Below are 267,424 nucleotides of genomic sequence, written 5' to 3'. Positions count from 1 at the left end.
AGTGGTGGGGAGGCTTTACCTGTGATAGACTGGATGTATTCACTATTTTTCTAGGTTTTTCTATTCAATGGAACACCAAAGCATTTGCTTTAGTCTTTATCACAATCTATATGTTCTGGTAAATGATTTTATTGGCTGGCCACTTCCTAAAGCTGAACAAGACAGTACATAATATTGGGGTTAGCTTTGCACCCAAACTGAACTTTTAATCCCTTATTCTCATCATCACTTAATTCCCTCCCCATACCACCACCTCAGTTTGTTTTTCGCAGATTCCCTGTCCTCATACATTTTCCTTCATCCGTTAACAAACTTACCTTCAACTCTAATAAAATCACAAAATGCTCTGAACACTCAAGATTTCAGGCAACGTCTGTAGAAAAACAATTAAACATTAGGTAGGGTATTCTTCATCAGAAATGGAAAATATTTTTTTCAAATTTTGATTAAAGTCTCTTCAACCTGAAACATCGACTTTTTTTTTTCCTCCACAGATGCTGTTTAACCTGGTGAGCATTTCCCATCTTTATTTCAGATTTTTGATTTTCATTCAAAACTCTAATGCTCATCTTCATAATCACCCAGATCCCAGTTAGCCATCAACCCATCTTCATAGACTATACAGAACATCAGGCTATTTGTGATGTTCCAAAAAGAGTTTCCCATGCTATTCTCAACCTCCAGCACTGCATCCTCAGAAATGCATCCTCCAGGACTACATCCTTAGAACTGCGCAGTCCAGCACTGCATCATCAGAACTACATTGTCCAGCATTGCATCCTCAGCTCTGCATCCTCAGAACTAAATCTTCCAGCACTGCATCCTCCAGCAATGCATCCTCAGAACTGTATCACCAGCTCTGCATCCTCAGAACTAAATCTTCCAGCACTACCTCATCAGCACTGCATCATCCAGCACTGCATCCTCTGGCACTGCATCCTCAGAAATACATCATCCAGCACTGCATCATCAGAACTGCATTCTGCAGCACTGCATCCTCAGAAATGCATCATCCAGCACTGCATCCTCAGAACTGCATCCAGTGCACTTCAACCCCTAACATTTCAAGAACACATCCGGGCATATCAAGATCTCATGAAAGTTTCAGACTCTGCACATTTTTAAGTAGGACCTCACCTCCCTCATCATGGTGTCTCGGCCTGAAACGTCGACTGCGCCTCTTCCTATAGATGCTGCCTGGCCTGCTGCGTTCACCAGCAACTTTGATGTGTGTTGCTTGAATTTCCAGCATCTGCAGAATTCCTGTTGTTTTTGTTTTTTTCCTCCTTCTACAATTACTTTAAGACAACGAGTTCCTTTTTTGACCCCTTTACCCAGGATCTTAGGTCATTGCTATTTACTCGGTCTAGGTTCCTCATGATGTTATACAGTTCAATTAACTTCACAGTCCTCTCTGGTGCAAAGAAAACAATCTCAACTTATCTAATCATTCAACAATGTTAAAATTCTGCAATGCTGGGTGTAACCTCTTCAGTACCTCTGCATCCTGTGATCTTTTCTGTAATATCATGATCAACACAATAATCAAGACATATCCTGTACAATTCAATCATAATTTATTTTATTCTGTGCCTTGTCTAATTAAAGAAAGCATCCTGCATACCTTTTTACCAGATGGGGTGACAGTTTTGCTGAGCACCTGCGCTCGCTCCACCATGACCACCTAGATCTTCCAGTTGCCAGCTATTTTAATTCTCCTTCCCATTCCCACACTGACAAATGATGCTAAATACAAAGTAGAGAAGCCCCCACCTCATATTCTGTCTTGACAGTGTTAACACTGAATTCTCCAACTTCTCATAACTGTTCCCCCATTTCACTTTCCTCTGTCCTCGTAATTCACTTGGCTCCCATCATGATCTCTCTTTCCTCTCGGCCCACTTTCCATCTGTCTATCACCCACACACTCTTCCCACTGGTTCTCCTCCAGCACTCCGTGCAACATGCCATTCTGACCTCCCTCACTGCTCAGTCTTCCTCTCCAATCAGATTCAATCATCCTCAGCCTTTAACCTATCACCTCCCAGCTGTTCTATTCCTGCCGACCCCGCCTATCACCCCTTTTCAGCAGTGTGCTCTTGCTCTGCCCCTTCCTTGCACCTTTTTATACAGTCTTTTTCTTTCAGATGAAGGAACTTGACCCAAAACGTCCACTGTCTCACTATTCAGGACATTTACAAAGACAGGTTTGTAAAAAGGGCCCAAAGGATTATTGGGGACACGAGTCACCCCAACCACAAATTGTTCCAGCTGCTACCATCCGGGAAAAAGTAACGCAGCATAAAAGCCAGGACCAACAGACTCCAGGACAGCTTCTTCCACCAGGTCATCAGACTGATTAATTCATGCTGATACAATTATATTTCTATGTTATATTGACTGTCCTGTTGTACATACTATTTATAATAAATTACTATAAATTGCACATTTAGATGGAGACGTAACATAGATTTTTACTCCTCGTATATATGAAGGATGTAAGTAATAAAGTCAATTCAATTCAATTCAAGTCAACTCATTTCAATTCAATTCCCACCATAGATGCAGCCTGAACTGTTGAGTTCTTCCTGCACCTTTTTTGTTGTTACCTTTTTAACCACTTAATCTACAAACGCATATAGTCTGAATATATGCTCCCTCTGTTCCTCGACACTTGGTGACTTACTCTGATCCAGCAAAACTTGACTTAAAAATTTCAAAACACTGTTAATACTGGAAATCTGAAATAGAGAAAGGTCATCCATATGAAATGTTAGCTATTTCTGTTTCTGTAGATACTGCCTGACCTGAAATTTCCAGTATTTTTTGATTTTATGTAATGTCACATCCTTGGCTGTTAATCATAAACACAAGAACTTCTGCAGATGTTGGCAATCCAAGTCAACATACACAAAATGCTGGAGGAACTCAGCAGATCAGGCAGCATCTATAGAAATGAATAAACAGTTGACGTTTTGACCAAGACTCTTCTTCAGGACTGGAAAGGAAGGGGGAAGATGACAGAATAAAAAATTGGGGGAGGGGAAGAGGGATAGATAGAAGGTGATAGGTGAAGCCAGGTGGGTGGGAAAAGCAAAGGAATCTAATAGGTGAGAAAGTGGACCATAGAATAAAGGGAAGGAAGAGAGGCACCAAGGGAGGTGATATGCTGGTGGAAAGAGGTAAGAAGCCAGAGTGGGGAATAGAAGAGGGGTTGGGGACTGAAACATTTTTTATTACTGAAATTGGTATTCATGCCTTCAGGTTAGAGACGACCCAGACTGAATATAAGGTATTGCTCCTCCACCCTGAAAGTGACCTCATCTTGGCACAAGAGGAGGTCACGGACCAGCATGTCAGAACATGAATGGGAATGGAAATTAAAATGTTGGGCCCACCGGGAAGCTCAGCTTTGGCAGCTGGAGCAGAGGTGCTCAATGAAGCGGTCTGCTAATTAACGACGGGTCACACCAACGTAGAGGAGATTGTATCGGGAGCACTGAATGAAATAGATTACCTCTGCAGACTCGCAGGTGAGGGAGGAAGTGAATGGGCAGGTGTAGTATGTTACTCCATAAGTGGAGGCTTGTGGAGTGATAGGTAAGGACAAGAAGGACTCTATCACTGTTAAGGCACCAAGGAGGATGGGATAAGTGCGAATGTCCGTGAAATGGTGGAGATGCAGGTGAAGGCAACGTCAATAGTAGGGGAAGGGAAATACCATTCTTTGAAGAAGGAGGTCACCTCTGATGCCCTGGAAAGGAAAGCCTCCTCCTGGGAACAGATGCGGCAGAGGCAAAGCAATTGAGAAAAGGAAATAGCATTTTTACAGGAGACAGGGTGAGAAGAAGTATAGTCAAGATAGTTGTGAGAATCAGCAGGGTTACTTATCTGTTAATACCTCTTTGAAGTTGTTTCTTGTTACTTCTTTAACTTCAATCCTAAAGTCCTCTAATTACCATTGCAAACCTATCCTCTTGCATCTTCCTAATTGTGTTTATACACTACCCAGGCATGAAGAAATGGAATTCTTTCTCTTGAACCCACTGCCTCTTGTCTCCTTGAAAATTGTCCTGAAATGAAGCTTCCTGGCAAAGTTTTAGATCTCATATCCCAACATCTCCTCATGTAGTTTGGTGTCAAATTCCATTTGAATCAATTTGATGAACCACCTCGGAACATTTTACTGCGTCAAAGGTGCTAAAGACATGCAAATTGCTGTTGCAATTAAGACAGTACTGGAACACTCTGTTGATTAACTGGCCAGCTTGGCTCATTGAGAGGAAGTGGAAATGCAAATATCATTCAGAAATCTTGCACTCAGCCAGAGGGGACACAATGCCCCCTTAAAGAGTGGTCATGACAAGACAAGCAGCAGAGGATTACAATTGCATTGTGTTTGTAATAAACTGATTTTATTTAATTATATCCCTGTGACAATTTGCTGCAGATTTAGGCAGCCCCATGTGCTTGTTGACTGGCACAAAGCTCAGATAAATTGGATATGACTGGCTGATTGGAGATTGTATGGGCATTCCAAACCAAATTTACAGAAACAAATCTATGTGGGGTTTTCAGTTGTTTGGTTTGGATTCAGATTCAGATTTATTCATCACACGTACATCAAACCATTCTGTGAAATGCGTCATTTACGTGACTACCCAACACGTCTAGGGATGTGCAGCGGTCAGCCCACAAATGTCGCTACACATTGTGGTGCCAACACAGCACGCTCACAGTGCTCGACAGAGCAACATAGAACAGAAGAACAGCAAAACAATCCACTTTGCTCCCTCCCACCCACCACACACACATGGATTATACTCCAACTCCAGGACAGGCCTAAAGCCTCTAGTCTTCAGTTTCCAGGCTTCCGATTGACCTTCGGGCTCCAATCTTTGATAACAATCATGGTGGGACCCCGAACTCCATGCCTGAACACTGGGCACGCTGACTGACCAGTCCTTGTGCCTCCCTGTTTTTTCCTGCTTGCATGGACTTATCTGAACCTAGGACAGCCTGACATCCACAGATGTCCTTGGTCACCCATCCATGCTGCTGGCCTTCAAGCACAGAGTGTGGTCCTTGACACCTTGACTGGGAGCTCTTAATTCTAGGAATTTTTGTTTCATAATATAAACAGTTGGCTAATAAAGTAGAAAATCTCATAAATAGAATTACAATTAGTTTTCACATGGCTTTTTTTTAATCCAGGTGTGGATTTTTTCATAGTGAAAAATATTCATAAATTATAAATTTCACTGAATTACATTATTTTCCTGTAACTTAATGCAAGATATGAAATTATTCCATTTAATATACAAATAGCCATTTGTGTGAGCAGATTTGTCTGCTGTGTATTGGAAATTTTAAAGCAAGTGGTTCATCATTTCTGTTAAACAAAAGATTTTCATTCAAACACATGAAATACTTTTATCCTAATATCATATGTTGACAGCAGTATATAGTCTTTTGGGCATAATCACAAATATACACACAGTAATATCTAATCACAGTAAAAAAAATCTAATCTTTTGGTTTTTTTTGTGTAACACACTCAAAGTGCTGGAGGAACTCAACAGGTCAGGCAGCATCTATGGAGAGGATCAAAGAGCTGACATTTTCGGCTGAGTCTCTTCATCAGGACTCATGAGCTGGCTAATAAAGTAGAATATCTCATAAACAGAATTATAATTAGTTTTCCCACATCTTTTCTATCCAGGCATGGTTTTTTTTAATAAGTGAAAATATTTACAAATTATCAATTCAATTGAATTACAATACTTTCCAGTAACTTAATGCAAGAACTGAAATTTAATTTAACATACTAATGAGTCCGGATGAAAGTTTTGGCCCATAACATTAACTCATCATTCCTCTTTCCTAGATGCTGCCTAACCTGCTCAGTTCTTTCAGCATTTTGAGTGAGTTTATCTGGATTTCCAGCATCTACAGAATCTCCAGAGTTTAGATTTTTTGTACTTTGGCTTTTTCCACCAATTTTCAGGATTTGTTTTAATGATTTTTTTCATTTTTACTGTGTTTTTAGGTAAATTTTGTTTCTATGTCATGGAATCATAAAGCACAGAAAATGATTCTTTTGGCCTCCATGTCCATGACAGCCATCAAACACACACACACATCGAAGTTACTAGTGTTTCGTTGAAGCCTTCTATGCCTTGGTGATTCCATTACTTGGTTAAATATGTCGTAAGTGTTAGGATAGTACCACTCTCCACTACATTCTCAGACTTCAAAGTTCAAGGTACATATACATCACCATATACAACCCTGAGATCAGCCAGAGTGTAGAAGACAACAAACTATAAAAATGCAAATATAAATATTTAGCAATAAATAACAAGAACATGAGATAATGAGATAAAGTCATTAAAGTGAGATTACTGTTTGTGGGGCATCTCAATAGATGGGCAAGAGAATACAGTTATCCCCTTTTGTTCAAAAGCCTAATGGTTGAGGGGTAGTAACTGTTCTTTAACCTGGTGGTGCAAGTCCTGAGGCTCTTGTACCTATCTGATGGCAGCAGCAAGAAGAGAGCATGACCTGGGTGGTGGGATCTCTGATCATGGATGCTGCTTTCCTATGACAGTGTTTCATGTAGATGTATTCACTGGTTGGAAAGGCTTTACCCATGATGTACTGTGCCAAATCCACTACCTTTTGTAGGATTTCCATTCAAAGGCTTTGGTGTTTCCAAACCAGGTCATGATGCAGCCAGTCAATATACTTTCCACTACACATCTACAGAAGTTTGTCAATGCTTTAGAAGTCATGCCCAACTTCAGCAGACTCTGAAGGAAGTAGAGTTGCTGCCATACTTTCTTCACAATTGCAATTAAGTGCTGGGTCCAGTACAGGTCCTCTGCAATAGTAACACCTAGGAACTTGATGTTGCTCACCCTCTCCACCTCCGATCCCCAGATGAGGATTGGCTCATGGACCTCTGACTTCCCTCTCCTGAAGTCCATAATCAGTTCCTTGGTCTTGCTGACATTGAGTGAGAGGTTGTTGTTATGACACCACTCAGCCAAATTTTCCATCTCCCTCCTGTATGCTGATTGATTGCCACTTTGATTCAGCCAATGACAGTGGTGTCATCAGCAAACTTGAAAATGGCATTGGAACTGTGCTTAGCCACACAGTCAGATGTATAAAGGGAGTAGACAGCTTTATGGTGCATCTGTGTTTGTGGTGTTCCAGATACCACATCAATCTCTGAGTGAAATGGTCCTCTTCAGATTCTGTCTACACTGGTTACAGCATACCCTCAACACATGCCTCTAGTTTTAGACCCCCTTTGCTATGGGGAAAAGATTCTTGTTACCAATGGCCCATAATTTTGTTGTTACGGGGAACAGATTTGCAGATTTGGAAGTGGGACAGAAGACATTGCTTGCAAATAAGCACATTGACTATTTATTTACAAGGCAAACAGTGAAATACTCAACCAAGCATCTAAGTCAAACAAGTACTTATCAAAGCCCTCTAAATTACAAAACTACACTAAACATTTAATAACCCTTCAAGCTAAACTCAGTTACAGATACTTATCCAAATGGAGTGCCTGAATTGGCAGGACCAAACAGATACTGAACGTACACATGTGGCAAATGGTTAAAGTGTGCACATGGGCCATCAATGCAGCACAACCCCCACAGTACCTAACGTCTGCCTGGTCCGCAGAGAACTGAGAGGAAAAGAGACTGTATGGTTACCACGTGCTAGATTTAAACACTTCCGGTGCCCTGACATCAGCTAACTGGAAGTTTATGGGTGGAGCAGCAATGCTCCTCACATGGCTAGTTCCCACCTCGATGAGCAGGTAAGTTAACACACTTACTGCAACATTTGTGTCCTTTTGATAGATTCTCCTTTGGTTTCTTGCAATCCAAGGAAAAATATCCAGGCCTATCCAGTCTCTTCTCATGGAGTATCTCCTCTCCTGAAGTGCGGCAACTAGTATTCTATTGTAGCCTAACCAATATTTTATATCTTGTCCTGCCACCTCCTCCTTCACCACCACCCAGGGACCTGAACAGTCCTTCCAGGTAAGGCAAAGATTTACATGCACCTCCACCAAGCCTGTCTTCTGCAACCAGTGCTCTTGATGTGGCCTCCTCTTATTGGCGAGACCAAACGCAGACTGGATGACCATTTCACAGAGTCCGCTTGCTTGGTCTGCAAAGTCATCCCACGCATGCCATTTCAAATCCTCTTCAAATTCCCACACTGACCTGTCCATTCTTGGTTTTTCTACTGCCAGCGAGGCCCAACACAGAATGAAGAAACAACACCTTGTATTTCACATAGGTAGTTTACAAACCAATGGCATGAACAGAGTTTTCCAATTATAGTTCAGAATCAGAATCAGGTTTATTATCACTGGCATGTGTCGTGAAATTTGTTAAGTTAGCAGCAACAGTTCAATGCAATACATAATATAGAAAAAGAAGAAAAATTATGTAATAATCAATCAATCAATCACAGTATACATGTTTGAATAGATTAAAAATCATGCAGAAACAGAGATAATATATATTTAAAAAGTGAGGTAGTGTTCAAGGATTCAATGACCATTTAGGAATTGGATGCAGAGGGGAAGAAACTGTTCCTGAATCAAAGTACATTTATTATCAAAGTATGTATACATTATACAACCTTGAGATTCGTCTCCTTACAGGCAGCTACAAAACAAAGAAACTCCAGAAGAACCAATTAAAAAAAGACTGTTAAACACCCAATGTGCTGATAGAAAAAAAATGTGCAAACAATGAAAGTAAACAAATAGCTTCAGAGCTGGAGTTTTACGAAAGATTCAAAGGCAGGCATCACTGAAGCTGGTACTGCATTTCAGCGTAGAGCTGTGGAAACGTCACGGATCAGTGAGCAGAACCAGCCCTCACTTCACCTCTGGTCCTGTCATGCTGGCCTTTTCAATCTGGCCCAGCGCTTAAACCATCCAAACATCGGTTGTTCCTCGCTCTTGGACTGCTCTGGGGCCCGGACCCCATTGCCATGAGTTGCTCCATACTCAAACTTTCCAATTCAGCCCGATGATTAAATCGATCAGACATTGGGACTTTTCTCACTCTCAAGGAGGCCATGACTCTCCTTTGACCCTGACTCCGCTTTCCATGACCTTGCTTCGACTGTGTTTGGATTCTCCTTCACCTTGTCTGCTAGAGCAGCCTCATGCCTTCTTTTAGTTCTCATGAGTTCCTTCTTCAAGAGTTACGTTTTATTTCTTATACTCCTCAAGTATCTCATTTGTTCCTACCTGCCTATACCAGCTACACACCTCCTTTCTTTTCTTAACCAAAGCCTCAATATCTCTCAAAAACATAGGTTCCCTAAACCTGTTATCCTTTTCCTTTTATTCTGACAGGAACATGCAAACTCTGTACTCTCCAAATCTCACTTTTGAAGGCCTTGAACTTACCAAGTAACCATTTGCCAGAAAACAACCTGTCTCTATTCGCACCTGCCAGATCCTTGCTGACATGATCAAAATTGGCCTTTCTCCAATTTAGAATCTCAGACTGAGGACTAGACCTATCCTTTTCCATAATTACCTTGAAACTAATGACATTATTATCACTAGATGCAATGTGTTCCCTGACACAAAACCTCTGTTTTCCCCACATTTCAAATAAAATACATGATTTTTGGAAGAAACTCTGACAGATGGTTAAAGGTGGTGCAAAAAAAGAGTGGCTGTGTAATTTGTATTTACCTTGATGTACTACTGTGAACTCCCCTGTGCTCCACATGATAGAGCATCTTGTTCTTTTTCTTACGCTATTCTTAAATAAAGTATCACTAGAAGAAGTACTTTGGAGATCTCCTGTGGCCTTCTGTAATATCTGTTTGTGATTCAGGTGGTTGCCTCATTCAGCTTTGTATACCCAGTTGGCCATACTAGAGCATCAGGAACAACATATCATACCATTTTAGTTGTTGGCTTGTTTTGGAGAGCATGACTATTGCTTACCCTGGTATACATGTGGGGATAAGGAGAGCTATCTATGCTCTGTCTACTGCCCTTACTATGCATCTATACACAACTATGTAGCAAGCAAACAACTTCTCAAAAATCATGTGAGATGAAAGCTTTCTTCAGGGTTTTTACTAAGATCTCTTACTTGAGAAGATATTGCTGTTTCAAGAGTAAATAAAGAGTGGATGGAGATGTGTGTCACTCTATCGTGTGCTTCAAGTCAAATTAAAAACTAACCTGCACAGGAAATGATACAAAAAACAGCTTACATACAGGAAGCAATGTCCATAGAAAATGAACTGTGCCTCTAAAGGTCAGAATGCTCCCTGCCTGGCACCCACAGCATGTTAAACTTAACTATTGAACCTAAAAATCAAGTGATCACTTTATTAAGTCTTTGACAAAAGAAGGATAATCTCAGAGACTGGTCTTGAAAACAGTCTTTAACCATCTTTGCTTCAAAAATGCTGGCCTTGTTGACATACTTGCTCATGGTAATGTCTAATGAGCAGAAAGGTGACATGATGCTCACCCAGAATGAAGATTGGGTGAGCTTCCTCTGAAGCAAGTTGTGCTCTCTTAATATATCCTCCAACTCACAATTGCCCCGAGAATCAAAAGGACAGAGTTTATGAAGGGAAGTTTGTTTTGGGAGAGGTTCCTGCTTTTGTAATGCACCACACTTCTTCTGCATAAACCTGTCTTTGAATAACAGGAAAGATTCCAAACTTTCAGTTGCTTTCTGCTGAGAGGTTACTTACAGATGTGCTAACCACTGCAAAGGCTGGCTTTTTCCATTCTTGGAAAGGAATGAGCAATATGTGGGAGCCAGGCAGTTGCTCTGGTAAGCGACTTCCAGCTTGAAAAATGCTCCAAACTTACATTGCCAAGTTGGAGCGGTGATAGAAGAGTGACATTGGTCAACATTTGAAGACATATTTCTACATCTGCCTCAGGATTAGCTAAGTTGAAAGTTTTATGTTGATTATGTTTTCTGTTGGGGGGAATCAGCAGGAAAGGCTGGGACAGTTAACCATGAGGAAAAGGACAGCTGATTACCTTGGAGCCTTCTTGCAGCATAATTAACCAAGTTGAGATCAGTAGAAACATAGTTCCATTGGCTCTTCTGGGTTGATTGTCTGATATGTTGGATCATATTATGCACATTAACATAGGGTCTCCTTGTTTCAATAAATATATAACTAAGCACATATTTGCTGTTGGTTAAGAACTTGATATCATCTAGTTCTAAGTCTAGCACTTTGGTTATCATCTCTGTCACCTCAACTGCTAGAACAGCTGCATTGAGTTCAAGCCTTGGTATGGTGAGATCTGATTTGGGAGCAAGCTTTGCTTTGCTCAGGATGAATATCCAACTTCACTATATCCAGCAGCATCAGTGACCTTCAGGTATGCAACTCCAGCAATAGTTTTGGTTGACGCATCACAGAAAACGCTGACCTCTTTCTTTTAGGCTGTAGATAGCGGAATTTTGTAGGTTCTTTGAATTTTCAAGCCTTGAAAATTCTGAAGAGAAGAAGAGCACTGCTGCCACTACACATGTTTCTCTTTAGGGAGAAGGATGTTCCTTCCACAAATGCCATGGTCAACTCTTTTAACATGAAGCGTTCCTGGATACTGACTGGAACTGCAAATCCAAGAAAGCCAAATAGGCTGTTGATAGTCAATAGCATGCCACAACAGTTAAAGGGTCTTTCAGTATCAGTGACCAGGAAAGTAAAGGTGTCAGGAATGAGGTCCCATCCAAGGCCCAGACCAGGCTGCATAGGAGGGTTCTCCTGTCTAAGATCAAGATTCTGCAGATCTTTGATCTGATCTTCAGTTAGGAAATGTAGCATGACCTCCACACTGTTGGATGTGATCTTACGCATTCCGTGATTAGACTGCACCAACTTTCAGCACAGTGACTGCTTCTTCTGCATTAGAAAATAGTCTAAGACCATGATTAACATTGGAACTCCTTTCTATATGCCTTCTTGCTTCAGTCCTGAAGTCCTTCTCTCCCTCGATAGATGTACTTCAGAATCTTGTTGTTCAGTAGGTACTCATGAAATCACAAGAATCTGAGGTGGACTTGATGATCCTCTCTCGGTAGGAAATCGTGGAACATTTGTTCCATGTCTGCCATCACTGTGATGGACTCAATTTGGAAGTGCATGAGGAGACTGTTATTGAGATCAGGACCCTGCAGCAACATATTGTTCGGTGATATACTTTTGAACTGTGCACTTGAATCAAAGACAATTTGTAAGCACTAGGGGTGGTAAACACTAAAGTTGGGCAAATATCAGTTTTTGTTGTTGGGATCTGGTGGAGCAGCTAGCTCAGCATGATTGCTCCTGAAGAGCCTCCCCATGAATGCCACATAATGATCTTTCATTTCTGGTTTCCTTCTCAATGTGTGACTGAGGGACAGGAGTCAACTAAGGGCCTACTCTCTGTTGTTTAGCAGGAGTTTTGTAAGGAGCAGAAAGGAAGTCAAGGTACCCTATTGTTTGACTCAACTTTGCTAAACTCTTTGTTCATGATTCGAAAGAAGACCTCATCTTTGATGGAAGGTGCCAGCTTATAATCATCTTCCTAGTGACAGAAGACCAACTTTCCTAAAACTGATTGAGCAGAGGTAAGGATGCCAGGGTGCTTGGTTTGCCTACTAACAATCTTCTCTTTCATACAGATTGTACTCTCATAAGGTGTGAAATTACTTGTGCACTCATTCTCCAGGATGTACATCTTAAACTTGATGACAATGTCCTGATGAGCACAATCGAGTCAAATTTCACCCACTATCTCAGTTCCAATCATAGGGCATAAGGTGCATTTTGCTAACCATTGTGCTGCTCACGTACCTTATGTGCACAGGTGGTGGCTCTGCCAAGCAAAAGGGCATCACAGCAGAAGAGTCAAATGGGAGGATCCCGTCAGCTGTGGCCTGAAGATGCGATTAACCACAACCAGCTTCAAGAGTTGGGATTTCATCCCTGTTGTTTGGAATATGGTCACACTCAAATGAGGGTTGGCAAAGGTAAGCAGACCTCCTGCCCCTATTAGAGTCAGAGGGTAGTAAATCTCTGGAAGTTGTTGCCATGAGCGGCTGTGGAGGCCTAGTCATCAGGTGTATTTAAGGCAGAGATAGATAGGTTCTTGACTAGCTGGGCATTAAAGGGTATGGGGTGAAAGCAGGGGAGTGAGGATAACTGGAAGAATTGGATCAGACCATGATTGAATGGCGGAGCAGGCTCGATGGGCTGAATGGCCTACTTCTGCCCCTATATCTTATAGACTATTAACTTCATGACAAATCCATGGATTGGCTCTTCTTCCAGCAACTTCTGATGTTCCAGAACATGTCTTTAGAGTGTCTGGGGAAACAGAACATTGAATATTGTATGTGTCAAATAATGCCGATTTGCCAGTGACACATTGCTCTGATCATCTAGTATCAAATATGCCTTTATTTTTTGCTCAGGATGTCCTTCTGGGGAGATGTTGGCTGGACATGTTCTAAAGTAGGACTTGCCTTGAAAGCACTTCCCACATACCTCTGTGCATGAGGAAGTAGCTACATAAGACCATAAGACTGTAAGATAGAGGAGCAGAATTAGGACTTTTAGCCCATTGAGTCTGCTCTGCCATTTTATCATGGCTGATCCAATTTTCCTCTCAGCCCCAGTCTCCTGCCTTCTCCCCACATCCCTTCATGCCCTGACCAATCAAGGATCTATGAACCTCTGTCTTAAATATACTTAAAGACTTGGCCTCCACAGCTGCCTGTGGTAAAGAATTCCACAGGTTCACCAATCTCTGGCTAAAGAAGTTCCTCCTTACTTCCATTCTGAAAGGATGCTCCTTTATTCTGGGACTGTGCCTTCAGGTCTTAGACTCTCCCACCATAGGAAACATCCTCACCACATCCACTCTATCAAGGCCTTTCACCATTGGATAGGTTTCAATTAGGCCACCCTTCAGTCTTCTGGATTCTAGTGAATACAGGCCCAGAGCCATCTTGTGCTCTTAATATGATAAGCCATTCAATCTTGGAATCACTTTCATGAATCTCCTTTGAACCCTCTCCAGTTTCAGCACACCCTTTTTGAGATAGAGAGCCCAAAACTACTCCAAGGGAGGCTTCACCAGTGCTTTATAAAATCTCAAAATTACATCCTTGCTTTTATATTCTAGTCCTCTTGAAACAAATGCTAGTATCACATTTGCCTTACTCACCACAGACTCAACCTGCAAATTAACCTTTAGAGAATCCTGCACAAGGACTCCCAAGTCAATTTGTACCTCAGTTTTCTGTATTTTCTCTCCATTTAGAAAATAGTCAACCCTACAATTTCTTCTACCAAAGTACATGAACAGACACTTCCTGACACAATATTCCATCTGCCACTTCTTTGCCCAATCTCCAAATCTAAGTCCTTCTGTAGCCTGTCTGCTTCCACAAAACTACCTGCACCTCCACCCATGTTCATATCGTCTACAAACTTTGCAACAAAGCTATCAATTCCATCACCCAAATCATTGACATATAATGTAAAAGTAATCGGTCCCAACAGAGACCCTTGTGGAACACCACTAGTCACTGGCAGCCAACCAGAAAAGTCTCCCTTTATTCCCACTCTTTGCCTCCTACCAATCAGCCACTGCTTTATCTTTCCTGTAATACCAGGGGCTCGTAGCTTGTTAGTCGTCTCATGTTTGGCACCTTGTCAAAGGACTTCTGAAAATCTAAGTACACAACATCAACAGGTTCTCCTTTGCTATCTTGCTTGTTAGCAAAGATAGCAAAGGAGAATCTGTTGGTGTTGTGTATTTGGATTTGTCAGGCAAGATTTTCCCTTGAGGAAACCATGCTGACTATGACCTATTTTATCATGTGCCTCCAAGTAGCCCAAACCGCATCCTTTACAATAGACTGCAACATCTTCCCAACCACTGAGTTCAGACTTACTAGGCTATACTTTCCTTTCTTCTGCCTCTCTCCCTTCTGAAAGACTGGAGTGACATTTGCAATTTTCCAGTCTACCAGAACCATTCCAGAATCTAGTAAGCCTTGAAAGATCGTTACTAATGCAGCCACAGTCTCTTTCAGAACTCTGGGGTGCACACCATCTGATGCAAGTGATTTATCTTTCTCAGACTATTCAGTTTTCCAGAAACCTTCTATCTTGTGATGGTAACTTCACACATTTCAGGTCTTCTGACACCTGAAACTTCCACCATACTGCTAGTGACTTCCACAGTGAAGAACGATGCAAAATACTTATTCAGTTCATCCGCCATTTCTTTCTCCCCAATTCAGCATTGTTTTCCAGCAGTCTGATATCCACTCTCATGTCTCTTTTACACTTTATGGATCTGAAGAAACTTTTGGTATCCTCTTTAATATTATTGACTAGCTTACTTTTGTATTCCATTTTTACCTTCTTAATGACTTTTTAGTTGCACTCTATTGGTTTTTAAAAGTTTCCTAAACCTCTAACTTTCCATTAATTTTTGCTCTATTATATGCGATGGTTGTGTCATCTTGCCTTTAGAATATTTCTTCCTCTTTGGGATGTATATAGCCTGTGCCTTCCAAATTGCTTCCAGAAATTCCAGCCATCGCTCCTCTACCGTCATCCCTGCCAGTGTTCTTTTCCAATCATTCTGGCCAACTCCTGTCTCATTCCTTTGTAATCCCTCTTACTCCACTGTAATACTGAAACATCTGACTTTAGCTTTTCCTCAGATTTCAGGGTTAATTCAATCATATTATAATCACTTTATCCCTAACAGTTCTTTTACCTTAGCTCTCTAATCAATTCTGGTTCATTGCACAACAGCCAATCCAGAATACCTGATCGCCTAATAGTTTCAAACATGAGCTGCTTTAAAAAGCAATCTCAAAGGCATTCTAGAAACTCCCCTCTTGGAATCCAGCATGAACTTGATTTTCTCAAACTATCTGCATACTGAAATCCCCCATGACTATTGTAACATTGCCATTTTGGCATGCATTTCCTATCTCCTGTTGTAATTTGTAGACCACATCCTTACTACTGTTTGGGGGTCTATATATAACTCTCATTAGCGTATTTTTACCCTTGCTGTTCCTTAGCTCTATGCACAATGATTCAATACCTTCCAACCATATGTCACCTCTTTCTAATAATTTGATTTCATTTTTTACTTCCAGAGCAACGGCCACCCACTCTGCCCTCCTATCTTTCCTTTCAATATAATTTGTATCCTTGGATATTAAGCTCTCAGCTATAATCCTCTTTCAGCCATGATTCTGTGATGCCTACAACATCACACATGCCAATTTGCAACTGTGCTACAAGTTCATCTACTTTATTCTGTATACTGGGTGCATTCAAATATAACACTTTCAATCCTGTATCTACTCTTTCCAATTTTATCTGCCTTTGACATTGAAACTCATTCTGTTTACTGCAATTTTGCACTATCAACAGCCTCTACTCACTGCACATTGTTTCTGCTTGTGAAGCAGTTACTTCATCTTCATCAGCCTTTCCTACGATACTTCTTGCTTTGAAATATATGCAGCTCAGGACACTAGTCACATCCTGCTCAACCTTTTGATTCCTAGCTTTGATTGAGGTTTCACTAATATCTGCCTCAACAACCTCTCCACTAACTGTTCTGGCAACACCCTGCAACTCCAATTTAAACCCCACTGTGCAGCACTAATAATCCTTCCTGCTGGGATATTATTTCCCCTCCAGTTCAGGTGCAAACCATCCCCATTGTACCAGTCCCACCATCCCTGGAAGAGAACCCAATAATCCAAAAATTTTATGCCTTCCTTCCTACACCAACTCCTTAGCCATGTATTAAATTTAATAAACTGCATAATCTTCCTAGTTCTGGCCTCACTAGTACATGGCATGGGTAGCAGACCTGAGGAGTGAGATTTCTTACGGATAGGCATTGTCTATCATGGTTCATGTTAAAGTTTTCTACTTCGGTTTTGTTGATATTGATAGGGGATTTGGTCTTCCATGCTTTTGTTGGAGTCCTCTCTTTGAATGAAGTGCTGCTGGAATTTGGGAGTATAAAACTAGGGCTGCTTTTCTGCTTGGTGGTAGACGAATTCCATAAAGAATGAAAATGACAGATGGGGGCATGATGCTTCATTTTGTACTTGAACGCTTCAGTTATCCACTGTTCACAGATAAGACTGGTAGTTTCTCCACTGAAGAATTTATTCCCGTTGCAGTGTCCAAGAAACTCAGCCCTCGAAGATAAACTTCATTTTTGTGGCTTGCAGTTCTGACAACAGATTTGCAAGCTCCTTTGGCTTCTATGGATCTTTGTGTGAGACCTTTGGAAAATTATCAAATCTGCTGAAGAGAGATTCTTCGATTTCCTCTGGACAGCCATAGCATCTGTTCAGCCACTGCCAGAGCATTTGTACACCAGTAGCTAGTTTATTAATGTGAACTGCCTTAAGCATTCTTCCACGTTGCAGTGACTGTCCATCAAGCAACCGACAGAGAAGGTCTAGTTCTTCACTTGGTTTGAGACTTAGTCCTTCTGTGGCATTGTGTAGGACAGGTAACGGGCAGATTGGTTGTCGAACACTTTTAGCCAAGTTATGACTAGGTCTCCATGAGTCAGATATCAAGCCAACTCTAATCAGAATCAGGTTTAATATCACTGGCATATCTCGTGAAATTTGTTGTTTTGCAGCAGCAGTACATTGTAATACATAATAATAAGAATTATACATTGCAATAAGAAGTACATATCTATAAAAAAGAAAGTTAAATTAAATAAGTTGTGCAAAAAGAGAGGAAAGGAAAGGGTAAGGTAATGTTCGTCGGTTCACTGTCCATTCAGAAATCTGATAGCGGAGTGGAAGAAGCTGTTCCTGAAACATTGTGTGGTCATCAAGCTCCTGTACTTTATACTTGATGGTAGCAATGAGAAGACGACGTGTTCAGGGTAAAGGGGGTTCTTAATGATGGTTGTCACCTTTTGACTGCTTTTTCCGATCCTGTGCAGTTGCCCGTCCATATCAGACAGTAATACATCAGTCAGAACACTCACCACTGTACACCTGATGAAATTTGTGAGTGCTTTTGCTGACATACCAATTCTCCTCAAAGTCCTAATGAAGTATAGCCACTATTGTGCCTTCCTTGTAATTATATCAATATATTGGGCACAGGATAGATCCTCAGAGACGTTGACACCCAGGAACTTGAATCTCCTTACCCTGTACACTTCCGATCCCTTAATGAGGACTGCTGTGAGTGTAAGGTTGTTGTTGTGACACCACTCAACCGGCTGATCTATCTCGCTCCTGTACACCTCCTCAACACCATCTGAAATTCTGCCAACAATAGTTGTATCATCGGCATATTTATAGATGGCATATGAGCTGTGGCTAGTCACATAACTGGGTGTAGAGAGAATAGAGCAGTAGGCTAAGCACATATCCCTGAAGAGCGCCAGTGTTGATTGTCAATGAGGAGAAGATGTTATTTCTGATCCGCACAGATTGTGGTCTCCCGGTGAGGAAGTCAAGGATCTGGTTCACCTGAAGTCTTGATGGATTGTGGAGACAGGCTTGCAAAATGTGTGTCCTGGAATGGATGGAAGTTCAGTCTGTCCATGCCTGTGCAGATGGGCTTGGCATTAGTCATCATTATGTGCCATGTTGTATGAAATAGGTGATCATGGGCTTCCATCTACCTTTAATCTGCAGACCCCCTTCACGATATTGTTCTTATTCTTTTCTCTATCCATGATCAAGATTGTTCTATAGAAGTGGTTTGCCAGTGCTTCCTTCTGGACAGTGTCTTTACAAGACAGTGACCACAGCCATTATGAATACTCTTCAGAGATTGTTTGCCTTGTGTCAGTTGTCATATAACCCAGACCTGTGATATGCACCAGCTGCTCATATTACCATCCACCACCTGCTCCCATGGTTTCATGTGACCCTGATCAGGAGGGCTAAGCAAGTACTACATCTTGCCCAAGGGTGACCTGCAAGTTAGCGGAGGGAAGGATTAGGGTAGCAAGGACAGGCTAGGGAACTGCAGGTTGGTCAGCCTGACATCTATTGTAGGGAAATTACTGGAAAAATTTTGAGGGAAAAGATCAGCTATCACTTGGTTAGTCAAAGCCTGATCAGGAATAGTTAGTATGGTTTTCTGTATGGGAGGTCATGTCTGATGAAACTTTTGGAGTTTTTTTGATAGGTAATTAAGGGAATAGATGAAGGTAAGGCAGTGGATATTGTCTATATGGACTTTAGTATGGCCATTGACAAGGTCCCACACGGTAAGCTGATTTGGAAGGTTAGGTCGCATGGGATTCAAGGTGAGCTAGTGAGGTGGATTTAGAATGTGCTTGTTGATAAGGAGCAGAGAGTGAAGGTTGATTGTTGTTTCTCTGACTGTAGGGCTGTGACTAGTGCATCCCAGGGGTCAGTATTGATACTGTAATTATTCATTATTTACATAAATTATTTGGATATGAATATATATTGCATGTTTAGCAAGTTTGCTGATGATTCTAAAGTGGGAGTTTTGTTGATAATGAAACAGGTTACAATGAATTGCAAAGAGATCTTGACCAGTTATGGACACGGGCAAAGGAAGGGAAAATTGATTTTAACTTAGATAAGTATGAAGTGATGTATTTTCGACAATTAGATGATGGTCCAGCATTTACAGTGAATGACAGGGCACTGAGGAGTTTTGTGGAACAGACAGGTCTGGGAATATAATCAATTCACTAGAAGTGGCCACACATGTAGACTGGGTGGCTGGGTGGAAAACTTGGAGGTGCTGATAAAGTAGACCAAACCCAGCATGGTTTCCTTTAAGGGAAATCCTACCTGACAAATCTGTTGGAATTCTTTAAGAACGTAACTGGCAGGATATATAAAGGAGAGTCAGTGAATGTTGTTTACTTGGTTTTTCAGAAGGCCTTTGACAAGGTGCCACACGTGAGGCTGCATAACAGCATAAGAGCACATGGTAGTACAGGAAAAATACTAGCATGGATAGAAGATTGGCTGACTGGCCAAAAAAAGTCAGGGCAAAAAGTCAGTATAAAAGGGACCTATTGTGGTTGGTTGCCAGTGACTAGAGGTGTTCTGCAGTGGTTGGTATTGGGATTATTTCTGCTCAGATTATATGTCAGTGATTTGGATGATAGAATTGATGGCTTTGTGGCCAAGTTTGTACACAATACAAAGATAGGTAGATGGGCAAGTAGTATTGAGGAAGCAGGGAGTCTGCAGAAGAACATGGACATATTGGGAGAATGGGGAAAGAAGAGGCAGTTAGAATATAGTGTAGGGAAGTGTAAGGTCATGCACTTGGCTAGAAGGAATAAGGGTGAGTGGCCTTATTCTACTCCTTTGTCTTACAGTCTTATCAAAGTACATATTGAAAACCAACTGATAGCTGCCAACATTTTACTAACTGGAGATAAAATTCAAGAATCAAAGGTGGAAAGTTACTTGGGAGTCCTTGGGCAGCATTCCCTTAAGGTTAACTTGCTGGTTGAGTCAGTGGTAAAGAAAGCAAATGCAATGTTAGCATTCATTATGAGATGAATAGAATATAAGAGCAAGCGTGTGGTACTGAGGCTTTATAAGGCATTGATCAGACTGCATTTGGAGTATTGTGAGCAGTTTCGGGCCCATTATTTAAGAAAAGATGTGCTGGCACTGGAGAGGGTCCAGAGGAGGTTCACAAGAATGAATCTGGGAAAGAAAGGGTTAACATTCGAGGAGCATGTGATGGCTCTGGGCCTGTACTCACTGAAGTTTAGAAGAATGAGTAGGGACCTCATTAAAAATTACTGAACATTGAAAAGCCTAGATAGATTAGATGTCGAGAGGATGTTTCCTCTAGTGGGTTTGTCTGGGATCCGTGGGCACAGCTTCAGAACAGAAGGATGTCTATTAAAGAAAGAGATGAGAAGGAATTTCTTTAGCTAGAGGTTAATGAGTCTGTGGAATTCATTGCCATGCATGGCTGTGGAGATGAAGCCATTGAGTAAAGTTAAAGTAAAGGTGGATAGATTCTTGGTTAGTCAGGGCATCAAAGGTTACAGGGAAAAGGCAGGGTTGAAGGGGACAATTAATCAGCCATGATGGAACACTGGAGAAGACTCGATGGGCTGAGTGGCCTAATTCTACTCCTATGTCTACAGTCTTATCAAGGTACATATAGAAAACCATCTGATAGCTGCCAACATGCATTGTTACGGATCCCCATGTGTTTAATAGAACTTCATCTGTCTCTTTCTTGGACTCACCTTACGCTTTCTATTTATCTATGATCTATTTGTATTCCAGATCTCAGGCATTACTCTTCTCTGCAAGTCTTTAAATCTTCTCTCAACCATCATGTCTCATTCTAGCTCTTGTCCATGCAATCAAGACTGATCTCTCTGTTTCTTTTATCTTGCAAAGAACTGGGGAAAACTAATTTTGCAACTGCTTTGATGTCTCCTATATAATGACTGAGATATAGCTTTCCTGTTGGTGTGGGATTAAATGGGTAGAGAGACAGTAAGTGGTTTGAGATGATAGAGTATTGCAGATATTTACAGCACCAATTAAACAGGCAAGGGAAGTTTGAAATGGATATTAAACAAATTAAATAACAATAAGGAACTTGATCTTGAAAGGATTAATTTGTAAAAAGCACAGAGAAGTTTTCGGAACTATGAATCAGAAATTATTATTTCAGAAATGAATTCAAATTAAGCACTATCCACAATTCTGTTTCTCTCCCCAGCTCTGCCTCTTGTAATAGTTCTGTCAGGAGGATAGTAATCCAATTAGCTTTAATAAGTCATTAATTTATCTCAGAAAAAAAGTTAACAGCAGGATTGTCCATGAGTTATAATTCATTGTGATTCTCTTCTCTCAAGATCTGTATTCTAACAAAATATAAACTCCTTTACACCAGTAGTTAGCAACGATTAGTGTCATTATCATCATTACATGTCATGTCATAAGAAGTGGGCAATCATGGTCTTTGACCATAATTGTACTTGGCGATTTATACTACAGGAGTGGTTGCCATTGCCTTCTTCTGCGCAATGTATTTACAAGACGAGTGACCCCAGCCATTATCAATCCTCTTCAGAGATTGTCTGTCTGGCATCAATGGTGGCATAACCAGGACTTATGATATGCACCAGCTGCTCATATGACCATCCACCACCTGCTGTACACCCCTACTGAACTGAGTAAAATCATGACCGCAGGGATTGTAGGTTAAATTGCAGCAAGCCATAAAGGAAAGTAAGTGCATTGTTCTGATGATTGTTAATAGCTTTATAGAATTAGATTAACCTAAAAACCTAATACCTAAAAACCCTATTAGCACAAATTGGCAAAGGCTAGCAAAGAGCTAAACATGAAATTATGCACATCAAGGTAATGGTTTTAGCCTCTATTAATAAAATCAGATTTAACCCACCTTCCGACGATACCAGATGAAACCATAGGAAATATTTCAAAGTGCTGATATCCTATGCTATAATGTCTTTAATAACTACCCAAGAGGAAAAATAAAGCTCTAAGACAAGCTATTGAATAAAACCTGGCAGAAATGACTACGAATATATGAGTCAATCAGTTGATAGTTGTTTGCATCAGTCATGGGAAGGCAGAGAAAAATAAGTGGTGTCAGGGTATGAGGAGGAGATTCGACCCAAACGCAGAGCAGAGGAGATGATTTAGCGGTGAACAATCACTTTAATAATAAACTGAAACCACATGGTGCCACAAAGAAAGAGAGAACAGATACATAACATGATGAGGTAGCAAGATAACTGAAGGCTAGGAGCAACTGTTTAATGCCATTTGGTTTAATGGGTGAATAAGGACTGTGAGTGGATAAGAGCTGGGTTTAAATAGGCTGCAGGCGATGAGTGGCAGGTGACTCCTGTTAGCTGGGCGGAGACTGGGAGGTGCCTGCCTGATGGGATCATCCTCCCTCCTACGGCCCTCACCTGACAACCCAGATGGGTCTGCTGAGACTCCTTGAAGAGCAATGTATCCAAGATCAAACTGGATGGCACCCATGACTTCTCATCCAGGGTGTACCCAGTCGGCCAGGTACTGCACACACATCCACAATGATATGAATCCATTAACAGATAAACTGTGCACAGTGGAGCATCTTCCACTATCTTTGGTGCCCGAGGTGCAGGCTCAGGTGGGTTGAGTCATCCATTGACAAAAGTCTTGAGGCAGGGATAGTGGCAGTCGGAGACATTAATTGACTGGATTGATGTGATTGGTGATCTTGAAGGGACCAATGAATCAGGATAAAAGCTTGTGGGAGTTGGTGCGCAAGGGTAGATCGTAGTTGGATAGCCAGACACTGTCTCCAGGCTGGATTAGTCTGGCTGGGCACCCCCAGCAGTTGGCCTGTGACAGTGGGCATGGTTGGCAGCAATGAACAACCTTGGTGCCCTCTTCCAAGCATTCTGGCAGTGGCAAACTAAAGCCCTGGTGACACTCGCAACATGCTGGAGGAACTCAGCAGGTCGGGCAGCATCCGTGGGAAAGATTGGTCGACGTTTCAGGCCAGAAGCCTTCGTCAGGACTGTAGAGGGAAGGGGCAGAGGCCCTATAAAGAAGGTGGGGGGAGGGTGGGAAGGAGAAGGCTGGTAGGTTCCAGGTGAAATACCAGTAAGGGGAAAGATAGAGGGGTGGGGGAGGGGAAGCAGGCAGGTGATAGGCAGGAAAAGTGAAGAAGGAATAGGGGAAAACACAATGGGCAGTAGAAGGAGGCAGAACCATGAGGGAGGTGATAGGCAGCTGGGGGAGGAGGCAGAGTGACATAGGGATAGAGGAAGGGAGGGGGAGGGAATTACTGGAAGTTGGAGAATTCTATGTTCATACCAAGGGGCTGGAGACTACCTAGATGGTATATGAGGTGTTGCTCCTCCATCTTGAGTTTAGCCTCATCATGGCAGTAGAGGAGGCCATGTATGGACATATCCGAATGGGAGTGGGAAGCAGAGTTGAAGTGGGTGGCTACTGGGAGATCCTGTCTGTTGTGGCGGACGGAGCGGAGGTGCTCGACGAAGCGGTCCCCCAATCTGCGTCGGGTTTCACCGACGTAGGGGAGGCCGCACCGGGAGCACTGGATGCAATAGATGACCCTAACAGACTCACAAGTGAAGTGTTGCCTTACTTGGAAGGACTGTTTGGGGCCCTGAATGGAGGCAAGAGAGGAGGTGTAGCGACAGGTGTAGCACTTGCGCTTACAGGGATACGTGCCAGGTGGGAGATCCGTGGGGAGGAACGTCCCGACGAAGGGTTCCGGCCCGAAAGGTCGACCGATCTTTTCCACGGTTGCTGCCCGACCTGCTGAGTTCCTCCAGTGTGTTGTGAGTGTTGCTTTGACCCCAGCATCTGCAGATTATTTTGTGATTAGAGCCCTGGTGGATGAGACCTCCACTGTTGGCTCCTCCACATGGAAAAAATGGGAGTTGGTAGCCACGAAGCACGTTGAGGAGTGACATACCTGTGCCAGAGGTGTGTTGGTTGTGTGTCAGTTCAGCCCAGAGCAGATATTTCCTCCATGTGGATGGGTTAGAGGCAGCAAACCATCGCAGAATCTTTTCCACTTGCTGATAAAACACTTTCTGACTGACTGTTGGTCTGCTGATGATAGCCAGAGGACAAACTCACCGAGGTGCGGAGGAGGGAGTAGAAGGCTTGCCAGGAGCAGAAGATGAACTGTGTAGGACAGGGACCGCAATGTCCTTAGGGAAACTGTGGAGACAAACTACATGTTGGAGAATCAGGTCCACTGTCTCAGTGGCTGACGGAAGTTTGTGGAAGGCAATGAAGTGGGCCACCTTGGAGAACAGGTACACCACGAGATGAAACAAGGTGCAGAACTGGATGAAAGTGGCATGAAGAAGCCCCACCCTCCAAGGGGAGTGAGCTGCTTCTGGACTGTGTACTTGTGTCAGTAGACAACATCCTTTCGGGAAGCAAATTCTGCTGGGTCAATCACTGGTTCACACATCCTGACAGGAAATGTAAAGAAGGCTTAACCCAAACGCAGAGCAGTGGAGACAATTTTCAGTGAACGCTTTAATAATAAACTGCAAAATAACAAGCCATGAGGGACAACAAAACAAGAGAGAATGGATATTTAATACGGCAAAGCAACAGAGTAGCCGAAGGCTTAGAGCAACTCTTTAATGCCAGTTGATTCAATGGGTGAACAAAGACTGTACGTGAGAGCTGAATTTAAATAGGCTGTAGGCAATGAGATGGAAACGAGTAGCAGGTGACTCCTGTTAGCTGGGTGGTGACTGGGAGGTACCTGCCTGTGCAGGCCTGACAAATGGGTCAGTGTTGCTCTGCCATATTCACATGCCTCATTGAATCAGAATCAGATTCATTATCACTCAGATGACGTGAAATTTATTGTTTTGCAGCAGCAGTACAGTGGATTCATGTAATGTTCAGAAATCTGATGGAGAACAGTCAGAAGGTTTTTCTCAATTGTTTTGTGCAGGTCCTTGGGCTCCTGTGTGTCCTCCATGATGGTAATAACAAAAAGAGAGTATGAACTGGATGATGAGGATCCCTAGATATGGATGGCACCTTGAGGCACCATCTCTTGAAAATGCCCTCGATTGTGGGGAGAGTTGTGTTGCCTGAGTCTACAACCCTCCACAGCTTCTATGATCTCATGAATTGGAAGCTCTGTATCAGGCTGTGATACCACCAATCAGAATGTTCTCCATCATGCACCTATAAAAATTTGCAAGTGTCATTCGTGACATACCAATTCTCCTCAAACTTCCAGTAAAGTAGAGATGTTGGCATGATTGTATCAATGTATTGTGCCCAGGACAGATCCTCTGAGAAGCTGACAGCCAGGAAATTGAAGCTTTTCACCATTTTCACTGCTGACCCGTCAATGAGGACTAGTGTCCTGTCTTCCAAACTCCTCTTCCTGATGTCCACAATCAATTCCTTGCTCTTTCTGACGTTGAATGCAAAATTGTTGTTGTGGCATCAGTCAACCGGCCGACTATCTAATTTCTGTACGGTTCTTGGTCACCTCCGAGATTCTGTCAACAGTGACTGGAGAATTTACATTTGGTGTTTGAGCTATGCTACACAGTTATGCTATGCTATCATACACAGTTGTAATAGAAGAGAGAGTAGAACAGTGGGCTAAGTGTATATCCTTTCAGTGCACCTGTGTTAATTGTCAGTGAAGATGTTATTATCAGTCCACACTGACTGTAATCTCCAAATAAGGAAGCCAATGATCTAGATGCAGAGGGAGGTACAGAGGCTCAGGATTTGAAGATTGGTAATGTTTAGTGAGGAGCAACCATCTTCAAATAAAACCTCTGGTCACCTGATTGAACTCAAACGTAGCAGCTACTTGCATTTATGTAGCATTTTCAATATGGTAATGATTTCAAATGCACTTCATGTGAGCATCTCTAAATAAAATCTGACACCAGACCACACTGAAGAATTAGGTAAGTTTAAGGGACATATTGCTGTGGAATTAATGAGGTAGAGTAAATATGAGAGAATTTTGGACCTTAGCAGCTGAAAGGAAAGCCAACAGTGGTGGAGCAACTGCAGACTGAAAATCATGGGCTGATTTTAATCCTGATCACTAGGTGGATAGTTAAGGACTTTCAAGGAATTCATATATTCAAACCCACACAACAGGCTGATTTCAAAATGATCTCATGAATAGTGTGAGAGTGATCTGCCAGATATTTGCTGTGTTTTTCTTTTAAGTGTTCAGGTTCGGCTCCCATGGCATCACTGGGATTGACGCACTGTCAAAAAAAAGTGGGCTGACCTTCGATCGAGTTTTTACTTCTATGCCGGATGAACTGTTCAGATATAGTGCCATGACTAGAAAGGCCCGAAAGAAGAATTGTTCTACTTCCATTATACCCCTGCTTACTAAAATTACTCTTTCCTTTTTGCAGATGTTAAAACTGCCTGATTGGTCTCAGCTCTTATCTGCACTTGATTTCATTTAGAGTTACAATCAGACCTCAACATTCTGCAAAAGACCAAACTAAGAAGGCAAAATAAAACAAAGTTATTTAACAAAAATCTAAAGCTTTAACAATTGAAAGAAAACGGCAGTTCTACGGGAATAATTTCATCTATGAAAGCAGAGATCATTTAGTCTAAGTTTCCTGCTGCTTTGCATTTTCTACCCTTCCTCCTTCTGAATCTTAAGCTGTTAGCAGCATTTCTTTATAAATATAAGGAAATATATTGTGTAACTACATATTTTAAATCTAAAATCTATGTGTTATCTATGTTTTCTCATTGGCTAATTCAGCATTTTCCATAGTGACTGCCAATTGCAATGTGTTCTGTGGTTGTTACCATAGAAACTCCACCCAGCCAATCAGAAATTCTTACTAACAAACGCATAATAATTTTACTTGATAATTAGCATCCCCATAATATATATGTACTTTTGTCTATTTTAATCATATAAGTGTTCCCTTAATCCTTTTGACACAAGCAACACTAAACACACTAAAAAAAGGAAATAAATGATCAAATGTCCACTGGCTTCGCACACTTATTTCTTGTGACTATCATTTGGATTCTGACTGAAGCAATTGTTTAAGTGAAAATATCTGGAGTTATTATCACTTTGTTGATTCAATATTTATAAATATAATTTGATGCTCATCTATCCTTCTGGAGCAGGCCTTTGCTTTGGGTATGTTTTGGACATACTCAAAAATTGTAATGAAATATTGTGAATCTATTACTGTTTGAGATAAGAAAGGATATTCTTATCTTGAGCAGCAAGAGATTCATAATGAAATGAGCAAAAAACATGAAATTAAAGTAGGACAGGCACATCGAATTTGCTGATGGATGGTATTCAGCATATTAGGATGAGTTAATTTTGTTGAGAAGCGTGCTCTCCAATTCTACAGTCTGGTTGAAGGAAATCCAGAACAGATCATCAATCTGATTCTCATCTGTCATCTGATTGAAAGTGCATTCTACACAAGTGCATTGTGTTCAGTATCCCAGGACTCCCAGCCTCAACAGCTAAACGGCTCAAATATATTTTATCCATTGCTTGAGTTAATTAACAAGAGAGAGCTGTTCCACAGAGCACTCTTTATCGAACATCAAATGCTGAAACTCTAAAATAGAAATAGAAAATGTTGGAAGTATTCAATGGGTATGAAAAGAAAAACACTGTTAACACTTCAGGTCAAAGATTCTTCCTCAGAACAGTGCAGGACACCAAAGAAGCTTGTTAAACCGCAAGTAGGACGGTCAGGCCTTTGATAGGTAAAATGGGGTGACCATGGAGATAAGCTGTAAACAAGATTATGTGGACCATGAGTGAATGAGAGCAGTTAGAGTGTGAGAATATAGACACAAAAACATTCGCAAAAGAATGTAGGAGCTGCGAAATGCAGAGTAGGAAGCCACAACAAGCTGATTTGTGAAGAAGAGAAAAAGGACAGTGAATAACACAGAAGCTGGCCAATGTTACAGATAACACACATCAAAGTTGCTGGTGAATGCAGCAGGCCAGGCAGCATCTGTAGGAAGAGGTACAGTCGATGTTTCAGGCCGAGACCCTTCGTCAGGACTAACTGAAGGAAGAGTGAGTAAGGAATTTGAAAGTTGGAGGGGGAGGGGGAGATCCAAAATGATAGGAGAAGACAGGAGGGGGAGGGATAGAGCCGAGAGCTGGACAGGTGATAGGCAAAAGGGGATACGAGAGGATCATGGGACAGGAGGTCCGGGTAGAAAGACAAGGGGGGGGGGTCCCAGAGGATGGGCAAGAGGTATATTCAGAGGGACAGAGGGAGAAAAAGGAGAGTGAGAGAAAGAATGTGTGCATAAAAATAAGTAACAGATGGGGTACGAGGGGGAGGTGGGGCCTTAGCGGAAGTTAGAGAAGTCGATGTTCATGCCATCAGGTTGGAGGCTACCCAGACAGAATATAAGGTGTTGTTCCTCCAACCTGAGTGTGGCTTCATCTTTACAGTAGAGGAGGCCGTGGATAGACATGTCAGAATGGGAATGGGATGTGGAATTAAAATGTGTGGCCACTGGGAGATCCTGCTTTCTCTGGCAGACAGAGCGTAGATGTTCAGCAAAGCGGTCTCCCAGTCTGCGTCGGGTCTCGCCAATATATAAAAGGCCACATCGGGAGCACCGGACGCAGTATATCACCCCAGTCGACTCACAGGTGAAGTGTTGCCTCACCTGGAAGGACTGTTTGGGACCCTGAATGGTGGTAAGGGAGGAAGTGTAAGGGCATGTGTAGCACTTGTTCCGCTTACACAGATAATTGCCAGGAGGGAGATCAGTGGGGAGGGATGGGGGGGACAAATGGACAAGGGAGTTGCGTAGGGAGCGATCCCTGCGGAAAGCAGAGTGAGGGGGGGAGGGAAAGATGTGCTTAGTGGTGGGATCCCATTGGAGGTGGCGGAAGTTACGGAGAATAATATGTTGGACCCGGAGGCTGGTGGGGTGGTTACAATGTTACAGATGTATGACTGAAACAGACAGAAATTAAGCTACTTGTAATGGTAGAATTAAGCATCAAGTCTGGAACACTACAACATGTCCAGGTGGAAAACAAGGTGTGTCCCTTAATCTATAACAATACAGCAGCCATAGACTGCTAGGTCAGACTAGGAGTGGGTTGGAGAATTAAAGTAGCAGGTGACGGGAAACTCCGGATCATGTCTGAGACTGAAAGCAGGGTTTCCATGAAGTATTCACCTGATCTGTGTTTGATTTCTTCAGTGTTGAGGAGACTATATTGTAAAAACTGTATGCAGTGCACTGAAGTGGAAGAAGTGCAAGCGATTCATGGCTTCACTTGAAAGTACTGTTTGTGTCCCAGGACAGGGCACAGGGAAGAGGTGAAACGGCAAGTGTAGTTGCGAGGGAAAGGGTCGTAAGAAGGGAATGATTGGTGGGAATGGAAGGGTGAACCAGGGAGTCATGAAGGCAATTGTCTTCATGAAAGGGGAGAATAGGGAAAGATGCGTTTCTGAAAATGGTGGAGGAAATGCTGTTAATGCAGATGCTGATGTACTGGAGGGTAAAGCCCAGGGAAATCTATCCATGTGGAGGAGTATGTGTTTCAGAGTGGAAGGGAGGGCATGAGATGTGGATGAAATACAGTCAAGGGCTTTTAAGAATGATGTGGAGCAATAGGATTAAAGCCCACTGGTCCAAAGAGCTCTTAAATATTTTAATTGTATCTGTCTCTCCTACTTTCACTGGCTGCTCATTCCGTATAGCCGCCACTCTCTGTATGAAAAATGTGCTCCTCAAATCCACTTTAACCTTTCACTTCTCACCTTAAATCTATGCCTTCTGGTTTTCGACTTCCCTGCCTTCGCAGAAAGACAGTAACCGTCCACAGGGACATGGATAAGAAAGGTCTAGAGGGATGCGGGATGAATGCGGGCAAATCGGATTAGCTCAGGAAGAATTGTGTTGAACAGCCTGTTTCTGTGCTGTATAACTCCATAACTCTTTGACTCTAAGATTGTGCACAACTATGCGAAACAATATGGCATATTTTTGAATAAAATCTCATCATAGAATGGGAATACAGCATAGAAACAAGTTATTCAGCCCAATTAAGCCACACCAAGCACTGTTCACCTTTCTGTACTAATCCCATCACCCAGCTCTTGGTTTGTTGTCTTTATCTGCACAAGGAACAGGATTCAAGTTATTCAATACCCATGTCCTCCGGGGGCATGGCTTATTCTGATTGTCGAAATTTGCTCCTATCGTGATTGGTTAGTTTAGAAACTGCAGCTGCTTTACCCATTGGTTAGCCACCTGGCATCCAGTTTCGAATATCCCGGGTGTAAAATAGCAAGTGGAAGAGGCTCTTTTGTTTAAGACAATTGGTGCACATAACCATTGGGAAGGTATGCACTGCACATGCTTTTAACTAAATATGTTTGTTGAATTTCCAGCTTTGTAGTGTCTGTAATTTGGAGAGCATGAATGTTTGGTCAAATTTTTACTGTTTGTAATAAATGATTAACACACTTAATCACAGTCAGTGTTTTCTGTCTCACTCACCAGCCCCATCGATCTGCTTCAACATTTCAGACCATAAAGTTGGGAGTGTTATAACTGTTGGAAAGATTTCATTTCAGTTTGGACTTCATTGGAGCCTAAGTTCTTGAGGTTGCTAAATGTAGTTAATCATGTGATAATATAACCCTTTTGGCATCAACGTAAGATACAGGAAATAAAATTCCAAAGGAATTCAATTCATGTTCGTCTGAAACAAATTATGGCCAATATCTGATTTTTGTTTTTCTCTTGTGCCATAAAAGAACAAATCAAGTAGGCTTAAGAAAATTAGCAGTTAAAAGTTCCAAAACGAAGCCATACTCCCCATGATTTTCTTGGACACAATTTCCTTCTCTGCCTCTGGTTCTGTTCTTTAATTCCAGGCCAAAGCATGCTGCGTTCTCACCTGTTCTCAGCTTCAGAAAGCATTCACTGTGTGGAGTATTTGGTATGAAGATGATTCACGTTTTTAGGCAAATGAGTCTGAACAGCATTGAATGACTCAAACAGTCCGCCTACAGCAGACTGTCAGAATTTACTAAAAAAAGAAAGGGGGCAAAGCTGCTAATCCAATGACTGTCTTAGAAAGCATGCCTGATGTACAGAGATCCTGAGATATTTGATGTGTTTGATCATGAATGCTGTTATACATTTAATGAAATTTTATCAGGCAAGTTGATGGCCCTTTTCCTTACTGCTTGAACTTTTCTTCCTGTTTGTACAATGATAAACAATCTCATAAACTCCTCTGATACAGACATGATCCTCTTAAAGACATTCTGGAATCTTATATATGTACAGAATGAGTCTGAGCACTAATCCTTCATCTTTCCTTTCTGGGACCTGAGGTGAGACAATCTTCTCCTCTGCAATCCCATGTACGATTGATCAAGAATGTTGTAAATTTCAGCCAGTGTAGCTGACTACGGCACCACTGGCCCAGTCAGAGTTTTCCCTCTCTTATGCCTACTGAGGGCTCCTTCACCAACTGCAGATGAGGGAGAGGTCCTGATTTTTCAGTCATTTTAGATCCTTGCACACCAGTTTCTATAGCTTACTGGCACTACTTCATGCTTGGCTGCAGCAGATGTTAGGAAACGGTAGTAAGTGCTCAGATTTCCCTTATCATCCGCTCCACTTGGACACTGAGCTTTATCGGTAACTTATTATTTCTCCAGATTTGCACGTGTCCACTACATGGACAACAATGCATTATTATTCCGACAACCATGATTTGAAACTTCAGACTATTTAATAAAGCTCATGTACCAGCAGGCCTTTGGTCAATTATTAACCAAATATACCATTTGGAAGTTAACCAGCGAAACAAAATTTTATCACTTTTGTTTAATGACATGCCAATAATATATACATTCTTGTAATTAAACTTCAAACAGTCTTTTTATAAGAGTCCAGGAACTCAGCAGGTGACCTGCAGAGCTGCCCTAGGATTTTGTGGGTGTTCCTCTGGATTTCCATCATTTCTTGTGTTTGTAATAAAAACAGATATCTTCATTAGACAGAGCTGCTAAATGTTGTTCTAAAGATTTGCCTAATCTTTCGTTGTCTTTTTTTAAACTTCAAAATCTAGATTTTTATTTTTGACATTCGACATGAAATTACAAATTATGTCTGCTCAGCTGAACTTTTGTATACAAGGTGCTTGATAAATCAATATTATTCAAAGGGTCAGTCTTGGCTTAGTTGGAGCTGCCTCTAAATCAGTAAGTAACCACTTTATTATATACCCTGTACACCTGCTGATTAATGCAAGTACTTAAATGGCCAATCATGTGGCAGCAAATCAATGCATAAAAGTATGCAGACATGGACAAGAGGTTCAGTTGTTGTTCAGACCAACCATCAGAACGGGGAAGAAATGTGATCCAGGTGACTTTAACCATAAAATGATTGGTGCTGCTAGACAGGATGATTTGAGTATCTCAGAAACTACTTTCACACTAAACAGTCTCTAGAGTTTACAGAGGATAGTGAAAAAAAAACAAAAATCATCCAGTGAGTGGCAGTTCTGAGGGTGAAAATGCCTTCAGAGTGATCAGAGGAGGATTGCCAGACTAGATCAAGCTGGCAGGAAGGTGAAAGTAACTCAGGTAACCAGCTGTACAGCAGAGTATCTCTGAATGCACAACACAATGAACTTGGAAGTAGATGGGCTACAGCAGAAGACCATGACAAAACAGAAATACACTCAGTGGTCACTTTATTAGGTTCTTTCTGCACCTACTAAAGTGGCCAGTGAGTGCATGTAACTGAGGCTGAAGCCTTAATGTTAGAACTGTTATCATTTGGATCAAGTGTTAACCATTCTTGGAAACAGATCCTGTGCAATTCCACTGGCGTCCAACCCAATATGACTTTATTCCTGTGTACTTCATGAAATAGTCTCAAATCAATCATACACCTAAAGGTAATGGTTTCAACTGATAATTTTAGAATGTATTTAAAAAGTAAGCTTGCACAATCCTTCAATAAATAAATAAAATGTAAAGATTTCTTAGTAGCCCAGAGCTTGTCAGTTAATTCTAGTAGTTCTGCCGCAAGCTTAGTTACCAACTCCTGACAGGTACGGGACTTGTGAGCAAACATGGATGTTACAAGTTTCTTGGGTAAGCTCCAGGGATGTTTTCTGGCTGCACTTTGTCATGAGGCCCAGCAGCAGCACCCCAGCCTGGAGCAGTTTCAGATTTGTTGCAACTCCATAGCTGTGCACTGAGACTCACAGATACATAGACATCATTTTGTATTCTTGAACATGAATATGAATGATGTAAATCAATAATCCTCAATGCAAGTACTGGCACAGCTTTAGCAGTTTTTGACTTGTATTTACCTAGGAGTTACTGTGCTCTGATTCTAAATCTGTGTAACATAACACCAACACATGGTGGACCTAACACCACCACTAAGGAGGCTATAAAAAGTCTTCAGGGCTTTGTAGGTTTTCAAAGCTATCATGGATATAATGCATGCATTGAAAGTCAGAGACATTGAAGAATATTTAAAGTCTATAACAAATTAAAATATAACATTAAATCAGTTTAAACAATAAAAGAGTAAAGCAGATTAAAAAATTTCCCACTGTTGTCATTGACTGAGGTTTGATAATGTGTTGACATGTGTGCTGAGGCAGGTGAGGGGGGGGATGCTTCAGGGTGGGGTTGATGGGTGGTGTTCTTTTGATATTGCGATGAGAAGCTGCAGTAACAAGACAAAGTTTTCCCAGTGTTTGCCTCACTCCCTTAATGCCCACACCTTTTAGTTATGCATCCACACTTTTCTCTAGAATCTTCTGTAACACGCTGTAAGGTTTCACTGCTAAGGCTAATGTAATGGCTTCTATGTAATGTTCACTGTCAAGGTAATGGTTTCTCTGTAGCAGCAATGTTTGGGTTATGGCTAGAGATAACGGGACTTTGGAATGTATGTTATCCAATGGGAGAAATGTTGTTCTTTCTTGTGTGTCTGGGAGCCGGGGTTTTTGTTGCCTTTCATTGGGGAGCGATGGAGAGAGAGGACGTGAATGGAGAGAGTCGGAAGACCACCAGACGGAGTGGACTGAGGAGCGAGGGTCCAAGAGCCAGCTATGCTTGGAGGTCGACGGGAACAAATGAACGAAAAATAAGCTCCAACGATGCGCAATAGACTTTTTCCTTAAAATGGGCCCTTTTACTTTTTACTTTCTTTACTAACCCTCTCTCCAGATTAAGATTTATAAAGTTTAATCATTTAATTGCATGTGGTGTACTGTCTGATATTTTGCGGTGCGGATTCGTAACCGGGCAACACATCACACAGCATCCACACGAACGAGGTTTCTCAGTCTGGCGGGGCCAGAAGTTGTTTTCCCCTAGACAAACACGTGCCGGCCAAGCCTGAAAGTTACACTTGTGCACTTCATGTGCAACTATTTTATCAAGCTGGACCAGAAGATCTGAGAAAACTTTAAATCTACAAGCCATTTATAATCAGTCAATGAAGCAAGTGACTTCTGTCAGCTCCTCTCTTTGGTGTTCAGGTTTATTGATTTATGATGTTTATTTTGATATCCAAGGATACAAGAATTCTGCTTGTACATCTACAGGTGCTGCAACATACTGTGAATCTCAGCGTACTATAAGGGATGGTGTCAAGTTTTCAGTGTTACACTACTGTATTTTGCTGTACCATACATTATGACAAGCATGGCTGTTCTGAATATTTTGAAGTCGATTGCCCTTGTCATTTTAGCTAAACCCCTTATGGCAGCTACCTTACAGCTCATGACCTGAATATGAAATTCATAGATGAGGGAGTGCAGTCCCTAGCTGAGTGAAGAGGTGTGTTCATGGCAAACTGTGATCAATTTGTACAGATGGAAGAGTGATGATGTCGTAGATACCATTTGTGAAGATGGTGTACAGTGAAATCCATGTCAATGTTTTTGAAATACTGCCACGTTTGTTCCCTGAACTGCTCTGGCAGCCTTGCCAGTGTTAATGTACCACCCAGGTGTTGTAAAAGGTCCTTGTGCCAGCACCGACACCTGGGACTCCATTCCTCAGAGTTCATTATTTTCTTTCTTTCTCCTTGACTGCTCGTAGATTTTAAACAATCCTGTTGGTGATCATATTTATGTTTCATATAAAGGGAGCACAAAGTACAATTTCTATTTGAAGATGGTGGAATATGACATCAGAGAAGCTGTAAGGCAATGAAGTAAATAGATTAATACTGGATTGGGTGGGTAGTGTTATGAAGAAAGATTGAACAAACTAGGCTCATAGCCACTTGAGTTTAAAAATGTGAGTAGGTGACTGATAGAATCATATAAGATCCTGGGAGATCTTGACAGGATAGATGTGAGTAATGCAGTTTGGTCAATAGTCTCGCAATTTCTCCTCCTCCCTTCCTTCGCTTTTTTTCCACCTTCCCCCCTCACCTGATCTAAACTATCCCTTGCCAGTTTGTATTCTTTCTCCTCCCCCAGCTTCTTATTCTGGTTTCAGCCCCCTTCTTTTCCAGTCCTGATGAAGAGTCTCAGCCTGAAATGTTGACTGCTTTTTCCCATTTTCCCTTGCATAGCTGCTACCTGACTTGCTGAGTTCCTCCATGATCTTTTGAGTATTGCTTAAGATATCCAGCACTACAGAATCTTTTGTGTTTGTCTTACATCATCCAGAACAATCTGAGTTTTCAGTTTTTGTGAACTCCATCCTGTAGATATATATATTTTAAAAATGTCATAAGATTTAAAATAATTCATTTATTTATTGTTGTGCATACTGCAGACAATATAGACCTATGTTCCTGGATTCAGTCCCCAGACTGTACCAAGTTCAAATGGAATCGTAAACAGAGTCACAAAAATAAATGAATGCTGCTATTTGATAGATTTGGCAACAATGGACGAACTTGTTTAACAATAACTATGAGAAAGTTCTCACATCCAAAATACATGGGAAAACAATTATACTTTTAGAGATGCATGTAGAGTCAAAAGAGCAATTTTAAAGGTCTGTTGGATTTTATTGCACTGGTGATCTTCTTCTATATAGATGAGCTTGCTTTCATACGTCACATTTCTCATGACATAAAGTAAGAGTCTATACAGCCAGTCGAGTCTATACTTGGTTTCTGAGCAATTCCAACAGTCCCATTCCCCAACTTATTTCCTTGTTGCACATTCTTTCTCATGTAACTCCGAAATACATACACCAATTTTTGGACACTATCAAATTTAAAATTAACAAATGGCCAATAGGTTCCGAACTTCATCGCTATTTTGACTCTCCCCTCCTGACAAGTAAGCTTCCCAAATAATCTCCCAGTGGCCACACATTTTAATTCCACATCCCATTCCCATTCTGATAGGTCTATCCACGGCCTCCTCTACTGTAAAGATGAAGCCACACTCAGGTTGGACTGGTCTGGGTAGCGTCCAACCTGATGGCATGAACATTGACTTCTCTAACTTCCACTAATGCCCCACCTCCCCCTTGTACCCCATCCGTTATTTATTTTTATGCATACATTCTTTCTCTCACTCTCCTTTTTCTCCCTCTGTCCCTCTGAATATACCCCTTGCCCATCCTCTGGTTCCCCACCCCCCCTGTCCTTTCCCCGGGCCTCCTGTCCCATGATCCTCTCATATCCCCTTTGCCAATCACCTGTCCAGCTCTCGGCTCTATCCCTCCCCCTCCTGTCTTCTCCTATCATTTTGGATATCCCCCTCCCCCTCCCACTTTCAAATCTCTTTCTAGCTCTTCCTTCAGTTAGGCCTGACGAAGGGTCTCAGCCTGAAACGTCGACTGTACCTCTTCCTAGAGATGCTGCCTGGCCTGCTGCGTTCACCAGCAACTTTGATGTGTGTTGTTTCCCAAACAGTTTCTCATTATCTAATCCTATCTATTCTCCATAATTTCTTGGAACTGAAATCATCCCTTTAATCTTTAAGTTTCTGGATAACATTTCAGAATATATGTCACTGGGGCTGCACTTTTTCACCATTTTCTAACTTCTGAGGTAAACACTGTCCTCAAACACACCTGTAAGATTGTTAACATTTTTGATCGGAATCAGAATCAGAATTAGGTTCAAGATCATTGCCATATGTTGTCTTTGTCAGCAGTACAATGCAATGCATAATAATAAGACATGAATTACAGCAAGTATATGCATAAGGTAAATAAGTATTGCAAAAATAGAAATTAAAAAGTAGTGAGGTAATAGAAATTGAAATGTAGTGAGGCATAATTCCACATCCTTGGGGCTTGACACTTGGAATTAACCCCACCTTCTACCTCCTCACACTACTACCTATCTACTTTGAAGATTTCTTGGGCCCTGGGAGAAGAAATGCCCTTCTTATGCTTCTGCCTATTAGTGAAAGCCTCAAGAGCCATGTTACCAAATCAGGATGTCTATCCTTGGCCATGATCAGCCGTGGCTATGATCACACTCCCAAATCTTGTGACAATACAGGCACATAAGACACTTTCTTTAAAAGGTTCAAATATGGCTTCCATCAGCACACATGCATTTCAGTAGTGCTAGCTTTGCATTGCCATGCACAAAGATAATGCACAGTGGAGCTAGAACTGACTGGTTGCTGAAATCATATTAAGGAACTCACATCGGGAATTTTATACATATCTCATGGTAGATCAGTTGGGCTCAGAATCAAACATCACACGCCAAGCACTGTATATTCCATTGCTGTACCGTCTGGCTCCTAATATTCACAGCACAATGGAAGATCTTTCCTATGATTCATAAATTCAATCCAATTACTGTGGCTTTGAGATTGGAATAGGAATTGATGTGTTCAAGTGTAGTACATCTTCTAGCAGGTATATACTTCTTGCATTTTCTAATTAACAACTAATTAGTCTACATTTTATTTCTGTAGATATTGATCCAATCAATGAAAGTAAGTTGGGCTCCAGAATAATTCAGCCAATAAACTGCAACTACTAAGAATTGTGATTATTGAAACCTTATGGTTGAATTATCTTTCCTACAATGCACATAATCTATTAGAAAAACTGTATTTGTTTTGTTCCTGTCAGCAGGCACGTGAGACCCTTCAGGAAAGTGAATGTTCTTTAGATGTGAGGAAGGCTGTGATATATTTGGTCAATAACTGTCCAGAGTGAACTATGACAGCTTATCCTTAAGTGGAAAGGCAAGGCATCTCGTGATAGGTGGAAGATATTTGGCTTTCCAAGCATGCCAAAATATTTATGCTGAAGTGCCTGAGGCTTGGACTCTGTTTTAAAATCAGGCATTCTGCCTGCCTCTTGCAGTCTTTAGTCAGAGCTTTATGGGCCACAGTTGCATGGCCTCCTATAGCAGTAAGTGTATACAATATGGAAATAGGAAATTAAATTATCCTAAATAGATGGCTGCAGACCAGCCCCAATGGCCAATTGTATGTAGTTCAGCATCTGTGTTTCCACAGTGGTTGGTTTTGGGAAAAAACAAGTTTCCCAGATTTAGCAGATAATTTGCGCTCTCTTGAATCCCAGGTAGCATCGAGTTATCAGGGTTTAAAACATGGAAAGTCAAATTTCTATTCAAAATGATAGAAAAACAACTAGTAACCTTGAGAGCGAAATGGAGGGATTGTGTATCTTCATAATCATAGCTCACAACACGCTGGAGGAACTCAGCAGGTCGGCAGCATCTGTGGAAAAGATCAGTCGACGTTTCGGGCTGGAACCCTTCGTCAGGACTGTAGAGGGAAGGGGCAGAGGCCCTATAAAGAAGATGGGGGGAGGGTGGGAAAGAGAAGGCTGGTAGGTTCCCACCCTCCCCCCACCTTCTTTATAGGGCCTCTGCCCCTTCCCTCTACAGTCCTGATGAAGGGTTCTGGCCCCAAACGTCGACCTATTTTTTCCACTGATGCTGCCCGACCTGCTGAGTTCCTCCAGCGTGTTGTGAGTGTTGCTTTGACCCCAGTATCTGCAGATTATTTTGTGTTCATAATCATAGGTTTCTTATTTTTCTATCACTGCTTACTGAGTTGCAGCATTTTGGTACCTGGAAGGAGAGAGCCCTTCCAAGAAGGAGAGAACTATGTAAGCATAGATCTTATGGCAATAGAAGTTGGAAAGTGATGAGAGTAGAAAGTGAAAGGTGCATAATTAAGTCATCTGTAGCCTGTGAGGCAGAAAGACAATGAGGGAGATGTAAGTGGGATGTGAGGAGATTTAGACACAGGCACAATGCCATGCTCTGTGCTCTCAGCTCAACCACTGGCTGTTGACCATGGAATTGCTTGCCAAAAGCGGCAGTACCTGTCCCTTCTTTCAGGAGTGTATTTAGTTGATCAACAGAGAAAAATATGTACTAGTGAAGATGTTTGATGATGTGCCAGTCAACCTTGAATAGCCAACTGTCTGTACAGTCTCTGAAATGTAATTGAGAAGCTGACAGTATTACAAGAATGTAATTGATGATAAAGTATGATAGAGATTGTTGGAAGGTGAGTGATGAGACTGTGGTATGTTAAATAGTACCTGACACAGGTAGTGCTGATGGTGGGATAAAGGATTTGAAGATGTATTCACATGATCATTGAAATTCTTGAGAGGCTGCATCCAGTTCCTCAGGTGCAGACCATCACGGCACACTACTAGAGCAACTTTCCATACAGTGTGCAGCAAGTAAAAAAAGCCAAAAGAACTCAGTAGGTCAGGCAGAATCTGTGGAGGGAAATGGACATTTAGGGTAGAGACCAGGTCCAGGACAGATCAAGTATCTCGACCTGAAATGTCCTGTATCTATTTTCCTCAAAGATGCTGCCTGACTATTGAGTTCCTCAAGCAGCTAAATATGAATGGCTTGGATCATGGTCATTAAAGATTAGCTTTATTTATCACTTGTACATTGAAATATACAGTGAAATGCATCACTTGCATCAAAACAAATCAGCGACAATTGTGCTGGGGCAGCCTGCAAGTGTCACCACACTTCTCGTGCCAACATGGCACGTCCATAATTTACTAACCCTAATCCTAACTGTATGTCTTTGGAATGTGGGTGGAAAGCAGAGCACCCAGAGGAAACCTACGCGGCTGCTGAGAGAACATACAAGCTCGTCAGGACAGCATTGGGAATCGAGCCCCAATCAGTGATCGCTAGGGCTGTAAAGCAATTACACTGACCATTATGCTACTGTGTTGCTCTAGAGATTGTGCAACAAGAAACTAGTAAATAATTATATTACTTCATTGAAGATCCATTTTTGCCACTAATTATGCATAACCAATGCCTTTGTTGCACCAGTATCATGACATGGCCTGATTTTCCCACTGTAGCAATATAGGGAATCAATTAACGTCCTTTCGTTCATTTTACTGCCATCTCCAGGAACACAAAGAAAGCAGGGAACATCTTAATGAATTTCAGAAGAGGCATGTTATAAGCACCAGTCTAATACAAGGTTTTTACTAAGGCAAAGAAGCTTCAGCATGACACCAATGTACTGATTTAATGATAGCATACAACTGTTCATACTAAGCTGCGTCACAACAAACGTTTGTACGGAGAATGTATTTAAAGATTCTGCAGCAGATGTTTTGGAATAAGTCTTTAGGGATGAGTCATGCAGTACGTCATTTCACAGGCCAGCTATCATTCACCTCAGGGGCGAGATGATATTAAAGCTATATTCTGTACTTACTATTCCAGTTGACGGTGCCTCTGAAGAATAAATGGTTCATAAAGAGGGGAATCCCAATAAAAAGAAAGCGGCTTCATCCTACAATAAAACATGTACAGAAGGCCCTCAGTATGGTCTCAACATTTTCTGTACTTCTAAAACAGATAACGTCTGTACCGTTCATTCTCCTTTTAATACAGATTTAACATTGCAGATCTATTTTTAATGTTTTATCTTTGTTTCTTGCCTATAAATTGGATCATGAAGCTCTGTGCAGTGTTATGCAGTCCAAAATCAATTATAACCGGAATAAATCACGTCAGTGGACGTAACCTGCTGACATTACACCAATCACAAAATTAAACTGGGCATTTCCACTTGCAGTTCATGTTCTTCACGTTGCGATTAGAGAGGGATCAATGTACATGGGTCCTCAGTACACTCAGTGGACTGAATGGAGCTGTCTCCCCGCTGCATGACTCTTGGTTCTATGATATGACTATTGCCCGACATCAAACATGCCCACATGGAGTCATAGAGAAGCATAACACAGAAACAGGCCCTTAAGTCAATCTAGTCCATGCCATAACCATTCAAACTGCCTACTCCCATCTACTTCCACCAGTACCATCGTCCCCCACGCCCTTACTATTTACATATCCATCCAATATTCTCTTAAATATTGAAATCAATCTCACATGCAACACTTGTGTTGACAACTCATTCCACACTCTCATGATCCTCTGAGTGAAGAAGCTTCCCTTCAGGTTCCCCTTAAATTTTTCAACTTTCACCCTTAACCCATGACCCCGGCTGTAGGCCCACCAAACCTCAGTCCAAAAAGCCTGCTTGCATTTACCCTATCTATACCCCTCATAATTTTGTATACCTCTGTCAAATCTCTTCTCAACCTTCTACATTCTGAGGAATACAGCCCTAACCTATTCAATCTTTCCTTACAACTCAGGTCCTCCAGACCCAGTCATAGTCATAGTCATAGTCATAGTCATAGTCATACTTTATTGATCCCAGGGGAAATTGGTTTTCGTTACAGTTGCACCATAAATAATAAATAGTAATAGAACCATAATAGTTAAATAGTAATATGTAAATTATGCCAGTAAATTATGAAATAAGTCCAGGACCAGCCTATTGGCTCAGGGTGTCTGACCCTCCAAGGGAGGAGGTTGTAAAGTTTGATGGCCACAGGCAGGAATGACTTCCTACGACGCTCTGTGCTGCATCTCAGTGGAATGAGTCTCTGGCTGAATGTACTCCTGTGCCCACCCAGTACATTATGTGGTGGATGGGAAATATTGACCAAGATGGCATGCAACTTGGACAGCATCCTCTTTTCAGACACCACCGTCAGAGAGTCCAGTTCTATCCCCACAACATCACTGGCCTTATGAATGAGTTTGTTGATTCTGTTGGTGTCTGCTACTCTCAGCCTACTGGCCCAGCACACAACAGCAAACATAATAGCACTGGCCACCACAGACACGTAGAACATCCTCAGCATCGTCCGGCAGATGTTAAAGGACCTCAGTCTCCTCAGGAAATAGAGACAGCTCTGACCCTTCTTGTAGACAGCCTCAATGTTCTTTGACCAGTCCAGTTTATTGTCAATTCGTATCCCCAGGTATTTGTAATCCTCCACAATGTCCACACTGACCCCCAGATGGAAACAGGGGTCACCGGTACCTTAGCTCGCTTCAGGTCTACCACCAGCTCCTTAGTCTTTTTCACATTAAGCTGCAGATAATTCTGCTCACACCATGTGACAAAGTTTCCTACCGTAACCCTGTACTCAGCCTCAACTCCCTTGCTGATGCATCCAACTATGGCAGAGTCATCCGAAAACTTCTGAAGATGACATGACTCTGTGCAGTAGTTGAAGTCCGAGGTATAAATGGTGAAGAGAAAGGGAGACAAGACAGTCCCCTGTGGAGCCCCAGTGCTGCTGATCACTCTGTCAGACACACAGTGTTGCAAGCACACGTACTGTGGTCTGCCAGAAACATCCTTGTAAATTTCCCTGCACTCTTTCAACTTCATTTACACCATTCCTGTAGTCAGGTGACCAAAACTGCACACAATACTCCAAAGTAGGCTTCACCAGCGTCTTATACAACTTCAACAGAACATCCTATCTCCTGTGCTCAATACATTGATTTATGAGGGCCAATGTGCCAAAAACTTTCTTTATGCCCCTATCTACCTGTGATGCCTCTCAATGAATTATGGACCTGCCAAATCTTTATGTATATTTAAGGCAGACATTGATAGATTCTTGACCGGTCAGGGCATGTAGGGATGTGGGGAGAAGGCAGGAGATTGAGGCTGAGAGGAAAATTGGATCAGCCATGATGAAATGGCAGAGCAGACTCAATGGGCCAAATGGTCTAATTCTGCTTCGATATCTTATGGTCTTATGGTATTCCCTTTGTTCTACCACACTCCTCATTGCCCTGCATGGCATCAATGCATATTGCAAACTTTTGTAACACAAGATTGCGCTTAAAGTTCCAGGAAATAGCTTTAGTTACAGAAGTGCAAGGAGGTCAAAGTGCTGCATTTTTTGTATATAGGCCCGTGAGAGAGCAGTTCTGCTAATACCAGGAGATTTCAAAAAGGAACTGAGAGCAGACTTCAATAATATCCCTAGTGTCATCCAAGTATGCTCAAATTGTTAGGGAGTGTGTGTTCTAGCATCTAACTGTGGAATAACCCATTTACTGAGCGATTTAGTGGTAATAGTGATGGGTGCTCAATATTATTGAGGCTTCAGACTTGGGATCATGTGTAATTCAGGGAGATTCCTGGTCCATGGTCTAGAAAGCACCGAACTGCCCATGTGCAAATACCTGGTTCCCAGAGATTCAAGACCAAACCATCCCAATGAGCCGTGCATTCACAGGTTTATATTTTCCAAGGCCTTATTGGAGGTCAAGGTAACTCGCAATTTGCTGACCTCTGGAGCATCCCAATCTCCCCCTGTATATATTTTTTGTGTTTTCTGCTCAATGCAGACAGAGAGAAGCCATCCAAGCTCTGTATTTGGGAAGACTTTATGTATATGTTTTGAAAGCAGTGAGAATCATTTGGCACCCACTGCCCTGGGATTTGCCAGTGTTGCTGGCTTCCCAGAGTTCAGCTAACCTTCACCGGTACTCATTATTCAATATCAGTACCTTTCTTATCATTCAAGGGCAGATTGTCTTCTTGTTCTTGTGTGGGTTTTTCTTTAAACAAATTCTATGGTGTTTTGTTGTTTTGTGGCTGCCTGCAAGAGGGCAAATCTCAAACTTGTATTCTGTATAAATACATTGAACTTTCAACTTTATGAGTAGAAAGGATGTTCACTCCCCAAATGGGCAAGTCATTGAGGGATCATGAGCAGCACTCTCTGAAAGTCAGTACCATATTCCCATGACCTCTTCACACTGAGGGAATCCAGGCCTCCTGATGTTTTCAGCAGACTGTATTGCCTGGTGGGATGACTGTCTTGTTGCTATTGATATTGTTGGGACACATACAGTTCCAGCTGAGTTCAATGTTCAAAGTGAATTTATGACACTGGACAACAAATTTTTTCAAGAGTGTTGCTTTGTCAGAATTTTTTTTGTTTATGATAGACCACTTGAAGCTGAACACAAATATAATTTCAGACTACTTGTATCATGTAGGAATTTGGAATAACAAGAAATTAACTTTTGTTGAATATGATATGTTTAATTGCATAATGGTTGTGTTGCTTTGCAATAGCTTAACAAAACTAATAGAGGTTTATTGATGATTTTCATTAGTACTCAGTGTCTGAGACTTCTCGCTTAATTGTCTAATAATAATGATAATAATCACCCAGTACTGAAGGATTCCAGTTGCCCTGATATTGTTTCCCCATGACCGCAATGTCCCGGTGAAACCTTTCATTATGTTAGTCACTGACAGTGCCAAGATTTGTAGGGATGAAGTATAAATGAAAATACAGAAAATGAATCTTTAATGACATGTTGATAACCAACTGCACATCGTTGGAGCTCTGTAGTTGCCAAGAAAATTTTCAACAACGTCCTTGAATGCCTTCCATGAGATTTTCTCCAGTCCCAATAGAAGCTATTTGAATTGTTTGTCATTGATGACCTGTTTGATTTGTGGACAACATGAATGCCTTCCTTAATCTTGGCATCTTTTATTCTGACTTGAACTATGAATTGAAATAACAAATATGGGTAATTTCAAAAAATGGTGTGTGATAGAAATTCCATGGTGATTTTCATCACCAGTGGCCCAAAATCCATAAGACACACCCAAAAGTATTCAGGATGCAAAATCTTTATTGTCCAGTATTATCAAAGTACGTATATGTTACCATATAAAACCCTGATATTCATTTTCTTGTGGGCATTCACAGTAAATACAAAGAAAAACAATAGAATCAATGAAAAGTCACACATAATAAGACAGGCAAACAACAAGTGTGCAAAAGACAAAAAACTGTGCAAATGCATAAAGAAAAAAAATACTAAATAAATAAATAAGCAATAAATATCAAGAAAACATGAGATGAAGAATCCTTGAAAGTGAAGTTGAGTGAATTTACCCCTCCTGTTCAAGAGGGCCTAGGGGTAATAACTGTTTTTGAACCTGGTGGTGAGGGTCCTGTACCTCCGACCTGATGGCAGCAGTGAGATGGTTTAGATGGTAGGGTCTTTGATGATGGTAGCTGATTTCTTGCAACAGCACTCTATATAGATGTGTTCAGTGGAGAGGAGGGCTTCACCTGTGATGAATTGGGCTGTATCCACTACACTTTGTAGGCTTTTCCATTCAAGGTCACTAGTGTTTCCATACCAGGCCATGACGAAACCAGTCAGTATGCTCTCCACCGCACATCTAAAGTTCAAAGTATATTTATAATCAAAGTACATACTGTATATGTCATCATATACAGTGTGGGCATGTGGCCAAGTGGTTAAGGCATTGGACCAGCAACCTGAAGGTTGTGAGTTCGAGCCCCAGCCGAGGGAACGTGTTGTGAGCTTGAGCAAGGCACTTAATCATACATGGCTCTGCGACGACACTGGTGCCAAGCTGTATGGGTCCTAATGCCCTTCCCTTGGACAACATTGGTGTAGTGGAGAGGGGAGACTTGCAGCATGGGCAACTGCTGGTGTTCCACACAACCTTGCCCGGGCCTGTGCCCTGGAAAGTGAAAACTTTCCAGGCACAGATCCATGGTCTCGCAAGACTAACAGATGCCTTTACTTTACATCATATACAACCCTGAGATTCATTTTCTTGTGGGCATACTCAATAAATCTAAAATGGAATAATAACTATTGTAAAATTAATGAAAGACTGCACCAACTGGGTGTGCAACCAGTGTGCAAAAGACAATGAACAGTGCAAATACAAAACAGAGAAATAATATAAATAAATAAATGAACAATAAATGTTGAGCATGAAATGAAGATTCCTTGAAAGTGAGCCCATGGACTGTAGGAACATTTTAATAATGGGGTACGTGAAATTGAGTAAAGTTATCACTTTTGGTTCAGGAGTCTGATGGCTGATGGGTAATAACTATTCCTGAACCTGGTGATGAGTCCTGAGGCTCTATGGAAGTTTGTCAAAGTTTTAGATGACATGCTGAATCGTTGCAAACTTTTAAGGAAGTAGAGGCACTGCCATGTTTTCTTTGTAATGCACCCAGGACAAAGCTTCGAAATGATAACAGGACAGAATGTAAAGTTGTCCTATGAAGACCGGCTCATGAACCTTCATTTTCCTCCAGCTGTAGTCAATAATCAGCTCTTTTGTCTTGCTGACGTTGTGTGAGAGCTTGTTGTTATGGCACCATTCGGACAGATTTTCAATCTCCCTCCTATATGCTGATTCATCATTACCTTTGAGGTGGTGACGTAATGGCTACTGGATAGCAATGAACAATACCATTGGCTCCTGAAAATAGGATTTCGCCATCTCATCATAAATGCAAGAGATTCTGCAGATGCTGGAAATCTTGAGCAATACACACAAAATTCTGGAGGAATGCAGCAAGTTAGTTATCATCTATGGAGGGAATAGGCCAAGACCCTTCATCAGGACTGGAAAGGAATGGGGAAGAAGCCGAAATAAGAAGGCAAGGAAGGTGAAGGAGTATAAGGTGGTAGGCAAAAGGTAAAATGAGGCGAGGGGGAAAGTTTGTAGGTGGGGAAGTGGGATGAAGTAAGAAGCTGGACAGTGATGGGTGGAAGACAAAACAGCTGAATCAGGAGGAATCTGATAGGAGAGGACAGTGGATCTTGGGAGAAAGAGAAGGAGGAGGGGCACCAGAGGGAGGTGATGGGTAGGTGAGGAAAAGAGAAGGGTTAAGAAGGGAGTCAGAAGTGGGACGATGGCAATATTAGAGAAATCCATGTTCATTCCATCAGGTTGGATGCTAATCAAATAGAATATGACATGTTCCTCTTCCAACTTGAGAGTGGTCACATCATGACAGCAGAGGAAGCCATGAACCGACATGTCCAAATGGAAAATGGGAAATCGAATTGAAACGGCTAGCCACCAGGAAATTCCACCTTTTGTGGCGGATGGTGTGAAAGTGTTCAAGAATTGGTCCCCCAATCTATTTGATGTCTCACTGGTGTAGATGAGGCCAAACCTCCACTACATTGGTGTAGGGAGCAACGGATACAGCAGATGACTCCAACATTCTCACGGATGAAGTGGAAAGACTATTTGGGGCCCTGAATGGTGGCAAAGGAGAAAACATAGGGGCAGGTGTAGCACTTGTGCCACTTGCAGGGATAAGTGCCAGGAGGGAGGTCAGTAGGGAGGGACAAGTGGGCAAGAGAATCACATAAAGAGCGATCCTTGTGGAACAAGGAGAGTGGGTTGGAGGGAAAGATTTTCCTACTGAATCAGAATCAAAATCAGGTTTAATATCACTGACATATGTTGTGAAATTTGTGGCAGGATCCCATTGAAGATGGTGGAATTTACAGACAATGATGGCTTGGACATGGAGGGCTCATGGGGTGGTAGGTCAGGACAAGGGGAACCCTATCTCTGTTGTGGCAGTGAGTAGATGTGCAGGAAATAAAGATGTGTATGAGGGCAGGATCATTGGTAGTGGAATGGAAACTCCATTCTTTGAAGAAGGAGGACATTTCAGATATTCTGGAATGGAAAACCTCATCCTGAGAACAGATGTGGCAGCCAGAGAAGGGAACTGAGAAAGGCAAATAGCTTTATCCATCCGCTATCTCATCAGTCTGAGGTATGCTGTGTGATAAAGGTGTGGAGGTTATTTATAGCAGGGGTTCTCAATCTGGGGTCCACAGATAGGGGTCCATGGCATCTAAAAGGTTGGGAACCCCTGTGTTATAGTGTTCTGTGTGCAGCATTGCCCGGCCAACAGGAGACATCAGCCAGTGTTCAATGAAAATCAGCCAAGCCAAGCAGAGAACCCCCAGGATGAAGAAAACTTCCAGGGAATTTGCCTGTTCAACATCTGTAGCTTCATCTATTAGACAAGGAAAGTGGGTGGTAATATCTATTGTATATGGACTGATAAAAAGATGCTTCTCATGACATCCCTCAGACTCATCAAATTACCCTATAAAGCCAATAACCTTCTCCACACCATTTCTTACCAGCATCATGATACCAATAAACAGTCCATGGAGTCGAGATGAGACATCAGGTTTGTGCTGCTTTACCATTCACTTGTGCTGCTTGTAACTCATCAGTGAATTACTCATGGTTCTTCCTACTTAAACCTTTTGCCACAACATCTCCATTTTCAAGTCAAATTTATTGTTAAATGCAGAAGAACGGTGAGGCACAGTAAAATAAAAACTTTGTTTGCAGCAGCGCAATGGGCACACTGATTCAGACAACATAGAACATAAATTAGTGACAAATGATAAACAAATCAGTGACAAATCATAAATTAGAATATAAATGATACAAAACAGTGACAACAAAGACTGTGCAAAACAAGATATTATTGCAAAATCACAACTAGAAACAGGTCCATGATAGCACAAGAGATGGCCTGTAGTGTTCCATCACTGAGGTAGGTGTGGGGTTGTGCTGTTGGTTCTGGTGGTTGTAGGAAAGTAGCCATTCCTGAATCTGATGGGATGGGTTTTTAGGGTTTAGTACCTCGTGCCACATTGTAGCAGTAAGAAGGAGGCATGTCCTAAATGGTGGGGATCCTTGATGATAGAGGCTGCCTTCTTAAGTCAGTGCCTTATGGAGATACGTTTAATGGTGGGGTGGGCTGTATCCATTACTCCCTGTAGGCTTTTGTGCTCCTGTGTATCGGAACCAGTCAAGTCCTGATGAGTGGCACCTCGTTCAAAGCACGCTGATCCCCACTCCTCTTTTATAATTGTGTCAACATCTCAAATGCTAAGGAGTACAAGAGAATGTTCCAAATCTGCTTAGCTCAGCCAACAAATTAATTGGTCATTGATGTAACAGTATGTGTGGAATCTTTCAATGTGTGAGTTATCTGCCATAATAAAATGACAACAATTCCAAAATAAATCACTGAACTTGGAGCCTTCTGAGGATGATAGAGGGAGAAGGTAGATGGAACAAGTTAGATTGCTCCTTGTTTCAATTAGGTTATCTACGAATACATTTACAACAGCACTTGGGTAATCTTTGATTTAAAAAAAAATGCTGGTTGTTAACATGAGAGAAGCCAAAGATTGAAAATCTTTGTTAGGGGCCTGGGGAATGGTATAGAACAGAAGGTCTAGGGTTGCAAGTGTGTGCTGAAAGTGGCATCTCAGATAGATGAAGAAGGTGTTTAGAATGCTGGCCTTCATCAGTTAGTGCATTGAGTATATATGTTGGAAAGTTATGCTGCAGTTTCATAAGAGATCTTTCTGGGAGTATTGTGTAGTTTTGGTCATCCTTCAATAGGAAAGATGCTACTAAAGAAGAAAGTGCAGAAAAGATTTACCAGGAGCACAAGAGATTTTTCAGATGCTGGAAATCCAAAGCAACACACACAAAATGATACAGGAACTCAGCAGGTCAGGCAGCATCGATGGAAAGAAATAAAAAGTCAATTCTTCAGGCCAACATCCTTCATCAGAACTGGAAAGGCTGATGTCTGGACTTGGGTGCCAGAATTACAAGGAAGGGCGTGTAGACTTAGTCTTTACTTCCTGGAATGCAGGAGGTTGAGGGTTGAGCTGATAGAAGCATACAAGTTCATGAGGGACATAGATAAGGTGAGAGCACAATCTTTTTCCCATGATGAAGGTGCTAAAGATAAGACAGCATAGGTTTAAGAGAGGACAGATTTAAAAGGAATGCCAGGAGCAGCTTCTTCACATAAAGCGTAGTATGTAGTTTCAAGTGATCTGCAAGAAATAGTGGTGGAAGCAAGCACACAGGCAACACTTAAGCGTCAACTAGATAAGTTCATGGATAAGTCCAAATGCAAGCAGATAGGACAAGGTTCACTGGGCAATGCAGTCGGCATGGATGAGTTGGGCCAAAGGCCTGTTGCACGTTGTAAGACTTTATGACGCTGACACTTGATAGGAACTGACTTTACCTTTACACTGCCCATCCAAAGTGGCAGATGACCATCGTTAATATTGAGATTAAATCATTCCACAGATCATTTTCAATTTTGAAAAGTCGAAAAAATAAAAAATAAATTTAGATTTAGAATTTAGAAATACGCATTTTTGATTTTCTGTGTATGGCATGTTTTATTTTTTAAATATGCTTCTTTTATTTTCTTATTTCACATTTAATATATTATAAAGTCCTTGATGTATTATAAGTAAATCCGTGCACCCAGTATATTACATGTGGAGTAATACAGTATGTACCTTATTTAAACAAAATACATCAAAATAAACTTCTATATGACTCATACCTGCTGCACCTTCCACTCAGGCTCCATCTGCTTGAGAAAATGGATCCCTCAGCCAAATTTAAGAAATACAAGTGTATGTTCCAAATCTCCCTATCTCAGCCAACAAATTAATTGGTCATTGATGTAACAGTATGTGTGGAATCTTTCAATGTGTGAATTGTCTGCCATAATAATATGACTACAATTCCAAAATAATTCTCTGAACTTGGAGCCTTCTGAGGATGATAGAGGGAGAAGGTAGAAGGAGCAAGTTTGATTGCTCCTTGCTTCAATGAGGTTATCTAAGAATACTTACAGCAGCACTAGGGTAATCTTTGATTTAAAAGCAATATTGATTATTAACATGAGAGAAGCCAAAGATTGAAAATAAGAATGTTATCGGAGTTACAAACCAAAAATACTGGGAATACTCAGCATGGGCACAGGCATGGATGTCTGGAAATATGTTTACCCAGCGGATCTAAATGTTTCAGGACATGACTCACGAGGCAAGATTGGGAATGAATGACCGATGCAGAGGAAAAGTGGAGGATGGGAGGTCTGCGATAAGTTTTGAGACAGGAGGCAGTAAATAAAAAAAAATATGGTAAAGATGCACGCAGATGAAAGACAATGAGCAAGGGAAAAGAAGCAGAATGTTGGTCTGATGGACACATTAATGGAAGAATGGAATTATTGTTGAAATTACCATAGGAAGATATAGTGAATGTTGAAAATCTCACATAAAGATGACAAAGATGAAAACGTATTCTACTGTCTCTTTCAGGCTGTGTCTGGAAGCTCCTGCAAACAACAATGAAATCCAAAGAGTAATCAGACATCTGACAAATACCTGCCTAAAAGGAACAATTACCCTTTTACAACCAATATTGTGAAACCTATAACCCAGTGCTTAAAAAGAAAATGAAGTGTTGTTCTTCAAACTTATAGTTATGTATTTATAGAGTACAGAGTACAACACAGGAACAGGCCCTTCATCCCACAAATGTCTGTGCTGAACACAGTGCCAAATTAAGCTTTCAACCAACACACATAAAAGTTGCTGGTGAATGCAGCAGGCCAGGCAGCATCTATAGGAAGAGGTACAGTCGACATTTTGGGCCGAGACCCTTCGTCAGGACTAACTGAAAGAAGAGATAGTAGAAGATTTGAAAGTGGGAGGGGGAGGGGGTGATCCAAAATGATAGGAGAAGACAGGAGGTGGGGGGGGGGGGATGAAGCCAAGAGCTGGAAAGTTGATTGGCAAAAGGGATATGAAAGGATCATGGGACAGGAAGCCTAGGGAGAAAGAAAGGGGGAGGGGGGAATCCCAGAAGATGGGCAAAGAGTATAATGAGAGGACAGAGGGAGAAAAAGAGAGAGAGAAAAAAAATAATAATAAATAAATAATGGATGGGGTACGAAGGGGAGGTGGGGCATTAATGGAAGTTAGAGAAGTCAATGTTCATGCCATAAGGTTGGAGGCTACCCAGACGGAATATAAGATGTCGTTCCTCCAACCTGAGTGTGGCTTCATCTTTACAGTAGAGGAGGCCATGGATAGACATATCAGAATGGGAATGGGAAGTGGAATTAAAATGTGTGGCCACTGGGAGATTAAGCTTTAACTCTTTTGTCTGTGTACAATCCATACCCCCCAATTTCCTGCATATTCATGCGTCTATCCAACTGTCATAAGGGGGCACTGGTGACGGACCCAAATGCAAGACACAGACACTGAACTACTAGGAATAGGACCAGGATAATCAAGGTAGTAAAGAAGAAATGATGCTGGACATGACACAGGCCCTGGAAGGATTCAGGGTCTGGGGTAGAACTTGACTAGGACAACGGAACCAGGACATGGAACTTGGAACTAGGAGACTGGGCTAGGAATCCGAGCCAGAGACTGAATAAGGACCCAGAACTTGGGTCTTGACTCGGGCTTGGACCCCAGAACCAGGTGAGGACATGACGTAGCTACAGGAATGGACGTGCCTTGGGTTCTTTGAGGCGAGGACATGAAGGGGCTTGGGTTCCTCGAGGCGAGGACGTGACGGGGTTTGGGGTCCTCGAGGCGAGGACATGACGGGGCTTGGGTTCCTCGAGGCGAGGACGTGACAGGGCTTGGGTTCCTTGAGGTGAGGACATGACGGGGCTTGGGTTCAGACTCCAAGCCAGAGACTGGACAAGGACCCGGAACCTGGGTCTTGACTCGGGCTCAGACTCCGGAACTAGGCAAAGACATGACGTGGTCTTGGGAAACAGGAATCTCAGAACACAAAGCTAGAAGCCTTGATTTGATCGAGGGAGAGACAGGAACATGGAACACAGAGCCAGGACCCCTCCTTGGAAACAGGACGTAGGGCCGGGACTCATACACAGAGCCGGGACCCCTCCTTGGGTACAGGACGTAGGGCTGGGACTCATTGCACAGAATGCAGAATACAACAAGATGGTTCCCAACACAAGGCAGCAGCAGACAGCCAGACCTACCTAGCGAAGGCATGGATACAGACAGTTCCTAACAATAGGTAGCAGCAGACAGCCAGACCTACCTAGCAAAGGCAAGGACACAAAGACAGATCTCAACACTAGGTAGCAGCAAATAGCCAGACCTACCTAATGAAGGCGTGGACACAGAGACAGTTCAAAACAACAATAGACAGTTCCTTATCTTGCTCCAGCAATGGAACTTGACAGGGTTAGGAGAGGCGAGGCGAGGCGAGGCAAGGCAAGGCAAAGGCAAGGCAAATGTAAGGCAAATGTAAGGCAAATGTAAGGCTTCATTCAGGGGAACAGAAGGGATTCAGACAGGGGGTATGTACTGGAACAATCCAGCAGCCCAAGGCTGCATCCTGAAGGTATTTATGAAGCCAGCCCAAACGAGAATCAGCTGCCTCAACAGAAACTGGGGAAAACTGGAAAACCTGGAATAAGGAGCATGGACCGGACCATGAACCGGAATGTGGATTTCACGGACCAGACCATGACACCAACAGCCTCTTAAATACCACTATTGTGTCTGCTTCCACTACTACACCTGGCAGCCCATTCAGGCACTTTCACTCTGCATAAAACAATTTTCTCCTCACATCTTCTTTGAACTTTCGTCCTCTCATCTTAAATGCATGTCCTCTAGTATCTGATATTTCTACCTCTGAAAAAGATTCTGACTGTCTACCCTATCTAAGTCTCTTATAATTTTGTAAACTAATATCAGGTCTCCCCTCAGCCTCAACTACTCGAATAGAGACTCTCTAATCATATATGGCCTCTTATCCAGGCAGCATCCTGGTAAATCTCTTCTGCACCCTTTCCAAAGCCTCCATCCAGTTATAGACTGAGCAGAACGAACACAATGCTCCTAAATGTGGCTGAACCAGAGTTTTATAAAGCTGCAACATAACTTCTTCACTCATGGTGTACTCAATAGCTCAACTAATGGAGACGAGAGATTGAGAACAGGAATGGGATGATGTGTTCAAGCATCGGGTGATAGCTATGTCAAACTCTATTTTATAGAGACTGAACTGCTAACTCTCTGATACCTCTGATTCAGGGCTCCATTCCACTTAATCCCTTACCCCAACATTCCCACCAAGCAGTAAGATACTGTAGTTACCTATTTCTACCTACTTCCGGTGAGGAATTTATATTATTCTGTCAGTTGGCTCATCTCTGCTGCATTTCTCCAAATAATACAATACTCTACTCACTATTCCTTCTAATGTGGCTACCCATTTCCACAGTCAAGGTTCTCCCTTTATCCTAGTTGACAGGGACCTTTACTGGTTCGCCTTTAATGTAATTATGCCCTCTTGTATCACAAAGGCAGAATAGGGCATTTCCTGTCTTTATCTTCCACCCTGCATAACCTACATTTAACAAGGTAGAATGTCACGCCTCTCTGTTGATGCCATTGCCAGGGGCCCCACCATGTCTACTTCATTTCTTAAACTTCTGCTCACATCCATTATTTTTACTTCCAGAAGCAGGATAAACTTCTATTTGTGCTCTCGCTCTGTATGTGCCCTCTGTCTTTACATTCAGTAAATCATCCTCAATGAGTTCTGATACATCTAAAATGATGGCACCACCAGACCCCCCTCTCTGCCCCTACAATTACAACATTCCAGCATTCCAAAGGGATCTGTTCCTCTGTTGATAAGCAACAGAAGCAGGAGTAGTTCATTTGACTCTCATGTCTGGTCTAGCATACAGTAAGATCATGATTTGATACTTACCTCAATAACACTTCTCTGTATTTGTTCCTGTTTACCTTAAGATCCAAAAATCTATTGATTTCTGCCATGAAAATACATTCAACCTCTTTCATCAAGGCACAACCCTTTACATATTGTATCTTCCCATGCAATTGGAAAGAATTACAGTTTCTCTCTTCATTGTTCACCAAGTGTCCTAGATGTTATTTCGAAGAGAAGCAAAGTCTTTGTTGTGTTTCCTTCAGTTTAGTATGAATATTTACAATCTGGTCCTGTTTGTACTGTGGGCACCAAGAGCAGATTAGGTAAGTGCTTTGAGGAGAACCTGCATTCATTTTGCAAGGATGACACCGAACTTCCATTTGTTTGCCAGTGTAATTCTCCATTCCACTCCCATTCAGATTTCACTGACCTCAGACTTCCGAATATTTCAGGGAGTTTAAAATGCGCTCTTCATCTTCTGACTAAGTGCATTGCAGCCTTCCAATTCAACAATTTTCAAAAATTTTAGGTAGCATTTTTATTTCAGATTCCCACAGTCATAATACTTACCTTTGACATTTTCAGATAGTAAATTGTTTTTCCTATTAACACTCCAAACATCAAATTTGCTTCTTACTTGTGCCCATATATACTGTTTCATCTTCTTTAGACATATAATCTCTCCTGTGTTCTCCCATCGCCAATATTCATTTCATTTTCTTCTCCTGTTCACTCCATCCCTACATCTTTAAAAAAACTGTATAGATAATCTTTGTTTTGATGATTGATTGACCTGAAATATTAACTCTGTTATTCTCTCCACAGACGCTACCTAATCTCCTCTGTATCGCCAGCATTTTCTGTTGTACTTCAGACTTCCCGCATCTGCGTATTTTGCTTTTATACAATAGTCAAATGAAAACATTCAGAGTTTTGCAACTGACATGTTTTAATTAGCATACAGTTGTATTGAAATCATTATGATCTGGTTATTTGGTTCGCCAAATAATTGTAACAGTTACATTTGCTGGTTTATCTTTGCATTCTCCTCAAATTGAAATAAAAATCCTCTTCAGTGGTTCTTAGTCTCAGAAGTTTGTAAGACTCCTTGTTTCAAGTCGGATTATATTCACGAAGTTTGGCATCGTGTAAGCAGTACTCTTTTATCCACTTCAATATTGGCGCTGCTATTTTCAGTTTTTCTGCTATCCTGAACTAAGGAGCCATTTTGCCTGATTTTCTCAATAATGAAGTATGCAGACTTACAGATTTCATTTAACAATACCAGTTTACAATGTTACAATAATGCTTTAGGATTTATAAGTTTTGCACATATAAAACATGTAAAATATGTAAACCTGACGATAAGGGGGGTGCTGTTGTAGTCTGACATACTGACCTCTACCTTGCCAAAGCACAGCGACAGCTTACGGATATCTCCTTCCTCCACCATCAACTCGGCTCACAAACGCATCTCTCCCATTTCACGCACATCTGCTCTCACCCCATCCTCCTTCCACCCCACTAGGAATAGAGTTCACCTTGTCCTCACCTACCACCCCACCAGCCTCCAGGTCCAACATGTAATTCTCCGTAACTTCCGCCACCTCCAACGGGATCCCACCACTAAGCACATCTTTCCCTCCCCACATTCCTGCTTTCCACAGCGATTGCTCCCTACACGACTCCCTTGTCCATTCGTCCCCCCCCATCCCTTCCCATCGATCTCCCTCCCGGCACTTATCCTTGTAAGCGGAACAAGTGCTACACCTGTCTTTACACTTCCTCCCTTACCACCATTCAGGGCCCCAGACAGTCCTTCCAGATGAGGTGAAACTTCACCTGTGAGTCGGCTGGGGTGATATACTGCGTCCAGTGCTCCCGATGCGGCCTTCTATATATTGGGGCGAGACCTGATGCAGGCCGGGAGACCGTTTCACTGAACACCTATGCTTTGTCCACCAGAGAAAGCAGGATCTTCTAGTGGCCACACATTTTAATTCCACGTCCCATTCCTATTCTGATATGTTTATCTGCGGCCACCTCTACTGTCAAGATGAAGCTATACTCAGGTTGGAGGAACAACACTTTATATTCCATCTGGGTAGCCTCCAACCCGATGGCATGAACATCGACTTCTCTAACTTCCGTTAATGCCCCACCTCCCCCCTCGTATCCCCTCCGTTATTTATTTATTTATTATTATTTTTTTTTTCTCTCTCTCTCCTTTTTCTCCCTCTGTCCCTGTCACTTGTTACATACCTCAAGGAGACCTGTGATTTTTTTTTGTGAGGATGATGTAACGGTCTTTTGGAGGTCACCTGATGCAATTTTCACGCCGATGTGAGGTCACATGGTGACATGCGCACCATGGGTATATAAGGGAAGACCTCAGATGACGCAGTTTAGGTTTTTAGTTTTTTTTAACTTCTAGCTAGAATGTACTGTGTCTCCGTTTCTGTTGCATATTTGTTTTTATGACGCAATTTCATTTTTAAAACAGTTGTTACGTTCTGTTGCAAGGTACAGTAGTGCTGGACTGGGAATTTTCGCTAGATGTGTTGATGTACCTTATTCCAGCAGTAGTACAGGAGAGTGAAGACTTTATCAAAGTACAGGACCTGAAGGATTGAGAGGAGTCGGTATCGTTCGGCAGTTTAACAAAGGATCGACCTTATTGAGTCTTCGTTGAAGGAATAGAGACCTGCATCGAAGATAACTCTTGCCAAAAGTGCAAAGAGTTCATGCAATGTGCTCTCTAGAATTTGAGGTCAGTTGTTTTAAACTGTTTATTTCCTGCATTCTGAATCCTTTGGACAGAACCAACAGGAAAGTCACGTCTATGAAGAAATCCTTCTCCAGAGAAGTCTCTCCCAATTGAACGTATAAATCTGTTGGACTTTCGAATTTACCATTTTAAGAACTATATCTGACTTTACCACTTTAAGAACTGTTTTCGCACTTAACGCTTTAAGAACCAGTGCTGAGTGACGGTTTGTTGAATGGCTGCATAGCGGTTAACTTCCGGTTAAGGTTTTCGTTTTTTTTATTGTTTATCTGTGTTTAATAAATGTTTGGTTGTTTTTATATAGCCTGTCTCGATTGATATTTATTGTTGCCAATTACATAACATAATTTGTGGGGGCTCATCCAGGATATGTTCCGATTTTGAGTTTAAGTGCTGGTAATTGCCATTCTGATTTGGAAAAGGGAAATACCCGATTTTTTTTAGTTTGGTTGGTGTGTGAGTGGTTTTCAGCAACAATGAATATTGATGAGTTTATGGACATGCCTGACTCGGGGTCTTTAGTGAATATGAGAAAACCTGAGGTAATGGAGATTGCTAGGAGGTTGGATGTTAAAGGAATTACAAAAAATACCACCAAGGCTTTAACACAAAGAAAAATTGCTGAGCATTATATTACTTTGAAACTGTTTGAGGATAGGTTTCCAATGAGTAATCTGGAAATGCAGTTACATCTTGAAGAGTTAAAATTTGAAAGATTTAAAGTGGAAATGGCCGAAAGAGAAGCTAATAAAAAAAGGGGAATTTGAAGAAAGAGAGGCTAATTAAAAAAAAAGGGAATTTGAAGAAAGAGAAGCTGAAAACCAAAGGAAATTTGAGCTAGCGATGGAGAAATTAAAGTCCGGGAATCAGTCTTCTGGTTCTACAAAAGAGTTTATTGCTAGTCGTGAGGTTATTTTGGCTCCTCCATTTAATGAAGCTGAAGTGGACAAATATTTCCAACATTTCGAAATAGTTGCTCTGAGTTTAAAGTGGCCGAAAGAGCAATGGCCAGTGATGTTACAAAGTGTTATTAAAGGCAAGGCACAACAACTTTGTACAGCTCTAAATGCTGAGCAAGCACAGGATTATGATATTGTTAAACAGCATGTATTAAAGGCATATGAGTTGGTTCTGGAAGCGTACAGAGAAAGATTCAGAAATTTGAAGAAATCTGTGGAAAAAAACTTACCTGCAATTTGCCTATGAGAAATCTGTGTGTTTTGAGAGATGGGTTTCCTCTAAAAATGTGAATGGGGAGTATAATAAATTAAAAGAGTTGATTTTGCAGGAGGAATTTAAAAGAAGCATTCCTGTTAAAGTGAGAACATACTTAAATGAAAGGGACACTATTACATTGCAGGAGACTGCCAAATTAGCTGATGAATATGCTTTAATTCATAAGAACAAATTTTCTCCAGGTAGAATTTTTAAAAGGAAAAATAGCACAGAGAGTCAAGGTAAATCAGAAATTAAATTTGAAGTTAATGAGTAAAGTAAGGATGAAGGGAGACGTGTGAAGGAAAGACATTTTGGTATTATTTGTAATTATTGTAAGAAACCTGGACATGTAGTAGCTAATTGTTTCCGATTGAAAAAGAAAGAGAAAGAAGTAGTCCCAGATGCTTGTGTGCAGCATATTGAAAAACCTGTAAATTCACAGGGTTTAGAAAATACTAAGGAAGATGTGTCAGAGTCTGACAAAGTTAAGAGGGGATATGAAAATTTTATAAAAGAAGGATTTGTATCCTTGAAAGAAGGATCCAATTCAGTACCAATAAGAATACTTAGAGATACTGGAGCTTCTCAATCACTAATGTTAGACAGTGCGCTAAAGTTTAGTGATGAGTCTGACATTGATGAGGTTAAATTATATAAGAGGAGTTGGGAGTGCCCTTATGCCAGTACATTTACGTAGAGTACATTTAAGGTCAGGATTAGTTACAGGGGTTGTTAAAGTAGGACTACAATCCAGTTTACCTGTGAATGATGTTTCTCTGTGTTAGGGAATGATTTAGCAGGTGGACAAGTTTTTCCTGAAGTGCATTTGACAATAAATCCGAATTCGGAGGAACCACAGAGGGATTCTAACACAGATTCTTCCTGTGCTGTAACAAGAGCTATAGCTAAAAAGACTGATGTACAGGATGAGGTTGTTACCCATGACTGTTCAAATCAAGATTCGAATTTTGAGGATGTATCAGAAACTTTCTTACCTACCTTATTTGATCAGGATTTTGGTAGTAAATCTGACCAAGAAGATTTGTCTTTATCTCAGAAGGAGATGATAGCAGAGCAGGGAAGAGATCTTGACATAGTTAAATTAAAAGAACAAGCTCTTCCAGATGGTGAAATTGAAAAAGTACCGGTGGGATATTATTTTGAAAAGGGAGTATTAATGAGAAAGTGGAGAACAGGATATCCTGGGAGGTTAATCATCAAGTAGTAGTTCCTAAAATTTATTGAAATGAGATTTTAACTAAGGCTCATAGTATTCCTTTGGGTGGTCATTTAGGTGTAAAGAAAACTATGAATAAAGTTTCTAAACATTTTTTATTGGCCTAGTTTAAAACAAGATGTGGTGACATTTTGTAGAACGTGTCATATGTGTCAAACTGTGGGTAAACCTAATCAGCTTACTCCAGTGGCCCCACTGCAACCGATTCCAGTATTTGGTGAGCCATTCTCAAAAATCATTGTGGACTGTGTAGGTCCTTTGCCAAAAACTAAAACTGGACATCAATATTTGATAACTATTATGTGCACAGCGTCTAGGTTTCCAGAGGCTGTACCTCTTAGGAATATAACAGACAAAACTGTGACAAAGGCTCTTATAAAATTCTTTACTTAGTTTGGGTTGCCTAAGGAAATACAATCGGATCAAGGTAGTAATTATATGTCTGGGTTGTTTCAGCAGATAGTTTGGGAGCAAATCAGATTATTTCATCAGCCTATCATCCAGAATCATGAGGAGCCTTGGAGAGATTTCATTCTACATTAAGAACTACGATTAGGACATATTGTGTGGAAAATGAAAAGGACTGGGATGAAGGTATACATTTACTACTTTTTGCAGTATGAGAGGCAGTGCAGGAATCATTAGGTTTTAGTCCTTTCGAACTTCTTTGGGCATAGAGTTCAAGGACCTTTGGCCTTATTGAAGGAACAGTGGATTAATAAAGAGGTACACACTAATTTGTTGGATTATGTTATAAACTTTAAGGAAAGATTGTATAAAGCTTGTAGCTTGGCCAAGGAAAATTTAAAATTAGCTCAAGAGAAGATGAAGAGTTGGTATGATAAGGAAGCTAGGATGAGGTTATTTAAGCCTGGAGATAAGATGTTGGTTCTTTTCCCAGTGCAGACAAACCCATTACAAGCTAAATTTCATGGACCTTATGAGATTAAATCTAAGGTAAATGATGTAAATTATGTGATAAAAACCTCAGATCAAAGAAAGACAACACAGCTGTGTCATATAAATATGATAAAACCGTATTATGAGAGAGAGACTGCTACTAAGACTGTTGTGATCAATAAACAGTCTGATCTTGATAAAAATTTAATGGACGATTCATCTGAAACTCATTTTAAACCCAACATTATTTCAGCCAGGTTACCAAATTCAAACATTCTAGAAAATATTGATGAAAAATTAGCTCCTTTACAGCCAGAGCGGAGAGAGCAGATGAAACAGTTAATTTTTAAATATAGAGATTTATTTCCAGACGTCCCTAGAAGAACCACCGTAGCTGCACATGATGTAGATGTTGGAGATGCAAAACCCATAAAACAACATCCATATCGAATGAACAGGGAAAAGTGTGAACTTGCTGAACAAGAAGTTAAGTATATGTTAGAGAATGATATCATTAGACATTCTAATTCGAGTTGGAGTTCACCATGGGTTATGCTGCCTAAGCCAGACCATAGTATTAGGTTTTGTACAGATTACAGGAAGGTAAATGCTGTGACAAAAACTGATGCATATCCAATCCCTAGGGTAGATGATTGTGTGGATAAAGTTGGACAAGCCAAATTCCTTACAAAGATTGATTTGTTAAAAGGTTATTGGTCTGTTCCATTGACAGATAGAGGTAGAGAGATGTCAGCATCTGTAACCCCATCTGGGTTATATGAATATAATGTTCTTCCATTTGGGATGAAGAATGCACCAGGTACTTTTCAGAGGATGATTAATAGCGTGATTCAGGGATTAAAAGATACAGATGCCTATATTGATGATTTAGTTACAGGAAATACTACATGGAAAGCACATATTACTGCGATGGAGAAATTATTTGAGAGACTTTCAAAAGCTAACTTAACTATTAACTTAGCTAAAAGTGAATTTGGTCATGCCATTGTGACAGTTAAGGAAAAGGGTTAAGGAATTGAAACTCCAATTTAGTAATACAGTTTAATGTTACAGGAGTACAATATTTTGATCACTCATATTAAGGGTAAAGATAATGTGATCGCTGATTGTCTATCTAGATGTTAAATATACAATGAAAATTTGTTTTTATAGAGTGGTATTTAAACATTTGTAACACTCCTACTGTATATTAGAAAGACTGTATATATTGTGTACAAATCTCTTACTAACTCTTCCTTCAGTTAGTCCTGACGAAGCGTCTCGACCTGATCTTATGGAGGCCCCATGGTAATTTTATAATTTACTTTATAATTGAAATATATTATAAAAAAAAACTGAACAAAGCTAGATGGAGACAATATTCCACTCCTCGCTAGCTGGAAAGATGCATAGAATATTAGCCCTTAAAACCAGGCAAAACTTGGGGATATTAACTTGGAAAAGGTCCCTATTGAAAGTGTTGAGATGGCTGTCACATAGGGATATACTGTATGTTCAATAATGCAATTGGTCTTTTTGTTTTCTTGCCTTCTAATCTCTTTTTTATTCAATGCTGTTGCAATATATTTGCATATGTTAATCTACAAAATAACTTTTCACTATACCCTTTTATTTTACAAATACAAATTCTTGTTTGGAACAATTACCATGTGAGAGGATTGAAACAGATCATAATTTCAGTGGAAGCATTCATCAGTAAATTGACCCACCACCTGCTGAGACAGCAGACGTCCTCAGTTAAATTCCTTTAGTCAATTGCTCAACCAACACAGGCATAAAAAGAACACAGATCTGGGAGATGAGGACTGGGTGGTTCTTGATTGCAAAATAACTCCAGATTAAAAATAAGAAACAGTTGAAATGATGTGTAGGAAGAGGGAAGTAACGCGTTAATGATTAAATACTCAAATGCTCAATTTAATATAAAAATAATTTATCCCTTTCTGATTTTAAATTATATTTCTTTGAAAATATATTATTCTTTCCCCACCAGTCTCCTAAAGAAAAGAAAGTGTTATTTAAAATGGCTGGTCCAATCAGGACACAACATATTGTGTATTGTGATAAATTTTTATTGTATGTTTTCAAATTCCAATATCCATATTTAAAAGTAGCTTCTTCCTTAACCATCCAACCCTGCCATCTGCTCACTCTTATATGGCAGAAGCAGAAATGCCAGTGCTAACAAGGCAGCAAGTAATGCAAATTTCCAGCTCACCCAGCTTTAAATGGCAGATTAAGGTAATAAAAAAATTGTTTTTCATCAGCTGAAAGTTAAATTAAATCTATTTCTGACAACTAACAATGGATTGCTCATTTGCAAAAATAAATACTTTTCACCTTTTAGTATAGATGTACAAGAATAATTAAAATAAGAAGCTTGTTCAAAGAAACTTATATTTAAATTAAGGCTCCAGTCTCTTCACTACAGATTTTGCAGTAATACTTCTTTAACATGGACGATGTGAACGCATTTCACCAGGATGCATTATTATAGCAATACAGTGCACTTTCCCCTTAAGTGATTAATGTGTCTACTTAATTAAAGTAACACACACAATGAGCATGTTAGCACTTGGATTTCAATTTGTAATTACAGCAAATTTGTTGGTTTGGGAGGAAAAACATGCTCGAAAGAATGATTTCAAACTATCGTTGCTACACAATTATCATCAGCATAAAACCCCACACCGAAAGCAATTTATAGACACATCAGTTTGGAAATGTAAATTCAAAAGATTCTTTAACACCAGTAATTGCTATAGCAACATTGAGTTCTTCACTCATTAAATCTTGAGGAAATTAAATCGTCTGCATGATAGCATAGCTGCTGAATTTAAAGGATTTTGTTTGACAATAAAATATTCTTTACTGTTATGTTTTGTAACTTCAAAACATTAAACCAAGTCCAAGGAAGACACGTGAGTCTGAAATGTGAGTCTACCTATGTGTTCACTTCAAGTGAGCTGCACACATATCACATGGTAGCGTGATGACTTATGCAATTCATGTATTTATACATATAACCCACAATGAATTATTGAAATGGACAAGAATGCTTAATCAAACAATATATTTACCAGATTACTCAAATATTATTGAAATATTAAATACATAACCCTCCTCCATGCTTAGCTATAAACTCCAACTCAGTACAGAATACATCTCAACTAAGTATTAAGTACACTATATAATACAGCTACTATATACAGACATCCACAGCATAGTAAATTTTAAATCGTCCCATTCAGGCCTAAAGATGAAATCACTGTGGGGGTTTTCTTATTTTTATGAGAACAAGTCTTTCCTGACAAAGGGGATCATCCTGCTTGACAAGTGAGACTTATGGCCATGAAAACAATCTCAGGTTCTGGGGCCTCCTCTGTGATGGTTGTAGGAATTGACTCTGAGACTGCAAGAAGTAGTTCTAACAGTGGTAGCCATCTTTCCTCTTCTAGTTTATGCATCTTGATCGTGAGAAGGTGCATTTAGTCCACTGGAGTATTTTCTTGTTAATTCTTCCCTTATTGGTTTCCTCATCCACAACATCATCTGATGAATCCTTTGTTTTTGTCTTTCCATTGACTCCTTTCTTTTTGACCATCTATCCATTCATCCATCTGGTCTTTGCATCTACTTTTACAAGTAGCTTTCTGTCTCCCATTTGAAGTTCATGCAATAACTTTAATGCAGCAGAGTAGATTCTGTTTTTTTATACTCATAAAATCTGAATATTTGCAACTTTTTTTGAAGCTCCTTGGACTCTTTTCCAGCTTAAAACAATGCCATATTTCACAAGTAACTGCCTGATTAACAGAAAAGAAGCTTTCTCAGATATAACGCCTACAGAAACTCTTGTAGTTGGACCACCGTTTTCATCACTTCCACACGTCCTCTGAGCAGCATGGTAATTCCTTGGTCCAATATGCTTTCAGAGATACAGCGTTCGGCATCAACTCCTGTTTGTCCTCCGTTGGGCAATAGTTTATGGTGTACAGCATGGAGACAGTTGCGGCATAATCCAGTAACTTCCTTAATTTGCTTACAGTTGGCTTCATTGCAGGGGCTGTAGCATATAAATGGTGGATGAATTTCCAATCAATTTGTAGTTGTCTCAGCAAATGCCTCACCCACAATGTTGGTCCTCCCATATTTGTCACATATAGGGTCAACGTGGCTTGTTGGTTGTTTTATTTCATTGTTACGAATGTCATTCCCACTGGAGTTATCTTTTCTCCAGTATAAGTTCTTGGTTGGATATTTGCAGGCTTCAGTTTGGCATTGTTGAAATGCCATTCAGACTCATTTTATAGAATAACTGAAACAGCTGAGCCAGTGTCTAATTCCATTTTAATTAGTTTGCTGTTCGCTTCTGGTGTAAGCTTGTCTATTGATGGTTTTCATATTGTAAACCTCAAGGGTACTCAGTCCTTTTTCACTCTCATCATTATCAGATTATGCAACAGAATGGAGAACAGTACTCTTTTTGAAACTGCAACTTGACTTTTTAACTTTTTCTATTCACTGTGCACTTCATTTATTTTTGTCAGCCCACATGCTCTTTGTATGTGTCCCACTTTGTTGCATTTTCTGTAACTATTTTCCTTAAACCTGTATTGGTCTGGTGCAATTGAACCCCTGCCACAACGGTAGCACAATTTGTTTGGCCAGGCTGGTCTCTGTTCAAAAGTTGCAATTTTTCGTTCACTTTCATTCCTGACTGCAACTCAATTGAATCATTCAGCTGTTTCTATTGATACAGCTGGTTTAACTGCTCTTTTAAATGTGAGTTGTGCTTCAGTTAGGAGCTGTTATTGAATGCTTTCTTGCAAGATTCTACAAACTAAATGATCTCTCAGTGCATCATTAAGCCCATCACTGAACTGACAACACTCACACAATGTCTTCAATTCAGCCACATATGTTGAAATTGACTCCCTTTCTTTTTGATTCTGCTTATGAAGTCTAAAGCATTCTGCAGTCAACAATGGTTTCAGTTCTAAATGTTCCTGCATTACTTTCACAATACCAGTGAAGTGCATTTCTGTTGATTTAGTTGGAGCAGTCAAATTCCAAAGCAAACTGTATGCCTTTAAACTCAATGTAGTTATCAAAATCGATACTCATTTCTCATTGGCTATTACATTTGCTTCAATATACTGTTCAATTTGCTCAGTATACATGAGCCAGTTATCTCTTGTGGAATCAAATGTGCCAATCTTTCTGACGTAGCCAACCATTCCCGTTCTTTTTTTATGATCATTTCACCCAGTACTTATTCTTAACAAACTAGTGAATTCATCCATTTTCTGACTTTTATTTCATACTTGATTCTATCATCCCCTCTGAAGAACATGTGCTACACTAGTTTTTTTACTCACCATTCCTTGCTGCATTTCAATCAGTCAGTAGGTATCTTGGGTTCATTTAAAAATGCCACTGTTATGTTTTGTATCTTCAAGACATTAAACTAATTCAAAGGAAGACACATGAGTCTGAAACTTGAGTCTAACTTTGTACTTACTTTAAGTGAGCTGTGTACGTATCATGTGGTAGAGTGATAACATATGCAATTCACATATTTATACATATAACCCGTAATGAATTATGGAAAAGAACAAGAATGCTTAATCAAACAATCTATTTACAAGATTACTGAAATATCACTGAAATATCAAACATACAACATTTGACATCAATGCTGAATTATGAGAATAGCGTACAACAGAAAGAATGCACCAGTCAAGCCCAATTCTAGATTCCATCATCAGCAATATATATATTCCCACTGGATTTTTCCATACCCACCTGAGAATGCTGAAACAAGATAATGCTTAGGATTACCTAATTCAATACCAGTCAGAAAATGAATCCACAGACCTCTCGATGCATATATTTTTATTTGCTTTCTATTACATTTATCTTTGTTAGCCATTTCCTTTAGAATATTTTCCTCTAGTCAAATAAATAAATCCGGACAATTGTTTTTCATTGACATCCTGTGTCACTTAGAATAGAGACGTGAAATATTCTCATTGAAGTTGTGCATCCAAACAAGGTTTCATCTTCCTTTTACGTTATGTAGTCAATAATGGAGTTTTTTTCTGAAGTAATCTCCTTTCAACATAAAATTTACAGATTGAGTACCTTTCTGATGGTTCCAACATTATCATTTATCATATTACAATATGATTCTTTTTTTTAGTTAGTTTGAGTAACCATAGCAGCCATCAAAGGATACAACTTTTGTATTTAACTCGTTTACATTTTGATGGGAGAGTTTTGGCTCAGCCACTTAGTATGAAGTAATCAAAGGTTTGTATCAGGTAATAGTCCTAGTTGTGATCAATATTAAAAAAAAGCTGAGGTATTGTTTGCAACGTTGTGTCAAGACTGGACTTTAAAATGCTGTGCAATGTGGAAGGAAAGTAAATCGGGGTGAAAAACAATATTATGAATCTTGAGTTTGGAATAACTCCAAATCTTCAGAAGAGGATCATATAGAGAATGGTTTACCCACCACAGAGAAAAATATTGCCCATCGTAGCATTGATAAACTAAGAAAAGATGAGGAAGTTTTCAACAAGATGTGTAGGAGCTGAAGAAAAATTTGTCTATCAGATGAGGTATTTAAATTTATTTTATTTTGCATTGCAAGTAGATTACGTTACTTTTAAATGTGATTCAATTATAATTACTACTGAGAAAGTTGAGATTTTAAAAGATAATCATAATTTAAGTGACAATTAGACTTTTTAAAAAACATAATCATTTCCCTCTATATCCGAAAACAAGGTACTTGGGTGAATGCAGTCTTTATTATGTTTACCCTTGAAGACATTGTGGTTATGGGTGGAAAATAGTTTGCCAGTTTGTCTAGCCCATTAGGAGGGGGAAATCTCTGGTTGAGAAAAAGGCAAGAAAATCCTGAACAGAAATAGATCAGGACCAGCGTGATTTCCAAAGCTCATTAACTAATACCATTTCCTGCTCCCATTCACATACTATCGACAGTGAAAGCAATTAAAACTTTAACAACAAATTGGAAAACTTGCACCATAGCAAAAAATATTTAAATACTTTCCAACATAATAAATTTAAAAGGATATCTTCACAGATAACATCTGGTGAGGTAAATGAATATTATTCATATGGGATGAGAATAGAGCAGAGTTAGCCTCGTTCTCCTGAAGTTCTCTGGAAGTGATCCTGCATTTACTTCAGGATTCTGTTCTGCTTCCCTCCAGCATTGATCTCCACACACTTTTTAGGATGAGAAGCAAGATACCTAATTTGTAAGGGTGTTTCCATGACAACAGTTTGTCATCTGTAGCATGACCATTTTGTCTGGCAGGCCCAGAAACTACTATTAGGCTTTGGAATATCACAAATATTTAATTCAATACTCTAATCCTGTGGTTCTAATCACCACAGCCTCTGAATCCAGGCTAGCATCAATCACACCCATTTTCAAAATTCTAAATATCCAAAAATTTGTAAAAGGTACTCTCCTTCATGAGATTTGCTGGTCTCCCCACAGATTTATGACCGCCTGAACTTAAGGACTTTATCTGCTAGTTAGATAATATTTTGAAAGTTGCAGAAAGCTTTCTATATCTTGTTTATGTGGCTATTCAATAGATTTGGTCTGAGCTACCAACTCCCAGGAAATATTCATGCTAGAAGCTCTTCAAAACTAGGTATGATTCTATTAATAACATTGACTCTTTCAAATTTAGTCCAGGACCAATGAATGATAAGCAAAAGCAGATTCTGGTCAATTCTTCCTCACAATTGCAGCCAAGAGCAAAATCCACCATCTCACCACAAACCAAGGGCTAGATTCATTTCCCTAAACTTATTGATCTTCTGTTATTTGCAAAGAAATCACTTCAGTTATTAACATATCTACGATTATAAAGATAAAGATCCATTAAAATAGTAATGGAGTTCAGGAGGTTAGAATCATCACCCTTGAATTATGGTATAGCTGCAACTTATTCAGAATGAATCATTATGTTACATTTATTCTTATTGTGATATAATTTTCCTGAAGAGTGGGAATCCCAAAATGCCAGTGTTTCTAATCTGTCCTGTTCTCCTTTCTGTACCAGGCTTAGCTTTACAATTAGAAACAGAATCACAAAACTAAGCCATTCTTTAATAAATATATTCGATTTCGTATATCGATTTCGCTTGAGAAACAAAATATAGAAAAAAAAACTCCTCCAGTTTGGATCAGCTTCTAGAATACAGAAGTTTGTAACAGAGTGTTACAGATTATGGGTGAATAGTTCTATCTGAAGCAGGTAATATTTCAGTGTACTTCTTTATGAACTGTACTTTGGCTTCAATAGCTTTTGCCTTTTTGATGAGGATTCTTTTTAAGCCTTCTGAGTTCTTTGTTGACTTGCTCTTTGGATTGGAGAGAGTGCCATTGTGCAATTGGTCGTCTGGGATTGGCCAGCATGTCGGACCAGTGGCGTAACTGATTTCCAGTGGCATCACTGGCAAGAAAGAGTCTTCCAATGGCATCGTTCTTTGACATCTTGTCATAATCCCACACAGAGATCACCAACTGCACTTTCTGTGTTATGAAAGAGGAGAAAAATTGAAAGGTAATATGAACATAACATATATTATTAGGCCATTCAGCCCATCAAGTCTGCTCTGATATTCAATCATAGCTTTGTTTTTAACTCTACTCTCCTGTTTTCTCCCTATAACTTATCTACCTTCTCATATATTTTGAAAACGATATCTGGATTAATATATACTATATTGGAGACCTGTAACAAAATCTTATCAGGGTCTTTTTACCCTTGTGGTTCAAGAACTCAACCTACATCTTATAATCCTTCATCAGTCCTTGTTATCTATTTAATTTCACTTTTTCCCCAAAAGGGCTATTGCTTCTGATAGAGGCATTTAGAATACTATTTATATTATATTCATTTATTGATTTCAAGTATTGCAAAAGCATTTCAGATATAGCAAAGTATACAATTTCAAAACAAATCTTGGCTTCACTGATGAGGCAGGATAATGCTCAGCTCATTGTTTGGACCATGATTGCTGCAAATAAAAACTCTTCATTTCCCTTATTCCATCCCAGTCATTCCTGAATGAAATTGTTAACACAATAAAAATTTTGAATGCATAAATAGCCCCTTTAATATTGTAAAACATCCAAAGACAGTTTACTGGAATGTTTACAAATAACATTTGACACCAAATCATACATAATAAAAATATTATCAATAAAAAGCAGGAGCAAATGGGGTAAATTTACAATGAGATCTAGAGTAGAGAGGCCAAGGAAAATAAATTGAGACAAACCCTTGACAATTTAGCAGCAAGATAAGTGCTTAAACTGGTGTTTTACAAGAAGCTAGAATTGGGGAGTTGATCAGATACTATGGAAGGCTTTAGAATGAGGAATTATAGACTTTGGAAATGAGAGAGGACATGGAAAATTTGCAAACTAGGACAAGGCTATTAAAATTGACATTGTTCAACCAGGGGATAATATAGGACTGATGAAATGGCTGAACAAGAGTGGTGTAAACTCTGCATGATTTGAAGTAATATAAGCTTAAGAAAAGTGGAAGCTTGGAGAAAGGTGTGCTGGAAAAGTCAAATCTAATCGTACCAAAGTCATGGAGGGTTTCAGCAGCAAAGCTAAGGACAGAGGAGCAATCAGAGAATGTAATTGAAAATAGATGTAAATCCGATTCATTTATGAGATTGAATTATCTTATTGGGGCAAATGCATCACAAGTAGAATCTAGTTACCCAAGCTGAGCCACAAATGTATTGGGTTCATGTCATGCATATCCTCATATTTGTGTTGGATCAACAAGTTGGTTTGGGTTATTCTATATATTTAATATCTCATTTCTGGTGGGATGTGTTCGATAGTATTTGCAAGATTTCCCACAAGTACATAGAGTTCATGAAGTGTTTTCTATTTTATTTTATTTAGAGATACAGCACAAATAACAGTTCCTTCCAGCCCAACAAGCTCATGCTGCCCAACTACACTCATTCATATGACCAAATAACCTTCAAAATAGATGGATACTGTATTGATCCCAACAGAAATTACAGGTTCACAGTAGCATTACAAGTGCACAGATATACAAATATTAGAAAGGAAGTAAGCTAGAATAAAAAATAAGTTACCTCATACAGTCTTCCCCAGCTATAGGTTGACTCATTCTAGAGGCTAATGGCCAAGGGTGAAAAAGACCTCACACAGTGCTCTTTGGAGAAGCACAGTTGTCTTAGTCTATTACTAAAACTGCTCCTCTGTTCAGTCAAGGTGGCATGCAGAGGGTGAAAAACATTGTCCAGAATTGCCAGGATTTTCCGTAGGGTCCTTTGCTCTACCACAGCATCCAGTGTGTCCAGTTTGACTCCTATAACAGAGCCAGCCTTTGTAATAAGTTTATTGAGCCTGATGGCATCACCCATATCGATGCCATTGCCCCAGCACACCACCGCATAGAAGATTGTACTGGCAAGAACAGACTGGTAGAACAGGTGAAGGAGAGGCCTGGATACTGCAAAGGATCTCAGTCTCCACAGAAAGTAGAGGCAAATCTGGTCCTTCTTGTACACAACCTCTGTGTTGGTTCTCCACTAAAGTCTGTCATCCAGGTGCCCTGCCAGGTCCTCACCGCATCCACACCCTCACCATCAATAGTAACAGGGAGCAATGCAGGCTTAGTCTTCCTAAAGTCCATCACCATCTCCTTTGTCTTACTGATATTGAGCTGCAGATGATTTAGCTGGCACCGTTTGACAAACTCCTCCACCAGGGACCTGGTGGGAGAGGTCACGGAGGAAGGGCAGATGGGAATACATTGACTAGTTGTATCAAAGCCTAGTATGGACACACCAATACTTTAGAATGGAAAAGCCTACAAAAAGTAGTGGATACAGTCCGGTCCATCATTGGTAAATGCCTCCCCACCATTGAGCACATCTATATGGAGTGCTGTTGCAGGAAAGCAGCATCCATCATCAAGGACCCCCACCATCTAGGCCATTCGCTTTTCACGCTGCTACCATCAGGAATGAGGTACAAGAGCCTCAGGACCCACACCACCAGGTTCAGGAATAGTTATCACCCCCAACCATCAACCTCTTGAATCAGATGGGGTAGCTTCACTCGCCTCTTTACTGGACTGTTTCCATAACCTATGAATTCACTTTCAAGGTTTCTTCATCTTATATTCTTATTATTTATTGCTTATTTATTATTAGTATTATTATTTCATTGATTCTATTGTGCTTTTGCATTTACTTTGAATGCCTGCAAGAAAATGAATTTCAGTGTTGTATATGGTGAGATAGATGTACTTTGATAATAAATTTACTTTGAACTTTGAGTCCAGAAAAGAGATTGAGGGCCAACTGGCATGATGCTATGGCGAAAATCTTTCCCTCAATACCAGGAAAACGAAAGAGCTGATCATTGACTTCAAGAAGAGGGGTAATGTACATGCTTTTGCTTGCATCAACAGTGCTGAGATCGAGAATGTTGAGAGCTTCTAGTTTCTAGAAGTGAACAGCATCACCAGCCGATCGTGGCCCAACCATCTGGATACCGTGGTTGGTGCTCTGTCACCATTATTTCCAAGGTGGGTAAAGAAATCTGGTACCCCCTTGATCCTCAACAGCTTATACAAATGTAGATGCTCCATAGAAAGCATCATATCTGAATGTATCACAGCTTGGGATGGAAACTGCTCTGCCCAAGATCACAAGAAACATCAAAGATCTGTGCATTTTGTCTGTATTTCTCATTGCTTTGGTAAAGCAGCCTACATAACTAAAGATCTCATCTAGCCCACAATCTCTCTTATAGATGGAGAAGAAGATACAAAGGCCTGAAAGTACATAGCACCAGGCTGACATTCAGCATCTATCCATTTGTTTCGAGCTATTCAATAGTCCCCTAGAACAATAAGATAGACTCTTGAACTCACAGTCTACCTTATTATAGCCTTGCATGTGACAATAATAAATCAATTCACCATTTTCTTGTGGAATCTGACATCATTCTTTAGAAGATAACAGGCAGAATGTAGTTGAGAAATAGGAGGATATCAAGCGTGGATCGTTTGGGGGTCACCTTCAAGAACGTTACATGAAGAGGAATCTTAACATATTGCTAGTGATCCTCTAATGTGTGAGTAAATTATACAATATAATCTTTTCTAATTTCTATTCATGTTTGTTGTTCCTTTTCATGTCATGTGGCACATCGGACGGCATTTTTTGGTGTTTCCTTAGCATTTTGTCTGTTTTTACAAGGCCAAGTTGCTAGCTCGAAGCTCAACACAGTACGGATGGAAAGCATGCAAGGAGCATGCAAACCCAGGACCATTCACCTTGAAATCCGGTGCTGGTGCCACTACACCACTGGCATCATTATTCAAAGTCATTTTGCATTGCAATTTATTAGCAATCAAGTAAAGACTTTAATGGGAAGTGTTTTATGCTGAATAATAACACAGCTCACAGGAGTGCAATGTAACAGTATGTCTAACTCGGCAGTACTTAATTTCCACTCCTAAATTAGAAGTACAAAATTATTCTGAGCACAATTTCATAAGTGCCACTGCCTTGCTGCTGCCATAGGATATTGCTGAAATGATAGTCCTTTGTTAGTCCAAATACAGGTGTGCAGCAAGGTCTTCCAGCTTAGATCATACATGTTCTAAATTGGTGTTTGAACATGAATGCTTTCCAGTCAGATTTTCTGGGAAGTAACTGTAGCAGAAATCTTCATAGCCCTGGAGTGCTGAGGCCAACAGTGTGATGAGCACAGACTAGGGAGTTGGAAGGATAGTCACTCAGATTTTCAATCAAGATCTTCAAGAGATTTACCACTTCAGGTTTATTCTCCAAGAGTGTAATACAGCCTGCTAAATATTGTTTTGTAGCGACGTGCTATACACAGAGCTAGAAATAACAGCGCGCAGTCTATAAGTCGCACTCGAGACTCGTTTATTCAAACTTAGTGGCACTGGCTTTTAAGCAGTTCCCCTCCAGCCCTCTCCGGGCGGAGATGACGTCAGAGGTGCATTATAAAAGTCTCTACCCGCGCGTGGGCTATTTTGTGAGCCCGTTCGCTTGAGTAGAAAGTGGGTCGCCACATAACCGCCACCCCCCCCCAGAACCGGTGATACACCCCCAATGTCCACAGTCTGGATCAGTCTCTGTTTGGGTGGTCTGCCTCTGCGCCGCGGTGCCTGAACCTCGACCAGCTGCGCCAAGTCCGCATGGGCCAGTTTGAGTCGGTCCACCGTGAAAACCTCCTCTTTCCCCCCAATGTCCAGAACGTACGTGGACTCGTTGTTACTGATCACCTTGAATGGCCCTTCGTACACCCGCTGTAGCGGTGCCCGGTGTGCGCCCCTTCGTACGAATACAAACTTACAGTTCTGTAGGTTTTTGGGTACGCAGGTCGGGATCCGTCCGTGCTGAGAAGTCGGTACGGGGGCCAGGTTGCCGAGCCTTTCGCGTGGTCTGTTTAGGACTGCTGCGGGTTCTTCCTCTTGCCCCCTTGAGGCTGGTATGAACTCTCCTGGGACGACCAGGGGTGTGCCGTACACCAGCTCGGCCGACGAGGTGTGCAGATCCTCTTTGTGTGCTGTGCAGATTCCAAGCAAGACCCAGGGAAGCCCTTTCAGGCGGGCCATGAGAGCTGACGGTGGAAGTGTTCCACTAGTCCGTTCGACTGTGGGTGGTAGGCAGTTGTGTGGTGTAATTGTGTTCCCAACAGGTTGGCCACAGCTGACCACAGACTGGAGGTGAACTGGGCGCCTCTGTCGGAGGTAATGTGGGCCGAGATCCCGAAGCGTGCTACCCAGGTTGCAATCAGCACTGGGGCGCAGGAATCGGCGGTGGTGTCGTTGAACAGGACCGCCTCTGGCCATCTGGTGAACCGGTCTACCATAGTTAGGAGGTACCACACTCCTTGCGACACTGGCAGGGGTCCCACGATATCCACATGAATGTGGTCGAACCTCCGGCGGGTGGGTTCGAACCGCTGCGGCGGGGCTTTGGTGTGCCGCTGCACCTTGGCTGTTTGCCACTGCGTGCACGTTTTGGCCCATTCGCTGACCTGTTTGCGAAGTCCGTGCCACACAAACTTGCTGGAGACCATCCAGACGGTTGTCCTGATAGATGGGTGCGCCAAGCCGTGTATGGAGTCGAAAACTCACCGTCGCCAGGCTGCTGGGACGATGGGGCGAGGTTGGCTGGTAGACACGTCACACAGGAGGATCCTCTCACCTGGGCCTACGAGGAAGTCTTGCAGCTGCAAACCCGAGACTGCGGTCCTGTCGCTGGGCATCTCGTCGTCTGCCTGCTGCACCTCCACCAGCGCTGCATAGTCCACCCCTGGGACAGGGCCTGGATAGCTGGTCTGGAGAGTGCGTCCACAACAACGTTGTCCTTTCCCGAGACATGCTGGATGTCCATCGTGTACTCGGAGATGTAGGACAGATGTTGCTGCTGGCGGGCCGACCAGGGATCGGACACCTTTGTGAACGTGAAGGTCAATGGTTTGTGGTCCATGAATGCGGTGAACGGCCTGCCTTCTAAGAAGTACCTGAAATGCCGGATTGCCAGATATAGTGCCAACAGCTCCTGGTCGAAGGCACTGTACTTGAGTTCGGGTGGCCGTAGGTGCCTGCTGAAGAACTCCAGGAGTTGCCAGCGCCCCTTGATGAGTTGCTCCAGCACCCCACCGACTGCTGTGTTGGATGTGTCCACTGTGAGGGCAGTTGGAACGTCCGTGCTGGGGTGCACCAGCATCGCGGGGTCTGGTAAGGCTTCCTTGGCTTTAACGAAAGTGGCCGCGGCCGCTTCATCCCAAGTAATGTTCTTGCCTTTACCCGACATCAGGTTGAACAAAGGGCGCATGATATGGGCTGCTGAGGGGAGGAAGCAGTGGTAGAAGTTCACCATACCAACGAACTCCTGCAGGCCTTTAACTTTGTTGGGCCGGGCAAAGTGGCGGATCGTGTCTACCTTGGCAGGCAGAGGTGTTGCCCCGTCTTTGATAATCCTGTGGCCCAGGAAGTTGATGGTGTCAAGTCCGAACTGATATTTGGCCGGGTTGATCGTGAGGCCGAAATCACTCAGGCGGGAGTAGAGCTGGCAGAGGTGGGACAGACGTTCCTGACGAACTGCTGGCTATGAGGATGTTGTCCAAATAGATGAACGCAAAGTCCAGGTCATGTCCCACCGCATCCATTAGTCGCTGGAACGTCTGTGCGGCATTCTTCAGGCTTAACGGCATTCGGAGGAATTCGAACAGGCCAAACGGGGTGATGAGTGCTGTTTTGGGGATGTCTTCAGGGTGTACCAGGATTTGATGGTACCCCCGGACGAGGTCTACTTTGGAAAAGATGCTTGTCCCATGCAGGTTTGCTGCAAAGTCCTGTATGTGCGGCACGGGGTACCGGTCTGGAGTTGTAGCCTCGTTCAGTCTGCATAGTCGCCACATGGTCTCCAGCCCCTGGCTGCTTTGTGCACCATATGCAATGGGGAGGCCCATGGGCTGTTGAACCACCGTATGATCCCCAATTCCTCCATCCTCTTGAACTCCTCCTTCACCAGGCGGAGCTTGTCTCGGGGGAGCCTTCGTGCACGGGCATGGAGGGGTGGTCCCTGGGTCGGGATGTGGTGCTGTACTCCGTGTCTGGGCATGGCTGCCGTGAACTGCGGTGCCAGAACCGATGGAAAGTCCACCAGGATTCTGGTGAATTCATTGGCGGACAGCATGATGGAGTCCAGGTGTGGGGCCAGCAACTTGGCTTCACCCAGGGAGAATGTCTGGAAAGTCTTGGTATGGACCAGTCTTTTCCCTTGCAAGTCGACCAGCAGGCTGTGAGCTCACAAGAAGTCCGCCCCCAGGAGTGGTTGGGCTATGGCGGCCAGTGTGAAGTCCCACGTGAACTGGCTGGCGCTGAACTGTAGCTGCACTGTGTGGGTGCCATAGGTCCAAATTGTGCTGCCGTTTGCGGCCCTCAGGGTGGGTCCCGTCTCTCTGTTGCAGGTGTCATACCCCGTTGGGGGTAAGTCGCTGATCTCCGCTCTGGTATCGACCAAGAAGCAGCGTCCCGACTGTTTGCCCCAGACATACAGGAGGCTGGACTGGTGGCCAGCCGCCGTAGCCATTAGCGGCGGCTGGCCCTGGCATTTCCCAGGAACTTGCAGGGCGGGCGACAACGGCGGGCTTCTGTGTCCCACCGCTGGTGGTAGAAGCACTACTGTTCATTGGCCTCCTCACTCCTGCCTCTGGGTTGTGTGTGCTCCGTTGCCAGGCCTGGTCTGGCCTGCTGTTGGGTGCATGGCTTGGTAATCTGTCCAACGGATACCCCGCTCTCTCTCTTGGCTTTCCACAGCACATCTGCCTGGGCCGCCATGTTCTGGGGGGTCAATGTAATCTGCGTCGGCCAGCAGCAGACGTATGTCCTTGGGCAGTTGTTCTAGGAACGCCTGCTCAAACATGAGGCAGGGCTTGTGTCCTCCAACCAGGGCTAGCATCTCGTTCATTAATGCTGACGGCAGCCTGTCTCCCAAACCATCCAGGTGCAGCAAGCGGGCACCTCGCTCACGCCGTGAGAGGCCAAATGTCTCTATGAGCAGTGCCATGAATGCTGCATATTTGCCTTCTTCGGGGGGTGACTGTATGAAATCCCCAACCCATGTGGCTGTTTCCTGGTCAAGGGAGCTCACCACGTAATAGTAACGTGTGGAATCCAAAGATATCTGCCAAATCTGGAACTGGGCTTCTGCTTGGTCAAACCACATGCGTCGTCGCAGCGTCCAGAAAGTTGGCAGTTTTAGCGAAACTGCGTGAACAGATGAAGAGTCGATCATCTTTGGTCCAAATCCCGTTTGGACCGTCAGGGTCACCAATGTAGCGATGTGCTACACACAGAGCTAGAAATAATGACACACAGTCTGTAAGTCACACTTGAGACTCGTTTATTCAATCTTCACCGCAGTGGCTTTTAAGCAGTTCCCCTCCAGCCCTCTCCGGGTGGAAATGACGTCAGAGGTGCATTACAAAAGTCTCTCCCGCACGCGGGCTATTTTGTGAGCCGGTTCGCTTGTGTAGAAAGTGGGTGGCCACAGTTTATAATTTAAGTATTGCTATAAACTTACAGTACTTTCAAGATTAGTAAAATAGGGCTGGCAGCTTATTCCAAAGGGCTGCAATATACGAGGTCAAATTTGCACAGCCTGTGAAGCAGAATCCCACCTCTCCCGGAATTTCCGGGAGTCTCCCGAATTTGAATAGTGGCTCCCTGATGCCCGCAAGTTATATACAATATCACGGAATCAATTTTTTTGAGAGCGAGCGAGCGAGAGAGAGAGCGCGAGAGCAAGCAAGAGAGAGTGCGAGAGCAAGCAAGCGAGAGCGCGAGAGCAAGCAAGCGAGAGCGCGAGAGAGCAAGCGAGAGTGCGAGAGATCGAGCAAGAGACCATGAGAGAGAGAGAGAGAGCGCAAGCGCGCACCATGGCAGTGTTCCAAAAAAAAGAAAATATAAAACGTACGTCACCTCAGACTATACTAAAGTGTACCCCTGCTTAATAGGGGTGAAAAATAATGACAGTGTTGCTCGCTGCACTGTTTGCAACAGTGACTTTTCTATTGCCCATGGTGGGTTAAGACTGTGAAAGACATGTTGAGGTGAGTTTAACAGGTGTCATTCGTTCATTAGCATAGCTAACGTTATTTAAACTAGCTGGCTAGCTGCTGAGGAGCTACTCTATTGCAGACATCCCACCTCTCCCGGAAGTCTCCTGCAAACTGATGGTGCTACCTCCCTGAAATCAGTTTTTGCAGGGTGTGTGAAGGAAGTAGATAAAGGTTACATTGTTAATAACAAGAGGGCAAAAAAAAAAATCAGTGTGCTACTTGGTTGACATCCTCCAGTTAGCTGAACATGATATTGAGGTCAGAAAGCAATTGATGCCTCCACTTCCTCCTCATCTCTGCTTGAGTCAGAATATCAATTTGGTAATAAGCTGCTTTATTATTGGATGAGTGAATTTCACAGTCAACAGCAAAATTCTAATCCAGTACACCATGACTTTTCTTTAAACTTTTTCACATTTACTACTCACCTGTATTTCTTCTAAAGTTATATCAAACGTAAAAGACTCATTGAAATATGGATTTAAAGTTTTCTTTTTAACTGCTGTCTTCCTCTTCTTAATTTTTTTATTATTGAGTATCAAACGAATCTTCACATAAGGATCTATAAGAAATACAAATTATGCTTCTAGTTATTGACAAAAACAAAACCTGTCAGTCCATAGAACCATAGAACATTACAGCACAGAAACAGGACTTTTGGCCCTTCTTGGTTGTGCTGAAACATTTTTCTGCCTAGTCCCATTGACCTGCACCTGGCCCATATCCCTCCATACACCTCTCATCCATCTCTCATCCATGTACCTGTCCAAGTTTTTATTAAATGTTAAAAGTGAGCCCGCATTTACCACTTTTTCTGGCAGCTCATTCCACACTCCCACCACTCTCTGTGTGAAGAAGCCCCCCCTGATGTTCCCTTTAAACTTTTCCCCCTTCACCCTTAACCCATGTCCTCTGGGTTTTTTCTCCCCCAGCCTCAGTGGAAACAGCCTACTTGCATTCACTCTATCTATACCCATCATAATTTTATATACCTCTATCAAATTTCCCCTCATTCTTCTATGCTCCAGGGAATAAAGTCCTAATCTATTCAACCTTTCTCTGTAACTCACTTTCTCAAGTCCCGGCAACATCCTTGTAAACCTTTCCTGCACTCTTTCAACCTTATTAATATCCTTCCTGTAATTTGGTGACCAAAACTGTACACAATACTCCAAATCTGGCCTCACCAATGCCTTATACAACCTCACCATAACATTCCAACTCTTATACTCAATACTTTGATTTATAAAGGCCAATGTACCAAAGGCTCTCCTTACAACGCTATCTACCTGTGACGTCACTTTTAGGGAATTTTGTATCTGTATTCCCAGATCCCCCAGTTCTACTGCATTCCTCAGTGCCCTACCATTTACCTTATATGTTCTACCTTGGTTTGTCCTTCCAAAGTGCAATACCTCACACTTGTCTGTAATAAATTCCATCTGCCATTTTACAGCCCATTTTTCCAGCTGATCCAAATCCCTCTGCAAGCTTTGAAAACCTTCCTCACTGTCCACTACACCTCCAATCTTTGTATCATCAGCAAATTTGCTGATTCAATCTACCACATTATCAACCAGATCATTGATATAAATGACAAATAACAATGGACCCAGCACTGATCCCTGAGCACACCACTAGTCACAGGCCTCCACTCAGAGAAGCAATCCTCCACTACCACTCTCTGGCTTCTTCCATCGAGCCAATGTCTAATCCAATTTACTACCTCTCCATGTATACCTAGCGAATGAATCTTCCTAACTAACCTCCCATGCGGGACCTTACCAAAGGCCTTACTGAAGTCAATGTAGACAACATCCACTGCCTTCCCTTCATCCACTTTCCTGGTAACCTCCTCGAAAAACTCTAATAGATTCATTAAATATGACCTACCAAGCACAAAGCCATGTTGACTCTCCCTAATAAGTCCCTGTCTATCCAAATACTTGTAGATCCTATCTCTCAGTACTCCTTCCAATAATTTACCTACTGCTGATGTCAAATTTACTAGCCTATAACTTCCCGGATTACTTTTAGAGCCTTTTTTAAATAACAGAACAACATGAGATATCCTCCAATCCTCCGGCACCTCACCCGTGGATACCGACATTGTAAATATATCTGCCAGGGCCCCTGCAATTTCAACACTAGTCTCCTTCAAGGTCCGAGGAAATACCCTGTCAGGTCCTGGGTACCTACTTCTGATTTGCCTCAAGATAGCAAGCACCTCCTCCTCCTCAATCTGTATAGGTTCCATGACCTCACTACTTGATTGGCTGATTTCCATTGACTCCATGCCAGTTTCATTAGTAAATACAGATGTAGAAAACCCATTTAAGATCTCACCCATTTCTTTTGGTTCCATACATAGCCGACCACTGTGATCTTCAAGAGGACCAATTTTATCTCTTACTATCCTTTTGCTCTTAATATACCTGTAGAAGCTCTTTGGATTATCGTTCACCTTGACTGCCAAAGCAACCTCATGTCTTCTTTTAGCCCTCCTGATTTATTTCTTTAGTATTTTTTTGCACTTTTTATACTCCTCAAGCACCTTATTTGCTCCCTGTTTCCTATACATATCATATCTCTCTCTTTCCTTCTTTATCAGAGTTCTAATATCCCTTGAGAACCAAGGTTCCTTATTCTTATTCACTTTGCCTTTAACCCTGACAGGAACATACAAACTCTGCACTCTCAAAATTTCTCCTTTGAAGGCCTCCCACTTACCAATCACATCCTTGCCAGAGAACAACCTGTCCCAATCCACACTTTTTAGATCCTTATCCGTGTAAGCGGAACAAGTGCTACACATGCCCTTACACTTCCTCCCTTACCACCATTCAGGGCCCCAAACAGTCCTTCCAGGTGAGGCATCACTTCACCTGTGAGTCGACTGGGGTGATATACTGCGTCCGGTGCTCCCGATGTGGCCTTTTATATATTGGTGAGACCCGACGCAGACTGGGAGACCGCTTTGCTGAACATCTACGCTCTGTCCGCCAGAGAAAGCAGGATCTCCCAGTGGCCACACATTTTAATTCCAAATCCCATTCCCATTCTGACATGTCTATCCACGGCCTCCTCTACTGTAAAGATGAAGCCACACTCAGATTGGAGGAACAACACCTTATATTCCGTCTGGGTAGCCTCCAACCTGATGGCATGAACATCGACTTCTCTAACTTCCGCTAAGGCCCCACCTCCCCCTCGTACCCCATCTGTTACTCATTTTTATGCACACATTCTTTCTCTCACTCTCCTTTTTCTCCCTCTGTCCCTCTGAATATACCTCTTGCCCATCCCCTGGGTCACACCCCCCCCCCCCGTCTTTCTTCCCGGACCTCCTGTCCCATGATCCTCTCGTATCCCCTTTTGCCTATCACCTGTCCAGCTCTCGGCTCTATCCCTCCCCCTCCTGTCTTCTCCTATCATTTTGGATCTCCCCCTCCCCCTCCAACTTTCAAATCCCTTACTCACTCTTCCTTCAGTTAGTCCTGACGAAGGGTCTTGGCCTGAAACGTCGACTGCACCTCTTCCTATAGATGCTGCTTGGCCTGCTGCGTTCACCAGCAACTTTTATGTGTGTTGCTTGAATTTCCAGCATCTGCAGAATTCCTGTTGTTTTTTTTTTAGATCCTTTCTCATTTCTTCAAATTTGGCCTTTTTCCAGTTTGGAACCTCAACCCGAGGACCAGGTCTATCTTTATCCATGATCAAGTTGAAACTAATGGTGTTACGATCACTGGAACCAAAGTGTTCCCCTACACACACTTCCGTCACCTATCCTAACTCGTTTCCTAATAGGAGATCTAATATTGCATCCTCTCTAGTTGGTACCTCTATATATTGATTTAGAAAACTTTCCTGAACACATTTTATAAACTCTAACCCGTCTGGGCCTTCAACAGTATGGGAATCCCAATCAATATGTGGAAAATTAAAATCCCCTACTATCACAACTTTATGTTTCCTGCAGTTGTCTGCTATCTCTCTGCAGATTTGCTCCTCCAATTCTCGCTGACTATTAAGTGGTCTATAATACAACCCCATTAATGTGGTCATACCTTTCCTGTTTCTCAGCTCCACCCATATGGCCTCGGTAGACAAGCCCTCTAATCTGTCCTGCTTGAGCACTGCTGTAACATTCTCCCTGACTAGCAATGCCAACCCCCACCCCACCCTTCATTCCTCTGCCTCTATCACGTCTGAAACATCAGAACCCTGGAACACTAAGCTGCCAGTCCTGCCCCTCCTGCAGCCAACTTTCACTAATGGCTATAATGTCGTAGTTCCATGTGTCAATCCTTGCCCTCAGCTTGTCAGCTTTCCCCACAATACTCCTTGCATTGAAATAGACACACCTCAGAAGATTATTACCACCACACACAACCCTTCTATTTGTGACTTTGCATGAACTTTTAACATCATTTTTTCTCTCCCCCGCTCCACTATCTACTCTGGCACTCTGGTTCCCATCCCCCTGCAAATCTAGATTAAACCCTCCACAAAAGCACTAACAAATCTCCCTGCAAGGATATTGGTCCCCTTGTAGTTCAGGTGTAACCCATCTCTCTTGTACAGGTCCTAGAAGAGGTCCCAATGATCCTGAAATCTGACACCCTGCTCCCTACAGCAGTTCCCTAGCCACTTGTTCATCCGCCAGAGCATCCTATTCTTACCCCCACTGGCACGTAGTACAGGTAGCAATCCTGAGATTACCACCCTCAAGGTCCTGTTTCTTAACTACCTACCAAACTCCCTATACTCACTCTTCAGGACCTCCTCACTCTTTCTTCCTACGTCATTGGTACCGATGTGCACCATGACATCTGGCTGATCACCCTCCCACTTCAGAATGCTGTGCACGCAATCAGAGACTTCCCTGACCCTCACACCCAGGAGGCAACAAACCTTCTGGGAGTCTCTGTCACGACCACAGAACCTCCTTTCTGTACCTCTAACTATCAAGTCCCCTATCACTACCTCTCTCCTCTTCTTCCACCCTCCCTTCTGCACTGCAGAACCAGACTCATTGCCAGAGATCCGGCTACTGCAGCTAAGTCATCCCCCCCAACAGTATCCAATGAGGTATACTTGTTGTTGAGGGGAATAGCCACAGGGAAACCCTGCTCTGCCTGCCCTTTCCCCTTCCCTCGCCTGACGGTAACCCAATTACCTGTGCGCTGTTCCTTTGGTGTAACTACCTCCCTGAAGCTACTATCTACAAACACCTCATTCTCCCGAATGATCCGGAGGTCATCCAGCTCCTGATCCAGTCCCCTAACATGGTTTGTTAGGAGCTGCAGCTGGATGCACTTCTTGCAGGTGTCGTTGTGAAGGACACCGGAGGTCTCCCTGACTTCCCACATCCTGCCTGGCATTCTCTCTAATCTAAACAAACAAAACTTACCAGAACCTACCCTCGCCTCTGCCTGTTCATGCCTGCCTGTTTGGGTTTGTACTCTATTTTGCTTTGTAACAGTATATGGTAAATATTTGTTTTAAACTATACAGAAATTACTTAATAAAATAACCACAATCTTCCATATAGATGATGCTTCCTCAGACAATTGCATGTTAATGGATGTTTTATACTCAGACTTAGAAAAAGGCATCTGCTAGAAGTAATATGAACTTGGTTCCATTTTTAAATTGATTGTGTTAACTTCAATTTTGAACAATTATGTAAAATATGTGATATCACCGCAGCCATCTATAAAATAATCCTTAACTATCAATGGAAAATTAAAAGTGAGAAAAACATCAAGTGTAAGCAATTCATCACATATATCTATACTAAGATGTGACTGCTTATTGCATTTAATAAGTACATGACTCTTGTATCTGCATCTTGTGAGGATAGATGTTAGAATTGTCTATGTCATTAATTCCCGTATTACTGCATTGATTAAATTATACCCATTGAAATGAAACAAATCTAATTGACATGAGGGATCCCGTTCTTAAATGGGTGAATGAGCATTGAACCCAACCACTATTTAAATATTAAAATACCAGAGACACAAGAAGCTGCAGATGCTGGAGCCTGGAGCCAAAAAAAAAAACCTGCTGGAGAGACTCAGTGGTTCATACAGCATCTGCGGAAGGTAATTAACAGTCGATGTTTCAGGTCCAGGCCCTTCCTCTGGACTGATCAGTGAACAGGAACAGGATGTAAACAGATCCCAATGCTCTTGGTGCAAACTTGATACCTTGTTAAAGTCAGGAGTCACAAGGATACATTGTGCACCTGGGGGCCAGGGAGCAACTCCCCAGGCTGAAATGAAGTGGCCTTAGGAGGGGGCCAGAGAGAAATATCAGGTGAAGCCTTGTGGATATTGTACCAATGCTGAAAGTTACATCATGGTCTCATTCACTTGGGGATCAGCAGAGACAAACATAAATTTCAACACAAGAACCATCGCATTTACACATCTGCTGTTGGTTTAACACTTAAATGTATCTCATGCCTCACAAAGTATCCATTTGGCTAAGCAATTGGATCATATTCTATTGATTTGAGAAGAATAAAGGGTAATTCTATTGAAACACATAAGATTCTGAGAGGACACAACTGAGATGTTTTGAGATGTTTCTACTACTGAGGGAATTTCAAATGGACAGACAATTTACTTGGATTTTCAGAAGGCCTTTGATAAGGTGACACTAATGAGTCTGTTAAACAAGATAAGAGCCCATGACAATACAGGAAAGATATTAGCATGGATAGAGGAGGTAAAGAGTTGGAATAAATGGGATATTTCCTAGTTGACTGTCAGTGACTAGTGGTGTTCTGCAGGAGTGGGCGTTGGGACCACTACTTTTCACATTATATGTTAATGATTTGGATGATGGAATTGATGGCTTTGTGCCAAGTATGCGGACGATACTAAGATAGGTAAGACAAACAACCCACAATGTGTGATCAAGATCGGAAATACAAATATCAAACAAGTCAACCATTTCAGATTTCTTGGCAGCCTAATAACAAGTGATGGCAGGTGCGACGCAGATATCAAATACAGAATAGCAATGGTGAAATAAGCTTTCCAAAAAATGAAGACCATATTAACAGACAGAAAGATGAGCATGTACACTAAAAACAGAATACTGCAGTGCTACATTTATTCTATCCTGACTTATGGAAGTGATTGCTGGACCACTTCCCCAGCAATGGAAAAGAGACTAGAAGCAGCTGAATAGTGGTTCTACAGGAGAATGTTGAAAATATCATGGACCACACACACATCAAATGAAGAAGTTCTCAGGAGAGCCCAAGCAGTTCGATCACTCATGCCAACAATAGGAGAAAGACAACTCAGATTCCTAGGACACATCACGTGGAAAGATGAGCTAGAAAAACTTATACTCTCTGGAAAGATTGAGGGGAGCAAACCTAGAGGAAGACCTCGGCTTATGTACATCAAAAGCACAGCCAGGTGGCTACACATCAAGGAAATGGAAGCCATCAAAAGAACGAAGGATAGATCTATATGGAAAACCATGGTCACCAACGTCCGCATCGGATATGGTACCTGGACAGACAGACAGACTAAGATAGGTGGAAGGGCAGGTAGTGTAGAGGGAACAGGAAGTCTGCAGAAGAAATTGGACAAATGAGGAGAATGGACACAGAAGTGGCAAATGGAATATAGTGCAGGGAAGTGTACAGGAATACACTTTGGCAGAAGGAATAAAGGCATAGACTATTTTCTAAATGGGGAGAAAATTCATAAATTGGAGGCACAAAGGGACTTGCAAGTCCTTTTGCAGGATTCCCTCTAGATTAACTTTCAGGTTGAGTCATTGTTAAGGAAGTCAAGTACATTGTTCACAATCATTTCGAGAAGACTAGAATATGAAAGTAAGGATGTAATGCTGCGGCTTTATAAGGCATTGGTTAGACTTCACTTGGAACATTGTGAGCAGTACTGGGACTCTTACCTAAGAAAAGATGTGCTGACATTGTACAGGGTTCAGAGGAGATTCAAAAGAATAATTCAGGAATGAAAGGGTTAATGTATGAGAAGCATTTGATGGCTCTTGGCCTGAGCTGGAGTTTACAAGAATGAGGGGTAACATCATTGAAACCTATTGAATATTGAAAGGCCTAGATAGAATGGATATGGAGAGGATGTTTCCCATAATTGAGGAGTCTTGGACTAGAGAGCACAGCCTCAGAATAGAGGGACATCATCCCTTTAGATCATAGGGTGAAGGAGCAGAATTAAGCCATTCAGCCGATCATTTCTTCATGGCTGATTCCAGATCCCACTCCACCCATATACCTGCCTTTGCGCCATATCTTTTGATCCCGTGACTGATCAGGAAACTATCAATTCCCACCTTAAATATATCCATAGGCTTGGCTTCCACTGCAGTCTGTGGCAGAACACTCCACAGATTCACCACTCTCTGGCCAAAATCATTCCTCCTTACTTCTGTTCTAAAAGATCGCCCTTCAATTTTGAGGCTGTGCCCTCTTGTTCTGGATACCTCCACCACAGGAAACATCCTTCCACATCCACCCTACCTAGTCCTTTCAACATTCTGTAGGCTTCAATGAGATCCTCCTGCATTCTTCTAAATTCCAGTGAGTACAGGCCCAAAGCTGCCAAATGCCTCTCATATGTTAACCCCGTCATTCCTGGAATCATCCTTGTGAACCTCCTTTGGATCTTCTTCAATGACAACACATCCTTTCTGGGATATGGGGACCAAATCTGTTGAATTACTCTAAGTGTGGCCTGACTAGTGTCTTATAAAGCCTCAGCATTGTCTCCTTGCATTTCTATTCCATTCCCATAGAAATACATGCCAACATTGCATTTGTCTTCTTTACCAGAGACTCAACCTGTAAATTAACCTTCTGGGAGTCTTGCATGAGGACTCCTAAGTCCCTCTGCACCTCTGAAATATGAACCTTCTCCCCATTTAGATAATAGTTTGCACTATTGTTCTTTTTACCAAAAAATGCATTATTGTACATTTCCCCACATTGTATTCCATCTGCCACTTTTTTGCCCATTCTTCCAATTTGTCTAAGTCCTGCTGCACTTGTATTGTTTCCTCAGCACTACCAACTCCTCCACCTATCTTCATATCATTCACAAACTTTGCCACAAAGCTATCAATTCCATTATCCAAATCATTGACAAACAATGTGAAAGGTAGTGGTCCCAATTTAGAACAGAGATGAAGAGTAATTTCTTTAGCTAGAAGGTTGTGAATCTGTGGGATTCATAGCTACTGACAGCTGTGGAGGCCAAGCCATTAGGTATATTTATAACAGAGGTTGATAGGTTCTTGATTAGTAAAGGCGTCAAAGATTATTGGGAGAAGGCAGGAGAACAGGGTTGAGAGGGATAATAAATCAGCCATAATACAATGGAGCACACTCAATGCACCAAATGGCCTAATTCTGCTCCTATGCTTTTTGGTCTGATAATATTACAAGATGTAAAGGGACAGTCATTTAAAAAAAATGTGGTGTGTTGGAATTTCTTCCTGCACAGGAGATACTGGTGGTTTTGAGGTACATATAGATGGATACATTCTGAGGGCCCAACTAGAGAAACCCTATACTCACAAACAAGAGAAAATCTGCAGACGCTGGAAATCCAAGCAACACATATAAAATGCTGGAGGAACTCAGCAAGGCAGGCAGTATTGACGGAGAAGAGTACAGTCCCTGACTCGGCCTGAAATGTCGACTGTACTCTTTTCCATAAACCCTAGACTCAGCCATCTCTATCATGGACACAACCCTCCCCACCATCAAGGACATCTTTAAGAGGCAATGCCTAAAGAAGTTGCCATCCACCCTCATAACTGGAACAGTGAAGAAGGTTGCAACAGTATCTAGATCGACTGGGAAAGTTTGCAAAGGAATGACTGATGAAATTTAATTCAGACAACTGTAAAGTGAAGCATTTTGGGAAGTTAAACCAGAACAGGGCATACCCAGTGAAGTTAGACCCTGGGAAGTGTGGTAAAACAGAGAGAGCTAGCGGTGCAGATCCATATTTCCATGAAAGTGGGGAGACCATTTGACAGATGGTGAAGAAGGATTCAAGGCATGCGTGCCTTCATCAGTCAGACATTGAGTTCAAAAACACAAAATACTCTGCAGATGCTGGGGTCAAAGCAACACTCACAAAACGCCGGAGGAACTCAGCAGGTCGGGCAGCATCCGTGGAAATGATTAGTCGACGTTTTGGGCCAGAACCCTTCGTCAGGACTGTAGAGGGAAGGGGCAGAGGCATAGGGCCTCTGCCCCTTCCCTCTACAGTCCTGACGAAGGGTTCCAGCCCAAAACGTCGACTGATCATTTCCACGGATGCTGCCCGACCTGCTGAGTTCCTCTAGCATGTTGTGAGACATTGAGTTCAAAAGTTGAGACATCATGTTACAGCTGTACAAGACAAGACCAATGGTGAAATTAGAGGAAAGAGAAAGGGGTACATTGGTGAGACTGTACTTGGAGTACTGTGTGCATTTCCAATCACAAAAGGATGGGAAGGATGTCATTAAGTCAGAGAGGGTGCAGAAAGATTCAGAAGGATGTTGCTGGGACTGGAGTGCTTGAGTTATAAGGAGGGAAGGAGCAGGCCAGGACTATTTCCCCTGGAGTGAAGGAAGCTGACCGATGACCTTAAGTATGAGAGGTATAGATAAAGTGAACATGCAAAGTCTTTTTCCCAGGATAAGGAAGTCTGAAACTAGACAACACAAGTTTAAGATGAGAACAGAATGATTTAAAGGGGACCTGAAGGGTGACATTTTCCACACAGAGGGTCATGAGTATATGGAATGAACCACCGGAGAAAGTGATAGAGATATGTACTATCACAATGTTTAAAAGATATTAAGAACAGTATTGTAGAGGAAAATATTTAGAAGGATATGAACTAAATACGGGCAAATTAGACACTTTGGTTGGCTTATTTCCACGCTATATAACTCTAAGTGAGGTAAATCTCTGAAATTTTTGAAGTTGTAGGGGGATGTAAAATCATAGTCTATTTAAAAAGGAAGTAAATATATTTTTTTCAAAAAAGGAAAATGACGACCTTGGTTAACAGGCACAGACGGAGAGATGAAATCTAGAACAGATCAGGCATGATCATGCTGAGTGGCTCATTCACGTTCCTATTTTCTGTGCTCAGAGGTGAGAAATGTTGGCAATTATTTCAAATGATTGGCAGGTTCAGCATGATATGTATCACCCGAGACATTCTCTGTTCTCCTCACTCCCATTGGGCAGAAGATACAAAAGCCTGAAAGCACATACCAACAGGCCCGAGGGCAGATTTGATTCTGCTGTTATAAGACTACTGAATGGTCCCCAGTATCATGAGATGGACTCTTGACCTCACAGCTTACATTATTATGGTCTTACAACTTATTGTTTGCTTACAATGCAAATTTCTTTTTAACTGTAATATGCTTTTTGCCATTCTGTTATTGTTTCCCTTGTACTCCGTCAATTCACTGTTGTGATGAAATGATTTTTTTGGATGGCATGCAAAGCAAACATTTTTTCACTGTACCCCAGTACATGATTTAATTTTACATTTGATAGCACATAGATGATGAGAAATTTGTTTTGTATATTTCTGTATATTACCAAAATTTCCGTAAATTACATAGTAAACCAATTTACCAATCTATATTTACATAGCTGGCAGAAGAAAGAGCATGTTGTACAGATTTGAGATTTCTGTAAATATATTTTAGAAAGAATAGTAGGTAACTAGGAATTGGTTGCAAAAATAGGATCGGAAATTTAATCTCCTTCAGCCTTCTCCCCTCCATTTTTAAATCTTCTAGCCCTCTTCTTTTTCAGTCTCCATTCTTTCTTCCACCTTTCCTCTTTTTCTAGTTCCTTATCTCACTCTCTTTTTCTCACCTAGCACACTTCACACTTATTCTCTAACTTCCTATATTCTATCTCTTTTGCCTACCTCTTTGTTCTCCTTCTTACATCTCCCTCATTTCTCCTCCTCTGTCTCTTCCACTCCCTATTTACTTCTTACCATCAGTGGTTCCAATGGGCCAGATGTCAATTGGTTGTGAGTTCATTATCATCCATTTTGCAATCTCATTCAACATTTTCACAAGCAGGGAAAGTAGTCAGAGAATGGACTTGGTGAATCATCATTTTAGTTTTAAATACTTTTACTTGGGAAGCTGTACTTATCTCCAAAGCCATTTCTTAAAAAAATCATGGATAACATACACTTTGGCAGATTGTTCCCATCTTTGAGTAAATTTCAGTTGAACGTTTCTGTTTTAAAATTCTTACCAGATAAACCATCTTTATCCATTATCTGCAGGTTCTTGGCTTCTAAAATGACAACAGTCAGCTTGCTTGAAGCAGGGACATAACGGAGGGATATGCAGATATCACCATGTTCCACATCCTAAGAAACCAAGCAAGATATCATCATCACCTTCATCATGTGCCATGTCGTGGTCAGACTATGATTGTTCTGGGTATTTTTTTTAGACAAGTGGTTTGCCATAGCCTTCTTCTGGTCAATATCTTTACAAGGCAGGTGACCACAGTGATTATCAATACGCTTCAGAGATTGCCTGTCTGGTCTTACACATTGTCTTACACATTTTATTGTGTGAATTTTTGCAAGGTTTGGGCTGTGTAACTCCTCCTTAAAACTGGCAGTATCTTTTGCATTCAAAAGAAAATAAATCCAAATCTGTGAAGGGTTTCAACCTGAGGAATGAATTTGTCATTCCTCTTTGACTAAATGCAGACTGTATCTGCTGCAGTACTTATCCGCATCTGTTATTAATGCTGACTGTCATCACTCTACATTCATCTGCCGTTATCCCCACATTAGTGGCACTAATGTGGCAAGGTAATGTCAAGGTGCAGACATTAATCCTCAGTAGTGTACCTGGCAAGGTATTGAAAACTCGTGCCAAGCAACTGGATTGAGTGTTGAAGGGTGTCTGCAGGTTGAAGTTCTCACCTGCTTCAAAAGAGCACGCTCCTCGCTGACAATAAACACAGACACACCTCAAGGATGCGTACTTAGCACTGGTCTATTCTATCTACACTCATGACCATGGCTAAGCCATTTATAAATTTGCAGATGACACCACTGTTGATAAAAGCTAAGGTGGCAACAACGAGGACCACAAGAATGAGAAACATCAGCTGGTTGAGAGGTGTCACAGCACCAACCTCGCACACAACAGTAGCAGATCAAGGAACTGACTGTAGACTTCAGGAAGGGGAATTCAAGAGAACACATTAGTCCTCACTGAGGAAAGTGTGAGCAGCATTAAGTTCCTGGGTGTCAACAGCTCTGAAGAGACCCAAAACATTGACGCAGTCATGTAAAATGCACATCAACGCTTTACTTCATTAGGAGTTTGAGAAGATTTGGTACATCACAAATATACTTGCAAACTTCTACAGATTTATGGTGGAGAGCAATCTAACTAGTTGCATCACAGTGTAGGATCACAAGAAGTTACAGAAAACTGTAGACTCAGCCAGCTCCACCTTGGGCACAGGCTCCCAACCATCCGGAGGTGGTGCCTCAGGAAATTTGCATCCAACGTTAAGGACACTCACCATCATGGCTCAGAAGGGAAGGGGAGAGAAGAGAATTGCAGTAATGATAGGGGATTCCACAGTTAGAGGAGCAGAGATGAGATTTAGCGGACATGATAAACACACCCGGTTGGTATGCCTCTTCCCAGAGGCCAGGGTCAGAGATGCCTCAGATCTTGTCCACGGCTTTCTAAAGGGAGAAGGTGAGCAGCTAGAAGTGTTGGTATATATTGGGACCAATGACGTAGGTAGAAAAAGCAAAGAGGTCCTGAAGAGAGAATTTACGGAGCTAGGTAGAAAGCTGAAAAGTAGGATGTCAGACTGGCTATCTCTGGATTGCTGCCTGTGCCACATGCCAGTAAGGGTTAGAATTGGATGATTTTGGAGATGAATGCGTGACTGAGAAACTGGTGCAGGAGACAGGGTTTCAGATCTCTGGATCACTGGGATCTCTTCAGGGGAAAGTATGAAGTATACAAAAGGGAGGGGAGGGACCAATATCCTTGTGGGCAGGTTTGTTAGAGCTGTTGGGGAGAGTTTAAACTAATTTGGCAGGGGGATGGGAAGCAGAGTGATAGGGTTGAGGATAGAGCTGTTGGTTTACAAACAGAGGCAGTGTGTAATGAAACTGTCAGGAAGGACAGCCAGATGACAGGGCAAAATTGCAGTCAGTGGGATGAGTTGCAGTGTAAAAGGGGGACAAGATCGAAAAGGGTGATGGATATGGGACTGAAGGCATTATATTTGAATGCACACAGTATACAGAATAAAATAGATGATCTTGTAGTGCACTGAGAGATTAGCAAGTGTGCTGTTGGTGGCATCACTGAGTTGAGGCTAAAAGAAGCTTAACATCCAAGAGTGTACATTGTATCAAAAGGACAGGCAGGTAGGGAGAGGAGGTGGCATAGCTCTGTTGGTAACATTTAAATCAAATCCTTAGAAAGAAGTGACATAGGATCAGAAGATGTAGAAACATTGTGAGTAGAGTTGCGAAACCACAAGGGTAAACGGACAATGATAGGAGTTATATACAGGCCTTTGAACTGTAGCCAGGATATGGGCTACAAATTGCAATGGGGAATAGAAAAGACACGTCAAAAGGGCAATGTTATAATAGTCATGAGGGAATGGGGGATTTCAATATGCAGGTAGGTTGGGGAAAGCAGGTTGGTGCTGGATTCCAAAAGAAAGAGTAGTTTGTTGTTGAACCCTGTAGGGGATCAGCTATTCTGGATTGGGTGTTGTGCAATGAATTGGATTTGATTCGGGAGCTTAAATGTAAAGGAACCCTTAGGAGAAGGTGATCATAATATGGAATTCACCTGCGATTTGAGAGGGAGAAGCTAAAGTCAGATGTATTAGTATTACAGTGAGTAAAGGGAATTACAGAGGCAGAAAGAGGAACTGGCCAAAGTTGATTGGAACGGGACACTAGCAGGGATGATGGCAGAGCAGCAGTGGCTGGAATTTCCTGAAGCAATTTGGAAGGCACAGGATAGACACAGCCCATAGAAGAAGTATTCTAAAGGCAGGATGACATGTCCATGGCTGACAAGGGAAATCATAGTCAACATAAAAGCAAAGAGAGGGCACATAATAGAGCATGATAGAGAAAGTAGATGATTGGGAAACTTTTAAAAACCAACAGAAGGCAACTAAAGAAGCCATAAAGGGGTAAAGATGAAATAGGAAGGGAAGCTAAGCAACAATATCAAAGAGGATACCAAATGTCTTTTCTTCAGATATATAAAGAGTTAAAGAGAGGTGTAAGGAGATATTGGACTTCTGGAAAATGAGGCTGGAGAGTTAGTAATGAGGCACAAAGAAATGGCAAAGGAACTTAATACATATTTTGCATTAGTCTTCACAGTGGAAGACACTAGCAGTATGCTGGACATTCGAGAAGGTCAGGAGGCAGAAGTTGCCATTACTAGGGAGAAGGTGCCTGGGATAAGTCATTTGGATAAGTTGACCTACACCCCAGGGCTCTGAAGGAGGTAGCTGAAGAGATTGTGGAGGCATTAGTAATGATCTTTCAAGAATCACTAGATTTCAAAATGGTTCTGCAGGACTGGAAAATTGCAAATGTCATCCCATCCTTCAGGAAGGGAGTGAGGCAGAAGAAAGGAAATTATAGGTCAGTTAGCCTGACCTCAGTGACTGAGAAGATGTTGATGTCAATTGTTAAGGATGCGGTTTTGGGTACTTGGAGGTATATGATAAAACATACCAAAGTCAGCATGGTTTCCTGACAAATAAGAATACTTTGAGGAAATAAAGTAGAATTGGTAGATGTGTGTACTTAGACCTTTAGAAGTCCTTTGACCAGGTGCCACAGGTTAGGGGCAGGTAGTATTGAGGAAGCAGGGAGGCCGCAGAGGACTTGGACAGATTAGGAGATTGGGCAAAAGAAAAGTGGCAAATAGAATACAGTGTCAGGTAGTGTATAGTCACGCACTTTGGTAGAAGGAATAAAAGTATAGACTATTTTCTAATCAGGAAGAATATTCAAAAATATGAGGTGCAGCGAAAGGGTCCTGGGGGTCCTCATGCAGGATTCGCTGAAAATAATTTGCAGGTTGAGTAGGTGGTGAGGAAGGTAAATGCAATGTTAGCATTCATTTCAAGAGGACTAGAATATAAAAGCAAGGGTGTACTGCCGAGGCTTTATAAAGCACTGGTGAGGCCTCACCTGATTATTGTGAACAGTTTTGGGCCCCTTATCTAAGAAAGAACGTGCTGACATTGGAGAGGGTTCAGAGGAGGTTCACAAAATTGGATACGGGAATGAAAGGAATATCATATGAGAAGTGATTGATGGCTCTGGGGTTTTGCTCACTGGAATTTAGATGAATGAAGGGGGATCTCATTGAAACTTACCAAATGTTGAAAGGCCTAGTTAGAGTGGATGTGGAGAGGATATTTCCTTTGATGGGCGAATCTAGGACTGGAGGACACAGCCTCAGAGTAGAGGAACCTCCATTTAGAACAGAGATAAGGAGGAACTTCTTTGCCAGAGGGTGGTAAATCCATGGAATTCATGGTCACAGGTGGCTGTGGAGGTCAAATCATTGGGTATATTTAAGCAAAGGTCAATAGGTTCTTGATTAGTCAGGGCATGGAAGGTTATGGGAAGAAGGTAGAAGAATGTGGCTGAGAGAGAAATGGATCAGCCATGATAAAATGGTGGAGCAAACTTGACGGGCTGAATGGCCTAATTCTGCTCTTATGTCTTCTGGTACAGGAGCCTGCAGACCCTCACCCAACAATTCAGAAATCGTGGCTTCCCTTCCATCATCAGATTTCAAAGATCCAAATATTCAAAGTACATTTATTATCAAAGTTGCATGCAGTATACAACCTTGAGAATCATCTTCCTGCAGACAATCTCGAAAGAAAGAAACACTGCGAAACTCATTCAAAGAAAGCATCAAACACACAAAGAACAAATCACGCAAACGGCAAAAAACAAATGAATAACAAACCTCAGTCTTTGAAACAGTCTAGGAATGCTCAGTTTAGTTCAGTCCAGTGCAATATAGCACTGTGTCATTCGTTGACTGCACTTCACAGAGCCAGTCTGCCCCAATCAAAATCATACAAAATAGCAATAAAAAAGGAGTATCCAGGCACCAGAAACATATATAACATGAACAGCGGAGTCCTCCAAAACCAAGTCCAATCCACAAACGGCACTGATCAAACCTTGCCAAAGACCCAAGTCTCCTGCACTTTCCTCTGGCAGTAGCAAGTAAGAGGGAGAGGTCAACCAGTCGAATGCGGGCATACGGCGGCGAACACCTGCTCGCCTTCCGCTCTCATCCTCATTGAGTTCAATCTGGCTTGATGCTTTAATCGAGAACTGGAGCTGATCTTGGGTTCGTACACACACACTTAGGCCACAAACTCAATTTTCAACCCTGTCAATTACACCAAATTCCCTCAGAGACAGCAAAAGCACCAGATCACTCAGCCGGCCCAAAAACACATCATCAAAATGTAAATCGCAGGCTCCAATTTCACACAGAGTGGTAGTAGAAGTGTATTTAAAGGAAGAAGGAGAAGAAGTAGTTTCATGAACTGCCTGCAGGATGTTGCCATTAGTCGCGTTTGTCACTGTTGCCATCTTGGACCATAGTGTTCATAAATTCTGAAGAGTCCATAACAGTAACTCATTATTCCTTTTACTTTGCACAATTTATCTTGTAATTTAAGTAATTTTATGTCTTTAAATTGTGCTGTTGCCACAAAACAAATTTCACATCATATAGGACGGTGATAATAAAGCTGATTCTGACTCTGAGCTTCTTGATGTGGCCATACAATGCACAACAGTCCACTTGACTGAAAAATAAAATCTTCTCACTTATAACAAAAGAGCATCTCTTTGTCTTTGATTGGTGGGATTAATGCTATTAAGATGATCATTTTGCCCAAATTTTTATATATATTTCCAGCGGTTCCAATTTTTATCCCAAAATCTTTTTCCGATAACGTAGACTTAAAAATTTCCTCATATATATGGCAGAATAAAAATCCTAGGTTAGGTAAATGGTATTTACAGAAACCTAAAAAGGAGGGGGGACTTGCCCTCCCAAATTTCAGATTCTATTATTGGGCAGTTAATATTCGATATTTAAAATTTTGGTTACGAGATTTGGATGTATCTTTAAATCCACAGTGGGTAAATCTTGAATGTAATTCATTACAAGGGTTTTCCTTGGGTTCGGTTTTAGGAACTTCGCTTCCTTTTACTTCTTCCAAATTGTATAAACAAATGAATAATCCAATAGTTAAGCATACCTTACGTATATGGTTTCAATTTCGAAGATTTTTTGGATTTAATCAATTTATTTTAGCAAGTCCTATTATATCTAATTTCCTTTTTCAACCTTCCACTATGGATCAAGCTTACTTTGATTGGAAAACCAAAGGTATAATACGTTTTCGTGATCTATTTCTAGATAATTGTTTCATGTCTTTTGATCAACTTTCTAATAAATATAACTTACCCAGATCTCACTTTTTTAGATATCTACAGATTAGAAACTTTTTAATTACTGTTTCTCCTAATTTTCCACACCCATATCGAATGGACACTTTGGAAAAAATTTTAGATTTAAATCTCTTTCAGAAAAGTGTTGTAGCAATTATATATAATACAATTATGAATTTATGCCCTGATGTTTCCAATAAAGTTAAAGCTGACTGGGAAAGTGAACTTAACATTATTATACCGATTGAAAAATGGGAAAAAATTCTTCAATTGGTTAATTTATCCTCTATATGTGCTAAACATGTGTTGATACAGTTTAAAGTAGTGCACAGGGCTCACATGTCCAAAGATAAACTATCTTGTTATTATTCTTATATAAATCCTATATGTGATAGATGTCATTCTGAGATAGCTTCTTTAACTCACATGTTTTGGTCATGTCCTTTGTCGGAAAAATATTGGAAAGACATTTTTGACATTATTTCAATGGTTTTGAATGTAGACTTACAACCTCATCCAATTACTGCTATCTTTGGATTACCAATGATAGATTCAAATTATCTAACCTCTTCAGCATGTAGGATGATTGCATTTCTTACTCTAATGGCTAGAAGATCAATTTTGCTGAATTGGAAAGAGATTAACCCTCCTACAGTATTTCATTGGTTTTCACAAACTATGGTATGTTTGAATTTGGAAAAAATTAGAAATGCGGTTTATGACCCTTCCGTTAGATTTGAAAAAACTTGGAGGCCATTCATTCAGCATTTTCATTTGATGTAATTTGATCATTTCCAAACCTGTTTTATTTCTCTGTACTGTTGGTTGAGAGGAATGGGGTCGTCGACACTAAGGTTTTCTCTTTCCTATTTTCAAGTTGTTAGTATTGCCCAAGTCTTTTAGTTTAGTTGACTAATTCTGTTTAGTTTAGTTTTTTTGGGGATGGGTTTGTTTTTTTTTCTTTTTCTTTTCTTTTTCATGATTTTTCTTCAGTTTTTTTTTTGCTTTATATTATTCATTATTATTCTGCGCGATTGGAAGCTTTGTTAATTTTTACTATTTGGTTTTACAATTACTCATTTTAAATGTAACAATGTATCTCCTACTACTTGTATTTTTGCTTTGTTATGTTTTCATTCTTTGAAATTAATAAAAAGATTGAAAAAGAAAGAAAGAACAAAAGAGCAACACAATTGCACGATTCCCTGATCACTCAAAAATTTTAAGGCATGTAATAGAGATTACTTTTCATACCAAAAACTGCCACCTCTTCAACTGATGCTTCTCCTCAGAACACACTGGTTGTTTCTCTTCTCAAAAGTCATAGTCATAGTCATACATTAGTGATCCCAGGGGGAAATTGGTTTTCATTACAGTTGCACCATAAATAATAAATAGTAATAGAACCGTAAATAGTTAAATAGTAATATGTAAATTATGCCAGTAAATTATGAAATAAGTCCAGGACCAGCCTATCGGCACAGGATGTCTGACCCTCCAAGGGAGGAGTTGTAAAGTTTGATGGCCACAGGCAGGAATGACTTCCTATGGCGCTCTGTGCTGCATCTTGGAGGAATGAGTCTCTGGCTGAATGTACTCCTGTGCCCACCCAGTACATTATGTAGTGGATGGGAGACATTGACCAAGATGGCATGCAACTTAGACAGCATCTTCTTTTCAGATACCGCCGTGAGAGAGTCCAGTTCCATCCCCACAACATCACTGGCCTTTCGAATAAGTTTGTTGATTCTGTTGGTGTTTGCCACCCTCAGCCTGCTGCCCCAGCACACAACAGCAAACATGATAGCACTGGCCACCACAGACTTGTAGAACATCCTCAGCATCGTCTGGCAGATGTTAAAGGACCTCAGTCTCCTCAAGAAATAGAGACGGCTCTGACCCTTCTTGTAGACAGCCTCAGTATTCTTTGACCAGTCCAGTTTATTGTCAATTCGTATCCCCAGGTATTTGTAATCCTCCACCATGTCCACACTGACCCCCTGGATGAATACAGGAGTCACCGGTAACGTAGCTCTCCTCAGGTCTACCACCAGTTCCTTAGTCTTTTTCACATTAAGCTGCAGATAATTCTGCTCACACCATGTGACAAAGTTTCCTACAGCAGCCCTGTACTCAACCTCATCTCCCTTGCTGATACATCCAACTATGGCAGAGTCATCTGAAAACTTCTGAAGATGACAAGACTCTGTGCAGTAGTTGAAGTCTGAGGTGTAAATGGTGAAGAGAAAGGGAGACAAGACAGTCCCCTGTGGAGCCCCAGTGCTGCTGATCACTCTGTCGGACACACAGTGTTGCAAGCACACATACTGTGGTCTGCCAGTCAGGTAGTCAAGAATCCATGATACCAGGGAAGCATCCACCTGCATCGCTGTCAGCTTCTCCCCCAGCAGAGCAGGGCGGATGGTGTTGAACGCACTGGAGAAGTCAAAAAGCATGACCCTCACAGTGCTCACTGGCTTCTCCAGGTGAGCGTAGACACGGTTCAGCAGGTAGACGATGGCATCCTCAACTCCTAGTCGGGGCTGGTAGGCGAACTGGAGGGGATCTAAGTGTGGCTTGACCATAGGCCGGAGCAGCTCCAGAACAAGTCTTTCAAAAGATGTACTGGACCATAAGTGCATCAAGTTATTTCTGTCTGCTTGACACAACAGAAGGGAAGCATAAGTTTTCTTTCTTTCACTATTCATTTAATTTCTTCCACATGTTACCTTTCTACTTTAACAAAGCCTTGCTTCAGAACTACAGCTGTGCTCCAAATAATTGTCCAAGTAGAAACTCCCCATGTCTGATAGTCCATTGTCTATTTAGTCAAGGAGCAATCACAGGCAACACCATTCCAATTCTCCACCTATTTACTAATCTACAGTAACACATTGGCATACTCTTTCCAGTGGTGATCACTGGAAAATGGTGAGCAGTGATTGATATTTCCCCACACTTGAGAGGCTTAAAGCCGGTCTTGATCAACTTTGAAATTAGTGCTATTAATTCATAACACTGTATGATTTGGATATCACAAATATCCAAAGGAGATTGCCAGCGAAGCATTAGGAGTATAGTAAACTGAAAACAAACAAGCAGAGAATGAGGGTTAAGGGAAATTGTTGAGATTGGGTCCAGGCAGGGAAGCTTTCTAGCTTTGCTGATGGCACAGCAGACACCGCACCCACTACCTTTGCAGAGAGACTTCTGACACAACTAAAGGTATCTGCACAAGGAAAATGGATACAATTCAAAAACTCGAACAAATAGTATCATTATGCACAGTAGAATTATCATACGAATTTACAAAAAGTGAGAATTTTGAAGCTAGCTTTCACAATGAGAAAAGGGTGCTTTAGACTACTCCTTTAAAAATTTCTATATTTGTCTCTAAGTATCACCTCATATGTATTTTCTAAAAAGAAAAGCATCTTGATTCCCCTCCCCCGCTCTTGAAAATATAAATCAAGCTTTCAACTGTGGCTGGTCTCCATTGACTGACTAATTTTCAGATTGAAGTCTGGTGGGCTGTCGGCAATGAGGAACATGAAGCTGTAGAATTCTCTATCGCAGAAAGCAGTGGAAACGATTTAGTAAGTACATTCAAGAAGAAGTTAGATATTGTTCTTAGAGGGATCAAAAGATTTAGTGAGAACACCAGAAGAGGTTACTAAATTTGAATGATCAACCAGAATCATACTGAATGGTGAAACAGACTCAAAGTGTTGAATGGCCGACTTCTATTTTCTACATTTCTATATTTCCATATCTATTTCTAACATATAATTTCTCTCGAATTGTACTTATAAATTACATGGTCAAATCTTCTTTTTCATAAAGAATTGAAATATAAGGTACTGATTTTAACATAACACTCTTTACACACATTCAAAATACTGTCTTATTGAACACGATCCAAATCAAATAAAGAATAAAGTGTTATACATTTTACTAGGAATTGGATCTCACTGCATTGATATTTTGCACACATTCTTTATGCACATCCTTTAAACTGCTTGTGCTTCTTTTAAGTGGAAGTCCTGTTCAACGGGATAGTAGGCCAGGGATTTCCAACCACAGTTCAAGCCAAAAAGTAGTAATATGCTTTTCTGACAGAAATTGTCACAAGATTTTGGAAGCTCTCAACTGTGTTTTCAGCTTTGAGTAAAACAGGGAACAATTCATGAATACAGGTGACATAAAAGGCAAACATAACATTTTGTTGTTTTGATGTATTTATTTGAATGGCTGAGTTAAGTCTGTACCTTACATTACAATATAATTACCAACACTTGTTGCAATAAATCTCATAATCCTCACAATGGTGCATACAAAGAAATTGTGATCTCTATGGCACAATGCTTCTTGCAGTATGGGCGAATCAGAATCAGGTTGATTATCACTGACATGTGACGTGAAATTTGTTAACTTTGCAGCAGCAGTTCAACGCAGCAGAGGAGCAATGATGACAACTGCTTGGGTGCAGTGTGAGGAAGAGATGTAGCAGTGCAACCTGAATATAATCACGCCCACTCTCTTTGTTGTAAAGGGAGACATTAAACCAAATGTTTTAGTTATAAACCAACTAGTAAGAGCCATGATCCCGATGGACAATGCAGCTTGGTGCCATTTTTGCAATCTTTGAGAATGGTAATTACTGCATGTTCCATTGTGTATTTATTAGGGTGGTAAAATTAACTGACTTTCTGATTTATTTTAGTTTTCCAGTATTCACAATTTTGATTTAAACACATTTTCCCAGGTCTTTAATGATAAAGCCTTACCTCTTCCTTTTGAGCTTTGGTTAGGTCATGCCATTCTTCCACTGCATGGTTCAGGTTAACTTGGGCAAGTTGAATTCTCACTTCACCAATTATGTCATGTTTGGAGAATCTATTGAAGTCATATACTTGCATCACAACAGATGTTTTCTCAATATCACTTTGACTGACCTGCAGTAAGGGAAAACACAAGTGAGTGAGAAAAAAAAAACTAAGTGCAAGTAAAGCAGAGCAGCCAACTGGAATTTTCAATATGAAGAACCAAGGAAAAGTGAAGATGCTGGAAATTTGGAGAAACACAAAAAAAACTGTAAGAATGCAAAGAAAACTTGCTTTGGTGGGGGGGGACAGGTGGGGGAGAAGATATGGGGAGAGGAGGGGGGAGAGAGGAGGGGGAGAGAGGAGGGGGAGAGAGGAGAGGGGGAGAGAGGAGGGGGGAGAGAGGAGGGGGAGAGAGGAGGGGGGAGAGAGGAGAGGAGGAGAGAGGAGAAGGGGAGAGAGGAGAAGGGGAGAGAGGAGAAGGGGAGAGAGGAGAAGGGGTGAGGAGGGGGAGAAGGGGAGAGAGGGAGAGAGGGGGAGAGAGGGGGAGTGAGGGGTGAGGAGGGGGGCAGAGGGGGAGGGGAAGTGGGGGAGTTCAGGGGAGGGGGAGAGGGAATGGGGGAGTGGGGGATGAGAAGGGATGAGGGGGTGAGAGGGGGTGAGAGGAGGGAGAGGGGGAGGGGGAGAGGGGGAGGGGGGAGGGGGGAGGGGGGAGAGAGGGAGGGGGGAGAGGAGGGGTGAAGAGAAAATTCTTTCAGTATGTAATAATCATTTCCAGTAAAATGTTATTAATATTCTAACAAAAGAAGGATACTTTGAATGCTATTAAAACTTGCAGCATCATCTGGATTACCTGGAAAAACGGGCTAAAAATGGCAGACATATGTGGGATAAACCTTCAGCAGAAGTGGTGGATGCGAGTTTAATGCATCTAGAGTTAGTTTTATGTTCCTTGTGGGAGATGTGGGAACCTCTGCAATTTGCAGCTCCTTAGAGATCATGTTAAGGAACTGGAGCTGCAGCTGGATAACTTTAAGCTAATATGGGAAAAAAAGGTGATAGACTGGAGCTATAGGGAGGTAGTCACCACTAAGTTGTTGGAGGCAGGTACTTGGGTGACTGTCAGGAGAGGGAAAGGGAATATGCAGCCAGTGCAGAGTACTCCTGTGGCCGTTCCCCTCAAAAGTAAGTATACCATTTGGATACTCTTGGGAGATAGACCTACCAACAGAAGCCATAATGACTTGATCTCTGGCTCAGAAGGAAAGGGGAAAGAAAAGGAGTGAAATAGTGATAGGGATTCCATAATTAGAAGAGCAGACAGCAGATTCTGTGGACAAGAAAGACACACCCGGAGAGTACGGTATCTCAGATCAGGTCTACAGCATTCTAAAGGGGAAGAGTGAACAGCTGGAACTCGTGGTACCAACAATGTAGCTAGGGAAAGGGAGGAGGTCCTGAAGAGAGAACAGAGGGAGTTAGATAGAAGGCTGAAAAGCAGGACCCCCAGGGTAGTAATCTCTGGACCACTGCCTGTGCCACATGCCAGTGAGGGAAAGAATAGGAGGATTTGGCAGATAAATGCATGGCTAAGGAATTGGGTCGGGGCTGGGTTTCAGATTTCTAGATCATTGGGATCTCTTCTGGGGAAGGTATGAAAGTACAGGTTACACCTTAACCCGAGGGGGACCAATATCCTTGAGGGCAGGTTTGCTAGAGCTGTTGGGGAGGGTTTAAACTAATTTGGCAGGGGGTTGAAACCAGAGTGATAGAGCTGAGGATGGGGCAGTTGCTGTACAACTAGGTGCAATGTGTAGTGAGACTGTGAGGAAGAACAGGTACACAATAGGGCAAGATTGCAGTCAGTGAAATGAGTTAAGTCTCACAGGGGGCCAAAATTGAGAAGGGTCATGAACACAGTACTGAAGGTGTTATATTTTAATGCATGCAGTATACAGTATAAGGTAGATGATCTTGTGGCGAGTTAGAGAATGGCAGGTGTGATGTAGTGGGCATTGCTGAGTCAAGGCAGAAAAAAGATTACAGTTGGGAGCTTAACATCAAAGGATACATGTTGTATCAAAAGGATTGGCAGATAAGCAGAGGGTTTGGGTTGGCTCTGTTGTTAAGACATGAAATCAAATCCTTAGAGAGAGGTGACATTGGATCGGAAGATGTAGAAACCTTGTGGTTAGAGTTAAGAAACTGCAAGGGTAAAGATATGTTGATGGAAGTTATATACATGCCTCCGAAGAGTAGCCATGACGTGGGCTACATATTACAGTGGGAGATAGAAAAGGCATGTAAAAAGGCCAATATTGAGATAGTCATGGAGAATTCAATATGCTGGTAGACTGGGAACATCAGGTTGGTGCCGGATCCCTATGAATCACAAAAAGCTGGCTTGCAGGTACAACAGGTTATTAAAAAGGCAAACAGAATGTTGGCCTTCATTGCGAGAGAGATTGAATTCAAGAGCAGGGAGGTCATGCTGCAACTATACAGGGTACTGGTGAGGCCGCACCTGGAGTACTGTGTGCAGCTCTGGTCTCCATACTTGAGGAAGGATATACTGGCTTTGGAGGCAGTGCAGAGGAAGTTCACCAGGTTGATTCCAGGGATGAAGAGGTTAACCTATAAGGAGAGATTGAGTCACCTGGGACTATACTCTTTGGAGTTCAGAAGAATGATAGGGAATCTGATAGAAACATACAAAATTTTGAAAGGGGTAGATAAGATAGAAGTAGGAAAGTTGTTTCCACTGGTAGGTGAGACTAGAACTGGGGGATATTGCCTTAAGATTCAGGGGAGAAGATTTAGGATGGAGATGAGGAGAACCTGTTTTTCCCGGAGAGTGGTGAATCTGTGGAATTCTCTGCCCAGGGAAGCAGTTGAGGCTTCTTCACTAAATATATTTAAGATAGTTAGATAGATTTTTACATAGTAGGGAATTAAGGGTTATGGGGAAAAGGCAGGTAGATGGAGCTGAGTTACAGACAGATCAGCCACGATCTTATTGAATGGCGGCGCAGGCTCGATGGGCCGTATGGCCTACTCCTGCTCCTGTTTCTTATGATCTTATGTTCTTATTAAAGGGAAATTGTAGAATGCCTCCAAGATGGCTTTTTAGAGCAGCTTCTGGTTGAGCCCACTAGGTACGGTTGCCAACTTTCTCACTCCCAAATAAGGGACAAAAGTAGCAGTCAAATACGGGACACCTGGGCTTACCCCAAGAAAGACTACCATGACCATGAAGCCTTGCGCGGGCACCTGTGTGTGCATGCGTGTACTTGCCGATTTTTTTTCTACAAATCGGTTTTGGCTTTATCTTCCCGATTTTGTTAAGTGAAACTACACTGAACATACATTATTTCTACTTTATATAAGCTGTGTATTTATCATATCATTCCTGCTTTTACTATATGTTAGTATTATTTTAAGTTTTATGTGTTATTGGTATGATTTGGTAGGTTATTTTTTGGGTCTGGGAATGCTCAAAAAATTTTCCCATATAAATTAATAATAATTTCTTCTTTGCTTTACGCCATTTCGGCTTACGAACAGTTTCATAGGAACGCTCTACCTTAGCAGGGGAAATATGGGACAAGGGCAGTCGCATATGGGACAAACCAATTTAGCCCAATATATGGGATGTCCCGGCTATTATGGGACAGTTAGCAACCCTACCACTAGGGGAACAGCATTTCTAGATTTGGTGTAATGGAATGACCTAGATTCAATTAGGGAACTTAAGGTAAAGGAATTCTTAGGAGACAGTGATCATAATATGATAGAATTCACCCGAAGTTTGAGAAGGAGAAGCTAAAATTGGATGTATTAATTATAGTGGAGTAAAGGGAATTACAAAGGCATGAGAGCGGAGCTGGCTAAAGTTGATCGTGGAAGCATTAGTAGTAATCTTTCTAGATCCTGGAATGGTTTTGGAGAACTAGAAAATTACAAATGTCACTCCATTCTTTAAGAAGGAAGCAGAAGAAAGGAAATTATAGGGCAGTTAACCTGACTTCAGAAAGATGTTGGAGCCTATTTTAAGGAGAAGGTTTCAGGGTACTTGGAGGCACATGACAAAATAAGCCAAAGTTAGCATGGTTTCCTTACTGGGGAATCTTGCCTGATAAATCTGCTGGAATTCTTTGAGGAAATAACAAGCAGGACAGAGGAATGAGAGTCAGTGGATGTTGTTTATTTTGGATTTTCAGAAGGCCTTTGATAAGGTGCTGCACATGAGGCAGCTTAACAAGTTAAGAGTCCATGGTATTACAGGAAAGATACTAGCATGGAGAGAAGATTGGCTGACTGGTTGGAGGTAAAGAGTTGGAATAAAGGGCTGTTCATGACTAGTGGGGTACTGCAAGGGTCAGTGTTGGGACCACATATTTTCATGTTCTACGTCAATAATTTGAATGAGGAATTTGTGGCTTTGTGGTCAAGTTTGTAGATGATACAAAAGTAGGTGGGGGGGCAGATAGTACTGAGGAAGCAAGATGTCTGCAGAAGGATTTAGAGACATTGGGAGCATAGCAAAGAAGTGGCCAATGGAATATAGTGTAGGGAAATGCATGGTCATGCACTTTGGCAGATAGAGTAAAGGTGTGGACTATTTTCTCAACAGGGAGAAAATTCAAAAATCAGAGATGCAAGCAGACTTGCAAGTCCTTCTGCAGACTCCATGAAGGTTAACTTGCAGGTTGAATCAGTGGTAAGGAAGGCAAAAGCAATGCTTACGTTCAATTTGCAAGCAAGGATGTAATGCCAAGGCTTTATAAGGCATTGGTCAGACTACATATGGAGTATTGTGGGCAGCTTTGAGCCTCTTACTGAGAAAAAAATGTGCAGGCATTGGAGAGGGTCTAGACGAGGTTCATTAGAATGATCCAAAGAATGAAAGGGTCACGATATGAGGAGAGTTTGATGGCTCTGGGCCTGTAATTATTGGAGTTTAGGAGAATGAAGAGGGTTCTATCAAATATTGAATAGCCTAAATAAAGTGGGTGTGGATGTTTTCTATAGTGAAGGAATCCAGGTGCAGGAGGCACAGCCTCAGACTAGAGGGACATCATTTAGAACAAAGATGAGGAAAAATTTCATTAGCCAAAGGGTGGTGAATCTGTGGAATTAATTGCACAGATGGCTGTGCAGGCCAAGTTATTGGATAAGTCTATAGTGGAGGCTGATAGGTTCCTGATTAATCAGGGCATCAAAAGTTACAGTGAGAAGGCAGGGGAATCGGGGTTGAGAGGGATAGTAAATCAGCCATGATGAAGAGCGGATCAGACTTGAGGGGTCAAATGATGTAGTTCTGCTCCTATGTCATATGATCTTACGGTTAATTGCAATGGTTCTCATATTCATTCAAGGTATGTGTGTTTCGAAGGCTAAGTCAGCGATTAATTACTCATCTAGAACTGTTATTCCGGAAGTGGTGGAGTGCTACCTTCTTGAACCACTGGAGACCTTGAGGTGTGGGTATACTGATGACGCTGTTAGGGAGGGAGCTATAGAGTTTTCACCGAGTGAGTGTGAAGAAATGGCAGTGGTTTACAGCCTAGAGGGCAACTTCGCAGTGGTGCTGTTCCCATACCTTTACTGGCTTTTCCTTCCAGCTACTAGACGTTGTGGGTTGAGAAGATGCTGTCTAAGGGGTCTTGGTGCATTGCTGCAGAGCTTCTGTAGAGGGTACAAAACACTGCTACTGTGCCTTCGTGGTGGAATGAATGGAATGGTTGTGGATGGAGCTTCTATCAAGCAGGCTGATGTGAAGAGTATTCCATCACACTCCTGACTTGACAGTCATCAATGACTTTAGGGAATTAAGTTCAAAGTTTATAATTCAAAGTAAATTTACTGTCAATGTATGTATGTGTTACCATATACTACCTTGAGATTCATTTTCTTGTAGGCATTTACAGGAAAAAAAAGAAAGAATAGAATTTATGAAAAATTATATATAACATACAAAATATGACTAAGAACCAATGTGCAAAAGAAGGTCATAATCTGTTAAGATTGAAAGGTGAAATACTTAAGGTGAACTTGAGGGGGAATCTTCTTCACTCATGGGCTGGTGCAAGTGTGGAACGACCTGCCTGCAGAAAGTAGTGGATGTGGGTTTGACTGCAACATTTAAGAGAAGTTTGGATAAACACACAGGAGAGGTATGTAGGGCTATGGTCCAGCTGTGGTTCTTCAGGTCTAGGAAGAATAGCAGTTCAGCATGGATAAGATAGGCAAAGGGACTGTTTCTGTGCAGTCGTGCTCTATGACTCTAAGACAAACTGTGCAATTAAAAATAATACTAAGAACATGAGTTGTAAAGAGTCCTTGAAAGTGAGCCAAAACCAACAGGAATTCTGCAGATGCTGGAAATTCAAGCAACACACATAAAAGTTGCTGGTGAACGCAGCAGGCCAGGTAGCTAACGTCCTGACGAAGGGTCTCAGCCTGAAACGTCGACTACACCTCTTCCTAGAGATGCTGCCTGGCCTGCTGCATTCACCAGCAACTTTTATGTGTGTTGCTTGAAAGCGAGCCTGTAGGTTGTGGAATCAATTCAGAGTAGTGGTGAGTGATGTTATCCACGCCAGTTCAGTAGCCTGATGCTTGTAGGGTAATAACCGTTCCTGAACCTGGTGGTGATGGACTGAAGGCTTCTGCACCTTTTGTCCAATGGTAGACATGAGAAGAGGGTATGGCCTGGGTGTTGGGGTCCTTGATGATGGATGTTGCTCATCACAGGATTTCCAGCCTCTGACTGATTTCTATAACTTCTTCATAATTGCTTACCTTTCTCCCTTCCATGGAATCTCCACATTATCATGATTGAAGATGCTCCAAGTTACAGCATCTGCAGTCCCTTGTGACTTAATGTCAGCATGATTGAAAATGGAAATATTTTGAAGTTCACTGCTCTATGCCAGCATCATACCATTTTATATCACCACTGTCACAATTTATCTTTATCTGTTTACAACATAAAATAATATTACCTTGAAACATTGCATATGGGTGTGAAGAGAAGGTGAGTTAATGCACCCAATTTTTAGCCAAAAACCTCAGCAATGTTCTAACATTTCAACATGATCATACTGATTGGATGACTTTTTTTACAGAATGACTTTCCACAATCTTGATCGGTTTTGCAAAACATTCTTCTATTTAAACAGCTGGACCACGTTCCCAAGAGTGGACATTTGTGAATCAACATCAGTTATTCAATTTTGATTTTTATTCAATTGGTCTAGCTCAGGGTGGAGATTTACTAATAGCTTTAAAAATTAATGTAACACGTACCTTGAATGAAAATTGTTCTTTAAAAACAGGATCTAGTGTTTTTCTGTAGACTTTAGTTTCATATCTTGGATTCTTTTTTGGGTGAAGGTACACAGTGACATAAGGATCAGATGTTCCTCCAAAATCCATAGCCTTTAATTCCGTTGCCTGTAGAACTCCAACATTGAGCTGCAAGAAATGTAGGCATAGCAGATCTAAATTAGTAATTTCTTGGTTTAAAAATGTTCAGCTCGATACTATAGCTCAGGTTTTGCAAGTGATCATGATCAGTAATTTTTTTTGACACCTAAAGTCTTGAGAGTAACTCTGGAACAACACATACACATAGAAATACAATGATTGTTGTCAGTGATTCATGGCTCCTTCAAACATTTTGCTTTTGTGCAGTCTTCTTCAGCATAATCTCCAGAAATCAGCAGCTCGACAAATGGTTCAGGAATTTATAAGTTATTAGTACACACAAAATGCTGGAGGAACTCTGCAGGCCAGGCAGCATCTATGGAAAGGAAAACAGAGTCTGCATTTCAGGCCAAGACCCTTCATCAAGGCCCTTATAAATTACTCTGTAAACAAATTATCTACAAATGATTCCTGCTTTAAGATACCCTGAAATGTTGGGCTTTGTGCATGAGTTGCACAAAGAGAATTTTTATCATCAAACCGAAATTACAGCATAGTGAAGTCTCCAAGCATAGATAAATATTTCAAAATATATATTTTAGAATATTTGTCTCATATTATAAAATAGCTACCTGATTCTTATGTGTATGGATTCTTTATTTCATTGTCTGCAAGATGTTTAGATTTAACCACAAATTGTGCTTTTAGTTGTCTGTGAAAGTTCTTCAATGTCAGTTGGTGATTCAGCTAGATTGTTAGTACAATTAAAACTGCTGGACCTCAGGATTTCCTTTGCCTGACAACAAATAACATCAATAACTCCATCTCACAGAGGTCAATTCATTTTTATAGACTGCTTTCTTCAGGATAAGGGAAAGAATGTCACTTCACTGCCGACTGAAAAATATAAGACATTATTGTAATATTCCACAGCTAATTGTGTGCACATAAGTGAACTGATGTAAATTTACTCGGATCACCCCACCCCTGCTGATAAATATAGAAGGGGAAAAGCAGCAGAGTCTCCCTCTTTCAATCCAAACTTTGACAGCCAAAAGATGGCAGCAGACCCAACATCATGGGTTGTATTTCAACCTAACATACGGCCCAATATCTCCTCCATTAACCATGAGGTACTCAATATTACACTTACTGAGATTAAAATAATGTCTAATGACTTAATGCTATACTGTATTATGAATAAGCTCTCCTCAGGCTTCCCGCCAGGTACAGGCATCAATTTTAACCAATATTCTAATGACAAACTCAGCCATCTTCATCAGGGATGATGCTCAGGCATGTCTAGTTCGGTGGTATTTATACCTCCATCGTCCGTCCCTCCTGACTGGTTCGTCCACATTCAATCAGGTTTCTGCTATGCCACCTTGCTTACAACCAAATTCCAGTTGTTACTTACAGTGACACCTTCGTCTTTGTTATATTCATTTTTGCTCGCTATTTTTTCCTGTATTCCTATTTGAAATATTGTACTTTGGTTCTAGAGACTCCAAAGTTCCTTCCCCTGTTAACCAGAGGTTATTGTATGTGTAAAGCCCGATAGGTAAGTAATTGTGGAAATCATCACTGCCATGTATTACCTTGTATCTTACTCTTACCTAAATTAAGTATATCCAAGTAGGGGGTATCTGAGTTGTGATAAGCAGGATACCTGACTGAATACATTCCAAATTCCAAATGACGGGCTGCTAGTTCACTGCTGCTACTGAAATTTTATACTTACGTTTTCATTCTTGGCATCATAATCCAAGGAATATTGCAATTTTCCATAGTTTTCAGCTGCCCCTTCCAAATCATCCATGTCTGGCTGCACCTTTAAAACAGGATAGGAAACTAACCATCATTAAAGGTTTAACTTTCTCTAACTTAACTAAAGGTAGATGTGTAAATTGATTAGGTATCCAAATGGAAAGATGGACAGAAAGAGCTGTAGAAAATTCTGTGCAGAATTAGTAATTTTAGTGTAATTTGAATGTAATATCAATGAGTGATATGGATAACAAATGTTACTGTAATGCAGAAAGCAGCATATTAGTTTCTGTTGAGCAAGCATAATGCATTACAGAAAACCAGTGTTCCTGCAATTTTTATGTCGTATTTTGTTATTGGAACCTTCATAACACATAAGTGCTCTCTCAGATGTTACTCAGTAATGAACATGGTTCACGAAAATCCACCAGTGTTACAATATTCTCATATGACCAATAGTAGGAAGGGAAATGCCCGTGATGTATTGCGTAGAGTCCACTACTCAGAATCAGAATCAGAATCAGAATCAGGTTTATTATCACACACATGTGACGTGAAATTTGTTAGCTTAGCAGCAGCAATTCAATGCAATACATAATCTAGCAGAGAAAGGGGAAAAAATAAAAAGAATAATAAATGAAATAAAACATAATAATAAATAAACAAGTAAATCAATTAAGTTACTGCTGCTACTCGAGTCGCACCTAGGCGCCCCGGAACTCTCTGCAGCTTCTTTTATTCCTATTCACTCAAATTGCCTTACCAGACCATGATACCACAATGTGTCAGGATACTTTCAACAACACATCTGTATGGGTTCTATTTGTCATCTATTTGTCAAGACAAACCTCTTTAACTTCCTAAGAAAGTAGAGATGTGGCACACTTTCTGTTTGTCATTTATGTGCTGGACCAAACACAGGTCATCCTGTAGTATGTTTGCACCCAGAAGTTTAGAGCTGCTGACTTTCTCCAATGCCAATGCCCCAATGTAAACTGTGGCATGTTTTCCCTCCTTCTCGTTCCTGAAGTCAACAATCAGTTCCTTAGCTTTGCTGACACTGAATGAGAAGTTTTTGCAGCACCACTCAACCAAGTGACATATCTCACTCAGGTAAGCTGATTCATCATCATTTGTGATGTGTCCAACAACTGTAGTGTCATCGGCAAATTTGAAAATGGCATTGGAGCCGTAGTCCTGTGTACATAGTGAGTAAAGTAGGGAACTAAGCCTTAAGATGCATCTGTGTTGATGATCAGCAGCAGGAGATGTTGTTACCAATCCTCACAGACTGAGGTCTGCTGATGAGAAAGTTAAGTATTCAGTTGTATTAGTTGTATTAAAGGTAGAGAGGCCCAGGTCTTGAAGTTTAATGATGAGCTTGGATGGGGTGATTTTGGTGAATACTGAACTGTAGGCAAACTGAAGCAGATCCAGGTCATTTCTGAGGCATGGGTTGGTTCATGCCATAACCAACTTCTTGAAGCACTTCATTATGTGCCACTGTATGGTAGTCAATGAGGCAGGTCATGACACTTTTCTGAGGCACTGGTACAACAGATGCCTGCTTGAAGCTGGTGGGAACCTCAGACCGTGGAATTGAAAGGTTGAATATGTCCTTAAATACTTCAGCCAGTTGGTTCACACAGATCTTTAGGCATGCCATCTGGACCTGAAGACGTTCATGGATCCCTCTTGAAGGATGCCTGGACAACAGCATCAGTAACTGAAATTACAGAGTCATCCAGAAATGTGGAGGCTTGTTTGGGTGTCATCATAATTCTCCCCATTAAAATGTGCATAAAAGGCATAGAGCTCATCCATGAGTGATGGGTCATTGTCACTTACAGTTTGCACTCAGCACTCTGTAGTTCAGTGAAGTTTTCCACCTTACAAGATATTAGCACTCTTGCAACACTGGCTTCCTGTTTGACCTGAGTTTTAATTGTTCTACTACTGCTGGCATTATGTTTACAACAACTGAAGCTTTGGGAATTTCTCTCTATGTTGCTCCACCCTTTTATTGCTTTCAACTCCTTTAAGATGCTTCTTAAAACTCAGTTCTTTAACCAAGCTTCTGGACAATTTTTAAAAAAAACATATTTATTAGGATCTGGACCTTGCTGTCAGTTCAATAAATGGTGGTCTTGAACTGAGTGACTCGCCAAGTGGTCTTGAATTAAATTGCTTGGTAGGTCAATTCAGAAAGCATGTAGAAGTTGACTACATTGATTGTTCTGGAGCCACTTGCAGGCCAGATAAATCACAATGGTAGATTTCCTCTTCTTACAGATATATGAGTCAGGTGATTTTTATCATTATCATTTACTTTATTCCTGAAAAGAAATAGCTGATGGTTTGACTTTTAATTTCCAGAGCCATCATTCTGGATTCAACTCAGTTCTCTGGATTGCTTGTTGTGCTTCTGGCTTATAACTTCAGCAATTCTATCTCTGTGTAACTTATCAAATTTTGCTTTCCAACAAAGTTTTAGGTAGCATTTCAAGAAAAGTTACTATGTTACAAGTCACTATCTACATGCAAGTTTTATTGTGGTGATTGATTTTGTTTTGAACTTTTCAGCTTGCATGATTCAGAATTATAAGCTGAATAGCTATTCCTCTAAATTTGCCTATTGGAACAAAAAAAGGCATCTGGCCTGATTGGATGCATACACTAGAATTGTGGGAAGAGGAAACAGGAAGAAACAGGGTGAGCTCTAATTGCAATGAGTCAGTTTTATAAATCATTGTAGTGAGTACACAAAGCGGTACCTTCAGTTTGAGAACCTTGCACTCTCTCTGCAGATCTCTTGAGCAACCTTTGTGTTAATTATTCATATGATGGAATTCGAGAGACTGAGATCACATTTAGCTAACTTGCTACTATGATTCATACAGTGGATAAAAGAAACTATTTCAAACTTCTTCCATTTCTCTCCTAAAGCACTAATGTGCATGTAACAATGATTATGAGAATATTAGCCGTCCTCTATGATTTGGATCAGGTGATTCTCCTTCTTACCATCGTCCATGTTTTCTAGACATCAACCTTTCCAAAATTCTCTTGCCCTGGTCTTACTTTGCAGCATGCATGATTCATCCATCGCTTCTCTTCTCATTGACCCTAAATGCTTCTAATTTTAAATTCTTCCTTTTTGTGCCTAATTTGTTCAAGACCATTCCCCTCCATATTGGTTGATTATACCCCAGTTCAGTGCTGTGACATCTCAAGACTATGTTTATGTGAAGTCAATGCTTTCGTATTATTGGTATGACTTTGCAGCCTTGTCATGCAGACAAAATAACAAAATATTTTTTGAGGTACTTAAAAATCACTCAATGTTTGTTTCAGGAAAATGTCCTTCTAAAAGATTCATTCTGCAAAGGGAACAATTCCAGAAATGGAATGAACATTGTTATGAAACACCCACCAGATTTGTTGTGACAGAGCCATTGATATTTTGCAAGTTAACTTGCTCCTTCTTTTTCTTCCTCTTCTTCTTTTTGCAGCAGCATTTCACACAGATACAGATGACACAGATGAGGATAACAAGACCCACACCTGCACAGATGGCAATCAAGGCCCATTTTGGTACTGAGTAACAAACAAGAGAAGAGAATGATGAAGGAATTGGGAATTGAAAATTAAAACAGGTAACAAACAGCATGAATATCAGTTTGAAGGAGGACCATAGAGACCTGAACTTTAATCAAATCACATCTTTGAAACCTGACTTCCAAATCCAATATTTGTACTGGTTAAAAGCCACACTTGATTCCACTACAATCCCACGCTTGGTCCCCAAAATCTGTCCTGGTTTTGACTTTATTAGGATTCTAATTGTCATTGCATTCTTCCTCCTCAGAACAGCTACAAATCTCAGTCATAAGGCTTTATCATTAACAGTTACTTTATTTTAATTTATTCAGTTTTCAGGATGCATTAATCACTGGCAATGTCACCATTTGCCCACCTCTATATCCTTTGAGGAGGTGGTAGTGAGCCACCTTCTTGAATGTCCTTAAAGTGGGAAAAGCTGGTCGCTTACCATAAAAATTGAGACTAATGAGAATTATACTAATTTGTTTCTTGTTTAGTCTGTAGACACTCCTGTTTAGTGTGGTGGACATTTATAGTTCATTTCTGTAAATATCAGAGACATTTAAAACAAGATTTAAAAAAACCTCAGAATTAATAAAGCTTGTGGGGGTGGGGGGAGTGACTACACCTCATTACTAGACTGCTGGAGGTCCTGCCATCTTTCAGAAGTCCAAGAGGCTAGATCAGTCCTTCGTACCTGGATCAACAGGATTCAGGTGTGGGAATAGAGCAAATGACGATAACAAGTAACAAGGTCAAGCACTATATGTTTGTTGGGTTTAGCAAGCAATATTTTCATGTCACTTATGTTGTAAAAGGATTCAACACCACTCTGGTCCACTTTAACAACTGGTCTAAATCCTACTCTAACAATGAGTACTCTATCTACATTTGTTCCGAATTAGCTTTGCAATGACCAAAAGCAGAAAGCCACCTTTTGCATGTTCCCCTTGTCATTTTACCATCCAAAAATTATTTGGGTAAATATCTAGCTATCTATATACATTTATGTGTATTGTTTCTATATATAGTTGCTTATTATTGGAGACTCGTACACACCTGGTAACTCCAGCAAAACTATAGCTGGAATTGGAATTTGCAGGTTAAAGGGATTCAACATTCTAAACGGAATAAGTAGCAGCACTTTAGTCAGTTTATAAGAACAGAAAATGCTGGAAACACTCAGCAGGTCAAACACCATTCACAGAGAAAGTAAGAGAATTAACATTTCGGGGCAAAGAGTTTTCATCCGAGGTAGATATTTGGGCTTCTACACTATACAAAAAAAAATTATCAGCTTGGCATATTACAGAGTTCAGGACTCAACATCTAATTCGCTAACTTCAGTAATCATTTCTCCAGTTTTTTACCTCACATTCCTAACATCAATTTTCTTTCCTCCCTCTTCTGATATCTCATATTTCATTCATCTGCTTCAATTTACATCCACCAGCGTACCTTTGCAAGCCCCTTCAGATAGCATAACTATCTCTTATCTCATTTACTCCCCCAACCTCACTAGTATCATTTACTGTACCTTCTCCTTCATTCACTCTGCCCCTTGCTCTTCATCTGGAAATTAACTTTGAAAAAGGGCTTGGGTTATTCTACATATTTTTGCTCAGTATGCAGTTCTATCACTTCAAGGTAGAATGGACATTCATTCACTTGTATGTACCAGAGTTATTTCCCCAAGCTGAATGAAAATAATTTGCCAGAAATAAAAGGAGCAGAAGGCTTAAATCTCTTACTAACTCTTCCTTCAGTTAGTCCTGATGAAGGGTCTCGGCCTGAAACATCGACTGTAGCTCTTCCTAGAGATGCTGCCTGGCCTGCTGCGTTCACCAGCAACTTTGATGTGTGTTGCTCAAAGGCTTTCCTTGGTCTTTTTTAGTTATTTTCTCAAAATTCAGAATCAGTTTATTATTAGAATCATTAATCATCAGAATTATATTAAGTGTAAAGTTGTTCTCAATTTATATTCATTTAACAAAACTAGATGAATGGACCTCCATATATTACTGACAGATATAATGATCGGGGTTCAATCCTGGCTTCCAGTGTTGTCTGTATGGAGCTTGGACATTTGTCCTTTGACCACAAGGGCTTCCACTGTATGCTCTAGTTTTCTGCTACATTGTGAAGATGTGTAGGTTGCTAGATTAACTGGCCACTATAAATTACCCCTAATGCATCGGTAAGTAGAAAATCTGAGAAGGGAATGTGGGGAGAATAAAATGGAATTAATATAGACTTTTTAAAAGGCTTGCTCTATGGCAGTTAATCACCCTTACTAACTGCCAACACCCTGTGTAATCCTGAAATGGGCTCAAAAGACAAATTTAAAATGCAAGTCCTTTATTTTCTATGCTCTTAATCTCTCACTTTCACCTTCATTCACTCCAGTGCTCCATACTTAAACATTGTTACCCTCACATTTTTATGCTTTATATTCCAAGCCCTCCCTATCACTGAATCTGACTAACTATTTCCCACTCAACTACCCAGCTTCATGCTCGGACACTTTCTTTTCAGCTCACAAATGAAAACAATGAGTTTACCAAATCTCTTTAGAAATCCCTCCCCAAGCCTCCTCTCTTCTCTCCTCTTCTAATGTAAAGTGACCTGAAATATTAATGTTCTAACAAGTATTTTGAATAACTGGGTCCCAAACATTTGTGTCTTTTTATGCCTGAATTAATTCTCATTGGTATTTTTTTCTATTTTAATCCCTAGGTTAAACACAGTGTGTTGAATGTGATTTTGAGAACCTGGAGTCCATGCATCAGATGCACATATGTCAGCTACAAAAAGAGTGTACTAGCCCAGAAACTGCCTACCCACCTGTCCCATCAAGTATCTCCTGCCCTATTTGTGGAAGAGCCTGTAGATCTCACATCAGCCTCATTAATCAATGCTGAATCCATCGAACCTCAGTGGAAGTAAGTCAGCCTCAATCCTGAGTGGCGGACTAAGAAGAGAAATTGTGGTGTGCACCCTACAACTGTCCAGCACTACACTTGATGGTCATAAGTAAAATTCTAGATTTTTAGGTTACTTAGATAATTTTACTCGAGGTCATTCAAAATCTATTTCAAATCATTTGTACCCATCATGGAAAAATTGGGTTAATATCTACAGGAGCAGACCGAAATAACAACACATGGCAAAAATGAGTATCAGAAATATATACTATGAAATAAACAGTCAAAGAGATACGGAAGCTATCTTTAAATGTGTAAAGGAGAAACAATATTTTATTTTCTCTTTTAGGTGTTTGGTAATTATGTTTTGTAAGACAAATATTGAACTTTTAGCACTTAATTTTAACATTTGTTCAGATAATAAAGTGCACAATTAGGGACAGAATTCTGATTTTAAATGTGTGATTGCAAATTTATGGATATACTTTGTTGAAGTCACCTTTTATTCATATTGATAATGTTGGTGGCTCTGAAGTTAACCAGAAGTGATCATCTAATAACAAATGTTTTATGGTGCTGTTCATCAAAATCTTTCCCAGAGTGGTAACTTCCAAGAAAGGTCTTGAAGGATAAGAGGGTGAAAGGAGACGAGGACTAGTATGTTTTAGGAAGGGATTTTGTTCCAAGGAAGCTTCATTATGTGAGCAACACACATAAAAGTTGCTGGTGAACGCAGCAGGCCAGGCAGCATCTGTAGGAAGAGGTGCAGTCGACGTTTCAGGCCGAGACCCTTCGTCAGGACTCGGCCTGAAACGTCGACTGCACCTCTTCCTACAGATGCTGCCTGGCCTGCTGCGTTCACCAGCAACTTCTATGTGTGTTGCTTGAATTTCCAGCATCTGCAGAATTCCTGTTGTTTTCATTATGTGAGACTGGGTTTCATTCAAAGAAAGGAAGGGACATACAAAAGGCTGGAATTAGAAGAATAAAATTGGTGTCTTTGTAGATCAGTGGAAAACAATGAAGAATGGTGCCTTTGATTCCGCTCTGTTGCTGCAATCTGCTAGCAAAACCCAAATGTGCTTGGATTTCCACTTTTTCAGTGGAGAACAAGCATAGGATTAAAATCACCATTCATTTGAGATGGAATTCCAGACCTGTAAAGGACAATGTTTCATTTTAAATTATTTAGTTAGGAATATTTTAGTTGTTTAAAAGTTTTGCTTTTAATTTTATAATTATTTAACAGGAATTTTACAGTCTCTGAATATTGGTAGTAGCAGGCTGTCAGTGTTACATGGCTGTGGCCCAGTCATCACAGAGATGCTGCTATGTATTGCTATTCATTCCCTGACGTGGAGAATGAGCTTGTTCAGTCCTCCACATTTGGCCCAGTAAAGTCAGAGAAGTTGAGCACATTGGTGAGTTAGTCAGTGCTGAGTCCAGGTGGCTGGCCAAACCCATTTCAGACTGACAGTGATAAGATTTTTGCTGCAGAAACAGCAAGCTGTATCTTGCCCAATTCAACATCCAACCTGCACTCAGGCCAAACCTTAAGCCTACAGGGCATTTCACTTGTCATAGCACCACAGAATGGGTCATGCTGGAGGTAGAGTCATTCTACGAACTCAGACATGCTAAGAATGCCACCAGGTTTCAAGTGTAGGAACTCCACGGTCCATTTACTAGCCTGATGACTTTTGACAGTTCACAGCTGTCCAAACAATCTGTCACTTTTTTAAAATGTCCTGACAATTGGAGACATTCAAAAACAGTTTACCTAAAATATTAAAAATATTTTTAAGATGTGAAAAAGATAAAAGCGTATTTTATTGCAGGCAATTATTTAAAATGTACTCAGTTCAATATAAGAAAAAGTCAACACAATACCTCGGTGTTATTTCATGTGTTATGCAAATCAATAGGTTGTTCTGTTCGTGTACCACTCAAAGCTTGCATAAAATTAAAGGACACAATTCAAAATGCACTATTGGATAGAATGATGATGAATAAATGTTATTAGCAATTTCATGCAATTAATATAGATAAACATGAAGCAGTTAAGTCTAGTTACAGTTGAGAGGTCAGATGCACCAGTATATCTCTGACTTTCATGCAGATGCAAATGTTAATGATATACTGAACAGCAGACAACTCATAGTTGCAGTTCCCAACAGTACAATATTTACAATTAAGCACAATCCAATCCAATGAGATTTAAAACAGGTGCACCTGTTGATTCCCTTAGTATAGTATCAATTAGTAATTAACAACAACACTGACATATAACCATTAATTGGTTTAACAAGCAATATACAAGAACTCCAAAGACTTTGTTAATCACTGTGAGAAGAGTCAAGATATTGCTGATTATTTTGTCCATATTGAATTAATTGCCCACAAGAGCTCAAGTGAACAAATTATGGATTTATTTTCAAAGGCATTTCCCTTTGAAATTTGTTTAATATTGCTTATCAGATGGAATAATTCCAGAATACACTAACTAGGCACATTTGTTCCTGACTAAAGCAATTCTTTTTGACTCTTTGCTGTAATCAATGCTTCGCACTGTAATTTCCTGGTCTGTGACAGCCTCATGATTTAGTAATAAACAACTTTATTTATGTAAATTTCTTGAGGGAGATACTGTTGATTAAAACCTAGATCAATATTGCTGACCAATACCACAAAGAACAAAGATAAAATACAATGGAACAGTTTTGTAACATGGCCTTTCTCCAATTTCTTAGCTGGTGTTAGGATGCATTCTGAATATATTAACTGACAGCATACAAACCCAAGAAAAGAGCATTTCACAAACTAGAGAAAATCTGCAGATGCAGGAAATCTAAGCCACACACACAAAATGCTGGAGGAACTCAGCAGGCCAGGTAGCATCTATGAAAAAGAGTACAGTCGACGTTTCGGGCCGAAACCCTTCAGCAGGACTTCAAACATTCATCCTTAAAATGAATTTGAAAACTTCGTAAAATATTTAGAGAAGGAACCTAGATTAAGAGGGAACAATGGATAGAAAATCATCTGTCTTATTTTCACACCAACAATAGCACAATGGCACTTTGCTGCTTTGACCCAAGCCAAATTCATGAGGAATAAGCATTTTGATGAATAATACAATGTTTGACAAAACAGGGGCACCACAGGCAACAGGATAAATGTTCCAGACCTGTGTTTTGGTGCTGAACAAATACATCAGGCTGTCTCCAATTTATGTAATGGTTCCTTTCCTGAGAATTGTCATGAACTGATGTTTTCTTAATCAAGCATCTCTATTTTCTATGGCTACCCTTATCACATGACTCTGCTTATATTATCTGTCATACTTCCATTTCATGAAATATCTTCAAGTGTTCACCCTAAAACTACTTATCATTAAACTAAAAGAACATATAGTGTATCTAATTTTACCATTAACATTTTCTTATTATTATTATTACACTACATTGCAAAATTTCTTATAATTTATGGGATTATTCATGTGTCCAGTGTCTGTGAGGTCTGAGAGTCTGAGCCAGGAAGTGTCCTGTCATGAGGTTGGAGGCCTGTCTGTGAGTGAACTGGAGGGAGAGTGAAATGGTGGTAAAGCGGTTTGTTTTGCTATTGTTGTTTTGCTTTGTTTTGTTGTTGTTGTTGATTGTGTTGTTCTGCTGGCATGCTATGTTGGTGCTGGAATGTGTGTTGACACTTGTGGACTGTCCCCAGGTTGTGTTGGATCCTGAGATTGTATTGGTCAATGCAATGATGCCTTTCGTTGTACATTGCAATGTATATATGATAAAGAAGTCAAAATTTAATTTCCATAAGTTAGGTCTTCTGAAATAAGAAGGCCACTGTATATTGTTCTGCAATACTAGATCCTTTACTTTGTTGCAGATATAGATATCATTAGGAAGAATAAAAGTAGAACAGCAGGATTCCACTGAAAGACACTATGCAGATAATCCTGCTCCTTTCAGTCACATCAGCTCTGGAAGGGGATACAAGTGCAATGTGTCTACCTCTTTTACAGTAGATACATTAAAAATAGCAAATGAGATGATGGAACATGAAATTTATCACCCTCATCTGTCTCACACAGTTTCATTGTGCCTAAATGGAAGGGAATTGAAATTTGGTAGAGCGATAATTTGGTTTTCGTGAAGAAAAAAGATTAAGACACTCATTGTGATGCTTTGCATTCATAAGTAATGTACATAAAGTTGAAGTCACAAATCACTTGTTAAAATAATGAGAGGTATAGAGGGATTCAAAGACAAAGGAGAGACATTCAAAGGAAGGTTTAAGTTTAACAATCTTTCATCATACTCCCAAAGAAAGAACACCAAAACTGAAACATTAACTCCATTTCTCTCTCTTTCCTTCTACCTACTGAATTTCCAACACATTCTTTTATTTCAGATTTCCAGTTTTTGCAGCATTTTACTTGTGCATAGAACATCAATATCTGATGGAAAGGAAGCCTGAGGAATTTGACTATACTATCTGTAATTTCTTCACATTTTCTCAGTATAATAGTAACTCAAAATATTTGGTGTAATTCATTTCCATGCCATCTGCTGTAGCATTTTCCAAGAACCAAAATTATTTGGACAGCTTGATTAAATCAATAATGCCAGAAAAACAAACATGTTACAATTATCTTATGTCAATAGTTCTGGTAAAGAAGGAAGTAAAGTCGCTCTGAGGATATTTGTTACCTGATCTGCATTGAGGTGAACCTACAGTATTTGTTAGATTGACAATTTTAGACTTCATACTATTTGTTATTTACTTCAATGTAGATTTTTTTTTACAAAATATATCTTTTACTTCAGCAACACACATGAAATGCTGAAGGTCAGGCAGCATCCATATAAATGAGCAAACAGTTGACATTTCTAGCCAATACCCTTCTTCAAGACTTTATCTTTTACTTTTCTCTGTCACTTTTGCTTTTTAATACAATGGGAAATGACTGTAAACTGGAATCACAGGACAGATTGGCAAGGAAATAGCAATTCATAAAGGAGAAAAGAGGATCCTTTGGAGGAAGCTAGCTACTGCTAAAAATATACTGCTGACTCCACCCACCCTAGCAGTCACCCGTTCATCAAATTGCCATCAGGGAGATGCTACGAGTTCATCACCACCAGGATGACACACAATCTCTGATGCTTCTTTCCTGTAGCTGTCCAGCTTTTCAACAAGAATTGAAAACACACTTGGACTAAGATGTTAACTGTACTGTGCTATCACCAGTGGGATCATCAGTTGATCTGCCACCTGTCTTCAGGAGTTTTGGCCCGCTTTTGATCAAGACTCCCTCAAGGTGGTGGGCCAGCAGTGCTAAAGCACCACCTCCCACTGGTGAGCTTAAAAACTTGGCATCTGCCTCTATCAGATTTGTTGGTCGCTTCCATCCAACAGATAGTCTACTCTTCAGATGTCTATGCAACTACTGAAGGGTTTGCAAAAGATGGATACACTAGCCGACTATCTGCCCTTCTGGACATACTTGGTCCACACCCATGATGATCCTGTCTCTGCTGCCTCGGCTACAGCCCTGCTGGTTGACTTGATCTCTCTTCTAGTGAAGCCAAGGTCATGCAGCCACTTCTGGAAAGTGAACTCAATAAAGCCACAGCAACCTACTTTGAATGGATAGCATGAGACCTTCCATCCTCTGCCTTTGCACTCTGATCCTAATTCTGCATACTTGGTTAACTTGCGCTCATGGGCATCATCGATATTGTCTTCCCAGGGGACTGTGAGTTCACCAATACCACTCCTCTACTGGTGTCAGACCATATGATTATATCTGGACGCAATGTGGTGAAAGCTATTTGCTCTGGGAAACTGCTTTTCCCATCCAGGTCGGCCTTGACACACCAATCATTGGCTGAAGAAAGTATGCTTGACTGTGGGGTTGCACTGTACACCCTTGACTTGGAGCCTTCTTTCACAAATGATATGCGATGTTCTGTGCAGCATGGGGCATGAGATAAGTTGTGCTGCAGTACTCTCTGCTCAACCGCTTCTGTCACAACTTTGAGAACGTTGTTATGTCTCCAAGTGTACATGCCGCTGGAAAGATTGACTCTGCATGCACTCAGAATATGTTGAAGTGTTCCCTTCTCGCCACAAGCAGCACACCTGTCTGTCTTATCTTCATACCAGGTGCTGAGGTTGGCAGGTGTTGAGAGCAGGTCATACGTTGCTCTGCATAGAAAATAAACTCAAAATGCCGAACGGTTCCATCTGCCACAGAACATTCCAAGATAGATGTTGTTCAACACTTTCCTACCAGGGCCAAGCCCCTTGTTTGGCCTGGCCAGCTATTTTAGCTAACCTTTTCTCCTCTTCTACCTCTCGTATTTCTTGCGTTACAAGCTCACGGTGCTTCTTACCTGTAGAAGATGACCACCACTTGTCAGTTGTCCATACAAGTCCCTGGTGGCCTAGCTGGGTAGCCCCAACTGTCTCCTTGTGCTTCAATCTAGACTCTGCCTCATCAACTGCTAAATGGGCTGACCACTTCCTGCCTGATATCACATCTGGCTGAGTGTTCTTGATGACAGGGTCTTTTGAGTCTCAAAGCATCAAGAATGATCTTACCTTGGCTACCTTGACCTCTTCAACAAGGGATTGGACTGGGATGATAAGCTTCGTCTGGCTACTGTGGATTGCAACATTGGTGAGGCTGCTCGTTACTCCAAGCCACTTCTTCACATACTTGTTGATCTTCCGTTCCATTGCCTCAACATGGGACATTGCCGCTTCATAGACAGTTAGTGGCCACATTATCCGTGGCATCAGTCCGTACTGCAAGCACCATAACTTCAACTTGCCAGGCAAGCCACACTTGTCGACAGACATCAGACCTCTGCTGATCTGTTCTCCTGTCTCCTGAACCCTCTTGGTGTCTCTCAGCTCCTCTGTGTACCATCACCCGAGGCTCTCGACTGGTTGGTCCTGAATGGATGGAATCTCCTCTCCACAAAGGGTGAAATGAAAGTCAACCAGCTTTCCTTTCCTAAGAACAAGGCTCCTTGACTTCTTGGTCTTGAACTTCATTCTTCCCCAATCCATTAGCTCTTCGAGTCTAGATAGCACACTTTCCACTGCCTCCATGCTAGGACCCAAAATTCACTCTGGCATAATACTTGAACTGTCACTGTACAACATCTGTTAAATGGTCTGCCTTCCTCTCTTTGTTTGGTTGATAATCCTGTTCATATGATCACATTTATTTAAGTTTGATTATTGACGTTTGTGCATGTGACTGTTCCACTGATTGTTGATTGCTTATGGCTGCTTGACCTATTGTCTTGTAATCCAGAATCTCCGGAGGGGAAGGCCCTGAGTCCTCGGCTTTGCTTGTTGCTCAGCAGCCGGGGAGGGGTCGAAGCGCTTGGCAGAGAATAGTGCTTGGGAGGCTGTATCGGAGGGGCTGGTCGGAGGCACAAAGTTTTCAGACGGACTCAGAGTCAGCTGTGGTCGGGTGCTTCCAATGCATCGGCAGTAGTCGGCGCCTGGAAGTTTATGGCAGGGAGAGTTTCTCCCTTCTGCCGCCTGTTATCAGGACTATCGGGAGTCGATCGGAACTTTGAGACTTTTTTTTACCATGCCCATGATCTGCTCTTTATCAAATTACGGTATTGCTTTGCACTGCTGTAACTATAAGTTATAATTATGTGGTCTTGTCAGTGTTAGTCTTTGGTTTGTCCTGTTTTTTCGTGATATCACTCTGGAAGAACATTGTATCTTCTCTTAATGCATGCAGTTCCAAATGACAATAAACGAGGACTGAGTGTCCTCATAATCTAAATTGTTGATTGCTATTGTGTTGTCTGTTATGGTATTGTCCCGTGTTTAATGCTTGGCACCAAACCACAATCAATTCTGATATGTTGCACATACTGATTCCAAATGCAGCACTTTATTTACTCATTGCCTTTCACTTATCTGACTAGATGAGAACAACTGTATTGCGTTATTACGTTACACAGCAATCATATTCCCACATTCAAAAAATAATAATAAAATACTTTTACCGGTCCACTTATTTCTGATTCAGTTTACAATCTTCATTGTTTTGCTCTCTATAAGTTTGTTTGTTTAAAATATACATACTTACATGGAATTTTATTAATTAAATTGTTAATGAAGCCCCCGCTTCCAGTTGTGGCTATTTGGGTAGCATTGGTTGGAGTAACATCTTGTTTTACAGTTGTGGTGTTACTTTCTGTAGTCATTTTCTCCTATTTTTGGATAAAGTCTGAAGCGAAGACCTATAAGAAAGAAGAAAAACTGTTCAATTATTGTAAATAAACCAAAACAAATCATGATCTTTTCACAAAACAAGCTTGGAGGAGTCATTCTATTTGCTATTCCTCAGATCACACGAGAAAAAAGGCACACAGGGGAACAACAATTAGAAAAATCTAATTTGTTACATCTTCCAGGCAAGCCAAGGACATTATTTCAAATTATGAGGCTCTTGTCTCCCACTGTTGCTGTAAAGGCAAGCTGATTTAATCAAGGCCCTCCCTATCTCCAGCGTCTAATGCTTAAATGGCTATTCTTCAGTTTGGTTTACGCAGAGATTGTTGAAATGTGTTGCATCAGAAAACATGATGATCTTTGGTTTGTCCTGAAGCTCTGGCCAATATAGGTCTCTCAATCAGTCCCACCAATGGAGAGTCTTCCTGTTTACTGTGGACACAGGATGACTGCTGTACATAGTTGAAATTAGGCATGCCAGAGTCATTCACAGTGAAATGTTGTCAATGCAAGATGTATATAAATGCAAATATTATTAAGCAACAAATTACAACAATTCCTGACTAGTTATGTCAGGTTGCCTTTGCCCATGAGTTTATAATTACAGCATGTATATGATCAAATTTTGAATACTTTAAGTCTCTTTTTCTCTCCTATGTAAGAGGACAAATCACGCTTATACCAAAAACACACAAAATGCTGAAGAAACTGAGCAGGCTAGGCAGCATCTATGAAAAAGAGTAAACAGTCAAAATTCAGGACCAGACCATTCATCAGGACTAATATTTCATAAATCATGCTTATACTGAGCCAACAATTCCATCATGCACTGCCGGCTAGCAACCATTTGCTTCTCAGCACCTTTCCAAAATGTATGGCCAGACAAAGAAGCCCAAAATGAGGTGGAAGTCAGATGTAGTTGCATCTGACCTCTTGCTCTGCTGCTGGGTTCATCAGTAAATCCAATATACCAACAGGTCTTAAAACAGAGAAGATCCTCTTGTACTCCATGCCACAGGATTCCTTGACAGCAGAAGGAATTTGAGAACATTATTTTACTTGAGAACTGTGTTTTTAAATTGACTACGTTGACTTCCCTTTTGAATACCACTAAGCACATCTTTCCCTCCCCCCCCTCTCTGCATTCCGCAGGGATCGCTCCCTACACAACTCCCTTGTCCATTCGTCCCCCCCATCCCTCCCCACTGATCTTCCTCCTGGCACTTATCCGTGTAAGCGGAACAAGTGCTACACATGCCCTTACACTTCCTCCCTTACCACCATTCAGGGCCCCAAACAGTCCTTCCAGGTGAGGCATCACTTCACCTGTGAGTCGACTGGGGTGATATACTGCGTCCGGTGCTCCCGATGTGGCCTTTTATATATTGGTGAGACCCGACGCAGACTGGGAGACCGCTTTGCTGAACATCTACGCTCTGTCCGCCAGAGAAAGCAGGATCTCCCAGTGGCCACACATTTTAATTCCACATCCCATTCCCATTCTGACATGTCTATCCACGGCCTCCTCTACTGTAAAGATGAAGCCACACTCAGGTTGGAGGAACAACACCTTATATTCCGTCTGGGTAGCCTCCAACCTGATGGCATGAACATTGACTTCTCTAACTTCCGCTAGGCCCCACCTCCCCCTCGTACCCCAGCTGTTACTCCTTTTTATGCACACATTCTTTCTCTCACTCTCCTTTTTCTCCCTCTGTCCCTCTGAATATACTTGCCCATCCTCTGGGTCACCCCCCCCCCCCGTCTTTCTCCCTAGGCCTCCTGTCCCATGATCCTCTCGTATCCCCTTTTGCCTATCACCTGTCCAGCTCTCGGCTCTATCCCTCCCCCTCCTGTCTTCTCCTATCATTTTGCATCTCCCCCTCCCCCTCCAGCTTTCAAATCCCTTACTCACTCTTCCTTCAGTTAGTCCTGACGAAGGGTCTCGGCCTGAAACGTCGACTGCGCCTCTTCCTATAGATGCTGCTTGGCCTGCTGCGTTCACCAGCAACTTTGATGTATGTTGCTCAAGGGCTATTTAAGTCTTTTACATTTATTGCTGTCAGGGGTCTCCACTAGCAGAAGGGCTGTGAGATTTGAGTTCACTTTAATAAGCAAAACTGTTTCTTCCTTGTTACTAACTGCATAATAAACATCTTTCTTGAACATACTGATTAGTTCAGAACCACATTATTATAAACCAGAGTTTCACAACAAAGTTCTTTATCGATTTTATTTTAATAACTTAAACGATTTTACCAGATTAATAGAGCATTTTGCTTTAACTTATATCCTTTTTTAAAATATTCTTTAATTATTTGAATCTACTTGAATATTTTTAAACATCTCTATCAGAGACATTCAATAACAATTCAAAAGTCTTTGATAGTGATCTTAAAAGATTAGCTGCTGTATATTTGCTACACGTACATTGAAACATACAGTGAAATGCATTGTTCACATCAAATCAAATTAGCGAGGATTATGTTGGGCAATCCAAAAGTGTTGCCACGCTTCCAGAGCCAACGACACAGGCCCACAACTCACTAACCATAATTGTATGTCTTTGGAATGGAATGGGGGGCGGGATTGAGAGGAAACTCACGTGGTCAGAGAGAGAATGTACAAACTCCTTACGTGTAACAGTGAGAATTTAATGCTAATTGATGATCGTTGACACTGTAATAGACTAACCGTTATCACACTGTGCCACCATGCATTCTCACGCCATCAAAAACCTTGGCAAACGTCTACAGATGTGTGGTGAAAAATCTGCTTTATGGCCTGGTATGGGAACACCAATGCCTTCGAGTGGGAAATCGTACAAAAGGTAGTGGATTCAGCCCAGTACATCACAGGTAAAACCCTCACAACCATTGAGCACAGCTAAATGAAATGTTGCTGTAGAAAAGCAGCATCCATTATCAAAGGTCCTTACCACCCAGGCCATGCCCTCTTCTCACTGCTGCCATCAGGTAGAAGGTACAAATACCTCAGGACTTGCACCACCAGGTCAAGAACTGTTACTACCCCTCAACCATCAGGCTCTTGAACAGAAGGGGATAACTACACTGACTTTAGGACTCTTTTATCTTGTTATTTCATGTTCATTATTTATTGCTATTTATATCTGCATTTGCACAGTTTGTTCCTGTTTACAGTTGCATTTCTGTAGATTTGCTAAGTGTGTCTGCAGAAAAAGAATCTCAGGGTTGTATGTTGTGACATGTATATACTCCAATAATAAATTTTACTTTGTACTTTTTTACATTTTATGTACAGAGGATTGGCTCAGATAGTTTTCCTTACCCAGAACTGGTTCAGGGAGGATAGCGAGTTTGGACAATGGGCCAGAACCAGAATGACAAATGACCTGTCCATATCTATCTGTCTTGCTAATTGACTGAAACCAGGATAAGACACATCTTTCACACACAGGAACTTAATTTCTGTCACTGGAATACCACAGCAGGCATATTATCCCCTCTCACTTCAACTTTCCAAGAGGGGCATTCCCTTTGCAACTTTGCTTTACTCTCCACCAACACCCACTGCTCTCCTCAAAGCATCTTCCTATACAACTATGGGAGACAGAATACATCCACTTTCTATCCATTATTAGGGATACAAACATTCTCTCCAGTTGAAGATGCGATAAATTTGCAGTGTAGTTTACTGCACATGGTGCCATGCACTGTTTAGTTTACAAAGGTAAATATGTTGCCTGTTATTTTAATTTTTCAACTACTCCCACTCATATCCCTGTCTTTGACCACTTACACTCTTCCTAAGGAGAGTAATATGTGCTCTAAAACATTTCATTTTCTGTACATTCCTCAGAGCTCTACATTAAATTAAGCAATCTATGATAACCAGACTTTCTGGTTTGTCTCAGAACTGGCTAGTTTAGTGTAAAAGCAGGAAATGCTAGTAGTGCTGAGAAGGTTTCATGGTGTCAATTGGGAAAAGGAAAATTTAGTGTTTTGAGGTCAAAGACATTTCATGGTAGGTGACTGTTAGCTCTAATGTTGGGGCTGTTTCTCTTGTGGATGTATCTGGCCTGCTGAGCAATTCTAGCATTTTTCTTGGTTTTGTTTCGGATTTTCAACTTCAGTATTTCTTTTACTTTTCAGTCCTTAACCAGTTCTGATGTAACTCATGTTTCCTCTCTTCAGATGCTGTCTGACCTTCTGGGCTTTCCTGGTATTTTCGAGGAAATGCCATGTCCTGTTCCTCAGTTTCCTTTTCTCCTACATCCTCCAGACAGAGTATCTGCCATTAACAATCTTTCCTCATCTAATTTCAATCAACACATATGCAAAACATATTTTCATTCAGTTTACCACATATCACAGACTTTCCTTTGTTCTTCCCACAACTCCCATTTCTTTGCAACTTAAAATATGTCTATGTTCTAAATGACTGTAGTTCTAACAAGGGTACACCAACTTAAAATACTAAATCTCGTTTACTTTCCACATTCACTATCTGACCTGCTGAATATTTCCAGTATTTTTATTTCATTTTGTGTCTGTGTTCTTCTGTTCTTTGATAATATAATATTTAATTATTAAATGAACTCCCTTCTTCACTTTTTTAGTGGAAATATTGACTTAGAAATAACAAATAGTCATTGATATCTGTTACTGCTTGGTATATTTGTGCAGGTTGCAAAGAGCATAGATATAATATAAGATATCATAAATAGAAAATATCACAAATAGTTGATTTACTCATTAAGTGAGTAAATTTATCCCTCTAAATCCTTTGAAAATGAATCTATTGGGAGCTAAAAACAAGTGGTCATTGTTGGATTAGACTGTAATTACTTTCTTTCAAATTTCAAAGAACAGTTATTATCGAAGTATGTATACTGTATGCAACCTTGAGATTCGTCTCCTTACAGGTGCTACAAAGCAAAGAAACCCAATCGAACTCATCTAAAAAAGAAGAAGACTGTCAAACACCCATGTGCAGAAAAAAACAAGTTGTGCAAACAATAAAAGTAAGCAAATGACATTCAGAACTGATGTTCATAAAAGTGAGTCCATCACCATGAAGCCATTCATCACTGCAGCTGATCCAGGAGTCTATCGGTTGCAGGCCACAGCCTCGTTTCAATGCAGAGATGAGTAAACCTCACAGAGCAGCGAGCTGAACACCGGCCCATCTCTTGTCTCTGGACCCAACACCCCAGTCTTTCCAATCCGGCCTGGAGTTTAAATTGTCCAAACTCCAGGTCATTCATTGCTCTCGGACCTGAGCTCAAGCCCCACTGCCTCGATTCAGCCTGTAGTAGCCAAACTGCAACCATTCTGCATCTTCAAGACTTAGTTTACACCACTTAAATTTTATGCTTGTTTGTATTTTGTATAATTACTAAAAACATACAGTCGTTCCTTGTGGTCACGGTTCTTTGTATCTTCCTGGAAGTTACTTTGGTACTGCCTTATTTAACTAGGAGCTATCTGAGTTGTTAACTCTTAACTACAAACTCAACCAGAATATCTCTTATAAGAAGGGATGAGCACATTTCCCCACCATCTTTTCGTTTTCAGTTTTTTCCTGTTCTTTGTTCTTAGCTACAAGACTTCCACCACTCCATGTTTCCAATTTCTTTGTTCTCTTAGCACTTAATAAAATGATCGTGATGCAACAAGTTTTATATCTCTTTCTTGACTTATGAAAGAACTTGCATAAAAATCATTAGACTAAAGGCATGTAAAGCTCCGCTATAATGCCAGATATATTTGACTCATCACCATTGAGGGTCGTATGACGTCAGTTCTGCTCCTTAGCTTTACCAACTTGTTGGCAGTTTCTTGTATTTCTCCTCAATTATGACTGTGTTGCACTGAAGTAATTCCAGGATAATAAAACCATAAGACCAAAAGACATAGGGGGAGAATTAGCCATTTCTCCAATTGACTCTGCTCCTTCATTCGATCGTGCTGACTTATTTTACCTCTCAGCCCTATTCTCCTGCCTTCTCCCCATAATTATTGCTTGGTTGGTTGGTATCCATCTTTCTCAAAGGACAATGGGTGATGATCATCATCTTCATGAGCCTGGGTGGAAAGTATGGAGATCCTGAGATGCCCAGTAATCAAGATCCCCCTCTCAGCCTGACTAGTGTAGTCCAAAGGAAGGCTTATGGGCATGCAAGTACAGCAGGCGGTGAAAAAGGCGAATGGTATGCTGGCATTCATAGCAAGAGGATTTGAGTACAGGAGCAGGGAGGTACTACTGCAGTTGTGCAAGGCATTGGTGAGACAACACCTGGAGTATTGTGTGCAGTTTTGGTCCCCTAATCTGAGGAAAGACATTCTTGCCATAGAGGGAGTACAAAGAAGGTTCACCACATTGATCCCTGGGATGGCAGGACTTTCAAAGACTGGATCGACTAGGCTTATACTCGTTGGAATTTAGAAGATTGAGGGGGGATCTTATTGAAACGTATAAAATCCTAAAGGGATTGGACAGGCTAGATGCAGGAAGATTGTTCCCGATGTTGGGGAAGTCCAGAACGAGGGGTCACAGTTTGAGGATAAAGGGGAAGCCTTTTAGGACCGAGATTAGGAAAAACTTCTTCACACAGAGAGTGGTAAATCTGTGGAATTCTGTGCCACAGGAAACAGTTGAGGCCAGTTCATTAGCTATATTTAAGAGGGAGTTAGATATAGCCCCTGTGCCTAAAGGGATCAGGGGGTATGGAGAGAAGGCAGGTACAGGGTTCTGAGTTGGATGATCAGCCATGATCATACTGAATGGCGGTGCAGGCTTCAAGGGCCGAATGGCCTACTCCTGCAGCTATTTTCTATGTTTATGAAGGAATACATTTGGCATCTGCTTGGCTGCAGGAGCTGCCAGAAGGATGTTCAATGATGTCCAGCCACCTTAGGGGCTCCACTCTGGATTTGCTCTCTGGGTTTACTCCCTAACCTTTGTCACACACAAGGCTGCCCACAAGGCAGTGGGGTTATTCACCCACAGCAGGCGGTCTGGTTCACTAGCACCAGGACGTGTCCACACAGCGGTCGGCCTCCATGTTACATGTGCAGGGGCTAGCCCTCCTCTCATCCTCTGTAGTCAGGCAGAGTCCAAAAGAAATTCAGTTTCCATGTGTCACCAGCGAGGAGGCACTACATGAGGCTTGCTGTTGGAGAGGCTATGTACTGGCAGGGAGATGCTTACACGTTCAGCTCTCATCTTTGCAAGACCGCTAGCCAGCGGTGGAAGCAGCAAGTGACAGCGACAAGCACTACCAACTATACTACTACACCAGATGCATCACAACAACCATTTGACAACCCTTTCTAATTAAGTACTTATCCCTCCGCTTTAAATACACCCAGTGACGTGGTCACCACAGTTGTCTGTAGCAATGACTTTCACAGATTCACCACCTTCTGGCTAAATAAATTCCTCCTCATCTCTGTTCTAAAGGGACATCCTTCTATTCTGAGGCTGTGGCCTCTGGTCCTGGACTCTCCCACTATTGAAACATTCTTTCTCTGTATGTCCACTCTGCCTAGGCTTCATTCTCCTTTGAATCAAAGGTATGAAGCAGCACCCCTGAACAAAAATATTATCGGAGAGAAAAAAAACAAATTTTCAGCTCAATGATCTTTCATCAGAACTGGAAAAGCTTGTTCTACGTCGAAGAGAAGGGGAGGGTTGGAGTGAAGAAAAGGATTGTCTATAATTGGGTGGAGACTAAGAGAATCTGAAGTGACACAGTTCTTGATGTTGTCTTAGAGAGGGTGACATATGCTTATTAATCACAATTGATCTGCATGGAAAAGTATAAATAGACGGAGATGACATAGGGCAGTGGATCAATGCTAGCATGCAGCAACTGCTGAACAAAAGCACAATTAGGTAATATCTGTGAGATAGAAATCTTGAGATAATATTACAGCTGGATCAGAACCAGCCAGAAATCCCTCAGCATTTTCGAACACTCCTATGACCACCTGAGAGGGAAATCACAACTATGACTTAAAAACCTCATGCAGAAGAAATGGTTTGCATTACAGCACTCTCTCCACATTGCGCAAGTGTCTACCTAGATATGGACTCATCTGCACAGAGTGGGTCTTGAACCCACAATTTTCTCCCTCACTGGTGAGGGAGATTCCAATGAGACTAGATTTATAAATTAAGGGACACATGAAGGAGGATGGATAGATAAAGCTGAGATTGAATAAAAGTCTTAGTTCATTAATGTCACTCTCTAGTTCCTGATTTCATTATTAATGAATTAGAGGAACTGTCCGGCTCGCAGACATAGCAATTAGCTTGTCAAGAGCTCAAGACAATAACCACAGAGCATTCAAAGTACAACTAGAATATGATGCAAATCACTCTCAAAACAATTGTTGCTTATGACAACTGTTGCCATGACAGTAAGAGCTGGGTTACATATATGCAAGACTTTAGAATTCCTGTGTTTTCCTGATATGTCAGCTTTGATCACTATTAATGCTTAAAATAATTTGTTGTGAACGGTGAAGAAGCGCCTAGGACTTTTAACTATTTTACCAGTTTATAGAGCAAATATTTGCCTCTTTTCATGGAAGAAATAAAGCAGGAGTAAACTTCAGTTGATTGGTACAAACGTTCTCCCTACAACTTATTGAGAGATCTGTGCTCTTTCAAACTCAGTACCTTGATCATTCCCCAAAACTAATTTCCTCATGAAGAGCAGTGATCCCTTGAACTGCAATTCCTTTTTAATGATGGTACTTCAACCTGCTTTTGTAACCAAACTTTTGTTTATCTTTAATAATACGTGGGGTGTGGTATCAAAGTATTGCTGTTGCTTTTCATTCTAAAATAACTGGGATAGGTGGAGCTACGACTGTTTATAACCATTTCTGGACTTCTGAATATCCACCCACTTTATACACACCTGATGAAACATCATGAAAGAATTATTTCCAGAACAGTCAAATACTGAAACACTGCTGAACAACATCTGGATATTGGAAAAAAAAGCTATAAAAATAGATTGAAACCAGGATATTGACTGAACTTGGGATAATTCAAAATCTGGCTTCAAGATTCCATAGGAAAGGGTTTGAATAACCACACAGAGAATGGTTGTGGTGTTACATTGACATGGAATTACATGGGTGCAACCAGTACATTGCGGTTCCACCCAATGGTTACCATGGTTTCATTGAGAGGCAGAATACTTTGCCTCTTGCATTTCACAAGGTCTTTAAATATTTCTTTGACAGGTTTTCCAAATTTTTGTATAGTATGCTATGTTTCCTAATTTCTTTCCAAGTCTATGAATCATTGCTGAGTTGCTCCCTGCTGTTGGCACAGTTTGTTGATAAATGGAAAAATTTCTACAAGGGATTAAATGATCATTTGGAGCACTGTAAGTTTTAAGTCAGAGTCAATTCAAATCAAATCAGAAACCTAGCTCACCCAAATCTAAATGATAAGTTTAGAATTAAGTTGTAAACTTAATTGTTTACAGGAACTTGACTGATCAAATTAATATGATAACTACACCAGGCATGCCCTCTTCATGTTACTATCATCAGGGAGGAGGTGCAGGAACCTGAAGACACACACTTAAACATTTTAAGAATATTTTTTCTGCTCTGCCATCAGTTTTTTGAACAGTACATGAACCTATGAATACTCCCTTAGTATTTGTCTTTTGTACTATTTATTTTATAGTAATATTATGCTGTTTTGCTGCTGTGAAGATATCCGCTGCTCCTGATGACCCTGTGATCTCTGTCTCAGAGGTTGATGTTAGGCTGTCTTTAAAGAGAGTGAACCATCGCAAGGTGGAAGGTCCTGATGGAGTACCTGGTAAGGTTCTGAAAACCTGTGCCAACCAACTGGCGGGAGTTTTCAAGGACATTTTCAACCTCTCACTGCTACAGGTGAAAGTTCCCACGTGCTTCAAAATGACAACAATTATACCAGTGCCTAAGAAGCATAATGTGAGCTGCCTTAATGACTATCACCCGGTAGCACTCACATCTACAGTGATAAAATGCTTTGAGAGGTTGGTCATGACTAGACTGAACTCTTGCCTCAGCAAAGACCTGGACCAATTGCAATTTTCCTATCACCACAATAGGTCAACGGCAGATGTAATCTCAACGGTTTCTCACATGGCCTTAGACCATCTGGACAACACAAACACCTATGTCAGGATTCTGTTCATTGACTATAGCTCAGCATTTAATACCATCATTCCCACAATCCTGTACCTGGGCCTAAGTACCTCCCTCTGCAATTGGATCCTTGACTACCTAACCGGAAGACCATAATCTATGCAGATTGGTGACAATATCTCCTTGCTGACAATCAACACTGGTGCATCTCAGGGGTGTGTGCTTAGCCCACTGCTCTACTCTCTCTATGCCCATGACTGTGTGGCTAGGCTCAAATGTCATCCATAAATATGCTGATGACACAAACATTGTTGGTAGAATTTCAGATGGCGACGAGAGAGCATACAGAAGTGAGATATGCCAACTAGTGGAGTGGTGTCGCAGCAACAACCTGGCGCTCAACGTCAATAATATGAAAGAGCTGATAGTGGACTTCAGGAAGGGTAAGATGAAGGTATACATACCAATCCTCATAGAGGGATCATAGAACATAGAATATAGAACATAGAATAGTACAGCACAGTACAGGCCCTTCAGCCCACAATGTTATGCCGACCCCTAAACCCTGCCTCCCATATAACCCCCCACCTTAAATTCCTCCATATACCTGTCTAGTAGTCTCTTAAATTTCACTAGTGTATCTGCTTCCACCACTGACTCAGGCAGAGCATTCCACGCACCAACCACTCTCTGAGTGAAAAACTTTCCTCTAATATCCCCCTTGAACTCCCACTCCTTACCTTAAAGCCATGTCCTCTTGTATTGAGCAATTGTGCCAAGGGGAAGAGGCACTGGCTGTCCATTTTATCTATTCCTCTTAATATCTTGTACACCTCTATCATGTCCCCTCTCATCCTCCTTCTCTCCAGAGAGTAAAGCCCTAGCTCCCTCAGAAGTGGAGAGAGTGAGCAGTTTCAAGTTCCTGGGTGTCAAGATCTCTGAGGATCTAATCTGGTCCCAACATATTGATACAGTTATAAAGAAGGCAAGACAGCGATTGTACTTCATTAGGAGTTTGAAGAGATTTGGTAGGTCAACAAATATACTCAAAAACTTCTGTAGATGTACTGTGGAGAGCATTCTGACAGGCTGCATCACTGTCTGGTATGGGGGGGGTGGGGGCTACTGCACAGGACTGAAAGAAGCTGCAGTGGGTTGTAAATTTAGTCAGCTCCATCTTGGGTACTAGCCTACAAAGTACCCAAGATAACTTCAAGGAACGGTGTCTCAGAAATGCAGTGTCCATTATTAAGGACCTCCAGCACCCACTGCATGCCCTTTCTCACTGTTACCATCAGGTAGGAGGTACAGAAGCCTGAAGGCGCACACTCAACAATTCAGGAACAGCTTCTTCCCCTCTGCTATCCAATTCCTAATTGGACATTGAACCCATGAACAATACCTCACTATTCAATATACATTATTTCTGCTTTTGCACCATTTTTAATCTATTCAATATACATACACTGTAATTTGTTTATTTATTTATTTATTTATTTTCCTTCTTCCATATTATGTATTGCATTGAGCTGCTGCTGCTAAGTTAACAAATTTCACGACACATGCCGGTGATAATAAACCTGATTCTGATTCTGACATATATGTGATAGTATATCTGATTCTGATCCTGGTTCGGAACTACAATTGATCATTGCACCCTTGTGATAGTGAGACAAAGTAAGAACATAACAAAATTCTGCAAATCCTAGAAATCTTAAAACAAAAAAACCAGATCAGATCCAAGTGCAATATGTCAATCCTGTGCCCGTTATGAATAATAATAAGCTAGCTCCATTATTTAAATAAATAGCTTGTTTTTCTTTGCTTTCATGTCCAAAATATCATGACATGATCTATGTTAATACCCATCATCAGGTCATTTTCATGATGTTGTTTCAACAAAAGTAGTACATAGTTCTGCCTCCTCCACACTATTAGAAAGAATTTGCTAACACTAATGCTATCTCAAAGACAGTGCAACTATTAATTTTGACTTAAATCATAAGTCCAATTTTTTTCAATTTTTTTTTACAATTAACACTACACTTGGGTGTTAAAGCATTTTTGATTTGACTGCAGCATCACCACAGAAAGGAAATAAAAATCAGGGTTGTGTTAAAATCATTCGGAGTTTATTCCTCATACTTTTAGCCTCTTGTCATGGCATGCCATCATATAATGAAATTTCATAATGAACACTTGAAATTTTTGACCAGATTGTTTGGCAGGTCATGAAGCAAACAGCCCAGATGAGTTGATAAGCAGGAAATACTCCAGGCTGGTGGGCAAATAAGCCAGTGGGATAGGTAGAATAGCATCACCAGAACACTGACGGGTCAAACATCCTGGGAAGTTCTCATGATGTGAGCTGATAAACAAGGAGACCATTGCTATGATGGGATGCATCTGATTGCACTTATGTGAAAGAAGCGGAGATACTGAAAAATACCTAGGAGAAACCAATGTGTCAGAGAGTTGAGAGTTCTGATGGAAAGCTCGGCAAGTAGGATTAGCTGAGTTGCCTGCTTGGAACATTTTAGGTGAGTAAGTATATGTCAGACAGGAATTTTTCATCAATTGTTTCAACAAATCCTCTAGTCATCCGTTAAAATGGGTTTCCATCTTACTGTTGATCCTCATCTTGATAATCGTGATGTTGTGTTTCATAAAACAGAGGCATAGCTTACAGACTCTTAGCTGCCTGTCCTATCAGAAATAGTTGCTAACAATGCAAATTAGAATTTAGCAATTGAGACACAGAAGAATGCAGATGCTGAAATGAGGAGTAACACTCGAAGTGTTGGGGAAACTCAGTGGGTCAGGCAGAGGGGTGGGCTATTGACATTTCAGTTATCTTGGAATTTACTATTGATAGCTTCACCATATTTATTCTGTCTTGATGGGATGTAGGGCTGTTTTAGAACTCTTGGATTTGTCACGTATTTAAAAAAATGCCAGAGTCAATGTCTTTTATTAACTATGGTTTATAGAACCTATGACAGTCTTGTTTGGAAATTGGTGGTAATGATAAAGATGAGGAGTTAGTATTGATTTCAGGATTTGGCAGTGGCAGCAGCTGGGATTGCTGAAGTCTTTGCCAGTTGGATCGTGGCTGCAATCCAAATGTTAGGAAGAAGGTCTTGGAATACATTTTAATGCAAGGTCCAATTATAGCTACTCCTTGTAGAAAGTTGCATGTATGTATAAGGCCATGAGACCATGAGACATAACAGCAGAATTAGGCCATCTGGCCTATCGAGTCTGCTCTGCCATTCAATCATGGCTGATCCTTTTTTCTCTCCTCCTCAACCAAGCAGTTTAATGATATAACGGGAATGCATTCAACTAGCAATGCAGAAAATAGGAGGAGTAGGGAAAAAGGACTTGCACCCTAAGAGACAACATCTGAGGCTTTAAAGTCACCAGCATATAAAAGCTGAGTTGGGATAATCCCTGTGGATTTGTAACCAGCAGTACAGATTGGATAATATTTGTAACATGAATACAATCTGCACCATTGGTAACAAGTCCTAAAAATATTACAGTTAAAATACAGTGTAAATAATCATAGCAACACCTTCTCAGTTGATCTTGTTGATTTATGATGAATCTTGCTTTATTTATGAAAAGTATAAATAAACGTTTTTCAGCCCTGAGGTGACTCTAGAGGTTAACAGCTCTTTCTAATGATAGGGTGCCTTTGTTGTCTCTAGACCTGACCATCCCAATTTTCTCCTGGCCAGTTTCTAACTTTATACCCGATATACGTAAATAACTTTATCCAAAATGCTGCTAGCCATAGTCCAGTTTACTCCTTATTCAAAAATATTGATGGATCTACATTAGCTCCAAGTTCGGCAATACATTAGTTTTTATATCCCTCTATGATCTTACTTCTCCATAGCTCAGTAACAATTTGCCCATTTTGTTGCAGTTCTCCATTTCTTGCATATTCCCATGTTAATTGTAGTGCCACTGGCAGTGGTATTTTCAGTTTTCCTGGCCCTCAGTACTGGAGCTCACTCTCTAAACTTCAGTGAATCCATTGTCCTCCCTTCTCCTTTAGAAGGCTTTTAAAGTTCATTATTTTAACCAAACCTTTTGTTATCTGTTCCATTATCTTCTTAATGTGGATGATTACATTTTCTTTTGCTAACTCTTCTGTGTTGAAGATAATTAAAAGATTCAACTGGTGGTAATTGGATGATCAAGAGAACAGTGTCTGAGGAATTAAGAGTCATTGAAGTGCATAGAGTAGAGAAGGTTATAAAGATAGGGAAGGCCTATCTGAACATAAGACACAGCAACCAAATCCAAAGTAGGTCAATACAAACGGGGAAGATGGATGAGTAGTACCTGGAGTAAAGAAGAGGCAGAGTGGAGTAATGATGATGCTAAACGGTGACTCTTTTGCTTGCATCTTCAGAAATAACTCTATTTCAATCTTTAATATCTTTGTTTTTCCCTTTCAGGGTTCTTTTGAAGACCCTGACCTGGAGTTACATGCTGACTTTGGTTCTTTGCGGGAATGGGACCCGCTCTCGGGATTTCACAACCGGCCGTTGTTTGGCACACCAAGGGCTCGGCCTAAAAGTCCGACTCAGATTCGGAAGCCTAGGATCTCAGGGCTCTGGACAGGCGGATGGAGGGTCAGTGTCACGGCAGGAGACCCATGTGCCGTCGGGGGGGTTGGGATACCTGCGGCTGTGTGCCTGGAAACCAGAGATCTTTGAGATCTTCAGGCACAGAGCTCAAAAAAAATGAAGTAACAGACTTTTAATATCATAAACCAGCGAGCTGTTTGTTATGTCTCCCTGCTTGATGGGAAAACGGAGCCACCTCCTTCTTTATTATTAGGGAGAGAGAGAGCTTGTGTTATGTCATATACTGGGTGAAATGCAGAGTCTTTGGGGTAACTGCAAGTCTGTGTCTTTGCTATTGCTTTACTCACGCTTGAGTGCTCAGTGGCAGTGCGGATGCTTTTTTTTTGCTGGTGGGGGGAGGGGGGATTGTTGCTTGCTGCCACTTACATGCAGGAGGGAGGGGAGCTCGGGGGACTTTGGGGTTCTTACATTTAACTGTCGTTCATTCTTTGGGGTACTCGTTTGTTTTCGTGGATGGCTGAGAAGAAAAAGTATTTCAAGGTGTATATTGTATACATTTCTCTGACATTAAATTGGACCTATGAACCTTTGGTATGGGATAGGACAAAAGTTATAGAACTTGAATGAAATTAAGTTTACAGAGGTTGAAGATTAGAAGAGAAGGTATATGAACTGTAAACATATGACAAAATAGCAGAAATTTAAAGTTTCAACTGCCAATAACTGAGGCATTAAAAGAAATGCATACATTTTGTCTAAGGGAATATATTGTCCATGTGATAGAGGTTTGGCATGGAAAGCCTATTTCTGCGTTAAACAGAACTGTAAAGCTGTGAATCTGAGGTAATGGCAAATAGCATAGAAGATATTTCACAGAAAAAGATGATATCATTTGTGGCTTTTATTAAAGCTCTTCCAGGGATGGAAACAACTGGAAATATTTAAGTATAGAATTATATATAAGATGAGCCCAAATTTCAGAACAATTATATTATCAAGGAAGGAGAAGTTGAAAATCTCTATTAGAGCTTACAAGGACATAGGAATCATGATTAGGATTTTGAAGAGAAAGGCTATAAATGGGATGGGAAACAGTTCTGTAGAGCCAAGGCTTTTTATAAAATCAGATAGCATTGGGTCCAGAAAGCAAATTAGCCTAGCAATAATTTAATGAAACTGTGATGATGAATTCAAAGGATAGTCTTAAAAACAAGATTATTTATTATTATTGGAAAAATCTTGAACATCTTTCTGGGGCAAGGTACTGCAGAGGCTGCTGAGATCTACGCATGCTGGACTTGACTTACACAGTTGCTTTGTTAATCAAAAAGAGCAAAAAAAACCTCAAGATAATTACATGCTTTTGAGTTCACTCCCTGAGAGTAGTGTTAGAACCAGATTCCATCGTAACTTTTAAAACAAACTGGATAAATATTTAAAGGGAAAAATAAACTGAACAGCATTTTGGGAAAGAGCACATTTGTAGAATTGGTTGGTCTGGATGGAGGTGAAGGAATCACAGCCCTCCACCCAAAATGTAACGATCATATCATTTTCCAGATGATTCACTGGTTCAGAAGAGAAGATCCTCAATACCTTTCTATTGTCTTAGCTCAATAATCCTGAACATGATGTTAACTCTGCTTCCATCACAGGATTTCTTATCTATGTACATCTATGTTATGCAGACCCTTTCAGTTATTGTAGGCAATTTCTTCAACTATCTCAGCCATTCATCATCGAAGCAGACTTTGAATAACTTTTATTAAGGAAACTGCTTGCTGGTGTCTACAAAGCCATAACTTGGTTAAAAGTAAACACCATTCCCAATGTTCCACACCATTACTGATGCAAAAAATATTTTGCAATTTTTGTTGTCCTTCCCAAATTATGTCACACTATAGCTCCTCAATCCATACTTGACAGGGTGTTACTTCTGAATGGCTTTTACAATTTCTAGGTGTCGACCTCTGGATTCTTTTAAAATGACTCATTCCACCAGCCTAAAATCTTCAGCAGGGTGTGTTAGATGATACACTTAAGGGCATAATACAGTATTATTTGTCTAAATTCAGATACTCCATGATTTAATTATTCAACTGCTTCAGGAGCTGCTAAGCTGTCTGCAATTCTAGAGTCATGAGTGTTTCAGATATTTTATGAACTAAGCAATGAGGTAACAGTATAAATGATAAATACATAATATGTCTTTTTGTAAATCCAGATGAATCAGAGATACTGCATGAATGAAGCTGTTTTGAAATATTGTCATGGGATAGCAAGAAATTGAACTTCATTGAAAACAATACACACAAAATGTCAGCAACAGGAATTCTGCAGATGCTGGAAATTCAAGCAACACACATCAAAGTTACTGGTGAACGCAGCAGGCCAGGCAGCATCTCTAGGAAGAGGTACAGTCGACGTTTCAGGCCGAGACCCTTCGTCAGGACTAAGTGAAGGAAGAGTTAGTAAGAGATTTGAAAGTGGGAGGGGGAGGGGGAGATCCAAAATGATAGGAGAAGACAGGAGGGGGAGGGATGGAGCCAAGAGCTGGACAGGTGATTGGCAAAAGGGATATGAGAGGATCATGGGACAGGAGGTCCGGGGAGAAAGACAAGAGGAGCAGAACCCAGAGGATGGGCAAGGGGTATAGTCAGAGGGACAGGGGGAGAAAAAAGAGAGTGAGAGAAAGAATGTGTGTATAAAAATAAATAACAGATGGGGTACGAGGGGGAGGTGGGGCATTAGCGGAAGTCAGAGAAGTCGATGTTCATGCCATCAGGTTGGAGGCTACCCAGACGGAATATAAAGAACACAAAATGTCAATTCAATGAGTGAGATTGACTGATTTCACTGAAGTGCCTAGCAGGCTCTCTTTTGAAAGGTAGTGAATGCATACATGAAGTCACATGCAAGACTATGATATATTAATCACAATAATGGATATTATTATTTTCACATTCCCTGTCTTAGAAACAGTAATACAAACTGCCACATCAATGTGAACTAATCACTTAAATTTCATTGTAAATTGATTATTTTATATGATTGGAACTTGCTGCTTCCCATCAGAAGGTTCAGGGGTCTGAGTCATCCATGTATATGTTGCCCCAACTTGGGGAAAGTGGTTAACATGCAGTGATATGGATGGCCCTTCCACAAAATTCAGTTGCACATTCTTAATCCACAAATGAACTGAACATGACATTGGAGCTGCGCTTAGCCACTCAGTCACAAGTGTAAAGTGAGTGAAGCAGGCCTGTGGTGCAGCTGTGCAAGCAGGGAAATCGAGGATCCAATTGCACAAGGAAGAATTGAGCCCGAGGTCTTGAGCTTATTGGTCAGTTTTGAGGAGATGATGGTATTGAATCCTGAGCAGTAGTTAATAAAGATCATCCTGAGTTAAACCAAGTGACATAGATGACAACAGGGCTTTGCTGTCCAGATGTTGCAGGGTTGTGTGAAGAGCCAATGAGATGGCATTGGCTGTGACCTGTTGCTCTGGTTGGCAAATTGGAACAGATCCAAGTCACCTTTTAGGCAGGAGTTGATACGTTTCATCACCAGCCTCTCAAAACACTCATTGCTGTGGATCTAAGTGCTACTGGATGATAGTCATTGAGGGAGGTTACCACTTAGGCACTGATATAATTGAAGCCTGCTTGAAGCAAGTGGGTACCTCAGGCTGCTGTAGCAATAGGTTAAGGATCTCAGCAAATACTTCAGCCAGTTGGTCAGCACAGGTTTTTAGTAATTGGCCGGGTACCGACTGGGCTGGATTCACCCTCCTGAAGGCTGTTCATATGTCGGCCACAGAGACTGAAATCACAAGACCATCCGGGGCTGTGGGAGTTTGTGATGGTTCCTCCATGTTTTGATGGTCAAAACAAGCTAAGAGCGTATTGAGCTCATCTGGAAGCAAAACCCTGTTGTCAACGAGATGCTGCCTGGCCTGCTGTGTTCACCAGCAACTTTTATGTGTGTTGTCTGTTGTCAACTATTTTGCTTGATTTAACTTTATAAGCGATGATAGTATTTAAGCCCTGCCACAGCTGTCGAGCATCCTTTGTTGTTTCAAGTTAAATACATCAAGCAATTAAAGTAAAGATGTACCAGTAAACGGAGAGTAAGGAGCAGGCAGGAAATGAGTGTGCTCAGGGCAAAGAGAGCAACAAAAGAAAATGAGATGACAGAAATTGAAAGTGTACAAAAAAAAACTACTAGAGCTAATTTAGTAAGATCATATGGAGATGTGATGTAACCAGGAAAACACATTTAGGGATCGAACGTAACAGCAGCAACATATTACTAATCAGAGAGAGCCAGAGGGAACGAATATAGAACTCCCACAGCCAGATGTCCAAGTCATGGTGAAGAAGCTACCTAAAAAGACAGGTTTCATTCCCAGGAGGACAGAACCACAGCGAGTGCTCCGAACAAATGACACTTGTGTTTGTATACCGACCCAGCAAGTCAACCAGTGGAAACACTGGACTCAGGTTAAACTGTGCAACTCGCCTTCATGTCGCCCTCACAGACAGAGGAAGGAATCAAGTCTACACAGCAGCAATATCATTACAGAGAATCGAAGTGAGGAACACCAGCCTTCTGCGTCACAACTGACCACACCTGATGGAATTAGACCCACAGATGAAAGAGAATGGAAACACAAATGCAGAAGGCAGGCAGAGAGAGAGAGAGAGAGAGCGAGAGAGAGAGTGTCAGCGAACTATGAATAAAGTTTAAGGTATAATGAAAATATAATGGTAACAATACCTTGTAATAAAGGCTATTTCTTGGAAGTAGATGATTAGTTGTATGGATCAGAACAGAAAGATATTGGGGAAAATAAATGGGAAGGGATCTGAGCTAAGGGAGAAACATCAAGTTCCATAACTTTGATGACAAGGCAGACCGAGAAAGAGAGAAGAAACATCAGAAGGCATCCACCCCTGCTGAATGAGGAATGAACACAAATAAGCTGGGCCCTTTCAGTGTTTGGACCAGCGATCAAAAAGACAGTCCGGGGCAAGGTCCTTGCATTATTTGAATAAAGACCACTCCGAACCCTCCTGAAAATTGATCAAAAAGACTGGCTGTCAAGGTTATCACTCTGATAATCTTCTGTCATGGCATGGAATATACTGTTGCTTATGAACCTGAAACAAACTTAATTGAATCACCTGCTGGTGCCTTTGATCTTAAGGGTATAAAATGTGATGTACCTTTATACAGTGATGCCTACTTGTGATGAATAAAAACTTCTATATCGCCAGCTTCAATGTCTCTTCAGTGACTTTGTTCAGCTACAATACGTGATAAATGAATCTGAATCTGTTTCATTTTCCACACTACTTGAGGGAGATAAGGCCCACTGAAAAATACCCTACCCAGGACTTCGGTCTTGGACTTGTCACAAGCAAAGTTTTTTTTTCCAGAACACCCAGAGCAAAGATGTGGTCCATATTGGGCACAATAATCTTTCAATGCTGCTGGAGTTGTGATTATTACTATAGTAGAGTGGAGTTTCTGTTTCAATGATACCTCCAGTTTCCTGGCTCAGTTTACTTAGGCTGGGATCATTAAAGCTGCAAAATGGACATTTGTGACTAAGTACTGGAAGCAAATTGGTGGGATATGAAATAGGGGCCTCATGTCTCTTTCTACAGGTGCATCTTAGGATTCTTTCTGCAGTACAATAACTTTTTCCATGATGGGTCTGGGAGGTGGGAGTAAAACAAGCAGGAAGAAACTTACATGCAGCCATGTCCCCATGCTTCAGGTGCCCTCACTCCCCACAACCTTATCCAACCAGTTATATGTGTGAGATGGGGAAAAAGTTACAACAACAATGAGGAAAGGGATGTGGAGTTCAATGGCGGGCAATTTAAACAACATATCCGAAACTTCCCTTTGAACTCCATCAATTGCCCACGGAAGAAAACCTAATCAAATAACTTTGGTAGGCGCAATGAGTGAATAGTAAAAACTACAAGAATGGCAACACAATAGGGAGGTACCAGCGGACTGAATAGTTGGGGCTTACTTAACTTCAGAGAAAAAATTGATTTCAAGAAACACAAAAGATGCATTAACACACGAGATTCTGCAGATGCTGGAAATCCAGAACAACACACACAAAAGACTGGAAGAACTCAACAGGCCGGGCAGCATATATGGAGAGGAATAAACAGTGGATGTTTTAGGCTGAGTCCTTTCATCAGCTCTGGAAAGTCAAGGGGAAGAAGCCAGATTAAGATGGTGGGAGGAGGTTAAGGAGTAAAAGCCAGCAGGTGATAGGTGAGGAGAAGGTGGTTTGTTGGGGGAGGGGGGATGAAGCGAGAAGCTGGGAGGTGATAGTTAGAAGAGGTAATGGGCTGAAGAGGGAGGAATCATATGAGAGGAGAGCAGACCATGGGAGAAAGGGAAGGAAAAGGGGAAGATGAGAAAGAGAGAAGAGGTAAAAGGGGATCCAGAATGTGGAATGTAAAAAATTCCCAGAAGCTAGGGAAATTGATGTTTATGCTAACAGGCTGGAGCTATCCATATGGAATATGATGTTTTGCTCCTCTAACCTGAGTGACCTCATTGTGGCAGTAGAGGAGGCCATGGACTGACATGTTGGAATGGACATGGGGAGTAGAGTTAAAATGGGTAGCCACCTTGAAAACCCATCTTTTGTGGAGGTTGGAGTAAAAGCGCTTGATGAAGCGGGCCCCAAACTACATTGTGTCTCACAATATAAGGGAGGCCACATTGGAAGCACCAGATAAAGTAGGTGACTTTGATAGACTCACAGGTGAAGTGTTGTCTCACCTGGAAGACCCATTTAGGGTCCTGAATAGTGGTGAGGGAGGAGGTATAGGGGCAGGTATGGTAATTGTCTTGCTTCAGGGTTAAGTATCAGGAGGGAGATTAGTGGAAATGGATGAGCAGACATGGGAGTTAGGTAGAGTGATCCTCGTGGAAAGCAGAGAGAGAAAGCAGAGGTGAAGATGGTGGAAGTTATGGAGATTGATGTGATGGATGTGGAAATCTGAGGGGCGGTGGATAAAGACAAAGGAAACTCTATTCCTGTTATGGCATCAGGAAGATGAGGTGAAGGCAGAAGTCCGGGAAATTGAAGAAATGCAGGTGACAACAGCTTCAATGGTAGATGAAGGGAGCACGATTTTTTAAAAGAGGAGGACATCGTAGATGTTCTGGAATGGAAACCTCATCGTGAGAACAGATGCAGGAGAGGCAGAGGAACTGAAAAAAGGAATAGCATTTTTACAAGTGACAGGGTGGGAAAATGTATCGTTAAGGTAAGTGTGAGAGTCAGTACGTTTATAAAAAAAAATCAGTAGGCAGTTTGTCTCCACAGATGGAGACAAAGAGATGGAGAAAGGGGAGAGAGGTGTCCAGGATGGACCAAGTAACTTTGAGGGCAGGGTGGAAGGTTGATGAAATTAATGAACTCAGCATAGATGCAGGAAGCAGTACCAATATAGTCGTTGCTATTGTGCAAAATGAGTTTGGGAGCAGTCCAGAGAGTTGGGAATGTAACCAAAGATACATCAAGTTATGTTGCAGTTATCTAAGAATTAGCAAGTAGCTATTTATTCTTCCCCAAGATCATGAATGACTCCTTACTTGTCTCTATAAGCTACAAACTTTTAAACCATGAGAACCATTAAGTTAACCTTCACTTCTACTCTTTCTGACATTATGGACTTCGAGCTTCGCCTTGTTTTCTCAAAAGAAACACACCTCTGCCTTTTCTAAAGAGGAATTATTGAACTGTGGTATAATTCATTACAAAAACAAACACAATTTTGGGCAAAACAGCTGCGATTTGTAGAAAGCTATTAAGCATAATTCTCTCAGCCAGTAATTTGAATTGTCCAATTGACTCTATCTTTTTCCCTTCTATGTTTGCCAAGCTAATTTAATTTCTGCAACTCACCCCGTCAAAAAATACAAGTATGAAATACAAAAATAGAATGGAAATATTTTAAAATACTGATTGCAGTATTTCATAATGTATTCAGAATTGGTCCTAATATAATTTTCTTCCTATGAAGTTAATGTTTTCTTCTTGCATTTCATTAAAGGAAAATTATATGGTTCTTTTAGGGTACTGGCTTATATTTCTAATTAAGTTTGTGCTAAGATGAGCTCTTAGCAGATTTTGTTTATGATATTATGATATGGCACTGTAGACTGAAGAAGTTACAGAACAATTAGCATTCAGTTTGACTTAACATCATACTGTATTCTATGTTCAAAGTATTCCTCTGAGACGACAGGAAGACACTCCTCTTGAGTGAAGTTGAGGCACATTGTTGGAGTGGCTTCACTTGATCCATTGAGTTCCTCCTGCAGGATTTTTTTTTGCACACAGTTTTAATCTGCCTGAGGAGAACTGATGTTGACCATCAAGGAACAGGATTTTATCCCAGGTCACTTGCACTGAGTACACATTGTAGCAGCTTCTGCCCAATAGACTCTGCTTTAGGAATTGAATTAGTTTGAATGAGCTATAACTTATTACTTTGCCATCTCTATAAGTAAAGTGCTTAAGTTGTATAGCCCCGAAATTGTGTGAAATTAGCCTATATCTATTACCTGATCTGCACGAAGCATATCAACTTTATACTGTCACTTGTTTATTTGATTCCTGAGTGGAGTCAGCATGAACAAAACTGTGTATTGGTTTTTTTACACCAGTAGAGAGCTCAATTTCAGTATCACTTAAAGCCAGCTTTCAGTACCAAAACCCAGTCTGCACTTAATAGGGGAGAGGTGAAAGGAAAGTTTGGTGTGGTAGGTGTTCTGAAACTTATTGAAACAGGTCAAGGTTAAAGAATGGAACAACTTACAGAGGAGTGGCTCCATGATGTTTGGTATTGCACTTGTGAACGAATGCACTGATTGTCATGGGCTTTATTAAAACAGTTGTAGACCACTTTGGCCCACATCATTCAGTCTTCCCCAGCCAGAAACCCTGGATAAACCATGAGATCCGCAATCTTTTGCATCTGACCCAGATGGGGTAGTTGGCCTAGTACTAAAGACCTGTGCTGATCAACTGGCTGGAGTGTTCACTGAGATCTTTAACTTCTCACTTTGGCAGTCTGAGGTACCCACCTGCTTCAAGCAGAATTCACTTATACTGCTGCCTAAGAATGAGGTAACCTGCCTTAGTGATTATAGTCTAGTAGCATTTACATCCACAGTGATGAAGTGTTTTGAGAGGCTGGTGATGAAACATATCAAGTCCTGCCTAAGAAGTGACTTGTATGCACTCCAATTAGCCTACCAGCGCAACAGGTTCACAGTAGATGCTATCTCATTGGCTCTTCACTCAACCCTGTAACATCTGGATAACAAAGATGCATACATCAGAGCACTTTATTGACTACAGCTCGGCATTCAATACCATTATCCCCTCAAAACTAATAGTGAAGCTTCAACATCTTGGCCTCAGTACTTCCTTGTGCAATTGGATCCTCGATTTCCTCACTTGCAGACTCCAGTTTAGATTGGCAATATTTCCATAAGCAGAATTAGCCCATTTGGCCCAATGTGTCTATTCCACCATTCAGTCATGGCTGATCAATTTTTCCCCTCCTCAACCCTTTTCACCGGCCTTCTCCCCATAACCTTTGAAGCTGTGTCCAATCAAGAACCTATCAATCTCTACCTTAAATACACCCAACGATCTGGCCTCTATAGCTGCCTATGGTAACAAATTCCACAAATTCACCATCCTCTGGCTGAAGAAATTTCTCTGCTTCTCTGTTTTAAATGGAAACTCCTCTCTCCTGAGGATGTGCCCACTTGTCCTAGACTCCCCCACCATGAGAAACATCCTTTCCATATCTACTCTGTCTAGACCTTTCAACATTCAACAGGTTTCAATGAGATCTCCCCTCATCCTTCTAAATTCCAGCAAGTACAGATCTAGAGCTATCAAATGTTCCTTGTATGATATAACCCGTTCATTCCTGAAATCATTGTTATAAACCACTTCTGGACCCTCTCTAATGCCAGCACATCTTTTCTTAGATGAAAAGCCCAAAACTGTTCACAATACTCAAGGTGAGGCCTCATCAGTGCCTTATAAAGTGTCAGCATTACATCCCTGCTCTTATATTCCAGACCTCTTGAAATGAATGTTAACATTGCACTTGTCTTCCTCACCATCTCTTCAAGTTAACCTTTAGGTTGTTCTGCACAAGGACTCCCAAGTCCCTTTGCATCTCAGATTTTTGCATTTTCTCCCCATTTAGAAAATAGTCCGCACATTTATTTCTACTAACAAAGTGCATGACCATACATTTTCCAACATTATATTTCATTTGCCACTTTCTTGCCCATTCTCCCTATCTGTCTCAGTCCTTCTACAGCCTACCTGTTTCCTCAACACTACCTGCCCCTCCAACAATCTTTGTACCATCTGCAGACTTGGCAATAAAGCTCTCTATTCCATCATTGATATACAGCATAAAAAGATGTGGTCCTCACACTGACCCCTGCGGAACACTACTAGTCACTGGCAGCCAACCAGATTAGTATCCTTTTATTCCCTCTTGCTGTCACCTATCAATCAGTCAATGCTCTAACCATACCAGTAACTTTCCTGTAATACCATGGATTCTTAACTTGGTAAGCAGCCTCATGTGTGGCACCTTGTCAAAGGCCTTCTGAAAGTCCAAACATACAATATCTACTGCATCCCCTTTATCTATCCTACCTGCAATCTCTTAAAAAGAATTCCAACAGGTCGTCAGGCAAGATTCTCCCTTACGGAGACCATGTTGATCATTTCCTCCACAATCCCCATTAGCACCAATGTACCACAAAGCTGTGTACATAGCTCTCTCAATTAATAGGCTCTTGAATCAAATGGTATAACTTCATTCATCTTCACTTGCCCAATCATCAAAAAGTTTCCATAACCTATGGATTCACTTTCAATTATTCTTCATCTCATATTCCCAATATTTATTGCTTATTTAATTATTACTATTATTTATTCTTTTGTATTTGCGGCTTGTTGTCTTTTGCGCACTGGTTGAACACTCAAATTGGTGTGGTCTTTCATTGATTCTGTGGGCATGTGGCCAAGTGGTTAAGGCATTCGTCGACTAGCGACCTGAAGGTTATGAGTTCGAGCCCCAGCCGAGACAACGTATTGTCTCCTTGAGCAAGGCACTTAATCACACATTGCTCCGCGACGACACTGGTGCCAAGTTGTATGGGTCCTAATGCCTCTCCCTTGGACGACATTGGTGTCGTGGAGAGGGGAGACTTCCAGCATGGGCAACTGCTGGTCTTCCATACAACTTTGCCCAGGCCTGCGCCCTGGAAAGTGAAGACTTTCCAGGCACAGATCCATGGTCTCCGAAGACTAACGGATGCCTTACTTCATTGATTCTATTATGGTTATTATTTTATTATGGATTTATTGCATATGCCTGCAAGAAAATGAATCTCAGGGTTGTTCATGGTAACATAAAAGTACTTTGTTAATAAATTTACTTTGAACTTTGTGATGCAAAGTAGGAGAGATGTCCTGTCTCCATAACAGGCTAGGAAGCTTACATCTGCAAGTGGAGTCAGAGAAAACTATTGTGACCATCAGAGTCAAGTGTCAAACCCTAGGACATGGATGAAATATCATAAGACATTCTGTGGTGTCATACCCATGTTCCACTGAATTCACTAGCAGTGTTAGACACTTCTCAATACATAGCATAGTTCTCTGCACCAATTTTTAAAATCAAAACCTACACCAAATATTGTTATGCAGCAGCACACCCTTCTAGGTTTAGCATTTATGCCACCCACACTTAATTAGTGGCAGAAATTTCCAGTTTCAACCATTCCAGCAGGAACCACTCAACATTTATAGGTTAGATTTTGCATGCAAGCTACACCTTCTGCAGCTATTCCCTCTTGCACCTACTGCAGAAAAATGCTATTTCCTTTTCTCAGTTCCTTTGTCTCCACTGCATCTGTTCCTAGCATAAGGCTTTCCATCAGAGATATCCTTCTTCTTCAAAGAGCAGTGCTTTTCTTCCTCCACTATTGATGCTACCGTCACCCAGATCTCCTCTATTTCTTGGATATCCACCCTCACCCCATCTTCCCGCCTCCTTAACAGGGATAGAGTTTCTCTTGCCCTCACCTACCATACCATGAGCCTCCAAATCCAACACATCATTCTCTGCAACCTCTGCCATCTTCACTGGGATCCTACTACCAAACACATCCTTACCCCCTCCCCACTCTCTGCTTTCCACATGGTTCACATCGTCCACAATTCCCTTGACTATTCGTCCCTCACCACTAATCTCTCTCCTGGAACATATCCCTGCTATACTTGCCCATTTACCACCTCGCTTAGCTCCATTCAGGGCCCCAAGCAGGTCCTTCAGGTGAGGCAATACTTCAACTGCTAATCCGTTGGGGTCATCTACTGTACCTGGTGCTCCCAATGCAACCTCCTCTACATTGCTGAGACCCAAATTAAATTGAGACATCGTTTTGTCAAGCACCTCATCTCCATCACCAAAAGTGGAATTTCCCCCAATTCCAACCATTTTAATTCATATCCCCATTCTATCATGGTGGTCCAAGGCATCCTGTGTTACCACAATGAGGACACTCTCGGCGTGGAGTAGCAACACTTCATATTCCAGAGAGGTAGCCTCCAACCTGATGGCCATTTTTTCCCTCCCGCTTCCCTCTTCTCCTATTCCCACACAGGCACCTCATCTCTTCTACTCATAACTCCCCCCCCTTCCCTTTCTCCCATGGTACACTCTCCTCTTCTATTAGATTCCATCTTCTCCCATCTTTTACCTTTCCCACCAATCCATCTTCACCAAGCACCTTCCAGCTAATCCTTCTTACCCTTCCCCCATCTTTTTATTCTGGTTTCTTCCCCCTTCCTTGTCAGTCCTGAGGAAGGGTCACAGCCTGCACTGTCAACTGTTTATTTATTTCCAGCATTTCGTGTATGTTGTTCTGGATTTCCAGTATCAGCAAAATCTCGTGTTTATGATAAGGTGCACCTAATTTCCTGTTGCAAACACAAGGACTACTACCATCTGGCCTGAAACTATTGGTGTGCAAAGAAGCTTGCAAATTCATGAAGGAGTTCACCAAAACACAACTATGTTTTCTAAAACGTTGCCATGGGGTAAATGGTTGTGCAATCCATGTGCATTAACCTGTTGTCCTCTCTGTGCATGTGCTGTTACCTGTGACCTATTTAACCTAGAACTTTGACATTCATGGTAATAGATATATTCTAGGACTAGAAACAGCTTATCGTCCTCTTAAGGCCATCCAGAATCTCCTCCTCTGAAAGACATCAAACTTCCAGCCACATGGGAAGATTTGTTTTAAAGACACTGCAACAGAAAAAAAACGCATAGGGAAGAATGGATTGAGGAAATGTATAAACTGATTAATTTGTTTTTCTTATTCAGTTTAATCTTCATTTACTTAGAAGCAGCTTGGGCTATCTATTTTACCCTGGCCGTCTTTTTTTTTGCATGGAAAAATAATTATAATCATGGGATGGTTAGTTGTGGTGAAAGGGTAATTGGGACTATGTTTATTGACATTGTGGTTGAATGAGTTGACCAAAGATGGAGCAGTTGGAAAGTAACTGGTTCAGTTGCCTCATAAACATGAGAAAGTCTGCAGATGCTGGAAATCCAAAGCAACACACACTGAATGCTGGAGGAACTCAGCAGGTCAGGCAGCATCTATGGAAATTAATAACATGTAATGTTTTGGGCCAAGACCCCTCCTCAGGAGTGGAAAGGAAGGGGGAAGACACCAGAATAAAAATGTGGGGGGGAAGTGGAAAGATTGGCTAAATATTTTAATTCTGATTCCCATTCCCATTTTGACATGTCAGTCCATGGCCTCCTCTTGTCCCAAGAAGAGGCCACCCTCAGGATGGAGGAGCAATACTTTATATTCCGTCTGGGTAGCCTCCAACCTGATGGCATGAATATCAATTTCTCCTTCCAGTAAAAAAAATCCTTTCCCTTCATCTCTTCTTCTATTCCCACTCTGGCCTCTTACCTCTTCTCAACTGCCTATCACCTCTTCCTGGATCTCGTCCTCCTTCCATTTCTCCTATGGTCCCATCTCCTCGCCTATCAGATTCCTTCCTCACCAGTTCTTTCCTACCCACCAGGGTTCACGTATCTGCTTCCAGCTATCCCCCCCCCACCCAACCTTTTTATTCTCGTGTATTCCCCCTTCTTTTCCAGTGTTTTATCCATGGAATGGCAAGCTGGATTGTGTGCAAGTGTGTGAATGTTCATCTGCAGACTGCTGAAAACTGCTTGTTCTTGCTGATGACACCCAAGAATCATCAGTTTACAGAACATGCCACTCAGGGACTTGGGCTATATATATTTTTTGTATGATCGCGTGTTTACTTGCAATCTTACATGTGCTATATGTAAACAACAGGAATTCTGCAGATGCTGGAAATTCAAGCAACATACATCAAAGTTGCTGGTGAACGCAGCAGGCCAGGCAGCATCTGTAGGAAGAGGTGCAGTCGACGTTTCAGGCCGAGACCCTTCGTGGGTCCTGACGAAGGGTCTCGGCCTGAAAGGTCGACTGCACCTCTTCCTACAGATGCTGCCTGGCCTGCTGTGTTCACCAGCAACTTTGATGTGTGTTGCATGTGCTATATGTACCTTGTGCTGTGTATGACTGTTGATACTGGGTTTTACATCTTGGCCCTGGACGAACGCTGTTTCGTTTGGATGTATTCATGTATGGTTGAATGACAACTAAACATGAACTTGAACTTGCATGCTTAAGAGTTAAATCCACCAAGTCCTTCAGAAGATCAGGAAATTGCAAGTTCATTACGATAGTTCAAAAGTATGTTGCTTAAAGGGAAATTACAGGCTACAGATTGCAGTGAGGGTAATTCAGAAGGAGTATAGTTAGAAGTTTTTTTTTAAGCAGCCCACAACATGTCGTCGTGGCTCACCAGTGCCATTTTGGCCAATACCCACTTGATTCATTTTCCAAGGCATATCTGTAGCTCTTTCTTTACTTGTTTGTATCAGTGATTTTCCCTCTCCCTTTGCCTGCCTTCTCAGAATCACTTTATTACCAGTATATGAAATATACCAGAAATGATTGTAGTTCAGTGCCAAGCATAAAGCACAGGACAGTATCATAACAGACAGCACAATAGCAACCAACAATTTACAAGACAATAGTGTAAACAGCCATGTGCAATCAACAATTAGTAGAACAGTCACATGTGCAAACGTCAATAATCAAATTTAAATAAATGTGAACATATGAACAGACACAATAATTTAATTTAAACAGAACAAGAAAGGCAGGAAAAATCATTTAACAAATATTCTGCAGAGACAGTTAGGGCATTGCACCTGAGTGAGTACTGTTGAGAAGCTGGATTGCTACAGCACAGAAGCTTTGGAGATGTCATGTAGTCCTGCTGGTGACAGACTTGTAGCATCTCCCTGATGCAGTTTTGTAAATGGGTGACAGCTCTCTCTCTCTATCTGTCTCTATCTGCATGTCTGTCTCTGTCTTTCTCGATACTGTATGTTGGAACTGTCCTACTCTCTCCACATGTATGTACAGTACATCAGTGTGCTTTCTCCGTTTTGTGCATTAGTGATTCTCTGTCTGTATCCATAGTTCTCTCATTCTCTCTCCAAATATAATAAAACCAAAGAAAGATAGAATACAGAAATAGACTCTTTCCCATGCAGTTGATGCTAAGCATCAAGTACACACTTTCATGCAATTTCTACCCTAATCCATTTTCTGCTCCACATCCCATCAACTCTGCCTTCATTCATTGCAGCAGTCTCAGAAGCGGCAACTTGCAGCAATCAACTAATTTTTAGGAAACTGAAACAAGCAGCATAAATCCATGCAGACAAATGGAGAACATCCACACTTGCAATAGACAACTTCAGAGGTCAGGACTGAACGTGGTTGCTGGAGCTGTGAATCAACTGCTCTACCAGGTACACCACTGTGCCACTCTGCAACCCTAAAATTGTCTTAAGTTACAAAATCGCATTTTGTAATTAGAGCATATAGCGGATAAACCAGACTTGCCAAAATTTATATGCTGAAACTTAATGCAAAACTGTAAGTAAAAATGCTTTGATTCGTAAAACAGGACTAGGAACACCATTGATGTTTTGTTGAAACATCAAGATCATGTTCTCATGCTAACATTTGCTTAGTTATTTATTGTTCAGTCATTTTATAAAAGAAATTCTGGACCTTTCAACTTCCACAGGATGGAAGAATACTTCAGGACAAGGAATATGAAGTAAATCAGGCAAGTTTAATTATTAACAAAATGATTTGAACAGATCATACAGTGTACAGAAAGGATAGGTTCAGTGTGTTGTAGGAACTATAGACACTCATTGGAGCTCCGTCTTCTAATATTTGTTGAAAGAATTCTCAATGAGGCCTGAGGAATGTGGAATTTCAGAATATTGTTGTAGTTTCTACTACAAAATATGATGAAGAATCTTACACATGGAATTACTGCATTTCATCTTTCAGCTTTGAAAATGGAAGTAACTGCAAATGCAATACATCAGAGATAAAAATGGAATAAAAAATGCTGGATACATTTATTGTACATGTGCATTTCCAGTGGAGAGCATCACTTAAAGCCAACCTATGCTGCCACAATCCAGTCTGCACCTCTTAATGAGGCAGAAAGCATGTAAAAGTGGATCAGAAGCTCATTCTAACAGATAAAGATTGACAAATGGAACAACCTGCAAAAGATTTAACAGCATGTTGTCTACTTGTGCAGTTCGGATAGGAGTGATTCCCTGTATTCACAGCTCACCAAGAGAAAATGGATGCACGTTCTTTTTATCTTCTGAAGTTAAATATTTTAAAACTGGATATTGCAGTACAAAGTGTGTCAATTAAGTATTTTTGTCTAAGAATTGGTATATATTTGTCACAGCACTGATTAAAAAATGTTTAAAAACCAGCATAATTTAAAACAGATTTACTTGTATGGTCCACCATAAATCAATCCACTCCAAGCAAAGGATTCGAACACTTACCAGTGCACCATAGGAACAGGCTCGGTTGCTACAATGCTGTGCCAAGCTAATTATACTGGTAATTAAACAACTAACTAAACTAATGCATTCTACCATAACCCTTCATTCTCTGCACATTCATTTGTGTATTTAAAAGCCTCTTATATGGCTCTTATTTGCCTCCACCACCACCCGTGGCAGCTCATTCCAGCACAAGATTGTGTAGCCAAATATATCAACCCCTTCATGTAAAATAAAAATCAAAGGCTGATCTTTGAAATATCACCAGTTTGCAAAACCAGATCTTAGAGATAACAATAACGAAAAAATAGAAGGCTCTTAGAATTCAGAGGGTCAAGCAGCATCTGTGGTGACAAATGCTGTACACACATATCTGTTGGCTCCCAGTCCTGATACAGGGTCTTGACCTGAAACATCAACATACACATTTTGTTTGCAGAGACTCTCTGACTTCTTCCATCATTCTGATTTTTGTTCCATATTCCATCATCTGTCCCCATCATAACTTTTGGATGTCACTATTCCCAGTTTCTGCAACAACTTTCCCTCTGCAACTGTGCTACAAGCTAGCAAGTACAGAAATTGAACAAAAGGTTAGATGTGGTCAAAGAAATGACGTGGCAGGGAAAGCTTTAGATTTCTCAGTAACGGGCTGCTGCTGAGGAAGGTGGAATCTGTACAAGGTGCACCTAAACCAGAATGGCTATTATCATTGCAAGGAAGCTTGCTATAGCTTTTGGAGAAGATTTAAACTAAGTTCTCCTGATCCTAAGACCCCATTGAACATTGGTAATATGGGATATTGCAAGTCCAGTTCACTGGTTCATTGGCAAGACGCATGGCGTTGTGAAGCTGCGTTGTCTTGACTACGGAAGGACTAGGCTCTTGGGCTGCTGGGGCGCCTGTTGCAGCTACCTGGGAGAGGAGATGCCAAGCCAGTGCGGGAGGAAGCAGAGGCCTCTGTGGATGTGCTGAAGTCTGTGCTGGTTTGGGGGATGGGCCCTCCTGTTGGTGCTATTCAGGGAGTTGTGCTACACTTTTTGTGACTGTTTTCTGTTACCATAACTGCCTGCGCTAAATGCTCTGTGTTGCTGGTAGTATGCTTTGCACTTTGGTGCTGGAGGAATGCTGTTTCACTTGGCTATATTTATGAATGGTTGAATGATACTTCAATCTGAACTTGAAGTTGGCAAAGTAATGGGGCAAAAGGGTGATGTACAGTAAAGGGGTGAAATATAACAGTTAAAACAAAGTCAATCCACTAGGCAGAGCTGTATAAGGCCAGTGGAAGGAATGCAAAAATAAACTGAATTTATTTTCATGTAAGGAGAATGACTGTTAAACGAACCAAGAATGTTAAATATTATGGTAATAAAATATTACTACTATTACAGAAACATTGTGGAAAGGAGGGAGGACTGATAACTCAAAATTCCAAGGTATACATTTCGCAGCCATAACAAGGAGGTGGTATAAAAGAGGAGGTGGCATTGCAACATTAATTAATGAATTAATTACTGTAGTAATAAGGGAGGATCTTCAAGATTTTTCAAATAAGGTCAGATGTATGGAGCTTAAAAACAGATATATGGGAAATATATTGCTAGTGGTATTTTCTAGGCCTGTTAATAGTTAGGGGAAGCTGGCTGAACAGATATATAGGGAAATCACAAAAAAATGTAAAATAATAGGGTGTAGTAGGGCATTTAAACTTTTCCACTAATAATTGAAGGTGTCCTTACTGTGACAGTCTTAGGTAGGGTGAAATCATTGAAGAGCCTTTGGTTTTGAGACAGGATGTTTAGGGGATTAGAGAAGGGCACTCCTGGACTGAAGTTTAGGGAATATAGCTAGACAAGTGGCTGGAGAGTCAGTGAATAGTATTTTGGAGATATAGTGACTACAACACTATGTTTCAAAGCAGTTGTGAAAAAGATAAGGATGGATTGCGTACTCAGGTCTTGAACTGATTGAATAGGTCAATTCTTGAGCATGTTCTACTGCTGAATAAAATGGTGGCTAATCTGAATGCAATCTTAACTCCATGTTCCATAGTAACCTCTTAGTCCCTTGCCTCTCAGAAATCTAACTACTCTTGCCTTAAGATTATTTAAGGACTCTGTTTCCTCTGCCTTTAAAAGTTTCAAGGATTTATGACATGCTGAGAGAAAAAAAATCACCTCATCTCTGTTTTAAATGGGCACTCATTGACTTTAATGAGGCATCACTGTTTAAAAACAGAAGTAAATGTATTATCAAAGTACATATATATCACCATATAAAATCCTGAGATTCATTTTCTTGCAGGTATACTCAATAACCATAATAGAGTCAATGAAAGACCACACCTACTTGGTGTTCAAAAAGTGTGCAAAAGACATAAATAATAATCATAAATAAATCAGCAATAAATATCAAGAACATGAGATGAAGAGTCCTTGAAAGTGAGTCCATGGGTTGTGGGAACACATCAGTGGGGCAAGTGAAGTTAATCCGCTTTGGTTCAACAGCCTGATGGTTGAAGGGTGATAATTCTTCCTGAACATGGTGGAGTGAGTCCTGAGGCTCCTGCACCTGCTTACTGATGGCAGGAACAAGAAGAGGGCATGCCCTGGGTGGTAAAAGTCCCTGATGATGGATGTTGCTTTCCTGCAACAATGTTTCACGTAGATGTGCTCAATGGTGCAGAGGGCTTTACCTGTGATAGACTGGACTACATTCACTACTTTTTGTGGTATTTTCCGTTCAAGGGCATTGGTGGTTCCATGCCAGACTGTGATGCAGCCAGTCAATATTCTCTCCAAGATCCTCCACAAGATGAAATGTCCTCTCCACATCTATTCTGTCAAAATCCTTCAAGATCTTACAAATATTAGATCTAAGTATACATAAAAAACAAAGCTTTGCTTGTAGGAGAGGTGACTGTGTTTCCGTTCTCACTCTCTTTGCTGAATGTGTGCGCAGATATGTTGGCATTGGAAAAATTCAAACACAGCTTCAACGGCTGTTAGTGACACAGTCCAGGCTCACATGAATGTCTCCTACATGGCACCAGCTTTACAGTTCTACGTGGAGCAACAGAAGGAGACCTTATAAAGTTACGTAGATCAACTTGATTCCGTACTGCTGTGCCAGGGAGGAGAAATATGAGCAGGATTTCTTGTCCCAAGCTATCGACAACTTTGTTACAAAGTGCACTGTGATGAGGCTGCAGTGTCGTGATCCCCATGATCAAAAAGCATACCAATATTCCTAAACTCCTTAAATCAGGAATGTGCTAGTCAATGTGATCTTGAAGCACAGTCTTTGACTATAGAAAACAGTGAAAGACAAAAGTGTCAAATCAAAATTAAAAGCAAGAAAATACCATACCTAACAATGTTAACTGCAAGGTTACTATGAGACATTGCTCTTAACTACCACCGAAAGCATTTCAGCTGCTTTGTTACTTAGTGCCTAAGTGAAGTAATAAACAAAGTTTGAAGCAACTCACGTTTTAACTTCAGGAACAATAACAGGAACTCAGTTGTAAAATCCAGATATGATCCTTGGCCTTCTACCTTGCTGCTTCGTGTTCCTTCATTGTTTCTGGTGTTTTAGATCACCTGCCCTTTTATGAAAATCACAGGCTGTGAAAGACGCCGGACTAGCTTTTCTTCCTGTGATATGGAGAAATTCAAAACTGAAAGCTGGCCACACCTGTGTGACAAAAAAAATGCACCTGCACCACAGAGGAACACCCTTTGGCATTCCTATCCCTGCCCCCACACAGCTAGACACACGAAACACTCAACCGGCTTTTGTCCTTGGACGAGGAATTTCTACAATTTGAACAGATACAAATAAAGTTTAAATAAATCTAGACCATGCTTCCCTTGGTGGTTTACATGCAAAGTCTGTGTAATAACATTAATTGACCATTTGGTGTCTCACAATGTGGAATTTCTCACTTGACAATCTGTTCCATCTAAAGGTGATAAATTATTTGAAAGAAATGAGCTCTGTTTTTAGTTTAAAATGACTTAATCCATTTCCAATAATTCAATGAGTTGACGTATTTTGCAGTGTGGATCACATTCCTGAAAACTAAGAAAGCCTTAATATTCAATCTTTCCTCCGCAATAAACATAAGGAGATCAGCGATGTGGAGTCTGACGCAATCACAAAGTGTACATAAACTCTGCTATTTTCAATCAGTACGTCATGTATAGGGCCATTTTGTTATTTCAAAATCAACTTTATCCATAAATAAATAAATATTTTGTACATATGCATAAAGAATAAACACTGCAAATCCTTTACATTTGTGAACAATGCATTCAATAATGTTAGCTTATTTTTTAAAACCATTACACTACTGTCATTCATATGTCACCCCCCCACCCCCACTCCCACCACCAAGCACTGGGTGAATCACTAATGCAATATTTAAAGGACTTACTACCCCAAGCCTTCCCAGCCTGTCTGTGTCCAGTAGTTAAAGAACACTAGACTGTGGACCTTCCCACAGAGCCTTTGCATTGGCTGCACCACGCTTCAGGGCATCCCTCAGCATATACTCCTGCAGCATTCCTCTATGGGCATCTTGCTACAGTGGGAGCCCAACAAGTTTCAAGCAGACCAAAAAGTACCTTTCACTCAGCTGACGATCTTCCAGCAGCACTTGATGTCTGAGTCTGTGTATGTGTATGCCCCAGGGAAGCTCCCATAGATCAGAGTCCTCTGTTAGGCATCTGCATGGGATGAACTTTGACAAGGATCCTTGTGACTTTCATGTGCTCTTCACAAACTCACAACCTGTAAAAAGGTGGGCAACTTTTTCATACTCAATGTAGTCTTCCTGGGGACAGCTATATAGCTATATTTTCCAACTATACAGGAAGGAACTGACAGGAAGAGCTCTTCTAACCACCAAGGGCAAGTAAGGTAGTGGTGCTTGTAGGTGAGTTCTGGCAATGAGGCATTCTGCAAGGTGATTTGGATTGTTTACTAAGGGAGACACTCCACAGTATCCATTGAGTTTTCATCCTGTAGTATCTGCAGGCTATTCTAAACTGACCACTACCTGATGGATTTGTGGTCAAAGCTGCTGATCTGGAAGAACTTTTCCATGAAGGATGGGTAATACAGCAACATCCAGTTGATTGGAACATTGCATGGCAACAGGCCTGATCCTTCCTTTCCAACCCTGACAGATAGAACCTATTGGGGTTGGCACAGTAGCACAGTGGTTAGCTTAACGCTATTACAGCCACAGCGACCTGGGTTCAATTCCATCACTGTCGGTAAGGAGTTGGCATGTCTTCCCCATGACTACATGAGTTTCCTCTGGGTGCCCTGGTTTCCTCCTGCATTCCAATGATGTTTGGGTTATTAACTTAATTGGTCACATGGGTGTAATTGGGAGGTGCAGGCTGATTGGGCTAGAGACTGTTACCATGCTGTATTTCAAAAAAAAAATACTCAGCACGTAATGACATTGGAGACCTACATATTTTGGTGTCATTCTCAGCTGATACACACACAAAGGTGGTCATCAGGATGAGGGCAAGATTCGGTACACTTTTGCCTCCATTGTCCAGGGACCCATGCATTGCAGCCTTTCAGATTTGTTCCCTCTTGAATCCCCAGAGGAAACAAAAGGCAGCCTGGGTGATTTTCAAGTCAGAGGAGTATGGAAGGGCCATAACTGCACCAAATACAGCAGCAGGCCCAAGAGTACTTCATACCTGATGACCAAGTTCTTCCAAGGTATTGAGGTGGAGTGCCGTTCTCACAGTCCCAGTTCCTTTTTAACATTCCCAATCTGCTATAGACAATTCTTGTTACACACCTCTGCCCTCCCCTCCCCCGAAACAGATCTCCAGGACCTTCAGGTAGTCACACCTAATGGTGAAGGGGACCTTAGATCCATTGGGCCAGTTGATAAAGAGCATGACCTCACACTTCCTGCAGTTAACTCTGGTCACCGATGCCAACTCAAAACGATCATAACTGCTAATCAATCTGCAATCTGTACAGGGAAGTTATCACCTGGAGAGCTCCACAGCCTGGCAATGTCACCCTTTTTATGCTTCCGCTTTCCTGAAGGATTTGGCAAAGGGCTCTATACAGCACATGAGCAAGACAGGAGAGTCTGGACAACCTTGCCTGACTCCAGACTTGATGGCGAAGCTATCTGTCTTTCACCCATTGAATTGGACTGCTCTGAGGGTGTCTTTGTACAGCAGTTAGATCCAATTCAGATTCAAAGGTTCAACTTAATGTAGAGAAATATATACAATATACATCATGAAATGCTTTTTCTTCCCAAAACATCCACGAAAACAGAGAAGTGCCCCAAAGAATGAACGACAGTTAAACATGAGAACCCCAAAGTCCCCCCCCCACCAGCTCCCCCTCCCGCGTGTAAGCGGCAGCGAGCAACAATCCCCCCTCCCACCTCTGGCAAAACAAAAAGCACACCCGCTACCGAACACAAGCATGAGCTAAGCGATAGCAAAGACGTAGACCTTACAGTTACCCCAAAGACTATTGTAATTCATCCGGCATTCGGCAAACCCACAAGTTCTCTCCCTAATAAGGGAGAGGGAGGAGTTCCCCCATTTTCACAGTGGCGGGAGACATAACAACAACCTGCTGGTTTACGATGTTAAAAAGTCATTTTGTCACTTTTTACAAGCTCTGTGCCCGAATATCGCAAAAATCTTGGGTCTTTGGGCCCACAGCGAAAGACTTTCCGTCCTCCTCGACGACACACGAGTCTCCTGCCGTGACACCGACCCTCGATCCACCTGTCTCCAGAGCCCCGTGATCTTAGGCTTCCAAACACTAGGCCGCCTCTCAGGCCGATCCCTTGGCATGTCGAACAATGGCCAGTCCTGAAACCCTGAGAATGGGTCCCATTCCCACAAAGAACCAAAGTCAGCGTGTAACACCAGGTCAGGGTCCTCAAAAGACCCTGAAAGGGAAAAACAAAGATATTAAAGATGGAATTTGAGCTGTTTCCGAAGATGCAAGTAAAGAAGTTGCCGTTTAGTGCCATCTTAATTCCGCCTCCGTCTCCCAAAAACATATTTTGGAGAATGTGTCTGTCATGTACCTGTGTGATATTCTATCATAGGCCTTCTCTAGGTCCAAGCTGACCAGGCAGATGTCCACCCCTTTATCTTTCACATGGGCAATGGTATCCTGAGCAGCACAAAGCTTCCAGAGATCTTCCTGTGTGGTACACAACAGGTCTGGTCCAGGTGGTTTATCTGATTCCGAGCAGACTTGATCTGTTGGTGATGGCCTTGGACAGGATTTCATAACCTATATTCAACAACGAGAAGGGTCTCCAATTCCTGACATTTTCACTCTCCCTCTTCTGCTTGTAATGATGCCCTTCTCCACCCATTGTAATTTGCTGCCAGCCAGAAGCATGGTGTCATACACTTCCAATAGGTCCAGGCCCATCCAGTCCTACAGAGGTGAGCACAACTCAAGTCGGTAAGACTTCGCTTCCAGGAGTTTTATTCAAATCAACGGAATTGATGGACCCTGTTAACTCCTCCAAGGTTGGTCTTGGTCCAGACTCACCTGTTTGCTGTCGCTTAAGACCTCTGTGATGGAGGGATAAGATGCTTTGGAGGCTGTGCTACCTGTGGCCTTTTTATTGTATTGACCAGCATTGAAAGACTTCCAGATCCTTGATGTGCCAGGGTGTTACTAAGCCATCCTTTCTTTACACTGTGGATGACAGAATCCCTCCTGTGAACCTTTTGGAAGAAGAAGTGGAAGCATGTTTCTTCCTGTTCCACTGAGTGGACTCCGGAATAGACGATGATCTTGGAGCGTTCTAGGGCAAAGAACTGGCTTGCTCATCCCTCGCGTCCATCCCTTTTAACTTCAGGAGAAGTTGCTGCAAGTATGTTTGGAGTTGGAGTAATTCCTTCTGACTTTGTATTCCTTTCTGAATACTTTTGAGGATGAAGAGCCTCTTGATGTTCACATTGTCACTTCCCACCAGTGCACAGGGGAACCAGGGATTCTCCAATGTGTGTAATCTCTCTTTAGTTCCTCATGTTATCTGGGGTCAGCAGCTTAACACTCAACTTCCATGCCTCCCTGACTGCCTCTGAACTTCCCATTGATGACCGGAGGCATGAAGGAGGCAGTGCTCAGAGAACAACAACGGTGTAACATCAATGGATCTGACCATGACAGGCTCTGATATGAAGAGTAAGTCTATCCAGGACCGGCTGAGCCATCTGATCTTGACTGGGTGGATTGTGGCTGTGCTCCAATCTGCTCGGGTACTGAAGGTGTCATCTGCCCAGTCCATTGTTGGCACTCACAAATAACTTAATTCAGCAGGTCACACAGGATCTATGGAGAGGAAAAAAACAGATGTTTCAGACCAAGACCTTTCATAATACTTATTCCCAGTATCTGCAGAACCTCCTGTATCTCAGCTGCAAGCTTTGTTTGAATTGTCCACCCTATTCAGAATTTGAACTTTGGACAATGGCTTTAACACTTCATTTCAACAAATTTTGACATTTTCACGTTGCATACCAAATAAGAGAATAGGTAGCAAAACCTCAGTTGCTATTCTCCAACAGATAATTTCCATATTTTCTTGTCTGAAACAATCACTGTTAGTTCATTTCTGAATCAAACGTTTTGTCTTGATTTTACTGATAAATGGTCCATCATTTCTAAGGACTGAAGAAAACGATAGCTTCAATATGCCTACATCTGTGGCCAGTTATGTTATCAATTATTATGTTTATTTCAGCATGTGGCAAGTTAACACACACTTGAAATTTCTCCATTATAAACTCTTCTTGCCATTGTCTTGTTATTCTTCTCACTTCTCATGTAGTTCCAATGAATCACCACTTGATGGCAATCAAACCACAGCCAGAATATTTATCAAACCATGATACGTTCAAACCTGGAACAGTGCACACTGCATTAGAGCTTACAATGATTTGAAATCACTTCAGAATATACTTTCAGAATATGACAAATCTCACTGGGATGCCTTATTATCTGAGATCAGTATGGTGACAGGAAATGTCATTCTGTTGTCTGTCCCAATTTCTATCCTGCTCTCGGTGAAGCTTAACAGAGTGGAAAAATGATATGGAGACTAATTCCAGCCTAGGTTCTTTTAGAATCTGAAAATGGCAGTGAATACATCTTTCAAAAACATCATAAGTTGAGAGCACAGGGAAATTAAAGGAAATACTAATGTAAGATTAGTGTGATTTTTGTGCCATCTTAAAAACATAAGACATTGGAGCCGAATTAGGCCAGTTGGCCCATCGAGGATGCTCAGCCATTCCTCATTTATTATCCCCCTCAATGCCATTCTCCTGCCTTCTCCCCATATTCTTTGACGCCCCAAGTAATCAAGAACCTGTCAACCTCCGATTGAAATATACTCAATGACTTGGCCTCCACAGCTGTCCACGCCAATGAATTCTATAGATTCACCACCTTCTGGCTAAATAAATTCCTCAACTCTATTTGAAATGGGCGTCCCTCTTCTCTGAGCTGTGGTCTCTGGTCCTAGACTTACCCACTATCAGAAACAACCTCTCCACCATCCACTCTAGGGTTTTCAATATTCAATAGGTTTCAATGCGATTTCCCCTCATTCTTTTAAACTCCAGCAGCACAGGCACAGAGCCATCAAATGCTCTTCAATGTATGTGACATTGCATTGACACAGTTTACATAGTTTCTGTTTATTAGCAGGATTAGAATTCAAGGCTTTACTGCCTTCAGATTCATAGAGATCGCACTATAGGTATTTATCCATCATTAACAGGGCTAAATTAAAATAAAAATTTAACACAAACTGGGACAAATCTGGCAAAGGTTAGAATCCTTCTTGGTCTTTAAAGACAGATGTATGCAGAGGAAGTGTAGTGCATCACAAAGCAGGAAACTCTTCCAATCCAAAGTTATCTTAGTGAATTCTGTCCCTTTCTTGATTCTGAAGGGTACAGCGAGTTGGAGGATATATTAAGAGGGCACAACTCACTTCAGAGGTACCTCACCCAACTGTCATTCTGGGTGAACACTGTGTCCCCAGACCAGTAACCAGACATTACCATAAGCAAGTATAGTATCAAGGGGAAAATTTTCGTAGCAGAAATGGTTGAAGACTGTGCAGTGAGACTGTCCTTCTTTTGCCAAAGATTTAATGAAATAATCATTTCACTTTAAGTTTCAGTAGTTAAATTTGACATCATGGATGTCAGGCAGGGAGTGCTTTGCTTCCAGAGGCACTGTTCATTTCGTATGTAGTTTATTTTGTACAAACATCACTTACTGTTCATTGGAGTTAATCTGGATTTCAACTTGGAGCAAGCATGGTAGAAAGACATCCATCTCTCACCACTCTTTATTTGCCCTTGAAGCAGCAATATCTGTGAGTCTTAAGCTTTCTTAACATTGGTAAACATTTAGTAGATGAACTTTGAAGGAAGTATTGTGTTTATCGCTCATCGCTATCAAGCTATTGTAGTCACACGAGTTGACACCAGTCCATGGCATAGCTATAGAATACTGCACATGTGCATTACCTTGTTTAACACTGATGGGGAGAATAATCAATACGATTATATTCAGGCATGTGGTGATTCTGTTTCAAATCTAATATGCGTTTTGCTCAACTTTCTGCAGTTTCACAAAGTTATTTCATTAAAAGCCCTGAAGAAAGCTTCCAGATCATTTTTGAGAAGATATTTAACTCCCTGTCTAGCTTTATATGCAATGCATTGCAAGGAAAGTAGATATGACTGGATCAATACCTTAAAAAGCCTCAGCAACACATCCTCGACCCTATATTCTAGTCCTCTCAAAATGATGATAACATTGCATTTGCCACCTCACCCCCTAAGGTCAACCTGCAAGTTAATTCCTTCAGGGAATCCAGCACAAGGACTCCCAAGTCCCTTTGCACCTCTGATTTTTGAATTTTCTGCCCATTTAAAAAACAGTCTCTGCCTTCATTCCTCCTATCAAAGTGCATGACGGTACACTTCCCTGCACTAGATACCATTTGCCACTTCCTTACCCGTTGTCCCAATCGGTCCAAATCCTTCTACAGACTCTCTGCTTCCTCAACACTACCTGCTCCTTCACTAACTTCGTTTCATCTGCAAAGCTGGCCACAAAGCCATTAATTCCATTATCCAAATCACTGACATGTAATGTGAAAAGAAGTAGTTCCAATACTGGCCCCTGCACAACACCACTAGTCACTGGTAGCCAATCAGAATTGGCCTGCTTTGTTCCTACTCTTTGCCTCTTGCCCATCAGCCAATCTTCCATCTATGCTAGTATCTTTCCTGTAATACCATGGGCTCTTATCTTGTTAAGTAGCCTCATGTGCAGCACCTTGACAAAAGCCTTCTGAAAATCTAAGTAAACAATAGCCACAGACTCTCCTTTGTCTCTTCTGCTTGCTATTTTCTCAAAAAATTTCAACAGGTTTGTCAGGCTAGATTTCCCCTGAAGGAAATTTTGACCTACTTTATCAGTGCTTCCAAGTACCTGAAACCTCACCCTTAATCATGGACTCCAACATCTTCCCAACTATTGAAGTCAGGCTAGCTGGCCTATAATTTACATTCTTCTGCCTCCCTACCTTCTTAAAGAATGAAGTAACTTTGCAGTCCTATGATTCTTGAAAGATCATTACTAATACTTCCATAATCTCCTCAGCTCCCTCTTTCAGAACCTGGTGTGTATTTTACTGGGCCCAGGTAACTTATCTACCGTCAGACCATTTAGCTTCCAAAGCACTGTCTCCCTAGTAAGAGCAACTACATTCACTTCTGCCTGCCAATACTTTTGAATTCTTGGCATATTGCTAATGTCTTCCACAGTGAAGACTGATGCAAAATACCTATTAAGTTCGTTTGCTATTTCTTTGTCCGCATTACTACCTCACCAGTGTCATTTGCCAGTGGTCCAATTTCTACTCTAACCTCTCTTTTACTCTCTACATATCTGAAAAGACATTTGGTATCCTCTTTCATATTTCATCATTTCTTTCCTAATGGGTTTTTTAGTTGCCTTCAGTTAGTTTTTAAAAACTTAGCAATCCTTGAACCACCCAATTATTGCTTTATTATATACTCTCTCTTTTGCTTTTACAGTATCTTTGACTTTGCTTTTTAACCATGATTGCCTTATCCTCCCTTTAAAATTCTTCTTCATCTTTGGGATGTATCTATCCTGTGCTTTCCAAATTGTCCCAGAAATTCCAGCCTTTCTGCCAACTAGAGTCTGCCAACTCCAGCCAACTATTCTGCTGTCATCCCTGTGAGTGTCCCCTTCCAATGAACTATGGCAAACTAAATCTCCTCTCTCATACCTCTGTAATTCCTTTTACTCCACTGTAATACAGATACATCCAATTTTATCTTCTCCCGCTCAAACCTCGGGGCATATACATCACTGAGCATCTTACGTGGTCTGTACATTCTGGCTGTGTGGTGAAAAAAGCACAACAGTGCCTCTTTCACCTCAGACAGTTGAAGAAGTTTGGTATGGGCCCCCAAATCCTAAGAACTTTCTACAGGGGCACAATTGAGAGCATCCCGACTGGCTGCATCACTGCCTGGTACGGGAACTGTACCTCCCCTAATCGCAGGACTCTGCAGAGAGTGATGCGGACAGCCCAGCGCATCTGTAGATGTGAACTTACCACTATTCAGGACTTTTATAAAGACAGGTGTGTAAAAAGGGCCTGAAGTATCATTGGTGACCCAAGTCACCCTGACCACAAACTGTTCCAGCTGCTATCATTGGGGAAATGGTATCGCAGCATAAAAGCCAGGACCAACAGGCTCCAGGACAGCTTCTTCCACCAAGCCATCACACTGATTAATTCATGCTGATAAAACTGAATTTCTATGTTATATTGACAGTCCTGTTGTACATACTATTTATTATAAATTACTATAAATTGCACATTGCACACTTAAACAGAGACATAGTGTAAAGATTTTTACTCCTCACGTTTATGAAGGATGTTAGCAACAACATCAATTTAAATCAATATTCGAACATATTATAACCACTGCCTCTTAAGGATTCCTTCACCATAACTTTCCTAATCTAATCTGGTTATTACACAACAGCCAGTTCAGCTTTGTTTTCCACCTAGTGGGCTCAACCACAAGCTGCTCTGAAAAGCCATCTTGGAGGCACTCTACAAGATTCCTCCCTTGGGATTCAGCACTAACTTGATATTCCCAACCTAACTGCATATTGAAATCCATATAACTATTGTAACACACATCAAAGTTGCTGGTGAACGCAGCAGGCCAGGCAGCATCTCTAGGAAGAGGTACAGTCGACGTTTCAGGCCGAGACCCATCGTCAGGACCCTTCCCCTTCCTAGAGATGCTGCCTGGCCTGCGGCATTCACCAGCAACTTTGATGTGTGTTGCTTGAATTTCCAGCATCTGCAGAATTCCTGTTGTTAACTATTGTAACATTGCCTTTATTACGTGCCTTTCCTATTTCCCATTGTAATTTATATCCCACATCCTGGCTACTGTTTGGAGGCCTGTATATAACTCCCATCAGGGTCTTTCTACTCTTGCAGTCTCTTAACTCTACCCCAAAGGATTCTACATCTTCTGATCCTATATTACCTCTTCCTAAGGATTTGATTTCATATATTACCAGCACAGCAACCCCACCCCCTCTGCCTACCTGCCTGTCCTTTCGATACGATTTGTATTCTTGGTTGTTATGCTCCCAGCTGTGATCTTCTTTCAGCCAAAACTCAGTGATGGCCACAATGTCATACTTGCCAATCTCTAACTGCACCACAAGATCATCTATCTTATTCCTTATACTGTGTTCTTTCAAATATAACACCATCAGTCTTGTATTCATCACCCTTTTCGATTTTACCTTCATGTTACACTTCAGCTCATTCCACTGACTACAATTATGTCCTATCATCTGCTCACAGCTCATTACATGCTGCACCTAGATGTATACCAACTACCCCATTTTCAGTACCCATCTCTCTGCCAAATTAGTCTAAACTCTCCTCAACATCTCTAACAAACCTGCCCAGAAAGGTGTTGGTCCCCCTCAGGTTCGGGTGTAACCCGTCCTTTTTGTATAGGTCATACTTTCCCCAGAAGAGATCTGAATGATTCAGAAACACTGACATTGACCTTGTTAGTCAAGAGCTGCAGTTGGATGCACTTCCTGCAGATGTAGTCATCTTCTTAGTATTTCCTCAGTACAGAATAATGCTGAGCATATCTACAGAAGGAAGGCAGTCATTTGAAGTAGAAATGGTTTAAAGGTTTAATGCTAAGCGTTCTTATGGATCTTTTGTGATTTGACTTATTATGCTTCAATTTTGTCCTGAAAATTAAGCTGCTGCAAATACAAAGAAGATTTGTGGATCTGGATGATCTTGCAAACCATTTTGGCCCATTGTGATAAAGACTAGGGCCACCAATCCACAAAATTTCCTGATCTCTTCTTGAACAATACTTAATCTCTCATACCACCACCAGCAACCAAAGAAGTTCATAATAAGACAGTGTTCCTTGAACCTTTTTGTTTATTACTTATAGAAGTATTCACAAACTTGTCCATGATCTTTGCTCATTTCTTCTACTGAGAGCTCACCTCACAACATCTTGACACAACAAAATGCAGTACAGAGACTGTGACAGCACATGCAGATGGCTGTACTCACAGAAAGGCTTTGACATTTAGTGAAGCCTGTTTCCTAGATCATTGCCTACCTAAGCTGTTATTGCTAGCAGTGTTACTAAATACTTAAGAAATTCTTTTAGATTTACAAGCATTCAATTACACTTGTGATTTGTAAAGAAAAAAATGTTAAAAATAAGATTTTTACACTATACAAAAACCCACTTCAAAACAATGAAAACTAGCTTTACTAAATAGTTAAATGTCTTTGTAATTGACTCTTGATATCAAAAGTTAATTGCTATTCCTCATATCCCATGATTAATTTCATCTAAAGGTCTACTGATCTCAGTTTTCAATACACTCAGTAACTGCACTTCCACCTCTCATGGCAGTAGGGAAGTATACAGGTTTACATCCTTTAGAGAGAAAACGTTCTTCTCACTTTGGCTCTAAGTGGTCAATGCCTTCTAATGATACTGTGCTCCCAATTCCATAGCCATGTCATTCCCTCTCTGTATCTTACAAGCGTTATGGAAATTACATCTCATTCTTCAAATTCTGGTGAGAGAATATTTATTCTATCCCACATCTTTTCACAGGACAACCCACTCCATCCCAGCAATAAATCCAGCAAATGTTTACTGCATCATTTTTAAGGCAAGTACATTCAAGTTAACCACATCTTGACTCTATTACTCCACTGTAATACAGATACATCCAATTTTATCTTCTGCCTCTCAAACTTGACTCTATTAAATGAAAAGACATTTACAGTAGCTTTCTTCCACAAAGGCAGACAGCTTCAGACATGTTACAAAGTCTTTCAACAATCCAGAGAGCAGTGGGCCACATGATTTACCCTTCAAAGAGCCCACACTGTACCCAACCATTGTAAATGACACCCTGTGTAATACAGATACACAAACAAAAAGTGTGTGCAATGTTCCAGGTATGGGCGACCAAAGTACTATGTAATTACAATCATGTTCTTTCCATATTGCTCATCATGCCTGTCTATTGTCTTTCACTGTCATTTTGTTTGCAAGATCAGCAGATTCTGCAACTGACTTGGGAGAAGTATGGACACCCTTTGTAAATATAGCCTTTGAAACGTTGCTTTCATTCACTTCTATTCTCTGCTATATGATATGCGGCTCTACAGTCTTGAAGGTTATTTCACCAAATTGTCAACGGCTACAAGTAAGCAAAATACATCAAAATCATACTCTCTTTAATTAATGAATCCTCACTGCACTCCCTCCGTAAGAGCATGTCCTTTTTCAGTTGAGATCAAAACTGTACGCAATGCTCCAGTTATGGCCACACCAGGTCCCTTATGATTGCATATAGATTCTTTACTTTTCTAATTATTCCTCTCAATATCAAGGCTAACATTTTATTTGCCTTCTCAATCGTGCATTGTTTTCACATGCTGGCCTTCAGTGACAGAGCAAGGTCTGGTCCCCAAGGCAGATGGTCATTTACACTCAACCTTACCACACACTTCTTAAACAGTCCCTCAGGGTCAAGGATAAATGATTTCCCCGGCAGTTTTGTGGAATCTGGAATGACTGATGAAATCATTGTGGAAACTTCAGAAACGAGAGGAAATCTGCAGATGATGGAAATCTGAGCAACACACACAAAATGCGGGAGGAATTCAGCAGGGTTCAGCCCAAAACATCGACTGTTTCGGGTCGAACCCCTTTGGCAGGACTCACTTTTCCACCTTTGTGGGAGATGGTAAATGAGAGGAGGCTTGAGGAGTATCTTTTGAGGTAGCCCGTTCTTTCTGCTACTTACGCAAGGCTGTAAACCCTCGATTTATGGCCTTGAGGTTCTCAATATCGTCCTGAATGTTCCTTCTCCACTTAGAGAGATTATGGGCCAGAGATTCCCAGGAGACAGTGGGGATATTGCATTTTTTTCCAAGAGCTTTTGAGCACATTTTTGAATCTCTTTCAATGATAGAAGTCAGGATAGAGTGTCTGTTGTAGGAGACTAGTAGTGCTGGGCATGCAAAAGTTTGACTTACCCAACAGATCTAACTGGGTTTAATTTCCATACTCATCCTCAAACCTCTGTCCATCTAGGTATTCTCTTTGGATTATTGAGCATTGAACAGTGTCTGATTTGGGAGTCAGGTGTCATAAAATAGTTGGAAATAATGAGGAAGGTTGTCAATGCATTAAAAAGGACCAGTTAGAAATAGGAGCGCCATGGAAGTATAGCAGTTAACGCAACACTTTTACAGCTTGGAGCGTTCCGGAGTTCTGAGCTCAATTCCGATATCACTCCGTCCGCAGACTCTGTATGTCCTCCTCGTGAATGCGTGAGTTTTCCCCAGATCCTCTGGTTTCCTCCAAAAGTCCAAAGACATACTGGATAGGTCATTGTAAACTATCCTGTGATTAGGTTAGGGTTAATTAGGTTTGTGGAGGGTTGCTGGGGCGACAAGGCTTGAAAGGCCAGAGGGCCTACTTCGCACTGTGTCGCTAAATAAATACATAAACAGTAAGGATAATTTTTGTTTTTTTCATACAGTGTGGTATACACCCGGGGGAGTAGAGTTGGTTAAGAGATATTTTGACATGGCTATGATCAGACAAGACAATGGAGCAAAATAGTCCATGTGCAGGTAGATGGGATTAGTTTAATTTGGCACAGAGTCTTGGGCCAGAGAGCCTTATTTTTGCGCATGTTCTATGTCGGGCACGTAAATGACATAATCTGCTTAACATATTAAAGACAGAGAAGTAGTCAACACCCACTGGCAGAAATCCTCAAAGACCACCTCAGGTGTGCCTCTAAACTTTACAATGATCTATATCCTATTGTCCTGCCCTATGAACCATTAACCTCATAATGTCCTGTCTAGGCTATTATGTTCGCATTAAACCTTACGGTGGCTTATCCCTGTCTGTCTGTCTGTGTCTTGTTTTACGGCGGTTGGCATCCAGCTTAATGGTGCATTACCGCCACCCTCTGCTCTGGAATGTGCACTAGACATATATTCTAAATCCCCTCACCCAATCTCGCGCGCGTGTATGTATCATATACACACACATATATATATATATAAATATATACACACACACTAACCTACACTTTACCCTCCCATCTTTGACCATCCTAGTACCCTATTCCTGTTTATCCGTCATATCCTATAAAAAACCCCTGTACCCCTTAAGAAAGCTAAAAATACCCTAACCTGTGCTCTCTCACCCATGCCCAGCAACCCTTTTAATGTGAATTTCTGCACCCCCAACTCCCTTAGTTTAATTCTCATCATCTCGCTCTGTATCCCATACTTCCTACAACACAGAACTACATGTTCTACTGACTCCTCTTCCTGACGTTCCTCACACAATCCTGTCTGGTGTTTCCCTATCATTTTCAATATTTTGTTTAATGCACAGTGTCCCAGCCTTAACCTAGTCCACAGTTTCCTCTCTTCTGTTTCCATTACCTACCCTAGTACCTGCAACACTTTTTTGCATTTGATATAAATGCCTCCCTTTCCCCTCCCTGTCCCATCTTTCTTGCCACATTTGGTTGACTTTTTCCCAGATTACACACTTACCCTCTGCTTTACTGATACTAATGTGCATTTCCACATTTTCTTTCTTTAACGCCCTCTTTGCCAACTCATCCACCCTCTCATTCCCCTTCACCCCTACATGTGCTGGAACCCATAGAAATTTTACCTGACCTCCCTGATTTGCAATTCTTGTAACTAACTGAAGGACTTCATACAGTACATCTTGCCGACTGCTTGTGTGAAAACACCTTAAACTTGCTAGAACTGAGGATGAATCTGAACATATCAATGCTTTGACTTGTCTGGATTTCTGCACCCATTGCAACGCAACCAATACTGCCAGCATCTCCACTGTAAACACCCCTAAATAATTAGATGTTCCGGTGGCTTATCCCATACTAATATGCTCATTTTAAACCCCACACTAACCATTGGCAACTCCAGCTCGCCCGCTGGTTTTACTCGGCACTACGCAGGACCGTGCGCATGGCGTTCTGGGAGGTGTAGTTCTTAGTACATCTGCGCAATGACTGGGGTAGATGTGGGGGGGTGTTCCTCGCGTCCACGGTTGCGCCTGCGCTGGGCCTTGCGCGTGGTGTTCCGGGAGGTGTAGTTCTGATTCATCTGCAGAATGATTGGGCAGATGTAGGGGGTTCCTCGCACGGTTGCGCTTGCGCTGGGCTTTGCGCGTGGTGTTCCGGGAGGTGTAGTTCTGATTCATCTGCAGAATGATTGGGCAGATGTAGGGGGTTCCTCGCACGGTTGCGCCTGTGCGTTGATGGCGAGCGTTGATGCCTGGCAGTTGGATCGGGAGTGAGCGTGAGTGTGTGTTGGATGGGGATTGTCCGGTGTTGTGTTCTATATTGGTGGAGCTTCTCAGGGTCCCGAGCTGCAGTTTCTAAGTTCCCTTGTTTTAAAAAACTTTCTGGGAACGCCTTTTGGAAGACTTCCTTTGAATTAAAAAACTCTCTCTCCCCCACCAAATATAAATGATTGAACTTCTGTAAAACTGGATTTAATTATTCATGCACTTTATCATCTGGTGTGACCAATGTTGTGCAGAATTGGAACCAAATTTACGTACAGTTGTTCATATCGTTGGGCAGGCTCACTGGTAAAAGGCAAATTCGGGACCAGAAACAGGAAGTTAGTTTCCCTTATATGGGGTTATCGAGCCATTGGAGGAATTTGCAATTTGTATAGAGTAAAATTTAATTATGGACTATTTGAAGAAGATGTTTCCTCAATTATTATTGTACTGTGGACTTAAAGGAAATTCTGGTCATGGAAACTACATTTGGAAAGAATCTTAACTGAAATAATTTTCAGAATGTAGGCCTAGTAAATAAGACTTTTGTGTGTTACCCACCTGCTGTTCTTAAAAAAACATACACATTTCTGAAGGAACTCTGCAAGTCAGGTAGCTTGTATAGGAGGAGGGAATAAGCAGTCTACTTAGTAGGCTGAGACCCCTCATCAGAGTTGGAGAGGAAGGGTGCAGAAGCCAGAATAAAAGGATGGGAGGTGGAGGAGTGCAAGCTGTTCTTACAATCACTGAACTGTATTTGCAAAAGATATTCCTGTAATGTTAGGTTAGACATTTGAGGAGTTACATCCAATGATGATGAAAAATGAAGACATCTTGCTCAGTGACAATTAAACAGGCAAACTTTAAGGAAGCATGTTTATCCCACTGCTCTACTTTTTTACACTGATGGCTGTGTGGTGACGTGCAGCTCCAGTACCATCTATAAATTTGCTGGTGACAACCATTGTTACCGCCAGAATTTCAGATGGCATGAGAAAGGTGCATAGGAGTGAGATACAAAACATCAGCAAGACCAAGGAATTGATGGGGATTCTGGGAGCGGGCAGTTGGGAGAAGACATACCTGTCTTCATTGTAAAGGGTGAGCAGCGTCAAGATGTTGGGTGTTAACATCTCAGAGGCCTGGGCCCATTCATGAGGAAGGCATACTAGTGGCTGTACTTCATTTGGAGTTTGAGGAATGCCAACAAAGACATGGCTAGCAGGTTTCTGCAGATGTACGGTGGAGAGCACTCTAACCAGTTGCATTACTGCCTGGCTTGGAGGCTCCATGTACAGAATCAACAGAGATTGCAGAGGGTTTTAGATTCCATTAGCTCTAGCGTCAGCACAAGCGTTCGCAACATTAAGGACATATTCAAAAGGCTCAAGAAGGCAGCATTCATCATTCAGCGCCCTCATCCTCTAGGACATATCCTTTTCTTATTACTAGCATCAGGGAGAAGGTACAGGAGCTTGAAGACCCACACTCAAATGTTTTTGGAACAGTTTCTTCCCCTTTAGCATCAGATTTCTGAACAGTCCATGAATCCATGACCACGACCTTGCTATTTCTCTTTTGATCTACTGTATCTATGTTTGAAACTTGTATTTTTTAAGCCTTGTGTTGTACTGCTGCTGGTGTTATGTCAGTAATAATAAATGTCGTTCTGATATTTGGCCTACTCTCCTATTTCTTGTGTTTTGTGCTTTCTGCCTGTCTCCGTGATTTCTGGGATTGTGGGTTTTGGTGGTGGTGTTAGCAGGACTGTGTGACTCTATAACTAACCCTTCTGCTTGCACCATATTAAATTCAGTTACTATCTCAGGCTGACTAATCAATGTTGGATCTAGGGTCAGCAATACATCATTTTGAAAATTCCCAGTTTTATTTTCAAAGTTCTCTATACCTTCATTTCACACCAGCCTTTAAACCTATTTGGTATCTCTGACTTCATCTCCATAATGTTAATCCCAGCATGCTGACTGCTGCTGAAAGTGGAGAATGGAAAATGACATTGCAGAAACAATAGGGTCTTTTAAGAGACTCCTGGATAGGTACATGGAGCTTAGAAAAATAGAGGGCTATGGGTAACCAAAGTAGGTACATGTTGGGCACAGCATTGTGGGCCGAAGAGCCTGTATTGTGCTGCAGATTTTCTATGTTTCTATTGGTACTTTAAGAACAGTCATCTCATGGCCCAATCAGGAACCCTGACTGAATGCAGAAGTGCACTCCCTACTAGAAGTCCAGAATGCTGCCTTCAAGTCTGGAGGCAGATCAGCCTGCTGTCAAAGTAGCCAGGAAAAACCTCATCCTGGGCATCAGGAGGGCAAAGACTTCTTATGCACAAAAAGTTCAGGAACACTTGTCTGGTAATGAGCCCCAGCATGTGTGCCAGGGCATCGAGAGCATTACTGACTATGTAAGGGAAAACTGCTAGTGACCCCCCCCCGACATGAAACAACTTTTATTCATGCTGTGAGACATGCAACACCATGCCAGCCAACCCCCTCCAAGGTGAGCAGGCGCTATCCGTAAAAGCAGCAGGCGTGAGAAGGACTCGACAGAGAGCCCCCCCCCCCCGCCAACATAAAGCAGCAGCCGGGTCAGACAGCATCTCAGGTCGAGTACTCGGAGTATGTACACCAGCTCACTGACTTCTTCACGGATTCATCCAGGCTGCTGTCTCGACATGCGTCAAATTTGCCACCATCATCCCTGTACTAACGAATTTTACACCTTTATTACTAAACGACTACCACCTGGTGGCAGTGTTGCCGATTATTGTGAAGTGCTTTGAATGGCTGGTAATGGCACGTATCAAAATCACCATTGCTGCAACATTGGACACTCACCAGTATGCTTACCAACAGACCCACTCTACGACAGATGCTAAAGCATCTGTCATGCACCTGACACTGACTCACCTAGAAAACACGGACACTTGTGTTAGAGTGCTATTACTGTATTTCAGTTTGGCATTTAACAATATTGTCCCACAGACCTTGGTGAACAAACTGACTCCTCAGTCTAAATACATCACTGTTAAAACTGGGTGTTGGACTTGCTAACGAACAGACCTCAGATAGGATGCACAACAACTCCTCCCTCCCCATCATCCTTAACACAGATGCCCCCCAGCACTGTGTGCTGAGCCCATTGCTGTACACCCAGCTTGCACCTGACTGCACAACCAAACTCCAGAGCAATCCCATTATTAAGTTTGTCAATGACACAACAGTGGTGGGGCTCGTCACCAACAGTGGTGAGACAGCCTACAGAGAGAAGGGAGAAGAGCTCCAGGCCTGGTGTCAGGCAAATAACCTTTTCCTCAATGTCAACAACACAAAGGAGATGGTTATCGACTACAGCAGAACCCACACCCGTCTTCACATCAGAGGCACATTAATGCAAACTGTGAGCAGTTTCAAACTCCTGGGAATAAACATCTTGCACAACTTCTCATGATCCCAGAACATTTATAGCATTAAGTTCTTTAATTAAAAAAGCAGCTTTAATTTCTTTATAGAACTAGTTTGGAAAAGTGTTATTGTCTGAGACCCTGCATAACCAAAAGGGTTCTCCACTCTCAGGGTACAGCAATGTCAGCATCCATAAATAACTTCTGGTGATGGTGTTTACCTGCTGCTTCTGAACTTCCCATCATGGAATCAGATAAATGAATTGGTTGCAAAGGCACTTGAAAGTCAGGCTAGCAAAGGACAGAAACAACCTGAAGGCTGGATGCGGATTTCATTACCTAGAACTCTTTAAGTCCGAGGTAAATTTTATTGTTACCAGCTCTGAAATTGAATTCTTAAACTGGCATACAAGGTTTGAACTGATATCTGGCACTTGAATGGTTATCTGGCATTTTAGTCTAAGCAGTGTTTGGATTTGACTATTTAATTATTTTCTTTGTAGCTTCACAATTAATTATCTGCTTGTCTTTAATATAATTGTATACAAGTATGTTTCCTAGTAGTCACAGTATGTATATACAGCTATTAAATGTTTCCCCCAGTGCAGGAGTGTCAAACTACCGGCCCACGGGATGACTTGGGGGGGGGGGGAGTATATTCACGACCATTTATTATGTATCTATAGGACAGCCCCTCTCTCTCCCACCGTTGTCTGTCCTGCCTGCTGTGCTGGCAGCTTGTTGTGTGTACTTAGAAAACAATAGGCAGCAGTTAACCACCCGCTGTGCATAAGCACCTACCACCCTGCACTGAAGACCACTAGGGCCCCATTTACGTCGTCAGACACAGTATAACCACACAGAGTACTCAGGTAAGTAACACCTGTAGCAAGGCTGAGGCTGTTTGCTGCTGTGGTTCAAAATGCTTTCCAAGAAAAGAAAAGTTGACATTGAAGGTCGGATATTCAACAATAATTGGAAAGATCATTTTTTCTTCTGTGAGGTCAACGGCAAACCTGTGTGCCTGATATGCTCGCAACAAGTGGCTGTGGCAAAAGAGTACAATATCAAACGACACTATGAGACGTCACACGGAGAAAAATATGACAAGTACGCAGGACAACTCAGAATGCAAAAGGTAAACGAGCTTGAAGCAGCTCTGAAAAAACAGCAATCAGTGTTCACCAAAAGTCAAGAGACTCATGATGGAGCTGTCAAGGCCAGCTATATTATTGCCAACAAAATAGCTGCCACGTCGAAGCCATACTCAGAAGGGGAATTCATCAAAGCATGTATGCTGACAGTGGCTGAGCAGGTGTGCCCTGAGAAGAGATAGGCAATATCAGCTTGTCAAGAAATACTGTGGCAGAGAGAATCAGGACCTTGCAGGAGATTTGAACAGTCAACTGAAAGACAAAGTGAAGTTATTTATTGCCTTCTCTATTGCAATTGATGAGAGCACCAATGTGACTGATGTAGCTCAATTGGGAATATTTATTCGTGGTGTTGATGCATCTTTGACTGTCACCGAGGAGTTTGTGGAGATGGTGCTCATGACTAACACCACAATGGCGAGCAACGTCTTTTCCAGCCTCGTCGAGGCCTTGGACAGACTGGGGGTTGACTGGAGTCACGCTGTCAGCGTGGCAACAGATGGTGCACCATCTATGGTCAGGGAAAAAGGCAGGTGTTGTTGCGAAACTCCGAGAGAAAGTTCAACAGAGAATCCAGAGCAGGAATTCCAGAATTTTCATTGTATTATACATCAAGAGGCGTTATGTAGCAGGAGGACAATGTCATGGATGTAGTAATCAAAACAGTTAATTTTATTAAAGCCAAGAGACTAACCATTGGCAATTAACATTCCTTTCTCCAAAAGTACTATTGGACACGGCCTACCCTACCACACTGAAGTCCGCTGGTTGAGCAGAGGGGCTTAGAAGGATAAGTGTCCAAAGGGGGTTCCCACCACTAAGCACATCTTTCCCTCCCCCCCTGCTTTCCACAGGGATCGCTCCCTACGCGACTCCCTTGTCCATTCGTCCCCCCCATCCCTCCCCACTAATCTCCCTCCTGGCACTTATCCTTGTAAGCGGAACAAGTGCTACACATGCCCTTAAACTTCCTCCCTTACCACCATTCAGGGCCCCAGACAGTCCTTCCAGGTGAGGCAACACTTCACCTGTGAGTCGGCTGGGGTGATATACTGCGTCTGGTGCTCCCGATGTGGCCTTCTATATATTGGTGAGACCCGACGTAGACTGGGAGATTGTTTCACTGAACACCTACCTCTGTCCGCCTGAGAAAGCAGGATCTCCCAGTGGCCACACATTTTAATTCCACGTCCCATTCCCATTCTGTAATGTCTATCCACAGCCTCCTCTGTTGTTGTTGTTCGTCCTTCGTAGTCGAAGATGACCATGGCTTCAAAGTCAAATGGAAGATTGGTGGCTGTGGGTCTGGAGGTGACTGATGAGGCCAATCTGGGCCCTGAAGGCTCGCCCACATGTGGGACACAAGTGGGTGGGTGCTGTCGTGGCAGTGGATGCTGCTCGGGCCTTGTGCACAGCATGCTTTTGTTGTGCCCCGATGATGTGCCTGACTTCAACTGCACAGGCTCCTGTGGTGATCTTGCTGCGCCAAGCTGGACGGTCGAGGGCAAGTGTCTCCCACGTGTTGATGTTGACACCCAGGCCTTTGAGGGACGCTTTGAGGCAGTCTTTGTAACGTTTCTTTTGCTCCCCAACTGAGCGCTTGCCCTGACACAGTTCTCCATACAGCAGCTGCTTAGGCAATCGGCTGTTTGGCATTCTGACCACATGTCCAGCCCACCTGGCTTGGGCTTTCAGCAGGAGGGTGTAGACGCTGCAGAGCCCAGCTCGTTCCAGGATTTCCGTGTCCAGGACTTTGTCCTGCCACCTGATGTGGAGGAGTCTGCGGAGACAGCTCAGGTGAAAGTGGTTGAGCTGTTTGGCGTGTCTGCTGTAGACAGTCCAGGTCTCGCTGGCATAAAGGAGGGTGGTAAGGACCACTGCACAGTAGACCTTCAGCTTGGTGGTAAGGCTGAGTCCTCTCCGCTCCCAGACGTTCTCACGGAGTCTCCCAAAGGCGGTGCTGGCTTTGGCAATCCTGTTGTTGACCTCAGTGTCTATATTCACTGTGCGAGAGAGTATGCTGCCCAGGTAGGTGAAGTTGTCGACTGCCTGGAGGTTCTGGCCCTTCACCATGATGCCTGGCTCCTGGTATGGCTTTCCTGGGGCAGGCTGGTACATAACTTCAGTCTTTTTGGTGCTGATAGTGAGACCGAAGTTGTCGCAGGCTTGTGAGAAGCAGTCCATTTCACGCTGCATCTCCTGCTCTGTGCTGGCGTTGAGTGCGCAGTCATCAGCAAACAAGAAGTCTCTGATGACAGTCTCTCGCACCTTTGTAACTGTCTGCAGGTGTCTAAGGTTGAACAACCTGCCATCAGTCCTGTGCCTGACGTGGATTCCTTCTTCGTAGTTACGGAAGGCATCTGTCAGCATGGCAGAGAATACCATACTGAACAGAGTCAGGGCAAGAACGCAGCCTTGTTTGACGCCATTTGTCACTGGGAAGGCCTCCGACTCGTCGCCGTCATCCAGAACTTTCACCATCATACCGTCGTGGAACTGCCGGACGATTGTGATGAACTTGCTGGGGCAGCCAAACTTCTCCATGATCTTCCACAAGCCTTCTCTGCTGACCATATTGAAAGTCTTGGTTAGATCGACAAACGTCACGAAGAGGTCGCTGTGTTGCTCCTGGCATTTTTCTTGGAGTTGGCGCGCAGCAAAAATCATGTCAGCGGTCCCACGGTCAGCACGGAAGCCGCACTGGCTTTCTGGGAGCAGACCTTGCTCAAGATGTTGGAGAAGGCGGTTGAGCAGGACACGGTCCAGAATCTTCCCTGCAATGGACGAGAGGGAGATGCCTCGGTGGTTGTCGCAAGACTGGCGGTTGCCTTTCCTCTTGTAGATGTGGACTATACTGGCATCTTTCAGCTGTTGCAGGACCTGTCCCTTTTTCCACATGGACTGGAAGAGTACAGTCAGCTTTTGCATCATGACAGGGCCTCCTGCTTTGTATACCTCAGCAGGGATTGCATCGGGTCCTGGCGCTTTGCCACAGGAGAATTGCTTCACTGCCTTCCTGACTTCATCTACTGTGGGGAGGGTGTCGAGGTTCTTGACAGCCTCCTCTACTATCAAAATGAAGCCACACTCAGGTTGGAGGAACAACACCTTGTATTCCGTCTGGGTAGCATCCAACCTGATGGCATGAACATTAACTTCTCAACTTCCGCTAATTCCCCACCTCCCCCTCGTACCCCATCCGTTATTTATTTATATACACACATTCTTTTTCTCTCTCTCCTTTTTCTCCCTCTGTCCCTCTCACTATACCCCTTACCTATCCTCTGGGTCCCCCCTCCCCCTTTTCTTTCTCCCTAGGCCTCCTGTCCCATTATCCTCTCATATCCCTTTTGCCAATCAACTGTCCAGCTCTTGGCTCCATCCCTCCCACTCCTGTCTTCTCCTATCATTTTGAATCTCTCCCTCCCCCTCCCACTTTCGGATTTCTTACTAGCTCTTCTTTCAGTTAGCCCTGACGAAAGGTCTCGGCCCGCAACGTCGACCATACCTCTTCCTAGAGATGCTGCCTGGCCTGCTGTGTTCACCAGCAACTTTGATGTGTGATGCGAAACAACTAGACTGTTCTCCCAGGAGTAGAAGAGGTGAAGAGGAGACATAATTGAGAGAGATGAAATCATGAAGTTTTAGAGAGAGTAGACTGCAGGAAGCCTTTCCCACTTCAGAGGTCGATTAAACCTAGTTTAAAGTAAGGGGAAAGAGATCTAGAGGTGTGAGGGGTCCCTTGCCCAGAGAATCAGAATATCTAGAATGCAATGCCTGAGTGAGTGGTTGAAGTTAGGTTGCTGACGGCATTTAAGCAGCATGCAGATGAGCACTTGAATTAATCAGACATAGAGAGTTATAGACTGGGAACTGGTGATGGGGTGAAAATGAAGGGATGTTCCCTGGTCAGAATGAACGAGTTGAGATGAATGTTTCTGGGATTTGGGTGCTGGATTTATTAAGTTCTGACCAAGAGTTTCTGACGCCTTCAAATTCTGATCTGCTTTGCTGAAATTTACATTTCATGTGCCATAACTCCTGACACATCCACAATATAACAATAGCATTATTGCACAAGAATACAGTACTTGTGTGATCATGTCAGTAGGTTCAACCCAGGCAACACATTGCTGATGTACAATCACCTTGGGAAGTATCTATCATAAAATCTACAAAATTTTTCTCACTTCAGCTTAAAAATCATTACCAGTCAGCCACCTGTAGGACGAGATGTTTCGATTATAGTTTGCAATAAACAGTCATTTCTATGGTTTCATGTTTATCCTGTCCCCACACCCCAACCATTTCTGACATACACTTGGCCACTTTGTTAGATACACCTGACCTGTACACCTCATGAGTGCGAATATATATTCAGCCAATCGTGCCGCAGCAAGTCAATGTATAAAAGCATGCGGGCATGGCCAAGAGATTCAGTTACTATTCAGATGAAACGCCAGAATGGGGAAGAAATATGATCTAAGTGACTTTGACCATGGAATGATTGTTGATGTCAGGCAAGGTGGTTTGAGTATCTCAGAATCTCCTTGGATTTTCATGCGCAACAGTCTCTGGAATTTACAGAGAATGGTGTGGGGGAAAAAAATCCAGTGGGCAGCAGTTGTGAGGGTGAAAATGCCTTGTTAATGAGAGAGCTCAGTGCAGGATGGACAGGAGGGTGTCAGTGACTCAAATAACCACACATTACAACTCTGGTGTGCAGAAGAGCATCTCTGAATGCACAACAAGTGAACCTTGAAGTGGATGGGCTAAGTAGCTGATGACCACAGCAAAAATGCACTCTGCCCACTTTATTAGGTACCTTCCTTAACTAGTAAAGTCGACACTAGGTATATATTTTAAATAGTGGAAAAACTCTTGCAGATTAAGAAAAATAACTTAGTCTCAGGGTCCACATAGCAAACAGCATCCTGCTTGTGGTTTATCATTTTCTTTATTCCCCTGCTGCCAGCCATGCAGAACTCTATATTTATACAAATTTAGCTATAAATTCAGTCTGAAGGGATGATTGAAACCTTTTTCTTTGCTAGTGGAGGTATTCACAAATTGTATATTTTTAGTAAAATTCTGCGGACCACTTCCTGACCTAAGTTTATAATTATTAGGAATTAGAATGTAGCAAAAATAAACCAAACTGAGATTCAACTGAGTCAGTTTTTTCTCGCAGTGGACACAAGGTTACTGCAGAACACTGAATTTAGTTTACTCTTCACTACTGTTCCACCTTTAAGCAGATCATTTTCAAAGCAATTGTTTTCAGCAAAGAAACATCCCAATATGAATTTGTTTGGTAGTTTTATTTTTTCCTAATGCTGTTTGAAAGTGTCTTTGTTTTTGATATGTCCAGTACTTTCTGTCTGTATCTTGTTTTACAGCGGTTGGCATCCAGCTTAATGGTGCATTACCGCCACCCTCTGCTCCAGAATGTGCACTAGACATACATTCTAAATCCCTTCACCCAATCACACACACACACACAAACCTACACTTCACCCTCCCATCTTTGACCATCCTAGTATCCTATTCCTGTTTATTCGTCATATTCTATAAAAAAACCCCTGTACCCCTTAAAAACGCTAAAAATACCTGGACTTGTGCTCTCTCACCCATGCCCAGCAACCCTTTTAATGTGAATTCCTGCATCCCCAACTCCCTTAATTTATTTCTCATCATCTCTCTCTGTATCCCATACTTCCTGCAACTCAGAACTACATGTTCTACTGACTCCTCTTCCTGACATTCCTCACACAATCCTGTCTGGTGTTTCCCTGTCATTTTCAATGTTTTGTTTAATGCACAATGCCCCAGCCTTAACCTAGTCCACACAATTTCCTCTCTTCTGTTTCCATTACCTACCCTAGTAACTGCAACACTCTTTTGTATTTGATATAAATGCCTCCCTTTCCCCTCCCTGTCCCATCTTTCTTGCCACATTCGGTTGACATTTTCCCAGATTACACACTTAACCTCTGCTTTACTGATACTAATGTGCATTTCCACATTTTCTTTCTTTAACGCCCTCTTTGCCAACTCATCCACCCTCTCATTCCCCTTCACCCCTACATGTGCTGGAACCCATAGAAATTTTACCTGACCTCCCTGATTTGCAATTCTTGTAACTAACTGAAGGACTTCATAAAGTACATCTTGCCGACTGTTTGTGTGAAAAGACCTTAAACTTGCTAGAACTGAGGATGAATCTGAACATATCAATGCTTTGGCTTGTCTGGCTTTCTGCACCCATTGCAACGCAACCAACACTGCCAGCATCTCCACTGTAAACACCCCTAACTTATTAGACGTTCTTCTGCTGATTCCAATTTCTTTTGCTGGTATTACCACCCCAAACCCTGTCACTCCTGTTTCAGGTTCCTTCGCACCATCCGTATAAATATGAGTATAATCACTATACTTTTCCAACACATGACAGTTAAATGCATTTACCAAATCTGTTTTATATCTTTCTTTCCTTTTTACCTCTAACAAATGCCAGTCTATGTCAGGCCATACAAGCTTCCATGGAGCTACAACCGGATAAACTACTGAAGGACTTATCCTCAGATCAAATACTCCACAAATACTCCTCAAATACTCCTCTTTCGCGATATCATTCCCTACCCGACTAAAGGTATCCCTCTGAAACCTCCCATTTTCCCAGCACTCCTGCAACACTCCTTTAGTAGGGTGAGAATCATTGTGCCCCTGCAAGTTAGCCCAGTAGTTTGCCATCAGTTGCATCCTTCTTAGTTCCAAAGGCATTATTCCCATTTCTACCTGTAGGGCTGACACTGGTGATGTTTTAAAAGCCCCACTGCACACTCTCAAGGCCTGAGCCTGAATCACATCCAGTTTCCTTATAAGAGACCTAGCTGCTGATCCATATACTATATTTCCATAATCCAATACAGATCTTACTAAAGCCACATACATTTTCTTCAAAGCTGAACAACTTGCTCCCCATTCCCTACCAGTCAAACATCTTATCACATTTATTACTTTTTTACATTTCTCCTCAACTTTCCTGATATGGTCTGCCCATGTTAATCGTGAATCAAATATAACTCCCAGAAATTTAAATGATGCAACCCTTTCTAATTCAACCCCATACATCCTTAACTTCTTCCCTACCTCAACCCTTTTCCTGGTAAAAAATACAGTTTGAGTTTTGTCTACTGAAAATCTACATCCCCAATAATAACCCCACTCCACCACTTCATCAATTGCTTCTTGTAGTTTCCTGATTATATGGTCCATGTTCCTGCCTCTTTTCCACACGGCCCCATCATCCGCAATCAGTGACCTACCTATATCCACTGGTACCTTTGTGAAGACATCATTGATCATAATGATGAAAAGTAATGGGCTAATCACACTACCTTGAGGTGTGATCAACGACTTTATCCGCTCAGGGGATCTCCCATCCACTGCTACCAACCTTATAGTTCCCACACCCCGCACTTCCCGTTTCTACCTCCTACCCAAGATCCACAAACCTGCCTGTCCTGGCCGACCTATTGTCTCAGCTTGCTCCTGCCCCACCGAACTCGTTTCTGCATACCTCGACACTGTTTTATCACCCCTTGTTCAATCCCTTCCGACCTATGTTCGTGACACTTCTCACGCTCTTAAACTTTTCGATGATTTTAAGTTCCCTGGCCCCCACCGCTTTATTTTCACCTTGGATGTCCAGTCCCTATATACTTCCATCCCCCATCAGGAAGGTCTCAAAGCTCTACGCTTCTTTTTGGATTCCAGACCTAATCAGTTCCCCTCTACCACCACTCTGCTCCGTCTAGCAGAATTAGTCCTTACTCTTAATAATTTCTCCTTTTGCTCCTCCCATTTCCTCCAAACTAAAGGTGTAGCTATGGGCACCCGTATGGGTCCTAGCTATGCCTGCCTTTTTGTTGGGTTTGTGGAACAATCTATGTTCCGTGCCTATTCTGGTATCTGTCCCCCACTTTTCCTTCGCTACATCGATGACTGCATTGGCGCTGCTTCCTGCACGCATGCAGAACTCGTTGACTTTATTAACTTTGCCTCCAACTTTCACCCTGCCCTCAAGTTTACCTGGTCCATTTCTGACACCTCCCTCCCCTTTCTAGATCTTTCTGTCTCTGTCTCTGTCTCTGGAGACAGCTTATCCACTGATGTCTACTATAAGCCTACTGACTCTCACAACTATCTGGACTATTCCTCTTCTCACCCTGTCTCTTGCAAAAACGCCATCCCCTTCTCGCAATTCCTCCATCTCCGCCGCATCTGCTCTCAGGATGAGGCTTTTCATTCTAGGACGAGGGAGATGTCTTCATTTTTTAAAGAAAGGGGCTTCCCTTCCTCCACTATCAACTCTGCTCTTAAACGTATCTCCCCCATTTCACGTACATCTGCTCTCACTCCATCCTCCCACCACCCCACTAGGAATAGGGTTCCCCTAGTCCTCACCTACCACCCCACCAGCCTCCGGGTCCAACATATTATTCTCCGTAACTTCCGCCACCTCCAACGGGATCCCACCACTAAGCATATCTTTCCCTCCCCCCTCTCTCTGCATTCCGCAGGGATCGCTCCCTACACAACTCCCTTGTCCATTCGTCCCCCCCATCCCTCCCCACTGATCTCCCTCCTGGCACTTATCCGTGTAAGCGGAACAAGTGCTACACATGCCCTTACACTTCCTCCCTTACCACCATTCAGGGCCCCAAACAGTCCTTCCAGGTGAGGCATCACTTCACCTGTGAGTCGACTGGGGTGATATACTGCGTCCGGTGCTCCCGATGTGGCCTTTTATATATTGGCGAGACCCGACGCAGACTGGGAGATCGCTTTGCTGAACATTTACGCTCTGTCCGCCAGAGAAAGCAGGATCTCCCAGTGGCCACACATTTTAATTCCACATCCCATTCCCATTCTGACATGTCTATCCACGGCCTCCTCTACTGTAAAGATGAAGCCACACTCAGGTTGGAGGAACAACACCTTATATTCCGTATGGGTAGCCTCCAACCTGATGGCATGAACATTGACTTCTCTAACTTCCGCTAGGCCCCACCTCCCCCTCGTACCCCATCTGTTACTCTTTTTAATGCACACATTCTTTCTCTCACTCTCCTTTTTCTCCCTCTGTCCCTCTGAATATACCTCTTACCCATCCTCTGGGTCACCCCCCCCCCGTCTTTCTTCCCGGACCTCCTGTCCCATGATCCTCTCGTATCCCCTTCTGCCTATCACCTGTCCAGCTCTCGGCTCCATCCCTCCCCCTCCTGTCTTCTCCTATCATTTTGCATCTCCCCCTCCCCCTCCAGCTTTCAAATCCCTTACTCACTCTTCCTTCAGTTAGTCCTGACGAAGGGTCTCGGCCTGAAACGTCGACTGCGCTTCTTCCTATAGATGCTGCCTGGCCTGCTGCGTTCACCAGCAACTTTGATGTATGTTGCTTGAATTTCCAGCATCTGCAGAATTCCTGTTGTTTACCTTGAGGTGTGCCATTTTCCACTATGTACTGTTTTGATAATTCTGATCCAATCCGAACTTGAATTTTTCTACCAAACAAAAAATCTTTAATCCAATTAAAAACTCTCCCACCAACCCCCATCTTGTGCAGTTTAATTAATAATCCTTCCTTCCACATCATATCATAGGCTTTTTCAATGTCAAAGAACACTGCTACTACTGACTCTCTATTTGCCTGGGCCTTCCTTATTTCAGTCTCTAACATAATCACTGAGTCCATGGAATTCCTTCCCTTTCTAAAACCACTCTGATAACTTGCCAGCATTCCCCTTTTCTCAAGCTCATATGATAACCTTTCTGTTATCATCCTTTCCATTATCTTACATATACTTGATGTTACTGCAATTGGTCTGTAGCTAGTGGGTTTTGACAGATCCTTGCCAGGCTTCCTTATTGGAATTACTACTGCTTCTTTCCATGCACTTGGTAATCTTCCCTCCTCCCACACTCTGTTATAAAAATGCAGCAACTTCAAGAGCGCTTCTTCTCCTAGATTTTTTAGCATCACAGAGCATATCAGATCTTTCCCTGGGGAGGTTGGTCTCGATCTCTTTATTGCTCTCACCATTTCTGCTAATGTAAATGGATCATCAATTATATCATCTGTTCCTTCCCTCCTGCTTAACACACCTAGGTGTTGGCTCATTATTCTTTCCCTTCTTCTTCTCCCTTCTTCAGACAAATTTTCTGAACTGTGTATCAGTACAAATGACTTGGCCATGACCTCAGCCTTATCCCTACTGGAGACTGCAGTTTCCTCCTCAGATATCATTACTGGATATTCCCATTCCCTTCTATCTCCCCCCATCCTCTTAATCATTCCCCATATCTCTCCCACAGGTGTTGTTCTTCCTACCTTGTCGCAAAAACTCCTCCAACTTGCCCTTTTAGCTTGACGTATAGTTCTTCTCACCACTGCCTGTGCTTTCTTATATTGAACCAAATGCTGCATAATTATGGGTTCTTTTAACTAGCCTGAATGCTCTATTTCTGTTTTTTACAGCCTGACAACATTCCTCTGTCCACCATGGTACCAGTTTTCTATTCATCCTATTTTTACTCCTAGGTATAGATCCTTCTGCTGCCATGATAATTGCTGAAGTCACCTGACTGTTTAATTCATCTACATTTCCAGAAATATCAATCTTTGTCAACCCTTCTTCACTCAACTTCTGGAACTTACCCCAATCAGCTTTTTCAAACACCCACTTTGGGGTTCCGCCACCTGGTCTTACTTCAACTCTTTCACCCACTGAACACAAAACTGGGTAGTGATCACTGCCTACCGTTGAAGCAGTCCAAACTCCCCAGTTACTAATGCCAGCCAAGGTATTAGACACTAACGTAATATCTAACACTGACTCGGTTCCTGTTGTTATATCTATCCTTGTGCCGCTACCATCATTCATACACACCAAATCCCTTTCTTCCATCAAATCTTCAATTGCCTTTCCATTTGGATCTGTAATCTGATCCCCCCATATTGTGCTATGAGCATTGAAATCTGCACACCACACTACTTTATGTCTGTTTTGTCCTTGTATCTTTAATAGGCTGTCCAAATCCAACCTTTTACATGGATTGTAGTAGTTAATTATAACCACTCCCTCCCCTCTCTCCCACACTTCCACCACTATGTATTCCTGATCATCTCCTTTTTCCAGTACCCTATATGGTATACCTTGCTTGATTAACATGGTACAACCCCCTCCTCCTCCTAGATTTCTATCTTTCCTTATCATTGTATACCCATATACCACAAAGTCTAAAGTTGGTTTCAACCAAGTTTCCTGAATACACACTACATCTGGTTTTACAACCGTTTCTTTAATAAAGTGCTTGAATTCCTGGCTATTGGCCAGTAAGCTCCTTGCATTCCATTGTAAAAGAATCACCATAATTAGTATTAACCAACACATGACACTTTCTGGCTTGACTGATTACTGAGGTTCTCCCTCACTTCCTCCCATGTCAGTCTTACTAACCCTAAATGGTTTACTGCTGCTTTTACCACCAGCTGAATTTTGTCACTTTTTGACTTTACCTCAGCAGTACTATTAATCACTCCTGCAATGAATGTTACTAGAGCCTTTTTGTCTACATAAATCCTGTCATTTGTTCTTTGTTGCATCTCTCGTATCCCTATTGCTCCCTGTTCATTAGGAACATTATTCTGTTCTCCTGACATTCTTACAGCTTCTGCATAAGTGATCTTTCTTTTCACTCTTATTTCTTGAATTTTAGTCTCCCATCTCACAACCTCACACCCACTATATGCAACATTATGAGCTCCTCCACAATTGCAGCATTTTGGTTGAACTCCTGTTCCGCACTTTCCATATTCATGATCACCCCCACATCTAGCACATCTCCTCTGCCTTTTACAGTTTTTAGCCACGTGTCCAAACCTTTGACCATTATAGCACCTCAATGGCTTTGGCACATACACCCTTACTGGGTAACTCATGAAACCCAGGAACACCTTCCTTGGCACTCTTTCTTCTTCAAATTCAATCAATACAGATTCACTTTCCTTTTTCACTCCCTCCTTTGTTGTTTTCAGTCTTTGAACATTCATTACTTTCCCTCCTTTGATATTCCTCTTTATCTCCTCCATATTTATACTCATTGGTATCCCCGTAATCACTCCTTTACAACCACTGTTTTGTGCTCCCACCCTCCCAGTGTATTCCACCTTGCATTTTCCAATCTCTTTTAGCTTGAGTGCTTTCTCAAGTTGTTCCTCATTCGCACATCTTACCAATAAGTTGCCATCATTAAGGACTTTTGCAAATACTATTTCCCCTATCTTATTTGTCAGAGTTGTTGTTAGCACAAACGGGTTAATTTTCTTCATATGTCCCTGAGCCTTCTCACTAAACCTAATTATGACAACACCTCCTCTCTGAGCTTGTTTATCTTCCTCACTTTCAGAGCTTTCTCCACTATCATTTCTTATTCTTTTATTCCCTTTGTCTTGGTTTTTATTCATCCGCCCCTCACTACCTCCTCATTCCCTTTATTTCTCCCTTCACAATAATCCACCTCTCCCTAGCTGCCTACCTCTGGTCCCAAGTCTCTATCCCTCTCCTTCTCCACTTTCTTTCCCTCAACCCCGCCTCTTATCTTGTCCGCCATTACCGGACCCACATGACCCCCTCCCAGCAATTTCCGTTCCTTCCCCACTCTCTTTCCCTCAACAGGTTCCAAAACACACTCACGCATCAAGCAAAACACAGCCAGCCTCCAGTCAAGCCAACTCAGCCACTCCTCTCCGAAAGATTCTACCAGCGACTCGTCCAGTACTTTCTCTAGCTAGTGATCCTTTTGTATTTGTTGATTGTTAGTAACTCACCCAACCTCAATCAGCTGCCATCGCACATAGTCCACACGCTCTTTCCAATAGGAGCTTTTAACTGTTCAGAGTTCAAGGTAAATAGTAATCAAGAGCAGTGATCTTACCTGCTTTCTTTTAACTTTCCAGCCCACAGGCAGTTAAATCAGTAATAATATCCCAAAGAGGTTGATTGACTCAACATAGATTGAAGATTGAGTCTTACTGGTCTGTAGGTGTTTACTTGTACACTAAATTATTGTTGATCACATGAAGAAAGGAAGTATAGGAAGGAGGAGAGAATTTTTGCATGAGCGTATCACCTGTGGTTAGGAAAACTTTGTGTAATCTATTTAAAAAGACTAAGAAACAGACATTATAACTGTTTGATCTCTACTAATTTAAAATATATTTTCTAAGGTTCCAATTAGGCATTTATTTTAAGTGCATGAGATTGGTAGAAGTCATGGATTTTGATTTGAATTCAAGTGCTTCTATTTAAAGCAATGCAAGCAATGAACTGGTGTTTATGTGGTTTCAGCCTTGTAATTCAGTATACTGGAGCGCCTTGTTCTTGATGTAGATCATTCCACTTCCTTGAGACCGAGTAGTGTATATAAGTCTTGCTATTTCACCAGCTTGGTTATCCTGCTCTTCTGTACCTGCGATTGATTTCGTATTAGATTGAAAAACTCCAGTGCTGCACATTGGAATCTTTTCTGAGACCTCGGTTTTAAATTCCGTAAGTATCTGAGAATTCAACTTATTGTTAATTTCAGCATCTTTGAAAAATACGCACAAACAAATCAACAGCTAGCGCCTTTCCTACCTAGCAAATTGTTCACCTTCTGCAGGATTCAAGCAGCTCTTGAGTTTTTTTCCCCATTGTAAGACATCAGCATTGTATTTTTCTGGATTTTGAACCTGCAACTTCATGAATTTGAATGCATAAATATTTTACGTGTCTGGAACCTATTAGGAATTGAACTGAGAATTTTTTTTTCTAGAACTTATCTAAGCAAATATATTGATAGTATTTCTGCACGTCTGACATGTGAATTACCGACTGGGCTGTGGATGCTGGATTTTAGCTAGGAAGGTTATTAATAGATTTTGTCTTGAATAGAGTCTGAATTGGTGAGTAAATTGTTGACTCCTGAACCTGATGAAGTTTAGACCAGCAACAGAGTCGACTGTACCTCTTCCTAGAGATGCTGCCTGGCCTGCTGCATTCACCAGCAACTTTGATGTGTGTTGCTTGAATTTCCAGCATCTGCAGAATTCCTCGTGTTGAAGTTTAGACCAGTGTGAGTATTCATGAGCTTGAATCAAATAAATGTATTTTGAGGAGTGTCATAGCTGTAAGATTTGTATTAATGAGTACTACTGAGTTCTGGCCACCAAGAACTTTGAACCATTAAGTCCAGTATTAGTTCCAGAACTGACGGTTCTGTTTCAGGACTTGCACTGTTTGGTCAGGGTAATTTTGAATCTTGAAATATTGTGTGATGTTGGGAACTGGCATAATTTTGGATCTGATCTAATATGTGTATTACTGAAATCCAGGAATGTTTTAACTGTGGAATATATTGTTACATAGAATTTGAACTGGCAAGTGAATCGACAGTTTTTAGCTTCCTTGAGGTATTGAATACATTGTAGGAATGTAGCACCATTTGGACCATTATCTGCTGAGAAAATCATTGCTTCATCCAAAGCTCTCATCACCCTCAACCCTGACTTGACATACCACTCACACTTAAGACCAAGTCTCCCTCCCTTCCTTTCATTCCAAAATCTTCATGCACTTCAAATTGACCTCCAGTGCGAATTGCATTATACCTAACCTCGTTCTGTGGAATGGGATAGATATTGATATTGGACTTCACAAACAACCATGAGGATCGTGTAGTGGAAGAAATAGAAAAGGTAGTTACCAAGGCCTTATCTACCTTTTGTTTACAGGCAGCCATGCTAGATTTCTCAGAGAAGCACTATGCATACATATTATCTCCCAGTAAGATGGCTCTCATTAAGCTCTGACATGATATGTATTCTCATTTGTGTGCCTGGAACTCTTTGCTTTTAGAAGTCATCATTATGGTCACTCTTATCTCTCGGCTGCTGATATTGATCTTTGTTTCAACTATCAGGATAAATGAATAGATATTGAGATTTAGTTGCATTACAGTTTTCCCAAATCTCAGGCACTCATCAACATCTATAGCATTAGTCCTTCGATCTCTCTGACAATCTATCTGGAGTGCTTGGAAGGGTTTCTCATTCCCTGTCCCAATATTGTACAATCCATTCTCGGAGCAGCATCACTCTCCAGGCACTGAAAGTGTGTCAAATGTAATGTGTTGTTTTCCCTTGAAGCTGGTTGCTAGATCCTGTTACTCACCGATGTAGTTACGCATTTTAAAACTTTGACACAACATGGCATTGCACATTAAAGACTAATAATCGATGCTGCTCTTCCTGCTGACTTCCTCTGGCAGGTTGTTTGTTGCTCCATATACCAGCATCTACAGTCTTGTATTACCCAAGCCAAGTAATCCATTCCGGAAACCTTACAGTTGAAGATGGCTTTCTTTATGGGACCTTTGAAAACATTGTTTGACGCAAAGCACTTAGTAGGTTTAAAAGGTATTAAGTTACACATTAATTTATGCTTTCAAGTTTCCTGCCTAACTTTCATTCAAATCTACTTTTCTCTAGTTATCAACAGAGACCCCGTGTGTAAAATAAATTCCACTCAACACAATCTGTTTTTATTTAAGGTTTGGAGAAGGGAGCAACAGCAATTGATTTAGATAATGGCAAATGGCAAGAAAATGTTATTTTTGAATATGAGATCATTGCAGAAAGACAAGGCTAATAGGTATCGCTATTGGTGAAAGATTGGAGGGACTGGGATAAGTCCAGAAGCACTGAAAATATTACACTGCAATTGAGCTTTAAGAGCCTGATGAATGGTGAAGAAATACTAAAGGGGAAGAGAGTGTGCTACTGTTCAGGGTTCTTGGAGAAAAGAAAAAGAATATGTAGATACTGAAATTTGGTTGTTGGTGGTTGGCTTGAAGGATCCGTTTCTATGTTGTATCTCTCCATGATTTTAGATTACGATGAAGCTTGATTTCTGCATATTGAAACACTATTGTGCTTCAAAATAAGAGGGAGGTAATTCAAACTAGCTACCCATTCTCTATGACTGCAGAGAGGAATCAATTTACATTTGGCTGCATTCTTCAGCATCATCACTTCATTGCAAAGAACTTAAAAGCTAATTTTAGTACATCATCCCTTGCAGTAGCCAGGGGAAAATGAGCATGGAAAGTTGGCAAATGAGTTGCGCTAATCCTCCATCAGCTTTAGCAGGACAGTGTCCCATAATGTACATTAAGATTTCATAAAATAATTGGAAATAAATTTTTCTTAATTGAATATGGCTTTGAAGTGATTGTGGGGCAGTTCATTAACAGCCTTTCGAATCCTTATTAAATGCATTCATTTGAAATTGTGGGTCAGCTAATCACACATAGAGCTATCAATGAATTAGTTCAACTGACTCTTGGTTCTACAAGCTGTCCCAAATAAATGCATAAATATGATACAAATAAACAACTTGAGATGAAAATAGTTTGCATTTATAAAATGCCTTTCATATTTCTTTCTGAGTGTTTCAAAGCAATATTCCCTCTAATTTGTAATTACCAGTGTGCACAAATATCTTGTGCTGTGCAATTTTTGAGTACTGAATTTTATATATGGAGGTATTTATGTTAATGGCTAGCAAAGCACTGGCAATAAGAACTTAAGAGCTTTTGCAAACTGACCATTTGTGACTTATTTGCTAAAGGATGCTTTAAAAAGTCAAGCTTCCAAATATCACCCCACTTCTTCCCACTTGCAAATTCTCCAGCAACTTTTGTATCATGACAATACACACAGGTAGCACCAGTTTCAGTATTGTGCATAAATATTTCATGTAGCTGCACTTTCCTGACCTCATGATCTTTCGATGTAGTGGTTTCTACTGTTTCATTAAATTATTCCGCTTTAAGTTAACTATCAGTTCTTTTGTACTTCAAGCCCTTTGCTTCTTTGGAATTCGACATAGTGAATTGATGATTTCTTCAATTTAGAAGAAGTATAAATAAGTCAGTTCTAAAATATGCAGGCAAATCATCGTTAACTCCACATTATCAACATTGTTCGTGTCAGACACCAGAAAAGGAAATGTGATTGTGTATGATCGTGAAATATACTTAACACACCAACGAGATAGAGGGTGACAACCTTTTGTGCACAGTTTAACCTCCCTTGTGCGCACAAACCTTAGAGGGAACATTTTTTCAAACTACTTGTATCCAGTATTTGAAAAATGGCTGCTGTTAAAATGAACATGCTAATTGCTTATATCTGTTCTTAAATCCAATTTGTTCTGGCTGTAATGCCATTTTGAAAACAGTTATGAAATAAATACACTCTCGCCCTTTTGATCAGTTCAACGGATTCACTTTGATGGATTTCCAGTTTTCTATTGTGGGACAGCAACCAAAGAGCAGTGTGTATAATGCGACGGTAGGCCAATAACCCAGCGAAACATTGTCAATCATGTGGTTGGATCAGGCCCGGTTTCTGACCTGGCTCCGCTCGTTCAGTATTTTTTCCATTTACTTCATCTATTTTTTTGTTGCCATTTTTTGCCTGCTTTTGATGCCATGCAAGAAGAGAGATCTACTGTTCTAATTCTACTTACAGGTTGTGATTCTTCAGGGAAGAGCTTTGACCGTGAGTGACAATCTAGTTGACTACAAACAGAAATTCCAGTTTGCTAGGATTCTTTAGCATCTGCATATTGAATCCAGTTAGAACATGCCTACTACTATTGTCCTGGATGAGCCTGTTGAACATGCCGAAAATCAAATCCTGCGACATTCTGCATGACTCATCTACTTTTAAGAAACTTATTGAGCGTGATATTGTTTCTGCTTATGGAATGTGCTGACAGAATCGGGCTTTCACTTCTAATGGCTGGGATATTCTTGTTCTAGGTTTGACTGCGTATTGAAGATGGATGACAACATTAAGGTTATCCTCAACACTGAAGTAAAGCAGGTAAATATAGAAACTGTATTTACATCACAACAGACAGGTCTATTCTTGTGTTCATGCTGATAGTTATAATTTTGGTTATAGTATTTAATCATGATCCTCAGCATAAGAGATCGTAATCTATTATTATTCTTGGTATAATAATAGAAGGGTGTACTGATTCCAACATAAATGTGCCTAAATTGAATATTCCTACAAATGTCTACTCATTTTTTCTTTGTGTTCTATTGCACTCTGTGCCTCCCTGTTCATTTGTTCCACGCATTCAGCACCAAACATATAAAGTATCTAATTTTAAACTATCTGTAAAGTATCTCCCTCCTAAGTGAAACCCTTATCCATATGTTTCTGCCAATGTTATGAGTTCAATTTACCTTTATCCTTAACTTACTCGTATCAGTTTACACCTAATGATTTTGAATACTTAAATGATATCTCTTTTCTGAGCCATCTCCACAGTGCAAAAAGCCTTAGCTTCTTAAGTCATCCTTATTTTAGATGCTTTTAATCTTCTTGTTTAGTATTAGACCACTGCTGCCTCTCATATTTGGCAGCTTTGAAAGGTTATAATCTCTGTAATTTAAGTACTGTATTTAGAACCTGGTGTTTGCAAATTGTTGCAGGATGTATGTTGTGCTAAAATAAGGCTGTAAAACATGTTGGGATGAGTATTGGTGGATGGAATTTAATTCCAGCAACTACTAGGTGATATATTATGGGAAGTGAATTAAGGTTAGGACATATACAATGAATGTGGGGCACAAAGAAATATTTCTAATTAGAAGGACCTTGTGGTTCAAATCCATAATTCTTTGGAAGTGCCAGCTCAGATAGATGGAGTAATGCAGAAGGCATATGGCATGCTTGCCTTCATTGGTCATGGCACAGAATATAAAAGTTGTGACATTGTTATTACTTTATAAAACATGGCTAGATTACATCTAGAAAATTTTGTGCTGTACCAGTTGCAACAGCATATAAACAGATGGTTGCACTGGACAGAATGCAGAGGAGATTCGTCTTCATATTGTCTGAATTGGAAGGCTGCAATGTGAGTGCAGCCACGGTTGGAGTGGACCAGGGTTAGAGTGGTACGCTATTGTTCAGCAAGCTTCAACTGGAACAGGCAGAGGTTCTAAGTAAGTATCATGGTATGTGCTAGCAATGACTGAACCCAAGTGCGGAGGAAAGACAGACTACCATGGGGAGACTGCAACCAAGGTTTATTAATAAGTGGGAACTAGAGTGAAGGAGATCAGGATAGGATGGATGGAAAAAAGCAAAGAAGGTGTGCAGTCAGACTGCCAGGAAGGGCAGGCAGGTGAAAGGACAAAATTTCAGCCAGCAGGATGAGTATCAGTGTAGTAGGGATGCAGAATCAAAAAGGGTAGCACATACAGTACTCAAAGTGTTATATCTCAATGCACCGAGTATAAGAGTTAAGGTGGATGATCTTGTTGTACCTTAACAGATAGTCAGGAATGTTGTTGTGGCCATCACTGAATCATAGCTGACAGATGGTTGTAGATGGGAACTGAATGTCCAAGGTTATACGTTGTATCAAAAAGTTAGGAAGGTAGGCAGAGGGATGGCATGACTCTGCTGGTAAAAATGGCATCAAATCAGTAGAAAGATGTGACATAGGATTAGAAGATGTTAATCCATGTGGGGTGAGTTAAGAAACTGCGTATCAAAAGGGCAATATTATGATAGTCATGAGAGATTTCAACATACAACTCAGTTGGAAAAATCTGGTTGGTAACGGATCTCAAGAGATTGAGTTTGTTAAATGTCTATGAGATAATTTTTTAGAGCAGTTTGTTATTGAGTCTACCGGGGATCAACTGTACTGGATTGGGTGTTATATTATGAACTGGAGGTGATTAGGGAGCTTAAGGGGTCAGTATTGGGACTGCTACTTTTCACATTGTTTGTCAATAATTTGGATAATGGAATTGATGGCTTTGTGGCAAAGTTTGCAGATGATACAAAGATAGGTGGAGAGGTAGGTAGTGCTGAGGAAGCAATGCGATTGCAGCAGGACTTAGACAAGTTGGAAGAATGTGGAAAAAGTGGTAGATGGAAAACAGTGTTGGAAAATCTATGATGATGCATTTTGGTAAAAGTAACAATAGTGTGGGCTATTATCTAAATGGGGAGAAAATTCAAACATCAGAGGTGCGGAGGGAATTGGGAGTCCTTATGCAAGACTTCCAGCAGATTAATTTATAGGTTAAGTCTGTGGTAAAGAAGGCAAATGCAATGCTGGTATTTATTTCAAGAGGAATAGAATATAAAAGCAAGGAGATAATGCTGAAGCTTGATAGGACATGAGTCAGGCCACACTTGGAGTATTGTTAACAGTTTTAAGCCCCATATCTCAGAAAGGAAGTGTTGTCATCGGAGAGAGTCGAGAAGAGGTTCACAAGGATGATTCCAGGAATGTACAGGCTAACACATGAGCAGCTTTTGGCAGCTTTGGGCCTGTACTCACTAGGATTTAGAAGAATGTGGGGTGATCTCATTGAAACCTACCAAATGTTGAAAGGACTAGATAAGGTGGATGTGGAAAGGATGTTTCCTATGGTGGGAGGATGCAGAATTAGATGGGACAGCCTCAAAATTGAGTGGTGACCTTTTAGGACAGAGGTAAGGAGGAATTTTTTTTAGTCAGAGAGTAGTAAATCTGTGGAATACTCTGCCACAGACTGCAATGGGGGCAAGTCTGTGGGTATATTTAAGGCAGAAGTAGATTGTTCCCTGATTGGTCAGGGCATCAAAGGATATGGCGAGAAGGCAGATATATGGGGTTGAGTAGGATCCGGGATCAGCCATATGGAATGGTAGAGTAGACTTGATGGGCTAAGTGGCCTAATTCTGCTCCTATGTCTTATGGTTTTATGGTCTTAAGGTAAGAGAACACTTAGGAGGCAGTAATCACAATATGGTTGAGTTCAGCTCAACATTTGATAGGGAGAAAGTAAAGTCTGATGTAGCAGTATTTCAGTGAAGTAAAGGAAATTACAGTGGTATGAGAGAGGAATTGACCAAAGTAAACAGGAAGGAGCTACTGGCACAGATGACAGCAGAGCAGCAATGCTGTGAGTTTCTGGGGAAAATGAGGAAGATGCAGGGTAGCTGTATTCCAAAAACAAAGAAATACACAAATGACAAAATAATACAACCATGTCTAAAAAGTGAAGTCAAAGCTCATGTAAAAGCAAAAGGGAGGGCATACTACAATGCAAAAATTATTGGTAAGTCAGAGGATTGGGAAGCTTTTAAAAACCTACAGAGACCAACTAAAAGATCTTTAGGAGGGAAAAGATGAAATATGAAAGCAAGCAAACAAACAAAATCAAAGTGGATAGTAAAAGCTATTTCAAGAATGTAAACAAAAAGAAAGAAAGATGAGAGTGGATATAGGACCACTAGAAAATGAGGCCAAAGAAATAATAGTGGGGGTCAAGGAGATGGCAGATGAAATAAATGAGTATTTTGCATCTGTCTTCACTGTGGAAAATGCTAGTAGTGTGCCAGATGTTGAAGGGTGTGAGGGAAGAGAAGTGTGTGCAGTTAGTATTACAAGAGAGAAGGAACACAAAAAGATGAAAGATTTAAGGGTGCATAAGTCACCTGGACAGACAAGCTGAACTGTAGGGTTCTGAAAGAGATAGCAATAGAGATTGTGGAAGCAGTAGTAATGATCTTTCAAGAATCATTGGACTCTGGCATGGTGCCAGAGGACTGGAAAATTGCAAATGTCACTCCACATATTAAGAAAGGAGGAAGGGAGCAGAAAGGAAATTATAGAGCAGTTAGTCTGACCTCAGTGGTTGGGAAGATGTTGGAGTAAATTTTTAAGAATGAGTTATCGAGTACTTTGTGACACAGGTAAAGATAGGACAAAGTCAGCAAGATTTCCTTAAGGGAACATCTTGGCTGACGAACCTGTTGAAATTCTTTGAGGAGATTACAAGTAGGATAGATAAAGGAGATGTAGTGGATGTTGCACATTTGGACTTTCGGAAGGCCTTTGACAAGGTGCCACACATGAGGCTGCTTACCAAGTTAAGATCCCATGGTACTACAGGAAAGTTACTGGCATGGTTGTAGCATTGACTGGTAGGAGGCAGCGAGTGGGAATAAAAGGATCCTTTTCTGGTTGGCTGCCAGTGACCAGTGGTGTTCCACAGGGGATGGTGTTGGGACCACTTCTTTTTATCCTGTATATCAGTCATTTTGATTATCGAGTAGATGGTTTTGTTGTCAAGTTTGCAGATGATATGATTGGTGAAGGGGCAGGTAGTGTTGAGGAAACAAGTAGGCTGCAGAAGGACTTGGACAGATTAGAAGAATGGGCAAGAACTTCCAGTAATGCCTCCCCCCACCCCTTCATCATTTCCCATCCCCTCGTCCCTCTCTCATGTTATCTCCTTGCTCACCCATCGCCTCCCTCTGGTGCTCCTTCCCCACCCCCCTTTTTCTTTATTCCATGGCCTTCTGTCTCTTTCACCAATCAACTTCCTAGCTCTTTGCTTCATCCCTCCCCCTCCAAGTTTCACCTGTCACCTGACATTTCTCTCTCCACTCCCCCCACCTTTCAAATCTTCTCCTCAGCTTTTTTTCTCCTGTTCTGCCAAAGGGTTTTGGCCTGAAACATCGACTGTACTTTTTTTCCATAAATGCTGCCTGGCCTGCTGAGTTCCTCCAGCATTTTGTGTGTGTTACTCGATTTCCAGTATCTGCAGATTTTCTCTTGTTTGTAAAAGATAATAACACATTTGGTTGGCCCTGTAGAAGTGGCTGCATCTGAGCACACTGCCATCTTACTGGAAGATACTAGCCTGGATAGAAGATTTGCTGACAGGCCGGAGGCAAAGAGTGGGAATAAAGGGAGTCTATTCTGGTTGGCTGCCTGTGACTAGTTCTCGAGGGCTGTTTCTTTTCACGTAGTACGTCAATGACAGAATTGATGGCTTCGTGACCAAATTTGTGGATTATATGAAGATAGGTGGAGGGGCAGATAGTGTTGAGAAAGAAGGGAGTTTGCAGAAGGGCTGAGACAGATTCAGAGAAAGGATAAAGAAGTGGCAGGTAGAATATAGTGTAGGGAAGTGCTGGAAAGTGTATGATCTTGCACTTTGGCAGAAGGAATAAAGGTGCAGATATTTTCTAAATGGAGAGAAAATTCAAAATCAGAGGTGCAAAGGGACTTGGGAGTTGTTGTGCAGGACTCACTGAAGGTTAACTTGCAGGTTGAGAAGGTGATGAGGAATAATGTTAGCATTCATTTCAAGAAGACTAGAATATAAGAGCAAGCATGTAATGCTAAGGCTTTATAAGGCTTCGATCAGTCTGCACTTGTAGTATTGTGAGCAGCTTTGGGCTTCTTCTCTTAGAAATGGATGTGCTGATGTTGGAGAGGTTCCAGAGGAAGTTCATGAGAATGATCCTGGGAGTGAAAGTCTTAACATATGAGGAGCGTTTGACAGCTTTGGGCCTGAATTTCAGAATCAGAATTAGAATCAGGGTTATTATCACCAGCATGTGTTGTGAAACTTGTTAACTTAGCAGCAGCAGTTCAATGCAATACATGATAATATAGAAAGAAAATAAATAAATCAATTACAATAAATATATATATGTGTGTGTGTGTGTGCGTGTGTATATACTAATTTTACAACATTCTGTAGCTTTCGATCCTGTTCAGTAGCTCTGTCCCCTCATGCCAAACAGTGATGCAGCCTGTCACAATTCTCTCCATGGTACAAGTTTTCAAGTGATTTAGTTGACAAACTAAATCTTTTCAAACTCCTAATGAAATATAGCCACGGTCTTGCCTTCTTTATGGCTGCATTGATATGATTGATCTGAAGTGACCAGGTTAGATCCTTCGAGATCCTGACACCCTAGAACTTGAAATTGATCACTTTGCCCACTTCGGTTCTCTCTAAGGATTCGTATGTGTTCCTTCGTCTTACTCTTCCTGAAGTCCAGAATCAGCTCTTTCGTCTCTCTGACATTGAATGCAAGGTTGGTGCTGCGACACCACTCAACTAACTGGTATATCTCGCTCCTGTATGCCCTGTCACCCCCATCTGAGGTTCTACAACAATGATTGTGTCATCAGGAAATTTATAGATGGCGTTTGAGCTATGCCTAGCCCCACAGTCATGTGTATAGAGCGAGTAGAGCAGTGGGCTAAGCGCACACCCCTGAGGTGTGCCAGTGTTGATTGACAGTGAGATATTATTACCAATCCACATAGGTCATGGTCTTCCTGTTAGGAAGTCGAGGATCCAATTGCAGAGGCAGGTACAGTGACTCAGGTTCTGTAACTTATCAATCAGGATGGTGAGATTGATGGTGTTAAACGCTGAGCTACAGTCAACGACAGCATCCTGACATAGGTATTTAGAGTTCAGAAGAATTAGCGAGGATCTCATTGAAACCTATCGAATATTGAAAGGTCTCAATAGAGTGGATGGGGAGTAGATGTTTCCTACAGCAGGAGAATCTAGGACCAGAGGCATCCTCCAAATAGAGAGGCATCCATTTAAAACAGAGATGAGGAAGAATTTCTTTAGCCAGAGGGTGGTGAATCTATGAAATTCATTGCCACAGATGACTGTGGAGGCCAAGTCATTGAATATATTTAAAGTAGCAGTTGATAGTTTCTTGATTAATCAGGGTATCAAAGGTTATGGGGAGAAGAAGGCAGGAGAACGGGGATGAGAGGGGTAATAAGGATGGAATAGTGGAGGAGACTTGATGGGTTTATGTTTTATGGGCTTAAGATATGAGGACAGTTTAGATAGACTGAGATTCTTTTCCCTGGAACAAGGAAACTGAGGGTTGACCTGATATAGGCACAAACAGGGTAAATAGTCAGTACTCTCTTTTTTTGCATGGTAGGGATCTCAGACACAAAAGACATAGGTTAAAGATGACAGGTAAAGATTATAAACCGTATTTGAGGGGAATTATTTTTAACACAGAGAATAATTGATGCCTCGAACTCAGTGCCAGTGTCACTGTGGTTGAGTTAGATACAATCATTAGAATATAGAGACATTTAGACAGGCATTTAAATAGGATATTTAACTTTTCCAGAAAAATGTGGGACTAGTGTAGATGGGATATGGTAGACCCATCCCAACAGCCTGTTTCTTTGTCAAGTAACCCTAGTACAGTTAGATAAATAGAATCTGGATATCTGTTTATAAGGGGGAGATGTGCATTGAGTAAGTGTGAGAGAGAGAGAAAATGTGAAAATGGCCTTTTAGATCAATCTTATTTTTAAATCAGAAGTTGTTCTTCACCCTGAATTAACAAGCACTATAGACTGTATCACTGGACTACTCAGTATCATTCACTCAAAGTTCTCTCCATCATGTTGCAGTTGTATAAAGCTTTGGTTAGGACACACTTGGACTATTGTTTGCAGTCCTCGCCTCCACGTTGCAAGAACAACGGGGAGGCTGTCGAAGGGAGCAGAAGAAGTTATCTTGATTATATCTTTTCCCACCCTGTCTTCTCTAAAAATGCCATTCCCTTTTCTCAGTTCTTGTGTCTCTGCAACATCTGTTTGCAGGATGAGGCATTCCTCTCTAGGATATCAGAGATATCATGCTCCTTCAAAGAACAGAGTTTTCCTTCCTCCACCATTGACATATTAGTCAATCTTCCCACCACCTTAACAGGGATAGAGTTCCTCTTGTCCTCACCTACCACCTACTGAGTCTCCACATGCAACACGTAGTTTTCTGTGACTGGCACAGCATTCAACAGGACCCTACTACTAAGCACATCTTTATCTTCTGCTGTCTCCCACTCTCTGCCTTCTGCAGGGATCACTTCCTCTGTGATTCCCTTGTCCATTCATACCTTCCCAATAATCTCCCTCCTGGCACTTATCCTTGCAAGCGTCAGAAGTGCTAACCTTCCTCACCTCCATTCAGGGCCTCAGACAGTCATTTCAGGCAACACTTCACATGCAAATCTTTGGGGTCATCTACTGTATCTGGTACTCCCAGTACTGCCTCCTCTACATTGGTGAGACCTGACGTAGACTTGGGGACCGCTTTCTCGAGCACCTCAGCTCCATCCGCAAAAACAGAATTTCCTGGTGGTCAACAATTTCCCATTCCCATTCTGACATCGGTCCATGGTCTCTTCTTCTGCCACAATGAGGTCACTCTCAGGGTGGAAGAGCAACACCTCATATTCCATCTAGGTACCCTCCAACCTGATGGCATGAACATTGATTTCTCCAACTTCCAGTAATTCTGTTTTCCCCCACCCACTTCCCTCTCCTTCTATTCCCCAGTCTGGACTCTTGCCTCTTCTCCACACCTGCCTATCACTTCTCCCTGATGCCCCTCTTCCTTCCCTTCCTCCCATGATCTACTCTCCACTCTTATCCAATTCCTTCCTCTCCAGCCCTTTGCCGTTTCCACTTATCACCTCCCTGCTTTTTATTTTGTGTGCATGTCACCCTGGATTTCCAGCATCTGCAGGATCTCTTGGGGTTTAAAGTTCATCAAGATATTGCCTGGGTTGGAGCACATTGCACAAAGTTGGGTTGTTTACTCTGGTCTAGAGTGTCAGAGACTGAAGGGAGACCTAAATGAAGTTCATAAAAATAATGAGAATCGTAGATGGGTTAGATATTCATGGTCATTTACCCCAAGTTAGAAATGTCAGCTACTAGAAGGTTTAGGTGTAAGGTGAGGGTGAAGAGTTTAAAGGAGATATGTGAGGCATGTTTATTGCAGTGGTAGCTGCATAGTACACTGTTCAGGGTGGCTGATAGAAGCAGATATGATAGTGATATTTAAGAAGTATTTAGACGGGCACATGGACACCCAGGGATACTGTGTGTCCAGACAGATGGGATTAGTTATTTTGTCAAAATGGTCAGTAACAGACATTGTGGGTTGAAGGGGCTATAGACATTGTGGGTTGATAGCCCTGTGCTATATTGGTCTGTTCTCTCTCACAGCAAAACAATAATCCCACAAACTAGTCCTATGAATCTTTCCTATTTTAAAGCCTCTGCATTTCCTTTCATGAGCTTCATTCTGCTCTTTTAGACATTCCACCAAAGCTTGTTTATTTCTTGTATTTATTTGATTCCATTGCTTTCAATGTTTAAAGCTGGAGGCTGATATTACTATCATCCCCCAACAATGTCTGCCCTTCACACTGCCTGGATAGTAGCACCTTCTCCTTCAGTACAAAGCACAGCAGGAAACATAGACAAGTTCCTCCTGGGCAGGGGGCACTGAATTGCTGACCATTCCGGATACTGCAGAAGCAAAATTCAAGTTCCATGTTTGAGACTGATGAGTATCGTTAGGTGATTTTAATCCTCATTATTATAGCTCTGCCTGATTCTGACTTTGACAATACCCTTTCCAGTCACTACTTACTGTGTAAGAAACTGAGATTGCTTTGTTTTCCCATCAGTACTGTGATAAGTTGTGTATTAGATATTCCTCCACTTAATACAAGCTAACATTAACTCAATACAGATCAGCAATCCAATTGAAGCTCACTTCAATGTTCAAGGTAAATTTATTATGGGTGTATATATATGTCACCATATACTACACAGAGATTCATTTTCATGCAAGTATTCACAGCAAATACAAAGAAATACAATAGAATCTGAAAACCACACACAACAAAGACAGATGAACAGCCAATGCGCAAAGGACAATGAACTGTGCAAATACAAAAAAAGACCAAAATAATGATAATTAATAAATAAGCAAAAATATCAAGAACATCAGTTCTAGAGCCCTTGAAAGTGAGTCCATAGGTAATGGAATCAATTCAGTGTTGGGGTGAGTTTAGTAAAGTTACAGTATCTCTGGTTCAAGAATCTGATAGTCAATGAGTAATAACTGGTCCTGAACCTAGTGGTGTGCATCCTGAGAAAGACGATGCTGCTTTCCTGCAGCAGCTCTCATTATAGCTGTGTTCAGTGTTGCGGAGGGCTTTACCCATGATGGACTGGTCTGAATCCACTTTTGTAGGCTTTTCCATTAAAGAGCATTGGTGAGTCCATACTAGACCCAGTCAGTACAGTCAGCATACTCCACTATGTATCTGTAGAAGTTTTATATGACATGCCAAATCTTCGCCAACTTCTAAGAAAGTAGAGGCGTGCTGTGCCTTCTTTGTAATGGCAGTAGTGTGCTGGACCCCATATGTATGTATTTGGTATTTCAGTTGCAAAATGCAATCATTACATGGACCACCAGGAGGAGCTCTCTGATAAGCATGCTGAATGCCATAGTACTAGTGTCATACAGAAACACTGAGCTTGCATTGATCAACATGATGGAAAATTTGTATCATTCTAAAAATTCCATTATCAACATATGAGTCGAGCTTTTCTGTGCTTTTTGTATATATGATTCTAATGCTGTTTTCGATGAACTGCAATATCATTTTTGATAACCTCGGGTAGTATTTTCAGTGGTCGCTGTTTATACTGTGAAGAAAACAAGCACAAAAAGTATTAAGTTTTTAAAGCTGGAATACAGAATAAGCAATTTCAAGAATGAAGCTACATGCAACAGAAGTTAAGAAAAGGATTACCCTATTTAAACAAAATGTTTTGAGATTAAAATAGCTTTTTATAAGTTATATATTCTCCTTCACTTGAATATTTTGAGTGATATGGATTGAGCCCGGTTCCACATGTAACCAGTCAGACTCTATCCCACCCCTAACCACCACATCCCCATTCTGACAATCTTTTCCCTTCCTTCCCAACTTAAACTTTTTGCCTCCATTTATGCCACTTGACCCGCTGAATTCTTCCATAAAAGTACAGTTTATAAAGTAAGACACACAAAATGTTGGAAGAACTCAGCAAGTCAGGCAGCATCCATGGATAAGAATAAACAGTTAATGTTTCAGGCCGAGACCCTTCATCAGAACTCTTCTGCAGAATCTCTTGTGTTTATGAAGTCAAATATCATATAATATCCTTGAATGTAAAAAAAACCTTACAATTACTTCACATAATTTTAATTTAGTGTTAGACCACAGCCGATAATATGTCTGATTTCATTGAATCATCCACTTAACTTGCATTAGGATTTTCTTTCTAATCATCTATCCTACTGCATCTATGACAAATGTAGAATTCTCCATATCTAGTGCATGCTGCTATGTTCTCCTGGATGGATAATATTTGTTGTTCAAAGCGGATTTAGTTCATTTTAAAGTATGGAAGCACTAAACTTCTGATAATTATTGTTCAGTGCAAAGGTATTATTGGGAAAGAGAAGAAAATGAAGGCATGATTCCTCCACCCTGTCTTTTGCTGTATTCTGGCTAATGTGGTTTTAAAAAAGTCTCAATATTTTATTACTGTACATACTGGGCAAAATCAAAGCAGGATGTCTTGTTTAACTTGACTCTGTTAATAGCAGAATTTAGAACCATTGATGAAGTCCTGGAAACATTTGCCTAACCCCTCTTAGTAGGTTTGGAAGCCTTTTTCAAGAAAAGATAAAAGAGAAATGATTGTGAATGGTAGGCTATAAAACACAGGAGCAGAATTAGGCTATTTGGACCATCAAGTATGCTCCGCCATTCAATCATGGCTGATTTACTTCCCCAATCAATCACATTCTCCTGCCTTCCCCCTGTGATATTTGATGCCCTTACTAATCAAGAACCTATTAAACTCCACTTTAAATACCATCAGAGCATGGTGGTCTGTACATTGCACAATTTAGGATGACAACAGAGGCACATTAACAATTACTTGTGCACTAGACCTGGTGAGAACTGTTTTGTAATACAGCATGTCAAACCATAGAAATGTAATCAATTATTTAGATACACATCTATTTGGTCATAGGACTCCACCAGAACTGAACCAATAAATTGGACACATGGTGGAAGCTGTTTTGAGGTAGTGAAGTTTAAATATATACATTTGTTTTGTAGGTTTGCTTCTGAGTTTGTAGTGTTTTAAAGTGAAAAAGCCCTTGAAATGAGATTGCTAATGCAGCTAAGTAGTTACTATTTTCAGTAAAATGCTGTCACTGAAGTGAAGTCAATAATGAATTCCACCTGCTATGAACTTTTATGGACATCCTGCATTTTTATATAGAGGGACGTGTAAAAACTAACAGAAAGTCTGACAGACAATGGAAAAACTTCTCAATGACAGAATGGTCTAAAAAGAGAACTTGGAATGAGGGTGGCTTGTCCAAGAACTATATGAGGATTATTTTTTTGGTTGTGAGTGATAAGGACCTAGAATGTATTGAAGGAGGGGCCGCAGATTAAAATTTTTCAACTTGATAGTATTTTGAAAGAAGAGAGTGGGATATGTGAGACTACTCATATTATTTTTACATTCAGGCAGCACATCTTCATGGATCAAATAATCTCCTGTTCTGTAACACTGGATTCTGTAATGCAGATCCATCATATGTAAACACGAGGAAATCTGCAGATGCTGGAATTTCAAGCAACACACATTAAGTTGCTGGTGAACGCAGCAGGCCAGGCAGCATCTCTAGGAAGAGGTACAGTCGACGTTTTGGGCCGAGACCCTTCGTCAGGACTCATGAATCATTGTGTGTCAGGACACACACTTTTATGTGTGTTGCATACAATATATGTACTTCGATTTTATCGATCTGCCGTGCACACATAAAAAAAATAGACGTCTTTCTGTAGTTAACAGTAAGCATCTTCAGAACACTTCCATTTAAATATTGGAATCTGACTATGAATAGATAGCCCACATTCATTGCCCATGAGATGAGTGGTTTGCAAGACTGGTTTTTTAGAGAATAGACTACGATATCTGTTGGTGTGCTTACTGACTTTCTACAACCTTAAAATTGCATTACTTTTACTTCAAGCTTAGGGAGAATATTTTCAAAGCATTCACTAATAATCAATGAAATACGACTAATTGGATAGCTCTTAAAGTAGTGGTGGTTATTTCTGTATATTTCCTTCAATCTAAAAACATACAAGCAGTGGTATAATGGTAAGTGTTGAATTATCTTATGATAAACGCAATGTGAAGTTAGAGATAAATTAGTTGCATTAGATTAATCAGATCGTTTATTGCGGCATTATTAAGCTAAGAGAACATACAACATAAGTTAAGACTTGTTCAGTTCTGTAATATTTTACACATCAGCATTTAGCTAATCATGTTGCAACCACTTTGTGTGAGTTAACTTAAAATGCAAAACCACATCCTACTTGTATTCGATGCAACATGAAGTACAATTTTTCACAAAAATAGTGTCATTAAATCCAGTTTTTAACATTGAAAATCCTGATGTTATAAATTCTCTCCAGGATCTTGAGGTTAATATGCATCAATATAATCATTTTTATACAAGGCTTTAATGGTAACATCTTTCCTTGGAAATGTAATGGAGAAGTTAATTCTTGCTTTTTATCTCCATGTCTAATATATCTTGTCTACTTTTTTTCAGGGTGGTGTAAAAACTGGAGTTTCCTCTGACTTGTGACAAGTGTTATAATTGACTTCTTGTACAAGTTGGTTCTACAACTAAAACACTTTAAAATGACAGTTGCAGATCTAGGCTAGAGAAAGGCTTCCTGTGTGAGAGAAGTTTCTGTGTAGACAAAAATTACTGGTCCACTATTAATGGAAATTCAGTCCCCGAATATCAACCAGACATTTTTGAAGATATTAAATTTAACTGATAAGCCGATTTGCAGAGTGCAAGTAGCCATTGCCGTAGACCCTGCTGACTTTAAAAATGAGGGTCTTGAGTTGAGAAGTTTGCTAGCTCATAACACAGTTTTGTTCTTGTTCATTGGTGGCTGAACCTGCCATTAAATAAACTTGCAGTCTGTTATTTGCATCCAAACATTGCAGGCTGAAGATCAGAATTATTGCTGAAACAAAACAATAACAGATTATATAAGGGCCTCAATTCCATTGTATCATTTATCCCAGTCTCACTGCAGCATACTTTGGTTAGTAATCAAATTATAGTAGTCTGTGACCTGACTCCTTTCGAGTAATAACGTATAGAGTTTTCTTGAGATAAGATCCTGAGAGTTTTAATAATATTATCGGTCCCTTTCTATGCAGAAAGACCCAATCAAAGCCGTAACAATTGCCATCTCAGCTCGAGCTCTTTTTGATATGGAAGAAGAGCATGAATTATTCTTGACAGAAGGCCCAGAAGAATACATTAATCACCAGATCAGTAATGAAGACATACCTCTAAAGGAAGGTATTGTTTTGCCATTCATCAGGGTAAGTTCTCACACACACTTTGATTTGCCTGCCATGAACTCCTCTTTCTACCAACCTTTCAATATTTGATTCAGCTGCCATATTGGCAAGTTTTTTTTTAAAACAGATGTGAGATTTACTTAATGTCCTTGCATGATTTCTTCCATTTCTAATCCAATTTAGTAAAGACTTCGACAGCTAGTATGAAATCAGGAGGTCTTGCTGATAGTGAAGAAGGTCATTATAAAATATAAGGGGACCTTGATGAGTTAGGGAAGTGGGCTGAGGAGTGGCAAATGGATTTCAGAATGTTAAGTGTATGATGATGCATTTTGGAAGGTCAAACCAGAGTTGGACTTGTACTACGAATGGTAGGGCTCTAGGGAGTGTAATGGAACAGTGGGAGCTAGGAGTACAAGAACATAGTTCATTGAAAGTGGCGTCACAAGTAAAGGGATGGTAAAATGGTAGTTTGCAAGTCAGTCAGTCAGAGCATTTCACATAGAAATTGGAATGTTATGTTGAAGTTGTATAAATTGTTGGTAAAGCAACACTTGGCGTACTGTGTACAGCTTCTGTCACCCTGTCTAGGAAGGATGTGGTTAAACTTGAGACTTACAAAGTCCCTTGCCTGTTGATAGAGGGGTTACTCTCCAGGTCAGAACCTTGGGATTAGACAAATCTTATGCAGGGAAGTACCAGCCCGTAAAACACTGGGGTTACTGAGACTCAAGTTCTTTAAGGCCATTGCCATTCTGTGGGTCGAGTTTGGCTGGAATAGACCACTCCTTCCCTGCTTCCCCCAAAACAGAATGCTAAATCCAGAGTCTTGTTTCTGCTCGAGTCAGATTGTCATTTGACTTACCACGCTGTACCAGTGAGAGGTTAATTGTAGGGACTTCGTCTTGAGTGCAGTGGTCATTATCGGGCAGGGACACTATCTCTTCATGGAGATGGCTCACCCCATCAGGACCTCTCTCTGCCCTTCTTGCAGTGTACCATTTCCATTTAACAATTGGGCAAGGGCCTTTTTGTGAGTCACATTGTCAGACTTCACCCACTGCATGATGGGGAGATGCTGTCACATCTGAGCACACAGTGACTGGTTCAGAGGCTGTCTGGTATTCAGTGGCTAGGAGGGCCCAACAGCAGCCAACAGGTGTCCCTGCGGGGGTGGAGGGGGCGGGCAGAGTGCTGTATCAGGTCACTGCTTCAGGGAAAGAGTTTGTCAAAAACACCAAGGAGAAGCCCCCCAGCACCTGCCACAAACTCCACTGAAACCTGCAGCTCAAAGAGTATCCCATTCTGTCTAGAGATTAATGGGAGAGCCTGTTCCACTGCCTTCTTGGCAGCCTCGAAGGCCTGGTATAGGGGGCATTAAATCATGGTCAGATAGAGGATGTGTTGCTGGCAATACCAAGGAGCCCTACAAAGCTCTGCATTTCCTTGGAGGTGAGGACTGCAGCATTCAAGATCCTGCACTTGGCCTCATCAGGTATCTCTACTGCCCAGAATGCCACTGTATGCCCAGGGATAAAACAATCAGAATGGAGCCCTGTGTCTTATCAGAGTTGATAGACCATCTCCACTCCCCAGTGCTTGCTGCACTATGTCCTGCGAGGGCCTCTGTAACAGCATATCTCCTGTGGGATATAGTGGGATATCTCCTGTAAACCTTAGCCTACCATGCCATAGCACAACATGGGACTGTGTACATACCCCTGGAAGAGATGGCAAAAGGTGTACTGCCGGCCCTCCCATGTGAAGCAAACTGGTCCTGCGCCTCTGGATTCAGGGGAATGGAGACAAAGGCATTGGCCACGTCCACTACCACATACAATGCTTCACCTCCCCACCCCCTATGTCCTCAGTAATGGTCAGCATGTCCAGGAGGGCTGCTGTGAGGGGCTTGTTCAGCAGTCTAATGTCATGCGCCGTGTCCCATTACTCCTCCGTACCAGTCAAACCAGACTGTTTTAGGGGAAGGTGGCAGGCCAGAGGACAACAGGGAATCTATAGTCTCCCCAATTTCTCTAATGCCTCCCTGGACCTGGTACTGTTTTGTATTGAGCACCATCGAGGGGAGTGGGATCACCAAGGTCTCCCACTTGGCCAATTCATCTGGTACCGGCGCCTGGGCCACCCGAAGTGTAAAATGACATTTGCTTGTTTGAAGGGATCTACCCCTCAGCACATTCATACCCAGAATCCGCTTGGGAGATGCTGCCAACAAGACAATCAAGGGGTAGGAAGAAAGGAGCCCTCCGTTGTAGCTTGGGGACCATGATAATGGGCAGGGTTCCCTGCAATGATGGTGTGCTCAGCACCGGTGTCCACCATTGCCATCATGGCTGCACATCCCCTTTCTCCCGATACACCACAATGCAAGGCTTCAGTCCCCCAGCTGGGAAAGGGCTGCTGAGCATATCTTCTGGAAGGAAGCCCTGGCCCTATTCCTACATTAGTGGGGTGGGAGGGTGCCACTCTCCACTCGACTCCTGCTGCTCCTGGAGGTCTACCAGTGTCCTCGAGCAAGGGATGTAGGGAATCCTGATCCCAAGACGAGGATCCGGCGAGGGATCAAATGAACCCTTATCCGGGGAGGGCTTAGAAGATGAGACCGCCCTCCCCCCATCCTTAACAGTTCTCTTACCTGACTTTCCCTCGCAGTGTTCCCCCCACATCACATAGAGCGTGTGAGTGGGAACGCCTTCGACCTGCTCCTTAGGTACCTTTGCCCTAGTCAGCACTAAAAGCATCTCCTTATGGGTAACGTGGGATACCCCACGCTCCATCTGCTTATCCAACTTTTGCACCTGGTTACACCTACTTTCTGCCATTTACTCCAACCCCTCCAGACATCGAATGGCTGTATTTATGGTATCCCGGCCTACCAGTCCCATTAAAGGCAGCACCATCCCTTTCAAGTGGGGAGCTGCTGTTGTAACTGAATGCCCTACCACAGCAGAGGTTAGTCCAGAATCCTCCGGCAGGCTATCACTATTGTTATATATACTTGCAATTAGGACCCACTGGAGGAGGGCTCTTCCTCTGTAATGCTCCATTCTGCCCAGGGCTTTAAATCCTACTCAAGGATTGAAGGGGTACCTGACCTTGACTGCTGCTGCCACCCAATCCTATTAGGATTTATTACCTTCATGGGGAGCAAGCAGCATCACGCGTTAGGACGACAGTTCCCCCCCACCCCCCAGCCAGGGAACCCATTCCTATATTAGATAGGCTCACTCTGGTAATACCCTCATCTCATATCTTCAACAACCACGTGGCCAGAGGCTCCTCTGCCTGTACCTATTCCCCAATCACGCCAGTTCCTTGGCAGAGAACTTCCTGAATCTCTGTCATCTCGGTGGGCCCATTGTACAATTCCCTCCAAGTTCCTCATCCTCTTCCTGTCCTGTGAGGATCAGTGGAGCCATGGGCTGAAGCCCCCACTCTGGGTGTGGGACCATGTGGTCACCGGTCTGGCCTGTACTGTCTCAGGTACGAAGGGGGGAGGGCAATAATTTTCAGGGAGAATCATAGGACTCTATTCTCTCTTCTCCATCCACCCCATCCAGTCAGAGATCCGCACCTCTCATCCACATGTTGGGATCATCTCCCCTCTGTATCAAGGCTCAGACCTTAACAGGATCTGGTTGCCACTTAGCCCATTAGCTCTAATTGCTGCAGCTTTACTAGCCGACAGGTTATCTTCATATCCCTGCCCTTTAGATCTTTGATCTGAGTCTCTACTGACCAGGCAGCTTCCCCATGATGTCACCTCCACCTTGTTCCTTACTCTCACTATCTCCTGCTGTCTCTGTGCAGTCGTCTCATGCTGGTGCTTTATAATGGCTGTCAGCAGCAAAAAGCACTCATTAGAGTTCCCTGACAAGAAGGGAGCCAATCTCGTTTAACACGGACACAATGTGCTGTCCGATCTTCTCCCTGTGGGAATCAAACTTGTCTGATCAACCCATCTGCGTACTGCGGCCTGCCAGTGGATTGGGAAGACTGCCAAACCCAGCACTGTTGTTGGTCCACGCCAGGACTTGGTATTCCTCACATGAGGGGTCCTCTCGCTTGCTCTTACCCTGAACGTTTTAAACTCCTGTTACACCCACTGAGTCCTGCCAACTGTGCCAAATGTTTTGCAGAAGCAGATTCATAAATTCAGTAAGTGGGGCGGAAAACACTGATTGTGACTAAGCACACTAACTTTTTATTTACAAACAAACAGTGAATTGAATTGACTTTATTACTTACATCCTTCATATATGTGAGTAAAAATCTTTACGTTACATCTCTGTCTAAATGTGCAATTTATAGTAATTTATAATAAATAGCATGTACAACAATATAACACAGAAACACAGTTGTGTCAGCATGAATTAATCAGTCTGATGGCCTGGTGGAAGAAGCTGTCCCAGAGCCTGTTGGTCCTGGCTTTTATGCTGCAGTACAGCTTCCCGGATGGTAGCAGCTGGAACAGTTTGTGGTTGGGGTGACTCGGGTCCCCAATGATCTTTCGGGCTTTTTTTACAAGTGTGACTTTGTAAATGTCCTGAATAGTAGGAAGTTCACATCTTACAGGTGCGCTTGGCTGTCCGCACCACTCTCTGCATGGTCCTGCGATTGAAGGATGTACAGTTCCCATGCCAGGCAGTGATGCAACCAGTCAGGATGCTCTCAATTGTGCCCCTGTAGAAAGTTCTTAGGATTTCAGGGCCCATACCAAACTTCTTCAACCGTGTGAGGTGAAAGACGCGCTGTTGTGCCTTTTTCATCACACAGCCGGTATGCACAGACCACGTGAGATTCTCAGTGATGCTTATGCCAAGGAACTTAAAGCTGTTCATCCTCTCAATCCCAGATCCATTGATGTCGATAGGGGTTAGCCTATCTCCATTATTATTTGAGATTAGGCCAATCAGTGTAGTATCGTCAGCAAACACTCAACCAAGCATCTAAGTCAAACAAGTATTTACCTAAGCCCCCTAAATTAGAAGACTATCACACTAAGCATTCAATAGCACTCCTAACTCAACAGGTACTGTACTTATCTAAGTCCCAAGTTACACAAGTAGGTGGTCGATGATGTGGTGGCATCGGCACTGGACTTCGAGGCGAGTGGTCCCAGATTTGAATGAGGCCGGCTCGCCGCAGGCTTTCCATCCATGCTGGGTTCACAAGATCACAAGACAAAGGAGCAGAAGTAGGCCCTGCGGCCCATCGAGTCTGCTCTGCCACTCCACCTTGAGCTAAACTATTCTCCCAACTAGTTCCAATTTCCGGCTTTTTCCCCATATCCATTGATACCTTGACTAATTAGATACCTATCAATCTCCTCCTTAAACACCCTCAATGATCGGCTGTATGTGGCAACGAATTCCATAAATCCACGACCCTCTGGCAAAAAAAATTTCTCCTCATCTCTCTTTTAAATGGGTACCCTCTAATTCTAAGACTGTGGCCTCTTGTCCTGGACTCACCCACCAAGGGAAACAACCTTTCCACATCTACTCTGTCCAACCCTTTCAACATTCGAAACGTTTCTATGAGATCCCTTCTCATTCTTCTATACTCTAATGAATACAGTCCAAGAGCCGACAAATACTCCTCATATGTTAGTCCCTGCATTCCAGGAATCATCCTCGTAAATCTTCTCTCAACTCTCTCCAACATTAGTACATCCCTTCTAAGATAGGGGGCCCAAAACTGCACACAGTATTCCAAATGAGGTCTCACCAGTGCCCCACAGAGCCTCATCAACACCTCCTTACTCGTATACACTATTCCTCTTGAAATGAATGCCAACATAGCATTCACTTTCCTTACTGCGGATCCAACCTCGTGATTAACCTTTAGGGTATCCTGCACGAGGACCCCCAAGTCCCTTTGCACTTCCGATTTTTGAATTTTCTCCCCATCTAAATAATAGTCTGCCAGATTATTTCTTCCCGTACATTTCTCAACATTGTATCTCATCTGCCATTTCTTGGCCCACTCTCCTAAACTGACCAAGTCTCTCTGCAACCCTTCCGTTTCTTCAAAACTTCCTGCGCCTCCACCTATCTTGGTGTCATCAGCAAACTTAGCCACAAAACCATTTAATCCATAATCTAAATCATCGATATACATTGTAAAAAGAAGCGGCCTCAACACTGACCCCTGCGGAACACCACTAGTAACCGGCAACCAATCAGAATAGGATCCCTTTATTCCTACCCTTTGCTTTCTGCCGATCAGCCAACGCTCCACCCATTCCAATATCTTCCCTGTAATTCCATGGGCTGTCATCTCATTAAGCAGCCTCATATGCAGCACCTTATTGAAGGCCTTTTGAAAATCCAAATACACAACATCCACAGCCTCTCCCTTGTCAATCTTATCTAAGCGTTGAGCTAGTACCTCAGCCTCATTAAAAAGACAAAATGCTAAGGAAATGGCAAGGCTGCTGCCTGTTATGCCACAGGCACAGAAAGGAACAGCAACAAGTTATATAACTACAACATTAAACATTTAACAAACAGGAACCTATCTAAGTGTGCATGCAGGCCCTGCTATCTGCAGCACACTTATCCAATGATACTTCAGCCCTGATTGCGACCCAGTCTGAAGGGAGCCCCCAGAGAAAAAGAGACAGAAAGTCACAGACGCACTACTCTTATACGCCTGAGGTGCCCGAAACCAGAAGCTGGTGCCGTGGCGCAAATGAGAGCCAACGGGAGAGAGCTGCCACATCCTTCAAACGGGCCAATCAGCGACCGGCGCAGCAAAAGTGGCTTTTGACTAGCAAGTAAGTTAACCATTCAGGTTACAGGATCTGAAGATGAACTTTTTCCAAATGAAGGGTCGTGAGTATATGGAGTGTGCTGCCAGAGGAAATGGTGAGGGAGGTGCAATAACATCATTTAAGAAGCACTTGGATAGGAACATGGAGCGGATGGGCCTGGGCAGGACACAGAAAGTTGGTTGGCATGGATTTGTTCGACTGCTGTATTACGTAGTAACTCTATAATTCAACTAATATATTTCCTGCAATAGTTTCTTCTCCCCTGCCCGTGCTGTTAACTGACATTAATGATTGACTACCTCACAGGAAAAGGGGAAGCACAACGAGATCTAGGTGTTCTTGTACATCAGTCACTGAAAGCAAGCATGCAAGTACAGTAGGCAGTGAAGAAAGCTAACAGCATGCTGGCCTTCATAACAAGGGGAATTGAGTATAAGAGCAAAGAGGTCCTTCTGCAGCTGTATAGGGCCCTGGTGAGACCACAACTGGAGTACTATGTGCAGTTTTCATCTCCAAATCTGAGGAAGGACATTCTTGCTATTGAGGGAGTGCAGCATAGGTTCACAAGGTTAATTCCCAGGATGGCGGGACTGTCATATGTCGAAAGATTGGAGCGACTGGGCTTGTATACTCTGGAATTTAGAAGGCTGAGAGGGGATCTTATTGAAACATATAAGATTATTAAGGGATTGGACACGCTGGAGGCAGGAAGCATGGGTGAGTCCAGAACCAGAGGCCACAGTTTAAGAATAAGGGGTAGGCCATTTAGAACGGAGTTGAGGAAAAACTTTTTCACCCAGAGAGTGGTGGATATATGGAATGCTCTGCCCCAGAAGGCCAAGTCTCTGGATGCCTTCAAGAAAGAGATGGATAGAGCTCTTAAATATAGCGGAATCAAAGGTTATGGGGATAAGGCAGGAACTGCATACTGATTGTGGATGATCAGCCATGATCACAGTGAATGGCGGTGCTGGCTCAAAAGGCCGAATGGCCTACTCCTGCACTTATTGTCTATTGTCTATCTCCATGTGACTCTTTTGCTCATGTAATTTGTGAACAGCTTCCACATTTAACAACTTTTTATGTTGCATTCCTCAGCCCAATTTCTTTCACAGCTGTACTCTACTCTTTCTCCTCAGTTTTAGTGTACTTGATTACTCTTTTTGTTTTTACTTTAAGAATTTTTATTAAAATGCAATATTAAGTATAAAAAATCTGGATTTGCTGTAACTGGAAAATATTGCCATTAATTTTGTTTATAGCTGTTCATAGACTTTTGAATGGACTTCTGTCTAGTTCCATTTATTGGAAGCCTTATTCAAAATAACATGCAGCAAATGAGGAGAAAGCAGAATTGAGAATGTGGAGAGTGGCTGAACTTTAATTAAAATTAACTTTGATTTTCTGTTTATAAACACTGTCTCTGATAGTGATTAAAATCTAAAGGAATGTGATTGCAAAAATAAAAATAAATGATTGAAGCTATAGTTTACATAGTTAAGTCAGTACAGTACTAAAATTTAAATGGACAAGTCACAAACTTGTCTGTGGTGTCCAATGTCTGCTTAGTATGTAGCTATTACGGTTTCACATCTCTTCTGTGTTTAAGTATTGACGTCTTTGTGTAGAAAAGCCTATGAAGGAAAGAGGAAAATTTAAACCACAATCTTTTGATTCATCCACAGTACAAAAATAATAATACTGAGTGAAACAGCTTCAGCAAAGTTGTTACCACTTAATTCAGCTATTCTTAAAACTAAAGGGGAAAAGGTTTGTAAGTTTGACATATCCTTTCAAATATTACTTATTTCCTGTCTGTTTTCTGCCCTGCCTCACCCTCCCTCTCCCACCCCCACCCCCCAATCTAGTTTCACTGATGTTTGCCTGTGGTTATCAAACTTGTTTAATCATTATCACATGGTTCTTCCGTTTCCAACCAACTTTGTGCACTCGTGCGCTTTAGTGATTTCATGTGCTGGTAATTGGGCTGTGCTTTACCCCACACCAGCATGAAGGCATGGACTTCTTGTTGCCAAACTGAATGACTCTCAGAAGTCTTTTTCTGATGTCCAATATTTTACAAATAATATTTAAATGGAAATTGAAGAAAAATGTTTTTTTTTAAAACATCTTGATAGTTTTATTTTCATTTGCTGCTCAAATCTGTGTCCCTAAGATGGTGTTTAATTGTAAAATAATCCTAGTGGGTTGGAAGGCCGATTCCTTTGGTACATTGGACTCCAGTATCTCTTTGAGTGAGTGTCTGCAGATTATTTGATTTTAAGGTTCTTCCTTGCAATCCAAACACTGATTCTCTACCTTGAGCCGCAGTTCAGAAATCAGGAAGAGAGCTCCTTCTGCTGATTTAACATGTTTAAATCAATTGTATTGGCCAACTGTAAATCATGGTCAACCAGCTCAGCACAAACAGGGAAGCAAATCTGCAATTCTTTCTGTTCAAAGAGAGTCTGTTGACGCTGTCAATCCAGAGGAATACACGAAAAGCTGGAGGATCTCAGCGGTCAGGTAGCATTTATGGGGGAGGGGTGGAGAGGGTATGAACAGTCAACATTTCAGGCCAGGACCAGCTGAGATCCTCCAACATTTTGTGCATTACAATCCTGATGAAGGGTTTCGGCCCGAAATGTCATTTGACCTTTTGCGCAATGGGACTGTTGGTTTTAATATTGGCAACGTTTGGCCCAATAGCTGCAAATAATCATATAATTGGATTGAACATAGCATTTGCACGTAGACCCTTATGATCTCAGAAAAGGATATTTTTGCATACTTAACATGAATTAACGTTATTTAAATACATTTCAGAAAGATAGTAGACAAGAGGGTTTTACGTATGAAATGATGTTTCCAAACTTCAAAACTGCAGAATTTCTTTTGTACCTGCTTCATGCTGCCAGCAGTGGAAAGCTTGGAACAGATCATCTGTCCACGGGAGACAGGAGTGAGGAAAGATATGAACTTTAAAACAAATCTCTTAAATTCAGTTCCGGAGAGAACTGATATTAATGATATTTGTAAAGACCGTAAGACCTAGAAGCAAAATTATGCAATTTGGTCCAATTCTATCAGGGCTGATTTATTATCCCTCTCAACTCCATTCTCCTGCTTTCTCCCTTTACCTTTGATACTCTGATTAATTAAAAACCTATCAACCACCGCCTTAAATATACTCAGTGACTATGCCTGCAGAACCATCTGTGGAAAGGAATTTCACAGATTTCACTAAAGAAATACTTCCTCATCTCTGTTCTAAATGAACATCCCTCAATTCCAAGGCTGTTCCCTTTGGGCCTAAGCTCTTCCATTATATAAAACATCCTCTCCACATCCACACTATCTAAGCTTTTTAATATATGATAGGCCTCAATGAAATTCCCCCCCCCCCCCGGTTCTTCAAAACCCCAGCAAGTACGAGACCAGAGCCAGCAAATTCTCCTTGTATGTTAACCCTTTTATTCCTGGGATCATTCTTGTGAAGGTCCTCTGGACTCTCTCTAATGCCAGCAAATTCTTTCTAACACAAGGGGTTCGAAGCTGCTCACTATTACATCAGCATTACATCCTTGCTTTAGTATTTTAGTCCTCTCAAAATGAATGCTAACATTGCATTTGCCTTCCTAACCATTGCCTCAACCTTTAGGGAATCCTGCCAGATGACTCCCAAGTCCCTCTGCACCTCAGATTTTTGAATTTTCTCCCATTTACAAAATAGTCCATGCATTTATTCCTTCTGCCAAAGTGTATGACCATATGCTTCCCATACATTATGTTGTTGCTTGAATGAAATCACCAGAGAGAGAATTACTGGTAGATACAAATCACCTTCTTTATTTGACAAATCAAATTACAGCAGGCATATGTAGTCCCTTCCAGGTGAAAGGTCTGCTGCCCAAAATGGGGCTCAATATTTATTTGCTACACACACAGAGGACAATTCCATATTTACAAAGTGTAGACAATGCTTTCTTTTGAAGCTACGTACAAACTTCACACCTCCCGATTATATCCATCCCACCGATGCCAGAAGCATCAGGACTGGTACTCAGGAATCCATTGTTCCAAACTGAATCCACAATACATTTATTTGGTATTTTATGTGCTTAACATGAAAGACAATCCATGTTTACCAAGTATAAATAATGCTGTCTTTGAAACTGCATGCAAACCTCACACCTTCTCACCAGCAGCGTCTGGACTGGTATTCCGGTATTCACAGCTTTTAGGAACTGCATTGTCAAAGAACAGAAGACTGGTGGCTGAAGCCATTTGCTAAGTGTTAATGACCTAAACCCAAAAATTACTCTAACAGTCCCTCCTTTTGGCCCTACTAGACAAAAATAAATCTGTACCAGGAAAGGCCAACCTAGGAGGACATACTCAAATAGGGCAGCAAAAACACCATGCCTCGAAAATCCCCCCCCCCCAATTTTTTTTGTGTGCCTCGATATCTACCCTAGCATTCGCTAATCGCTACCTACCAAATGTTAAGCAGAGAGGCTGTTCCAGAAATTTGAACAAGTCTTTAGAAATGCGGCTTCTTTCGTGTGCCTGTCAGCTCTTTCCCTGCAGGCAGATTGCAGCTTAATCACATTCCTTTGTGCTCACCCCTTCATCCTCTGGTTGCTGAAACTCTCCTTCCAGGAGCACCCACAGGCCCCCTCATCGATGTACAGGAAGGGGTTGGGGTGGCTTCTACGTAAATGTCTGCAAGGACCTCTCCCCGGTGGCACCCCCTTCTGAACCATCCGGTCGATCACTGGCCCAACTGCTGAAAGGGCCCAGCTCCTCAGACTGGGGGTGACTGGTTTCAGATGCCGTGTACCATGTACCATCGAAGTTGTGGAACTTGCTGCCTCTGCTTTAACTTAAAAATCCCTCCCCATCTATTTTCCAATATTTTTCTATACTATGCTATAAAATTAACCATCTACCTTCAGCATCCAGCCTTCTTTACAGAGTACCATCATCATCACACTTTAGCAGGCTATTCATGGTTTTCCAACACGTTCTCAGTGTCTTTTGCCACACTCCCGGCATTTTCTGCCTTTGAGTTTTCTCCAGGAATGTTTTCATCAGCTGTGGTCAGGTCTGGCAAGGCTGGCTGGTGTTCCTCTCTTAGGTTCTCTGTAATTACATGGTTACTGGGTACACTTGATCCCCCGCTCTGTCTGAGGGAGCAACAAGAGGGTGAGTCATATTCATTAACCTGAGTCCAATGCCTCGCCGAGTCTGCACACAGACACATGTATCACTGGTTAAGAGTACCGTCTGTGGTCCTATCCACCTGGGGGCAAACCCCGGCCCTTCCAGCAGCACCCTCACCATGACTTGGTCGCCGGGCTGTGGAAGGACTATCTCCTTTCCCTCTGGCTCTCTCTGATCAGCAATTCGATGCTGTTGTTTCACTCGGTCCTTCAACACTTTAAGTTAGTTACAAAGGTCTTTCACATATTGTGTCATTCTATCCCTGTAAGCCCCAGGCTCCCCGCAACCCGTAATTACTGTATAAGGGAGTCGCATTGCTCGCCCCATCAATAATTCGTAGGGGCTGAGATGCAACGTGCGGTTCAGGGTTATGCACAATCTCATCAGGATTCCTGGTAATACATCAACCCATGTCTTTCCTGTCTCAGCTATAGCTTTGGCTAACACATTCTTGGTTGTTCGGTTCATCCTTTCTACCATCCCTGAACTCTGGGGGTGGTAGGGTACGTGGAACCGTTGTCGAATCCCTAGCAGTCGGCACATTTCCTTGATCACTTTCCCCGTGAAATGTGCTCCCTGATCTGAATCCACCTGGACTGTGGTTCCCCACCTTGGGAGGATTTCCTGAACAGTGCAGGCAGTGCAGACCCTTGTTGGGAAAGCCTCTACCCACCAGGTGAAGTGATCCATGGTTACTAGACACTAGCTTTTCCCCCTGCTTTTTGGCAAGGGCCCTGTGAAGTCTATGTAGATGTTTTCCCAGGGTTCCCTCAGCCGAAGCTGATTTGCCAGGTGTAGCTTTCTGCCCTTACCAGGGTTATGCTGGGCACAAATGATACAACGGCGGCAGAATTTCTCAACATCCCCGCCCATCCCTGGCCACCACCAGTCCTGCCAGAGGGTTGTGATCATGCTCTGCCTTCCCTGATGCATCACCCCATGATATAACTTCAATAGTATCTGTCTAATACATGGTGGGGCCACCGCGACTCCTTCCTCCCCGTGTGTCCAGCACCCGTCTGGTCCCTCCTTTGCCTCTTTTCTTCTCCATTTTTCCTTCTGCCTCCATCTCTTCATATAATTTTACTAAACTGGCTTCTCTCATTCCTTCCTGCATGCTTGCATTTTCAATTGCCTCTTATTCCTCTGCTGCCTTCTTCGCAGCAACATCTGCCCACTCACTTCCCTTCTGTTTCCTGCTCTCACCTTTCTGGTGTTTTTGTTCCTTCGCTATACCCTGAACAGCGGTCAGTGCATCAGTTTTTATGGGGCACTGCTTCTGGGGTTTATACAGATCCTCCTCTATTTCAACTGATTTATCTTTACTCGACCACAATCTTGCTTGCGTCTAGCCCACACTGCTGGGAACTGCTGACAAAGTAACCCATAGACACCATCCTGGCTCCAGTCTCTGGTGTTCGGGGCAGCTGCGACTATGCTAGCCAGATTGTGTATTCTGTTGGTTGTATACGTTCTCTGCCCCTGACTTCTCCATATTGTTTCTCCCTTTCCCAAATCTATAACAGCTCCTACTTCCCTTAGGATGTCTATTCCAAGGATAGTGCCCTCGATATTTGGACATACCCAGAAATACACTGGAAGCTGCACTCCCCCAATTTCTGGTATTTGTAATTCACTTCTTTCTGCTTTCACTGTTTTCCCTCCTACACCTCTAATATAAATGGCCTGTCCGGTTGTTGGAATTCAAAATACTCACCAACTTAGACTGCTAGGATAGCTGGCCACACGATAGGTCATGAAGGCATCCCACTCCTGACATCAAATGTTGTTGCGTGAATGAAATCACCAGGGAGGGAGTTACTGGTAGATACAAAGCGGCTTCTATATTCGACAAAACAAGGTACAGCAGGCGTATGGAGACCCTTTTGGTAGAAAGATCTGCTGTGCAATGTGGGGCTCTATTTATTTGTTACACACACAAAGGACAATTCCATATTTACAAAGTATAGACAATGCTCTCTTTTGAAGCTGCATACAAACTTCACACCTCCCGATTACATCCATCCCATCAGCGCCAGCAGCATCAGGACTAGTATTCAGGAATCCATTGTTCCAAACTGAATCCACAATATATTTATTTGGTATTTTATGTGCTTAACATGAAAGACAATCCATGTTTACAAAGTATAGGTAATGCTGTCTTTGAAACTGCATGCAAACCTCATACCTTCTCACCAGCAGCGTCTGGACTGGTATTCCGGTATTCACAGCTTTTAGGAAATGCATTGTTACAAATGGACTGGGATTCTGATATTCACAGCTTTTAGGAAATGCATTGTCAAGGAACAGAAGACTAGTGGCTGAAGCCATTTACTAAGTGTTAATGACCTATACCCAAAAATTACTCTAACACATTATATTCCATCTGCTATGTCTTTGCCCATTCCCCAGATCTGTCTAAGTCCTTCAGAAGTCATCCTACTTCCTCAACACTACCTGCCCTTCCACCTTCGTATTGTCCACAAACATTTACACAAATCTATCAACTCCTTCATCGAAATTATTGACCTAATGTGAAAAGAAGCAGTCCCAACACTGACCCCTATGGCACACAACTACTCACTGATTTGCTGTACTAAGCCATCTAAAGATATTTTTGACCTTAAGTAAATACTTAGTTAATTTTTGACAATAATACAAAATTATAAATGAATAGTCATATCTGCCTGACTGCAGTTTAATTCCCATCATTATCTCTTTCAGGCTGTTAACAAGGTAAATAAAAAGTTGCTGGAGTTGAATCCTGAGGAAAAGCAACTGTTTGAAATTCTCCTCCTGTCAACTCACAGTGCTGAAGGTGGGGTACGGATCATTAACAGTGTAAACTATTATGGTGAGTTAGTACAACATAACTGAAGTGTTGATGATGGCTTATATACCTGCTTATATACGACAGCTCATATTCCATAGTCATTATCCTACTCTGCAAATTTGCATGTTGCAATGTGCAGAATTATACCTTTATGAGAAGTATTCATCCAGAGATTCTTCACTGTCATCACATTCAATTTTATGTATGTAACGTTACTCATTATTTAATTTTGAAAAGATTACAGCAGTCAGCTTACCATGCAGTTGGTCATCACCCTTCCCTTTAATGGGTCCATTGTTTGTAAGATCAAATAAAACTTTCATGTGTGCTTTGTCCCCCTTTCTCTTCAAAGGTAAAGATCATGCATGTGTTTACTCTGACACTATTCTTCAAGGATGGCCAGCATGCAGTAGCCAGCTATTTCAGTTCCAGGGATCATATCTGAGTTTTAACCTGTTCATGCACTTCATAGTTACATGAAACTGGGCTGAAACTATTTCACTTTCTAGCTAAGACTGCCTTCTAGATCAGGGGTTCCCAACCTTTTTTTGCACCATGGACCAGTTTAATATTGACAATATTCTTGCGGACCGGCCAACTGTGGGAGGTGGGTGGGAGTGGGGGTGTAGGGTTGCCAATGGGCAAGAGTAGCAGTCAAATACGGGACTCCCCCCCCCCATGACCATGAAGCCTTGCGCGGGCACCTGTGTGCGCATGCGTGTACGTGCCGATTTTTTTTCCTACAAATCATTTTTGGCGATTCTGTTCAGTGAAACTACACTGTACATATATTATTTCTACTTTATATAGGCTGTGTAATTATCATTATCATTCCTGCTTTTACTATATGTTAGCATTATTTTATATTTTATGTGTTATTTGGTATGATTTGGTAGGTTATATTTTGGGTCTGGGAACACTCAAAAAATTTTCCCATATAAATTAATGGTAATTACTTCTTCGCTTTACGCCACTTCGGCACGGAAGGTTTCATAGGAACGCTCTACCTTAGCGGGGGAAATACTGGACAAGGGTGGTCCCGTATGGGACAAACCAATTTAGCCCAATATACAGGATGTCCCGGCTAATGCAGGACAGTTGGCAACCTGGGGGGGGGGGGTTATCACAACTGGAATATAGGTGATAAGTCAACTATAAGTCACTTAATAAATGGCTAATACACTCAATTTCGTTTCTAAAAGGGTCTATCTAATGAACTTAATATTAAACACACAGTGCATATTTTCCTCACATGAATATAGCGATAAATCAATTATATATTTATAAGTCAATAACATCATAACATTTTAAGTAATGTTTGGATATTAAATTTTTTTAACCAGAGGGTGGTGAATCTATGGAATTTGTTGCCACGGGCGGCAGTGGAGGCCAAGTCATTGAGTGTATTTAAGGCAGAGATTGATAGTTATCTGAGTAGCCAGGGCATCAAAGGTTATGGTGAGAAGACGGGGGAGTGGGACTAAATGGGAGAATGGATCAGCTCATGATAAAATGGCGGAGCAGACTCGATGGGCCAAATGGCCGACTTCTGCTCCTTTTTCTTATGGTCTTATTAAGCACACAGCGGATATTTTCCTCGTATGAATATATAGAATCATTGCAACACACGGATATCGCTGAATCAGTGGGAGCCCTGGGCTTGTTTCCCTGCAACAAGACTGTCCCATCGAGAGGTGATGGGAGACAACGATACGCAAAGGGGATTCCTTATGTCCAGTCTATTCCGCAATTTAGTTTTTGTTGCATTCATTACAGAAAACTCTGCTTCGCAGCGATATGATGTTGGAAATGGAAGCAACGTTTTCAGTGCTTTCGTGACTATCTCAGGATATTCAGCCTTGATTTTGATGCAGAATGCCAGCAGAGATGTTATGTCAAACATACATTTCAGCTCACCATCATTTGCAAGCTCGAAGAGTTGATCTTCTTCCCGCGCTGACATGGATGATTCACTGGGGACTTTCACAAATGGGTCACAGACCCATTCCTTTGCACGTCTTGGGTCATTTGTGTCTTGGGTCACTGATGATCTCACGTGCGTTCAAGTTCAACAGTGGTCCTGACAGGGAATGAGGAAAGGTGCAGCTGACTCATATCGTTTCATATCGCCAAATCATAGTGTTTCCTCGCGGCCCGGTAGCACATGCTTTGCAGCCTGGTACCGGTCCGCAGCCCGGTGGTTGGGGACCACTGGTCTAGATGTACACCTATAACATTTACTGAACAACTAAATTATTATTCAGATCATCTTGCAAAATACCTCACACTTATTTGTATTCAGAGCAATTTGTGCATTGAGTACCAACTTGGGAAAATTGCTTCATCAGGAGAGGTTGACAGTAACCTTGTAAAAAGGTTCCCTTTCTATTTCAGTCATTGTTGCTATCTGGTTTTGCCTACCAATCCTAGATAAGAACTCCATTCGGCAAGGATGTTGCATTAACATAATTACGAATAAAGTAATGAGGTTTCCAATGTAATATTTGGAATTTTTAGCTGCTGAACCTCCAAGCTCCTCAGTATTACAGTTACTATATGTTCTGGTTGTTAGCTGGTTACCAGCATTTACATTTCATACTCTAGTTTGTGTAACTTCTTGTGAAAATGTGTTGCAAGTAGTGATGACTACTTCTTGGTTTGAACCTTGCAGTAGCAATCTGAAGTATTGAGTATGAAATATTTAGCAGCAGTATTTATTCTGATGGAGCTTTGGAACCAAGAAGTAGTTGACTGTCTAAAATTCAACTGCAAGCAGAATCCAGGCATTTGCTTAAGATCAGTTTCACTTATCCAAACTGATTGCACTTGTATCTTAAAATAAACTTACTATTAGACTTTATATTTACAGTGTATAGTGGATTTCACAGCCTTTGTGTCCCCACTTTTTTTGTGATCAATAAAAACTTTTTAGAGTAGATGTTACTACATAGGAAATGCAGGCATCCAACACTTAGAAACATAGAAGCATAGAAAACCTACAGCACAATACAGGCCCTTTGGCCCACAAAGCTGTGCCAAACATGTCCTTGCCTTAGAACTACCTAGGCTTACCCATTGCCCTCTATTTTTCTAAGCTCCATGTGTCCATCCAGGAGTCTCTTAAGAGACCCTACCATTTTCACCTCCACCACTGCAGCCCATTCCACGCACTCGCCACTCTCTGCATAAAAAAAAACTTACCCCTGACATCTCCTCTGTACCTACTTCCAAGCACCTTAAAACTATGCCCTCTCATGCTAACCATTTCAGCCCTGAGGAAAAGCCTCTGACTATCCACACAATCGGTGCCTCTCATTATCTTGTACACCCCTATCGGGTCACCTCTCATCAGCCGTCTCTCCAAGGAGAAAAGGCTGAGTTCACTCAACCTATTCTTATGAGGCATGCTCCCCAATCCAGGCAACATCCTTGTAAATCTCCTCTGTACCCTTTCTATGGTTTCCATGTCCTTCTTATAGTGAAGTGACCAGAATTGAGCAATTTTGTGAAGTGCTCCATAAAAAGCTGTTTTATCTTTCACCATTGGCAATGTTTCCTCTTACTGTTCTTGACGGTAGTGATAAATTGGAATCTTGAACTACTGCAGTCCTTCTGCAGGGAATTCCAGGACTTGGATCCAGTGACAGTGAAAGACTGATGATCTATTCCATGACAGAATGGTCTGTGTCTTGGTAGGGAATCTTCAAATGGTGGTATTTGCAGCTGCTCTTATTGTTCTTGGTAGTAGAGGTTGTGGAATTGGAGGTACTGATGGAGTAGCTTAGATGACTAACTGCAGTACTTTTTGTGGTTGGAACCTTCTGCAGCCACTGTGCACCAGTGGTGGAGGAAATGAATGTTTAGGGTGGCTGGCACAGTTCAAGTGGACTGGCTTTGGTCTGTGTCTTTTAGAACTTCTTGAGAATTGTTGGTGCAGCGCTCAGCAGACAAGTCAGCAAACTAGTATTCATTGCTGACTTGCATCTTGAAATTGTGGAAAGACCTTGAGGTTTCAGAAAGGATATAATTTACCTCAGGATGCCCAGCTTCTGATCTGTTCCTGTAGCCGTCATATTTTTCCGTCCAGTCCATCTGAGTTCCTGATCAGGGGATGACCTCCAGAAAATTGACAGGGCATCGAGCGAAGATAATGCCCGGAATTTCAAGGACAGGAGGTTAAATGCATTCTGTTTTTGGAGGTGGTTATTGCTTGAAACTTTGATGGCTTTTATAGTTAGTAGGTTGATTTGCTGCAATAAAATCTGGGGATTGCTGGGCAGCGTGGCTCAAAGGACCGGAAGGGCCTGCTTCACAATGTATCTTTAAACAGATAAATAAATAAAATGTTACCATTTATTAACCTGATCTGAAATGTTGTCCAAGTCTTCCTGTGTGCACCCATGAGCTGCTTCCTTTACTGAGGAATGGGTAATGAAATTGAAGATCGTGCAATCATCAGCTTGCCTCCCTTCTGATGAAGAGAAGGTCCCTGACGAAGCTGCTGACTGTCGTGAGGAATACCTGGCAGGATGCTCTGTCAGCTCTGACAATGGCAGTCATCTTCCCTTGTGTGAGAAAGGACTCCATTCAAGCTTTTTCCCTTTGAATTCAGTTCTTTGTTCCATGTTTGGATTGAGGCTATAAAAAGGTCTAGAACCTAATGGTTTTGGCAAAATCCAAACTTGACACAAGTAAATAGGTTACAGGTGGAAAAAAGTGCTACTTGATATCAATGTCAATCACACCTTCAGTTTTTTTTAATAATTGGGTAGCAATTCACCAGTTTTGGTTTTACCCTGTTTTTTTTTGTGAACAGGCCATTCATAGCTTCTCAAACAGATGCAACTGTTGGAACTGAACTGGTACAGCTTGGCTAGATGCATAGGAGACCTTTCTCATCTTTTTTGAAACATTTTGTTCACTTTAATAGGCCTTTAGCATAATGACCTGCAGGTCTCTTTTAATAATTTAACTGGATCTGCAGGGCCACTGATCTATCCATATCTATAGTCTGTACAGCGCATCACTGGTTGTGAGACTGGGACCTTACCACTTTCACCTCCCTACCTGTCTGTGAGGGCTGTCTTTGCCGTGACCGAAAAATTGCTAAACTAGATGGGAAAGTATCCCAGCTTCATCAGATTAAGGATGATAAGCAGTTCTTCAACTCCTTTGTACTGTGGGTGCCACAGCTATCGCTGGAAGACAGCTTCACTGTCTCCTGGATTGGTTTCAGAGGCTGCTCTAGCCAAGCCAAATGAGCCCTGGATTCTACTGGCATCATCCAGCTCAACTCTCTGCTTAGCAGGGTCTTGGACAGTTGTACGAAGACGCAAGTGGTCCATTCCTCCACCAAACCAACAATAAATCCAACTACAGAATAGATTCAACGTCCTGGATGAGCAAGAGTTTTCCCTGCTGACCGGCTCATCTCATCTTCTATTGCTTGGGGCATCAGGGATTCATTCGCAAGTGGTCTCCACCAGCAGCTGCACTCTGCTCCGGACCACTAGTAGGTATGTCGCCACCTCCACTGGACCTTAAGCAAGGTAGCTTTCAGCTACCACCCTGGCCACAATGCCACCACAAGTTCCATAATCTTCTCCCCTGCCTCCAACAATGTTGATAATTGGCGATTCCATCATCAGGAACATCAAGTCAAAACTAAATGTGACTCTTGGTTTTCCCAGTGCTAGTGTCTCTGATATAATGTGCAAGCTCCATTGCCTCCTAACTGATTACTCTCTGTAAAAATGACCATTTTTCACATTGGCAAGATGACATTTGTCAGCAACAATCTGAGCAGCTCAAACACAACTTAAGTGATCTCTTTGAATTTCTAAAACTCAGTGGCAAGGACAACTCCCACACTGGGTGCGGCTCTGGGTGTTTTTAGCAGGCTCCTCGGTCTGCATGGTTTGCTTCAGATGCAGTGTAGGGTGCTGAGCTTTGGCTTCATTGATAATTTTCATGTATTTTGGGAATGTGCCACATTTTTCAAAGCTAATGGTCTTTACCAAGGATACTGTCTGTAAACACATTCCACTGCATTCTGGCAAACCCACGTGTATGACTATTTATCATCAATGGCACATGTGATCCATCCCTAACTACTTCTTCCACCAGTTCTGTAAATGTTACCAATCCAATTGAGACCATTGTCAATGGAAGAGCCCCCAGACTGAACTATCCTATTAAAGGTATCAAGAGAAATAACCTTCTACTCTTAAAATCTACCTCTCCTGCTGCACCACTCCAGGCTACCCTGTTTAAGAAAGCTCTACTAAATATGAGACCCCTTTCAAATAAGAGGTTTAGCTTAAGTGACTTGATTACCTGTACAGACCTTAATTTTATGTTCTTAACTGAGACCTAGTAAAAGCCAAATGAATACAGCCAGTTATCTGAATTGTGTCCCTCTAGCTGTGACAGATTAAGTGTACCAAGGCCTAGCAGATGAGGTGGTGGGCTTGCCATCATGAGATGAGGTGCCATCTACTTTCTGTCAACAATTTTTGAAGATTTGAGATCCATACTCTGATCCGCAGTATGGAGGATCAGAGTGATCTTGGGGTCTGAGTCCATAGGATGCTCAAAGCAGCTACGCAGGTTGACTCTGTGGTTAAGAAGGCATACGGTGTATTGGCCTTCATCAATCATGGAATTGAATTTAGGATCCGAGAAGTAATGTTGCAGCTACGTAGGACCTTGGTCAGACCCCACTTGCAGTACTGTGCTCAGTTCTGGTCGCCTCACTACAGGAAGGATGTGGAAGCCATAGAAAGGGTGCAGAGGAGATTTACAAGGATGTTGCCTGGATTGGGGAGCATTCCTTATGAAAACATGCTGAGTGAACTCGGCTTTTTCTCCTTGGAGTGACAGAGGATGAGAGGGGACCTGATAGAGGTGTACAAGATGATGAGAGGCATTGATTGTGTGGATAGTCAGAGGCTTTTTCCCAGGGCTGAAATGGCTGCCACAGGAGGGCACAGGTTTAAGGTGCTGGGGACTAGGAACAGAGGAGATATCAGGGGTAAGTTTTTTATGCTGAGAGTGGTGAGTGCATGGAATGGGCTGCTGGCAACGGTGGTGGAGGCAGATACAATAGGGTCTTTTAAGAGACTTTTGGATAGGTACATGAGGCTTAGAAAAATAGAGGGCTATGGGTAACCCTAGTAATTTCTAAGGTAGGGACATGTTCGACACAACTTTGTGCCAAAGGGCCTGTATTGTGCTATAGGTTTTCTATATTTCTATGTACAATTTGTTTAAAATTTGTGGTACGGATTCTGCCTTCTTCGTAATAATTTATCGCCCTCCTAACTACAATGCCTGCTTTCTCCCAGAATTCTTACCCTCTATAATATTGAACTATGACAGGATTGTCATCGCTGATGATTTCAGTAATCATATTAATGATCCCTCAATTACGAACTCTATGGCAGCTGAACTCATGAGCTCAGTAGACAAATGAGATCATTCTCAGCATGTCACTGAGCTCACCCATTGACTTTGAAATACACTTGATTTAGTAATGACAAAAGGGTTAAGTATTTTTAATATCTCCCTGTCTGATACCACTATCTCTGATCATTTCTGTGTACTTTTTGATGCCGTCCTTCCTGAAACCAAAGCCACAAAAGAAATTATTGTTGTAAAACGGTTTGTTGATACTGCAACACAACTTAAATTCTCTGGGCTGGCTAGTTTATCTGACTCATGTGATTTAAATTTCTCAGTAAATGAAATGGTTGGCTCTTTCAACAGTAACTTGACAAATATATCGAACACAGTGGCCACACTTAGGGTTACAAAATCAAACAATTGTGTCCGTGTGCTCAAGAGATCATGCAAAATAGCTGAGAGAAAATGGAGGAAACCTGGACTAGAAGTCCACTGAATATTTTCAAGGAAAAATTAGGCTACCTTAATGCTGCTATACACTCTGCAAGAAGAACGCATGACAGTCCAGGTGTCCCCCGCTTTTCGAACGTTCACTTTACAAAACCTCACTGTTACAAAAGACCTACATTAGTACCCTGTTTTCGCTTTCAGAAGGTGTTTTCACTGTTATGAAAAAGATTCAGCGCGCAAAAGAAATCAGTGCGCGATAAAAACCAGCGCGCGCCCCGAACAGTCGCTCTCCCTGGATTCGGAACAGCATTCTCGCCAGCATTGCTTTAACACGAGCCTGTGAGCAGTCGTTTGCAAGATGAGTTCTATGGTGTCGGAAAAACCTGAAAGAGCTCGTAAGGGTGTTACACTTAGCGTAAAACTAGACATAATTAAGCGTTTCGATCGTGGTGAATGAAGCAAGGACAAAGTGAGTTTGGCTTGTGGAAGCTGACGAAGATGATGTTGAAGAGGTTTTGGCATCCCATGACCAAGAATTGATAGATGAAGAGCTGATGCAATTGGAAGAGGAAAGGATAACAGTCAAAACCGAATGAGTAATGATAAAGTACGACTTTAATTTTGAAAGGGTACATAGGTTTGTGGGATATTTGCAAGATTCTTTGAGTCCTTACAAAGAACTGTATGATAGAAAAATGCGCGAGGCTCAGCAGTCAAGCAAGCCTTCCACATCAGACGACCAACCTCGACCTTTGACATCAAGGTGGGCAGTCATAGAAGAAGATGAGCTGCCAGCTCCAATGGAATCAGACGACGAGATGACACCCCAGTGTCCCACCACCTCAACACCCAGGCCGCGGACAGATACTGTACCGATTCGCGGAGAATGCAGCAGTAGCCGGGAGGCACACAGCACATCTTTAAGAAAAAAGCCGAAATAAACATGCTAATTAATTACATGTTAGGCAACACGTAATTAATTAGCATGTTTATTTCGGCTTTTTTCTTAAAGATGTGCTGGGTGCGTCCCGGCTACCACTGGACCCCTGCATGCTTCGCGGCAATGTATCGGTTGGTGGCCTGGAGGGTGGGGGCCACTGCACCACTCCAACCTGCGACGACTCAGTCTAACACACCACCATCAGTGTGCTCTGCGCTATCCCGATTCCGGTCAATGATACTACACTGTACATACATTATTTCTACTTTATATAGGCTGTGTATTTTTACATGTTATTTGGTATGATTTGGCAGCTTCATAGCTTAAAGGTTACTGGAGAGCGCTTGCGCCGTGTTTTTGCCGGCAGCGCTTGAGTGAGATTTTCTGCCGACGGCGCTTGCGTGAGATTTTCACTATGGAGATCTGTGCCAGCAATGATTGTGGAAAAGTATTTCTACTTTGTATAGGCTGTGTATTTATCATATCATTCCTGCTTTTACTATATGTTACTGTTATTTTAGGTTTTATGTATTATTTGGCATGATTTGGTAGGTTATTTTTGGGTCTGCGAACGCTTACAAAATTTTCCCATATAAATAAATGGTAATTGCTTCTTCACTTTACGACATTTTGGCTTACGAACCGTTTCATAGGAACGCTGTACCTTCGGATGGCGGGGGAAACCTGTATTACAGAGAACAGCGGCAATTCAAGAATGTTGTTCTCAACTATAAACCTATTGTTGAACCCTGCTCTGACCTTTAATGTCCTCAGTCAAGCATCTGCCACAAACAGGGAAGAATTTTCAATATTTTTATCAACAAAATTACTTCTATTCGGGAGTATAGCTACAGATACTGGTAAGCTCTACAGCCAACCTCTTAAAAAGACGGCAACCATGTCAAAATTTACAAGTATTTCTGATTCTGAACTCTATAAGATTGTAACAGAGTAAAACATATACTTGCTGTCTCAACCCTGTCCCTACCACACTGTTAAAGGAATCTTTTAATAGTGTTTTCAATTCTGTTTGGCAAATTATTAATACATCTTTTGAAAGTAGAGCTTTTCCAGATGCCTTCTAAACCATGGCTGTCAATCCCCCACTTTAAAAGCCAAACCTCAATGGTGAGGAACTAGCTAACTACAGACCAATATCAAATCTTCACTTCCTGGGCAAGATTCTTCAGGAAGTTACTTTCAACCAACTCAGCAACTTTCTGAATGAGAACAATATTCTAGAAAAGTTTCAGCCAGGATGGCCCTTACCAAAATTGTCAGTGACCTTACACTCAGTGCTGATGCCAACAATGTCTCATTTCTAATTCCTCTGGACCTAAGAGCTGCCTTCAACACAATTGACCACAACATTCTCCAAACTACCTTGAAAACTCACTTGGTCTCTCTGTTAGTTCCTTCAGTTGGTTTCATTCATATATCTTTGAATTTTTTTTTTCTCTGTCTTGGAGACTTGTTTTCTAAGAGATGCAATGTACCTTTTGGTGTTGTTCAGGGAAGCTGTCTTGGTACCCTACTTTTCTCCTTATACATGTTCCCCTTAGTGAACGTATACTTGGTTTCCACAGTTATGCGATTGACACACAATTGTATATCTTGGTTGAGCCTGATGGTGATAACACCCGATCTTCTCTGACTTCTGGTATGGCTGCAATAAACAATTACAAACATTTGTAGATAGGCAATAATTTCCTAAAACTAAATGAAGAAAATACTTTGGGATGGTTCCAAACAAGATACACTTCTTAATAAACTCAAGAACTTGGCTCCCCTTGTAAAATCAGAGGTAACTAGCCTGGATGTTATCCTTGATTCAGATTTGAACTTTAAATCTTATGTAAAGAAAGTGCCATGTTACATTTGTTTCTGTCACATAATAATGCTGAAAACCTAATTCACTCATTCAAGTCAAATAGATTATTACAAAGCACTTTTTACTGGCCTTCCAAAGCAATTATTGAAAAAACTTAGTACAGAATGCAGCTGCTAGTCTTCTAATCAAAACCAGAATGAGGGAATATATCACCCCCCTTATGACATTGAATTCCTGTATCTTTTAGAATTGATTTTAAAGTTCTCTTAATGGTTTTTAAAGATTTTAATAGCTTGGGGCCAGGGTACGTCGCAGAATCGTTTTCATTTTATAATCCTGCTCAAGCTCCCAGGCCGCCTTTTCCCCTGGTCTCTTAAATTTAAACAACCTCTCTCAAAAATAATTAGCAGGTCATCTTTTTTGAACTACGCTCCTAAACTGTAGAATTTAATACCTAACTCTATAAGGGATGCAGACTCAGTTGACACTTTTAAATGCCAGCTCAAAAGCTATTTATTTAATCTTGCTTTTAATTAGTATCTTTTAGTTTCATGTTTATTTTTATTTTTTATTTTAGTTTCATGTTTGTACCTTTATCCCATTTTAAAGCATACTGGACTACATCATCTATATGGAAAGTGCTCTATAAATGAAGGTATTAAAATTTTTATTCAATTGTATTAAAATACCAATTCAGATATTGTACTTGGGGCTTCTGCGAATTTGAATTTGCTGCTTTATGCCTCAGATAAAGAGACAAAGCACCAAAATTGAACTTACTGTGAAGTTTAGCAAAGAGTAACAGAATCTTGCTCTGAAAGCTCAGATCTTGCTGGTCCTGATTACAGACTTAAATCTACCTTTTGTACTTCTTTTCTAGATTTAGACATCAGCAAGTTTTGCTTCTTGAATGGAAAAGATCCTTCAAAATACCTGAGGTCTCAGAATGTAATGCTGTTCCTTTCAGCGTGTGAAACCTCTGTTTGCAATGCATTGAAAAGAGGTAAGTGTCTTCATTATTAAAGCTAATAAGCAGTTCAGGGAAAGTGGTTTCTTTGGGGAATTGCAGCTGAAATATTAGCTAAGGAATTGGGTGGGAGCCAGCGGTGTGCTATAGAGACTTTCTCAGCTAATGAAGCATCTGGTGAAATAATTGCACAGAAGAATGTAAGATACCTTTGTGGGCATTGCATAGGGATTAAAAGGATTATACAATGAATTTAGAAATACTTGCAGAGCTTTAAAAGGTGTATTTAGGAGAGTTATTCCCAGTGAAAATAAAGGTTTGCATTCATACAATACCTTTCATATCCCTTGAGAAATATCTAATAGCACTTAACAAACAATCGAGCACTGTTGTAGTGTAAGAAATGGGACAGGCTGCTTGTATGCAGTCAGTTCCTATGAGCAATTTGTGATGATAACCAGAGAAAACGAGGGATTTCTTTTGCCAGAGAGTGATGAATCTGTGGAATTTGTTTGCCACAGGCAGCTGTGGAGGCCAGGTCACTGGATGCATTTAAGGCTGAGCTTGATAGATTCTTGATTAGTCAGGGTGTGAAAGGTTGTGGAGAGAAGCAGGAGAATGAGGTTGAGAAGGAAATGAATCGGCCATGATTAAATGGCAGAGCAGACTCGATTGGTTCAATGGCCTAATTTTGCTCCTATGTCTTATGGTCTTAGGATCTATTTATGCATTGTTTAATGGTGCATAAGCACAGGTAGAGATAGGGGATAATCCATTGTCTCTACCAATGCTATGGGATGTTTTGCATCCATCTTGTAAAGCAGACAGGGCCTTGGTCCAAATGTTTTATCTGAAAGCTTTATTTCTAGCCCAGTTCTCTGAAGTGGGAAATCTGTAACTTTTGGACTGAGGTATGAATGCTACCAACAAAGCCATGGCTGTCAGATAAGAATGAAGTATTTCCTAGGGGAAGTGAATGGTTCTCTGCACAATCCTCTGGGGGTATGTGTTATTTCCTATAACAACAACAAGGGAATAAGAGCCAAAGCTTAATTTTAACTTTGTCATGCAAACTCAAGACAGTGGGCTCAGTTTTAATTGTGGAATGACTGTCACTAGCCTTGTATATGAATCAAAGTATATTACTGTTCTTCCACAGACATTCCTGCAGCACTAATGATACACCAAGAATATGCTGCACCAAAAGAGCAACTGAGGGTTGCATTTGATGGGGACTCAGTATTATTCTCAGATGAGACTGATGCTGTCTATAGAGAGAAGGGCCTGGAGGAAGTCGTCAAATATGAGAAGAACCTGGAGCATGTTCCTATGGGAGAGGTAAGGTTTATATTATCCAATCAGGAATTGATGCATGATGTGCAGTGTTTTTCTTTTGGACATAAGCACCTCTTCAATATTCTGCACTTATTTAACAAATTTTGTTTTGGGGAAACATAAGCATAGTTTTCCAAACTGGGCAATTGATAGATTTGATGATTATGTTAGTAATTCAAATCACAATTTTTTTTAAAGTATGATTTCAACCTTGAATGTAGTCATTGTGTATGTATGTAATTTCTGATGTGCCAATTAGACCTATTGAGAGGGGAGAAAAATGACACCTCCACAATAGCCACATTGAGTGCAAGTGGACAGGGTAATACATTAAACTTCGATTCCTTGCACTTCTTTTATAGTTCTGAGCAATAGCTGAGGAATAGATTTTTTTCCTGTCCCTGGAGAGGAAAAGCATAATAAATTATTACGTATATAATTGATATCATACAGCCATCCAGTGAAGGGAGGAGCAGATCCTCCAAGGGTCATGTGCAAAAAAACGTAGGAACATAGGAGGGACATAAATGACTTGATATGCGCTCCCTAATATTTATTTGAAATTAGAAAACCTGCAAATGTTTATATTCATTTATTAGATTGCATTCTGAGGAAAAAAATGGGGTTGTAGATATTTCCATCTAAAAAAAGGCAGCGTGTAGATATTCTGTCTCACTATCTGTGTACAAACTCAACCCATCCCTCCAAAGGAATGAAGCTTGGTGCATTGTTTCTGAAAAGGTTATGAGGGAGGTATTGGGCTTTGCAGGCTTTGAAGCCTCCTAATGTTCAAAATTTGCTTAATCTGCAAAGTGTGTTGGAATCAGATAAGTGCTTAAGTTACTAGATAGGTTTCTGAAGGCTTGAATTTAGTTCCAGACACTCCAGCTTAAACCCCAACAAATTCTAGTGATTTAGAATTCAAGGATGAAGAGATGGTATTGACCTTACCCTAATGCATGGCCATAATTATAAATACTATCAAGCTGATCTTAACTGAAATGGACAAGTTAATCATTTCAAGGAGCAATAAAAGATGAATCAACTGGAATCTTCTGAAAGACCAAAGCAATACCCACAACAACTAACTACAGTATGTAAACAATGTATAAGGTGGACAGAATATGAATTGATGTGAAATCCACATTTGACACTGGCACTCTCATTTTCATTTGTGGAATTTTCTATCTTTTAACTTCCCACCTAAAGAGTTTTGCTGTTGGCTCCTTTCTTCAGGCTATTTTGACAATTTTGTGAGCTTTTCCAAACCTATCAGTTTGCAAGAGCTCACAAAGTTCAGTTGTCTGCCATGGGTTGAAGCTGGTGTCAAAAATAAATCTGTAATAATTTGAATGGACATGTTCAAATCAATTGTTCACACGTATGGATTGTCTACCAGTCCTTGGACTTGGAATTGAGTATGACTGGGAAAATGAAGAAGTCAAGATGCTAGTCAATGGCAGAAAGGAGATTCTCAGCAAATACCTCATATATAGTATATACTTAAGAATCATTTTTCCCATGATTTTCAACAACTAAATACTTCATAGGTCTGTGGATCATGACTGAAATCTACTGAGATACCACAAATCTGACCCCAGAACAAGGCAGAGATTCCACTGATAATAGCTATCAAAGTGATTGTGAAGTTTTTTGCACCTAGCTGCTTTTAGGCTACGAAATGATATATAAACAAGACATTGCATTTTTAAGTATTTAACTGAGTAAGGATGATTCTCTCATGAAAACGAAACAGCTTCTTCAAAATGAGATGAGACCATACTTGGACTACTCCACAGTGCTGTTGCCATGGCTGCTTTGCATATCGTTTGTTTCAACCAAAAACATAATTTCTTGGCATACAATTTGTGTGTGACCATATGCACCACATCATGCAATTTAAGTCCAGTATCCTGTCAGCAGTCACTATCTGATTATTCTGTTTCCCATTCTTGTCTGAAATCAGAAAAGGCCTGCCCATTGTCCAGGGCACAGAGAAGCATAGTAGTTAGCTTTTTTAATATTTATTCATTTACGGGATGTGGGCATCGCCAGCTAAGCCAGCATTTATTGCCCCTCCCTAGTTGCCCTTGAGAAGGTGGTGATGAGCTGCCTTCTTGAACCGCTGCAGTCCCTGAGGTGTAGGTACACCCACAGTGCTGTTAGAGAGGGAATTCCATGATTTTGACCCCGTGACAATTAAGTAACAGCAATATGTTTCCAACTCAGGATGGTAAGTGACTTGGAGGGGGATTTCCAAGTGGTGGTGTTCCCAGGTATCTGCTGTTCTTGTCCTTCTACGTGGTGGTGGTTGTGAGTATGGAAGGTGCTGCCTTAGAAACTTTGGTGTGTTGTTACAGTACATCTTATAGATAGTACACACTGCTGCAACTGCTCATCAATGGTGGAGGATTGGATGCTTGTGGAAGGGGTACCAATGAAATGGGATGCCTTGTACTGGATGGTGTCAAGCTTCTTGAGTGCTGATGGAGCTGCTCTCATCCATGCGAGTGGCGGGTATTCCATTACACTCCTGACCTGAGCCTTGTAGATAGTGGACAGGCTTTGGGGAGTCAGGAGGTGCGTTACACACTGCAGGATTCCTAGTCTTTGACCTGTTCTGGTAGCCACACTGTTTATATGGCTAGACCAGTTCGGTTTCCTGTCAATAGTCACCCCCAGGGTGTTGATAGTGAGGGATTCAGTGATGGTCATACCACTGCATGTCAAGGGACGGTAGTTAGAACCTTCTTGTTGGAGATGGTCATTGCCTGGCACTTGCATGGCTCAAATGTTACTTGCCACTTGTCAGCCCAAGCCTGGATATTGTCCAAGTCCTGCTGCATTTGGGTATGAACTGCTTCACTATCTGAGGAGTCACAAATGGTGCAGAACAATGTGCAGTCATCTGCGAACATCCCCACTTCTGACCTTATAATGGAAGGAAGGTCATTGATGAAGCAGTTGAAGATGGTTGTTCCTAGGACACTTCCCTGAGGAACTCCTGCAGTGATGTCCTGAGGATGTGGTGGCTGGATTGACCTCCAGCCACCACATCCATCTTCCCTAGTACTACCAATTCCCGCCACTGCCTGTAAGGAGATTGTACATTCTCCCTGTGACCATGTGGGTTTCCTCCAGGTGCTCCAGTTTCCTCCCACAGTCCCAAGATGTACCAGTTAGTAGGTTAATTAGTCACTGTAAAATGTTCGTCCTGTGATAAAGCTTAGAAGAAATGGGATTGCTGGCCAGATTGGCTTGAAGGGCACGAAGGGCCTAGTCCGTGCTGTATCTCAATAAATAAGTACTTTCTTCCTGTATTTTTGCTTATTTTTTCCTTTAATCATGATACAAAAATCAATGTCTTCACAAGAACTCAATATTTGACTCACAGATTAGAACTCCTACCCATGTCGAATCATCATCGGGGAAAATTGGGGAGCGATATTAACTCACAATCTATATTATTCTTGCTAAGTGGCGCTACTTAGGGTAAGGGAGTTTTAATCCCCCTGAAATATGTGTAATGAAATAAAAGCAATTTACGAGTTATCAACTAACACTTCAATAGTTTAGTCGGGGTGACCTCAGCTGGGAAAACATCAAACCAAGTTCTGCTTCTGATTTTTGTCTGAAGTTATTATGCACAGATTTTGACCTATGATTTGATCAGACTTCTGCAGTCAACCAGCCAATAAAAATTATCTGTCAACTTTCCAGAAAGGGAAGAGAGACATAAAATGGCTTCGCCTTTATAGCATGAGGTTGCTTTTACTCACTTTCTACTTGCTTAAGTCCTCAAATGTCTAAAGAGTTCATTATCCAGTGATTATTCAACCTTTCTGTTGGCAGGGCCCACTAAAGAAGTTTGCCATGATTCTTGGAGAGATGAAAAAGAAGTTTCATCCAGAGGATGACTCAATCTGGACATACTTGGTGACAGCAAGAAGTGGCAATGACATGGGCATACGAGTCATAAAAACTCTGCGTGAATGGGGACTCAAGATAGATGAAGCTTTCTTCATGGCAGGAGCACCAAAAGGCCCAATTTTATCTCAGATCCAACCTCACATTTTCTTTGATGATAATAGGGATAACATTAAAGGAGCACGTGAGTTTGGTGTTCCAGCTGGCCACGTGCTGGCTGGACGCAACTAGCCTGAGTGGTGACTCCCCCATGTGGTGGCATTGGCAGGTTTGGGGTCTGGCATTTTCTGATTGACCTCTTTTGAGGTCAGTGCCTCACTAATTGGGATACATATAGCGGATGGTCAGACTGTGATTTTTCACCTGTTAGAACCGTAGCTGCTTATGCACAAGTTGCCCTCATGTACATATTGAAAAGGGGTGTATGGTCGGAGATTTTTCCCTTGTTTATTTGTAACCCTCCCTCTCAAGATTCACTTAATCAATCCATTCATATTTCCTGCGAAAGAACACAGGTTTAAAAGTTTTACTTTTTTTGCACTATTTGTGCTTTTGCAAGAACACCCTGTGATCATAAAATTCAGAGGAAAAAAAAGCAATTGGATCAGAGAGGTAGTGCAAGCTTATAACATGGCAGCCATAATAGAATTAAATGCCGAGGTTAAATAGCTGATTGTCAACAGAACCCATTGTCTCAGCTTGCTCCTGCCCCACCAAACTTATTTCTGCATACCTCAACACTGTTTTATCACCCCTTGCTCAATCCCTTCCCAAGTATGCTCGTGACACTTCTCACGCTCTGAATTTTTTCGATGATTTGAAGTTCCCTGGCCCCTACCGCCTTATTTTCACCGTGGATGTCCAGTCTTTATGTACCTCCATCCCCCACCAGGAAGGTCTCAAAGCTCTCTGCTTCTGTTTGGATTCCAGACCTAACCTGTTCCCCTCTACCACCACTCTCCTCCGTCTAGCGGAATTAGTCCTTACTCTTAATAATTTCTCCTTTGGCTCCTCCCACTTCCTCCAAACTAAAGGTGTAGCCATGGGCACCTGTATGGGTCCCAGCTATGCCTGCCTTTTCGTTGGCTTTGTGGAACAGTCCATGTTCCAAGCCTATACTGGTATCCGTCCCCCACTTTTCCTTCGCTACTTCGATGACTTCATTGGCGCTGCTTCCTGCACACATGCTGAGCTCGTTGACTTCATTAACTTCACCTCCAACTTTCGCCCTGCTCTCAAATTTACCTGGTCCATTTCTGACACCTCCCTCCCCTTTCTTGATCTTTCTGTCACTATCTCTGGAGACAGCTTATCTACTGATGTCTACTATGAGCCTATGGACTCTCACAGCTACCTGGACTATTCCTCTTCTCACCAAGTCTCTTGCAAAAACGCCATCCCCTTCTTACAATTCCTCCATCTCCGCCGCATCTGCTCTCAGGATGAGGCTTTTCATTCCAGGACAAAGGAGATATCTTCCTTTTTTAAAGAAAGGGGCTTCCCTTCCTCCACTATCAACTCTGCCCTCAAATGCATCTCTCGCATTTCACGCACTTCTGCTCTCACCCCATCCTTCTGCCACCCCACTGGGGATACCCTTGTCCTCACCTACCACCCCACCAGCCTTCGGGTCCAACATATAATTCTCCATTACTTCCGGCACCTCCAACAGGATCCCACCACCAAGCACATCTTTCCCTCCCCCACCCCCGCTTTCCCCAGGGATCGCTCCCTACGCGACTCCTTTGTCCATTCGTCTCCCCCATCCCTCCCCACTGATCTCCCTCCCGGCACTTATCCTTGTAAGTGGAACAAGTGCTACACATGCCCTTACACTTCCTCCCTCACCACCATCCAGAGCCCCAGACAGTCCTTCCAGGTAAGGCGACACTTCACCTGTGAGTTTGCTGGTGTGATATAGTGAGTCTGGTGCTCCCGGTGTGGCCTTCTATATATTAGTGAGACCCGACGCAGACTGGGAGACCATTTTGCCGAAGACCTACGCTCTGTCTGCCAGAGAAAGCAGGATCTCCCAGTGGCCACACATTTTAATTCCTCATCCCATTCCCATTCTGACATGTCTATCCGTGGTCTCCTCTACTGTCAAGATGAAGCCATACTCAGGTTGGAGGAACAACACCTTATATTCCTTCTGGGTCGCCTCCAACCTGATGGCATGAACATTGATTTCTCTAACTTCCATTAATGCCCCTCCTCCCCTTCTTACCCCATCCTTTATTTATTATTCCCCCCCTTTTTTCTTTTTTTTTTGTCTTTTCTCTCTCTGCCCCTCTCACAATCACTCCTTGCCTGCTCTCCATTTTCCTCTGGGCTCCCTTCCCCCCTTCTTTGTCCCTAGGCCTCCTATCCCATGATCCTCCCCCTTCTCCAACTCTGTATCCCTTTTGCCGATCAACTTTCCAGCTCTTAGCTTCATCCATCCCCCTCCTGTCTTCTCCTATCAGTCCAAGTCTCCCCCTCCCCCTCCCACTTTCAAATCTCTTACTAACTCTTCTTTCAGTTAGTCCTGACGAAGGGTCTCGGCCCAAAATGTCGACTGTACTTCTTCCTATAGATGCTGCCTGGCCTGCTGCGTTCCACCAGCATTTTGTGTATGTTGCTTGAATTTCCAGCATCTGCAGATTTTCTCGTGTTGATGTTTTGTAAGTTTGAATTTCTGTCTTGACATTACTGCAGGCATTTCTCACTGGCTTTTGTTCATACTTTGCAGTTATTCCATTAATTTGCCAAGTTCTCTTGGTTTTATACTACGGTTACAAACTATGCCAACGTGAAAGGGAAGGAGGTGTCATCACACTAAACAGAATTTTGTACTATGTTTTTGACTGCCTGGCTAAAGCTACTTCAATATGCTAATAACTGCTTCCAGGATTTGGGATAGGTCCATGGAGAGAGGGAAAACATGGAGGGTGTTTTGCCACATTTCTGTGCTAGCAATCGACTGCCAGAATTTTTACTCTTCTGCATTTTTAACTATAGAACTATAGCACACCTTGTATGCACACAATCCATATTTTTGTCATAAAAAGAGGTTTTAAACATCATTTCTTTTTTCAGTATCCTACTGGGGTTTTATCGCTTTAAATTATTCGCGCAAAATGCTGGAGGAACTCAGCAGGTCAGGTATCATCTACGAAAATAGATAAGTGGTTGAGGTTTCAAGCCAAGTAGTTGAGGTTTCAGGACTGGAAAGGAAGGGGGAAGATGTCAGAACAAAAAGGTGGGAGGAGAGGAGGGAGGACAAGCAAAAAATTGATGGATGAAGCCAGGTGGTGGAAAAGTTAAAGGGCGGGAGAAGGAGGAATCTGATAGAAAAGGAGAGTGGACCATGGGACAATGGTGCGAAGGAGGGGCACCAGGGGAGGTGACAAGCAGGTTAGGAGAAGAGGTAAGAGACCAGAGTGGGGAATAGAAGAAGGGGGAGAGGAAAGAGACAACAAAAACATGGAAGAAGAAATTGATGTTCATGCCATCAGGTTAGAGGCTTTCCAGACCCTGACAGTGGCCTCAATGTGGCAGAATGGGATAGGAATGAAAATGATAGGCCTCTGGGAATTTCCACTTTTGGTAGATGGTGCTTGGCAATGCAGTTCCCCATTTCACTTTGGGTCTCAGTAATGTTGAGAAGAGGCCACATGAGGAACACTGGATACAATCAATGGCCCCAACAGATTCGTAGGTGAAGTGTTGTCTTAACAGGACTATTTGGAGGTGAGGGAGTATGTGAATAGGCAGGTATAGCATTTCTGTCGCTTACAGGAATTTGTGCCAGGAAGGAGATTAGTGGGGAGGGTTGAATGGACAAGGCAGTCATGGAGGAAGTGATCCCAGTGGAAAGCAGAGAGTGGGGTGGGCAGGGGGGAAAGATGTGTTTTTTGGTGGGATGCTGTTGAAGCTGGCAGATTCCTTCTTCTCCAGCACTTTACCTTTCCCACCCAGCTGAGTTCACTTTATCACCTTCCACCTTGTCCTCCTTGCCCTCCCCTCCCATCTTTTCATTCTGATATCTTCCCTCTTCCTTTCCAGTCCCGATGAAGGGCCTCAGACCGAACATCGACTGTTTATCCATTTTCATGGATGCTGCCTGACCTGCTCAGTACCTCCAGTTGCTCTGGATTTCCAGCATCTGCAGAGTCTCTTGACTTTACGTAACTGCCTTTCATATTTTCCTAGACAAATTCACTGGGAATTAAGTGTCAATTCTTACAAATAAAGATGTTGGTTATCACAATGCTATAGTTTAAGATGGAGACTTCTCAATAATTTTCTTTTGTGCATAATTTTATTTGAGAATTAAATCAATCAAATTGTACAATGCCATTTTGAACTAATAAATTGAACTATTTTGAACTATTAAATACATTTACGTATTTAAAAATGGATTACATGTAATTTTATCCAAAGATCATAGGTAAGGAAAGATCAACTGGTTTTAAATTGCTTCTTTTACATTTTTGAACAATTAATTTATTTTTCTGTTGATAACAATTTGCTGTTAGTAATATTATACATGTTAAGAACTAAGGGGTTACTATTTATTCTGTATCATACAAAGACCAAATTGTTATGTGCTCTGAGTCTTAAAAATAACTCAGCAATTTGTACATGATTCAAATCAGTACTTTTTCAAACTCTAATTATCTTTATGTCGTATTGGGCTGGAGTATACACAGCATAAATATAGAGGCTTTGAATATTTAAGCTTGAAAGTTTTAATTTGTAGGTGGTTAATACCAACTCTGAAGAAAACAGTCAAATTGAGTTACCTACACTCTGTCCGCCAGAGAAAGCAGTATCTCCCTGTGGCCACACATTTTAATTCCACATCCCATTCCCATTCTGACATGTCTATCCACAGCCTCCTCTACTGTAAAGATGAAGCTACACTCAGGTTGGAGGAACAACACCTTATATTCTGTCTGGCTAGCCTCCAACCTGATAGCATGAACATTGACTTCTCTAACTTACGCTAATGCCCCACCTCCCCCTCGTACCCCATCCGTTATTTGTTTTTACACACACATTCTTTCTTTCACTCTCCTTTTTCTCCCTCTGTCCCTCTGACTATACGCCTTGCCCATCCTCTGGGTCCCCCTCCCTTTCCTTCTCCCTGGGCCTCCTGTCCCATGATCCTCTCGTTTCCCCTTTGCCAATCACCTGTCCAGCTCTTGGCTCCATCCCTCCCCCTCCTGTCTTCTCCTATCATTTTGGATCTCCCCCTCCCCCTCCCACGTTCATATCTCTTACTAACTCTTCCTTCAGTTAGTCCTGACGAAGGGTTTCGGCCTGAAACATCGACTGTACCTCTTCCTAGAGATGCTGCCTGGCCTGCTGCGTTCACCAGCAACTTTGATGTGTGTTGCCTGAATTTCCAGCATCTGCAGAATTCCTGTTGTTTGAGTCAAATTGAGTTGCTTGTTCTTGCTAAGCTGTCAACCCAATTTTCTCTCCATTCCGTTACTTTTGTAACAGCATCTGTCTGCAACCATCTGTTAAATCTCTTATCCATACTTTTGTCATCTTCAGAAGCTCTTGTGGCTCTCTTCTTATATTCAATTACTATAAATCTGGGCTGCCTGCATCATATGCTTCAAGTATTGTACATGCATCACCTCTGTGTTCGTTGATTCATGTAGGTTCCATTCTTTATATTTAAAATAGTAATCCTTGTTAAGTTACTCTATGACTATTCCCTCTACCCCTGTAATCTCCTGCAGATCCACAACATCTCACACTGCATTTCCCTTTCCACTTATTCAAGGCTCTTGTGTATCCCCCTATGTTTGATATTAGCACATAAGCTCTCAAGTTCTGCCTTTTGAAGCTCAAAGGATTAAATTATTCAGCAATGAACATGAACAGAAAACCTATTCTTGTTCCAAATGCTCTCTGCAGGTAATAAGGAAGCAGAGGGTACAAGTATGGCAGCATCATTTTCAAAGCATTTGGTGGTATCTGTCCTCTATAACATCTCAGTTTACAGGGAAGGTACCACAGTGCATTCCATTAACAAGTTCATTGATTATGGACTGAACTAATTATGTAATGGTTTTATTCCAGCACTGAATAAGGAAGAATGTTTACTAATATTAGGAGAAAGATAAAGTTAATTGTACCCTCTGTACATAAAAAAAACGAAATTGACAAAGTTCTGTCAGAAAAGGTTTTACATAATATATATAACAAAATGAAGCATATAATCTTGAAATGTGGAAAGCAAAAGCAATTTTCTGTTATTAAAAGCTTGCTTGAACAGAACAATTAAAGGCATTTCGTTATAAAAGACTTAGCATTATACTAGTCAAGAAGTCATTTCCAGCAAGGATTGCATTAAACATATATGAAATAGTTATAAAGTGTATTGTGATGAATTGATTTGAATTCAATTCTATTAATTTTATTTCTTACTTTCTTCATATACACGGAGTAAAAATCTTTATGTTATGTCTCCGTCTAAATGTGCAATATGCAATTTATAGTAATTTATAATAAATAGTATGTACAACAGGACAGTCAATATAACATAGAAATTATATCAGCATGAATTAATCAGTCTGATGTCCTGGTGGAAGAAGCTGTACCGGAGCCTGTTGATCCTGACTTTTAAGCTGCTGTACCGATTCCCAGATGGTAGCAGCCGGAACAGTTTGTGGTTAGGGTGAATCGGGTCCCCAATGATCCTTCGGGCCTTTTTACACACCTGTCTCTGTATATTTCCTGAATAGTGGGAAGTTCACATCCACAGATGCATTGGGCTGTCCGCACCACTCTCTTCAGAGTCCTGCAATTAAGGGAGGTACAATTCCCATACCAGGCAGTGATGCAGCCAGTCAGGATGCTCTCAATAGAAATGATGCCCCTGTAGAAAGTTCTTAGGATTTGGGGCTCCATCCCAAAGTTCTTCAACCGTCTGAGGTGGAAGAGGTGCTGTTGTGCTTTTTTCACCACACAGCCAGTATGTACAGACCACGTGAGATCCTCAGTGATGTTTATGCTGAGGAACTTAAAGCTGCTCACCCTCTCAACCCCAGATCCATTGATCTCAAGAGGGATTAGCCTGTCTCCATTCTTCCTGTAGTCCACAACCATATCCTTTGTTTTTGCGACATTGAGGAAGAGGTTGTTTTCTTGACACCACTGTGTCAGCGTGATGACTTCTTCTCTGTAGGCTGCCTCGTTATTATTAGGCCAATCAGTATAGTGTCGTCAGCAAATTTAATTAGCGGAATGGAGCTGTGGGTGGTGACACAGTCATGGGTATACAGAGAGTAAAGGAGGGGGCTTAGGACACAGCCCAGAGGGGCAGAGGTGAGGGGGCCCACTCATAGCATCTGCCGGCAATCTGACAGGAAGTCCAGGATCCAGCTACACAAGGCAGGGTGAGGGCCGAGGTCTCTGAGCCTCTTTTCGAGCCCGGAGGGACCAAGAACAGCATTCTCACACAAGCATCACTCCTCTCCAGGTGTGTAAGGATGGTGTGAAGAGCTGTGGCTATTGCATCATCTGTCGAACGGTTGTGTCGGTAGGCGAATTATAGGGGGTCCAGTGTGGGTGGCAGCATGCTGCAGATGTAGTCCTTGACCAACCTCTCAAAGCATTTGCTTACTATTGAGGTGAGTGCAACAGGACGCCAGTTGTTCAGACATGTCACCTTTGTCTTTTTAGGTACAGGAAGAATGGTAGATGTTTTGAAGCAAGAGAGCACCCTACACTGGGAGAGGGAGAGATTAAAAATGTCTGTAAACACACCTGCCAGATGTGCCGTGCACACTCTGAGTACCCGCCCCGGATGCCGTCCGGTCCGGCAGCCTCGCAACTGTCCACTCATTGGAAACACCTGAGTACTTCAGCCTCGGAGGTGACTAAGGTGCAGGTTGCATCAGCAGCTCTTCTCAGGGGCTCATCAGAGTTGGCAACATCAAATCGAGCGTAAGAAAAGATTTAGCTCATCTGGAAGAGAGGCAGTGAAGTTGGAAACTCCATTGCGTTTAGCTTTGAAGTCTGCGATGGTGTGCAGACTTTGCCAGAAGTTGGGTGTGTTGTTGGTGGAGAGTTGTGTCTGAATCTTGTCCCTATATTGTTGTTTCCCTGCTTTGATGACTTTGCGTAGATCATAGCTCCATTTCTTGAGTGTCTGTTGATAGATCTCATAAACTTTCCACATTAAATTTTCTAATAAGAAATTTTCTCAGTTCCCTAGAATGCCTTCAAAATCTCCCAAGTATCAGTAGTTTTTTTTTAATGAAAGATATAGTGGACAAACCTGTCAAGCTCTTATACCAGTAGGGTAGGTACCTGAAATGAAATTGATGTGTTGCAATCTGATTTATGCTCCCTTCTATCCAGAGAGAAATGAGACCTAATTGACTGAGATTCATGTTATTAACAGCTAACTGGACAGAATAGAATGGGAGAGTTTTTTTGTTCATTTCAACATTATACTGGATAAGGCCTAAGGACAACTTGGTGTTTTTTGCTTACCATCTGTTGCCCTAAGAATCTGGAAGATCTACTTTTGTGACTAATCTTCACAATTTGAATTAAAGTGAAAGCTAGAAAATTATACACGAGTGACCTGTAGGGTACATTTAAAATAGATTTACTCTATTTTACAGATTTTCATAATGATTGTCTTCCTGATTAATTTAAGATGGATATTCTAGCTTGTTGGCACGTACTGCTAACCTAAGCCATTGGTCAGTCATTAAACCAAAGGATTAATTTTCACCTTGGGCAATAAAGCCAACAAACAGCTGTCAGGATATGAATAATACATAATATACTTTTAAAATTTTTGTCTGTGAAACCAGGGAGAAAACACTTCGGAGTGCATGACATTGGAGTCTGAATTAAAAGGAATTCAAATCTAGAAGATTAGAAGCATTATTTACTGCGGCAGTTTCTTAAGCCGATTATTCAGTCTCAACCAGAACCGCTGATGTGGAGTAAATCTAACTAATAATGCCCATTTAGAGCTTTAGCATAATTGGGTTGTAAACATAGTCTTTGATTTTAGTTTTGTTTAGTATCCCGACTGCAACACTCCCTCCCCCAACACATTCTCAGAATCGGGTTTAATATCACTGCCCTATATCAAGAAATTTGTAGATGGCATTTGAGCTGTGCCTAGCCACACAATCGTGGGCATAGAGAAAGTAGAGCAATGGGCTTAGCACGTATCTTTGAGTTGTGCCATTGTTCATTGTCAGCATGAGGTAGATGTAATCTTCAATCCACAAAGACTGTGGTCTCCCAGTGAGGAAGTCAAGTATCCAGTTGCACAGGGAAGTACAGAGGCTTGAGTTTGGAGCTTGTTGACTAGACCTGAGAGTATGATTGTGTTGAACACTGAGCTGCAGTCAATAAGCAGCAGACTGACATTGGTATTACCATTGTCCAGGTGACCTAGGCCGAGCGGAGAGCCAGTGAGTTGCATCTGCTGTAGACCTATTGTGGTGATGGGCAAATTGCAGCAAGAGTTGATTCTGGACATTACCAAACTCTCAAAGTACTTCATCACACAAGATATGAGTGCTACTAGGCGGTAGCCACTGAGGCAGCTCGCCCTGCTCTTCTTGGGCCCTGGTATGATTGTTGCTCTTTTGAAGCAGATGGAAAACTCTGACCGCAGCAGTAAGAGATTGAGGATGTTCTTTATGTCATTGCTTAGTCCAACATTTGTGATGCTCTTTAAATGCTAAAAGAAACCTTATAAATTTAACTCTGAAAGCATGGTGCCTTAGTGAAGGAGATGGAGTAGGGTAACGTAATGGATGGGAATGCAGGCATTATTACAGCCATCGGTGTTGAGTTGGGGTTCACCTTAAGAAGCTGGGCTGACGTGATGATGCTATGAGGTGAAGTTTTTAACGCACTTTTTGTTCTGTGTTTGGTGGGCAATAAAGGAGTGTTATGGTTTCCCTTAAACTTAAAATGCCTCTGCCATTTTATTCATTAAAACTATAGTAAAAACTCAAGAGTCTTTCAATGCAAGCTCAGCTTCCTTTGCATGACAGACAAATGTTTCTTCCATGGTTGTGATAGGCTAGATATGGAGTTAAAAATACACTTGGACTAAGATGTTAACTGTCCTGTGCTATCACCAGTGGGATCATCAGTTGATCTGCCACCTGTCTTCAGGAGTTTCAGTCCGCTTATGATCAAGACTCCCTCGAGGTGGTGGGCCAGCAGTGCCAAGGCACCACCTCCCACTGGTGAGCTTAAAAACTTGGCATCTGCCTCTATCAGTCACTTCCATCCAAAAGATAGTCTGCTCTTCAGGTGTCTATGCAACTACTGAAGGGTTTGCAAGATATATATATATACACTGTCTGACTATCTGCCCCTCTGGACATACTTGGTCTACACCCATGCTGATCCTTTCTCTGCTGCCTCAGCTACAGCCCTGCTGGTTGACTTGATCTCTCTTCTCGTGAAGCCAAGGTCACGCAGCCACTTCTGGAAAGTAAACGCAATAAACCCACGGCAGCCTACTTCAAATGGATAGCATGAAACCTTCCACCATCTGTCTCTGCACTCTGATCTTAATTCTGCATACTTAGTTAATTTGCACTCATGGGCTTCATCGATGGTGTCTTCCCAGGGGACTATGAGTTTACCAATAACCACTTCTCTACTGGTGTCAGACCATACGATTATATCTGGATGCAATGTGGTGAAAGCTATTTGCTCTGGGAAACTGCCTTTCCCGTCCAGGTCGGCCTTGACACACCAATCATTGGCTGAAGAAAGTATGCTTGATCATGAGCCTGTGCTGTACACCCTTGACTTGGAGCCTTCTTTCACAAATGACATGCGATGTTCTGTGCAGCATGGGGCATGAGATAAGTTGTGCTGCAGTACTCTCTGCTCAACCGCTTCTGTCACAACTTTGAGAACGTTGTTATGTCTCCAAGTGTACATGCCGCTGGAAAGATTGACTCTGCATGCACTCAAAATAGGTTGAAGTGTTTCCTTCTCGCCACAAGCAGCACACCTGTCTGTCTTATCTTCATACCAGGTGCTGAGGTTGGCAGGTGTTGGGAGCAGATCGTACACTACTCTGCATAGAAAAGAAATGTGGAGCGGTTCCATCTGCCACAGAACATTCCAAGATAGATGTCGTTGTTCAACATTTTCCCACCAGGTCCAAGCCCCTTGTTTGGTCAGGCCAGCTGTTTTAGCTAACCTCTTCTCCTCTTCTACCTCTCGTACTTCTTGTGTTAGAAGATCATGGCGCTCCTTACCTGTAGAAGATGACCACCACTTGTGGATTGTCCACCCAAGTCCCTGGTGGCCTAGCTGGATAGCCCCAACCGTCTCCTTGTGCTTCAATCTAGACTCTGCCTCATCAACTGCTACACGGGCTGACCACTTCCTGCCTGATCTCACATCTGGCTGGGTGATCTTGATGACAGGGTCTTTTGAGTATTGAAGCATCAAGAATGATCTTACCTTGGCAACCTTGAACTCTTCAACAAGAGATTGCACTGGGATGGTAAGCTTTGTCTGGCAACTGTGGATTGCAACAATGGTGAGGCTGCTCGTTACTCCAAACCACTTCTTCACATAATTGTTGATCTTCCGTTCCATTGCCTCAACGTGGGACATTGCCACTTCATAGACAGTTAGTGGCCACGTTATCCGTGGCATCAGTCCGTACTGCAAGCACCACAAATTCAACTTGCCAGGCAAGCCACACTTGTCAACAGACATCAGACCTCTGCTGATCTGTTCTCCTGACTCTTGAACCCTCTTGGTGTTTCTCAACTCCTCTGTGTTACATCGCCCGAGGCTCTTAACTGATGCTTCCTCAGAGAATCTAGAATCAGGGATCACTTTTTAAAAATGAGTGGTTGCCATCTAAGACAAAGAAGAATTTTTCTTTCCCTTAGGCGGCTATAAGTCTTTTAAATTTTCTTCTTCAAAGGCTGTTGAAATTATAATCTTCGATTATTTGTTATGGAGCAGTAGGTAGACACTTGATAAGCACGGAATATGGATTAACCAGCCAAACTAATTAACCAGTAATTCAATGCCTAACTAAACTCATCCCTTCTACCAACAAAATATCCCTGTCCGTTGATTCTCTGCACATTTATGTGTCTATCTAATAGCTTCTTAAACGCCTCTATTGTTTTGTCTTCACCACCACCCCCAGCAGTGTATTTCAGGTAACTACCACTCTACCTGCTTCAAGAAGGCTTCAATTATGCCAGTGCCTAAGACAACTCAATCTCCACAATCTCCATCAGCACAGATGCACCACAAGGCTGTGTGCTTAACTCACTGCTCTACTCACTTTACACTTATGACTGTGCGACTAAGTACAGCTCCAATGCCATATTTAAGTTTACTAACGACACCACTCTCATTGGCTGAATCAAAGCTAGTGACTGAAAATCTGGCTGAGTGCAGCAACAACAACTGCCACCTCATCAAGACCAAGGAGAGGATTATTGACTAGAGGAGAAAACCAGAGGTCCATTAGTCAGTCCTCATCAAGAGATCAGAGGTGGAGAGGGGCAGCAACTTTAAATTCCTCAGTGTTACCATTTCAAAGGATCTGTCCCGGGCCCAGCGTGTTAGTGGAATTAAGAAGAAAGCACAGCAGTGCTTCTACTTAGAAGTTTGTGAAGATTCGACATGTCATCCAAAACTTTGACAATCTTCTATAGACATACAGTGGAGAGTTTATTAACTGATTGCAAAACAGCAATGCCATGAATGGAAATCCTACAAAAAGTAGTGATTGTAGTCCAGTCCATCAGGGGTAAAGCCCTCCCCATCATTGAGCAATCTACAGGGAACACTGTTTCAGGAAAGCAGCATCCTTCATCAAGGATCTCCACCACCCAGGCCATGCTGTCTTCTCACTGCTGCCGCCAGGAAAAAGGTATGGAAGCCTTAGGACCCACATCACTGGGTTCAGGAACAGTCCTTACCCCTCAACCATCAGTCTATTGAACCAGAGGGGATAACTTCACTCACTGAACTATTCCCACAACCTATGGACTCACTTTCAAGGATTCATCATCTCATGTTCTCGAAATTTATTGCTTATTTTTTACCTCTCTCATATTTGCACAGTTCATTAAACTTCGCACATGGGTTGTTTGTCTGTCCTGTAGGTTGCAGTCTTTCATTGATTCTATTTTGTTTCCTGGATTTGCCATGTCTGCCTGCGAGAAAAAGAATCTCAGGGTTGCATATGGTGACAAATATGTACTTTGATAAATTTTTCAAATAATGATGATAAATTTATTATACTTGCATTATTCTGCTGCAGCCTGTGTCGGTAACTGAGCTCAGTTGGTGATGAGTGAAAAAACACGTATGTCAAATTTACTCAATGGAGTTTTGAATAAGCCAAAGTTGACATTTCATGGATGATAGGAGGCTGGCAGGAGAGCTTTGTAATAGATAAGTGCAGATGTGATACAGATGAGGATGACTGATTTGGTAGCAAATGAACTGAGGTAGTACAGACCTTAGTAATTTTATGAAGATAAAAACAACTTGTCTTGGATGATGGAGAAAATAATGACTTGAACATGTAGCTGAGGGTCAGCCAGGACAACATTGCTGTGAAAGGCCTTGCCCAGCCTCAGGTAGGAGAAATGAAGAACAATAGGGGAATGATATTTGCATGAGAAGATATTGTTTTTCGACATATCATTTTGGAGTTGATGGAGAAAATAATTCTGCATAAGTTGGCGACATCTCCATAATCACCTACAACACAGGTGCACCACAAGACTCTGCTTAGACCCTGCTCTCCTTGCTTTATTTCTTTGATTGTGAGGCTAAGTACAGCTCTACTGCCATATCTAAGTTTGCTTCTATATGGAGAGTATCCTGACTTGTTACATACAGCCTAGTATGGAAACACCAATGCCCAGGAACGGAAAGAGCTATGGAGAAGTAGTGGATTTAGCCCAACCCATTACAGGCAAAACCCTCCCCACCACTGAGTGCATTTACAAGGAGCACTGGCACAAGATAGTCACATCCACCATGAAGAACCCCCACTAGTGTGGAGAACTTCATTCATCTCAATTCTGGACTGATTTCACAACCTATGAACTCAATTTCAAGGAATCAAAAATTCAAATTCTCAATATAATTAATTAAATTTACATAATTTGTCATCTTTTATACATTGGTTGTCAGTTTTTATGTATAGTTTCCATAAATTCTATCATATTTTTTATTTTCTGAAAGATGCCCGCAGGAAAATGAATTTGAGGGTTATATATGGTGGCATACATGCATTTTGATAATAAATTTACTCAACTTTATGGTAAAAATATTGCCCCTCACATCTCCTTTAAACTTTTGCCCATCACCTTAACTGCATGCCCTCTAGTTTTAGAGAAACTAATTACATGAATAATAGTGTTGTTTTAGTGAGAAATTGTAATGTCCTTGGTTTTGATAGGGTTACACTGAGTGTTAAAGACTTGGATAGAGTAGAAATTGTGAAATGTGGCCAGAAAGGTTTTCTGAGTCAATATATAGAGGGACCTACTCAGGAGGATGAAATACTGGATGGACTGTTGGGAAATGAGGCAAGGCAAGTAACAGACCTGACAGTCAGAACACGTTAGCACCAGCAAAAATAATTCTACTAGTTTTAAGCTAGTGATGGGAAAAGGATAGTATCGTCCACAGGTTAAATCCTCAACTGGAGAAGAGCTAGTTTTGAGAAAATTAGCCAGGATCTAGCAGAAGTCAATTGGGAGAGTCTGTTTGAAGGCAAAGGAATGAATAGCAAGTGGGAAGATTTTCAGAGTGCGATGTCAAGAATCCAGAGTAGTATGTTCCTCTTAAGGTGAAAGGAAAACCCGACTGAGGAGAGATATTGAGGCTGTCTTCTAGAAAAAGAAGAAAGCATACACTGGGTTTAGGAAGCCAAGAACAAGTGAATCCCTTGAAGACCATGAAGAGATTAAGGATAATCTTAAAGGGGATATCAGGAGGTCAGTGAGAGGGTATGAGGAATCTGGCAGGTAATGTTAAGAAAAATCCTAAGAGGCTCTACGGATATAATGTTTAAACAGCAAATGGGTAGTTAGGGATTAAGTAGACCATCAATGTTTCAAGCCGCAGGAAATGGATGGGATTGTTAACAGATTGTTACAGCTCGGGGCATTCTGAAGTTTAGAGTTCATTTCCAGTGCTGTCTGTAAGCAGTTTGTACATTCTCCCCTTGAACCATCTGGATTCCTCTGGGTTCTCTGGTTTCACTGTGGGTGAATGGAGAATTGTATCTTTACTAGTTATGCAGTGAGATAAATATGAATAGTCGGATAAGAAAATGGATGCAGGTTAATTGGCCTTTGTGATGTGATTAGCCTAGTGCTAAATACGTGGGTTGCTTGGTGATTCAGCTCGTTGGGCCAGAAAGGCCTGTTCTGAGCTGTATTTCTAAATAAACTCATGAGATTGCTCCAGCAGACAAGGTGAAGGAGAATACTAAGGGCTTCTACAGATATATTAAGAGCAGAAAGATAGCAAGGGACAAACTTGGTCCTCTTGCAGATTAGAATGGCCATTTATGTATGGAGCTGAAAGAAACTGGGGAGATCTTAAATGGATCTTTTGCATCAATGTATACTCGGCCGATGGTCGCGGAATCTATAGAAGTGAGGCAAAGCAGCAGCGAGGTCATGGACCCTATACAGATTACAGAGAAGCGGGTGTTTGCTATCTTGAGACAAGTTAGACTGGATAAATCCCCAGGGCCTGACAAGGTGTTCTGTCAGACGCTGTGGGGGGCTAGTGCAGAAATTGCAGAGGTCTGAGCAGAGATGTTTAAATCATCCTTAGTCACGGGTGAGGTGCTGGAAGATTAGGGGTTAGCTAATGTTAACCCATAGCTTAAGAAAGGCTCTAAGAATAAGCTAGGATATTATAGGCCAGTAAATTTTTGGTAGGTATTCGAAGGAACTGGATATCTTCAGTGGAACGGTGTCTCAGAAAGGCAGTGTCCATTATTAAGGACCCCCAGCACCCAGGGCATGCCCTTTTCTCATTGTTACCATCAGATAGGAGGTACAGAAACCTGAAGGCACACACTCAGAGATTCAGGAACAGCTTCTTCCCCTCTGCCATCCAATTCCTAAATAGACATTGAACCCATGAACATGGTCCGACTTTTTAAATATATATTATTTATGTTTTTCCATGATTTTTAATCTATTCATTATATGGGTACTATAATTGATTGATTGGTTGATACATTTATTCATTTTTCTTCCATATTATGTGTTGCATTGAACTGTTGCTGCTAAGTTAACAAATTTCATGACAAATGCCAGTGACAATAAACCTGATTCTGATTCTTATATTTAAGTATGTGGATAGTTAGCAACTGATTAGGGATGGTCAACATGACTTTGTGAGTGCTAGGTCATGTCTAACCAATCTTTAATGTTTTACAAGGAAGTTACCAGGCAAGTTGATGAAAGAAAGTGGATATTGTCAACATGGACTGTAGCAAGGCCTTTGATGAGATCCTGCATGGGAGGTTGGTCATGAATTTTCAGCCGTTTGGCATTCAAGATGAGGTCGTGAATTGGACTAGATGTTAGCTTTGTGGGAGAAGCCAGAGAGTATAGAATGAAGGGTCTTGGCCTGAAACGTCAACTATACTCCTTTCATTTGAAACTGCCTGGCCTGCTGAGTTCCTCCAGCATTTTGTGTGTGTTGCTTGGATTTCCAGCATCTACAGATTTTCTCTTTTTAGAGAGTGGTAGTAGATGGGTGTCTCTCTGAATTGAGGCCCATGAATAGTGCTGGGTCCATTGTTGTTTGTCATCTATATCAATGACTTGGTTGATAATGTGATAAACTGGATCAGCAAATTTGTGGATAACACTAAGATTAGGGTCAGCAAGGAAGCCTATCAAAGTTTGCAGCAGAAGCTAGACCAGTGGAAAAATGGACTGGACAGTAGCAGATGGAACTTACTACAGACAGGTGTGAGGTGGGAGGACAAATCAGGGCAGGACTTGCACAGTGAGTGGTAGGGCACTGAGGAGTGTAGTAGAACAAAGGGATCTGGAAATACAGATACATAATTCCTTGAAGGTGGCATCACAGGTAGATAGGATCATAAAGAAAGCTTTGGGAACATCGTCCTTTATAAATCAAAGTACTGACTACAGGAGTCGGGATGTTATGTTGAAGTATGTAACACATTGGTGAGGCCTAATCTGGATTATTGTGTGCAGTTTTGGTCACCTAACTAAAGGAAAGATGTCAATAAGATTGAAAGAGTGCAGAGAAACTTTAAAGGGATTTTGCTAGGACTTGATGAGCTGAGTTATGGTGAAGGGTAACTATATAAGGACTTTATTCCTTAGATTGTAGAAGAATGAGGGGAGATATGACAGCTATACAAAATTATGAGGGTATAGATAGGGTAAATGCAAGCAGGATTTTTTCCCCACAGAGATTGGGTGAGACTAGAACTAGAGGTGATTGGTTATGGGTGAGATGTGAAATGTTTAAGGGGAACTTCTTCACTCAGAACATGGTGAGAATGTGGAACAAGCTATCAGCAGAAGTGGAGGATGTGGGTTCAATTTCAACATTTAATAGAAATTTGGATAGATACATGGATGCAAGGATTATGGAGAGCTATGTCTGGGTGAAGGCTGATTGGATTAGGCAGGCTAATAGTTCAGCACAGATTAAACAGGCTGAAGGGCATGTTTCTGTCTTGTAGTGATCTATGACTCTATGTTTATGAGGGCATTCATATTGTCAAGGAGGAGGCATTTGCGGCCTTACAGTACACTAACTTCACTAAGTCCCCAGGATCTAGATGAGTTAGACCTTAGGGATTTAGCGACATAGGTGACCACAGGACTTCACTTCCAGATGAGCTCAATGCCTTCTGTCTTTGCTTTGACCATCAAAACATAGAGCAACCATCATGAACTCTCACGGCCTCCGATGATCCTGTGATTTCAATCTCTGAGGCTAACATGTGAACAGCCTTCAGGAGGGTGAATCCACGAAAAGCATCTGGCCTAGATGGGATACCTGGCCATGTACTAAAGACCTGCGCTGATCAACTGGCTGGAGTGTTCACTGACATCTTTAACCTCTTGTTTTGGCCACCTGCTTCAAGCAATCCTTACTTATACCACTGCTCAGGAAGAATGTGGAAACCTGCCTCAATGATTATCGTCCAGCAGCACTTAAATCCACGGTGAGGAAGAGGTTGGTAATGAAACATATCAACTCCTACCTGAGAAGCCACTTGGATCTGTTCCAATTTGCCTGCTGGAGCAACAGGTCCACAGCTGATGCCATCTCACTGGCTCTTCACTCAACCCTTGAACATCTGGGCAGCAAAGATGCATATATCAGGATGCTCTATATCGACTACAGCTCAGTATTCAATATCATCAGCCCATCAAAACTAATTATGTAGCTTCAAGATCTTGGCCTAAGTACTTCCTCATGCAATTGGATCCTTGATTTCCTCACTTGCAGATTCCAGTCGAGTGTCTTAAGTGAAAAACCAAATCTCCTCAAACTCCTAATGAAATATAGCCACTGTCTTTTCTTCTTGAACAGTAAGTTTGCAGAGGTCGAAAAGTTAGGTATTGCTGCTAGTAAAGAAGGCTATCATACCCTACGGGACAATCTCAATCCATTGGAGAAGTGAGTCAAAGAGTGGCACATGGGCTTCAATAAAAGTAAGTGTGAGGTGATGCAGTTTTGAAAGACAAATCAGAGTAGGAATTATTTTGTGAATGGTAGGGCAACAGTCCATGTTACAGAACAGAGAGACCTAGAGGACAAGTGCATAGTTTATTGAAATTGGCATAATAGGTAAACAGGGTTGTGAAAAAGACATTTAGCAAAATAGCATTCATCAGTCAGAGCATTAAATATCGGAGATGGGCAATATATTGCAGTTGTATAAAGCATTAGTGAAGCTGCACTTGGAGTGTTGCGTACGGGTTACAGGAAAGAAAGACATAAGACTATAAGATATAGGAGCAGAAGTAGGTCATTCGGCCCGTCGAGCCTGCTCTACCATTCAGTCGTGGGCTGATCCAATTCTTCCAGTCATCCCTACTCCCCTGCCTTCTCCCTTAATCAAGAACCTATCTATCTCTGCCTTAAATGCACCCAATGACTTGGCCTGCACAGCCGCTCATGGCAACAAATTCCACAGATTTACCATCCTCTGACTAATGTAATTTCTCTGCATCTCTGTTCTAAATGGACGTCCTTCAATCCTGAAGTCATGCCCTCTTGTCCTAGACTCCTCTACCATGGGAAATAACTTTGCCATATCTAATCTGTTCAGGCCTTTTAACATTTGGAATGTTTCTATGAGATCACCAGTCATTCTCCTGAACTCTAGGGAATACAGCCCAAGAGCTGCCAGACGTTCCTCATAGAGTAAACCTTTCATTCCTGGAATTATTCTCGTGAGTCTTCTCTGAACCCTTTCCAATGTCAGTATATCCTTTCTAAAATAAGGAGCCCAAAACTGCACACAAGACTCTAAGTGTGGTCGTATGAGTGCCTTACAGAGCCTCAACATCACATCCCTGCTCTTGTATTCTATACCTCTAGAAATGAATGCCAACATTGCATTCGCCTTCTTCACCACCGACTCAACCTGGGGTATCCTGCACAAGGACTCCCAAGTCCCTTTACATCTCTGCATTTTGAATTCTCTCCCCAACTAAGTAGTAGTTTGCCCGTTTATTTCTTCCACCAAAGTGTGTGACCATATACTTTACAACATTGTATTTTATTTGCCTCTTCTTTGCCCATTCCCCTGAACTATCTAAGACTCTCTGCAGGTTCTCTGTTTCCTCAACACTACCCGCTCCTCCACCTATCTTTGTATTATCCACAAATTTAGCCACAAATCCATTAATCTCATAGTCCAAATCATTGATGTACAACATACATTCTCAATGACATACATCGTAAATTGACATACATGGTGACACAATATCAAAGTGACACAACGTACCTTCTAGTTCAGACAACAGACTCATAAATCAGAAAAGATTTATAGAAATATTTATAAATCTTTATAGAAATGTTGGAATTATAGAACTATTTATAGAAATGCTTAAATTATTAGAGGCATAGGTAAGGTGGGCGACAACAGTCCTTTCACTTTGGCAAGTTGAAGGTGAGAGGGGAAGACTTAAAAGGGATCTGAGGGGCAATGTTTTCATGTAGAAGGTGGTGTACGTAGAGAACAAGCTGCCGAAGAAAGTGGTTGAGGCAGATAAAACAGTATCACTTAAGAAGCAATTAGATGGGTACAAGAAGAGTAGAGGCCTGGCTGTGGGCTAAATGCAGGAAATTGGGTTTAGCTTGGTAGACTATGTAGTTGGCATGGACTCGTTGGGTACCAGGGCCTCTATCTGCATTGCATTGCTTAATGTCTGTCAGGGCTATGTTCCCACGAAGCCAAAGTGACACAACATGCAGCAGTGTATCACAAATACCACCTCCAAGTTTGTCTAGTTCTGGAATGGTTTGCAGAGTAATCCAGGCAATGCAATATTGTTTGAGACAAAAATGAAGTGACAGTTTTTTCCCTTGAACAACAAAGTTACATTCGCCACTTTCCATTCTTTGAGAGCTTCAATAGTGGTCAATGCTGATGCAAATAACTCTACAAGGCCCTCCACAATTTCTTCTCTAGCCTCCCACAAAGTCCAAGGATATACTTCAAGTTTAAAGTAAATTTATTATCAAAGTACATGTATGTTACTATAAGACATTGGAACAATATTAGTCCATTCAGCCCATCAAGTCTGCTCCTCCAATCCATCCTGGCTGATCCCAGATCCCACTCAATCCCATACACCTCTCTTCTCGCCATATCCTTTGATGCCCTGACCAATCAGGAACCTATCAACTTCCATTTTAAATATACCCAGGGACTTGGCCTCCATTGCAGTCTGTGGCAGAGCATTCTGCCGATTCACTACACTGTAGCTAAAAGAAATACTCCTTATCTATGTTGTAAAAGGTCACTCTTAATTTTGAGGCTGTGCCTTCTAGTTCTGGATACACCCGCCAAGGAAACATTCTCACCACATCCACCTTATCTCGTCCTTTCAACATTTGGTAGGTTGCAATGAGATCCTCCCGCATTCTTCTAAAT

The 267,424-nt window shown here is 41.6% G+C and overlaps 2 protein-coding genes across 3 annotated transcripts; one reads left to right on the top strand and one right to left on the bottom strand.

Moving 5' to 3' along the window:
* Positions 1–67,112: 67,112 nt before the first annotated feature.
* Positions 67,113–162,392, bottom strand: syt8 (synaptotagmin VIII). Its single transcript, XM_063062007.1, has 9 exons — positions 162,122–162,392; positions 126,605–126,758; positions 115,374–115,537; positions 111,915–112,004; positions 110,054–110,221; positions 102,707–102,874; positions 91,643–91,760; positions 79,761–79,894; positions 67,113–70,185 (listed from the first exon to the last, which is right to left on the bottom strand). The coding sequence occupies exons 2-9, from the start codon at positions 126,720–126,722 to the stop codon at positions 69,949–69,951; spliced, it is 1,197 nt and encodes a 398-aa protein (XP_062918077.1). The 5' UTR covers positions 126,723–126,758; positions 162,122–162,392; the 3' UTR covers positions 67,113–69,948.
* A 15,190-nt stretch (positions 162,393–177,582) lies between these two features.
* LOC134353717 (cytosolic 5'-nucleotidase 1A-like) lies at positions 177,583–252,573 on the top strand. 2 transcript variants are annotated; one of them, XM_063062006.1, is made up of 8 exons: positions 177,635–177,691; positions 196,256–196,436; positions 200,190–200,253; positions 214,379–214,546; positions 229,272–229,401; positions 240,886–241,008; positions 242,132–242,310; positions 246,160–252,573. In XM_063062006.1, the coding sequence occupies exons 3-8, from the start codon at positions 200,209–200,211 to the stop codon at positions 246,463–246,465; spliced, it is 951 nt and encodes a 316-aa protein (XP_062918076.1). In that variant the 5' UTR covers positions 177,635–177,691; positions 196,256–196,436; positions 200,190–200,208; the 3' UTR covers positions 246,466–252,573. The 2 variants fall into 2 exon arrangements, with proteins under 2 accessions (XP_062918075.1, XP_062918076.1); XM_063062005.1 differs by lacking the exon at positions 196,256–196,436 and having other exon boundaries at positions 177,583–177,691.
* Positions 252,574–267,424: the final 14,851 nt, after the last annotated feature.

The sequence above is a fragment of the Mobula hypostoma genome, chromosome 11 (genome assembly GCF_963921235.1).
Source record: "Mobula hypostoma chromosome 11, sMobHyp1.1, whole genome shotgun sequence".
NCBI classification, from domain to species: domain Eukaryota; kingdom Metazoa; phylum Chordata; class Chondrichthyes; order Myliobatiformes; family Myliobatidae; genus Mobula; species Mobula hypostoma.
This window is presented reverse-complemented; position numbering and strand designations above follow the sequence as displayed.

What these genes read in the sequence shown, in the direction of transcription:
- syt8 (XM_063062007.1), bottom strand. Translation starts at nt 126,722, where the DNA reads ATGACTACAGAAAGTAACACCACAACTGTAAAACAAGATGTTACTCCA. An exon ending in CCAAAGCTCAAAAGGAAGAG is followed by an intron (nt 91,761 to 102,706) that starts GTAAGGCTTTAT and finishes TTGGTTTCTTAG; the next exon opens with GATGTGGAACATGGTGATAT. An exon ending in GGATAAAGATGGTTTATCTG is followed by an intron (nt 79,895 to 91,642) that starts GTAAGAATTTTA and finishes TATTTCTTATAG; the next exon opens with ATCCTTATGTGAAGATTCGT.
- LOC134353717 (XM_063062005.1), top strand. Translation starts at nt 200,209, where the DNA reads ATGGATGACAACATTAAGGTTATCCTCAACACTGAAGTAAAGCAG. An exon ending in TAACAGTGTAAACTATTATG is followed by an intron (nt 229,402 to 240,885) that starts GTGAGTTAGTAC and finishes CTTCTTTTCTAG; the next exon opens with ATTTAGACATCAGCAAGTTT. An exon ending in AGCATGTTCCTATGGGAGAG is followed by an intron (nt 242,311 to 246,159) that starts GTAAGGTTTATA and finishes TTCTGTTGGCAG; the next exon opens with GGCCCACTAAAGAAGTTTGC.